At 41.8% G+C, this 288,358-nt stretch overlaps 3 protein-coding genes across 9 annotated transcripts; 2 read left to right on the forward strand and 1 right to left on the reverse strand.

Moving 5' to 3' along the window:
• Positions 1 to 7,833: 7,833 nt before the first annotated feature.
• Positions 7,834 to 71,921, forward strand: SLC7A2 (solute carrier family 7 member 2; the record flags this gene model as incomplete). 2 transcript variants are annotated; one of them, XM_079726698.1, is made up of 12 exons in its annotated part: positions 7,834 to 7,891; positions 46,861 to 47,251; positions 47,727 to 47,882; positions 51,375 to 51,540; positions 52,693 to 52,826; positions 53,855 to 54,077; positions 55,923 to 56,062; positions 65,468 to 65,570; positions 67,361 to 67,566; positions 68,588 to 68,754; positions 69,489 to 69,597; positions 71,725 to 71,921. In XM_079726698.1, the coding sequence occupies 11 exons, from the start codon at positions 46,876 to 46,878 to the stop codon at positions 71,919 to 71,921; spliced, it is 1,977 nt and encodes a 658-aa protein (XP_079582824.1). The 2 variants fall into 2 exon arrangements, with proteins under 2 accessions (XP_079582824.1, XP_079582823.1); XM_079726697.1 differs by lacking the exons at positions 7,834 to 7,891; positions 55,923 to 56,062 and adding an exon at positions 56,319 to 56,455 and having other exon boundaries at positions 46,876 to 47,251.
• An 11,698-nt stretch (positions 71,922 to 83,619) lies between these two features.
• On the forward strand, positions 83,620 to 130,102 carry PDGFRL (platelet derived growth factor receptor like; the record flags this gene model as incomplete). Its single annotated transcript, XM_079726849.1, has 6 exons — positions 83,620 to 83,677; positions 93,014 to 93,311; positions 118,360 to 118,511; positions 122,739 to 123,032; positions 128,296 to 128,435; positions 129,914 to 130,102. Exons 1-6 carry the CDS (start codon positions 83,623 to 83,625, stop codon positions 130,100 to 130,102), a joined length of 1,128 nt encoding a protein of 375 aa, XP_079582975.1. The 5' UTR covers positions 83,620 to 83,622.
• Positions 130,103 to 133,350: 3,248 nt separating this feature from the next.
• Positions 133,351 to 236,830, reverse strand: MTUS1 (microtubule associated scaffold protein 1; the record flags this gene model as incomplete). Of its 6 annotated transcripts, none has more annotated exons than XM_079726801.1 (14): positions 133,351 to 133,604; positions 134,150 to 134,247; positions 136,823 to 136,939; positions 139,872 to 139,967; positions 140,122 to 140,195; positions 141,681 to 141,786; positions 143,182 to 143,396; positions 160,572 to 160,638; positions 169,732 to 169,946; positions 195,150 to 195,188; positions 197,497 to 197,631; positions 206,494 to 206,655; positions 229,518 to 229,710; positions 234,734 to 236,830. In XM_079726801.1, the coding sequence occupies 14 exons, from the start codon at positions 236,828 to 236,830 to the stop codon at positions 133,352 to 133,354; spliced, it is 3,867 nt and encodes a 1,288-aa protein (XP_079582927.1). In that variant the 3' UTR covers position 133,351. The 6 variants fall into 6 exon arrangements, with proteins under 6 accessions (XP_079582927.1, XP_079582928.1, XP_079582929.1 ...); XM_079726802.1 differs by having other exon boundaries at positions 133,351 to 133,608; XM_079726803.1 differs by lacking the exon at positions 206,494 to 206,655.
• Positions 236,831 to 288,358: the final 51,528 nt, after the last annotated feature.

Below are 288,358 nucleotides of genomic sequence, written 5' to 3' on the forward strand. Positions count from 1 at the left end.
TATATGTATAACTGATTCACTTTGTTGTAAAGCAGAAACTAATACACCATTGTAAAGCAATTATACTCCAATAAAGATGTTTAAAAAAACGTGATAAGGGTAGAGATTAGGGAGGCAGAGATTAGGAATCAAGAGAAAGAATTGTTTCTGTAATACAGAATCAATGGAGGAAGAGTAGCAGCACTGTGTGACTGATGGAACATAAAAAAAAAGTAAAGGAGAGAGCCGTAAATAACAATTTAAGGTTATTACCAGGAGAATGTGTAACTTAAAGAGTACCAGAAAAATAGTAAGAAGAAAGCTGGAGAGAGATATCAGTCTAAGGAAGAGATGGATTTTTCTTCAATCATATAATTTCAAGTACTTGCAAGTTTATCTCCCCAGAGACACAGTTGGGAGCAAAGACAAGGTCTCACAAAGTAGCTTTTGGGAGAGATGCCATCAAGTTGGCTGAGCCTTAGGAATGGATAACAACTAAGATTGTGAAGGTGGATGAAGATAAAATGATTCAAGAATTTACTCTTAGGAGTTCCATAGTTAGCAAGGAGGACACAAGTTGTAAGGGTGGTAGGAAGAAAATGAAGAGATCACGAAAGCCAAGGGGGGAAATGATGTCAAGACAAAAGGATAGAGAGCCGGAGAGAATCTGAGGCAGTTGAAAACTGAGAAAATCCACTGGACATGGTTAGGAAGCCATTGCCAGAGCAGTGAGAACCTTTGACAAGGTGGAGGGACAGAGAAGGATTTATATCAGCTGAGTTCTCTCCTGACCCCCTCCCTGGTTTTCAATCCTTAGAGCAACACAACAGGCTGACTGAAGATGTTTGGATCGAGAAGCCTGGCTTTTTTCAGCAGATACAGTCCCAGCAGGAATCCTGGCCGAAGGAAACAGAGACCAGCACGGAACGGGTGGAGCTCTGGGCGATTCTTGATTAATGGCCAATGTAAAGAAAACCCAGAAACAAGCTGAGTGGCAGGATGTAGGGAAATTCATAGGGAGAGTGGTGCAGAACTGAAAACCGTTGCGAAACCATTATTTGGTCTTTGTGAAAAGACAAGTAGAAAAATACAAATTTAAAAGATAATTTGTCTTAGAAGGGCTTATTGTATTTTTTCAATATTTTATTGTGTATCTTAAGAGATGGGTAAATATGGAATGTGTGGAAAATCACCTTTAATTTTTGACATGTTTTTGAAAGGGAAATGGAGAACAACAGTGGCCTGAAAGCACTTGAAAATCTAGTGGTCTGAACTCTGATCCAAGACTTTTTTCTCCTTCAAGCCTATTTATTCAACTCTAAAACAAGCTTCAATACCTAGTATCCAACCATTTTTTAAAAACTGGTGGATTTTAGCTTTGTCTTTACTGAAATAGCTTTGGGATAATGGAGTCAAAATTAGAACTAATAAGAATCAACTCATTCAGCCTTGATAGTTAAAGTAAATCCCTTATTCGTGGATATGAGACTTACTCTGGGTTGTGTTTGGCAAGTGTAGGAGTACAGGGTGTGGAATTTATTGAGCTACAAAAGTCCCTTGAATTTTCCTGTAATTTCATAAAACCTTAGGAGTTCAGACATGCACAAATGTTTCTGAAATCTTTGGAAGACAACAACCTAGATTACTGCTTCTGCTGAAAATGACTAACTTGGATTTTCTGTTTCATTTCTAAGCAGGAAGTTTGACAGATGAAAATGAAAAGTGATTACTGTACAGTACTCCACACAGGTGAGGCAGAGGTGGATGAAACGATTAATCAAATAGGGAGAAGACAATCATTCTGTTTCTGTAGCAGGAATAGAGTAGTGCTAAAAGAAATGCAAATGAAGATGTCAAAATATCTTAGTCCATGTCAAACATTTTACTTCTAAATGTTCTATTCTAATATCCTTTGTTTCTCAGAGTCAGTCTTAAAGACTCATACTAGATCTGTGGATCTTCTATTGTTTCTACATGTAAATACATTTTAACATTTGAGAAATAACCAAAGATGAGCTACAGCGTTCACAGTTAACAAATAATTGTAAACAGGAAAAGGAATATATAAATCAAAACCTTTAGTGTGGGACTTTCTTGGTGGCACGGTTGTTAAGAATCCGCCTGCCAATGCCGGGGACATTGTTTTGATCCATGGTCCAGGAAGATCCCACATGCCGTGGAGCAACTAAGCACGTGCACCACAACTACTGAGCCTGTGCTCTAGAGCCCGCGAGCCACAACTACTTAGCCCACGCACCTAGAGCCCGTGCTCCACAACAAGAGAAGCCACCGCAGTGAGAAGCCCGTGCACCACAATGAAGAGTAGCCCCTGCTCGCTGCAACTAGAGAAAGCCCGTGCGCAGCAGCGAAGACCCAACGCAGACAAAAATAAAATAAATTGACTAAAAAAAAAAACTTCTACTGTGTCAAGATATTCATCAAACATTGTGCTTGTTAGAAAGGACTTGTTCATTTTTGCTTAGAGATGAAATAGCTTTTATTATTCACACACATGGACACATGTATTGTTTCAGGAAGTACCAAAACCAGAGGGGCAGATTACTAGATAAACTCAAAGATTGGTATTTTGACTAAATTGGCAGTTTCTAAATGTCAAATAGATTAGTTTATCCCCAATCATTGTTCTGCAACCTAATTACAGACTGTCCCTTCGCGATGTTTCAATAAAAATATGCGGGGAAATAATCCCATAAATTAAAAAATAGGAATCTCTATTAAAGAAAAAAAAAAGGTAAAAAAATTTAGATTGTGTTCTTAACCTTTAGAAATTAGACAAATACTCTTGGGTCTTGAGTTTTCACCCCCCTGTACAATGCCTCTTAGCCTTTGTGGGACTGAATGAATTTGGTGTCAGAGTCTATACGTATCATTTTCCTCAATGTCATTAATAATTATTTGCATAAGGAATAAAAGTAAGTTTATATTAACAGTGTCTCTATTACTTAGGACATTTACTAGAACAGATAATACTCTTGTAGCCATGTTGCTATTTAGATTTCCAGTTCTTTAATGGGGTTCTTAATGGCTTCATGAGGTACATGCGCTTCTGAAATAGTCATTGAGATTTTGTACATGGACCAGTTTCTGGAGTGAAGCCATAAATCTTTAATCAGATTCTCTTGGGAACACATGTCTCAGAGAAGTTAAGAATGATTTAGAACATCACATGAAAAATGTACATATAATTCTTCAATATGAATTTGGCACTTTGCCAAAGTGAAGAGCATTACTGGTAGATGAATAGAGATGTTTACCACACTACGAAAAAAATAAGGTAGGTCTTTCTATCAAACAGAAACAATAGTATACACTCACTGTTCAATTCAGTGCCAGTGTTGGCCTCCTTTTGGATTAAAATGAACAGTTTCATATTGTGTCTTTAATCTTATCGGAGACCCCTAAAGTAAACAACAGCACAGCATGAGAAACCTTGGTCCTGTAACTCTTACTAGTCTATCAAAAACAGCAAATGTCACTTTCTTATAAGCCCACCCCTAAATCATCAGGACTACCTATTCACATTACCGGGATTTTCAAACTAGCAACTAAACACTGTAATAAACGGTTTACGGTTTTTACTGGTGAAGTAGTACTATTTGACAAAGCACGCCCATCTGGGTTCTATTTATTACGGTTCTTGACATATTTTATTACCATTAGTTTCTTACTTGCAAATTCTTCTCAGAATAAAAAGTAAATCGGGGACAAAAATCCCACTTAGAGGAACTCCACTTAGAAGCAGCCTCGGAGATGCCCCTGAGGCTGGGACCTCCAGGGAAAGCAAGAATTCGCCGCCCGGCAGAGCTCGGCCTCCCCCGCCTGCCGGCGCCCACGGGCCTAGCCCCAGCCGAGCGCACGGCCAAGTGCACCGGGCCGTAGACAGACTCCTGGGCGCTGCAGCCCGACCCTCCTACCCCGAGGGCTGGCAGCGTGGCCTGGACTGTCGGGGCGGGAGGCGGGGGCGGGGGCGGGAGGCGGGCTCGGGTGGGGGGTCGGCGAGCGCGAGGGCTGGAGGCGGAGGCGGTGCCCCCCGGCCAGGCCCCGCCCCCGGCGCGGCTACACAAGCTGCGCCCACCTGCCCAGCCCGCCTTCTTGCAGCGCGGCGGCCCCGGCGCTCGTCTCGGCGCGGACCAGTGAGGCGGCGGCCGCTCCAGCAGCCTCCCCGAGCCGCGGCCCCCGACACTCTCCAGCCGCTCGCCCATCCCCGGCCCCTCGTCGCGGCCCTCGCGCTGCCCCAGTAAGTTGCCGAGGGTCGGGCGGCGCGGAGGGGCCGCAGGCGAGGGGCGGCCTGGGCGCCGAGCCTGAGGGGAAGGGCTGGGGCGGAGGCGCCCGGGGCCGCGTCCAGCTGCGCGCAGCTGCCCGGAGGCCACGCTCCGGCCCCTCGGAGACGGAGAGTCCCGGGGCCGCGCTCCGGGCTTCTCCTCGCCCCGTGCGGCCCCCAGGGCGTCGGGATCCGTGGCCGCCGTGCGGGTCGCGGGGGCCGGTAGGCGGCCTGGCACGGCGACGCCGCGGTTCCCTTTGGCCACCCTGGTCCCGAGGGGCCCTGGGCACCCTCGTGCGGGAGGACCGGCCGGGCCTCCCCCCACCGCCCTGCGCACTGGCGGGTCCCCGAAGTCGCCTGCCGCTCGCTTGAGGCTCTTGGGTTACGTATAGGACACCGCTCGGAGCTCTGGAGGTCTTTTCACACCCTGACCTGCCCGGGACTGGTAGGACAGGTAAAATGGCCCGTCGTGCTGTCTGTTTGGGGTGTTTTTTAAGTAATGGGGTGCAGTTTTAAACCCTTTTGAGATGGGCTATACTCTTTTAAGCCTATTTCATGCCGCCTTCAACCTTGAACTCCAAATACCATTCTTGATGTTTAGGAACTCTGCCGGTCAACCCCAGAGTACCCGTTCCTCCGGAGAGCTTTGCAAGTTCTGGGTATGCGTAGATCCAATCCAAGGACTAACATTTTCAGAGATTGTATCTTAAAGATATTGAAAAGAAATCCGCTCACAGAGTTATATCAGTCTTTTGAAGTGCAAACAGTACCCAGATTTCAGGAGTAAAAATGTTCAAATATTCAAACTCTCAAATATTTATGCAGATCTGCCTAAAAAAAGCGTTTACAACTGGGGATAAGATTTATCTAGTCGTTTCTCAGAAACACTCATCCTTTTAACTAGGCGATATCGTCAGATTTTATTCAAGTAGAGCTATCTGAATCCCAGCGGGGACTTGAGATACGAAGTCAGTGTGTCTGTGGCCTCTGACTTGATGCTTTTTTATTCTTGCCCTAGGCAGTCTTTAGAACTTCTGTCACCTCTCTTCCCCCTCAGCATTAATAATAATTATTTCCCTAGGAAATTGCAAACATTTGTGCTTGTGATCTTCTAGAAGATGTACAGGGTAAGAATATGCTAATTATATGCTTATGGTTGCTTTTTCCTTTTTGTAATATTAAATCCTGTTTTTCTTTTAATCTCACTAAAGCTGGACATCGAATGATTGCTCAGTGAAATAGAACATATGCATTTTTATTTCTCCCTGAAAGGTTGCTAGTTAGCTACTCTGGATGACTCTGGAAGCCACATTATTTATTAGGAGTTTTCAAGTTTCCTCCCTTGCCCCTCATTTGGTTTCTGCACTGTGCCTTGACTAGGGGAATGTCATTTACCTTGGTCTTTTTTGGGTGTGCCGTGGCCTTGGAAACCAGAGTAAAACTCTGCATGGTATCTGCAAGGATTCAATTTGAATCCTCGTTTAGCTTAACCTGTTACTAAAGCCCTTTAGATTCCAAAGTCTCTAATCATTATCCCTGGATTTAGAGGCTGTAAGGGAAGACATGGTACCTGTTGGAGTTTTGAAAGTCTGAAAATACTCTGGAGTTTTTCGTCTTGTGCGCTCATACGTTTTTGTCATTGGGACATATGTGTCTGAAGGATTTTAAAGTTCATATTTCTTGCTTTCTACTGCAAACCTGCTCACCGTCTCAGAGTGGAGGTGCCTAGTCTCCTTTCTAGGTGGCCTACCTTGTTCTCTTCTCAGGCTGCCTTGCGTAATTTATCATTGGTTCTCCTGGCTCTTCTGGCCAGACCTGGGGCCCTTGTCTGTGGCCATTTCTTCTCTTTTTTGGCCCTACTTTTTCAAGTGGACTCTCCCTCATAGTTTTCCTTTGTGACTTCTCTATTTAGCTTAGTTTCTGTCTTCCCTTCTGTTTTGTTATATTTGCTTGCTGCTCTGTATATCCATATCTGTCTCTCTATACATGTATGTATTTTTTAAGTGTTCAGAGCCATCTGCTGGTTTTATTCTGATGCCCTTAAGTGACCAACTTTCAAAACAGAAACTTGAAGATACCGGTAGGTTGCTATTTGTTTTATTATTTCCCCAAACAGGATATGAACACATTGATTTCATAGACTGGCTTCTTGTAGACTACTTACTGCATGTCAGACATTTAGAACAAAAGCAACATTTTCAGTTGAGTATATTTCTGAATATTCACATACTTAGTAACATGTACCCATTTGGATGTTTTGTCACCCAACTGAATACTGAAAAACTCAGTTAACTAAGATTTCAGTTACATGATACCTCTTGTCTAAATGATTTTGAGGACTTAAGTGGTTAACTTAGTCCTACACCTTTCTCTGAATATTCAAAATCATGTAAATATAGCCTGGATAAGAAAAAAATAATGATATTGTTCTTTTCATTGTTTTCTGCTTTTTTTTTTTTTTTCGGTACGCGGGACTCTCACTGTTGTGGCCTCCCGCGTTGCGGAGCACAGGCTCCGGACGCACAGGCTCAGCGGCCATGGCTGACGGGCCCAGCCGCTCCACGGCATGTGGGATCTTCCCGGACCGGGGCACGAACCCGTGTCCCCTGCATCTGCAGGCGGACTCTCAACCACTGCGCCACCAGGGAAGCCCGTGTTTTCTGTTTTAATAGCTTTTCATTCTACAGCCTAACTCAATGTCTGGCACATAACATGTGCTCCTTATTGTTGAGTGAAGGCCACTGATTTTAATACTTTAAAAAAGGGTGGGGGCTTCCCTGGTGGTGCAGTGGTTGAGAGTCCGCCTGCTGATGCAGGGGACACGGGTTCATGGCCTGGTCCGGAAAGATCCCACATGCCGCGGAGCGGCTGGGTCCGTGAGCCATGGCCGCTGAGCCTGCGCGTCCGGAGCCTGTGCTCCGCAACGGGGGAGGCCACAACAGTGAGAGGCCCGCGTACCAAAAAAAAAAAAAAAAAAAAGGGTGTTATGTCTGTCTTCAAAGGTATATTCCTTCACTGGAAAGTACTGAGTCCCTACTCTGTACTCAGCATTAGACATCGAAAAGTAGTATGCAGCTCCAATTTTGGAGAGATTCTACAATTATTTTTATATTCCGGAAACCCTCCATTGATGGATTTTAAGAGTAGTTATTTATTTTGTTGTAATTTTATGTAAAGTAACAACACCTATAAACAGAGGACTTCAGTACTCTCTACACCAGGAAGCAAACAAGGAACACATTCTCTGAAATATGAAGATGATGTTACTTTCCGTTCCATCATCAAAAGCACATGTGCTTTGGCATTTCTGTTTTACTGGTAGTAAGAAATTTGTCCTGACTCTTATATTTCCCTTCCGTTGCATTTCTGGCTATTTTCTAAGAACCCCCGACAACTGGGGGTTCATTTCCACCAGACTCTAACTAGTTGATCAGGCTCTAACTAGCTGAGTTAAGATAATCAGAGCATGATTTACCTACTAATTTTTTTTGTCCAATTTAGTAAAAATAACTTATATATTAATCTGTGGAAACAAGCAGTATGCTATTATTTTTCAAGTGCTTGTGGACTCTTTTAAACCTTAAATGTTTCTGAGAATGGCCTCTGCCGCCATTGTTAACCTTCTCATTGGTAAGTACAATTAGTGTTGACTTAAGATTTGAGTTAATGTGGTTTTTGTTTAAAAATCTGGCTTTGAATATGTGGGTCACATCTCTTCTCTTCATATTTAGACTTTTACTTCCAATATCTTTCCTCCGAAAAGTCTGTGGTTCTCGGTTTTTCTGGGTGTGTACGGACATGAATAGTTTGTTGAAAATCTTGAAGTTTCTTACATCCAAGATTGAAACATCAGCTGCGTGTCCTATGTGATGACTTAGTACTGCACATGTCATGTATTTAATTTTATGCCTTCTCCTTATCCCACTACAAAAATAAAATAAAAAATAAAAAAATAAAACCCATACGTTCACACCTATTCTAGTGCTGCATACTAACTAGCGCCTCTGTTCAGAACTTGTATCATCTGGGATTCGGCAGTGAGGTGGATAAGATAAGAACATTTCATAACTTTTCTTCTAGGAGTTTAAAAAAATGCTGACTATGTTATATTCATTTTTGGAATATTTTATGAACAATACACAACAAAGAATTTTTATGTTCCTTGTTGATTCTTGCTAATTTTTCCCACAGTTGTGGGGAAAATTCTTTTCTTCCCTTTGCCCACTCTGGTTTCATCAAAGGCTTTTAAGTCTTCACACAGTCATACCTAATACAATGCTGTTTATGCCATCAAAGCCCACTGCCTTCCAGTGGAGACCTAGTGATCACCGTGGATAGAGCTTGATGTCACCAGGGATGCTGAACAATACTGTAATTAGGATGCTCTCATTTTATACTTCTACTGTTGCCCATCTTTTTTTTGATTTTAATGGATCTTTCCATTTAAAAACAGATGCTTGTCTTTTCAAAAAGTCAAGTTTAACATAAACCTTCAAGCTCACTTTTTATTCATTCTACTCCTTTGTGGGCAGAAAGATGTTATCTGAGTTGGTAACTTATCATAATTAGAAGATAAAAGTTGACGGGTTAGGGTCTTTTCTTCACTTGGCTCTGGATATCCAGCTGTCATCTGGTAAATGATGATAATGATGATAGTCACTAGTGGAATTAACAGTTATTATATATTGAACTGTAAGGAAAAAATTGGTTCTCTTTGCACGTTCAGCCTTATTTGTTTACTTCCTCAATGTGAACTCGGGGAAGATTTTTCAGAATGCAATTCAATTTCTACTTTAAAAAAATCACGCTAAAATCTCTAGAATTTGAAATATATTTGAGTGGTGGGGTGGGAAGTAATCTCCATAACACATGCAAATTGTATTTTTCCAAAGTGTATGTATCCTTTGGTTTTTCTCCCTCACCAGCCCCCATTCATCCTGCTGGTTTCTTAAAAAAAAAAAAAAAAAAAATGCATCCATTTGGTGGAAACAGCTGGATTTGATTTTTGTGAAAGTAGCATACGAAATCATAGTTTTTAGCAATTGTATGTACAAACAAATTACTGAATACTGTTTTGATACATTGGGATTCCCTTGGAATAGGAAATATGACTTTGATTCTAAGAATATCCTAGGAGATGATCCATTTGGAGTCTTCCATGATCGGAGGTTAGCTAATCCATTTTGGATGAATATGTGTTATAAATATATACAGCCAGATCGAGAGTCTGTAGAGAAGCGAAGAATAAATCAATGACTTTGTCTCTGTGGGCTTTGACCACCAGTGAAGGAGTTAACGAGTACACACACAGCAGGAAGGGAATGATAAAGCTGCCATTTGATTGAGCCATACACAAAGCTGAAGGTATCAGAAGGACAGGTAACAGTCTGTTCTAAACGTCTCTTTTTTTTTTTTTTTTTTTTGCGGTACACGGGCCTCTCACTGTTGTGGCCTCTCCCGTTGCGGAGCACAGGCTCCGGACGCGCAGGCTCAGCAGCCATGGCTCACGGGCCCAGCCGCTCCGTGGCATGTGGGATCTTCCCGGACCGGGGCACGAACCTGTGTCCCGTGCAGCGGCAGGCGGACTCCCAACCACTGCGCCACCAGGGAAGCCCTAAACTTCTCTTTTTTATAATGTGTGTTGTGTTCCTGACATAGACTAAATGCTCCATCAATTTAAGGTACTATTGTCATCACCATTACAGTTACTATTATTGCTGTTAAAACCACTATCACTCTTCCTCCTCCAGTTGCTCTTTGGTGAAACTTGGATCACTTAGACTTGAGTTCTGGCTGAGCATTTATTCACAAAAATTTGCGTTTGGGAGGGGGCAATAATGCTTATTAATCATTTGGCAGAACTGTCTGTCATTTATTACCCTGACACTCAAGAAAATTATGATGTTTAACTGAGAATTCAGACTCTTCTGAAAGGTCTTAGAGGAAAGTTAAAACACATTAGGAGATTATATTTTAGGTGGAAAATTTGAAGAATAAAGTCATTCCAAAAGTGCAGTCAAATTAAGAACATGAGATTATCTTAACTTCTCACTCTGACAGTTGAATGTTACATTGGTTAAGTTTAGTGCATTTATACAAACTTAGTGAGTTTAAAACCCATAAGGGGCCTTGTCAGGAATATAAAAATCGTAAGAGGTCTTCAGCCATCCCTCCCACTTTTGCTTCTCCTGCAGGAGTCCCTCTGAAATCCAGGAAAGCAGTCCCCAGCCACAGTTTAGTGTTGGTTCCAGTCTTGGCTTTCAGTTTAGAATGGACAAAGGACCGATAAAAAAATGCTGGTTGCTGAAGAGATACTTTTCTGTTACTTATTAGAGAGGGGAAAGTTCTTTTGTTAGAAGGAAACACATTTGGTTCAGTTCCTACCATTGACCTAGAAGAAGAAAAAAATGTTCCAAAAGAAATTATATAACCAAAAATATATTACTGTCATATTCAACATAGCTCTTCTATTGTACAAGGAGGGTTTTTAATGAAGACATGGAACTGGGTACCACTGCTTCACCTTCCAGATTTCAGGCTCTTGTGAATGTACCTTTTAAAAAAAAATCTGATAATTGTTCCCAAGAGGTGGTGTGTGTGGGGGGGAACAGGCAATTGACTTACATTCTCAGTGTAATAGGCAAATCTTTATTTAAAGGAATCCTGGGGTGAATCCATTTCTACTAGGTAAAAATCAATTCATAGGGTTTTTGTTTAACGGACCTCAGATGCTCAGAATTCCTTTAATCATAATTCTTTGTTTGCAGTACACTTTGTCATGCCATTATTGGCTCATGTATGGCCAATAAATATTATCCATTTTAGATTCTTGGGTTGGGTGGTGGGTTGATATTCACTGTATTATGATTTTAAAATGATATATATTGGGCTTCCCTGGTGGCATAGTGGTTGAGAGTCCTCCTGGCGATGCAGGGGATGCGGGTTCGTGCCCGGGTCCGGGAAGATCCCACATGCCGTGGTGCGGCTGGGCCCGTGAGCCATGGCCGCTGAGCCTGCGTGTCCGGGGCCTGTGCTTCGCAACGGGAGAGGCCACAGCAGTGAGAGGCCCGCGTACCACCAAAAAAAAAAAAAAAAAAAGATATATGAATAAATAAAATTTTAAATTTCCCCTAAATAAGTTAGTAAATAAAATTTTCACAAATGTTTCCTTTGTGTTTTTCCTTTAAGTAGAGAACATCTGTACTGAATGAAATTTTCCTTTCGTTCAGAAGGACAGCTTTCTTTAGACAGTGATTTTTTTTTCCTCCTAAAATTCCTTTATATTCACTTCCATAACATTCCTGGTATCTTGAAGCAAAGGATACTTATTATTTTTCAATGGGCTCATAGTCCACAGGATATTTGCAATTTGCTTAGGTGCTTGTCCTGATAAAAATCCAAATGAAAACTTCCTTATAGTTTGTATCAACTTGGACATGAATTCCTCTGGGAAAAGCCTGTGTCCAAAAAAATTCAGGCTACTCTGTATAGATTTTTTTATGTGCTTTAATTATCATATTAAACAACACAATTTTATACTTGGATTTCAATCCAACACAAGGATTTAAGTGGTTTATTTAATTCCGTTGTAATCTGAGCAATTGTTTGGGAGATATTTTCATGAGACTTAGAAGGAGGCTGAGCTTTGACGCTCCATCCTGAGGGCTTAATAACATTCTGGAGTGTTTGGGCGACATTAGGAATTTACCTTTGTTCCAAGGCAGCTCATTCTAGAAAACGAAGTCAAATTGACTGTGATTAATCAGGCAAAGTGAGATTGCTGTTTCAGCTTTTAGTTTTTGACATTTCGCAGTGATCTGGGCTTTCAGGAAGGAGTTGACAGAGGACTAACAACCTTCATCCAAGTGTAAAACTTACTGAGAGTTCAGTTTTTTCATCCCTTTGAAATTAAAGGGCACTGCTGAGTTTTTAGTGCGTCTCAGCACTTGGAGTAAGTATTGAGCACCAGCTCCGTGCCGTGTGAGCATGTGTCTGAAGAGGTAAATGAGAGAGGCCGGTGGGGCTCCCACTTTAGTCTCTATGGAGCTTCATGGTGTTCAGAGTGAATAGTTTCCTCTCTTTGGCTTTTTAACCTATACTATGAATTTACATAGACACATTTGGAGCAGAAATTCAAGGTCATATTCTTTTTTGTAGAATCATATTAATGTTTACAACATGAGGCCCATGCTGTTTAAGCAGTCCCTGAAATGTAACTGTGTACCTCCTAAAAGACTGGACAAGTGCATCAGGTGGGAGAACTAAAGAGATTCAGGTTGAAAAAGAAAAGATTACATCGACATATGTCTTTTCTCATGAAAGGCTTCATGACAAGTTTCATACAGTTTTGATCAACTGTATTTGAACCAATGGCACTTACAGTTCTTTGGTATAAGTACTGTAGTACTTAGAATTCTTTGATATGCAAAGATATCAAAGATGTCAACTTCTTTTGATTCTAATAATGTCTCTACTTCAGTAGAAGAAGAACCACACATATGCATGTAAAATGCCCCTACCCCATGGGAGTTCAAGAATCCCTGAATTCCAACCAGTGGACACCTAGGGTTTCTGGAACCCAGAATAAGAAAGAACCCTGCAATTCAGAAGCCATTTCAACCCATGGGAAAACTGTCTTAGGAGAGAACACTTTGGGGCAGGATGGGGCCTTCCCGGTCATACGTCCTTCCCCTTGTTGATATAACATTGCTTGTGGCCTCCGAGGAGGAGCTGAGAACGGGCTCAGAGGCGGGTCGGGCAGTGCGGTGCTCCGAGTTAAAGAGCTTGGATGATAACGCAGTGATGACCATTCCCGTTGGTGCCATGGTGGAAGCAGTTCCCTGGCCTTGAAGGGATACTTTGGACTTCAATTGTCACCAGCATCAGATTCCTCCAAAATTCTCAGAATTCTTTCCTCCAAATTCTGAGATTCACAGATGTCTATGTCTACCTATGGACCAGGAAATAAATTTGATTCTAAGTTAAGCTGAGATCATTGAGTATGTGTAATATATACACAAATGGGAAGAAAAAGAAAGAATGGAAAAGAATAATCAATGCTCTCTTTTCTTATCTAAAATTGGAATACCTTTCGAGTGACATTAGAAATCCCGCCTTATGGCTCAATGTCAGTCTGACATGGATCTTGTAGAAATCTCTGAAATGTAATAAACTTATAGTTTAATAGAACTAAAGAGGTCATAATAAAGACGTAAGCATCACTGCAGAGCCTTGTCCGTTTTCAAAGTATAAAATAACTAACTGAAAGCTTTTCCTTTCACTTGTCATGTTTGTTTAATAACATGCCTAATGAATAATAGCAAAGCAGAGTGAAGAATTTTTAAGTTGGTTTCTCTACTGAAATTCTTATCTGTTGCCAAACTTGCTTTGTAAGTGGTTAAGATCTGTAAGGTTTTGTTGCAAAAAGGCCCTCTTTTACATGCATTACATTTGTGACGTGGTGGTTGTGTAGGTGGAGTCGGATCTGTGTGCAGTATTCATCAAGAAAATAGCGCAAAGCGCGTTTACAGGCCATGGAGAAACAATAGCGGGTGTTGATAAAATTTGTAGTACTAGAGCTTTGAAAACGTGCCTGTTGTAAACTCTCCTGAAACTTAGAATTCCACCTTTAAAACAAAATCATTTTTTCATTAGATGATAGTACATGAATAAGGCACTGCATCCTGGAAATTTGGTTCTACCATTGTAAAGATGGTGACACACTGTTGTGCTGGCAGGTTTTGTATTCCATTCTCTAAACTTAACAATACACCGAAAGCTGTCTTGTGGGCAATTTCTGAGGTTTGGAAGCTTTCACCTCCAGCCCCCGTGGTCATGGACAGTTATTGAGTTCTCGGCTCTAAGTGTACCAAGCACGGTGCTAGGCAGGTTTGGAAGGGAAGTTAAGCGCCTGAAAATGACATTTCAGAGCTCTCTTTTAATAGTTAAGAAAGTGAGATCTTAAGAGTTGTAACTCATCTGAGGTCAAGACAGCTAGGAACAGAGTGAAGACTTGATTTCAAGCTTTTTGACTTAGCAAAAGCGCTGATTTATATCAGACCATTCCGTTTTTGTAAAAGCAAATCATAATCACTATAATACACTACTTAGGTGGTAGGAATCTTATAAGTGGGGATCAAAATACAATTTTAACTTGAAAGTTTTTAATTTTAAAATTGCTTGGAAATTAACATATTTGAATAAGACATTTTAGTAATAGCGACAAGCTCGTGATGTGAACAGTTTTTATTAAATAGCATATTTTAGCCCCCAAATGGAAAAATGTAATCTTAACCTAAAAATAAAAAGACTTTACGTATGGATTCTAAGCCATCTAAAGTCATTAGGATTTATACCTCGTAAGTGGTGCTTTTAAACAAGTTCTGTTTGGAGTGCTGTTGTGCTATCTTTCAAAAAAAAGCTGTTTGAATTTTTACTTTTTCTGATTATCATAGCTAACAGATGGTTTGCACTTAGTTCAGTGAACCAAACAAAAAAAGAACAGACTTAGCATAAAATTTCTGTTGATAGTGCATTTTATCTCACTGAAATGGATCATATGAACTTTCTGAATAATGAATAGCATATTTACATTATTCTGATCTTTTTGGCTACAGAGTAAGAAAGAAATGTGAAGGACAAACAGCCTAGTATTATCATTTTAAAAGTTATTCTGGTGAATTAAAGTATTTTTCTATTCTTACTGCATTGCTAATGCAGGGCATGTTCCATGCGCTGCTTGCAAAAAAATTGTTCCAGTGACTTTGAAAGCATAAGGCACTATTTATCTCGTTGAACTACTAGAACTGGTAGTAAATTAATTTTTATAAGGGTTTTAAGCCTTAAAGTTTCAAGAACCCACATCATTTTGCTAATCCCAATTTTGAAAGAATTTAATAGAGTTGCAATCCAATATTTGACTTTCTATTGATTCACCATCACCGGCCTGTTCATAGTTGTTGGTCGATGCTTGTGTGTGGTGAGAAATGTGTACATGATGGTGGCCTAAGGTGGGCAGGGTGATATTACCGAAGTGGAGGTAACTTGACTAGTGAGGAGTGCAGGTAGCAGCTGCAGTAGTTGGTACCAATGGTAATTGAAAGTTCAAGAGTCTTTTGTTTTAGGAACGGGGCTTTACTTCATCACATACAATTTTAATTCATTACATATTAGACCAGAGAAATCAGTAAAGTGGAGCTATACAATTTCACTTCTAATTTTGTATGCATGAATCAGAATTCAGACTGTTTTCAAGAATTGGAAGAAAGGTACTCATTTTATTGAACTAAGTATAATTTCTGTTGAGTGAAATAAAAGGGGAAAAAAGAATGCAAAAATCTTTATTTTTTTGCCCTCCCCAAAATGATGTATGTAGAATAATGTTTTAAGGCAGAGAAAGTAATTTTTCTCTAGTATTCTTGTCAACAAAACTTCTACTGCAGTTATTTTCTGAATTGGATTTTCCATGTCTTTAAAGGCATAATATATGCATTGCTAGTTTAATAAAGCATGAGATTCTAGTCTCAGAAGAAGCCTATACATTTCATTTTAAGCAGAACCATGCCTAACCATTCCTCATAGGCGTGTGTACTATGTAAGAGTGAGCTGGAGATTGTACATTTGCAGACATAGCTGCAGGAAAGTCAAAATTTTCTAACTAGGGGCTTCCCTGGTGGCGCAGTGGTTGAGAGTCCGCCTACCGATGCAGGGGACACGGGTTCGTGCCCCGGTCCGGGAAGATCCCACATGCCACAGAGTGGCTGGGCCCGTGAGCCATGGCCGCTGGGCCTGCGCGTCCGGAGCCTGTGCTCCGCAGCGGGAGAGGCCACAACAGTGAGAGGCCCGCGTACCGCAAAAAATAAATAAATAAATAAATAAATAAATAAAAATAAAAGACACGTAGAAAGAAAGAGGTTGGGAAATATCCATATACTAGCTATTGATGGGAGTTGACTCCCATCAATTTTCAGGTTTTCCAGATTTCCCTATTCTCTTAAAGATACTCTGAGTGGAAGCAAAATTCAATCTTGGTAGAGTGTCCTTTTCCTGCTTCTTAGAGCTCATATTTGTCTCTTAGGCTAGCTTCATTGTCCTTTCATTCAGCCAAAAATGCTCTCTTGTAAAAATGATCAACTAAAGCCTCATCTCCAAACAGATTCTACTTTTTCACATTATGAATCACAACTTCCTTAAGTCTTGGAAGCACACAGTAGTGAGAATAAAGGCAGTGGAGACTGATAAATTTTGCTGAAATGAGAAAGGTAAAACCTCTTGTTTGTGTGTGATCTGAATATTCCCAGCATTTAATATTGTGATTTTCTAGGCTACGTGGGTGAATGATAGAGCTTTTCTTTTCTGGTCTTGTAGAAGATTGTTTTATGTGTGATAGGTAGGTACATTGGTAGAGGTTTTTATTACCCACTACTCAGAGTTAAATATTCCATGCAGGGGTACATGGGGAAGGGGAGAGACAGAGGAATTACAGTTGCGAACACTAAAATAGACTTGTTGCATAAGGTGAATTTTTAAACTTGAGAAAGGTTTACCAAATCAATATTTATTTGATCTGAATAGGGGATATGTAATGGTGTAATACCCCTTGACATTTTTCCAAGTCATCAATATCATGAGGACATACCTTGTGGGTTTTTAAAATTTTCTAGTCACCGTGAACTTACATGATTATCACTTCTGGGAAGATGAGGACGTTGAGTGGGGTGGGAGGTTTTTGGCAATATGGACTTTGGTGTAAACTAACTACCTATTCTCTGACTGTTGGTTTATATCTGCAGAGAATCATGACAAACTTAGTTTATCAGCCGCAAAAAAGAAGTTGTATCATTAAATCATAGAATCTGAGCTGGCAGATAATTTAGCTAATACCCGTTTAACTAGACCTCGTTCCTCACATTTCTGAATCATTCTGAATCACCTGTCCTCTCTTTAAAATGACAGAAATCTGACACCTTTCTTGGAAGGCAGCTTCTAATGGACAGGTACACTCTTTATTAGGGTGCGCTGCATTGTGTTGGGTCAGTGTCTTACTCTTTTTTATATTATATCCTTTTTTTTGTAGTTTTATCTTCTAGTATAATATGGAGTCATTGTCTTCTTACACATTGCCATTCACATATTTAAAGAAAGCTATCATCTCTTCTCTAAGGCTTTCCCCCACCCCAAGAGTGAAAAGGAGCAAAATGTAGAAATATGAGCAACTTATCTTTCTAAAGCTCTTTGCCCAGCACTTTTCTTGTTCACTTAACCCTTATATCACTTCTGTAACATGTCTTTCCAAGATGGGAAGACTGAGAGTCCAGTGACTTGCCCAGACACATGGCCGGTAACTCTCAGAGCTAATTGGCTAGACTCAGAGCTAATTGGCTAGACTCAGAGCAGGGGTCCCTCTCTGGGGCCCAGCTGCATCCCTGCTTCTCGCACCTGAACACCTGCATTGTCTTTAATTGCCTTCAAGTCATGACATGGCTTCCAGACCCCTCACCCTACCCTGGTCACTCTTTACTGGACATACTTGGTCAGCATTTAAGAAAAAGATGGCAGCTACAGCCAAGCATCCATCCATTCAGGAAATATTTAAGTGGCTGCTATGTGCCAGACATTCTCTAGGTATTTGGGATATACCAGTAAACAAAGCAGTCAAACGAAGTTCTTGCCCTCATGAAGCTTACATTCGGAGGGTTTCCAACAGGGCTCAGACCCCTTCCCCACAGCAACACCCAAGAGGAGTTTGAAACGGGACTGAAGAATTGGAGTAGCGGGTTCTGTGCTCTTAAGAAGTTAAGATGGGGGACTTCCCTGGTGGCGCAGTGGATAAGACTCTGCATTCCCAGTGCAGGGGGCCCGGGTTCGATCCCTGGTCAGGGAACTAGATCCCACATGCATGCCACAACTAAGAGTTCCCATGCCACAACTAAGGAGCCTGCCTGCCACAACTAAGACCTGGTACAACCAAAAAAAAAAGTTGGGAATTCTATATGAAAACTTAAAATGATGTATTCAAAAATATAATATCTCTGCTCATTTCCCCCTTTTCATCCCTTCAAACAGATTCCTTCTGTGGATTGAGAGAATAATGCTGACTTCTATTGAATTATACCAATTTATTTCCAGGCACAAAATGAGGCCACAGAAAAACTTTTGGTAATAGAAGAGAAAGGTCTCTGATATTATCAGAAGCCATTTGAAATAAAATCTAAGCAAAATGAAAGCATGTAAGATGTGATTTGCTGGGCCCAAGACTTTATTTGTTCTGGGGTATGTTTTGAATTCAGACGTGGGGAGGACTAAGAATACGAGATATTTGAGAACCCAAGAGATGGATAAGGAATGAACTAGATAAATTGTAAAATGAATACAGTGTTTCAGAAAATGGTATATGTTTTTGTAAAAGTAGTAAAAATCTTCAGTTTTTTATTGCAGGAAGCCTTCTTTTATGAAGTTGTTTGAAATTTTTGTAGCTAGAAGAAATGAGTTTTTTTTTTTTTTTTTTTTTTTTTTTTTTTTTGCGGTAGGCGGGCCTCTCACTGCTGTGGCCTCTCCCCTTGCGGAGCACAGGCTCCGGAGCACAGGCTCAGTGGCCATGGCTCACGGGCCCAGCCGCTCCGCGGCATGTGGGATCCTCCCAGACCGGGGCACGAACCCGTGTCCCCTGCATCGGCAGGCGGACTCTCAACCACTGCGCCACCAGGGAAGCCCAATGAGTTTTAATATATGTTAGAATTTTTAATACAGACATCAGTTATGATACTTACCTAGTTAATTAATTGGTCCTTAAAAAATTTCCCTATTGCTTATATTTTAGTAACTATTATACTTTCAATCTTAAGGTAATAGTGGTGCATGAATTTGGAAGGTTAGACTCTATTGGAGATGAGGTTTTAAAATTCCAAAGTCTGCCAAATATATTTTTGGTATCTGGGCGATAGCCTTCATCATCAGCTGGGTCTTAGATGGGCTGCCAGGAGGCTGGGAACAGCTAGAATTCTGCATTTCTTTGTGCTGAAATGGTTATGTGGCATAGAGGAAAGGGCATGGACTTTGAAGCTACACAGACCTTGGGTTCAAATCTAGGTCTGTGATTTTGAGCAAGTTCCCTAACATCTCTGAGCCTCAGTTTTGTCAACTGAGGCTTGGACAACATTTCCGCTGAGGTGTGTGAGGATTAAATAATGTGTATCAAGTGCCCAGAACATAATACAAGAGCAATGAATGACCCCAATGATTACTTTTTATTTTCGTATCCCGAAGCCTGTGGTAAATGGCCTTGCTTATGAATGGAATCCTTTCAGTTGTTTTTTTCTCCCCAGAGGATAGTCTCAAGTATTTATAACTTTTTTCTTTCTTTCTTTTCCCCCCACCATATCCAAAACTAAAGGAACAGTACCCTGCAGCTCCGTTGAATCTGAGTTTCTCTTCAGCAAGCTATCTTGAGCTACATGATGTAATTGTTAGCTAACATTGGCTTTGAACCAAGCTGTGGCAACAAGTTTCTTTCCTTAAGGCATGCTCTGGATAGTATTTCATCTCAGTTTAGAATCTGTACTTCATAAGTGGACTATGTATTGGCAAAGAACTGCCTTGCTTCACTTGCAGGACGTGGTGGTGAGTGCTTTGCTCGTCCAAGCTGTCTCCTTGGTCCAGGGTTCATCACGGGAACGCTGAACTCTGAAAGACACACTTCATGCTTGTATCTTTAGATGGCACAAGCCAGTAAAAACCTTCAGTGACTGTAACAAAATAGAAACATTGTGAGACTTCATTCCATTGCTCCTAAAAGGTCAATGCCATATCGTATCTTACTGTGGTGAGTCAGACTTGATTTTGTGTCCTGACTTTGATACATACTAGCTAATACTTCACCTCTCTAAGGTTTGGTTTTCTCATGTGTAGGCTAGGGATAGGAATAGTACGTACCTAATTGGGTTGTTGGGTAATTTAGTTGGGTTAATGTATGTAATGCACTTAGCCTACCTCCTAAAACCTAGGGTGTTTTGATAAATGTTAGCTCTCAGTAGTAGCAGCAAAAGAAAAAGTCTTAGTGGTGTTAGTTTATTTGTGTATATTTTATGAACATATCTCATTTCAGGAATTCCCAGAACTCTTCTTAAATTTTAAATTGATGGTCGAATTGTCTTTAAGCAATGTCTTAAAGAAATATCTTTAAGAAAGTCTCGCTCTTCTTTTTTATTCTTGCTGCGTTTTTCCTTCCCTGGATAATTCCAAGTTGCCTGTCTCTGAATCCTGTTTCCTCCAGCTCTGTGCCCCCAGGCCAGCCTCCATGGAGGATGTGGAGTTATGGGCTCTTCTTTTGCCTCTGGCGCCGCCTTGTATGTAGGTGCTTGTTTCTGATTGCCTTGTGGATTTCTAATCTTTGCTTCATACCCTTCACACTGTTTCTCTTACTTTTCCCTCTGCAGCTCCATCTTGTCCCCTTCATTCATTCAAAGGTCACTTATATAAAGAAGATGTGAGTTTCTCAGGTCTTCTGAATAGGGGTGGCCAGGTTCCTAAAACCAGCGTTCACACTTACTTTGCCAAGCTGACTCTTTCTGATTGCTTAAAATATTCTCTTCTTCCTCTTCTCTATATGGCCTTCTAGACTGATCCAGGAAGAGCACGCTGCTTCTTCTGTGAACCTTGGTCATGGGTCCATCATCACTGTCTACCAGCAGAGCATTTGATAGATTGAAACATCTTATTCTCCAACAGTGAATAGGGGAAAAGAAGAGTTTTCTATAAGAAGAAATTATTAATGATTATTATAGTGAAACACATATATTAAAGCTGTAGTATATTTAGTTTTGAATGCTATTTGGCACTGAGTTTAGAATTTGGGACATTCTGAGACTATGATAAATGACAAATATGTTTCAAATGTTAAACACATTTTGTGTAAAAAATAGTAAATGTGTTTTAGCAAAGAATCACCAGTAGTAGAAAGTTTCTTCTTGTGACATACATTCCATCAAAATATATTTCAAAGCCGAGTCATATCAAGCTTAGGGATTTATGAGAATGTATTTGTGGCTCTAATAGATAATACACACACACACACACACACACACACACACATATCCTTTAGTTCTTTAAGTAAAAAGGCTAGTACTTTTTCTACACAAAAATTACTTTCACCTCAAAAAATTAAACATATTTTAGCGTCTTTTTCAGTTCAAGGGTGTGTGGTTATTTCCAAAGGGGTTATATGATGACACATAGAACAAAGTTTCTGCCTTGCAGGCTTATCAGATAGATATGTATTGGGGACGGGGTGATAAGCCAAATATATGTGATGCTCCAGTCCAGGGCATAGGTGATGAATGCCATCCAGAGATGTGGGCTGTGTTTGAGGGATCATGCGGAAGTTTCATGGAGAAGGTAGGATTTGAAAAGGATCTTGAAAAAGGAGTAAAGAGGTATCTACAAGTAGCGACTGGGGTTTAAAAGACATTCTTGATGGGGAAACAGTGTGAGCAAAGGACCCTGAAAAGTATGAGGCCTGTTGGCAAAAGAGCACATGCTTCTCTTTGACCAAAGTAAGGTGGAATGTAAGGGAATTGGAGGGAGGGGAAGGGAAGGGGAAGAGAAGAGGAATAATAGTAATAGCTAATGTTTATGGAGTACCTACTATGTGCCAGGCATTGTTTTGAGCACTTTACTTGCATTGACTGATTTAATCCTAAGGAAGAGAAGGCCGGAGGCACAGATCGGCTCATAGTTCAGACTTTGGATGATGAGGTAATAAGTGTGTCATTCGGTTGGCAGTGAGGAGCCTGAATTGCCACAAGGAATAACTGAGCTCCTGTGAAGGGAGGACCATGCATGAACTGAGGTTACAGCAATACGAAGGGTGTTCACAGGAAGTTTTAACCAGGGTAACTGGGCATATTAGAAGTTCCCCTGCCCCCGCACACACACACACAAAAACAATGAAGTCCCCATGGGCAGCAGTGTTAGTGTTTTCATATTTGTATATACCAAGTCTTCAGAAAAAGAGAATATAGGGCTTCCCTGGTGGCGCAGTGGTTGAGAGTCCGCCTGCCGATGCAGGGGACACGGGTTCGTGCCCCGGTCCGGGAAGATCCCACATGCCGCTGAGCCTGCGCGTCCGGAGCCTGTGCTCCGCAACGGGAGAGGCCACAGCAGTGAGAGGCCTGCGTACCGCAAAAAAAAAAAAAAAAAAAAAAGAATATATTTTTTAGTAGAGTAAGATGTTAGTTTATTTTATACTCCATTATTGATTTGTGACCACAGAACTGCTATTTGTATCTTAAAAGCAAATCAGTTCTGTTACCTGCCTTAAGGTTACTTAAATTTTTAACCTTGAGCCAAAATGCATGTTACTGAAGTGATCTTCTGTAAACCTATTTCAGGCTTGGCGTTCTTCAGATACAGTTTGATTTTGAAAGAAAACACATAGTACCATAATGATATTTACTCTCGCTGGTTTGTTGACATTATTGATTAGGCTAATATATGCCAGGTAACTACCTTTTTCCCCCTATTCATCTTTTTTGTACTCCTTGAGCTTTTACAGTACTTGCCTTCTAGGAAAAATATATTCCAAAGATGAAATTGTATATTTTGATGGAAGGAGGTCAAAGATATGTTTACACTTCAGAAAAAGTGCAGAGAAATCCCCTTAGAATTTAGGCAACATTTGGCATGCTTTGTGTTTTTCCCACACACAAATGAGCTTGTAAATGGCCTGTGTTTGTTCTTTGTGATTGATGGGAAAGGGATAGTGTAGGACTGGAATAATTTATATCGGATTAATTTGGCAGGATGCCGATAGTTTCTTGATGTTTAATTCTAGGCACATTGTTTCCATCCTGTTAGTTTGGGTAACCTTCTTGGTTAAGGACTTACACCGAGGGAATTCTGCTGTCCGACCCACACGGAATTGCCATCCATCCAGTCCTGCTGGAATCCTGGGTCAGACCTCGCTCGCTGTGAAGACAGCCATGGCAACACCCAGCCCAGAGGTGGTGCCAGTAGGAAGAAGTGGCCTCTTTTTGGCTTTCTGGCAGCATGTCTCTCATTAGCATAGGGTGCTAAGGAGGAAAACTTGAGGAGAAGCCTTGAAGAAAGCCTAGCTTTTTACTCGTGTCCCTGCCCAGAATGATGCACTGCTAGCATGTAGCCAGTTATGAAAGGAAGAAATCAAACCCGAACGTGAGGGCAAGTTTCTTAATGCTTTCATTTCCCACTTTAAAATTTTCTGTCAGGCAACTTCTTTAGGGAGATATGACCCAGTGGTCATGCTTAGGAAATTGTATTTGGAATTTCTTTTAACTGAAGCCTCAGAATATCATTGAGACTGTGCCCTAAAGACTGTCATGGCTGCAGCAACACAACCTCTTAGGCAAGGGGAGGAAAATGATCCAGGATACACTTGGGGCCTAAGAGACTAAAAACCTTACTGGCCACAGAGAAGCAGGGCTGAGCACGTGGCCTGGGACCCAAGTGCACTGTGCTCTCATTTGACCACCCTGGTAGCTGGCCGAGAGGAGGACTGGGCAGGATTCTTACTATATCTTATCACATTTTCTCAGATGTTTGTCCTCAGCATCTACTTCCCGTACATGGACCCATACATGAACACCTGAAATAAAGACTATGTCCTCAGCTTCTCTTGAAGCATTCTGTGGCGTTGGACTCATTCTAGCTAATATCAAGTAAGGAAAAGTGACCTCTGTGACTTCTAGGAAGTATCCTTTAAAAAAGGGTTCTCTCTTCACCCCTTCTGCTATGGACAGAATGTTTGTGCCCCCCACCAAAATTCATATGTTGAGAACCTAACCCCCAAGGTGATGGTATAAGGAAGTGGGCCTTTGGAAGGTGATGAGGTCATGAAGGTGGAACCTTTATGAATGGGATTAATGCCCTTATACAAGAGTCTCCAGAGAGCTCCCTTGTCCCTTCTGCCATGTGAGGGCACAGCAAGAAGAGGGCCATGGATGAACCAGAAGGCTGGAATCCCTCACCAGACACCGAATCTGCAGGCACCTTGATCTTAGACCTCCCAGCCTCCAGACTATGAGAAAGAAATGTTTGTTGTGTAAGCCATCCAGTCTATGGTATTTTTGGTATGCAGCCCAAGCTGACTGGGACACTTCCCACTTCCTACCTCTCACTGACTGGAAGGCAGATGTGGCGGCTGGAGTTTGATGATCGCCTTTAGACCATGAGGTGAATGCTATATAGCAAGGATGCCAGGGGAACAAGCTAGAAGCAGCTTGTGCCCTTGATCCAGTGGGACCCAGGCAGTCAGCCTGTAGACCTACTATACACAACAGTGAAATGAGCTTCCGGTCCAAACCATTGTTATCTGGGGTTTTCTGTCACTGCCAGCTGAACCTAAATCATAATGAATACTGGGACTTTGTGGTAGTAGAAGTAGAAATGAAGACAGGCAAAAGAGATTTAAACTTTCAACATAGGATAGTTTTTCTTTTTTTTTTTAAATGGTGAAGAGTGTTATAAAAACAGAATAAAACCTAGAAGGAACTGATAAGTACTGGGATGAAGATATTTTAAAATTTCAGTCCAATTATACTAGAGTAGCTTATATGTAGTTCTTTTGCATAGAAGTGGGACATTTGATAGTTGGAAGATTTTTCTAAACCTGTAGTTCTATGAAAGCTATGAAGTTTTATTCTAAATTTCTTCAGTAGACTGTTAAATTTCATAAGTTTTGGTTTTGAAATGGCTTTGTGATTGATTTAACTGACCAATCTGCATTGTGGTCAGACTTGTATGATTTGGTTTCCTTTGAAATTTGTTGAGATTTACCTTAGGGTCTAAGTTATATCAGTTTTTTTTTTTTTTTTTTTTTTTTTTTTTGCGGTATGCGGGCCTCTCACTGTTGTGGCCTCTCCCGTTGCGGAGCACAGGCTCCGGACGCGCAGGCTCAGCGGCCATGGCTCACGGGCCCAGCCGCTCCGCGGCATGTGGGATCCTCCCGGACCGGGGAACGAACCCGTGTCCCCTGCATCGGCAGGCGGACTCTCAACCACTGCGCCACCAGGGAAGCCCTGTATCAGTTTTTATATATGTTTCTTATGGACTTGAAAAGAGTGTGGATTCTCTACTTGTTAGATGGAGTGTTCTGTGGGTACGAGTACCCTACATTGCTTTCTGTATTTTTTACTGTTTGTCTCCCCACCTAAGTTGTGCTCTCCATTAGGGTAAGGACTGTATTTTGTTCATGGCTCTTTCTCCGGTGCCTAGAACAGTGGCTGACACTTAGCAGATTCTGATTACAGTTTATATGTTAATTAAGTCAAATTAATTGTGATGTTCAAATCATTTGTAGTAATGATCTTTTTTTTGTATATCTAACATCAATAATTGAGGGAGGTAAGTTGAAATCTCCTACCAAAGGTGCGCATTTTTCAATTTCTCTCTATAGTTCTCTCCCTTTTTGCTTCATGTATTTTGAGTCTATTTTATTAGTGTATACAAATTTAAAATAATTTCTCCCTGGTCAATTGAATCTATTCACATTGTGTAATGGCCCTAATAAGGCTTTTAGTCTTAATGTTTATTGTATCTTTTTTTTTTTTTTTTTTTGCTGTACGCGGGCCTCCCACTGTTGTGGCCTCTCCCGTTGCGGAGCACAGGTTCCAGACGCGCAGGCTCAGCGGCCATGGCTCACGGGCCCAGCCGCTCCACGCCATGTGGGTTCTTCCTGGACCAGGGCACGAACCCGCATCCCCTGCATCGGCAGGTGGACTCTCAACCACTGCGCCACCAGGGAAGCCCAATGTTTATTGTATCTTATGTTAATATCACTATGTTGGCTTTCTTTTTTACTAGTATTTATTTGCTTGTTTTTTCTGTCTCTATTTATTATTGGCACTTGCATGGTTGTTCTTTCTCTGTCTACTTTCAACACTTCCAGGTTCTTTTGATTTGATGTATCTCTGTGATAACACATATTACTGGAATTTTAAAAATCCAATCTGATACTCTTTGACTTTTAACTGTAAAATTAGTCAATCATATTTACTATAAATTCTTGATCTTTTAGACATGTTTCTATCATCTTAATTTATGTTTTATATGTGTTTTATATTTTTTATTTTTTCTTGCATTTGGGGGATTGTTATTCCATTTATTTCCTCTACTTATTTAGATGTTATGCACTCTATTTCTGTTCTTCTAGTGTACAGCATATGAAATCTTACCATGCATACTTATAAAAAGTCTCCCAGATCTCTTCCCTAATAAAACAAAAAACTTAGAATTTATGATCTACAACTTACATGTAATTATTGCCTTGCATTTTAGTTCATGAATTCTCTCTTTTGCTAATTCTTTCTCTCTCTAATACGCTGTTTAACTCATATGCTGAGTTTTTAATTTCTACCATTATATTTTTATTTATGTAAGTTTTATTTAGTTCTTTCAAAAATCTGCCTTTTTATTTTGGTGGTCTCTTGTTTTGATTCATTTTAAAAATTTAATCTTTTAATTTTTTAAACTTTTTCTGCATAGTTATTCCATACGCTTGTCTGGTATTTCTAGTATCTGAAGACTTAGGGGGGTTAAATCTGTTGGTTGTTTTCATTGACTATTAAAAGTAGTGGTTTAAACCTGGGTACTTTGCTCTTGGAATTCTAGTGTCCACAATAGTGAAAAAATAAATTTCTGTTGTTTGAACCGCCACCCCCCCAAAAAAAGTAGTGGTTTATTTTATTGCATGTTTTGGGGAATTTTTGATTGTGAACACATATTATGTTGAATTTAATCTGTGAGAACCCTGAAGACATAAACAGGGTGGGTTTTCCTTTGGAAAACCAGGGTGGGTTTTGCATTTATATATACAAATAAGCTAGGAGACTATTTGATTAGGTGCATAAAACTGCTACTGAGCTGGGCTACTTTAACTCCCCTTGTCCTACCCAAGAGGTAGGGTGGAATGGGGAGGCCTGAGCCAGTCTCCTTAGCTATCTGTGTGCCCAGAAAAAGTCCTTGGGCCTCAGTTTTCTCCTTTAAATCTAGAGCACTGGACTGGCAATCAGTTTCATTCTAAATCCTAATTTCTATGTACCTACAAATATTTCAAAATAAAAGTAAGTGGCTTTTATAAACAGACTCCTTTTGGTGTTCCAAGACATGAATGTCAAACACATGTCTTTGGGTCCTTCATTTATATTATAATAATAAATTAACAACAGCCTCTGCCATCCACTGAGTGCCTGCTCTGTAGTGGGCCCTTCACATGCATTATCTCATTTGATCCTCAAAACCATCTTATGAGAGTATCTTCATTTTACCAGAGAGGAGATGAGGGCTAAGTAGTAAACACTGGTCCACCTGCCTCTAAAACCCCCAGGTCTTCCCTCTGGGTGGTTTTTAGGAGTCTGCTTTTGTCACTTAGCTATAGGATCAAATGAGTGTGGATGGTAATATTATCATTACCCTTGATTCTCATTAGAATTTTTAAAGTGTTTAATTTTACATGAGGGCAAACTAATCTCAGATTTCTATTTGATGCCTGGAAGGGGGGATCCTAGTTGTTGTTTTGTGGTTTTTGCCATTGAAAAGAGGCAAATGAAAAGCATTTTGTCTTCCCCTTCTCCCTTCAATCCCTGCTTCAGGAATGAGTACAATAATTGGCTAACGTGTTTATGCATTTGTGTACATAGTTGTGACCTTCACATCTAGTCCTGACTTTTTTTTTTTCTAGTTTGTTTGAAGCAGGGAAAAATACAGAGCCACAATATGCCACTAGAAACAAGTTCTTAGCACACATGGTTAGTTGCCCTGTGCTTCCTCCACTGTGCACAGTGATAGCACTTTAACTTTTGCAAGTGGAGAAATTACCAAAAATTATTGATTGGGGCAAGAGTCAAAGATGACTCAGAACTAGACTCTATCCCTGCACCTAGATAAAGTTGTAATCCAGCGTGGAACCATGTTTCTATGTATTTTCCCCATATTTTTGCTACAGTCGTGTTATTATCCTTTCAGCCCACCAGAGAAGTTTGCCTTGACTTTTCAAGTTGACTAATATCCTTCACTGGGTGTCCTAAATGTGCTGGACCCTTAGTCTGCCCCATTAGAAATAACATTTTGCTTATAAGTATTTCTCTATTTGAAGAAAAAGGAAGTATTTAGAAGTCTTTTAGAAAACCAAGTAAGTAAGTTCTGGAATATGAAGCAAGAAAGTGGCCAAAAATCATAGTTGTAATTGTTAGTATTTGTTGCATTTTCTTCTGATTCCTCAATAAATTATCTTTACACTCCCAGAAAGCTGTCCTAGAAACAGGACACTACACAGATACGGGTTTGGAGAACCGTAGGCACGTCCTGAGGGAGGCACAAGTGATCATCCAGGAGGGTTTGTTTGCCAGAGTTTTAATTCGATGATGAGCTGCTTACCTTCAAGTGACCACGGTAGAATCCTGCCTTCTACACCTCTGTCCGTGGCTGGGTGCCTGTGAGCTTGCGCTCAGGGTACATTAAGCAACGGGATGGTGTGAGGGCCGTAGATGATGAAACGTTGTTTTGCTGCTTGCAAACAACGACCTTCCCGCAAGCGGGATTCGTTGAAACCTTCCTGTGAAAGATTCTTAAACAAACTTGGTCTTTGTTGACCAAAGATAAAAGAAATAGGGAGGCCAAGTAGGAGCTTAGGCGGTTCACAGAATTTGCACAAGCTCTACTTTTTGGAGATATTCACAAAATGTTTGTCTCTTGGTGACAAGGAAATTATTTGTTTAAACCTTAGAATGTTCCCTAACGGCCGTCTGGCAGACTCAGTCTACGTACTCTAGATTTTTAAAAGTTAGACTTTTAAATACTCAGAGAAGGGGTTTCCCTGGTGGCGCGGTGGTTGAGAGTCTGCCTGCCGATGCAGGGGACACGGGTTCGTGCCCCGGTCCGGGAATATCCCACATGCCGCGGAGCGGCTGGGCCCGTGAGCCATGGCCGCTGAGCCTGCGCGTCCGGAGCCTGTGCTCCGCAACGGGAGAGGCCACAACAGTGAGAGGCCTGCATACCGCAAAAAAAAATTAAAAAAAATAAAAAATACTCAGAGAAAGTATGGATATAATTTCATGGACTGTATGTAACCCTAAAAGGTGATAATGTTTGGAAAGAAGAAAAGACAAATAGAGCTGGCCCTCTGTGTCTGTGGATGCGGAACCCGTGAATACGTAGGGCTGATTATGGGGCTTGTGCGTCGGTGGATTTGGGTAACCATGGCCGGTCCTGGAACCAATCCCCCGCGAATACCGAGGGACGATTGTATAATCAAAATCCTAATCAGATAGAGAATGCTCAGAGTGAGGAATGAGAAGGGCACACACCAGAAAGGTTCATTGCGGCTGTCACAGGAATTCATTTGAGGGACTCAGACTTCAAAGGTGGAAGAATAAAGTATGAATCTATTAAAAGGAGCAAAGGAATGTTTGAGTTGAATCTTTATGAAATATTTAACCAGGAAGGAGAAATAAGGGCGACCTTAGAGTGGTAGCAATAGATGACTGAGGGAAGGCAGAGCTGCTCTTGTATTTAGGAGAAGGGTGGCTCTCTGACCCGAAGGATAGAACACATAACTGAAAGGGAAGCTGAGGCCCAAATTGGTGAGAGAGAATGCAGCTGCTTTAACCTATCTCACAATTCCAGGCCTGGATGAATTACATCTCTCAATATGAAAATAATTTGTAGATATGAGTGTAGCGGGACCATCTGTCATCTTGGAGGTGCCCTGAAGTGCAAGAAAGAGACAGTAACCCTTGTCTTCAAAACGGAGGCCAGTGTAGATCCTGGAAACCACAGATCAGGGGGCTGGATACAGTTCACCAGAAAAATCCTAGGTCTGTGTGGTGTGGGTTGGAGAAGAAGTGACCAGTCCCCAAAAGGCATCGTGCGTTCATCAGGAACAGTTATGCCTAACAAACTACGTACCCTCTTTGTTACGTGGTTATCAGAATGGTGGAATTCAAAAGTTTAAACATAACAATTAGCATTTCGGCAAAGCATTTAATACCATGTGTTGTGATAACCTTGGGATAAGCAGGAGAGAAATGTGGATCTCTGGTTGTTTGCACGATATACTGAGAGTGTTGATGAATGGATCGATACCAGCTTGGAGGGACATTCTTGGTGGCATGCCATGGTACTCTGTCCTTTGCCCTGTCACGTTTTTATCATTTACTTGGATTAAGGTAGAAGTCATTCTTGTTAAATTTGCAGTGACAGGGCTTCCCTGGTGGCGCAGTGGTTGAGAGTCTGCCTGCCAATGCAGGGGACATGGGTTTGTGCCCCGGTCCGGGAAAATCCCACATGCCGCGGAGCGGCTGGGCCCGTGAGCCATGGTCGCTGAGCCTGCGCGTCCGGAGCCTGTGCTCCGTGTAGCACAAGGGTATGAGGAAGAGGTAGGAGATGTCCCGAGGAGATAGCGAGGCGCCAGACCCAGGAGCTCTGCGCACTGTGTTGCCATGGTTTGAGGTGACTAATAAAAACAAAACAAAAAGAATAATAGAAATATATAGAATGGAGAAGGTAATAAATTAGACTCTATACTTGCTTGACCCCCTGTGGAATGCTTTGACTTGTTGGGAGTGTCGTACTTGAAGTTAGTGTTTATCAGTGTTGTACTTTGAATGCATGTATTTATCTGTGTGGAGAGAAATCTTGGGATGATAGCCATTTGGAATTATTTGACTGGCAAGACTTTCTGCCTTTATTCTTAGGGCAGAATTAGGCCAATGAGTAGGGGTTACAGGAGGGCTCTGTAAAAGAAGGGTCTTCTAGCCGTGGGAGCTACACAAGTTGAGAGCAGGAGCCTTGAGAAGTATTTGCCCATGGAGGATGGCCACCCGTCCGAGATGCAGGGGACACTGCAGTGAACGTGGAGTGAGGGGTGTTTGCCTCTAAGGTCCTCTGTGCAGGAAGCCGGGAGGCGGTGAGAGACCAGGAGCTCTGAAGACATTAAAAGGAAACCCAGTGTAGTATCCACTAGGGGTTCAAATGTGATGTTAAGATTTCTAAAATACATTTCCTTGTACTTTATAATTAAAAAGTAAGAGCATTAAAAGGGCTTTAAAATTAAATATCATTGGGAGATTACTAAGTAGCTGAATTCATTTAAAACGTCTTTGTAATACAATGTTATATGTCAGTTATATCTCAAAGAAGACTTTGCAGAATTATTTAGATGCATTTGTCTTTCCTGACCCTCTGCTGTAATTGCAGCAATCATCCTTAACCTCACATCTTTGGTACGACTCTCTCATTCCTTTTCTGACGTTCTCTCAGCTGCCTTGCTTGACTTGTTCTATTAAACTTGTTTCTAGGGATCAGTTGCCAGTCATTTCTGTTAAGCTGAATAAATCCTATTTAGAAGTGATGGTATGTAAATGTGTACATTTTGTTCGATACCAAACCAGCAATTTTACCTTCTCTGGCGGGGAGAGAGCAGGAGGGCACATAGGAGGGCACACAGGAGGGCACATAGGAGGGCACATAGCATAAACCAAGCGTCCATCCTACCCGAGTGCCACGGGAGCCATACTCTTTTGGCGGGGAGGTCGGTCATATTCCAAGAAACGCTGACCAGCTGCCCAAAGTATATTTAAAAGGAATTTCCACGTTCACTTGTATCTCCTGAAGGACATGCAACTCATACTCCATCCCAGCACTTCTCAAAATCCCCCTTTGCTCTCCTCCCCACTTCTCTCTACCAGGTGGATTCTCTCTAGGCTGTGGATTCTTTTTTTTTTTTTTTTGCGGTGCGCGGGCCTCTCACTGTTGTGGCCTCTCCCGTTGCGGAGCGCAGGCTCAGTGGCCATGGCTCACGGGCCCAGCCGCTCCGCGGCATGTGGGATATTCCCGGACCGGGGCACGAACCCGTGTCCCCTGCATCGGCAGGCGGAATCTCAACCACTGTGCCACCAGGGAAGCCCTAGGCTGTGGATTCTTCTCTTACCCCCAGCCCTTTATTATATAAATCAGCTTGCTTCTTGGCTTTATATTTGCTAAGCATAAGGTGGGTTTTTTCTTCCTTGAGTCAAAGGAAAGCTCAGGAGCTGGCAGACAGGCAAGAAAGAACCTTCCTGCTGTCCCTGCAGTAGCTCAGAAGGCCTGGGAACCGAACCCTCCCTAGAGGACAAGGGGGCAACCAGAATCAGACAGGTCAATAAATCTTGTCACCTGTGTGTGGACAAGAGGGCAGTATTCTAGGGGCAGCTGATGGACAAATTGGGTTACAGTATTCGTGTGGAGGAGAGCAAAGGATAAGGCTAGGAAGGCAGGCTGAAGTCAGATGACAGAGGGGTGGTTTTGAAACCCAGGCTGGATTGTTCGAGTTGGAGAAGTTGGCAGGAGGCCGATTAGATACGATAGATTGGATATGATAGGTTTGAAGCATTAACATTCAGCTCATTTTGCATATTTCATAATTCTCTGTTACTTAGGAGCGTGCTGATACTTATAAACCTTTCCAAGCATATTTTAAAATTACGGACACTAAGCCCTGATTGACCAAAATAATTCATCTACAAGTCTCTGCATGGCATGGTTTCATTTAAAGTCAGGGTTGGGAAATAACAGTGCTGGTTTCCTGGACAGAGCAGGAACCAGAGCCCCACAGGAGATATTTCTCTCTCTGCATCTTGGTGCTGACTACTCTGAAGATCAGACGAAACAGCTCTTTGCTTTGCAAAGAAGCAGCAGGAGTGTGCCTTCTTATTTTAATACTTCAGGTACACCATTGCCAGATTGTAGTACAGAGCCATTAGAGAGGTTTCAGAGGTGGGAAAGCCAAGTTACAGTTTTATTTTTGAGTAACAAAAAGATTAAAGATGAATGTTTTAGATGAGTGCTAGGGATGTGATGTACAACATGATTAATATCTGAAAGTTGCTGAGAATAAATCCTAAGAGTTCGCATCACAAGGAGAACATATTTTTTTTCTTTCTCTTTAAAGGAAAAACAAATTTTTTTTTTTTTTTTTTTGCGGTACGCGGGCCTCTCACTGTTGTGGCCTCTCCCGTTGCGGAGCACAGGCTCCGGACGCGCAGGCTCAACGGCCATGGCTCACGGGCCCAGCCGCTCCACGGCATGTGGGATCCTCTCAGACCAGAGCACGAGCCCGCGTCCCCTGCATGGGCAGGCGGACTCTCAACCACTGCGCCACCAGGGAAGCCCCAGGAAAAACAAAATTTGAGAAACTTGATGAATAGTAATTATATGTGTATACACATTTTAAATTTCTTAAATAGCAGCAGGTTTTACAATGCTTTATACTTTTTTTTATAAATCCTATTCCTTATAGAGCCCATTCTTCACACATTATTTAAATACTTTGTTTAGAAAACTCTTATTAATCATTGATTACCAAATAGAGTTTTTAGAAGATTATGAAATAACAGGAATATTAAATTGTATAGTAATTTAAGGTATTGCTATTCAAAATTAAAAATCAAGATACATATTTCCAGGAACTTCTGATTAAGAATTTGCAAATTAATATGATTATTTTAAGGATTAGTTACTATTTATTAGGGAAATAACTTTAGTTGTTATTAAGTATTTATATAAAATTCAGTATCTTTTTCCAAGAAATTTTTTGTTTGTTTTTAAAATATTTTTATTGAAGTGTAGTTGATTTACAATGTTGTGTTAGTTTCAGGTGTACAGCAAAGTGATTCAGTTATACGTGTATTCGTTTTCAGGTTCTTTTCCATTATAGGTTATTATAAGATATTGAATATAGTTCCGTGTGCTATATAGTAGATCCTTGTTTATCTGTTTTATATATAGTAGTGTGTATCTGTTAATCTCAAACTCCTAATTTATCCCTCCCACCCACCAAAAGGGTTTTTTCAAATAAAGTAAGAGAAGAAAAATTGAAGTTGTAAAGAACTGATTTTAAGAAATGGCTGATTGTATAAATTATCAATTTCAAAATGAATATTAAAGATTTTGGATACTGCTTCTTTATTAGAAAAATTCAATATTGATTTTCATATTTGTATTCTTTGTTCTAAGGACTCCTTAAGCGGTATTCAGCCTTTTTTAAAAAAAATAAATTCTGGAATGGAAGAATGGATAAGGAATCAGATCAGTCATGGCTTCCCCAGGAAGACTCCCCTGCTGACACCCACCCCAGCCCCCTGAACAGGGCACTCCCTTCTGTGTGTTCTGGTAGTGCGTGGACTTCCCTTACCTAAAAGCGCACTATATGATAATGGTCTGTTGTATTTGTATTTCTCCCTCTGCCTGTATCTCCCCTGCCCCCGGAATATTATTTAGAAATTGCCTTTAGACCATTTACCTTTTTTTTTTTTAATTTCTAAGGCTTGATTTTTTTAGAGAAATTGACAGTCATTAAGCAACTGATCAGTTGAGTTCAGCCTATTCAATAATATAAAATTAGAAAAATCTGGTGAAAACTTAAGTTGGAGAAGTTGTTTGTAGTTACTGCATATTAATAAGTAGAATACAAATGTGAGAAGACTATCAGACTTCAGTTTTAAGGACCTCGCCATTTCAAGTTATTTTAATTTTAAAAATTCTTCTTAGTTTGCATATTCTAAACTTGAATTTAGAGGCTCTGAACCATGATGATGAAGAGCTGGCACTGTTTTAATTACTTTCTCTGAACACATAATAGAAAAGTTTTATTCAGATTTATTGGAAGCCAACATGAATTTCCAAACTTCTCAGCCAATAACAGTGTTTCAACAATCTGCCAAGATGCTAAGGATAAAAATCTCTGGTGATATATTGTTTCTGTATTTTAAGAAGTACCAAATCAGAACATGCTTTTCAAAATTGAAAATATAGTTTCAAAAATGACCATTTTTCAAGAAATGACTTTACAGCAAAACCATAAACCATAAGTATATTCGACATGGTATCCATCTAAATTTCTTGAGCATGAATTAAAAACGAATGTGAATTCTGGTTGAATTCCTTTTCTGCCACAGTTTGATGGAAGGAATTTTGCCTAGCATTGAAACAAAAGTGGCTGCATTCTAACAACTAAATTAGGTAGCCTTTTGAGGAGGGTGTGGGGTAAGTGAATTAAGAGGGATACTTTGGCTCTGGAAAGAGAATGATTAGAAGAAATCAGAGTGTTCTAAAGGACTTCTCAGTTTTTGCCTTCAGACAAAAAGAGCTTTCTTGTACTTTAACACCCCTCCTAGTCCACGAATGTACTTCTAGCATCTTTCATCTGAAATTCAGCTACTAATCCAGAAATAAGTAAAAATAAACTTCTTGAGCAGTGGCTCTTTGTTGACAGAGCATGGGTTCGTCCAGGTCATCTGGATTTCCTTGGCATCCTTGAGTTGGTTCTAATTTGTGTGGACAGTGGATTAAAATTGGAATTAAGGTAATAGTGAATATTTGTTTGTTTTTAAAACACTTCTGTTAGTCTTATTAAACAGTTTTTTAAGAAGTAATACGGAATGAATCACCTTCCTGTAAAGATGGGCAGCTTGAATGCCTGGTACCGTAGCAGACAGCCACCATCAAATTCAGTAGCGTTTAGGAGGATCACTGAATTGTGGCAAGATTTGATCAACAATCATCAAAGATACGCAGATTTAAATGTCAGTAATCTAGAGAGCCCATTCATCTAGAATACCTTGTTTCGTGAAAATGTCATGCCAAAAACTCCTGCGTTTAGTTTTCTGACAGTTCAAAGAGATAGATGTGGAAATTTTAACTATGTTGTAGAAGCATATATTTAAAGTTACTATCTGTTTATTTTTTTGTGTTTAGAATGGGAGTGCAAGTTTTAAATGGTGAAAACAAAAACAAAACTGTGCTTGTATAAAGTTATACTGAAGTCATTTGGACATTATTTCTTCATCCCTTCTTATTGTTATCTATAAAATACATGCCTTATAAGGTTTGGATTTTTGGAGCTTGCAAATAGAGCTCAACAGTCGATCACCTAGCCTACAAACTTGTCTGGCCTGTCCCGCACTGTTCTCCTTGACTCTTAAGGTGGAGATGCCATTTCTCCTTCTACCTAATTTCAGCTCTTCAACCCAGCACTGATCTCAGTCTTCCACATCTCAAGAACCTTGCTTTATCCATTCTCCCTTTTGGATTTTCAACCTCTCTTTCTCTCTTGGCACTTTCCCATTGGTATCTAAACAGATTAAGATTCTTCTGTATAAAACGCTCTTCCTTGATTCCATGGACCCCTCAGGGCATCGGCTTGAAAAAGGCACCTGAACATATTGCTTTCCTTTCCTCACTGCCCATAATTTTGCAGCCCCTGCAACGTGGCTTACACCCCGCCGCTCATAGAAACCTCACGTGTCAAGGTCACCAAAGGCTTCTTTGCCACAAAATTCCAAGGTCAAACATTTTCCTTTCATTTCGAGCACCATCTGACACTGATGACCACTCCTTCTTTCCTGAAAGCTCACTCCTTTTTTGGGTCAGAACTTTTCCTGGTTCCTTCTATCACTCCTGCCTCTCCTTTCCAGCCCCTCTGTGGGGGGTGGTAGTGGTTCTTCTCCTTCCCCTTCTCCTCCTTCTCCTTCTCCTCCTCCTCCCCCTCCCCCCTTCTTCTTCTCCTTCTTCTTCTCCTTCTTCTTCTTCTTCCTCTTCCTCCTCCTCCTCCTCTTCTTCTTCTTCTCCTTCTCTTCCTTCTCCTTCTTCCTCTTCCTCTTCCTCTTTCCCTTCTTCTTCCTCCTCCTCCTCCTCCTTCTTCCTCTTCCTCTTTCCCTTCTTCTTCCCCTCCTCCTCCTCCTCCTCTCCTCCTTCACCTCCTTCCCTCCTTCCCTCTCCTTCCCTCCATCCCCCTCCCCCCTTCCCCCTCCCACTCCTCCTCCTCCTTCCCATTCCTTAAATGTGTGCATCTTTGGTATTTCTTTTCCTTCCCTTCTCCTGTACAGTCTCTCCCTGGGTGATACTGTCTATTTAACTATCATCTCTATGCTGATCATTCTCAGATTTCCTGTCTTCTGTGCTCTCCTGAGCTTTGCTGAAACCACATGGCAATTCCACACATTCCTTAAAATCAGAGTGGTCAGAAAGAACCTCCTTCTTGCTAATCCCTCATATAAGGCACACAAACCATCCAGCAGCTCTGGGTCCCGGATCCACACAGTCACCAACCCCTATATCCTCCACCTCCTAAAGGGCACTGTAGCCCATCCATTTCTCTTCACCCCACTGCCTTTACCCTAGTAAAGGGTACAGGTCACAGTCCCTCATGCCTAGATTATCCCAGTGGCCTGTTTACCCTTCCCCTTAACTCCAGTCTTGATCTTTCTCATCCCTTCCGTATAACACAATCAGAACAATAATTGTCAAGTTGTGTATCTGGTTTAAAGTCCGTCAATGATTCCCCACTGCCCTCACGGTCAAGTCCAAGCTCCCTGCATGGCCTGGGGACCCCTCTGCTTACCCCTACTTCCCTCTAGCTTTTCCCCCAGCCCCTGAGCTCTATATGTATGAAATTACTTTCTGTGCCTCTGCCTTTGCTGTTCCCTCTGCTCAGAGCACTCATCATCCCCACCACTGCCCCCCCAGCCTCCTTCCCATTGCACCTTCAGATGGCTAAATCCAACTCATCCTTTCCAAGGCCTCAGATCAGACGTAGCTCTCTCTAGGAAAGTTCCTCTGACCACCTGAACCCCAGTCAGAGTCTGAGTGAGGAGCCCCTCCTGTTGAAACAAGAGGGCAGGGGGCAGAGCACGACGTTTAAAAGAAGGACAGCCCTTGAGGGTGTGACGTAAATGGGTTAGAACCAGCCAGGTCCAAGAGGACAGAAGATTTGACTTCCAGTGGACCTTGAGCGTCATTAGATGCTCGTTGTAATACACTAGCCAAATGACACACCCACCGGCGCCATGACAGTTCCAAGGCCGACCAGAAAAGGGCAAAAAGTGGGCGGTGGCCCAATTCCTGGAAATCTCCTCCCGTTCCCCAAAATAGTTGGAATAACCTCCCACTTATTAGCCTATGAAATTACCCAGTCCATAAAAACTAGCCACCCATATTTCAGGCCCTTTTGCCTTCTGAGATGAAAATGGCCCACACTCTGTCTGTGGAGTGTGTTTCTCCCAAGGCCGTTCTCACCTTTTGAGATGGACCGCATTCTCTCTATGGAATGTGTATCTCTCTAAATAAATCCACTTCGTATCTATCACTTTGTCTCTCACTGAATTCTTTCTGCGATGAGACATAAAGACCCCGAGCTTCAGTAAGTCCTAAGATAAGGTGTGTGATCTCAGTTAAAAGACCATGGGTTCAAGTCTCAGTCTGAATTCTAGCTGGGTTCAAGTCCCAATCCGAGTTGTGTGGTTTCACTGTGGGCCCTTCTCGCCTTCCCTTGTGCAGAAGCTTCATGATGTTGAACTGGCCGCTGTCTGCGCCGCCCACTCCACTGTAAGTGCCGTGAGGGGAGAAATTTTGGCAGCCTGTTCATGGCTGTTTCAGTGCCTAGTGGTGTGCACTGAAATATTTGTGGAACTAATAAAAGGGTGGAAAGTGCTTTTAGGAAATCTGCAATTTTTAACAAAAAACAACCCACTAACATTAAGGTCTTAAGGCAGGGGTGTTGAGAAACTTCTCTCCTCTGACTCAGGAAACTCTTAAAAACCCTCTCGAGTATGATAAAATATTTCCAGGGCTTCCTTTATTCTCCCTCCCTTCACTAGGTGAATAATGGCTCTGCTACTGGTTTACTACTATAATTCATTGGTGAACAAAATGTTTTCAACATCTTTATTAAGTGCTAGAGAGCCCTTGTTGGCTATTTCTGGGACTTTGACAAGGTGGAGGATGTTCCTGGCTCAGTAGTGGGCATTGGAGAAATAGTGGTACCAGGAACCCAGGTTGGATGTATGTCTAAGAATAGATTTTCTCTGCCCTATATGAAATCACCTTTTTCAGGTAGAGGGTATATATGTCTGTGCTTGTGTATAAAGGACAGACCTAATGCATATTAAACTCTATGAGGACCTTATTGGAGAAATATCTAAACAAGTTCAAGTTATTCCATCAGGACACCTGCTCTAGGAAAGAAGAGGAATTATCAGGAAACCCACCAGATACGGCAGGAAGTAGCAGAAGATTTGAAGGGTTGAAATCAGGAGTAAGGTTGCTGGAGCCAGCCCTACTGATACCACCTTGACCTTCATCAGTTGCCTCTGGTTTCAGGGAACAGAGATCACTCAAAATAGAGTAAGTGAACAGGAAGTTTGTTGAATGGATACAGAGGGCTCACACACTCAACATCAGGAAGGACAGACAGGAGGGCCTGACCCATTCAATGGTGTCATTCAGATTTTCAAGACTATTGAATGAGTGTACCTGGCCTTTGGATATTTAACCCAGAGTCAGGTGTCTGGTCCGGTTACCTGTGGCTTGGGGGATGGGAGGAGAGTGCTGTGAGGAGAGCAGATTCTCCTCCGAGGAGGTGTGGGCAGGTGGGCAATGACTAGGCTGTCTGGCGAGATGGCAGCTCAACCTAGTGGCTGTGAATAAAGGATCCAAAGTCATGCCTGCTGGGTTCATCCCTGGCTCCACGTCTACCTGTGATATTGGCTGACCTCTGTGTGCCTCAGTTTCCTCATCGATACTATGAGAGTCCTGATCTTATAGGGATATTGTGAAGGTTCATGAAAGCATAAATTAAAGGGGCTTAGCACACAGTAAGTGCTCAACAAACATTAGCCATCTTTATCAGCCTAGCACTTCCTAGATTCGTGACAGGTGTGAAATACCTTTGCAAAGGGTATCTCTTGATGTTTGAAATGGCATGTAAAGGGTGACTGGGCTTAGCCAAGGACACCTCCTTCAGTGGCTGCTTGGAGAATGGGAACAGGTGGTACCCTCTGGCATTTGGAGTGATTTATTAGCCGGGGATTGCTCAGCCTAAATGGGAACGGGCGTCTGCCCGGGGCTGAAGCGAGCCACCAAGATCCTTGACTCTGAGTGGGTCGCTGACTGGGCAGATACTCTGATTACCCAGCTGCTGGGGGCTCTGTTTCTTCTTTTCTTTTCTTTTTTTTTCACTTCCTCTCTTCTCCAACCCTAAAACAAAAGTTGGACACTTAATTTTTTAAATTGCTCTGCATCTATTGGAATGAGACAGCTAGGTATGCCTTATTCCTGTAATTTGGCCTTTAATAAAGCTAAATGGATTGACGTGTTTTGAAGCACCAGCTGCCTGTACAAACTAGAATTCTCCATCAGCTGTTTGCTTCGGATGTCCTTAGAAAGATGCTTGTCTGTGTCTGGATTCTGTGTCAGAAATCTTGAAATAGTTTAACTTCCTGGTAGTACCGATTTGATATAAAAGGGGAGAAAACATAAATATTATTGCCACAATGATTGTGACTTTATAGTGGTCTCAGTTGTGTCCTTCACTTTTACTTATTTCTGCATTTGTGTTCACCTATCTGGGGAAAACTTTGGAGGATGATACTGCTCAGAAATTTTGCTTTGGTGAAAAGATAAGTTTTGGACCAAATATAAGTGAAATGTATATGAAAGGGTATTCTGTTTTCCAGAAAAATAAAGGTTTAAGGTTTGAATGCAAAAGTTTGTTGTTGTTGGTTTTTTTGTTTTTTACCTACCAAGGTGAACAGTTACCATTTCTAATTATCTTTTATCCTGCATTGTACTTCTGGTGTATTTTATGAGAACTTAATCTCTTAAAAGTAAGAGGAATGAAAGAAAGATCAATAATTCCATGGTATTATGTCCATATCTTTTTTTCCCCTTTCACTAAATTATTTAGCCTACAGTAAAATTTGAAAATATTTTCTGAACTTTAAAGTTATAGAAATGTCATTGCAGCTCTATTTACAATAGCCAGGACATGGAAGCAACCTAAGTGTCCATTGACAGATGAATGGATAAAGAAGATGTGGCACATATATACAATGGAATATTACTCAGCCATAAAAAGAAACAAAATTGAGTTATTTGTAGTGAGGTGGATGGACCTAGAGTCTGTCATACAGAGTGGAGTAAGTCAGAAAGAGAAAAACAAATACCGTATGCTAACATATATATGGAATCTAAAAAAATGGTTCTGAAGAACCTAGGGGCAGGACAGGAATAAAGATGCAGACGTAGAGAATGGACTTGAGGACATGGGGAGGGGGAAGGGGAAGCTGGGACGAAGTGAGAGAGTGGCATGGACTTATATACACTACCAAATGTAAAATAGATAGCTAGTGGGAAGCAGCTGCATAGCACAGGGAGATCAGTTCGGTGCTTTGTGACCACCTAGAGGGGTGGGATAGGGAGGGTGGGAGGGAGGGAGGGAAATGCAAGAGGGAGGAGACATGGGGATATATGTTTATGTATAACTGATTCACTTTGTTATACAGCAGCAACTAACACACCCTTGTAAAGCAAATATACTCCAATACAGATGTTAAAAAAAAAAAGTTATAGAAATGTAATTGATGTTGAGTTTGGAGATTGCAAACCCCAAAGCTCTAGTTCAGAGAAAACACACACACACACAATGTGGCAAAGTTCCCAGGCTTACATGGTTTAATTCCTTTTCCCCTATCAGGCCCAAAACAGAAAGTGCAAATATCTCACCATGAAACCAGCAATCACGTGAGGAAGGCAAGTTGGTTATAGGGTTCGGAGGAGCGCATCCGGTGAGGATTTGTTGGAATGCCTGCCCCCACAGCTCCTATCTCCCGAAAGATTTGTTGTCAGGGCCTGTGATACTGATACCGAGGATTAAGTTTGAAATTTCAGCCTTTATGTAGGGGAGGAGCTGCATTTCTGTGCAGCTAAATGCTACGTCAAACTTTCGAACCGAAGTGAAAATCCAGGATCAACTTTTGACTGTAATTAGCAGATTTTGCAAGATTTCTGTGGTTAGTGGAAAAGAGGTCTTCTCTCTATATAGTGTTGTTATATCATCAGGTCTAGGGATTTATTTGACCTAAAACTCTACATGGTCAAGTTTACAACCTGGATTGAAGAAGTTTCAGAAGGGGATAATTCCAAGTTGCTGAGGAGGGAATTTAGCTTTCTGGCAAGAATTAATAAGGGCTCCATTGGGGAGTTAGATGTCTTGAAACTGTTATACTTAGGGTTGGGGATGGGGGAAGGGACTCAGGAAGATCTGACTATCACCAGACTCATTAAATCCACTCACAGGCTTTACTGCTGACTGAGCTGTTGCAGATTCTGTTGGCTAATTACATTTTCAGATCTAAGCTAATATGTGCATATTTTACGCCTCAGTAGAGAGGCCACTGTCTTAGCAATTAGTAAAATAACTGTTTATTGAAAAAAGATACGTATCTCTTTCTAGTATCACCAGAATCATTTGTGACCTCATAGGAATGTTGATTAGAGTTTTATATTTTAAGGTTCAGGTCCTGGGCATGAGTGTTGCGTGGGCCTCTTCCCAAAGTCTAACATCATTGTCCTTTACTTACGTTTATGTAGGGTTCATACTGAGTACCAATCCTTGGTCATGGTGGCAACAGCTGACAGTGGGTATGATGGTTTGGATCATTGTCTGCTCTTGGAAAAACAGTCTCTGTCCTCCAGACCAAATAGAATCACCTTCAAAATCCTTGCATATTTTCACTGCATAGTCGTTTGCTGATGAGACAACACACCAGAGCCCAGGCAGGGACAGTAAATGCAGACGTGTCAAAGAATAAGTATGAGTGGATTTTTTTCAGCAATGAAAGAACCTTCTAGAAATGAGAGTAAGGTTGTCATAACCATGTACATAAGGAACATATCTTTTTAAATGCTTTAAAGGAAAAGTTACTAAATTTTAAAGAAGTAAATACCAAATTATATTACATTAGACACAAATATCTTATTTTTTCTCATTCTCCTGTTGCCACTTCCATATATCAGTGTATCTCCACAAAAACATATTTAACAAAAGCACGGGATTCTTTTTTCTTTATTGACTATATGATACACCTGCTAGGATTTAATAAATGTTTATTTAACAACGATTCATTAAATTGACCCAGTATGTTTTTACATTGCTTTTTCCCATCTCGTTATATTTCTGCAAAGTCGGTTTTGTATCATAGCTTTTGCAATCAGTATTTTATCAGTTGTGCGTAGTTAAGACTGTTTGCCAAGGACATTGCCTAACCTGTCAATTCAGAGAAGAGTTTCTGACGTCTGCATTTCTGTTACTCAAAAGCAAATGAATGCTTGACAAGTGGCAGCTTTGTCTTATTTGCTCAGGGCAACGCAGAAAACCTGGACATGAAATACTTTCTATTTTTAATAGGAAAGAGGCAGTAGCAATCAGATCTTCTCTGATTAAAGCTGTATGTTTCTGTAAACAGTTCTGCTTCCCATGTAATCTGGAGTGAATTAAATTCACTTTTCTATTGACAGGATGAGGGTCACTCATTTATTCATTTTGGGTAACTGTTACTAATAAAACTTTTCACTATTTTTAGCATTTCGAAGAAGGTTGTTTAGGGCTTCCCTGGTGGCGCAGTGGTTGAGAGTCCGCCTGCCGATGCGGGGGACACGGGTTCATGCCCCGGTCTGGGAAGATCCCACATGCCGCGGAGCGGCTGGGCCCGTGAGCCATGGCCGCTGAGCCTGCGCGTCCAGAGCCTGTGCTCCGCAACGGGAGAGGCCACAACAGTGAGAGGCCCGTGTAACACACACACACACACACACACACACAAAAAGGAGGTTGTTTATCGGTTGGCTTGCTTATTCTTTTTTATTTTTATGCTATGTTGTGTTCGTGGGGGGGTTTAGAAATTTCGAAAACAACATGGTGACCATATTACCAAAAAAAACGAATAAAAAAATAAATAAAAGCTCACCCACAGTCATATCACTCTCCGTTCTCCTTCGTTTTCCTTGCTTCCTTCCAGATTCCTTTGCAATAGTTGTAGAATTTGTCTTTTATTCATAACATGTGAGGTCAATCAATCGCTTTATCAAGAGTGTTTTAATTAATGACTAACAGGTGTGCTTCATTCTGTATATCAGTTGTTTCCTAAAGTTGTGTATGACGTGTTCCATTTTCCTATGATCTTAAATCATTACCAAAATTCAGTGGGTCTTCATTTCTTAGCATTTTTCAGCTGGCAGTTATCCCTAATTCTTGATCTTTGCACATCTCTGTTGTATAAAATGCTTAAATATTATTGGAGGTCAGCATTTATAAATCCCTTCAGTTGCCATCCTCCCACCTCAGTTGGCCTTTGTACAACTCCAACTTTTCACTTGATTCTTTTTTAAGCAAAACACTTCTCTCCCTTATCTTCTAGACGTGTTATATGAGAAATAGCTATGTAAGGGCTAGATAAGGGTAGAAATTGATACACATTTGATTTATGGAAGTTTGATAGATTTTGACTTTGGAAGCGCAACTATGGTCAAAATGGGAGATGTCATCTCTTTTTGCAAATTTTTCAACAAGTATTTGTGAAGTGCCATGCTTGGCACTGTGCCAGGTGGTGTGGAAGATAATGATGTGTAAAACTTTATTTTTATTATCAAGGAACTTTTCACTCATTTGCATTTTTCTTTAGGATTTTTCTCTATATTCTTTGAATCAGCTGCTTTCAACATCAAGGACTTGCATTTATATTGATGTGAATAATGTTGAGTGAGTTAGCTTTATATACTAGGGTTAGCATGAAACTGGATTATTCATATCCCAGAAATGTTTTTCTCATATGAGCAATAAGTCATTGAGATTCAGTGTAGAAAATTTATTATGCTACTATTTTTAAATAAAATAAGTTTTTTTTTTTTTTTTTTTTTTTTGCCGTACGCAGGCCTCTCACTGCTGTGGCCTCTCCCGCCGCGGAGCACAGGCTCCGGACGCGCAGGCCCAGCGGCCATGGCTCACGGGCCCAGCCGCTCTGCGGCATGCGGGATCCTCCCGGACCGGGGCACGAAACCGTGTCCCCTGCATCAGCAGGCGGACTCCCAACCACTAAGCCACCAGGGAAGCCCTAAAATAAGTTTTAATAATAGTTTTCTTTTATAGAGATTAAGGTCGAGAAATGTTCAAGGATTTATTTCATAGGATAGAAAGCCCTAAGTTCTTCAGAGAAGATGTCAAGCTGTGATCTCATGAGTTTAAGCTATTGATAATGAGTATAAAAAGATTGAAGGGATAACATTCAGCCTCTGTAGATCATTGTGCAATCAGGGTAAACATGACTCTGAACTTCTAAAAGTTAAATACATTTAACTTTATTGACTGAGAAGCTGCATATACTATTATATTCCCTATTCCTCAGTTATTTCTTAGTCTTCTGAGTTATATGTCTCCGTAGACAAGGCCATATAGTGCCTTTTAATTTTTATATTTCTTCTATATATAAGTTGTACATAGTCATTGGAGGTAAATTTAGAAACATATTAGCTATATAATATATATTGTATATTACCAATATTACTGTTAATATTTTGGTATATTTTGCTTCAGACTTTTTACTGTAATATGTGTATTTTTTTCCTTACTAAATCCACGTTTTATAACCTGATGAATTTTTTTTTCAGTGTTAGGTTATTTGGGCCTGTAAGGTATGGGGAGTGAGACCTTCTGTCTACCTTATTCATTCCATTTAAAAAAGAATATGTCGGGCTTCCCTGGTGGCGCAGTGGTTGGGATTCCGCCTGCTGACGCAGGGGACATGGGTTCGTGCCCCGGTCCGGGAGGATCCCGCATGCCGCAGAGCGGCTGGGCCTGTGAGCCATGGCCGCTGAGCCTGCGCGTCCGGAGCCTGTGCTCCACAACGGGAGAGGCCATGGCAGTGAGGGTCCCGCGTACCGCAAAAAAAAAAAAAAAGAATATATCAAACTTGGCATGGACTTTGACTTCATTTATTTAGAAATTGCAAGTAAATATGAATAAGCATGTGTGTTTTATTACAAATTCATACTTAAAGCATAAGTGAATAGCAGTTTTATTTAGAAAACTCTAAGCATGTTTTGGGGGGAATTTTTTTAATTCTAAAAGGTTCAAGTGGCTCCACATTAAAATGAAACAATGAAATGAAAGCAGAGCTCACACATATTTGATAAAGCTGTAGACCACATAATGATGGCATTTTTACCTGCTTTTAGGCAATACCTAGAATGTAAGTCTGGTAAAGCTGGAGGCCATACCAGCGTTCCACACCATACTAGACATAATCTTGGCACAATCCCTGGCATGTAATAAGGCCTAAAAAAATATGAGTTCAAGGAATGATTGAAGCAAAGAGACAGAGAGAGAACCAGAAAGATGAGGTGATTTACCCCTTTGCTTGAAGCAACAACAAATAAGCCATCTCTTGGAATATATTTCTATGGGCATATCCTTAAAAATTGCAACAACAAACAAAAATGGCAAATCTTTTTAATCGCCCAAGGCTCCTATTCCTTTGCTCCCCCAATAAGTCATTTGTGGCAGATCCTTCTAAAAGGCTACATCAGAGTGAGCTCAGAAAATCACAGCTTTGGCTCCTTCAACCCTCCTTCTGATTGCTCCGGGCCGCACCTCCAGCAAGGAGTAAAAGCAATCAGGTGGCACAGCTGTGCGGAGAAGCTGGGAGGGTAACTGGACGGATGACGGTTCCAGATCAGCTTTTAACCCCCTCCCTTCTCTTCTTCAGGTTGCCATCTTCAGAATGATTCCCTGCAGAGCAGCACTGTCTTTTGCGCGATGTCTGATCCGGAGAAAAATCGTCACTCTGGACAGTCTAGAAGATACCAAACTGTGCCGTTGCTTATCCACCATGGACCTCATTGCCCTGGGCGTTGGAAGCACTCTGGGTGCCGGGGTTTATGTCCTCGCTGGTGAGGTTGCCAAAGCGGATTCTGGCCCTAGCATCGTGGTCTCCTTCCTCATCGCTGCGCTGGCTTCCGTGATGGCAGGCCTTTGCTATGCTGAATTTGGGGCCCGAGTTCCCAAGACTGGGTCTGCCTATTTGTACACTTACGTTACTGTCGGAGAACTGTGGGCCTTCATCACTGGCTGGAATCTCATTTTATCTTATGTGATAGGTATGTTTCCAAAAAATCAACCTAATTGGGTAAAATGGTAGAAATGGCACTCCTGAGTCAGCGGCCTTAGGGTTCTGTGATAGGTCTGCATTAATTAGCGACTAGGTGATCAGAGTGTATCTATTGGTCCCTGCGTGTCTCATTTTTCTCATCTCTAAAGTGTCTCCTTCTAGTTTCAAAATTCGGTGATTCTGCTTCATCTCTGAATATGCCATCTCTTAGTGGGTTTGACAACCTTTCTTAAAAAACGATAGTTCTTTAATGCAAATAAAATTGCCTGATTCCACAGTTATGGACTTGAGCATTTGATTGCTATTGTATAATTATAAAGTTATCAAGATAATTTTATATGTGATTAAAATGTTCACTTCTGTCTGAACTAACCCATGATTATCCTAGAAGAGAGTAGCAAAAGATGTTATGTTAATTTTCTCCCACTGACTTTGTATTCTCTGAACGTTCTGTGTTTTGGAAGGAACATCAAGTGTTGCAAGGGCTTGGAGTGGCACCTTTGATGAACTTCTTAGCAAACAGATTGGTCAGTTTTTCAGGACATACTTCAAAATGAATTATACTGGCCTTGCAGAGTATCCTGACTTTTTTGCTGTGTGTCTTATATTACTTCTAGCAGGTAAGAAAACCAATTACACTTCTCCCTAAGATGAGCCGGGCTAGTTGTCCCAGGAAAATAGGGTACCACTGAATTTGGGACCTGAGTTCGAAGGCTAGTAACACATAAGTTACTATTGGACATCTGTGGGCCTTGTGACTAGCTAGAATCACATTTTATCTTCTGTGATAAGTATGTTTCAAAAATAAATCTAAATTACATGGACTGGTAGAAATAGTACTTCTGAGTCAATGACACCCGGAATGCACTAAATAATCAGATAAGGTACATAAATTTTATAATACTAATTGGAGATTTGCAGGAATGGCAACAAAGCTTCAATAAGGAAGGATATAAAATTTTTGGCCTTATTTCATCTTGTTAGTTACAACTAAGGATATTTGCAAGCATACTGTTTCTAGAAGAAATTCTGTCTTTCTATTTATGCCTATATAATGTCGACATCTGGTTGAAAAGGGAGCATATTCAAACCACCCGTCATTTTTTTTAATGTAGACATTATGGAGACAAACATACTTGATACTAGAATTTTCCTGTTTTCATTAGTTGTGTAGCATAGTCGTTTAGAAAGGCATAGGAATTAGAGTGACCAGGTTTTCAATTCTACTCTGCCACTTCCTATCTTTAGAACACTGAGTGACTTCATCTTTCCATGACTCAGTTTGTTCATCCATAAAATGAGGACGTCAATGTTTATCTTGTGCAGGCTTTTTGCTTGATGCATAGTAAGCACTTAGGTGGCAGGCAGTTTTATTTTGTAGGCATAGCTCATCCCTGCTGTCCCCTGATATTTGTTTTAATTATTTGAGCGTTTTCAATTTTGATTGTTACCCTACCTGGCACTCCTGCTTAAATCCATCAAGGATTGCACTGAGAATAAAGTCCATGTTTGTTCCCATTTCCTGCTTGATAGACCCTTGATTTCCTGTCCAACCTTATCACTAGCTACTTTCTCCCTATCTTTCTATAATTTTTCCTTAGAAAATTACATAATTAAAAAAATAACTTTACCCTTTAAAATGTTAGCCATTAATTTAATGTTTTAGGTAGGGATATGGTTAGGGACATGAACAAAATTTATAGGTCCAAGTTATTTGGCATTTTCCTTCTAATGTCAAGAAAAATTGCATGAATTGTTTTTCAACAGGTGATAGGTTTTATTTGTTTTGGTTTCTCAACCGCCTAGCTAACATTAAATTAGTTACATCACATTTTATTTAAGGATGGTTTCAGTTACCTTAAATATTCAGCTTTAATCTCTAAACAATGAGAAGCATGTAGTTATGACACAGTTTCTGTCATTAAATTCCATGGCAAGACTCAGGCCTTGGCCTGCATCTTATGTTCCATGTTCATCAACCATCATGTCTTTTCTTTCAGGACAGGCTAAGTAAGATTACATGATAACTTTGTTCTTAGAACCTTCAAAGACCAAAACCTCCTGTTGTAATCTTTATTCATACTGTAATGCCAAATGTCTTGTCAACTGAGGCTGTTGTTTTATTAAAGATACAAGGGAAGTGTATGCAGCATTTAGATGAGAAGGCTAATTTACTGGTGGGAGTTGGGGATCTCAGAATGGAGAGTGCACTTGGGGTACTGGGAAACTTTTATAAAACTTGGCACTGGCTTTGTTATTTTTCCCAAATGTATAGTAGTATAGTGTATATTTCCAAGGTGTAGAGTTGTATAGTGTTTCCTAATCTGACAGATAGTTACAGAGTCAGTAATTGTACTGACAGAGTCAATAATTGTACTGACCATACAGTTTTCCTTTATATTAATATAGTTGTATTCTTGTATAATTCTGGGACTTATACAGGTAGGAGAATGAAATTCAGCTTTTCTCATCTCTACTTGGATAATTTTGCTTATTTGATCATGGGTGGTACAGATACGGGGAAGAAGCAAGTATGTATGTGATATAAGCCTTTCATCACAGTTATTTCCCCAACAGTAAAAAGTAAACTTTCTTTGATCCATAATTCATATCTTATACAAGGTGTATTAAAGATATGGATATGATAGATATAATCATGAAAGTACTGGAAGGAAACAAAGGTGAATGTTTTGGGGTTAATATTAGGGAAAATCGGGCTTCCCTGGTGGCGCAGTGGTTGGGGGTCCGCCTGCCAATGTAGGGGACACGGGTTCGTGTCCCGGTCCCGGTCCGGGAAGATCCCACATGCCTTGGAGTGGCTAGGCCCGTGAGCCATGGCCAACATGCCGTGGAGCGGCTAGGCCCGTGAGCCATGGCCGCTGAGCCTATGCGTCCGGAGCCTGTGCTCCGCAACAGGAGAGGCCACAACAGTGAGAGGCCCACGTACCGCAAAAAAAAAAAAAAGTAATTAAAGATGGTTGTTTAAAAAAATATATATATATTAGGGAAAATCTTTCTAGAGGTAAACTAAAGAGGAAAAATTTATATTCTAAAACTTTCTTACATGTTTAATCAACACTAAGATTAAAAGTACATGATAAATTGGGGATAACATGCTATATACATATACAGTGAGAGAGCTTATAGCATTATTGTATAAACAAGTCTTATAAATCAATATGAATAAGAATAGCCTAATGGGAAAAAATGGACAATTTAAATTGGGCCAAACTTTCTGGAGACTGTTTTGATGGTATGAACCAAAAGTCTTACATAAAGTGTATACTGTTGATATGGTATTACCTTATAGAAAATTATTGTAAAGAAATAATTGAAAGTGTAAAAAGATATTTATGAAAGGATGATTAGGTCAGTACTGTTTATAGTTGTAAGAAACTAACAGTGACCTGATTGTCTGTAAATATAGGAGTAAAATGTAGTGTCTCCATACAGTAGAAGAGTATGTGATTGTTAAAAATGAAGTTATATGTTTGTTGACATGTAAATGTGTGCCTGTGTGTCTTTGTGTGTGTGTGTGCAAAATTCTGGAAAGGAAATTACACTTGATCTTTATTTCCTTTCTTTTTTCTTTTCTGTATCTTCAAGTTACTTGAATAGGAAGTTGATTGCATTTACAATCAGAATATAAAAATAAAACTATTAAAATGAATACTGATTTAACAAAATATCTTTGTCATGACAATTGAATAATTATTTTGTTTAATGTATTCTGTAAATATGAGGCAGACAATATGATTGAGCTTTTACTTTAAAAAATTTTCAGCCATTAACCTTGAAATGGCTTTTTAGAACAGCATTTCATTAAAATTAAGTTACCTTACCTACCCATTGATAATAAAAGCCAGTTACTAAATTTATTCATTTATCGGAGAGTTTGGGATCTCCTGGCTATGAGCACAGTCTGCATTCTGAAATCAAGTTAGTTTTATTCACAGTTAGGTGACTAAGAATTCTCAATAGAAAGGGATAAATGTCAGTTAAATATATGAATGCTGGTGAAATGATATCCTGAAGCTTGTAACTGTCTCAAAATGCTGTTGCCTTTTCCTAAAGGTTAGGTAAACATTAAAATACCCTTTCTTTTTCCATAGGTCTTTTATCTTTTGGAGTCAAAGAGTCTGCTTGGGTGAATAAAGTCTTCACAGCCATTAATATCCTGGTCCTTCTCTTTGTTATGGTCGCTGGGTTTGTGAAAGGAAACGTGGCAAACTGGAAGATCAGTGAAGAGTTTCTCAAAAATATATCTGCAAGTGCCAGGTTAAATATTCGGGGTTTTCCCCTCCTATTTTGAGTTTTTAAAAATATTCGCTTGCTTTTGTCTTATGTTACATTTTCCTCTGGAAAAACTGTTCTCAAACTTTTTGCTTCAGAGAACTTTCTGAAGGTCTGTTCGATTTCAAGATTGTTCTTCCTGAATGCATAGGTGTGCTCACTACTGAGCAGCTGTTTAAAGCCATGCAGTTGCTGGTTCTTAATCTCAAGCTTGGCTCCAGTTTTAAGGAAGAGCAAGGAGAGGTCCTAACCATTGGAAGGATGGTTTTTTCCCTCCAAAGATTTGTCACCTCAAAATAACAAAGAGCATTTTTGAGTCATGCATCCTTTAGTTTTTCCTTTGGGGACACTATTTGGTTCCATTGCATTCTTTCAACCCTGTAGTAATTTTCACACCTGCTGGTTTTTTTGAGAATGTTATTGATTGCATAAGCAGAATTGTCTATGCATTTCACTTTAAACTGATAATCTCAAATATTAAATTAATTATATATGAAAGGTTTCATCCTAAGATTTAAGCATAATATTCCTGTGTGTAAATAAGATTACAAAAATGTCTATTACATGAAGTGATGTACATGTACATGTTTTTCTTTACATATGTTATTTGTAGCCATTCTGATGAGGCAAAAATTTAGTATCCTCTGGTTTTATATAATTTTTAACATGTAATAGAATATTCAACTTCAGTATTATTAATCAAGATTAGAGAATTTTATTTCACCTTGTCAAAAGTCCTCTTAGTAAATTTTTCAGATGTACAGTCTGCCCCACTGTCCACGAGAAGAGAAAGTTTCTTGTCTTTATTTCAGATCATGGCCCATATATGGGGTCTCTGTTCTCAAAATCCTGCCTGGCTATGAGTTCCAGCCAGAGTGGATCTGAGTCCTCTGCTTATGCTAATGATCAGCCTCTAGTTGAGTGCTGGTAACCAGAGAGGGGTGCCATTATTGAGAACACCACCACATCCTCTAGGATAGGGTAAAAAAAATCAGAGTTTACCTTCAGTTTTGTACACATCAGCTTCCAAGGGCTGATGAACACAATAACCTTCCGAGGCTGTAGTTTGAGACAAACTGCTTGAAGAAGCAGTTTTCTAGGAAAATGACTTTCCAATGTGCTTCTTCTCTTCCTTAGGGAGCCACCTTCTGAAAATGGAACAAGTATCTATGGGGCTGGTGGCTTTATGCCTTATGGCTTTGCAGGAACTTTGGCTGGGGCTGCAACCTGCTTTTATGCCTTTGTGGGATTTGACTGCATTGCAACAACTGGTAAGAGCAGACTCTTGGCTCTGTGTCGAAGGAAAAATTGTTCTTTGAACCACATGAGTACCCATAGGTGACAACAGAGGTTCAAGGGAAGAGAGTGGAATTTGGGATAATAAGGGCTGGTTCCAGACCCAGAAGTAACACCTGCTGTATAAAAAGAAACTTAGTGAAACTCTCTGAGCTTTGGTTTCCATATTGGTAAAATCAGGAGAGCAATACCTACCTCTCAGATGTTATGAAGGGTACCTAAGATTATGAAAACTACTTTGCAAGTTGTCAACTACTTTATAAGTGTTGGTCATAATTACTACCCTTAACCTTTGGTCTGAAAGTGCTATCACAGTGAGTAACAACAATGATCGTGCTCTTAAATTGTTTCTTCTTTAACAGGACAAAATATGTTGTGATAATTCTTTCCTCTTTATCCTGTACAACAAAGTAATCATGCTACAATTAGTTAGCCCTAAATGCTTCCTCTGGGTTCACATTTTTTGCGGGGGGGGTTCACATTATTGCATGGCCTTATAATTGACCATATTTGGGGTGTTTCAACTGCCAAATTGTATTAGAAAGATTGAAAAAGTGCTGTTTTTTATTAAAACTAAAATTTAATATAAATCAATGCACTGAGTAGAAGTTTGTCTTCGTATATATGGAAGCCTTCATAATTAAGGGCCTGCAGAATGCCACGATGTGTAATCTCTGCGGAGGAATCATTTTCCAAATGAATTAAGACTTCTGTTCTATCCCTAAACATTTAATAGTGCTGGGATAACATATTTTTTCTTTCTGGAAATGGGAAACTGACTTGCAGGATTTCTCGCTTTCTCTTCTTGCCTCTGGGCTTTGATCTTTATGTGACAGCACAGGACCCTCAAGAAGAGAAGAAACGTCATGTAGCATAGATGGAGCAAGCTGAGAAAACAGAAGGGACAAAGCAGAGTAGAATTACTATGAAGGAGAAGAAGAATTCATGTTTTACCTATTCATGTTTTATTAAATATGCAAATCTTTCATTTATGTTTCCTTAGGTGAGGAAGTCCGGAATCCTCAGAAAGCTATTCCTATTGGAATTGTGACTTCTCTGCTCGTTTGCTTTATGGCCTATTTTGGGGTCTCAGCAGCTTTAACACTGATGATGCCATACTACCTCCTCGATGAGAAAAGCCCCCTTCCTGTAGCGTTTGAGTATGTTGGATGGGGTCCAGCCAAATACGTCGTTGCAGCAGGCTCCCTCTGTGCTTTGTCAACAAGGTACATTGCATTGCCTTTGGGGCAGAGCTGTCTGGGCTACTGCAAAGGTAGTCAGTGCCTAAAGCATTGCTTTTGTATGTTTTAAAAATAATCCTAATACGAGGAACACATTATACAACTGTATTCTCTGAATAGTTCGCCCAAATTGCCATATCAAAATCTTAAGTGATAAAAATGTTTCCCCCGTCAGTTAAAAGTCAGTTTTTCAAGATAATGATGATCCAAGCTTCTGTGGATATATATGGCATTTATACACACTTGTATATTTCATACATATTCATATATATATATGTACTGTAAAACTTTACAGTGCTTATACTAGTATGTTTCCCTGCTGGCTTTGGTGTTACTTGTAGTGCTACAGACAATTGAGACCTTATGTGCAGACTTGACATTTTCTGCTGTCTTTTAAAATAATATCAAGTCTGTAATGAGTGGAAGCTATATGCTGTGGCATTGTTAAGTATAATGTGTTTTTTATTATGAAGCACTGAGACTTTTTCCTCTCAGCACTGATCAGAGTGAACTTGGTGTAGAAATGGAAATTACTGTTCTCAAGTTAATGGTGGAAATTTGTATAAATCTATGCGAAAAGAATAGTTGAATCTCAAGTATTCAGATTTTCAGTAGCTGCTTATTTTAATATTTTATGATTCATTTCTCAAGTTTCCTGAACTACTCATATTTTAATTTAACATGTGATCATAAGATATTTCATTTGAGTTTTATATCATGCTATACTTAGAGCATTCTTACAAAGAGAAAAATTAATCTCTGCTTGAGTACTAATTTTTTGAAGTGAAAATAATTTTCTAAAAGTCTGAAATTGGAAAAAGAAATTTTTTTATATAATTCATTAGCCTAGCTTTTTTTCCCCTCAAACTCTCTTTTATTTTGTATTCAAGATAATAAATATTAAGCAGCAATTAGAAATTACCCCTGTTGGTTTCTTAGCCATCTGCAGGTGTTGAGGTTTATTTTAAATAGTTTCAAACAGTTTCAAAAATCTGAACTGTGGTGATACCTTGCCACCATGGTCTTAGAAGAGAGATGGACAAAGATTTATTTGTGGCCAAGCTCAACCCAGCTTTATTAAAAGATAAAGAAGATGGATTTAAAAAATATATTTTACTTACTTTCTCTTTCAATGGTTATTTTTTACAACTAATTCACGTACGGAATGATGCAGCCAGTAAACACACAAGTAATTCAAAACATCTAAAGCAAAAAATCATTTTCTTAAACTGCACTGTTACTAACGTTTAATTGCGGCTGTCTTTATGTACTAAATTTACAGTGAGTTGATTTTTTCTTTGTCTTTTTCTGTCTTGATTATCTTATGATGCTAAGAATTATTAATTTGATCAAAGATTACACTATATGAGGAAAAATAATGGTAAAATAAATATGAAAAATGTGTAGTTATTGAATAAATGAAGTGACTATACTATAAAATCAAATTACTTAATCTTTTCTGTAATTACATATCAATTTATAAATTTTATTTTCTAAGTTAAAAATGTCTTAATGATATAATTGGGGTTTTTTTTTGTCTTAATTCCTTAGTTTTAATTTAGTAGTAATCATGGGCCTGCACAAATTATTTGCAGTATTGTTTTTAGTCTGATAATTGTGCTGGGCAAATATCTGTAAAAGAATAATAAGTAGCACAATGGTTAATTGGTATCTATTTTTAGATGCCCAATCATAATACATTTTAAAAATAACAAGACTTCATAATCACAGCTGTGATGCTGCGTTTTATACGATTACTTAATTTCAGTTCTGGGATGTAATCTTGCATGAATGTGTTTGCCATACTGCATGTGTTTGCTTTTTATTCAGTCTTCTTGGATCCATTTTCCCAATGCCTCGTGTAATCTATGCTATGGCGGAGGATGGGTTGCTTTTCAAATGTCTAGCTCAAATCAATTCCAAAACGAAGACACCAATAATTGCTACTTTATCATCGGGTGCGGTAGCAGGTGAGAGAGTTGACTTTTATTAAGTAAAGGGGGATCTTTTTTCATCGAGGATTCTGGAAAAAAAAATGGAAAATTAGGTCGTTTTCTGTTTTGATATATATAAAGATTAATAACTTTTTTGTGAATATTTCCGATTTTGAATTTTTTTTTTGCTATAGGTTCTGTGCTTTAGTGTGTCCAGTCTTTACCAGTATATATTCACCTAGAATAATACTTGTAATAACTCACATGTGGATTATGAATTTTTCTGTTCTAGTCTTCTGGGTTCCATGTTTCCTTTGCCCCGAATTCTGTTTGCCATGGCCCGGGATGGTTTACTGTTTAGATTTCTTGCCAGAGTGAGTAAGAGGCAGTCACCAGTAGCTGCCACATTGACTGCAGGGGTCATCTCTGGTAAGCTCTACAAACATAGGATTCTTCAACATTGGACTTGAGCATTTTATGCGCATGCATGGACTTATAAAGAGGGTCTGCTTGCTGTGCATGTAAGTTAAGAACAAAATCACTGATAAATTAGGGTATAAACATTGGAATCACATCTGCAAATTGTGGTGGCGGTGCTCTACCGAAATTCATAACTGACCCTTTGGGATTTGGTCCTATTTCGTTATCTTAACCTTTGGGGCTTCTAACAAATGCGCAAAGGTTTGTAATGGTTTTTCACTATATATCAGCTATCAAATGCTTTTCAGATTGATGAATGACCACATAAAATTATTTACTGACACACAACATGTTAATTAAATAATGATTACTTAATACTTGAATTGTTATTAAAAATAATGATTCAGTATTTTCTTTTTCGTCCAGGATTTAAGTTGAATATTGCTAAACGACCATGGGATTTTTGAAAAGCTAAAGTTTACCCATTCTTAATTAAATATAAGAAATGTCAAAGATAATTTATACTTGGTCATTGTTATCACTGCCCTCAGTATGGTGGCTAACCCCACTTCCTGGGCCATCATGGTTCTCTAAGAGTTACTAATACCTATACAGTCATAAACCCCATTAGGAATCTATTTTTCCTTTCAACAGTTTTGATATTAAGTCATGTTAAAAAAGCAAAACAAAACACAAACTCCATTTGCCTACCTTTTGGCATGTCATAATATCCATGTAAAATGCTTTTGGACAGATCCTTTTTTTTCTCACAGTTCTTTTTTAATTTTTTAATACATCTTTATTGGAATATAATTGCTTCACAATGCTGTGTTAGTTTCTGTTGTACAACAGAGTGAATCAGCCATATGCATACATATATCCCCATATCCCCTCCCTCTTGAGCCTCCTTTGCACCCTCCCTATCCCACCCCTCTAGGTGGTCACAAAGCACCGAGCTGATCTCTCTGTGCTATGCTGCTGCTTCCCACTAGCTATCTATTTTACATTTGGTAGTGTATATATGTCGATGCTTCTCTCACTTCGCCCCAGTTTCCCCCCCTCCCCATGTCCTCAAGTCCATTCTCTATGTCTGTGTCTTTATTCCTGCCCTGCCACTAGGTTCATCAGCACCATTTTTTTTTAGATTCCATATACGTGCGTTAGCATACGGTATATGTTTTTCTCTTTCTGACTTATTTCACTCTGTATGACAGACTCTAGATCTATCCACCTCACTACAAATAACTCAATTTCGTTTCTTTTTATAGCTGAGTAACATTCCATTGTATATATGTGCCCCATCTTCTTTATCCATTCATCTGTTGATGGACATTTAGGTTGCTTCCATGTCCTGGTTATTGTAAATAGTGCTGTGATGAACATTGTGGTACATGACTCTTTTTGAATTATGGTTTTCTCAGGGTATATGCCCAGTAGTGGGATTGCTGGGTCATATGGTAGTTCTATTTTTAGTTTTTTAAGGAACCTCCATACTGTTCTCCATAGTGATTTTATCAATTTACATTCCCACCAACAGTGCAGGAGGGTTCCCTTTTCACCACATCCTTTCCAGCATTTATTGTTTCTAGATTTTTTGATAATGGCCATTCTGACTGGTGTGAGGTGATACCTCATTGTAGTTTTTATTTGCATTTCTCTAATAATTAGTGATGTTGAGCATCTTTTCACATGCCTCTTGGCCATCTGTATGTCTACTTTGATGAAATGTCTATTTAGGTCTTCTGCCCATTTTTTAATTGGGTTCTTTGTTTTTTTGATATTGAACTCCATGAACTGTTTGTATATTTTGGAGATTAATCCTTTGTCTGTTGTTTCATTTGCAAATATTTTCTCCCATTCTGGTGGTTGTCTTTTTGTCTTGTTTATGGTTTCCTTTGCTGTGCAAAAGCTTTGAAGTTTCATAGGTCCCATTTGTTTATTTTTGTTTTTATTTCCATTATTCTAGGAGGTGGGTCAATAAAGATCTTGCTGTGGTTTATGTCAAAGAGTGTTTTTCCTATGTTTTCCTCTAAGAGTTTTATAGTGTCTGGTCTTACATTTAGGTCTTTAATCCATTTTGAGTTTATTTTTGTGTATGGTGTTAGGGAGCATTCTAATTTCATTCTTTTACATGTGGCTGTCCAGTTTTCCAAGCACCATTTATTGAAGAGGCTGCCTTCCCTCCATTGTATGTTCTTGTCTCCTTTGTTGTAAATTAGGTGACCGTATTTGCATGGGTTTACCTCTGGGCTTTCTATCCTGATCTATATTTCTGTTTTTGTGCCTATACCATACTGTCTTTATTACTGTAGCTTTGTAGTATAGTTTTAAGTCAGGGAGCCTGATTCCTCCAGCTCAGTTTTTCTTTCCCAAGATTGCTTTAGCTATTTGGGGTCTTTTGTGTTTCCATACAAATTGTAAAATTTTTTGTTCTAATTCTGCAAAGAATGCCATTGGTAGTTTGATAGGGATTGCATTGAATCTGTAGGTTGCTTTGGGTAGTATAGTCATTTTCACAATATGGATTCTTCCAATCCAAGAACATGGTATATTTCTCCATCTGTTTATGTCATCTTCGTTTCTTTCATCAGTGTTTTATAGTTTTCTGAGTACAAGTCTTTTGCCTCCTTAGGTAGGTTTATTCCTAGGTATTTTATTCTTTTTGTTGTGATGGTAAATGGGATTGTTTCCTTAATTTCTCTTTCTGATTTTTTGTTGTTAGTGTATAGGAATGCCACAGATTTTTGTGCTTTAATTTTGTATCCTGCAACCTCACCAAATTCATTGATTAGTTCTAGTAGTTTTCTGGTGGCATCTTTAGGATTTTCTATGTATAGTATCATGTCACCTGCAAACAGTGACAGTTTTGCTTCTTCTTTTCCAATTTGTATTCCTTTTATTTCTTTTTCTTCTCTGATTCCTGTGGCTAGGACTTCCAAAACTATATGTTGAATAAGAGTGGCAAGAATGGACATCCTTGTCTTGTTCCTGATCTTAATGGAAATGTTTTCAGTTTTTCATTATTGAGTGTGATGTTTGCTGTGGGTTTGTCGTATATGGCCTTTATTATGTTGAGGTAGGTTCCCTCTATGCCCATTTTCTGGAGAGTTTTTATCATAAATGGGTGTTGAATTTTGTCAAAAGCTTTTTCTGCATCTATTGAAATGATCATATGGTTTTTGTTCCTTAATTTGTTAATGTGGTCTATCCCATTGATTGATTTGTGTTTATTGAAGAATCTTTGCATTTCTGGGATAAATCCCACTTGATCGTGGTGTATGATCCTTATAATATGTTGTTGGATTCTGTTTGCTAGTATTTTGTTCCAGATTTTTACATCTATATTCATCAGTGATATTGCTCTATAATTTTCTTTTTTTGTGATATCTTTTTCTGGTTTTGGTATCAGGGTTATGGTGGCTTCATAGAAAGAATTTAGGAGTGTTCCTCCCTCTGCAGTTTTTTGGAAGAGTTTGAGAAGGATCGGTGTTAGCTCTTCTCTAAATGATAGAATTCACCCATGAAGCCATCTGGTCCTGGACTTTTGTTTGTTGGAAGATTTTTAATTACAGTTTCAATTTCATTACTTGTGATAGGTCTGTTTATAGTTTCTAATTCTTCCTAGTTCAGTCTTCCTGGTTCAGTACCTTTCCAAGAATTTGTCCATTTCTTTGTGATTGCCCATTTTATTGGCATATAGTTGTTTGTAGTAGTCTCTTATAGTCCTTTGTATTTCTGCGGTGTCGGTTGTGATTTCTCCTTTTTCATTTCTAATTTTATTGATTTGTGTCCTCCCCCTTTTTTTCTTGATGGCTCTGCTAAGGGTTTATCAATTTTGTTTATCTTCTCAAAGAACCAAGTTTCAGTTTTATTGATCTTTGTTATTGTTTTCTTCGTTTCTATTCCATTTATTTCTGCTCTGATCTTTATGATTTTTTTCCTTCTACTGACTTTGCGTTTTCTTTGTTCTTCTTTCTCTAGCTGCTTTAGGTGTAGGGTTAGGTTGTTTATTTGAGATTTTTTTGTTTCTTGAGGTGAGATTGAATTGCTATAAGCTTCCTCTTAGAACTGCTTTTGCTGCGTCCCATAGGTTTTGAGTCATTGTGTTTTTGTTGTCATTTGTTTCTATGTATTTTTTTTATTTCTTTGACTTCTTCAGTGATCTCTTGATTATTTAGTAGTGCACTGTTTAGCCTCCATGTATTTGTGTTTTTTACAGTTTTTTTCCTGTAATTTATTTCCAATCTCATAGTATTGTGGTCAGAAAAGATGCTTGATATGATTTCAATTTTCTTAAATTTTCCAAGGCTTGATTTGTGACCCAAGATATGATCTGTCCTGGAGAATATTCCATGTACACTTGAGAAGGAAATGTATTCTGCCACTTTTGGGTGGAATGTTCTATAAACATCAATTCAATCTATCTGCTCTGTTGTGTCATTTAAAGTTTGTGTTTCCTTAGTTATTTTCTGTTTGGATGATCTGTCCATTGGTGTAAGTGGGAGGTGTTAAAGTCCCTACTATTATTGTGTTACTATCGATTTCCTCTTTCATGGTTGTTAGCATTTGCCTTATGTATTGAGGTGGTCCTATGTTGGGTGCATAAACATTTATAGTTGTTATATCTTCTTCTTGGATTGATCCCTTGATCATTATGCAGTGTCCTTCCTTATCTCTTATAACAGTCTTTATTTTAAAGTCTACTTTATCTGCTATGAGTATTGCTACTCCAGCTTTCATTTGATTTCCATTTGCATGGAATATCTTTTTCCATCCCTTCACTTTCAGTCTGTGTGTGTCCCTAGGTCTGAAATGGATCTCTTGTAGACAGCATATATATGAGTCTTGTTTTTGTATCCATTCAGCCAGTCTGTGTCTTTTGGTTGGGGCATTTAATCCATTTACATTCAAGGTTATTATCGATATGTATGTTCCTATTCCCATTTTCTTAATTGTTTTGGGTTTGTTTTTGTGGGTCTTTTTCTTCTCTTGTCTTTCCCACCTAGAGAAGTTTCTTTAGCATTTGTTGTAAAGCTGGTTTGGTGGTGCTGAATTCTCTTAGCTTTTGCCTGTCTGAAAAGCTTTTGATTTCTCCATTCAATCTGAATGATTGCTGGGTAGAGTAATCTTGGTTGTAGGTTTTTCTGTTTCATTACTTTAAGTATATCCTGCCACTCCCTTCTGGCCTGCAGAGTTTCTGCTGAAAAATCAGCTGATAACCTTATGGGGATTCCTTTGTATGTTATTTTTTGCTTTTCCCTTGCTGCTTTTAATATTTTTTCTTTGAATTTAATTTTTGTCAGTTTGATTAATATGTGTCTTGGTGTGTTTCTCCTAGGGTTTATCCTGTATGGGACTCTCTGTGCTTCCTGGACTTGGGTGACTATTTCCTTTCCTACGTTAGGGAAGTTCTCCACTATAATCTCTTCAAATACTTTCTCAGACCCTTTCTTTTTCTCTTCTTCTTCGGGGACCCCTATAATTTGAATATTGGTGCGTTTAGTGTTGTCCCAGAGGTCTCTGACATTGTCTTCAATTCTTTTCATTCTTTTTTCTTTATTCTGCTCCTCAGCAGTTATTTCCACCATTCTGTCTTCAAGCTCACTTATTCATTCTTCTGCCTCAGTTATTCTGTTATTGATTCCTTCAGTGTATTTTTCATTTCAGTTATTGTATTGTTCATAGCTGTTTTTTTGTTCTTTAGTTCTTCTAGATCTTTGTTAAACGTTTGTTGTATTTTCTCAATTCGTGCCTCCATTCTATTTCCGAGATTCTGGATCATCTTTACTCTCATTACTCTGAATTCTTTTTCAAGTAGATTGCCTATTTCCTCTTCATTTATTTGGTCCTGTAGGTTTTTACCTTGCTCCTTCATCTGTGACATATTTTTTTGCCGTCTCATTTTTTTTTTTTTTTTTTTTGATGGGTGGGATTGTGTTCCTGTCTTACTGGTTGTTTGGCCTGAGGCTTCCAGCACTGGAGTTTGTAGGCTGTTGGGTAGAGCTGGGTCTTGGCGCTGAGATGAGGACCTCTGGGAGACCTCACTCTGATGAATATTCCCTGGGGTCTGAGGTTCTCTGTTAGTTCAGTGGTTCGGACTTGGAGCTCCCACCACAGGAGCTTCAGCCCAACCCCCGCTCATGAACCAAGATCCCACAAGCTGCATGGGGTGGCAAAAAAAAAAAAAAAAGAAGAACAATAACAAAGAGTAAAAAATAAAATTAGACTAGGAAACTAACAGATATATTAGAAAGAATATAAAAATAAAAATGTGGGTGAAACAACTTTTGGAAGGTAAAACAGAACCACAATAGTAAAAAAGAGGAGAAAAAAAAAAGGTGGAAAAGGCCTTGGCTGTGGGGGTGGCACTTAGGCAGGGGTGGGGTTTTGGCAGTGGACGGGGCCTATGCTTAGGACCCACGGGGCTGGAAAAGGCCCTGGGGTGGGGTGGGGCTTAGGCTCAACAGAAGGGGTCCTGGCTGTGCCTCTGGTCTCAGAGGGTGGGGGCCCGGCCTGAGAGCGCAGCAGGCATCCTGGTCTGCGTGGGCGGGGCAAACACTCTCCACTCCTCTCCTGTTCCTCCAGTCCTGGAGGGCCCCTCCCGCCTGCCTCCTGTTCTCCCCCGGCCTTCCTGCTAGCCCCCAGGAGCAACACGGCCTGGAGGGGCCTCTGAGGGTGTAGGACCTGCCTGAGAGCCAGGCCAATTGGGCAGGGGCAATGCTCAGCACATTCCCCCTTGATCCGAGTCCCCGAGGGTCCCTCCAGGCATGGGAACCCCTCCCCCCTTCCAGCCACCCCTCCGGGGCACTGGTCCTGTCTGGCCTCCACTTCTCCTCCCCCCTCATTCCCCCCACGTCCTACCGGTTCACTTGGGGGTTCCTCCCGTCTCCTTGGGCATCAAGGTCTCCCACCAGCATCCAGAAGGCACCCTAGTTGTCCAGATTCTTATTCCATGTGGAAATTTTCAAAGAGATTTTACAGATCAAGAGAATGGCCTTAAAGCCCCTGTTATATGGAGGAAGAGAAGACTTTAACCAGCTTTATAGATAAAACAGTAAACACTCTTGGTAGTAGAAATCCAAACCAAAAAATGATAATTTTGTTGAGGCTCTGAATTTGGGGGAAATTAGATTAGAGAATACTAATGCTTAATTATGTATGAAATGGGATTCTTTCAGAGTCAGAAAGTATTTGCCTAAACAACTGCACTTTATAAATGTTTTGTAATAAATTTGGCACTTTATTAGATGTATGTTGGGAGGTCAAATCACTTATTTTCTCAGTGCTTAGATTTCTGCCCCCATAAAATGAAGCTTGCACTAGATGATTTAAGGCCCACTTTATGATTAAACAGTGCATTATGATATTAAAGATACTTCATAAATCTTGACAAAGAGCAACATATTTTATTTACTCCATAAAAGCTTTTTATTTCCAGTAAAATCCTGCCCATTAATTCTCTACTAGGTATTCAGAATTTTAAAAAATGTACTCTTCTTCCTTCAGGAAGAATTTAATTTGCCAGCATAATAAGATATTGAAATTAATAATTAAAAGAAGAGGGCTTCCCTGGTGGCGCAGTGGTTGAGAGTCCACCTGCCGATGCAGGGGACGCGGGTTCGTGCCCCGGTCCGGGAGGCATGCCACGGAGTGGCTGGGCCCATGAGCCATGGCCGCTGAGCCTGTGCGTCCGGAGCCTGTGCTCCACAACGGGAGAGGCCACAGCAGTGAGAGGCCCGCATACAGCAAAAAATAATAATAATAATAATAATTAAAAGAAGATAATGGTAGCATTTTTAATGCTCTAAAATATTATATTTTGTTATTCTGTAGTCCCACATCTTGCTTTGCTTGTTTTTAACTTAAATCAGAGAGCTTGTATGGATAATTAATCATTTTCTTCTGTTTTGGCTACCTTGTTTTGGTTATCTGTGGTTCTTACAAAACATATTAAAATTTTAACCTGATGTATAACTATACTAGCAATGGAGATTTTTCAAAGTAAGGCATGGGGTGTATTTAAAGAAACAATGTGCTATTATAGAAGGGGCACGGGCATGTTGGTTTAGCTGGAACCCCGCTTCTACCTACTAGTTGTAACCTTGTTAAGTTAGCCTGTCTATAAAAAAGAGGATCATAATCCTGTTAAGTTAAACCATGTGAAATTGCTGGGGTTTTGTTTAAAAACAGTCAAATACTGCGCTATAAAGCTGAATCTAAATAATTTTCCCTGTCTCATAGGATTATTGAATTGAAGGTAAATGGAGATCATAGAGGTAGAAAGCTTGCTGAGGTGTCTGGAGCACCCCATGTGTGGTGTTTTCTACTTATTATGATAGGGACAACTATTTGGCAAATTCAAGTTAATATCATCACTATTTTGATGTTTCAATGGAGAAAAAACGTTGCTAAGTGCAAGTTGACTATTCAACTGTATAAATTATACTTTGCCTCTTAACATTATTGTGGCCTGGGGACGGGCCACAGATCGCTCAAATTTAGTCAGATTGTGTGGTTTTAATCAGAGTAGAATTTAGCCTCTATCAGAAGCATAACTTAATTGGACATTATTTTATTCTGTAGAAGATATAACTCAGAATGCAGATGGGAATTAAAATGATTATATAACATCTGTAATGAAAGCTCTTCTGTTTGAATTCTTTTATGTGTTTTTAAAAAGGAGCCAGCCAATATTTCCTAGCAGTGTTTTTCTTCTGAAACATCAAAGGAGAGTATTCTGTCATATAATATTTTCACTCTTTGTCAGGCCAATATTTTTTAAGTAATCAAAGTAGATGTGTTTTGTTAGACAGACAGCTGAGGGTTTTTGAAGTTTTATTAGCAGTTTGTATGACCTAAAGCACATCTTATTAACTGTGAGAAATACGCTTTCTACACTTTGACTTACCATTGGCACTAAAACAAAAAAGTGCCCATCACTTGTCCCTGACTTGAAAGTTACCAACTGTGTGGAATTTTCTCACAGGCTGTTTTCTTCCCTGTTCTTTCTTTCCCCAATAGCTGTGATGGCATTTCTCTTTGACCTGAAGGCCCTTGTGGACATGATGTCCATCGGCACCCTTCTGGCCTACTCTCTGGTCGCAGCCTGTGTTCTCATCCTCAGGTGAGTGGTCCTCATTGCCAGAAGGTTCTGAAGAGCGTGTGTCACGTGGGGCCCGGGAAATAAAGAAAATTAGGGCTCACCGACCTTGCTTTCAAGGAGCTAGTTGTCTCACAGAGGTGAGAGGCCATAGACATACAAACATGAGTACAAAGCATAATTAGCATACTTGGTCCTTAAGCAAAGAATCAACTAAAATTGATAATTACCAAAGGTAGGCCTAATCTGTGTGAACAACAAGTTCTCATAATGTATAAAGACACTTAAGAATACTATATTTGTAATCCCAGTGATCCAGCTGCTAAGCTTTTATGCTAAAGATTTAATCAAAGAGGCACACACAAATATATGCAATAGTGAAAAAATGGAACTAAGCTGAATATCAATAGTAGAATAGTTAATAAAACAGATAATCAACAAGGTCCTACTGTGTAGCACAGGGAACTATCAATATCCTAAAATAACCATAATGGAAAAGAATATGAAAAAGAATATATATATATATACATATATATATATATACACAGACACTTTGCTGTATACCAGAAACTAACACAACTTTGTAAATCAACTATACTTCAATAAAAAAAAAATAGAATAGTTAAATAAAGAAGGGTACATTTATTCAGTGGACTCTTCTAACAGCAAATAAAATGATATTTAATTATATGGAGAAATATATCAGTTTCTGGATGCAAAGCTATATGTAGCATCTGAATTTATTTAAATAGTAACATACATTTACATGAAGAAATGATTTTTACATATATATATATATATATATATATATATATATATATATATATATACACACACATATTTGCATTTATACCTGTCTGAAATTGTACCAAAATGCTAGCAGGGATTCATACTGAGTAGTGGTGTAATGGGTGGCTTCAGTTTTCTTCTATGTACCCCCCTTTTTGTGTATTTTTTTCTCAGTGAGCATATTTCTTCTTTGGATAGGGGACAAATGTTACTTTTAAGTTTAACCAAAGGCTGCTCAGAGGGAAAAGACCACACTGGGGAGACTGGGCAGATACTAGGAATTGAAGCAGGCTGATATCTTGATGCCAGCTGAAGAGGACAAGGATCAGTAATAGAGGAGAATGGGTGGGAGGTGGCTGTATGAGGTGAGGGAGATGAGGCCAGAGAGACAGGTTGCAGTGAGGCCTTTGAAGGCCAAACTGAAGGCTGTATGTTACTCTGTAGCTGATTTTTTTTTTTTTTTTTGCGATACGCGGGCCTCTCACTATTGTGGCCTCTCCCGTTGCGGAGCACAGGCTCCGGATGCACAGGCTCAGCGGCCATGGCTCACAGGCCTAGCCACTCCGCGGCATGTGGGATCTTCCCGGACCGGGGCACGAACCCGTGTCCCCTGCATCAGCAGGCGGACTCTCAACCACTGTGCCACCAGGGAAGCCCCCTGTAGCTGATATTTAACCAGAGTTCTGTGCTGTTTTTGTGAACTGCATCTCCTTTGGACATAGATATTTCCAGAATAATCATCCTGTTGTCACACTTGCCTCACTTTAAAATGTAACTCTCTTCAGCATCTAATGTACATAACTTTCTAATCAAGTGGCTATCAGAGGAAACCCAGAGTTGCTGCAGATATTCTGCTGAGCAGGTGTGTGGCTTGCTTCAGTACCTTCTGGGGCTGCAGCCATAAGACGTGTGGATTTACTGCACCAGCTGTGAATGGAAATGTCTCTCTTAGAGTTTCAGATGCTCTTTTCGTTTGGACGAAGTGTGCGTTGAGAATAAAGACACATGCCTTTATTTGGGAATAGGTACCAGCCTGGCTTATCTTACGAGCACCCCAAATACTGTCCTGAGAAAGAAGCACTGGGATCGTGTGCCAACACTGCCTCCAAAAGCGAGTCCCAGGTCACTGTGCTGCCAGGACAGGGCTTCAGCCTGCAACCCCTCTTCAGCCCCTCGCTTCTGCCCACAAAACAGTCGGCTTCTCTCGTGAGCTTTCTGGTAGGATTCCTTGGTAAGTCCCCTTCGACTGTGTACATTATGAAGACCCAGCAGGTATATGTAGGCGGAGCAGGTATGTTGTGAAAGAGGATGAAAGAAGATGTTAGCACTACCCTCAGTCCTGAGATTTGAACCTAACTGGTCACTGGTCATTGAGCTCATCTCTATATTAGCAGGATACATTGATTATATCTTGGTAATTGAAGAAGAAAGGAAGAAATTCCCTAAGGTGAGAGGGGCCGAAGTACAAAATTGATCCATTTTGTCCGCTGTGAGGGTGCTTCCTGTGTGAAGCAAAGTACACCTGGCAATAACTGAACGGAGACCCGAGGAGACTGCGAGGCAATCTAGCAGATCCTGTTTGCTCACCCACAGTTACTTAATCATGCGTATTTTCAGCAACAGTTTTTGAGCATCATCAGTGTGGCAGGAACTCTGCTGGGTCCCTGGGGTATCAAGAGGGATGGTCCTTGCTCTCACTGGGCTTTGCAGAACAGGACTGTTGGTGGCAAGCTAAGAGCAGTACAGGTTTCTCTGAGAGCACATAGGAGGGACCCCTAATGCAGCCTTGATGGTCAGAGAAGGGTGGGTGGGCGGTGGTGTCGCCCTCTGAAATAGGCAGAAAAGGTGCAGATCATATATTATTTGTTTACATAAACAGTCAGTGTTTACAACAGCTGAACACGAGCAGACCTGCTTTTCCCATTTGAAAAAAGGGAAGTAGCCACCCCGGACAACATCCCATCAATCCATGTGATCTCATCTGAGACTGTAGCCCATGCGCCGAAAGGCAAGATGGTAGTGCCCAGAGGGGAGGCTAGCTTCTAAGGGGAGACAGTCATGAGTAAGCGAGCCGTGTTTCTTAAATCAGGGAAATTAGCCATTTCTTCCCAGAATAAAAATGAAGCATCTTAGTATTTGGTAGAGCAGATCTATAAAGAACTTGATGTCTTATCAAAATAGACTCTTTGAACATAGGAGTCTGAGTGAAGGACGCGTGCTGATTTTGTTTCCCGAACGTGTCGCCTTTGCAGCATTTCTCATTTTGGGCCTGAGTATTTTGACCACGCACGGAGTGCACACTATTGCCAGGCTGGAAGCGTGGAGCCTCGCTCTTCTTGTGCTGTTGCTTGTTCTCTACGTTGCCATTGTGCTCGTCATTTGGAGGCAGCCTCAGAATCAGCAAAAAGTAGCCTTTATGGTACGTGTCGTGAGGATCGGAGATCCTAGATATTATGCACATTTTCTCTTGGACATTAGTTTTTGTGAATTGTTTCTTTAAAAAAAAAAGCCCTTCTGATGACGTTAACCAATGAACAAGAGTGTCACAATTCTTTGAGTTGCTCCTTTTTGTCTAAAGTATTCTTTTCAAAAACTTGAATGTGCTCCTATCACCTTATTCTATATAATAATAGTAAACAAATTTCTTGTCCGATATTCTGAAGTATCAGAAGAATAACTAGAATATTTTATTTTAGAAATTCAGTACCCTCCCAGGAAGATTATTTCCACCAAAAGCCCTTCCACTGCAAGTGAAATTATCTTGTCCCATTTGAACTAAGAGCAGGATCCCCCTGAGATACCATGAGTAGTCAGAGTTCTAGAGGCATGCCCTGTTGATATCTGAACTAAACCGGTAAACCCTAAACTAAACTAAACCCTGAAACCAATTGCATCTTGGTGATGATGCAGGTGTTAGCGGGCTGGATAAATTCTCTGTTGCTTTGGGCTGCAGTAAACAATGTGAAATATGGTGCTCCTTTTAGTATTCTCAAGATGAGTGGTTTTTATTCAGGTTGTCCTTTTTGTGAGAATATAAACTTACTGACACAGTGTGAAAGTACGTATGTCAAATTAGTGGCCACCATGTTGAAATAATTTGGGGAATGTGCTTTCAAAATTTGAGTATATTTAAGAAGATATTTCCCCCCTTAGGTTCCATTCTTACCGTTTTTACCAGCCTTCAGCATCCTGGTGAACATTTACTTGATGGTCCAGTTGAGTGCAGACACCTGGATCAGATTTAGCATTTGGATGGCGCTTGGTAGGTCTTTTAATGTTTTTGCTTTCTGAACGTGGGCTCTCTTTTTCTGATGTCATGCACTGTGATTAGAGAAATGCATCCATTCCCCCTTTCTAGAAATAAAGGCTTTTTTTTCAGTTTCTTCCTTTCTCAATTTTTAGAACATCTGAGTGCTTACTTTTCCAGATACTTTTTTAAAATTCAGTTCTCCCAGTAGCCCTGTAAAACTCTATAGGTCCTATTTTTTCTAACTTCTTGAGTGAGAAAAATGAAGCCCCTAAAAGTCAAGGGATCTAATTTGCAAGTGGCAGCCCTAGAGTCTGATTCCAAACCCAGTTCCTTCCAGAGTACCAGTGGATTTCTGGCAACATTTTGAATGTGCTTATATCAAGAAATTTCTTTTCTGATATCAGTATGCCTTGGGGTGGAATTTGGCATTACATAACATGAGTGAGCTTATTTATAGCTATTCTGCACTGTTCTTCATCATGACTTCTTCAGTTTCCTATGTGAAAATTGACTTAGAAATGAAGAGTTTAACTTTGTTGTAACTAAAGCACTGAGCACCAACTGTCTTTAAAAATATGACTTGAAGTGGCTGAAAGGTGAAGCAGTGAGAAATGAGAGCTAAGTCTGCATTGGTTTTGGTGGCCTGAGGAGTTTGAGAGTTGCTGCTTTTTGACAGTCCTCCCATTGGCTTAATAAGAATGAATCTCTTACTATGAATGAATGAATCTCTTTTGTGGCTGTAAATTAACTTAATTTCAGTCTCAAGCCACCAACCCACTTGAGTTGATAGGAGGTTTAACCTAGTCAGTTTTGCCCATCCCCCCCATCCCCACACTAGAGTTTTGCCCACATTTGGGGGATCTGACACTGTGTCAAGGAATTGGGGTGCATCAAAGGTTATCCCTCCACTCGGGTTACTCTAGAGTATTCTCTCTGTCACTGTGGCCACTTCTGATAGGTGGCTCTGTTGCATCAGGGCCAGGATCCTGACGGGAATCACTTGCCAGTTGGCTCTGCCCTCCATAATGTACCACAAAGCCATTCCTTTGTGATCGCGCCACCTCCCCAGGTGCTGCCAGGAAGCTGAGCCCAAACCCCCGGGGAACAGGACCATAGAACTCTCTCCCCTACTCTGAGCCCAGAAGAATCTCTTTGTAACCTGGTGGAGAGCTTCTCTACCCTTCCTGCCTTGCCAAAAGCCACTGCTTCTTTCCTCAAGTTGTAGCTCACTGAGGTTTAATCATGTACTTGACCTTGGTGAAGAGCATGAACTACAGAGCCAGACTCTCCACGTTTCAAGCCACCCCTGCCACTTATTAGCTGTGTCACCTAGGCCATGTTATACCCCTGCTTCTGTGCCTCAGTTTCTTGTAAAATGGTGATAACAGTACCTTTATTTGAGGACAAGGAGGGTTGGATCTTCAAACCTCTAAGGACATGAGAGGAAATAGAAGGACATAGAATCATTCTTAATAACTGGACATACCAAAGTACTCATTGGTAGCCTGCTTCCCATGATTTTACATGGGAAAATTATAATGCATTTCACATCAACCCAAAACGCTCAACCAATTTTTTTAAATATAGCTAAAATACAGAAAAATGCGTACATATCTTGCGAGAATACTTTTCCCTCTGATCCCCAGTCAGCATGGCTGTTAATAAACAGGTGGCTTAGTACACAGTTTGTCATCCTCTCCTGGTGACAGTAACGTGTGTAAGGCACACCCATGTCCCCTGTTCACACAGGGCCTGCTTTCCAAAATATCTGTGTCTTTGTTAACCCACCACTTGTTTGGGGGATGTGTATGAGATTTTCCCCCACATATCCTTTTGTTTAAAGCGTAGTGTTGAGTGTTGAGAAAGTAAAAAAAAAAAATTTTCTACATAAACATCTGAAAAATATTTATTGAAAAAAACACACATATAAAGATGGCAGGTTAAAAAGGAAGAAGCACATTCTACTGGGGAAATGTTTGTCAGGGACCTTTTATGGGCTATCCTGTACTTGCATTCCGTCCTTCTAAAACAGCACAGAAGGAGAAGGCAAAAGGCACTATTAAGTTCTGTATTAAATTTTCCATATACAAACAGCCATTTTCTGACACACCTAAAACACTGATTTTTTTTCTCTAAAAGGTTTCCTGATTTACTTCACTTATGGCATTAGACACAGCCTGGAGGGTAATTCAAGGGATGAAGAAGATGATGAAGATATTTATTCAGACAACATTAATGCAGCGACAGAAGAAAAATCTGCCATTCAAGCAAATGACCATCACCAAAGAAACCTGAGTTTACCTTTCACGTTCCATGAAACGACAAGTGAATGCTAGTACCCAGCAGCAGAGCTGGTCCACAGTCTTCACGTACATGTCCTACGTGGAGTGAACCATGACGGATGTCATCGTCATGCTAGGTTGTCATCGGTTTGCTGCAGACACAGTTCACCCTAATTTATACTTACTCGCCTGGACAGCACCTCCTCAGATGGTGAATTATGCACCCAGGGAAAACACCCTGAGCTCGCTCCTCAGTGCTGACTATCCCCCAAATAGTGGGATTGTGGGAGTGTGTGTGTGTATGTTTGTATATGTTGGGGAATATCAATGTTAAAAGTTGTTGGTGTTTTGCTATTATCGTATTGCATTTTTCCAGTGTTGTCGTTAATCGGTAGCATATACTGCACATACTGAAATGGAGATGATCACGGAATAGAAAAATATTTTGTATGTGCTGGGTGTGGTTGGGGAAATAGCTGTTGCTTTTCCTTATTAGGCTTTATTAATGTCAAGTTAGAACATGCTAAAAATGCATTTACCCATCACAGTGTCTGTCATTGGTCTGGAGTAAGAGGAGGGGATAGGAAATGAGCCTTTTCTACAACTTATAAATGCCAGCAGTGGGTTTAGTACAGATTTTTCTTCTGCGAGGTGTGACAGTTTGCTAAAACCTTCGCCAATAGGAGTGTTTGTGCCTGCCGTACTGCGCAGGGCAGGAGTGGCCCTCTGTGTCATCAGATGTCAGGCACCCCTTTGAACTGCTGTCTTCTTTGAGAACAGTGGTCCTTAAATGTGAGGCCTTCACCTTCTGTGAGTGATATATTCCCCCCTGCCCTGTCCCAGTCCAGTCAGAGGCTTGGGAGAGGTAGTGTGATCTACTTGGGACCCTTTGTGCTAGAGAGTGAGTGTGGTCCCCATGGGCAGGAAGCTCATGTAACTGGCAAAGATGAGGATATGTTTGGAGATCAGAGTAGACATGTGCTTGGACAAGTAGACCCCAAGCACCCCTGTTTTAAAAGTCAGTTAAAATAAGCCAGTAGAATCTCCCAGGTCACACAATTGGTGGAATGATTCATACTTTTTTCCATTACTTAATAAATAATCACAGTTCAACTTTTTTTTTCTAACTCAGTAGCAAATTCTCTTTCTACTATATGCAAAAAAAAAGGAAAAAATGAAGGGATACAAGAAAAGAAAATTCCCCTATTCTGATTTTAAAGTGCCTATTCAGTTATTAAAGGGCATTTGACCCAATTTTAGGGGTTCAGATCTAATTTGCCTCTGATGTTTCTTTTGGAAACAGGGGTGTTTTTCTTCCCCCATCCCATAAATTGTTTAGCACTTTTTATTTCATTTATTTTTAAATGACCACACGAAACCTAGTGATACAAGCTCTAGTATTCTACAAAAACCCATCAGTGGTTGGGGAATAGAATATTTTGGTAAAATACACGATCGTTTAAAATGTCAAGCTGAAAAATTAACCAAATTGAATTAAAGCCATAGAAACACAATAACCTTTGTGTGAGTAAATAATTTGTTTTTAAATGTAAGATTCTCTAATTACTGTATTTTACTTTATAGGGTTCTCTAATAGTGGACTACTTATCTGCAGTGTGTTTTGCTTCTCATGAATTATTTTTCTTACAAATAATTATATGGTTCACTAGATGAGACTGAGTCTAAACACTTACATATGTATGGGTTATATTTCCAGGAAGAATATTATCAAGCCCAGGTGACCAGCTTACTCCAAAGGCAAGGAAAACATTTATTTTCTGACAGCTTTTCCAAGAGATGTCACTTTATTTTTTTCATTAAAAAGCAAGTTATGATTGTTGAGTTTATTGTGATTAAATATCCAATAAACAGGTAGAAGGCCTGGGTTTCTGGCTGCTAGTGTTGTAGCATCTCTGACATAGAACTCAGTATTAACATTCCACAATTTCCAGGGTGCACACGGTAAAATCTGAAGCCCAGAATTCTTTTAAGCTGCATGTTTTACTGGAGAGGAAGAGTTGGCTCTGCAAGGGGTAAAGTATTTCTGTAAGTACTGTGGGCCTACTCATAAGTCCTTGCTGTTATTGCAGTGTACTGAGAAGCCCTTTTTTTTCTGAAATCATTCAAAACAGGCCCTTCACACAGGGAACATGAAGAATTTCATATGTGAATATTAAAACTTTTACTGTAACAATATCAAGAAATTTGTTTAGAACATGACAGGCAGCTAAAACTATTATGCCCACTGTGTTCAATTAGGAGCAGAATTTAGTTAAAAATTATTTTTCTACCTTGAAACACTTTACAAATACAAATGTCTATGAAAAGACGCTTTGTCAGTGACTATGCTTTTTTTCTGTGAAAACTCAAATGTATGTTTGTATGTATGTGTGAGTGTGTATATATACCCGTATATATATGTGTGTGTATATTTCAAACGTCAGTGTAGAAGTCAGCTGGGTTTAGGATGGGGTTTGGAAATAATGCTGTTGTCTAGATTTTAAAAACCCAACTGATGGAGAAAAAATAATGTTTTATATGCTTATGCAAAATTTTTAGGTTTTAAAATATTTTGAAATATATAGCGATTTTATATGTATAATATTTTCTATAGATAGATTCTTTAAGAAAGATATATTTATAATGTTTCTAATATGAAATCACTGAAGTCTGGTACATTATACCAGGAGCTTTATAATCTGAAATGGAGTTGGGGGCGGGAGCATTAGGGGATTTCTGTTTATTGTTTCTGCTGCACCTTTTCTGACATTTCTGTCTTGGTTTGTGCTTATTAGGAAAAGCCAGTACTACCAGGTCTTTTATCACCTCTCTGTTCCTACATTTGAATTTATAACCTTTTGAACAAAATGTTGTTTTTACTTTCCTAGGATTGCCAAAATGTTCTGTACAGCTTTTACTAGTAATCAGTCACACTTATATAAAGTCCTTTTCAGAAATTAAAAAATACGTACACATTCTCTTAATTGTGACTGAGTAAAAACAGCTTGAATTACCTTTCTTTTTTGCACTAGGAAATATGCTCTCTGAACATTCTCAGTGAGAAACTTTAATAATAGCACCTTTATTTTATACTCTTAAAAAAGAAAGATGATTTGTGAGTAACATACAAAGGCCATGCCTACCCTACATTTAACTAGGTAGCTATGCAAATCCAAGTTTAAAAACTATTTATGAGAAAATTTAGAACTTTTGATGTATACGGAAACACAGAGTACTGCTTAATCATATTTTCCCCAGAGATAAATATCAAGAAAAGACCAAAACATCATTTGAGGTATATACATTAATGAAAAACTAATGATGATATCTATAAAACTTTACTGTTATCAACCACACTTGATAGAAAATATGTTTCAGAATTACCTTCCTTTAAAAGACAAGGGACTGTCTTCTTCAAATTTTTCTGAATAAAAGATTTTTAAACTTCTTTTATTTTAAATATTAGCCAAAATATCTTCTAAGTCCTGGGTATTTACAGGTAGATGTTAAAATCTTTTGAATTAGAATTTGTGTTTACCAAACTATTTTCAAAACATATTTGAATGCAGGGAGAATAAGGAAAAGTAATCGCCCGCCAGTGCTGATAGTGCCAGAGGGAGCAGGTTAGTCTTAGCTTTTTTTCCTCTCAGATCAGCATATTCGGAGATTATAAACCACTTGCTAAAATTGTGCCAAGATTCCAACTCTTACTTACCTGTGATGTTGCTTCTCATGTTCTCTGTCTGGGTTTCTCCTGATATGCTTCCAGTGACAGTACAATTCAAACTAAAAACACAATGTCCACAGAATTTTAAAGGATTGGATTTAGAGTGTGCATCATGGAATATTAATATTCACATGATTAGTGTGAATTTCTTGGGGGGTTGTGATTAACTGGGTTTTTTGGTTTGTTTTTGGTTTTTGACTAGTGCCAAAATAGTGCCTTCTCTGTATATTTTCTACCTATGTTTTCTAACTTGTCCTAAAATATCAAGGGAAAAAGTACCAAAGTTCATGTAGGAACTAATGCCATCACAGGTCATTTTTCAGACACGTAGATGTGAAAATGAGGTTGCTTGACTTTGTTGTTTAGCTGAGTTTTTTTTTTTAATCTCCTTGTATATCATATTTAAACATTTTTTAATGGCTTTCTGGTTTCTGAATTTTGAGAGGCCTGATCTGTTATTGTTGTGGTTGTTGGTTTAGTGGTTGGTTTTCGTAACATTCATTATTGTTCATATGTACATGGTTTAGTCATGTTCATTTCAAATGCATTTTGTTATGGCTCAACACAACTGGCAACCCTGTTTGCTGGGAGCACTATCTTAGCTTTTATTCATCACGGCTGAAGCCACTGCCATAATCTCTGGCCTTAAACAGCCTTCACTGACCACAGACAGCAGCTCCGTGGGGATCATAACCAGGACCCTGGGTCAGGCAGGCTGCAAAGTATGAGCGTCTATAGCTACCCCGTTGGTGGGGGCTTGTGATGACAGGGTAGGATATGAAGTGAAAGACTTCACATGAAACTAAGGTCGTTTGGGGTCCTTAATTTCAGCCCCAAATATCCCATGAGTACAAGGTAAATGATAAGGACCAAGGAACCTCTATGACTCATGGAAAGGATGGCTGCTTCCTGGAACTGGCACCAGTGCAGTTTCTGCACCAGCACTAATAGCCTTGGGCAGGAAAGTGCATGGGCCTCGGCTCAGTTGGTAAAGAACCTTGTGTTGCCAACAGGACAGGTTTCTCTGGCCCGTGCCTGGCTAACAGGCTCTTCATCTTTGATGCCCAATTGTTTCATTGCTTTATTTTGTTATCATTGTACTTAATAGAAGCTGTTGATAGGGCCTAAAACCCTGCAGAAATTCTATGTCTGTAAAAACCAACAGATACATTGGTCTTATGGGAATATAGAGATTTTTTTGTGTAGTAGGTAATTTTAAATTTAAATGTCTTTAATGATAATCAGTGTTCCTTATTACTTATAAAGTTGGATTATTTTTTAGAATGTGTAATGAATAAAAAACTGCTGCTGCTTTACCACTGTAAAATATGCTTTCTAACATGACCATGTATTTTTAAAATAAATTTTAATACAACTTATAATAGTGTAGTATGCATATGTATCACACCTACCAAAAGCATACATTTCACACTTACCTAATTTAAACTGCCCTTTTATTTAGGAAGCTTTACAGCTCAGAAATATATCAATAGTACAATCTAAATGGAAACGAATCTACTGTTGAGGATATTCACCTGGCAGCTTACTGTATGAATACCAAGTCCTGTAAAATAAAAGAGATGTCTTCACATATACTCAATCCTCATGGCACACTCCAAATAGTATCAGTTGCGCCTGAAGCATGCCACCCCGGGACCACACATCTGAGATGCTACCACTTCAACTGCCATTTATTTAATGGACCAATCTCTGTGACGTTGCTTTTGTCTGCAAGAAGCTCCTTGAGGGGCTTCCCTGGTGGCGCAGTGGTTGGGAGTCTGCCTGCCGATGCAGGGGACGCGGGTTCGTGCCCCGGTCCGGGAGGATCCCACATGCCGCGGAGCGGCTGGGCCCGTGAGCCATGGCTGCTGAGCCTGCGCGTCCGGAACCTGTGCTCTGCAACGGGAGAGGCCACGGCAGTGAGAGGCCCGTGTACCGAAAAAAAAAAAAAAAGAAAGAAAGAAATGTGCTTCTACAGACCCATAAGCGCAGCCTGCTCCCTACCCCTGGATCACACCTAACTCGCTCTCCCATTTCCTGATTTTTGCTTCTCCTTCTATTTCCCCCTTTTCTCTCCAAGTCTCCATTTGTTAAGCCAATGCCAGGGGCTGCTGCCCTTGCTCTTTGGAGAGAGGTGATAATGCACAGTCACTAGGATAAAGCTGTGCCCTCCCAAGTACGACAGTGGGTCCCTGGACACAGTTTTGTTTTCATTTTTAATTATTTTTTTTGACGCATACTATTATGTTCGTTTCAGGTACACAACATAATGATTCAACACTTAAAGGCTGTTTTTAAGAGGCTGATTCTGTGTCATCAGGCTCCTCTTTTCCAGCATCAGGAAGTTGCTGATGATTCACGGGAGGCTTGGACCCCCTGCTTTGTTCCATCGCTGAGCCACCCCACGCTTCATGAGGTTGGGGGGTCAGTGGACTGCAAACACTAGAGGCCAGTGTAAGAGTGTGGTGGAGGGAGCAGACAGGCATCAGCTAAGAAAGAAAGAAAAACTGGCTGTTGCAGGTAATATGATCGTTTATCTAAAAACCCAAGAGGTCAACTGAAAACTATTTAGACTAAATAAGAGGGTCCATTACGGTGACCAAACACAAACATAAAAAAGTGATCATGCTTTAGGAAACCAGGCTTCAAGCAGTATTTGACTTAGAGCTGTAAGGCAATGCTTATTTTAATTGGCCAATATTACAGCAATTGTTGGAGAAAGAATGGAGAAGATGAATGCAAACAGAGAATCTAATAATAAAATTCCTTCTCACCCTAGAGACAAAGCAGATGGGTTTTTCAGTGAAATACAACCTATAAAAAATACAACTTTGGGGGGCTTCCCTGGTGGCGCAGTGGTTGGGAGTCCGCCTGCCGATGCAGGGGACACGGGTTCGTGCCCCGGTCCGGGAAGATCCCACATGCCGCGGAGCGGCTGGGCCCGTGAGCCATGGCCGCTGAGCCTGCGCGTCCGGAGCCTGTGCTCCGCAACGGGAGAGGCCACAACAGTGAGAGGCCCGCGTACCGCAAAAAAAAAAAAAGAAAAAAATATACAACTTTGGCAGTTTCATTTTTCTAATTTGGAGTCCTCTTGTGATTGTCTCATTCAAGGATAGTAAGCCTTGTGACTATCCTGGAAAGCCCCTATATCTCTTGTAACCCTCGCTCCCATCCTAACAGACTGCATTAGTTCCTAGGGCTGCCATAACGAAGTACCACAGACTGTGTGGCTTAAACAACAGAAATGTATTTACTCACAGTTCTGGAAGCTAGAAGTCAGAGATTAAGACGTCAGCAGGGTTGGCATCTCCTGAGGCCCAGATCCTTGGCCTGTAGGTGGCTGTCTTCTCCCTGAATCTTCACACGATCTTCCCTCTGTGTGTGTGTGTCTATATCCAAGTTTCCTCTTCTTAAAAATAAGAATACCAGTGATACTGGTTTAGGGTTCTCCCTAATGACCTCATTTTATTTAATTACCTCTTTAATTACTTTTATTTAATTACCTCTTTAATTTACCACATTCTAAAGTACTAGAGGTTCCGACTTCAACATCGATTTTTTTTTTATTGCAGTATATTTGATTTACAACGTTGTGTTAATTTCTGCTGTACAGCAAAGTGATTCAGTTATATATATATGTACATCCTTTTTTATATTCTTTTCCATTATGGTGTATCCCAGGATACTGAATATAGTTCCCTGTGTTATACAGTAGGACCTATTGTTTATCCATCCTATATGTAATAGTTTGCACCTGCTAATCCCAAACTCCCGCTCCATCCCTCTCCCACCCCCCTCCCCCTTGGCAACCACAAGTCTGTTCTCTATGTCCGTGAGGGACTTCAACATTTAAATCTGGGGGGAAGTGGGGGGACACAACTCAGACCATAACACAGACCTAGAATAAGTTTAAACATGCAAATTTAGCTAAAGTATATGTGACAGAAGTTTGGGAAAATACAATTCCAAAATTATTTTCTATATACCAGTTAACCAATTTGAAAATGTAATGGGGGAAAATTTCATTCATAATAGCAAAACAAATACATAAGCAAGTAAAAATAAGAACTAAGTTTAACAATTAACAAGTAAAACTTACATTGGAAAAAATATATGTGTTTATAACTATATAAGTGCTTAACTATGTAACTACACACACACGTCTATACACATACACACACACACATAGGTAGCCCAAATTTAGCTAAAGTGTATTTGACACAAAATACACTTAAGAATGCAGGCTTGGGATTACAGAATTTCAAAATTGTTGTCCTAATACCAGCATTCACCAATTATAGAATATAATGGGGACATAAAAATAGACTTGAAAAAATGGAAATATATATAACTTTATGACACATTCTGGGATAGGAAGACTTAATATTGTAAATATGACCATTCTTCCCCCAAATATAAATTAGATGCAATCATAATCAAAACACAAAGTTTTTATGGAGGTTAACAAAGTGATTTCAGACTTCATCTGGAAGAGAAAATGTACAAGCATAATTAACATAAGATCAATGATGGGGCCACCCCTTGCCCAAACAAATAACAAAACATACTATAAATCGGTATCAGTTAATGCAGTGTGGTGTTTCTATAGGTATAGATAAAAAGATCAATAGAATAAAATAGAACTGAAACAGACCCATGTACATGTGTAATTTAATACACAGTAAAAGTCAATTCAGAAAGATGGGAAAAGAACCAATCATTTAACAAATGATCATGTGACACTGATCATCTAATTGGAAACATAAACATAAAATTAGATTTGTAATTTGTGATACCCAAACCAAAAAATGATAGATGGATTTAAAGACTAAACAGACCAACAAAACTATAAAAGTTTTAGATGAAAATATAAAACACGTAATTTGCTGATTTGTGGCAGAGAAGGTCCATCTAAGGGGATATAAAACCCAGATGCCATGAAAAAAATTAATGAAAAGTGTAATTGCTAAACATTTGTTGTATTTCTTAAAGAAAGGCACCATTAGCAAAACTAAAACACAAGCAAAGGATTAGAAGAAAATGTCTGCAGTATGTATAACACCCAAGAGCTTATTATCCAGAACATATTAAGATTCTACTATAGTAAGGCAATAAGAAAAAGAACTCAATTTTCAAATACAAACAGCTGATAAAAACATAAGATGCCCAACCTCAACAGTAATGAAAGGAATAGGAATTGAAATAGCATAATGAGATCCCCCCTCCCAGGTTGTAAAAATTGAATAGATTAGTCACGTCCAGGACTGGTGGGTGGGAAGAAATGCGTAGGCTCATGGGCTCCCAAAGAAAGTAGAATTAGCTATAAATAGGAACAGCTTTGTTGAATTGGCAGCATTAATCAAAATTGCTAAATATCATGGCTTTTGGCTGAATAATTTCACTTTTATCTATGTATATGTGTTATAGAAATACTCATGGGCATAAAGCTATTTGGATAAGGACAGTTATTGCAGCATTTTTTTGTAAAGGAGTTTTTTAAAACAACCAAAGTATCTATAAACAGGAGCATAATTTAAACTATGGTGCATCATTACCATGAAATACTTTATAGCTAGAAGCGTGGGGGACATGAAAGGGTATGTTTATTATTTTTATCATTTCCTGTCCTATATGTTCTGTGGTGGTTTAAACTATTTTTTAATGGATTAATTACTTTTGAAAAAAAGTTCTTTTTGAAATAAAAGAAAACACAGGTGGAGTGGCTGAGTGCAACCCTCATTAATGTCAACTCTCTTCATATGTGGTGCATTTTGGTCTTTCTCTCTCTCTCTCTAGTAAACAACCAGCAGAGGCTTGTGGGAAAGAGCTGCTGAAGGATTCTGGGCTCTCCTTGTGTCCGAGGCTCCCAAGGATTCGAAATGTTCACGCTAGCCTGCATTCAGCTTTTAAGGATTCATTACAATTTTAGCTGTTTTCTTTGTAGGGCTACTTCTACGGCAGCCACCTTCTCCTCCGACTCCTTCAAAGGGTGGAACAGACTGTGTGTTCCCCCTCTCCGTGGAATGGGTTGCAATTCCGTCCATCTGGTTGTTTTGCCATCTTAGCTCTCTGTTATCAAGCCTATCAGGTAAGTCACAAAGTACTTGCCTCCAGTCTTGGGAGTTTCTGAGGAGTGACTTTATGGTCAGGAGGGCCCTGTTGGAAAGCTTTCACTTCTAGTGATTTCAACAGCTCATTTTAACCGGTAGAGTGAGGGTTCGACCCAGAGACAGGGGTGTCAGACAAAACCTGGATTAAGACTTCGTACCAGTTTGCCTTTGGGCCGCCTCATCCATAAAATGGGGCCGAAACTAACCACACAGCCTCCCTTGTTGTTGATACAAGGAACAAGAAATGCATGTTGAGGGTTTTATGCTCTGTGTGGAACACGGTAAGTTCCTAATTAATGAGTATTACTTTCCAGAAACTGGTGGTAGAATGCAAAATTTAATAAGACGCATTTTTTGCCCTTGAACTCAGGAGAGGCAGGAGAAAGAAGCACAACCAGATTCACCGCTAAATCCTGCATTTTGTTGCAGCTGCTACCATGAAGTATTTGTACTAGGGAAGCGCTTAGCCCAGCCCGGAGCAGGTGAGGTCTGAGCTGAGCCTTGTAGGATGAGCTCGGCCAGGGGTTGGGGGTGGCGAGAGGGCAGGCGGGTGGTGGAAGGAGGAAGGGGACTCGGCGGCAGAGGGGGCAGCGGGAGCAGTGGAGCCCCGCGGGCGCTGGGCCGGGGGCGCTGGGCCGGGGGCGCTGGGAGCGTGCTGTTGGCGTGACGGGCAGGACCGGGGAGCAGGCGGCGGAGCTGTAGGTGCCTCCACCCCCCAGCCCCGGGGCCGGAGAACTCTGTAGCAGGAGCCTTGCTGGAGAGCCTTTGAAGGGTTTTTAGTCGGGTCAGAGTTTTTTGGGAGTCGCATTTGAAGATCAGTCTAACAGCTGGAGAAAGAATGGATTGAGGTGCAAGGACGGGCAGGGCGACCCACCAGGAGGCTGTGGCCCCTTGCTGATGACAGACGGCAACATCGTGAGCCGGGGCGGGGAGGGAGGGAGGATGGCGAAGTGCGGCGGCCTTGACGCAGAGCCGGCAGGGAGAGCCCGCAGCACGTGGGGGCGTATGGAGTGAGAGACAGGAGGCGTAGACGGAACCCCAGTCCCCAGCACAAGAGGGAACGCCAAGGTGTCAATTTCTCGGCCTCCGGAGGGGCCCCTGAGGCTCTTGCTTGGATCTGTTTTCTGGCACAGTCCCTCCTGAACGCTTAAATTGAGTCGTATGTAGGGCAATGGGACTTCGGAATAAAAGAGGAAGGAGACATTTCTCCAAAACCTCCGCCAGGCACCGGGGAAGGAGCTGGCCTGCCGTGGGCCCCTCTGAAGGCAGAGCAGCCTCCCCACTGAAGCCCCAGGGCTCTCACGTCTCAGCTGCAAGATAGACGCCGTGTCCAGCAGGTACAGGGCTGGGTGCAGAGCCGGGGTAACCGAGGGCAGTGGTCTTGTTAGTGAGAGCCAGTGAGAGACCTGCTGGGGATGCAGAGAAATACTTAGGCGGCGCTTTTTACAGAGCATTATGGCTGCACTTGAGCTGGTGGGGAGAGCGCTGGTGACATTTTGGACAGCTACGGTTAAATGTGACCCGCTCGGTACCCGCAGGATTGCGCGGGGCCTGCTTGAAGTTGGTAAATTTCGTGAAACGCCGAGCGTTGGGGGAACTCGATGAGTGGCTGCTGTAATTGACATTTCACCCTCAGCCCTCGCCCTCGGCGCCGGGAAAAAGCGCAGCGCTTCACGGCTCCGCCAGGGGGCAGGAGAGGTTACATTACACTGAGAATTAAAAAAAAAAAAAAAAAAAAAGCCCCAGACTTTCCCCCCAGATCTGTTCCTCCTCATGAAACCGAATCCTCCAGCTGCGGCGTCCCAGGCGCCCGCCCCTCGCCCGCCGCCTCCCCCGGCGCCCCTGCCCTCGCCCTGCGCTTTCCGCGCGCCCCGGACCTGCCGTCCCCCGCACCTCTGCCCCACCCCTCGCCCTGAAGATGAAGGTCTGGCTGCTGCTGGGTCTTCTGCTGGCGCACGAAGCGCTGGAGGACGGTGAGTTACTCTGCGTGGGGGGCTACCCGGCTTGTGCCCTGACTTGATCCCGGACTGCCCCCCTCCCCACCCCACCCCACCAGCCCTCGTCGTCCTCCGGGTCTTCTTCTAACTTTAGACCTTCCGAGGCCCAGCCCTGGAGCCTCTCCCTACTCCGTGCACCTGCCCCCCCTCCCCCGTCAGGAGGGTCTCCTTATCTCCCTCTCTCCACCTCCCCTCGGAGCCCCTGGGACGGTGGCAGCTGCTCTGACCCTTAGGATCCCCACCAGAAGCGCTCCTGCGCTCCTGGAAAGCTCTCGGCAGCCGGCAAACGGAACAACCCCAGGCAGCCCCTGGTCCAGCCCCCAGTGTCAACGTGTCTGTCTGGGAGCGGCGGATCGTTTCCACCTCCGCGCGGCGTTCGCCCCGGGTCTCTGCTCGTGAGGGCGGGTGCCACCTAAACTGAGCCTTTTGCAAAATTCGAAGAGTCCTCCTGCCCCACCTGCAGTCCTAGATTCCTTTCCTAAACCAGCGTGGGCTTGAATCCTGCGAGATGTGCCTAAGTCTTAGACCAGATATTTCTGGGTATCAGACCTCCAAACGACTCAAAAACCCACAGCTGTTACACTTATCTTATTGGAGGGGAGAAGATGAAGGACATGGTTTTATGTGAACCATATGGGGGCCCTTGTGCCGCTGAACTTTTTTGAATGTGTGCCTGTCCTGGGCCCACCCTGTTGTGTAGACTCACAACCACAGGGCCAGACTTTATTGTGTGTGTGTGTGTGTGTGTGTGTATTTCTACGTCTATTATCTATATTTCTGTTGGCATTTAATTGGTTGGCTCCATTATTTTTCGATTGGTGTTATTCGTGCAGTATATTTTGTATCTGTTACATCCTGGTATCCTGAAATCTCCCTTGGAATTCTGCTCTGCAGTCACTCTTTTTGCTGGTTTTGGTTGAAAAGCAGCTTTTGCTGTTATGCAACCTCCCGCTGGGGCCAGCTCACCCTGGCTCACATCTTTTATCCACTACTCAGTCCTGACCAGTTCCTTTCTTTCCCATGAAACTAGAAGCATTGGCCAGAAAAAGACCACATTCTGGTTTGCAAAGTCCAAAATGGTTGTGGGACTTGAAGTTGAACGTGAGGCTCCTTAAGCCTAGAGCCTTACTGGATAAAGTGTAGGCAGTGCTTATCCTGGGGAGGGGCGGGGAGGAACAGGTCCTCTTTGCCTAGAGAGCAGTTGGCGTGAGTTCAGGGTGTAAAATACAATATTAAATTGCTCCTGGCAGGTCCTCGTATGTGATCGCTGAAGTGATGGAAATGTAGTATTTGGTATCACTTTTTGAATAGAGCAAGAGACGGTCAGACAAAATAATTTCAAGTGGCCCATTCTCTTGGTTACACAGTTCACCCAAGATGCCTGCCGCAGGGGCTCGGGAGGCAGCCTCAGCCTCTGCCTCCTGAATCTCTCCCAGCTAATGTGTGCCCAGACCATGATTACAAACAGCTGCCTGAATCAGTTAGCATCTGTTTGTCAAATGTAATTTATACAAACAGTATAGATTTATGAGACAATCAGAAAGTTGAACACAGACTGAATATTTTATAAGAAATAATTGATAAATTTTAGATGTGATAATAGTACTATGGCTTTATTTTTAAAAGTAAAAAGTAAAATATATAGCATAAACTATTTGTGAATAAAATATTGAACACATAATTAGAAAAGTAAATCTGCTTCAGTAAAGTATATAAGTTTTTCTAAACCTATTAAGAATGTTTTCTCGGGTTTGAGTTATCACGTGGCTGGCTGGGACCAGGAACTGAGAGTGACTTAGGTGGGGTGCCCTTCCAGTGCCAGCCCCTGATTAACAAGTCGGAATATGGTGCATTCCTGGTCATCCCGAAGCACAAACGCCAGACACAGGCCCATGACTCAACTTCTCCCACTGCCTTTCACTCTTTCTGCTCACTTCTAGGAGAGGCTTTCTAATAGTAAAAGAATTCCCTGTAAGCGTATGCTGGGTGTACATCTGCTCTAACCCAGCAAAGTTTGCCTGGCTTCATTCTAAAATGCTTTAAATTTTTAGAAGTAATGTTATTTCTTCTCATGAAGAGTGGGAGTTGGAAGGGCATGCCACTCTTGTGGCATGAAAGTGAGGCATGAAAACAGTTAATAAAAGGCCCAAGATGCCACTTAGAGCCAGACGTGGCTCACGGCACCTGATTTTCAGCATTTGTATGAAATACATGCCACTGTGTTTGTTGATACGGTGCTGCTATTTTTACATGAAAGAGTACAACATCACAGGTCCTTGCCAGCTTTTGTTATCTACATATTTTTACCCAGTGTTGGGAGCAAATGATGAAGTATAAATATTGATTTGTTACTGCTGTTTTGTCAATCTCACGCCAGACCCTTGATCAATACTAATTTGATCTTCAGTCTAACGTGGGCTTATTGTCGGTCCTGTGAAGGTTCCCTTTCTGGGGAAACTAAAGAGATTCATTATGATGTGAGGGCAAAACAGCCTGATCTCTAAGAAGGTAAGGGGAGTGACACTGAAAATGAGTCCTAACCAGGACTCGGCATCATTATTGTGACTCAATTTATTCCTTGGAAAAAGGATAAAAATTAGTTCAGAGAACCTTATAATGAAAAAATTGTAGAAACTCTCATTGTTCACAAGTGCAAATAATGAATGTTTTGAAGCATTTAGGATCTTGGTCTGTGTGTTTGACATACAAAATCATCTCTGATTCTTAGAGCTGAAAAAGAAAAGTTTAGGGGCAACAGAGAGACCGGGCAGTGTGCCAGCCAGAGCAGTGAGAGAAGTTCTGAGGATTGATGGCTGCCCCCGTACAAGGTTGTAAAGCCCTGCCCTTGCGGTGCTCGTAGTCTAATGGAGAGGACAGGTAACAAACAAGTAAAGATAACATTTCAGGAACTGATAAGCGGCGTGAAAAATCAATAATCAGGATGTATTAGTTTCCTAGACCTGCTGTAACCAAGCACAAACTAAGATACTACAGGTTCTTAGTTCTCACACAGTTCTGGCGGATAGAAGTCAAATCAAGGTGTCAGCAGGGCCATGCTGCTGCTGAGACCCTGGGCCGAATCCTTCCTTGCCTCTTTCTAGCTTTGGCTGGCGGCCGGCGATTCTCAGTGTTCCTTGGCTTACAGCTGTATCTCCCCAATCTCTGCCTCTCTTGTCACTTGGCCATCTTCTCCCTCTGTGTGTCTCTTCATCTGGCATTTTCCTCTGTGTGTGGGTCTCTGTATAAGGACACCGGCTTATTGGATTAGAGCCCATCCTAATGACCTCATCTTTTTTTAAAATTTTTATTGGAGTATAGTGTTTCTACTGCACAGCAGAGTGAATCAGCTATACATGGACATATATCCCCCCTTTTTTGGATTTTCTTCCCGTTTACGTCACCGCAGAACATTGAGTAGAGTTCCCTGTGCTATACAGTAGGTTCTCGTTAGTTATCTATTTTATACATAGTATCAATAGTGTATATATGTCAATCCCAATCTCCCAATTCATCCCACCCCACCTTTCCCCCTTGGTATCCATACCTAATGACCTCATCTGAACTTGATTATGTCTGCAAAGATCCTATTTCCAGATAGGTTACATTCACCACTTGCAGGGGGTAGGACTTCAGTGTATCTTTTTGGAGACACAGCTGAACCTATAAGATAGGGTAAAGAGGATGGAGAGGGCTGCTGATGGCAGTGTGCGTGGGGTTTGGATAGGAGGGTCAGAGGCCAGCTGAGAGGGAGGAAGCAGGTGCTGCTTGTCTGAAAGAAGAGCCACGAAGCCAAGGGCATGAGCCTCAAGGTGTCCTGGTGTTCACTGTGGCTGAAGGAGCGTGAGAAGTGAGACGGGAGTTGGCAATGCCCTGTCAGGTGTGGGAAGACTTAGGCTTTATTCTAAATTAGATGAAAGTCACTGGAGGGTCTTCAGTGGAGAAGTGCCCATGGTCTAACTTATATTTTCAAAGGTAGGTGTGCTTAGGTAGAAGCCAGGAGCCTGCGTAGGGGGCTCTTTTAATAGTCTAGGGGAGGACTGTGGTTGCAGTCTAGGTGAAAGTGGTTGCAGTGGGTGTAGGGAGTAGAACCTGGGTTCGGGGTCTATTTTGAGGGCAAAGCCAAGAGCGTTTGCTGCTGGATTGGACGTGGCTTTGGAAAGAAGGAAGAGAATCCTGTGCAACTCAGAGGTTTATGTTCTGAGCAACTGGATGAATAGAGTTGCCATTTGCCGATAAAGGGACATCGGGGAAGGAGCTGATTTGAAAGGGCATCTAGAGTTCAGTGTGGACACGTCCAGTTTGAGATGCCCACTAGCCTTCCAAGTGGCAGTGCTGAGTAAGCGACAGAATATTCAGATCTGGATTTAGAGGCAAAGTGAGGACAGGAACAAGGCAGCTCTCAGCATATAAATACTGTTAGTGCCAAGGGGACTGGTGAGGCCACTTAGAGACTGAGGAGTTGCAAGGATTCAGCCCTTTGGACTCAGGCAGGAAAGGAAGATGAGGAAGGCTGCCAAACGGACCGAGAACCAAGACAGTGCCATGTCCTGGAAGCCAAGCGAATAAAGTGTTTCAAGAGAGAGTGGTCATTTTGCAGTATATATAAATATGGGATTGTTATGTTGTTCACCTGAAACTAATATGTTAGTTGAGCTATATGGGATCGTTATGTTGTTCACCTGAAACTAATATGTTAGTTGAGCTATATGGGATCGTTATGTTGTTCACCTGAAACTAATATGTTAGTTGAGCTGTCAATTACATCTCAAAAACAAAGTGTGATGAGCTGTGTTCTGATGGATGCTTTAAAAAAAAAAGTATCAATCTAAGGTCTTTATCCTGAAATAGAAGTATCTAATCTTAGAAGTTGCTCTCATAAGAAAATGATACTTTAAGCAATGATATTGAGGGTATTTTGGAGTGGGGTTCCAGCGGGGGTAGGGAAAAGAGGCTCTCATCCTGCTACGTTTTTACCTCCCTACTGTCTGCTTTCTCAACTTCTCATATTTGTTCTTGGAAAAGTATATGTGTTCCTATGGGGTGTTTCATGAGGAATGGAAAAACGAGAGTGGGGTGTCCCAGTCTATACAACTGCTTAGGGGAAGCCCTGAGCTACCCAGAACATTTATAGTGCAGATATTTAGATGCTGCTCTCAGGTCAGATCTTTCCCCTTAACTGCCCATGGAGAGAAAAAAGCGAACAGCTTCAGGTCTTTGATGTGAATGCCTGTGTTTCCAGGGAATCCGCATCTAAGCAGCTGTCAGTGATTCTTCTAATGAATTTATTTTCTCCTCCCACACAGTCTGATAGAATTAGAGAGGTTAATAGTCAGGTCAGCTTTATTGAATAAGCTTTGATTGCAATCAATCCTCAGCTGATGCTGAAGAATTACAGCCCTTGGCCCTAGGTACTTCTGGTTGTGCAGCATTTACCCATTCATTTTGGAGATGTTTTTTGACCCGCATCTCTTCACTTGGGGATTGTAATGTATGCCTTGGAAAAGCATCTCCAGCCCTTCCAGGAAGGTTGTGCCCTCATCCCGGGCATCAAGTTCTGTTTGACTTGGAACTCCTTGTCAAAGCCTGTGACCTACCAAACAAAGAAACCACTTAGATAATGGTGCTGTGCCTGAGATTCATGCAGATAAAGTGAAAATGCTGATCTTGAGTGAATTGAAAGCAACAAGACGAACCAAAAGAGACTCTAGATCTGGTTTTTCACTGCCGCCTTAGTAACCTTGGGTGAGCTACTTGGCATCTGTGGTCTCAATTTTTCACCTGTAAATTAGGAAAAATAATGAGCTGCTTTACCTCCATCACAAGTTTATCATGGAGATCACCCTGAGACATTATGAGACAACCACAAAACAAGCAGCACCTCGCTCACGCTTACTTACTGTGGGTCAGACACTGGTCTCAGCATTTTAAACATATTAACTCGTTTAATCCCCACAGCAATCCATGAGATAGTCATTATTACCATATAATTCTCAATCTACAGATGAGGAAAGTAAGAGGGAGGGTAACTTCCCAAGGTCACACAGTAAGTCAACAATGACTTCAGGACCTAAAGTCTGTAATGACATTTAATGGTGTGTGAATTTTGTCATTTATTTCTCTAAAATATACTGTGCCATAATCTCAAAAATGCAATGGTAATGGACTTTCACTTTTGTATATCTACATTGTAAATTCGTATACTTTTTTTTTCTTTTTTTTTTTTTATTAGTTTCTGCTTTATAACAAAGTGAATCAGTCATACATATACATCTGTTCCCACATCCCCTCCCTCATGCATCTCCCTCCCTCCCACCCTCCCCATCCCACCCCTCCAGGCGGTCACAAAGCACCGAGCTGATCTCCCTGTGCTCTGCGGCTGCTTCCCACTATCTATCTACCTTACGTTTGGTAGTGTATATATGTCCATTTTTAGGCCTTTGGAAAATAACTAATTTACTTAGTTAGCCTGAAGAGTCATTCTTTGAAAAAGATAGACATGGGATTTGGGAGTTGCTCAGTCCTAGGACTTGTCCGTGGGACCACTGGTCCGGCTCTTTGGACTGTGTGTCGTCACTGTCAAACCATGGACCAGTTCCACGGTCAAGCAGCTGGACCGACTGATGGGCCTATTTGGTCAAAAGGTCAAATGATTTTTCAGGGATGAGAACACCTGTTTGAAGGCATAATATCCATAACTAGTTAATCGAATATTGCTGGGTAGCATCAGCACACGGGATCTGAGAGCTTAGAATCAGGGAAACTGCATGGGCTGCCTAAATTCCCTAGGATTTACAGACAGTTGTTGTCATTTCCAATAGCTTGAATTCCTGTTCATGATGAAGAAAAAACACCAAATTTAGACATCAATCCAGAGGTCCATGACTCTCACAGGCATAGTTTGACCGAAATGCTTGCAGGGCACAGATGACTCAGACAGCATCATGGTAGGCTTTTAATTTCTGCCTTAAGAAAAAGACAGTGACTTTTACCTATTGTAACAGTGAGGCTTATGCTTCACAATTGGTGTTGCTGGATTAGAATATTTCTGTGGGTCTAATATGTTCCCAACGATTGCAGTGCTTTTCCTTCTGGGAGGTTGCGGAAATGTGTGCATGGGCACCCCGCCCACCCCCCTCTGTCATTAGGACTCCGGGCATAAATAAACCAAATGTGCAGGGTCTGGGGAAGTCTTGACAAACAGCAGGTATTGGGACTCGCCTTGGAGACTAGGGCTCAAGGGCACAGTCCTGCTCCCTGGAAGGACTGAGAAAGCTCAGCAGGGCCCATGACCCAGAGGAACCAGAGTAGAGGAAGGATGGGAGATAAGAAGAGACTCAGACCCAGGGAAAGGAGAGGTCACAGATGGACCCGGAGTCATGGAAAGGCTCGCGGGGCTCAGGCGCGACGCAGCCACACCCAAAGGAAGGCCGCGTGCCAAGGACTTGCTGTTGATACTGAGCTCACAGTGGAGTTGGTTCCAGAGTCTGGGCAGGGCTGAACCAAGAGTGGAGGCCAAATGGCTCCTGTTTCAAAGGGCAACACTCAAAAGAAGCCAAGTTCATCATTACACAGTTGAGTCCACGTCAGCTGAGTTTTGGGTACAAATCATCAGACGGTGGCTCCATGAAACGCTCGCCAACTGCACACACACCATGTGAACAGCCCAGATCAAGACAGAGCGGTCCTGGCAGCCCCTCTCCTGTCCCCTCCTGGTCATCCCCAGCCCTCGTAGGAAAACCACCGCCTGCCTCCTCACCTCAGAGAGTCAGACCTGAAGTTTCTAAAAAATCAAGTTTCTAACATTTATAAATCAGGAAACCTGCATTTCTGCCATCCTGTGAGAAATCAGATCCTGTAACCCTGGACACTCTCTCCCTCCAGGCAGCTGTCCCTTTGGGAGGGCGTGGCCTCTCCAGGCCCACCTGGCTCACCTCAATTTGTCACCAGCCTGGTCTGCTGGTGTGAGAGCTTGCAACACTTGCCTTTTTCTGTCTCTTGATCCCAATTTCAGTGTCTCTGTACTCTTGACCACCCGAGCCCTTTATACACCAAGGTAACATTAGATAAATAAATACGAACATCAAAGAGGGAAAATTTTTTTCTCCTGATTTATCACATTTCCCCATTTTATACAAATGCCCTGTAATTCCCTCAACTGGTCAAGATTTGTGTAGTTATCTATTCAAAATATCTACAGACTGTTGATCCTCATGTAGTGAAATGGGGGTGAGGAGACCTGAGTTTTACTTTCACATCCTGTCACTAGCCAGCTTTGTGCAGTTTAACTTTTAAGGCCTCCTTTATTATTTTCTAAAATGTATAACATGAGGACCTTAAATGATCTCTCAGGATCTTGTAAGTTTGGACGTTTTATAATTCTGTGGGCTTATAGCAAGGTCACTTTGGAGCTGATGCAGACAGTGGAGCAAATGAATTGCCAAGTCTCCTCCTCTTTGCTGGGTGGACACAGCATATGGCCATGTGGGCTGGGTGGACAGCTGAGATTTCTGGAAGCCAGAGGTATTCCAAGGGCAGGGCAGCATTGTCTGTAGAGAAGGGAAAAACAGCAGTAAGAAAATGGACTTAAAGGTCATCAGTTCTTACCACCATTTGCCAGCAATTCTCAACGATGTTGGTGATAAAATACTCCTCCCCCCAATGTATTTTGTTGGCTAAATTCTAAACCTTTGCTAAAGTTACCACTGAGTTTTAATAATGTGTATGTATGCTTTAAATGAACACAGGGTTAGTACTTATTTCTTACTAAGCCATGGATGTTGTCCACCCTGACACACACAGGCGCCACAGTACGTACTCATTTGGGAGAAAGTTTGTGATGGTTTGAAATCTTCTGAGTGTGCTTGCAGTGTAGTCTGTGTCTCCACTCCCTGGAGACTACATATTCCTGGGTTTAAACAATTGGTTCAAAATAAACAACGACAGCACTGAGATGGCAAGGACCAGAAACAGACCTTGAGAGGCTTCAGGTCCACCATTCTGGGTACCACCTTAGAGCTGGTGAGACTGAGTGTGAACCACAAGAAAAAGTTGTTTTGTTTGGGAAGTGTGAATGTCAGTTCATACGTGCAATATTTTGCTGAGTTTGAACAAAATCTTGGAAGCTGAAATTGATTCCCTTTCAGTTACTAATTGGTTTAGAGCTAAAGAATGAACCAAGAAAATAATGATTATTCCTGAAAATAACTTTGACATAGGAGGAGAGGGATATGAAAAACGATCTGTTTCAGGGGTTGAAGACTCTGGGTATGTTAACCACCAAAGTCTGTTGTTCTCTCCTCATGTTTGTACCAGTTACTGGTCAACATCCTCCCAAGAACAAGCATCCAAAGGAGCCCGGAGAGAACAGAATCAAGCCTACCAACAAAAAGGTGAAACCCAAAATTCCTAAAATAAAGGACAGGGACTCCGCTGATTCAACACCAAAGACAAAGTCTATAATGATGCAAATGATAAATAAAGGTCGCTTTCAGAAACCCGCTGCAACCCTGAGTCTGATGGCAGGGCAAACTCTAGAGCTTCGATGTAAAGGGAATAAAATCAGATGGAGCTATCCTGCCTACCTTGACACCTTTAAGGACACCCGCCTCAGGTAAGCCTTTTCTTTTACTTGTGTTGGGTCAAGGATTTGGTTTCATACCCTTGCTTAATATCACATTGTGTCTGACATCTACCATTTTACTTTAGCAGATTATAAAAATGGAAGCTCATTGAGCAAAAGCCATTGGTTTTATTGCTTCACCCAGTTAAAAAAAAATTATTGCAAATCCTACCAACATTGTTTAAACAGTGAACTGTTAAAGGGAGCTGTATGACAGATAATTAAAACTGTGATGTATAGAGGTAGAGATTTAAGAATTCATACTGTAAAAAATAATGGACTCAATGCTTTGTCATTTTTTAAGTAATTGTAATGAAAACTGACTAATGGGAGATTCCTATGAGCAACTTGACCAGAGGTGAATTGCTTTGACCTTTTCAACTTCTTCTGATTTATTTTTACTTTTCCAAGTATATGGCTTTTATATTCAGAGGCATCCGTTGGTAAGGAGGCTAAAGATTTCTCATGTTTGAATGAGTACCTTCAGGAAAAGTGGTTAAGATGATGATTATGAAAACTGTGAAAGGCAAGAATGCAGAGCATGTTTTAGAGGGTGCCAGAAAGGGCCTATGGCGTTAGGGGGTGTTTTCCTGCGTATCTTTGGGGAAGCCCCCTAAACTCCCTCCCTCCCTCAGTTTCCTCTGGCAAAGAATGAAGGGGATTCGTCTATGTGCTTCCTAAGTTTCTTTCTAGACCTTTCGTCATATGAAAGGTCAGGATATTCTTCATATGATTCAGGATAGAGAAACAGAGGAGATCGTCTGTTTGGGATGATTGGAATGGGGAGAAGAAAGAATGTGGATCTCAGGCATCCATCCCAAATGCTGCATGTTCAAAAGAGGTTCATATTTCCACACACACTCCACCTCCTTGGATCTTCATCTCCCTCAAGGACACCACCATCCACTCAGCTGCTCAGCCTGAAAACCGGGGAGCATCCTTGCCTTCTTCCTCTCTCCTTCACTCCCCACATCCAATCAGTCACCAAGTTCAGTCACTTCAATTTCCCTTCCTTCCTTCCATTTTTATTGAAGTAGAGTTGATGTACAATGTTGTGCCAGTCTCTGCTGTACAGCAAATTGACTCAGTTATACACATAGAGACATTCTTTTTAAAAATTCTTTTCCATTATGGTTTATCCCAAGAGATTAGATATAGTTTCCTGTGCTCTACAGTAGGACCTTGTTGTTTATCCATTCTAAACGTAATAGTTTGCACCTACCAACTCCAAACTACCAGTCCATCCCTCTCTCTCCCCCCTCCCTGTTGGCAACCCTAAGTCTGATCTCTATGTCTGTGAGTCTGTTTGTTTTGTAGGTAGGTTCATTTGTGCCATAGTTTAGATTCCACATATAAGTAATATCATATGGTATTTGTCTTTCTCTTTCTGACTTTTCACTTAGTATGATGATCTCTAGTTGCATCCATGTTGCTGCAAATGGCATTATTTCATTTTTTATGGCTGAGTAGTATTCCATTGTATGTATGTACCACATCTTCTTTATCCAGTCATCTGTCGATGAGCATTTAGGTTGTTTCCATGTTTTGACTATTGTGAATAGTGTTGCTACAAACATAGGGGTGCATATATCTTTTTGAATTGTAGTTTTGTCCAGGTACATGCCCTGGAGTGGGATTGCTGGATCATATGGTAATTCTATTTTTAGTTTTCTGAGGAACCTCCATAGTGGCTGCACTAACACTCCCACCAACAGTGTAGGAGGGTTCCCTTTTCTCCACGCATCCTCCAACGTTTGTTATTTGTAGACTTTTTAATTAATGCCATTCTGACCGGTGTGAGGTGATACCCCATTGTAGTTTTTTTTTTTAACATCTTTATTGGAGTATAATTGCTTTACAATGGTGTTGTTAGTTTCTGCTTTATAACAAAGTGAATCAGCTGTACATATACACATATCCCCATATCTCCTCCCTGTTGCGTCTCCCTCCCAACCTCCCTATCCCACCCCTCTAGGTGGTCACAAAGCACTGAGCTGATCTCCCTGTGCTATGTGGCTGCTTCCCACTAGCTATCTATTTTACATTTGGTAGTATATATAAGTTCATGCCCATTGTAGTTTTGATTTACATTTCCCTGACAATTGGTGATGTTGAGCATCTTTTCATGTGCCTACTGGCTATCTGTATGTCTTCTTTGGAGAAATGTCTACTGTCTTCTGCCCATTTTTCAATTGGGTTGTTTGGTTTTTTTGCTGTTGAGTTGTGTGACCTGCTTGTATATTCTGGAGGTTAAGCCCTTGTCAGTCACATAATTTGCAAAGATTTTCTCCCATTCCATAGGTTGGCTTTTCTTTTTTTTTATGATTTCCTTTGCTGTGCAAAAGCTTATAAGTTTGATTAGGTCCCATTTGTTTATTTTTCTTTTTATTTCTGTTACCTTGGGAGTCTGACCTAAGAGAACATTTGTACAATTTATATCAGAGAATGTTTTGCCTATGCTCTCTTCTAGGAGTTTTATGGTGTCATCTTATGTTTAAGTGTTTATGCCATTTTGAGTTTATTTTTCTGAATGGTGTGAAGGTGTGTTCTAACTTAATTGATATACATGCAGCTGTCCAATTTTCCCAGCACCACTTGCTGAAGAGACTATCTTTTTCTCATTTTATACTCTTGCCTCCTTTGCTGAAGATTAACTAACCATATGTGTGTGGGTTTTTTTCTGGGCTCTCTGTTCTTTTCCATTGATCTCTATGTCTGTTTTTGTACCAATACTACACTGTTTTGATTACTGTAGCTTTGTAGTATTGTCTGAAGTCTGGGAGACTTATGCCTCCTGCTTTGTTTTTTCTCTTAGGATTGTTTTGTCAATTCTGGATCTCTTATGGTTCCATATAAATGTTTGGATTATTCTAGTTCTGTGAAAAATGCATGGATAATTTGATGGGGATCACATTAAATCTGTAGATTGCTTTGGGTAGTATTGCTATTTTAACAATATCAATTCTTCCAATCCAAGAGAATGGGATATCTTTCCATTTCTTTGAATCCTCTTTAATTTCCTTTATTAATGTCTTATAGTTCTCAGTGTATAAGTCTTTCTCCTCCTTGGTCAGGTTTATTCCTAGGTATTTTATTTTTTTGTGTGTGTGATTTTAAAAGGTATTGTTTTTTTACATTCCCTTTCTGATATTTCATAGTTAGTGTAAAGAAATGCAACCAGTTTCCGAATGTTAATCTTGTATCCTGATACTTTGCTGAATTCATTTATTAGGTCTAGCAGTTTTTGTATGGAGTCCTTAGGGTTTTCTGTGTATAGTATCATGTCATCTGCATATGGTGACAGTTTTACCTCTTCCCTTGCAATTTGGATAGCTTTTATTTCTTTTTCTTGTCTGATTGCTGTGTTGAATAGAAGTGGTGAGAGTGGACATCCTTGTCTTGTTCCAGATTTTAGCAGGAAGGCTTTCAGCTTTTCACTATTGAGTATTATATTGGCTGTGGGTTTGTCATAAATGGCTTTTATTATGTTGAGGTATCTTCCCTCTATACCCACTTTGGTGAGAGATTTTTTTTTCTTATTAAGAATAGATGTTGGGGCCTCCCTGGTGGCGCAGTGGTTGAGAGTCCACCTGCCGATGTAGGGGACACGGGTTCGTGCCCCTGTCCGGGAAGATCCCACATGCCGCGGAGTGGCTCGGCCCATGAGCCATGGCTGCTGAGCCTGCACGTCCGGAGCCTGTGCTCCACAATAGGAGAGGCCACAACAGTGAGAGGCCTGCATACCACAAAAAAAAAAAAAAAAAAAGAATAGATGTTGAATTTTGTCAAATGGTTTTTCTGCATCTATTGAGACGATCATGTGGTTTTTGACTTTTCTTTTGTTAATATGGTGTATTACATCAATTGATTGTGTATGTTGAACCATCCTTGTGAACTTGGGATGAACCCCACTTGGTTGTGATATATGATCTTTTCTATGTGTTGTTGGATTTGATTTGCTAATATTTTGTTGAGAATTTTTGCATCTATATTCATCAAAGATATGGACCTGTAATTTTCTTTTTTGGTGGTATCTTTATCTGGTTTTGGTATCAGGGTGATGATGGCTTCATAAAATGTCTTTGGGAGTGTTCCATCCTCTTCAGTCTTTTGGAAGAGTTTGAGAAGAATTGGGATAAGTTATTTGTATTTTTTTTTGTATTTTTTGTAGAATTCACCTGTGAAGCCATCTAGTCCTGGACTTTTGTATGTAGGGAGTTTTTTTATTATTATTATTACACATTCCATTTCACTTACAGTGATTGCTTTGTTCAAATTATCTATTTCTTCTTGATTAAATTTTGGTGGGCTGTATATTTCTAGGAAGTTGTCCATTTCTTCTAGGTTGTCAAATTTGTTGGCATATAATTGTTCGTAGTATTCTCTTAAGGTATTTTGTATTTCTGCAGTATCAGTTGAGATTTCTCCTTTTTCATTTCTGATTTTGTTTATTTGGGTTCTCTCTCTTTTCTTCTTGGTGAGCCTGGCCAGAGGTTTGTCAATTTTGTTTATTATCCTTTCAAAAAACCAGCTCTTGTTTTTGATTTTTTTCTATTGTTTTTTTAATCTCTATTTTATTTCCTCCCTGCTCTTTATTATTTCTTTCCTTCTGCTGACTTTAGGTTTTGTTTGTTCTTTTTCTAACTCTTTTAAGTGGTAGGTTAGGTTGTTTATTTGAGATTTTTCTTGTTTTTTGAAGGCCTGTATCACTGTGAACTTCCCTCTAAGAACTGCTTTTGCTGCATCCATAGATTTTTTTTAAGATTTATTTTATTATTTATTTAATTTATTTTTGGCTGTGCTGGGTCTTAGTTGTGGCACGTGAGATCTTTCATTGAGGTTTGAGGGCTCTTTCATTGCAGCACGTGGGCTTCTCTCTAGTTGTGGCATGCAGGTTTTTCTCTTCTCTAGTTGTGGCCAGCAGGCTCCAGGGCATGTGGGCTCTGTAGTTGTGGCATGCAGGTTCCAGAGTGCATGGGCTCTGTAGTTTGCAGCATGTGGGCTATCTAGTTGAGGCACATGAGCTCACTAGTTGTGGCACGTGGGATCTTAGTTCCCTGACCAGGGATCGAACCTGCGTCCCCTACACTGTAAAGTGGATTCTTTATCACTGGACCACCAGGGACGTCCCATGTCTCAAGGTATTTTTTAATTTCCTTTTTGATTTCCTTGTTGACCCATTGGTTTTTTAGTAGCATGTTGTTTAGCCTCCAGGTAATCGTTTTTTTCTCATTTATTTTCCTGTTGTTGATTTCTATTTTCATGCCGTTGTGGTCAGAGAAGATACTTGAAATACTTCAACTTTCTTAAGAGCCATAAACCTGTCCTCTTTCCATCACTGGTGTTGCTATGCCAGTCCCAGGCACGTTACCCCTCATCACCACCAGTACTGCAGTAACCACACCCAGGCTTGTCCTCCTTCATCCTCCTCAATGAAGCTAGAGCGACTAAAAAATGCAGGTCTGATTGTGTCAATCCCCTGCTTAACACTCAGTGGGTCTCCATTGGTAAGGAAGTTCAACATCCTCACGCGACTCTTTGAGACTCTCCCTGATCACCCCTGGTGTCTAGATTAGTGTGTCTGCTTTCATTGGCCTGGGTTCCTGTGACATGGTCAAATGCACCAAGCTCTTGGAGGCTTTGAACTTGCTGCTTTCATGGTCTAGACCGTTCTGGGCCCGTCTTCACCTGGCTGACTTCAGCCTCAGGGTCACTTTCTCTGGGAAGCTCATGTCAGGCCTCCCTAGATTTGCATCCTCATGGCCCCTGGTGCATCCTTTTTTGAGCACTCTACATACTTATAACTCCTTTTTTTTTTTTAATCTATATTTTTCACCAGGACTTAGCTGAATGCTTCACATTTAGCTTTATCTACTGAATAACTGAATAACAATCTTCCCCTTCTTGCTCACACATACCTTGGAGGATAAATAATATATGTGTATAAGAAATATCTCTCTGTCTATCTAAACTCTTGTATTAAGTCCTCTTTCACGTTTTATTCTGAAGATACCCTTCTGGCTTCATGTGATGTGACAGTGTATAGTTTTTTTCTGAAGGGTTATTGGGTTGGATAAGGAGTGGAAGGTGAGAGAATATGATAGTTTTTCCCATTTTCATCTCCATACTTGACGTGTGTACGTGTATACGTGTGTGTAGCTATTGCTTGGAACAAATCTGGCAAGATTTACTACTGTTATCCTTTTACATGACTTAATTTACCAAAGTCAAATTTACACACTTTTTTTTAAAATGAGAATTGAGCTGATTTAAATTATTCTGAAGTTAGTCTTTGACTTACACAAACTATCCTAAACCTAGATGATTTAGCCCTTGAATATTTCATATTTTCTAGGAGTATTTTCAAAGTTATATTAGCCAAAATCTGTTTGAAAATATCTGAAGGACTCGAAGTAAATATGAATCTGAATCGAAGAGAAATATCCTGGAGCTAAAAAAAACAGTTTTGACTTAGCTTAAATAGGATTCATTTCAAAGCACAGTTAGGGCTTTATAAGAAAGTAAAGACAGATGTGGGCCTCAAGGACTTTATGGAAAAATGTGAAAAAACATCTAGTCATAACTCTGTATCAAACAACAACCACAAAAATCACAATTTCTTTGACACCAAAGATTCGACTAATTGGTTCTTGACATCTTTCCCGGAACGTGGTGCCTTTGGATAGAGAGGTATTCATCCTGTGTTTTCTTTTCCCATGGAATGAGTTCTTTCCAGTGTGCTGATGGTGTTGTGAAAGCCTGGTCATGTTAACCAATCTGGGTAGCTTTCTGGAACTAAGTTCGTGTGCTACCACGTTTGTCCACATGTAATCTTCTGACCAGAAGAGGGAGCATGTTATGGAACAGAGAGGTTAGGCTGAGGCACAGCTAGGTTGGAATCCTAACCTGCAAAGTAGGTCTTTGATGAATAATTACCCTCGAACCCAGTTTCCTTGTCTGGAATATGGAAATGGTATCATCTTTGGTAAATGCTGTCTGGCCGATGGTAAATGTTCAATAAATTGAACCTAATTGTTACTAGGCAATGCATATTTCTCAAGTACAATAATCCAAGTGATCTTTGGCGACAGTTCATTCTGAGCAGGACTCACATAAATCAGGGAATTGTGCACAGCCAACATGGCTTCTGATATAGAGGATCCAAGAAGGTTTGCACCTCCCTTTCCCACTTGCATTTAATTGAGCAAAATTCTTTGAAATCTGGGCCTGTGTTCCTCTTCTCCCACGAAAGCATAAGCCCGTTGAGGTAAATTCCACATCTGATGGGTTCATCAGATTCCTAGCACCTAGAACAGTGCCGGACATACACCAGAAATCAGGTAATAGTGTTTGGTTTCCCCAGGGGCTTAGTGAGTATGACAGAGGTCAGTTTCCAGTCATGCTGGAACATTAAGATTGTTACACTTAGTGCCAATGTGTGTGTCCTGTATGTGTGCACTGTAGTGCCAATGTGTGTGTCCTGTATGTGTGCACTGTCCTGGGTAGGTAATGACAAAGCATGAATATATTTTATATTGAGGATGCCAGGCCACTGGGATCCAGCCCGGTTACCTCAGGGCATCTGTTGCATGTTGACCTCAGAAGTCATTAGTCAGTTTCCTCCCTCTACCTTCTCCGTCTTTATCCACCCTGCCCCCCTCTGTCTTTGCTTCTCTCTTTATCCTAGAATCCAGAACCTGTCATGTCTACTAAACTCTGAGTGCATCCTAAGTAAGTTATTTTGCCCTCTGTTTTTCCTTCACTCCCACTTGGAAACTTCCAACCCCAGACAAACCTGTTCACCTCCCTTCCCTTGTCGGCACATGGACCCTGAGCACAGCTGGAGGAAACCGCACAGCTGGCCCGACGGGTGCCGTGAGTTTGTGGTCACCTCATACATGCCTGGCAAAGCTGAATCTGTTTCTCTAGTGAGCTCATGTTTTCTCTCTTCCTAAACCTCTGATCTTCTCCATCTCTCACTTCCAGCTAGTGCAGTTCTCATGCAATTCACTGAGAAATTGGAGCCCTAGAATTGCCTTAATGTCCTCACCACATTTCCTCCTTCCCTGCACTTACAGTTATAGTGGGGGAAGGCTCTCTCCTCTTGACGAAGGCCAAAGCTGCATCTGTGCCCTGGATCTCATCCTTATAAGCCTTCCAGGAGCCTGAAGACCTCCGTCATTGCCTCCTTGTTCTGAGTCTTCAACCCCGCTTCTCGAAGAGTTCCTTTCCCTAAGTCTCCAGATGGAGAAGGCCCGCCTTGGCCCTCACGTACCCTCTGGCCGCCCACCTCTCTCTTCTTACCTTCCCAGCCAAACCTGCTGGGGGGGCCTCTCTCTACACAACTGTCTCTACTTTCTTCTGCTGTTCACTCTTCAATCACTGCACCGGACTCCTGCGGAGGACTCCACGTGCATTTTATCACCAAGGTCAAGGTCGCTCAATCCAGAGTTCTCCTTTCAACCCCCCTGTGGCTGGCCCACCAGGTCCATCCAGCAGAAGAGAACGCCCTCCTCTTGGCCTCCTCAATGCCATATTCTGCCCATTTTCTTTCACGTCACGGACCCCTCCTTGGGGTTTCCTTCACCGGCTCTGCATGCTCTGTTCTTCCAGACATTCGAGGTTGGTGCTGTGCCTCTTCTCACCACATGCTGCCAGATCCCCGCATTTATCATAGATTAGATTACATGTTTTTTCCGAGCTCTGGGTCCCCAACTGCCTGCTCACCTGCCTGGATGTTTCCTGAGCCTTTCTTGAAACATAACCACCTATAACTGAGCTCCTGATCTTTCTCCATGCCTGGTCATCTTCCTGTGTCCTTCAGTTCAGTGAACAGCATGAATTCCATCCGATTGCCCTTGACCAGAGGCCTAGGAGTCACCTTGGACTCTTCCCTTTTACTTCCACATCCGACCAATTTCCGTGCCCTAATGATGCTACTGTTTCATTATTTCTGGAATCTCCCCACTTTTTCCCACCACAGCAGCATCACCACCCCCAAGTCTCTCACTTACAGCAAGAATCACCCAACTTGCCTTTGTGTACCCAATCTTGAACTTGACCTCAGTCTTACACATAGCAGTCAGATCTTTCACAGAAGCACATCCGGCCACGTTGCTTTCCTACTCCAAGCCCTTCAGGAGAGCGATTCTGTTGCTCTTAGACTAAAGATGAAACTCCTACCACGGCCCACAAGCCCGTGCATAAGCTGACCCCTGCTTTTCCCTCTGCTTCCCTCCCCTTTCACTTCACTTTCTTGTTGTCCACACTCCAGGCTCCATGGACTTTTTCTGATCCCCAGTTGTGCAAACTCCTTCCTCCCTGGGGCCTTGGGCCATTTGGGTCCTTCTGCCTGTAATGCACACACTGGATTAGCTGCTCACCAGCCTTCAGACCCAGGCCTGTCACTTCCTCAGGGAGCCTTCCTTGCTCTCAGCCCCTGCCACTAGGCCCCAGTTACACATCCTCACTGGAGCCCTTATCACTGGTGGTGCAGTTACTATTTCCTTGACCATCTGATTTATGTTTGTGTCCCTTGCGAGGCTGTAAACTTGGCAAAGGCCAGGTCTGTTTATTTGCTGGTGCTTGTCTAGCAGCCAGTTGAGGGCCTGGCACCCTGTAACTCCTCCACGAGTATTTCAGTGAGAGAAGGGTGTGCGGACCCTGAGCGTAGAGGGGGTGTCAAGTCAGGCCCCTGTGATCGCGAGACCTGCGACTCTGGGCACAAGCTCCGAACTTTAGAGCCGAAAGGGACCTTAGCGGTTATCATGCTTAAGCCTCTCTTTGTAACAAATGAGGAAACGGACAAAGATGATAGACGGCTGGTCCAGAGCAACAAAGTGGTGGGTGGCAGTGTGAGTCTAAACCCCGGCCTCTCGGTTCCCGACGTTGAACTGCTGCCCTGATCAAGTGCACCAAGGCATGTCTGGTGGTGGTAGGCACGTAGACCGAAGGATACTCTTGGTTTAATGAAGGTAGTAGCTTCAGAGGAGATAGATTTGTTGTCTACTTTTCTTTTTCTTCCTCCCTCCCTCCCTCCCTCCCTCCTTTACTTCCTTTTTTAGCCCTTTGGATACTAGACTAACACATCTGCTGTACAAAGTTAAGCTTCAAAACAGAAATGAAAAGGATACACTTTTTCAGAGTGGTGCATGGATTTCTTGCTGGGATAGCTTCGAATTGAAAGTGATTGAAATTTCACATTGATTTAGGATACCTTTTTGGATATCAGAATGTTAAAACATTACACTGGGCTATTTAGAAAGGAGAACTCTGTCAGAGAACCATAAATCACGCCTCATCCTAAAAGGTGGACTTTGATCACCCCAGAGGATGGATGTGTGTTCTCTGAGTCTCCTATTCTGCAATGATTCCTTAGGATTGGCAAACCCAGGTCCCTGGAAGGTCCACTAGATGGCAGCTTTGAGCTGTGCTACAATTGTCTTCCTTTCACCAGTAAAAGAAACATCTCAAATGTGGACAAGTTGGTTAACATAATTGCACACTTCGTGCTTTCACACAAGTTCTTTTATCCTTTTAGGCAACTCAGCAGTCACAGTTTCAAGTTATATCTTAAACAATAAAGAATTCAATTTTCCAACAAACAACTATAAAGAGGGGTGGGCATTTGTAATTATATACCCACACCGGGATAGATGCATTGACAGCTCTAAGTCCATCTGAGTTGGAGGAACGTGCTGAAGATTCTGTATTTCCAGGTGCTGAAACTGATTCAGGTTTTAATTCCTGAGTCAGTCCATCCCCATCACATAGATCTCCACTCTCTTTTGAGGTCAGAAACAGCAAAGGTTTTTTTGGACAGTAGTTGTTACCATTTTGCTCTGTTTTCTGACCCTCTTGCCTCACCCCTTCCGCTCTCCTGCTTTTCATCCATCCTCCCACCTGTCCTCCCTTCATTAATTCTGTTCCTCTCCTCCAACAATTTTTTTTTTTTTTTCATCTATGATGTTCAAGGTCCTGTGCTAGGTAGAAGCTGGAGATATGATAAGTGAGCAAGATAGATACAACCGCTATACCCACAGAGCTTTTACTTCTATGAGAAGACAGACTATTAAATAAGCAATTTTAATATGCAGCTGTGTGAGCGCCTTGCTAGCAGAAGTACAGGATCCAGGAGGAAAAAACTCAGGCTGATATGTGAGAGCTGAGAGTTAGCCAGGTAGCGAAAGGGCTAGGAAAGGAATATCAGAAAGTTCCAGAAGGAGGGACCAGCAAAAGGAGCTTCCTCTAGCTGAGAAAGAGTACAGCCCCTGGAGCACTGAGGGTGTGCACTGGGGAAACAGGGTAGCTCTGGGCAGGGGAGAAGAAAGGAGGTGAGCAAGGAGAGAGGATGCTGGAAGGAGTCTGGCCAGGGAGGACCTTGTCAGCCATACCGAGGAATTTAGAGTGAAATCTAAGGGCACTTGTGAGCCGTTGACTTAAAGCCTTTATAAATGACACACTTAGAAAGTACAGAGGGCTATACTGTGCAGTGTGAGGGCTACTACTCTGTCCTCACAGTCTTTAGGAAAAGACAGCATCGCTTCCCAGCCTCAGGTGGACCCAATCTCCCTCCAAACACCCTGTATCTGTTTCCCACAAACTGGGGTCTACAGACATATCCTTGGACCTAACATTTTTTCACCATATGTATGTATGTTTTCATTTTTGCTTTCATTTTGTTGATAGCATAAAAAACATTCATAGAAGAATGTTCTGGACTATATGATCAAACCTCTGGTTGAGCGATCAACACCATCCATTTCCATCTTCTCTGGAAACATTTTGCTTCTTCAGTCTCAGCAAAACACACACGCAGAGTTTAGAGCAGCAGAGTTCTTGGTACCATATTGAGCCAAGGAAGAAAAGAAGAAGCAACTTAGGGGCCTGGATGACGGCTGAAGTATAAATCAGTGCTGGGTAAGAACAGGAGGGCGCTGGAGATTTAAGCTAGACAGTTAGCCATGTCACAGCAGTGAAGACAAGCTGGCTGATGTGCTCATAAAGGAAGCCCGGGCTGCTCTCTGGAAAATCAGGTCCAGGCATCGTCTTTCAGGATGTTTCTGTGGTGTCTGGTCGGATGTTAGCATTTTTCAATCAAGAACTGGAAGTTCGGAGGAGTGGATGAAGTACAGGAGATCTCTTTGATGGCTGGTTCCTCTGAAAACAATAAATAGCTTCTAGAGAGAAGGGAGGGCATCTGGGTGTTTGTTTGGCCGCAGTTGGCAATGGTTTATCCACCCACAGACAACACAAAGGGAGGGTGGGCTGAGGAAGCAGACAGTGGGCTCCAGGCCAGTCTAATCCTGCCTCCGGGAGGGGTGGTCTGGGGGCATTTCAAAAGAAAAAGAGAAGGATGTTAGGAAGTGTTTGTAAACAGAAAAATCCCACCGTCAGGAAAGAATCTGCACAGACTTTGGTAAATATTGTCCCTTGTACTCTGGTGCTGTATTAAGGAAGAGGTCTTTATTATTTTCCTTCAATTTATTTTATTTTAGTTTGTTTTTTTCCTTCAATTTATTTAATTTTATTATTCTACGTTTGCCAAACATAATTTGATGTTTATGTTTGGTAAACACAGACTACCATTTTAACCATTTTTAAGTGTACAGTTCAGTGGCAGTGTGTACATTCATATTGTTGTGCAGGTGTCTTTTTAATTCAAACTCACTTTCCTTCAAAGCTCCTTTCACTTCATTTTCTGAGCAGGACAAACAAAGACGATGAGGTTCCATGAAAATCTTGGCACCTCCCTTTGCTTTCCTACTTACCTGGAGGTGCCCTTTGGGTCCAGTTTGCTGTGGGAGATTGAAAGTCTACCGCTTCAGCCAAACCCTGATATTTACCTTCAGATGCATGTCTACCCCCAGAAAACAGGTTCAAAATAAATGACTTATCCTGCCCTGAAGGTAGAGCCCTCTCTTCCCAGACTCAATGGCACCAGCGCCAGGCGCGGCAGCATCTCCCCAGAGATGGATTGGTGGGCGTGGCAGGATGCAAGACGTGTCCAGGTGTACTAGATGTTCCGACAGTGTTCAGGTTGCAGAAAACCACGACCTGTTCCATTCAGACATGAGTGGTGGGAAGGGGACCAATAATAGAACCAGCCTCGTAGCTGTCAGGATAGAATAAGGTCATGCAAGTAAAGCACTGGCACACGCACGAAGCCATCTCAATATAGGCGAGTTATTTTTATTCACAAGATTGTACCCAAAGGAGGTGAGTTGCAAGAAAACAGCCAGGTTTTCAGGAAGTCTGGTTTTAAAAATTGTTTCAGACGTGTATTTCAATCTCATACAAACTCTAGACATCCATGATGCCATGGAGTGCATACTCATATCCAGACGCGTGGTCCTGCGATACTCCAGCTGTCCTCAGTCTACGAGTCATCAAGGTGGGGAAATGGGTTGAAGTGCATTATTCAGTTTTGGGGGGGAAATGTTTTCTGATCTTATTTTAAAAGACACCAAAACATTCAATTTCTTGAGCATTCTGGTTAAGTCCAGGTTTGATTATCCCAGATGTGCTGCACTGCATTAAAATACAGTACGATGATCATAAAGTCAAGTTAATGCATCAGACCGAAAACACTCCAGGAATACCACAAATTATATGTGATGGTAATTTTGGAGACTGTTGCAAAATGCAACGTTGTTTACAGTACACCATGAAGTGATTGCATGTATTTTACAAGTGAAACCCTGCCTTAAAAAATGTGTATAGATGTGAGTGAGGTTTAGGATTTAATGCGCAAACGTGAAAATGGAAGTTGCCGTAGCATGATAATTTTCTTCCAAGTATCTAAATAGGCAAAATGTAAATAAAACCATTTTGTGAGGTATGTCAGAGGAGGAAGCAAGCAAAGAGGAATAAAGGCTAAGATATGGGAAGTTTTATGTCCCCTGGTATACAGCTGTAGAGAATGGTACTTTATAAGGAAAAGAAAAAAACAGCAAAACGAAGATGTCAGAGCTTGGCCTCTAGTCTCTGGGCTTGGCTGCCTTAGCAGAGACATCCACCCACAGAGGCAGGCATGAAGTTGCTGCCCTTGGGAATCTGCCCAGTACATCCCACGTTCCTGACCTGTTTCCTCTGCCCTGGGGCCTCAGGATCATGCTGTCTCCTCTTGTTTGGTGCTTTAGTGATCAGATCCTCTGTTTAGACTGCCTTTTGTACTGGTAATTTTGCCCTGAACTCTGCCTTTCAGAGCACGTGCTACGTACTGCCCGGCTCCTAACCCCACCCACTGCTTAGCGCTCAGCTTCAATCCGGTGGCCCACCTGCCGCGGAGGGGAGATCACACAGCGCAAGCTCACCCTTCCCTGTAACAACCCTGCTCTTCTTTACGAACTTGACTTAGTCACTAGGACAGGGCAGGGGTGTTGGACCCTGGGTACCAACCAAAGTTGATACAAGAGAGAACATGATCTCATGCACTTAGTTGACAGAGGGGGCTCACAGAATGGCTTGTGATGTGGCATTGGCTGTTGGGCGTCCTGGAGGAAGAGGTTGAGGACAGGAAGTATCCGTATAAAAGCAGAAGGGGTGACTGCAGGGTTTGTCACAGCTTGAGATTAATAGGCGGAGTTATAGTGAGACTAATTTATACATAAAGACAGTCCACTAAGTCAGGAAGGTATATGTGAGAAGAAAACCAGAAGTGGCCCTGACCACAAGCAGCTTATGAACTCGTGGAATAAATGACATACATCCCAGACACAGTTACAGCCTGTGGTCAGGTGTGAGTGTGCAGGGACCAAGGGACTAGGTTAGACCCCCTCCTGAGGCTAGGGGCTTTCTCAAGTTTGCACAGCTTTTAGTGAAAGTAAATTAGACTTGAACTTAATTCCCAAGGCCCCTCTAGTCTCTACACCAAGAAAGCTGTCTATTTCTTACGTTTCTGATGTTTGCTCAGAAGATATGCCATCCGAGTGGCCTCAGGATGAGTGGGCGCCTTGAATACATTGATAAGGTGGGAGATTTGGTGCATCGCTCTCTGGGCTGTGAATCCACTGTGCCAGGTACGAATGGGGTCGGCGCACAGCCTCCGCATTCACTATTATAACTTGGCCACAATACGCTCATTGTGGCCAAATGCCAGCCCATTAGTAACCCACAGCTTGTTTTCCTAACAAGGGTGGTGGAGGCTTGCTCCATTGTCTCCTGTCACTCCTCTTCCTGGGCCTATTCTTCCCTGAAGGCGTGGCCATGAGCATTCAGCTCAGCAGACCTGGAAGATCTTTTTTTCATGTGACCTCCTGCCAAAGAAGTGCTGATGGGCTTATTCTACACAGTGAAATTAGAATGACCAGAAATGTAATCATGGAAGTTGTTAACATAAATAACCCCTATACACAGAATCCTATGGGGGCCAGCTTTAAAATTTGACCTCACCAAAATTACATGACAACAATGCTTTACTTGTTATTTCTATGAGTTTCTCTACATGGAGCACGCACATCTGCTAAGTTATCTTTTGCCATCACCTCACACTTCCTCTGTGTCACTCGTTTGGTCAGGATTTCGTTAGGTGTTTGAAATAATAGACACATGCTTCCTTTCCAATGCACAGTGGGAAGCATGGCACATTCTTTTCCAGGACTTCCCAAGGATTCCATTCCCAGCTCTGACTACTGGCTCTGTGACCTTGGGTGAGTCACCGGATCTCTGTGAAATGAGGGATTCAACCAGATGATCTCTAAGGTCCCTTCTGGTTCCAAAATGACCCTGGAACTTGTACTTAATCTAACGTGAGTTAGATGATATGGGGGCCAAGGAGTTAAGACCCTTGGACAAGAATTCAACCCATGTGAATTCTATTCTATTCTGCACATGGTCACCTGTGACTGCTGTCTGCATCCCATGATGCCATGTAGAAGGCTGTGAGTGACACAGGCAACTGTGAGACATGTTCCTGATTCCTGCTTAAGAAGGATCATTTCACTAGAGAAATATAATAGGAAGTTGAAAAGGTTACATACTAAGCAGTATGTGTGTGTGTGTGTATACACACACATCTAGTGATAAAGGGATCAAGTGCAGAGTGTGAGAAGAAGCTTAGATCAGTGTGTACTAGGGCAACCTCAATAGCACCTAAAATTTGTGAGCACTTATTCTGTGCCAGCATCTTTCCAGGATCTTGTACATTTATTAACTAACTTAATTCTCAGAACAACCCTAGAAGGTAAGGACGATTAATCTCCCTGCCTCAGACGAGGAAACTGAGCACAGTAAAGTTAAGTAACTTGTTCATGGTCACAGAGCCAGTACGTAGTGGAGGCAGGATGGAACCAAGGAAATCTGACTCAGTGCATGCTCTTAACCACCATTTTACAAATACCACCAACCATAAAGTTCTTCCCAAGAATAGAACTTGAAAGAATAATGAGGTTTAGGTCAGATGGAAAAAGAAGAGAGCCTTTCAGAGGTAAGGAGATGGCTGGAGGGCTGGGATGGAAACGAGCGGATGTGTCTGGGTGGGTGAGGAGTTGGGCTGGATGGAGAGGAGGGTCCACGATGGAGGTGTTGGGAGAGCACAGGAGCCTTGGATTCCAGGCAAAGACGGTGGCATTCGATTCTGTGCACACTGGGAGCTGCTTGTGTTGTAAAGCTGGAGGAGATAATAAAGTGGTTCTTAGGAAAGTAATCTGATGGTTTTGTAGAGCATCTGAAACATTCTTCTAGAAGGATCGATTTATAGGCTCATAGAACGTAAGGAATGGAAGAGAGACGTAGAGTCGATGTTGACATCAAGATCTAGATAAAACTGGAAGATTCCCCACTTACAGTGTTGACAGCGTCTTGAGATTTTCAGTGACCTCTTCCTTTTTTTTTTTTTTAACTGATCCATGGGGTGTCTAACATTCTAAATTAAATGAGCATGTATTACTTTGTCATAAGAGAAGGAAAACTGTAAGAAAAGCAAAACTAGTTAAACTGCCTAAAAAACTGCAGAATGGATGCTCTGCAAATGTATAATCAGGGATGGCTCATTGGTACTTTAAAAATCTGGAGGTGAGTCTTATATTGTGTTGCCTTTATAACATGTGGCTATGCACATTATTCTAGGCGGCTGGACAGGGTTTTCTGTTTGGTTAACCTCTGGTGTATCAGGCCTGGTGTGGGCTTGTGGTGTCAAAGGGATATCCATGCCTTGTTTTCTTAAGATCTGGAAATCTCTGAAGGAGGAAGAGGAACTTTTCCTTTGTAAAGAAGCCAGATGGGTTGGCAAGAGAGGCAAAAAGGAGAGATGCTGCCAGCAGGCTGGAAGAGGTGGGGTGAGAAGAGAAAGGGAACATTCCAGTACAGCGGTCGGAGTGGGGTGGGTGTGCAGGAAAGGACCTGGAGAATGAGAGAGAGGCTGGCAGGGCTGGAGGGACATCACGAATGTGAGCTGTGGACCAGTTGAAAAATGCCTACTATAACTTCTTCTTAAATAGCACAGAGGAATCTGGCATAAGTCACTGTAATAGAAAAGACCCAAGTCACATTTCATATATATTCACATAAGCTGTTATTGGGATAGAAATACTGTAGTTATATTGCCAGGGTTTTGAGTAGGTCCTTGGATAGTATTCAAATATGCAGATAGATAGATGTATTTCAGCTTAATTTCTGATGTTGGAACTATATTCACTTTGAAGTTCCTCAGTTTACATATTTGGCTCTCTACTAGTTCTGCATACATATTTCTTTTCATCTTTTTTTTTGGTCATAAACTGTGGAGCTTTGATATATTTTACCCAGGATTTGTACTCTGTTGATGTGGCTCCATTCCCAGCATATGGTGGAGCAATTATTTTCTGACACATTCTTAAAAGGAGCCTTAGAGTAAACACAGGCCCTGTACACACACTTGAAACATGACAAGCAAATACTCACTAATCTTTATCTCCCTTGATGCTTGGCACTGTTCCTTGTATGTAGTAGAAGCTAATAAATAATTTATGATTCTGAAATGAATGTTATTTGAATAAGGAGGAGATTTGATTACATCTTTTTTGTTTTTGAAGCCATCTTTATTTTTTTAACATCTTTATTGGAGTATAATTTCTTTACAATGGTGTGTTAGGTTCTGCTTTATAACAAAGTGAATCAGCTATACATATATCCCCGTATCTCCTTCCTGTTGTGTTTTCCTCCCACCCTCCCTATCCCACCCCTCTAGGTGGTCACAAAGCACTGAGCTGATCTCCCTGTGCTATGCGGCTGCTTCCCACTAGCTATCTATTTTACGTTTGGTAGTGTATATATGTCCATGCCACTCTCTCACTTCGTCCCAGCTTACCCTTCCTCCTCCCCGTATCCTCAAGTCCATTCTCTAGTAGGTCTGCATCTTTATTCCCATCTTTCCCCTAGGTTCTTCTGACCATTTTTTCCCTTTCTTTTTTTAGATTCCATATATATGTGTTAGCATATGGTATTTGTTTTTCTCTTTCTGACCTACTTCACTCTGTATGACAGTCTCTAGGTTTGATTACATCTTTTCACCTTCCTCCTTACCTTTCTGTTTTATGCAATGAAGTCATCACAGAGTCTCCCAAGGCAGAATATCTAGGATCATATAGTTGGGTGGCCCTAGGAAAGTTATTTAAATTGACCTTCAACTACTCCTCCTGGGACTCCAACACTGACTTGGGAAAGTTACCTAACCTCAGTTTGCTCACCTACTGACAATGGGTATAATAATAGTACCGCATAGCACAGGGATATCAGATCGGTGCTTTGTGACCCCCTGGAGGGGTGGGATAGGGAGGGTGGGAGGGAGGGAGATGCAAGAGGGAAGGGATATGGGAACAGATGTATACGTATAACTGATTCACTTTGTTATAAAGCAGAAACTAACATACCATTGTGAGGCAATTATACTCCAATAAAGTTGTAAAAAATAAAATAAAATAAAAGAATAGCACCTAATTCTCAGGGCTGTTCTGAGGATGAAATCAGTCCAAATGTGCGAAGGGCTTAAAACAGTACTTACCACGTGTTAAGCACTACTTAGATTTTAATTATGAGTCATAGTTTCATCATCACCGTCCCATGGGATTGAGAAAGAGTGATGCGTACCTTGGGTGCTGTCAGTTATAACGGTAATAACTGGTTGTTTGGCTGCCCTTGTTTCCTTCAACCACTTGCTGAATGGCTAATTGTCCATTTAAATAGAAAATGGGGTATCATGAATAATACTGAGCTAATTTAATCAGATCTTCCAGGTATGAGGAGTTTTTTTGGGGTGTGTGTGTGTGACAATATTTAACAAGATTTACAAGCTAGATAGAGGCACCTGTTTCTCAGTCAAAATTCCTTCCGTTCATTTCATTTCGGTAGGATGGAAATCCATGTCCTTTTCATTTATAAACATTCGTAACCCGAGTCTATATGACACTAGGTTAGAAGCTCTACCACTTAGAGTTGGGAGACTTTGGATAAAGTACTTTGTAAGTTTCAGTGTCTTCATCATAAGAGGGGGAAACTAGTACCTCCATCCCAATGTGGTCATGAGGCCCGTCACAGTAACAACGTCTAAAATATATTGAGCTCTTACTCTGTGCCAGGCTCTGATCTAAGTCTTGAGGGAACTTGAAGAGCTTAGCCTAATGCCCTCCATAAGTGTTAGGTGTTATTGTTGTTGTTACTAGGAGTCTGTAGGTGTAGCCTGACTGGAAGGCGTGAGCTCTAGATAAGGAGTCTGAAGGTCATGGTGGAGCTGGGATTTGAATCCTATCAGTGTGGCTCCAAAGTCCATGATCTTATACCTCATGTGACTGCTATGCCTGTCACCCCAGTCCTCTGGCCACCTTCCTTCCAGCCCAACTCTCTTTGTTATGAATTGAACCTGCCTTGGTCTCCTTTCAGGGATCTCCTTCCCTGGAAACACACCCTCTGTTTGGTGCATGTTGAAACTCTCTGTCTTGAAGCTTGTCCTGCTACCCCTCCTTGGAATGCCCAGGGCACTTTGCATGAAGGAACTTGAGAGCAGGGGACTCTTCAGACATCACTGTGTCCCTGCTTCTCTCCTCCGATACTCCCATTTCATTTGCACTAATTGACTATTTATGGAACCAATGAACTGATTATCTTGGAACCCAGGGCTCACCTCCCATGCTTGTCTTATAGAGTCTGGGGGAAGGACAGGAGTGTGGATGACCCCACCATTGTCACCTGGTCACTTCCCCCTGACTTTGGGAGCCATCAGTCCCCTCCTCTGTGCCATCCCATGACATGGTCCCCTCCAGAAAAGAGTAGCCTGGGCTACATACACGAAGTTTCCAGCCTCCACCGATGGGGACGGACGCTGTGTATGTAAAGGCCAGAGTAGCCCATTGGAAGACACACATACACACAACTCTAAATTTTGGACAAATACTCTTTGAAACCTGGACTTTTCCATCAGAGTTCACTGTGGGTCAGGTCTGGAAGTGCTGGTTTGGAATAAAAATGTCTGGGGTGAGCTGATGTGCTGGGGTGTTCAGAGCTGCCTCCAATTAATGTAAATTCTGCTTAACTTTACTTTTTGCGGGGGGCAATTTGTTGCAGCACCTCTTTTATTTTTTTTCAGAGTGATTCTCTAGTTTTTTTTAAATTTATTGAAGTATAGTTGATTTACAATGTTGTGTTAATTTCTTCTGTATAGCAAGGTGACTCAGTCGTACATATATATACATATTCTTTATCATATTCTTTTCCATTATGGTTTATTCCAGGATATTGAATCTAGTTCCCTGTGCTGTACAGTAGGACCTTGTTGTTTATCCATTCTATGTGTAATAGTTTGCCTCTGCTCATCCCAAACTCGAATCCTTCCCTCCCCTACCCACCCCCCCTTAGCAACCACAAGTCTGTCCTCTAAGTCTGTGAGTCTGTTTTTGTTGCCACTTTTTTTTTTCAAAGCTCCACTCAAACTTCACATCTTGCACTTCTTCCATCCCCAGGGATCTGTGAAGTAGTTACAGGAGGAGGGAGGGTCTACGGTTGAAGCATCTTGGGACCGGGCTCTGCAGGGCTCAGGGAATCCTCGTCTTCACCTCCTGGTGGAGACTCTACCCCCAGAGGCCTGAGGTCACATCCCAAACCCTTGGGTAGCCTGCTGCTTGGACTATGTGAGCCCATTCGTAGAAATGGACATTTTAAATCCAGGCATTTAAACTGTAATCCTGCTAAACAATTTGTTTCCTGTTTTACATTGTTTGCAGAGACGAGGGGGTGGAAAGATCCAGAAATGGTTTCCAGTGCATTTCCTTCCTTCCACCCCCAATGCTGCTAAGGATACAGCGTGGTGGTAGGGTTAGCCCCAAGTGCCACATTTTCACGTGTGCAGTTTCTTTCCTGGTAGGAATGGCATCTTACAATTTCTATCCCTCCCAGGCTAGTACATGCTGGGCCCACAGAAGGTGCTCAATACATTTATTGATCACTTACTGATTTTGTACCCTGGGGTCTGAGCTCTATAGGGAATGTGGCCGGATGTTATGTTCCACCTGGGAAGACTTTCACCTCCATTTTCTGTCCACCTTTTCATCTTTTATCTGCTGATATGAAGCTCCATCCTCACAACTGAAATCACTATTTTGGTGGCCAAAGGCTTTCATTCTGCCAGATGAAGTGTGTGTGTCATGAATCTCTCTGAAAGGCATTAACCATCAATTTCTTGAATCTTTTTTTTTTTTTTTTTTTTGTGGTACGCGGGCCTCTCACTGCTGTGGCCTCTCCCGTCGCGGAGCACAGGCTCCGGACGCGCAGGCTCAGTGGCCATGGCTCACGGGCCCAGCCGCTCTGCGGCATGCGGGATCCTCCCGGACCGGGGCACGAACCCGCGTCCCCTGCATCGGCAGGCGGACTCTCAACCACTGCGCCACCAGGGAAGCCCTGGAATCTTTCTCCTTGATGATCCCCTTTCCTGATTCTTCTTTCATTGCTGATTCTACTTTTCCTACTCGGCCCCTGATTTGGGTCTAGATTTTGTCCTCAGCCTTCTCTTTCTTCTCCACACTTTTCCTTGTTGAGTTCATTCATTCCTCTAGCTCCTGCTCGTACCCACTGTAGACGATTCCCCCAAATACAAATCTAGAGCTGTTTTACCTCCTCTGTGCCCGGCCCGTATTTCCAATGACACCACACGACACCCACACTTACCTGACCCACGTTTTATCACAAATTCAAAATCTCCAGCAGTGAATCTATTATTCGGTCGCCCCCGTCTCCTTTCTCTTCTCAGCTGTTCCATCTCAGTCAGTTAAAACCTCATTCTTTCCATAGCATGGAAATACAGGTCAAGTGCTCATTCTTCATGTGTCTTTCTTCCACCTCTTATACCCAGTCGGTCGTAACTCTTCCCCAAGAAAGCAAGCCTTGTATTCACTTCCGTTCCATCGCACCGCCAACACCCAGTCTGGCCCCAGTGCTGGCTCTTCACCCCAGTAACGGCCTCTCCCTCTTCCTCCTCCTCCCCCCGCCTCTCCCTTGCCTGTTCTCCCCACTCGTACCCTGGCTAAGTGGGCCCAGCACTTCCCACCTCCCAAACCGAGGGCGGTCCCTGCTGCCTGGTGAGTGAAACGTGTACCCCTCTCGCTGTTCTCAACCACATGCCCTGTGACTCCAACCCCCTCCCTCCATCTCCTTCTGTAATTAATGGATTAAATCCCCCAATCAGCACTGAGTGCCTTCTACCCACCATGCACTGGGGACACGGCAGTGAAATGAGCAGAGCAGGTCCCTCCCAGCCCCCTGGGGCTGTGTTCTCGGAGCCAGCGAGCTCGCTGTCTCTCAGCGCCTGCTGTCCCTCCACCTCCACCTTTCAGACTCCAGCTTGTCCTGCCGCCGCCTCTAGGCTGCCTGCAACCTCTTCCACCCACAGTGATGAATCCCTTCTCAGAATTCCTACTGCTCTTGCTCTGAGCAGCGCTTTAGTTACACTCTGATCTTTTCATGGATATTAGTTTTAGCTCCCCAGCTGGATTTGTAATATCCTTGAGGGCTACTGGTTTGTTTTTAATAAATTTATTTATTTTTGGCTGCGTTGGGTCTTCGTTGCTGCGCGCGGGCTTTCTCTAGTTGCAGCGAGCAGGGGCTATTCTTCGTTGAAGTGCGCGGGCTTCTCATTGCGGTGGCTTCTCTTGTTGCGGAGCACAGGCTGTAGGCCCGCGGGCTTCAGTAGTTGTGGCTCGTGGGCTCAGTAGTTGTGGCTCGTGGGCTCTAGAGCGCGGGCTCAGTAGTTGTGGCGCACGGGCTTTGTTGCTCCACGGCATGTGCAATCTGCCTGAACCAGGGCTCGAACCCATGTCACCTGCACTGGCAGGCTGATTCTTAACCACTGCGCCACCAGGGAAGTCCTGGGCTACTGGTTTTTATTTGCGGTGCTAGCCATCCCCAATGCTGGGTGTGCATATTTTTCATTGTTGTAGTAGTATTCACAATAACTACTACTAACCTGCAGTTATATGTAATTAAGATATAATTAGGAAAATACAGTGAACCAGGCATGACATGAAGTACTTTGTATGCATTTTATCATCTAATGAATGTGTATTGGGTACATACTTAATTAAGGAAGACAGTTTTGTCCAGCTGTTCTCCAGCTGTGGGTCTCAGGGGAGTCCATTCTGCTCTCTGACGCTCAGTTTCCTCATGTGCAAAATTGGGGACTGGATTCCTGCTTTTTAAGGCTCTTTCCAGTTCCAACACTGATGTTCAATTTCATTTCAGTCCCCTTGTTTCTAGAGAAACTTTACCGTATACTGTGGACAGATTTGTTGCTTAGGGGATATAAAACAAATAGGGCACTATTCGTGCCCCCAAAGTTTTCACCATCCATGGTGATAACAGGAAGCCAGAGGTATCGGAGGGGTGAGAGGGCAGAACCAGTTACATCACTGGGAGAAAGCAGGGGGATTTCAGACTTGGTTCTAATTAGAAGCTTCCTGAAGGAGGAGAGATTTCCGTTCAGTTGAAAGGAGACAGTTGAGGGAGTGGGAGTACAGAGCATCTCCCGGCAGAACGGGTGGGCAAAGCAGCTATTCAGCAGAGACCAGAACAGGCTGTGTTGAAGACCAACCAGCGAGACATTCTGCTGTGTGCTAAATTTAAAGTGGTGACCGTGCTGATGTTACTGCGACCTATCACAGGAGAATCTCGCCTACATCAGAAAAGTATGTGGATCCCAGAGGGGGTTTGAGGTGCATCCTCAGGTTGAAACCATTTATTTTGGCATCCTCACATGCCAAGGCCACGGTGGGGGAGGGCATCCATCCTGAGGATGACACATCTGGGTTCCTAACATAATACAATTAATTACCATGACAATCGGCTAATATTAGTGTTTAATAATAATAAATATTTATCTCTCCTCATTTCAAAAAGGACCTGAAGGGGTTTGCAAATATATTCACATGCAACAAGATAAAAATACAAGAGATTAAAAAAAGAAATTAAAAGAAGAAATAATAGTGTGAGGCCACAGGAGAAGTGCCCAAAAGCTCTAAATACTTGACCAGAGGTGGGTGCATGATAGGGGCTCCGCATCTCAGCAACCAGTGCATTTTTTCCTGAAAGGGAAGTTTTTATTTTTAGTAACGTAGCACCTCAAAGATTCCAAGCTTGTATTCAGAGCCTTATTCTTATTGATCAAAGAGGTTTTGCATCCTGGATAGTGCTGTGTGCTTTCATTCCTGTTGACTGCTATTTAAATAAACTCATGAGAAACAAAAGCTGAAAGCAAGATGCCTGCCCAAGGCTTTGTGGCTGAACTCGTGCGGCTGCGTTGCAATGCACCAGTGATTTTGCTTAAGGAAACCCCAGTCCTGAGGTTGAAGTGAATGTCTTCTCCTTAGAAAACGTAGGAAAGGCCTTTCTCTCTGCCTCCCCCATCTACCCCCACCCCCCAAACACACTTTTCCCCAAATACACTCTTTTATTAGTCAGTGCCATCTGAGAAAGGGCACTCTGCCTGGAGCCGCTGGGGCTTTATCTGCGAGAATGATGGAGCAGGGAGAGATGGGCGCGAGGCCCCAGCCCCACCGCGACCCGGCTTTGCTCTTGTTAACAGTGTGAAGCAGCACGAACGCTACGGCCAGCTGACCCTGGTCAACTCCACCGCTGCCGACACGGGTGAATTCAGCTGCTGGGGGCAGCGCTGCAACGGCTACATCTGCAGGAGGGACGAGGCCAAAACGGGCTCCACCTACATCATTTTTACAGGTAAAAGGTTGGCTGCGTTAGTGGAACTCTTCAGACCTCTGGACTTAGTCCATATTAAAGTTTCCCACTGTCTGCTGATTATCAAGTAAGTACAATCAGAGCGCTCACTATTTGCCAGGCTCTGGGCTCAATGCTTTACATCAATTATTTCATGTAAGTCTCACAAGAACCCTTCAGGGTCAGTACTAACATCTTTTTTTTTTTTTTTTTTCCAGTGGGAAAGTTGAGGTTTAGAGAGATTAAGTAAGTCCTTCAGGTCAGACTGCAAGTAAGTGGCTGAACCAGGATTTGCACCCAGAACTGTCTGGTTCCAGAGTCTGTACCGCATTGTCCAATATTGTAGCCACTAGACATGTGTGACTTTAAATGTAAATGGGGATTAGTTAAAATTAAAGCTAAAAACTCAGTTCCTCGGTGGCCCTTGCCATGCTTCAAGTGCTCCACTGGCACATGTGGCTGTAGCTGTCCTAATGGATGGTGGGGATAGAGGACCACCCATCATCGCAGAAAGCTCTATTGCACAGCGTTGCTGTAGACTTTGGGTCACTGTGCTCTCAGAATCTCTGATGAGCTCCTTTCTGGAAGCTCCATAGTCATAGGATGCCTGGCTAAAGGCCTCCGCGCGTTTGTCTTTGTGAGTACTATGAGCTGAGGTTTGGGGGCAGTGTTCCCAATGGCTGCAGCCTGTGTGGCTCCAATCCTGATGCCTGAATCCAAGTGAGGTGCCTGAAAATAGGCAGATCTTCTCCCCTGTAGGGTCAGATCTGGGTTTGCCAGGTGGAACTTGCACTTGGAGCAACGGGCCCTGGAGAGTAGCTTGCCAGCCTCCTTCCTCTGCTGAGATCTCTAAATTCTAAAGTTTGGAGGAAGACGTTCTCCAACAAGGCTCAGAGGTCAGGAACAGCTTTCGGGAATCTTTCAAATGCTATGCCCTAGCGCTGCTGTTGTCCAAGGCATTTCAGGTGAAGCCAGGAGGCTTTCTTAGTGTCTGGGCAGGGGCTGCCACAGTGACTTAGGTCTACAACTCAGATGACCTTAGGCTCTGGCCATTAATGAATGCTCTAGCAAAGTCTCATACATTCTCTGCTCCTACCCAGAGAGCTCCCCTCTGGCAAGCAGATACACGAGCAGCGTGCTCTGCAACCCTGGAAATACAGGCCTCTCCTTTCATGTCCACAATACCATGAGGAAGTAAGTAGAAACTACTCAGTTATCTGTTTTAGAAATAATAATGCTGATGCTGAGACGCAACGGGGCAAGGTGATTTGTTCCACGTTCCGTGACTTCACGTGGCGGAGTAAAGAGTCAAACCCCGTTTCTCTGATCCAGGATCCAGTGTTCTTCCTGCCTTAACCCACTTTTAAGACAAGGTGATGGACAGATTGACAGGCACACACGAGCAGGCATAAATGGTGTTGTCAGAGTTGCTGACAGTTGTTCATGGGCCATCGCTTCTGAGCCTCACTCTGGAATGTGCCACCCAGAAGTGCCCCTGTGCCCTTCGCGTGATACGACACCAGGAAGCAGCAGTGGAAAAAGCAACTAATGAAGACTAACAGAGCCTGTTGTTCTGGACAAGAACTGATACCATATTTCAGATTGCAGAATGAAAATTCTTTGCTGTGATTAGCACTGTCATGTCTTCCCCAGATAGTGGTTTTTGGAGCTGAGGTTTTGAACTGAAGACCTCCCTCGAGCAGACCGTCTCACTAGGGTCATAGGTTCTCTGAGTTCTGGAGGTAGATCCTCTTAACTTACAGAAGCCCTTTTGTGCATCAAAGGAAGGCTGAAAAAAATCAATATTTATTTCAACCTTCAAGAAACCTGGATCAGGGACGTGACCTAAAGCGTTGTGTCGTTTTCTTATTCCTCAGCACCAGGGATCCCGCCGGATTTTTGGGATAAGGTTTAGCGATGTGTCTTTTCAGCCATTGGGTGGGTTTGGAAAACCAAGATGGGCTGTTATGGAGGCTATTGCCTCTGGAGTCTTTCAGAACATATGCTTCCCTACCACCCACACAGAGAAACGTCTGGCATTCATTATGTTTTTATGTTTCCTACGGTTTGATTGCAAACACTGTGAAGCTTCTTTTGACTGTGGTTAATTTGTGCAATTTTTGATTAAGCAACTGCCCCATGTTATATTTAATCTGCATCCAGGAGGCTCTCAGAGGGTTTTTCCCCCCCCTCTGTAACTTTATATTGAAGTATAATGTATAGAAAGGGAAATACACAAATCATGACTCTACAGCTCAGTGGATGATCCTCAAGAGAACTGTACATATGTAACCACTACCCAGATCAAGGAGGAGGACATTACCAGCAGTAGGGCTTCTTCATCGTAAAAGGCATAGGATCCAGTTTACAAATGTAGTAAAACCACATTAACAAGCACTTTACCAAATGTGGAGTTTGTTATAATTTGGATTTTAGCTTATAGCCTATTAACTAAGTTTTATGAGTGGGGGGCATATGTGATCTATAATTTTAAATATAAACTTGAACATACTTTTTTTTGGTAGATGGAATCTACTGATGGCAAATATTTTTTTATTTTAAAGGAAATTCAGTATTATTTTTCAAGTTACAATAATCAAATGAATTAATATTTTATGTAGTACATGCTCACTAAATGTCAAGTGATGAATAAATGAAAATTTGACAGCTTTAATTTATAGATAATAATTTGTTGACTCATTCATATATTCTTCCTGCAGCCTTGCTTCCTCCATTCACTTGGCAAATACGTATTTTTTTCTGTTTGTTAAAGCAACTGGTGTGGTCACTTCTTTCAAAGCATGGATTATAGTACAGGAAGTAAGACCTCATTTTTGTGTTCTGAAGTTCAGATGGTTCACGTCTTCTACTGGCTTTGCTCGTTGGTTCAGATTCCTCCATAAAACCTTAAAACAAAAGTTGTTTCTGAATCTGACAACCATACATTCCTTAAATACGTTTGCTAAAAAGAGACCTTTAATACTATCTGCTCCAGATTCTCCTCTTTACAGATGGGGATGTTGAAGCACAGAGAGATGAAGTGACACATTCAAGGCCACACGGACTTATTCCGTGTGGACACAGGGGTGTTAGGTACGACGTTGATCAAGATGCCCTCACCTAAGCCTGAAGGTCAGTTTATCATGAAGTGGCACAAGTCACCCAGACTGATGGAAAGTCTTGCAAAGATGGAGACTCCGTAAGCTGTGATTCCACGTTACAGAAGCTGGCTCTCAGAGCCAAAGAACTCTTGGCCCGTGAAGACATTTGCTATTGTGTCCAGGAATTCTGTCCCCAACCTAAAAAACAAAAAAATCATACAACTGGGGCACAAAGGCTAGTGAAGAAAGCCAAGAGTAATTGTTTCGGGAATATTGTAGGAAAACGTGGGAGACAATTGAATAAATGTTGAGGTGTGATTCAGTTCAAAGATTTCTCTTAGATATTAGTGTAATCTCTCACAGAATGATGCAGAAAACAAAGTATTTAATGTGCTGTGCCCAAAACAAAAAACAAAACCCCCCAAACCCAATCCAGAGTCCCTTGACTGTCCTGAGGAACATATGGATAAACCAGTCCTCATTTCTATAAGATAAAAATGCCATCATCTAGAGCTTAAAGAACATGCAGCGTGATTTCAAAGGGAACAGGAGAAGTGTAAGCAAATGGCTGAAGGTCCCCAGCCCAGTGGCAGCCAAGCAGAGCCCAGAACCTGAGACCAGCGGGTTCCTCATCTGTCCCTGCTTGATTCCCTTTCCATTTGACCTTGCCAGGAACGAGTCCTCTGGGCTGTGAGGACACCAGCACCCTCACTGGGCCCGTCTCAGAGAGGCTCTGCTGAGCCAGGAAATTCCTCCCAACGGGCAGATACTAAGCAAGGGCTGTGGGGCCGACTTCTCTAGACACACAGCAGATTGTTCACAGATGTTAAAGCTGCTCTTAACAAGGAAATCGGCCTCCTTCCCTGCTTCCTCAGTGGGACAATCCAATGGGCCTGATTTGGGCTTGAACTAACACCTATTTTGCTTCCTTTAAGAAGATGGGAAGTAACATCCTTCTTCCAGAAAAGGAAAAGCATTTTTAAAAATAGCCTTTTCAATACATAAGGACTCCATTATCCGAGTATATTGTCAATCCACCCTCATCTTTGTGCCCTGAATATAAGAATCCCTTTAACTGCTCTTACCTTGTTTCTCCAGAATAAATGAGCCTGTGTCTTTCCCTTTGCAGAGAAAGGAGAACTCTTTGTACCTTCTCCCAGTTACTTTGATGTCGTCTACTTGAACCCGGACAGACAGGCTGTGGTTCCTTGTCGAGTGACTGTCCTGTCGGCCAAAGTCACGCTCCACAGGGAGTTCCCAGCCAAGGAGATCCAGGCCAACGGAACAGACATCGTTTATGATATGAAGAGAGGCTTTGTGTATCTGCAACCTCACTCTGACCACCAGGGGGTGGTCTACTGCAAGGCGGAGGCCGGGGGCAAGTCTCAGATCTCTGTCAAGTACCAGCTGCTCTATGCAGAAGGTAAGCCCGCTCCCCTCCAGGGCCGAGACGGGAGTCACTTCTAGCTGGTCAGCATCAGGTTCTGCTGTTCCCAATTATGGAGGGAAATCAGGCACAGAATGCTGTTCTTAAAGGCCCCTCTGCAGCACCGCCATTTCTAGAACGTTCTACCTCCTTGCCTGTGACCCCAACGCAACTCCCCCCCCGTCTCTTCAAGTCCTTGCAACGTTCACTCTGGTCCTGCCTCCGTGTGATTGCTCATGGGGATCCCAGATCCCCATGTCATCCTGCCGTGCTCTCCGGCCTTGAGCTTTGGGCACACGGTCAGCCAGCGAGCAGCTCTCCTACGGTAGCAGCACACATCACCTCCCCTCCCTTGACAAGCGGTTCTCTCGGGCCTCCCTCCCCCGACTTGCAGGAGAGAAAGCACCCTCCCCAGCCCTGTGGGGGAGGAGAGGAGGGGGTCCCTCTTCCTGAACTCTGGTCCCTCACTGATGACTGTCCTCCCTCCGAGGAACTCTGACATGAGCCTGGTGAGGGGTCTGTGTGGGGGGGTGGAGGGGTCCTGCTCGGGGACCCTGTGATGGGATGAGTGGCCCCAGAGCTAGCTGCTCTCTGAGATGAGAACTTAGGCTCCTTCATGCCCCTTGTTCTCAGCCGTGAGACTTAGTCACAAGGCCACAGTCTCCAACATTCTGCTACCAAATAACCCTCTCAGCCCTCCATTAGCCACCCTCCGCTGCAGCCATCTCTCTCCGCCATCACAGCCAAACTCCCTGAAAGAGGCCTCCCGGTCCCCTCCCCCATGCTCCTCAGCTTTCTCCCCTAAGCTCCACCAAAGCAGCCTTGGCTAAAGGCCCTCCCAGGCCATTAAGTCCAGCAGACAAGTTTCTGTCCCTGTCCTTCTAGATTCTACTTTGCCTACCTGAAACCCTCTCTCCCCTGGTCCCATTTTTTTTTCCTGCTTTCCCCACAGCCTTCTCATTCTGCTTTGCCAGCTCTTTAATTTTTAAAAAAAAATTTTATTGGAGTATAGTTGATTTACAGTGTTGTGTTAGCTTTAGGTGTACAGCAAAATGAATTAGTTATACATATATCCACTCTTTTTAAGATTCTTTTCCCATATAGGCCATTACAGTCTTGAGTAGAGTTCCCTGTGCTCTACAGTAGATCCTTAGTTATCTGTTTTATATATAGTAGTGTGTATATCTCAATCCCAATCTCCCAATTTATCCCTCCCCCTGCTTTCTCCCCTGGTAACCATGGGTTTGTTTTTTACATCTATGATTCTATTTCTGTTTTGTAAATAAGTTCATTTGTACCCAGTTTTTAGATTCCACATATAAGCGATATCATATGATATTTGTCTTTCTGTGTCTGACTTACTTCACTCAGTATGACAATCTCTAGGTCGACCCATGTTGCTGTAAATGGCATTACTTCATTCTTTTTAATGGCTGAGTAATATTCCATTATATATATATATATATATGTATCACATCTCTTTATCCATTCTTCTGTCGATGGACACTTATGTTGCTTCCATGTCTTGGCTATTGTAAATAGTGCTGCAATGAACATCGGGGTGTGTGTATCTTTTTGAATTATGGTTTTCTCTGGATATGTGCCCAGAAGTGCAATTGCTGGGTCATACAGTAGGTCTGTAGTTTTTTAAGGAACCTCCATACTGTTCTCCATAGTGGTTGTACCAACTTACATTCCCACCAACAGTGTAGGAGGGTTTCCATTTCTCCACACCCTCTCCAGCATTTATTGTTTGTAGATTTTTTGATGATGGCCATTCTGACTGGTGTGAGGTTGATACCTCATGGTAGTTTTGATTTGCATTTCTCTGATAATTAGTGATGTTGAGCATCTTTTTATGTGCTTTTTGGCCATCAGAATGTCTTCTTTGGAGAAATGTCTGTTTAGATCTTCTGACCATTTTTTGATTGGGTTCTTTGTTTTTTGATATTGAGCTGCATGAGCTGTTTGTATATTTTGGAGATTATTCCCTTATTGGTCGATTCATTTACAAATATTTTCTCCCATTCTGTGGGTTGTTTTTCGTTTTGTTTATGGTTTCCTTTGCTGTGCAAAAGCTTTTAAGTTTCATTAGGTCCCATTTATTTATTTTTGTTTTTATTTTTATTACTCTAGAAGGCGAATCAGAAAAGATCTTGCTGTGATTTATGTGAGAGAGTGTTCTGCCTGTGCTCTCTTCTAAGAGTTATATAGTATCTGGCCTTACATTTAAGTCTTTAATCCATTTTGAGTTTATTTTTGTGTACGGTGTTAGGGAGTGTTCTAATTTTACTCTCTTACATGTAACTGTCCAGTTTTCCCAGCACCACTTATTGAAGAGACTGTCTTTTCTCCATTGTATATTCTTGCCTCCTTTGTCATAGATTAGGTTACCATAGGTGCTTGGGTTTATCTCTGGACCTTCTATCCTGTTCCATTGATCTATATTTCTGTTTTTTGTGCCAGTACCATATTGTTTTGATTACTGTAGCTTTGTATAGTCTGAAGTCAGGGAGCCTGATTCCTCCAGCTCCATTTTTCTTTCTCAAGATTGCTTTGGCTTTTTGGGGTCTTTTGTGTTTCCATGCAAACTGTAAAATTTTTTTTGTTCTAATTCTGTGAAAAATGCCATTGGTAATTTGATAGGGATTGCACTGAATCTGTAGATTGCTTTGGGTAGTATAGTCATTTTGACAATGACATGGTATATCTCTCCATCTGTTTGTGTCATCTTTGATTTCTTTCATCAGCATCTTACAGTTTTGTTTTGTTTTCTTTGCGGTATGCGGGCCTCTCACTGTTGTGGCCTCTCCCGTTGTGGAGCACAGGCTCCGGACGCGCAGGCTCAGCGGCCATGGCTCACGGGCCCAGCCGCTCCACGACATGTGGGATCCTCCCGGACCGGGGCACGAACCCACGTGCCCTGCATTGGCAGGCAGACTCTCAACCATTGCACCACCAGGGAAGCCCCAATCTTACAGTTTTTTTGAGTACAGGTCTTTGGCCTCCTTAGGTAGGTTTATTCCTAGGTATTTTATTCTTTTTGATGTGATGGTAAATGGGATTGTTTCCTTAATTTCTCTTTCTGATCTTTCATTGTTAGTATATAGGAAAGCAAGAGATTTCTGTGTATTAAATTTTGTACCCTGGAACTTTACCAGATTCACTGATGAGCTCTAGTAGTTTTCTGGCAGCGTCTTTAGGATTTTCTGCATATAGTATCATGTCATCTGAGAACAGTGATAGTTTTACTTCTTCTTTTCCAATTTGGATTCCTCTTATTTCTTTTTCTTCTCTGATCGCCATGGCTAGCACTTCCAAAACTATGCTGAATAAATGTGGCAAGAGTGGACATCCTTGTCTTGTACCTGATCTTAGAGGAAATGCTTTCAGCTTTTCACTGTTGAGAATGATGTTAGGTGTGGGTTTGTCATATATGGCCTTTATTATGTTGAGGTAGGTTCCCTCTATGCCCACTTTCTGGAGAGTTTATCATAAATGGGTGTTGAATTTTGCCAAAAGCTTTTTCTGCATCTGTTGAGATGATCATATGGTTTTTACTCTTCAGTTTGTTAATGTGGTGTATCATATCACATTGATTGCTTTGCAAATATTGAAGAATCCTCACATCCCTGGGATAAATCCCACTTGATCATGGTGTATGATCCTATTAATGTGTTGTTGGGTTCTGTTTGCTAGTATTGTGTTGAGAATTTTTGCATCTATGTTCATTAGTGATATTGGCCTGTAATTTTCTTTTTTTGTGGTATCTTTGTCTGGTTTTGGTACCAGGGTGATGGTGGCCTCATAGAATGAGCTGGCTCTCCCAGGTTTTAAATGTTGGAGCTCCCCAAGGCACCTTCTTTGTCTGTCCTCATCCTCTTCCTGGATGATCTCAACCATAGCCATGCTCTGCTGCGTATCTATTCACTAATCACTCCCAGGGGATTGTATGTGGCCTGGATCTGGGAGTGCCAGCTTCATGTATCCAATTCTCTCCCTAACATCTGTGCTGAGATGCTTCACAGGCCCTTCCCTGGACTCTGGGCCTTCCTCCCAGGACTGGCTCTCCAGCTTTCCTCCTCCCAGTGATGGCACTGCAGTTCCAGGGTGCAGGAGCCCCAAACACTCCCGGCCCCTCCCAGTTCTTTTGACTTATTCCATCAAATCTCCCAAATTCTGCTGTTTCTCTCCATCCTACTGCAAAGAGTTCAACTATCATCATCTCTTCCTTGGGCCCATATGAATACCTTTCCAACTGCTCTCTTCTGTGCCCATGCTTTCTCCATCTTCCACACTGTAGCTGATTATAGCTCCAGTTAAAACCATTCAGTGGGTTTCTGCTTTTCCTAGAACCAAAGTCAAAATCTTCCGCATGGCCTGAAAGGTCTTCTTGCATGGCCGGCCTCTGCCCTCTCCCAGGCTTCCCCCACCTCCCCTCCGGGCCTGTCTGCTGGTGCCTCCCCTTTTTCCTTCAGATTTTAGTTCAAACGTCCCTTAAGGAAGGCTTTCCTGCTTCTCAGACCATCCTGAACCTCCCCAGCACTCTGGGCTTCTCCTTCAAGTTCTTCCCACAACTCAGGTTCTAAACCAACCACACAGTGACCTGCTGAGTGTCTGCCTCTCCCACTAGAATAGAGGCCCCGGGGCTCAGAGACCACGTCTGTCTGGTTCGGTGCCATAGCCTCCACTCCCAGCACGTTGCCTTGCTCAAGGCTGCTGTCAAACTTACTCGAGTGGACTGAGCCTAATGAAGAATTTTGTCTCTGAAATGCTGTGAAGTAGAAACATCACACGCCCTTCCTACAAATGTCTCTCCCTTTGGTAGATTCAGACTCTCTCCTCTACTTCCTGAGGCCGCACACCTGTCCACCTTCACCCATCAGTGGCTCTCCCTCCAGGCTGCCTTCTCTTCCTTCTGCTTGCTCCGCCCCCAGTCCCCTTCTTCTCCCTCTGCCTTTTTATTCCCTTCACGTGAGCTGCTGGCAGACCTTCTGGGCTCTTCTCCTCATTACAAGTGTAATGCCTGGACCTGGGGACTTCTGGATGACCACCCCATCCTGGACCACCACGGTAGAGAAAGAGGAGGTGTCAGAGGAAACCAGAAGTGGTGGAGAGGGTAGGCCCGATGCTAGGTGGGGAGCTGAAGAAAGACAGGAATGTTCCATACCTGCCCAAAGAAGAAAACACGTCTGTTGGTTTTTCTCTGCCATGGCCCATGGATTTCACCTCACATCCCCCATCCCCTGCTCACTTCCAGTTCCCAGTGGTCCTCCGTCAACAACCATCTCGGCATCTGCAAACAAAGTGAAGGGTGGGGATGACATCAGCGTCCTCTGCACGGTCCTCGGGGAGCCGGATGTGGAGGTGGAATTCAGGTGGATCTACCCAGGGCAGAAGGTAAGCATACCCCGGCCTCAGCCAGCTGCCTTGTTTTGTTCCCTACCCACCCCCAACTCACTGATATGGACTATAACTTAAAGACGTATGAGAGACGTGTGCAGCTACGGTAGGGCTAAGGCTCGCTTGTTTCCTCCTAAGATGTTTCAGTATATTTACAAATGGCTTTTATGAATGGACAGGAAAAAAGTGACTGGGTTCCATTAGGCAATTCAGTCAATGTACTCTCTTCATGTTATTTTTCTTCATGACCCTTAAGGAAGGGGACGGGGCATGAACAGGAAAGGAGGCCTCCTTCCTTCACCTGCAACCTCAACCTTCAATCTTAATTCTGGGTCGACTGGAGGCCAATCTAACCTCCTTCTGGAATCCTTCAGTATTATCTCCTATAAAAGCTGGGCCCCAGGGCAACGAGCTCTAAGTAGACAACCACCAAGTTGGCATATAAATCCAGGCCTTCAAAAAGGCGCTGTGAGGCCGAGATCATTTTAAAATAGACTTCCCATAAAAACAACTCCAGCACATGTAGCCTCTGGGCCTGTTCTGCTCACAAAAATAAACAGCTTTGCTACCAACATGGAATAATCCCTTTGTTGCCAGAAGAGATTTGGCCTCCTAAAATGTACTCACTCAGTAGCCAATACACTTCTGGTTTAAGGGCTGTGATTGGTGGAAAATAACTCCCCCTGGAGAATGGTACTTTTCTAGTACTAGGTACTTGTTTTTAAAAAGTGTTGTTCCATTTAGAAGACATTAATAATTTTCATTAGAGGTGGAGTTTTTTTTTACTTTGCTAATTATTAGCAGAAAGGGTATTAATTTAGTAATACTATAAAATTACAATTATGTTAAACTAATCCAGAAAACACTACTTATCACCAAAGTTGGAAGAAGCATCTCAAAAGTGACCATCTCACTTTCTAGAAATACGAAGTTAAGTCACCTAGGGTATCACGTCATCCATCCTCGGTACAACTTCTCTCCCACTGTAGTCCTGTGGCACATTTGACTAATCTGACGTCTCCCTCTCCCAGTCTGAACAATTAGGGGCTCGTATTCATTTATACGGTGAGTGCTTCGGGCTTCTTTTTGACTTTAAGTTCTGTGAATAAGAACCACTGCGCGAAGGGGTGAACGTGGGGAGTGTCAACAGGAGAGCAGTGGAAAATTTTATCTGTATTCTTATGCCTCATACCAGTCCCACATTCTTGGAGTTCCAAAAGAATAAAATTTATATTAAGTAGAAACATTGATGAAAAGGGCAGAAAGAGAAAGCCAAACAGCATAATGAAATTCAAGACTGCTTGGAAAAAATGCAGCCTAAACTGACTAGACAGTGTTGAACTGCGCATACCAGATAGTCTTTTAGGAGCATGTGTTTTGCACTTTGAAAGGGATACTCAACAGTGGAGGATGAATGTGAGCTGTTACAGCAGCTTGTGGTTTGCGCTTCAGCCCGGGTGGGTGTCGTTCAACAGGATGAAAGGCCCGTGACGATTCAAGACACTTGGCGGCTGATCCACAGAGGACTGGGCCACACCACGAGGCTCTCCCAGAGCATCCTGATCGTTGAAGATTTTGAGATGGTTGACGCAGGTTATTACATTTGCACCGCTCAGAATCTCCGAGGACAGACCTCAGTAGCTACCACTGTGGAGCTTTCCTGACTTGGAAGATGAAGTATAAATGAATTGATGGAAAGCCCACTTGTGTACACAACCAGCTCCAGGGTTCTTTTGACCAGTGCTTTGCCAGAGGCTGATGTCAAGCGCCAAACCCCAGGCCCTGCCTTGTGAGTCAGACCCAGACTTCCAAACTAAAAGGAAGTCACCGGTCTAATTATAGAAGTGTTAATTCTAACAGAAAGCATGTATTCTGACTGCTGACCTACATATATGGGTTTCTAGTGTTTATACTAAGAAGGCATATATGTAAACAACTTTATATAATCATTTCTATTAAACGAGCAAGTTTTTGTAAAAAACAAAAAATGGGCTAAGTGCTCGTTTTTTAAGTTGGCTTGAAGTACATCCAGAAGGATTTTTTGGGCAGCAATGTCTGAGTCAATACCAAATATTCTCTTTGATATAACCACAAAATATGAGAATCTAAAAACGGAGTAATATATAGTTCAACTATACATGAACTATTGTATGATATGAAGGTATCAAAAAATATGTAAACTTTTTAACCACTGCACTCAAAAGTACTAGTTCTAGATTAGACATTCTATAAGAACCACAGCATGTGTTTTTAAAAGTTTAACTTTTGATATAAAATAGATGCACAGATCAAGGAAGATTCAACTTCGTTTAGGTTTTTTTTTTTTTACCATCTTCAAAAATATTTAGACTGTAGCTGTTCCAATTTTCTTACCTTATACAGCAGAATTTATTATTAAAACCAGTAAAAATTTATTTCTCAAATACACATAGCTTTGAATTTAGAAAAGAAAAGCTCTAAGTCTAGCTCTGTGAGCCAAATTTCAGCCCATGACCAATTTTGTGGTTGCATTGGAAATTCCTGGGAAATAGGTTAAGGAGACATGATGTCAATTCCTATGCTGCTATAAACTGGGTAACGCTTTGGAGGGTGAAGTATGTCAGAGGATGCAATTCTTCTATTGAATATTCCAGCATTATTTATTTGATCAAAGTAAAATACTTTCCATCACTACAAACTGAGCACAACTAGTTGTTTACACATCCGTATTTTTATGATGTGTCAACATTTTGCATCCTAAGTGATAACGTTTGGTTTGAAGATAATTTTACAGTTCTGTGTTTTGTTTCCTATCTTCTCTCCTGTTGTCTCCCATTCTCTGAAGACATTTTATATTAACTGTGTAAGGATCATTCCCCCAGACACCTAAATGGCATGGAGCACAGCAGGGAACAGCATGAGATTTACCATGTGCAGGGAATGGATGGCAAACCCAACTTTGGCTAAGGACATTGAGAACAACTTGGAAAGGTGAGAAGAGAGATTCCAGGAGGTGGCAGTGAACCTACGTTCCCATTTATCAGAAACAAACATGGAAGGTTACACACATAATCAATGGTTGGAGGTTAAAAACTTCAGACACAGTCACTAGTAAAACAAAAACAAAACATGCATCATGAATATCAATCTGCTTTGTAGTGTATATGTAAATGTCAACTCAAAGGTCCACCTCTTGGGCCTCCCTGGTGGCGCAGTGGTTGAGAGTCCGCCTGCCGATGCAGGGGATACGGGTTCGTGCCCCGGTCTGGGAGGATCCCATATGCCGCGGAGCGGCTGGGCCCGTGAGCCATGGCTGCTGAGCCTGCGCATCCGGAGCCTGTGCTCCGCAACGGGAGAGGCCACAACAGTGAGAGGCCCGCATACCACAAAAAAAAAAAAAACAAACAAACAAAAAAAAAAGGTCCACCTCTAGTAGCCTGAATCTGTTCTTACTATAGCGCTTATTTGTACAGCCATCGAAAATCAGTAATGCTGATTAGTAAATACTGACAGCACCAGCTTGATACATGCAGGGAGACAGAAAAAAGCCAGTTCTTCCTTCCACCTCCCCCGAAGTCTTAGAAGTGGGGGAGGTAATAAGTGAAGGTTTGAAAAGAAATGGAAATGCAAATTGGAGAAGAACTGTACAAGCCACATTCTTCTCTCATTAGCTGGCCATTCTGCTACCCTCCCAAGGACAGGACTCCTCAAAGGTACGTGGAAGTTTAGCATTATCTCCAGAGACTGTTTTGTTCTATTATCAAGGTGCTCCTGTTCATCCATAAGCACGGAGTCCTATCTTTCTTAGTTCTGCTAGCCAATGACTCTTTTTCATTCTTTAATCTCTCTAGGATTTCCCAAAATTTATACTATCGGATCCAGGCCTTGGTTTATTTGGAAAGTGGTTCAGCACCTTGAAGATGAGCTGGCTCTGGAAAAGAATATTCCTTGTCCCAGAGAAAAAGTAGGAAGGAGGTAGAAGGTTTGCTTTTGTGGCTCTGGATGGGGGAGAAAGGAGCGGGGGGGAATGGGGATAGTGGGAGAGAAGCAGCCAGTTGAAATCACTGAGGATAGCTCAGATCAAGATAAAAATAAGGCAGAAAGCAATCCACTGGCACTGCCCTTTCTTTATACACATTTTTTAAAGCAAAGTTAGGGGTCTACATTTTTTCATAGCCTGAGAAAATGGATTGTAGTATTTTACGTCCACATGGGTAAGTTTAAAAAATCTAGCTAGTTTCAACTGACATGGCTGAACACTGAAAGGCTGCCAACAAGTTACTCCAAAAGGATGCAAAGCATGAACAGACGTGGGCAAGTCAGAGCTCTTTCTGTCTCTCCCTCTCCCCGCACCATGGCAAAGGGCTGAGCGGGGTTGGTGGTAAAGAATTCTAGTTCTAGCAACTACTGCTCTTTCTTCTATGGCTTTTGCAGAGATGCATACATTGACTATTATTTGATTAGCACATCTCCAGGCAGACTCAGCCAAGGAGGCAGCATCAGACACGTGACACTCGGTTACATCCACTTCATTCACACATCCCCAGTCAGACCAAAATGTAAATCACAAGAAGGTGTCTGTGGTGAAGAACGTTACAAAGGTTATATAAATCTTTATCTTAACAGGCCCCTGAGAGTTTTCCCCTTTATGCGTAGGTGAAAAAGGCAACGAACAAGATCTTCTCGTTCCGTAAGTGCTTTGTGCAACAGCGTCCATGTAGATCCATTTGACAGCATCGTTTAGGGAGGAGTCTCCTGGACCGAGTCGGAAGCCTTCCTCCAGAGTTCTGGTCTTGTCTGGAAGGGGCCGGTTCGGGCCATGACTTTCCAGTTCTAGGGCAGGCTGTGCAAAGGTGGCTCCAGCCCCCACCCCACCCCCCCACCCTCCACCCCTCCCACCCCACCCCCCCCACCCCCCCACGATTGTGGGTGGGTCAGTGCTGCAGAAACGCAGTCTGTCTCCGGCTCCCAGGAAGGTCATCTGGGTGAGATGCTGGGGCTGGGGAAGGAACCGGAGTTCCGTGGCGACTGGAAGGGGATGGCAGGTGACGTGGGGGACCTCTTGGGGCTGCACAGGTCCCCGTTGTGCAGCTTCCACAGCAGCTCCTCATTCTCCATGGAGAGGCGCTTGTTGACTTTGGACTCCTTCTCCAGAGACTCCTGCAAGACGGCCTGCTCCGTGGAAAGTTGCCTGAAAGACAAAAAAACCCCCAGAAATCCTGACTCTGAATTGCTTTTTTCTTTTTTTAAAGGTTGAAAAAAAATCTTACTATTTTAAATTTGAGAGCCCCAAATGATCTCTTTGGAATAAAAGGAGCTACTGTGCGTGGGTACTGGGCTGGCAGAGAAACCCAGGAAGTGTGACCTAGAGCCAAAGAAAAAGCTGCACTTTGGGGCAATTTCATAGTAGGGTGAGTGACGCTCCCACAGCCATGCTGCATGTCTTAAGACCCTCGTACGTGTGGGGCTGTTTCCTGTTTGGTCTTGTGGTGGTCTTTCTCTGAAAGGGAAGGGAAGGCTTGCCCACTGAGGACTCCGCCTTTGGTCCAGGCCACTGTGGTAAAGGCACTAAATGCTACAATTGCATTTTTCCAGATAGAAATCAGAACCTCATTAACTACCCACTTCTGCTGCATTTCCAGGAGGGGCGTGAGTGGAGTGTGGTGAGAAAGTAACACTCAATGTTTGAGGAAGGGAGGAGCTTGGGGAAAATAGGACCATTTTATTTTTACCTTGAAATTGCCATGTGCTTGTCCATCCGAGCTTTTAATTCTTCATTCTCCTGCTGGAATCGCTTCAGTTTGTCCACCAGTGCTGTGTTGTTGTCCACCTTGGTGTCAACAAGAGTACCAACATTTATACATTAAAAATTACATAAAGCCCCTTATTTCCCTAAGGTACCTTCCTGACACCAGCACACACTGGAGAGATTTAATTCGGGAAAGTTTAACAGTATGTTGACTGTCTCTACACTGACGCACTGCAAAAAGAATCTACTGCAGCAAAACAGAGCACGTGGATATTACTTTTTAAAGGTATGCCAGGTCACTTGAAAATGGACCAACCCAGGGGGTTAGTGATGTGTTCAAGTTCACATTGTTTTAGAATTCCCAAGAATTGGTGCCCTGCCTTTGGCAACCCTTGGGGGCTGTGCTTCTTTCAGTTTCAAGGTGATAAACACTGGCTGCCTAGTGGCTGTTTTCTTTATCAGAGGCACTACAGCTTCTTATGGTAAATACGGAAAGAAAAAAAAAAAATCCCACATTTAATGAAAATTCAGTTCGTGGCAATGTTTAATATGACTCTAATCATGGTCTGCCGGTTACTCTTCAGCATTTACCTCCGTGTGGTCACATAAAGCGATCCACAAAGCTCTATAGAGCCTTAAAATAAGTGACACTACAGAAAGCATTCCTCCTTAGTTGAACTAAAGATACGTTTGTTTGCCTATGGCTTGCCCAGACTAAACTTTCAAGGAAAACAAACTGATCATTTGAGAGACTGAAGGATAAAAGCCCAGAAGACATTGAATCAGTTAACACGATGAATCGCCAGTTACATCCCTGCTTACTTTCTAAAGGTAAGATTTTATTACTTGCTCCGAGGCGACATCACAGCTCTGTCAGAATTCATTCTAAGTCCCTGTCACTGCTGCCCGTGACTAAGCTACTCTCACTCTGGCTCTTAGTTTGCAGTCCTACTGTTCTTAACATCTTATTTTCCAGAAAAAGCTTAGGACAAGCCAACCAAGTGAAATATCCAAAAAAAAAAAAAAAAAAAAAATGTGACTAGCATGTAAGAAAAAGGGGGCATTGGAATTTCCAGGCAGTATAAAGGAATTCAAGATAAAAACATGAGGTGGGAAAATCTGGAATTAAAGACTGTGGGTAGGAATTAGCCTTAAAATATTAATCTCATCCAATTCCTCATTTTACTGGAGAGGAAACTAGCCCTGGAATTTCGTCTTAGAGCTAATTATCAGCAGAGCTAGTTTTTACACTGAGAAAGCCTCCTTGCTTTCTAAGTGTCTTATTTTCAATAAAGGTCTGGAGCTTACAAATAAGGTAACAGTGAGTTTACCTGTCATCGTATTAACCCCTTCTTCTGCATATACACCATGCCATACTGACTAATCTCTTGGGCATGGCAAGGGACAGAAATACTTGTGGATCAACAAAGATCAAGACATATGAGTAACTTTACAGTGGAGTCTGTTCTTACTGCACATGATGGTTTGAAGAGTTTTGATGTATGCATGGCATATGGGGAAAGCAATTATTAACAGGATTATCTGAGTCATTGTTGATGGCCACAGTGGCAGTCATGAGACCTGACACAACACAGTGACCTTTGGCAGGAACTGGTGTATATACGAGGTTGGGCCCATTGATAGACCATGAGTTCTTTCCTTCCTTCACAAAAACAAAACTTCCTCGTCATTCCAAGTGCCCATCTATCCACATGGGGGCTTAGCTCTTACCTCCCTTGATAGGCAATTGTCTCTAGAAAACCAAACACCAAAAACCAAACAGACTAATGATGAGTGACTTCCATGCTCCCTACTGTCCAGGGCTGGTTTGGGTTTGAACTGAGGTATTTACTCAACACTGAGTTGCCCATAATTAGGGGGAGAAGGGACAAAGCAGTGCGAGGGGCCCGGCACAGTCCAAAGTGGTGTACAAAGTACAGCACTGGCTGGGAACACCTGTGCTGCCGCGGCAAACCCTGCAGGCTTGGCTAGACTCCTGGGTCTTAGCAGTCGTGTTCCAGGGCTGGACCAAGGCTCATGCAGCACGGGGCTTGCTGCTCACACACGCAGTCCTGGATGGACTCATCACAGGCTAACATCTGCTAACGTCAGTTCTGTCCTAGAGGCTGTGAACTAAACTTTATTCATATTTTGCATAGTGCTGGCTACTTGTACAACCAGATTAATTTTATAAAAGGGCAATTCTTTTATCACAGTCTAATTCACACGAAGCAAGATGAAGAATTTAGATAGCAAGGTTCAATTGCTCTGATGGAATTAATTTATGTACTCAACAGGTTTGAGCAAAAGAAACCCACCCAGAGGTGGTGGTATATTAAAGGACAGCTTTTACATTATTTAAAAATTCTTCTTATGCAGGTGGATATTCCCAGACCACTGAAACGGGAGACACTTGCGTGTTGTCATTTTTCTAAACACTGAATGCTACCTTTTACATGTTCCTTGAAAAAAATGTTCTAGAAGGTAGCAATGAATAAGCCTTAAGCTGACATGGAAAAGAAAATTTAACCTCTTCTACCTCTCCTATGTTTCCTATCTTTAAATAGCAATGAAGACAATTCCACAGGTCTAGTTCAGAGGCCAGTTCCTGTGCCTCAGATATTTTACCCCGTTTAAGTTTCTGAATGAAATGTACCAGTTTCTCCATTTTCATTAACTTGATGTCCTGTTGGTGCAGCTTCTCATTCTTGATCTCTAAAACAGCTTTCAGGCTTTCTAACTCTTGCTCCAGATACATAATCTGAGGGTTTTTCTGGAAAACACACAGCAGGATATGGCTGTGACTGATCATTTAACACAATCTCATGGTTCAAACTCTTAATATAAAGACATTTGATTAGATTTAGAAATTAAACAAGTAGCAAGAGACATCAACCTTCTTACGGCAGTTTCAAAGAAAGGTGAAAAGAAGGGTTAAGACATCTTTAACTTCAAAGTCTTCGGTCTTATAAAACATTTCACATTTGAAAACAAACATTTCACTCACATGTCAGTAACTTAATATGGAAAAAATATTGGTAGCACCAAATATTTTATTGGAAGTAAGATAAAAACCACAGCTTACAAAACAAAACTCTGGCTAGAGAGTACACAATTCCAAGTCCTGGCCAGGTGTTTTGGGGGGAGAAAGGGAACAATAATTCTCTGTATCCAAAGTCAGTAACTCATGAGGAATGAACGGGCAGTGTGTTTATTGGGCTCTCTGGAAAACAAGAGGAATGGCAATCACGTTCTGAGTCTTTTGGACGTTCGCTATGACGGGACTAGGTTGGCCTGGCCATACTTCTAGAGCAGGATTAACACCCCATCATTTTGTGACACCCGAACACCTACATGGCACAGAGCATGTGCACTAAGAAAATTCTATGCAAGATAAACACTATGTAAGGGGAGCTCATCCTCTGAGAGCACGAGACCAGGGTGGGTTCCCCAACTCCTTGCTTTAATTATTGAAATTCAAGTGAACCTTCCAAAATGCACGACACAAGTTAAAGGCACAAAATCTATTGATCTGGTGTTCAGCGAGGGAATTTCTCAGACAAGAGTCAGTGGTGTCGATCATCAAAACTAGCCTCCTGGACAGTGGTTAACGCTCTGGAGCAACCCTTAGGGAGAATCAGGGAAGGTGCCCTTGGGGATCACTTAAACCCCTCACTTCGCAGAAGGAGACAGAATTGCACAGCTCAAGCGACCTACCTGCTCAGGGCCCGAAAGTGCTGGGGTGGGGACCAACCCCCGATCCTCAACTCCAGGGCTCTTCCAGAAACTTCCTACATTTCATATACTGTTACATTTTTCCATATGATTTTTTTAAACCATAAAGAGAGCAAATCCCATCTTGCTGATTTTTAAAGTTAGAGTGTATGCAGCCTCGCTCCCGCTGCACCTTTTTCTACTTCTCTGCCCACCTGGCCCTTTCTCCCTCACTCTCATACACGCTCTCTTCCCACAACCTGGGCAGGCTTAGGTGGGGTAAGGCATGAGAGAGTCCTGCTTTCCTCAACCTGTTTCCCTTGTGAACTTTTTCAGGAACTGCTGCAGGATCAGGAAGCTCTTTAAAAGCGTTCCCTGAACCACTCATAAGATTTACACCCTGCGTGTGAAGTCTACAGGTTTCTTTTGCAATCGAATTTTTCTAAGAATCTTCTAGAGTAAATAGCTTTGAAATTTCATTGAATAGGACCTCATCCAATTGCATTCAAATGTCTAGAGGGTCTCTCAATGACATATCAGCAGAAGAGCTCACTGAGGAACCCAGGTACTTCGAGAGTTGCGACAGGTCTTAAATGGCACAAAAGCTCTGCTTCTGCAGCCCCAGGCAAAAAATACATGGAATGAAAAGACAGAAGCAGCAGCCCCCCCCAAAAAAGTTGGGGGGATGCAGAGGAGTAAGGATACAAGTTGCAAGAGAAAGCTGAGTTTACCAGAGAAATTTGTAATTTTCAAAAGTGAGGACTGAACTTCCCCGATGGTGCACTGGTTAAGAATCCGCCTTCCAATGCAGGGGACACAGGTTCAATCCCTGGTCCAGGAAGATCCCACATGCCGCAGAGCAACTAAGCCCATGAGCCACAACTACTGAGCCTGCACGCCACAACTATTGAAGCCTGTGCGCCTAGAGCCCGTGCTCCGCAACAAGAGACACTACCGCAATGAGAAGGCCGCGCACAGCAAGGAAGAGTAGCCCCCGCTCGCCACAACTAAAGAAAGCCCCGCACACAGCAACGAAGACCCAACACAGCCATCCATAAATAAATAACTTTTTTAAAAGTGAGGATTATCCATACAATGAAATATTGTTCAGCCATAAAGAGGAATGAAATGTCTGTACCTGCTACAATATGCATGAACCTTGAGAACATAAGCTGAGGGAAAGAAGCTGACACAAAAAGCTGCATATAGCACAATTTCATGTCAATGAAATCTCTAGAACAGGTACATGGATAGAAACAGAAAGGAGACTGGTGATCCCGTAGGGTTAGGGAGTTTGGGGGGGAAATGGGGAATGACTGCTAAAGGGTGCAGGGTGTCTTTTGGGGGGTGGGTGATAAAAGTGTTCTGTAATTAGATCCTGGTGACCAAGGTATAACTTGTGAACCGCTGAATTGTATATTTTAGAAGGGTGAATATCGTGGTATGTAAATTATATCTCAATATAGCAAGTTAATTAAAAAATGAAGTCTTTACATAAAACCCTGACCCTAATTGATAGTTTTCCTGTCTTCCTATAGGTATTAGCTTAGATCACTTGCAATATATTGGATCTCAGCTGTTATGTCAGAGTGTGTGTGTGTGTGTGTTACACGGGCCTCTCACTGTTATGGCCTCTCCCGTTGCGGAGCACAGGTTCCAGACACACAGGCTCAGTGGCCATGGCTCACGGGCCCAGCCGCTCTGCGACATGTGGGATCCTCCCGGACCGGGGCATGAACCCACGTCCCCTGCATCAGCAGGCAGACTCTCAACCACTGCGCCACCAGGGAAGCCCCTATGTCAGTTTTTAGAATTAAAAAGAAAGACACCAGTAACCAAAGCAGCCACTTTATACAGTTTAAAAATCATACTGCAAGATACGAAAAAGATTCCAAACCCATACTATTTCTCTAGCTGCTGAACACTTAACTGACTCTGACAGCTAAGCAGAAGAAAAATTCATTAGTGATGGGGGAGCATACACAACTTACTAAATTTGCTTTCTCTCTTGACACTCTTTTTTGTTCTTCTGATTTCAACTTTTCATTTAAAGTGTCATTTTCACTCTTCAAACCACTGATTTGTTTCTAAAACACAAACAGGGAAATGTGGAACATAAGTAAACAAGCAGGCACCAGAAACATTGCAAATGTGCACAGAAAGGTACCCAAACCACACAAGCCTCAAGAATGATGATGGGGAGGTGGGCAGGAGGGGTGATGGTGATTGAGATTTACCTACCTCTAGCGATTCCTGTTTCTTGCAAAGCAAATCCTCAAGTGATTTCTTTTCCATTTCATGGCTTTTCTTGATCTCTGGAAGTGATTTTTTTTTGAGTCAATAACATCCTACGAGATCACTGTATACTACAGTCATTATAGCACACGGATGCAACAGCAGATTATGAGGCACTGCGCCTATGTTACTCTATATTTCTATGGCACTTTTGTACAAATTAAACTACTCGTTCTCAAATTAGCCCATGAGGTGAGTAGGGCAGATAATTCCCATTTTATGAATGAGAACATAGAGGCCCAGAGAGGCCAAAAGACCTCAGGGAACAAAGAGCACGCCTGGGGGGAATGGGGACGGGGGCGGTCAAACACCGGCCTTCAGACTCCTGGTCAGGAGGCCCTGTGCTCTGTTGCAATTGCCCTTCACGAACCAAACAGAAGTCTCAAACCCATCTCCAGCAGGAAGGAAGAAAAACAATGTTTACCCAACATCCACCCTGGGCCAGCCACCTTTACATGTTCTCATCCCTGGCCTCACACAACAAGTCTGTTTTTCTGATGAGAAAGCCCTTGACAAAGTTCACAGGGTCAGTTCTCACCACGTGTCCATATGTTTCTCTGTAGATGCAATGGGTTCGGTGTAACAACTTCAGCTACATGGGCACTTATCTTCTGTAAAAAAATGGCTTCTATTCTTTTCCTTTTATTTCAACCCTTCCAATCATGATGAAATAATAAAACACATCTTTACTGTTGTGGCCTCTCCCGTTGCGGAGCACAGGCTCCGGACGCGCAGGCTCAGTGGCCATGGCTCACGGGCCCAGCCGCTCCGCGGCATGTGGGATCTTCCCGGACCGGGGCACGAGCCCATGTCCCCTGCATCAGCAGGCAGACTCCCAACCACTGCGCCACCAGGGAAGCCCCTAAAACACATCCTTTTATTCAACAAATGCCATCTACATTTCACAGCAGTGCTGGTATGCAGAAGTGCCTGGCATGGATCCTTCACCATGGTCAGGATATAAACTGACACTTTCAACTTCCCAGGATCTGAAGTGGTCAAGCACAACTATTACCAAAGGGGCCTTAGAGTTCCTTAAAAGTTCATTCTATTTCCTAAAAGGGGGACTTCCCTGGGGACTTCCCACAACTACTGGGCCCATGTGCCACAACTACTGAGCCCATGCACCTAGAGCCCGTGCTCTGCAACAAGAGAGGCCACCGCAGTGAAAAGCCTGCACACTGCAACAAAGAGTAGCCCCTGCTCGCCGCAACTAGAGAAAGCCCAGCAGCAATGAAGACCCAACAAAGCCAAAAAATAAATTAAAAAAACCCCAAAACTATATTTCCTAAAAGACTGGCATTTAAAACAAACTATTATTTGCATCCTTAGGGGAAGGGGGATCTCCTCACAATGAACAATGCAAAAAGAAACCAAAAAACACTCCAAACGGAATACCACAGGGTATTCTCTAGAGGGGAAAGTTATGAATCATTTCCGTTTTAAAACATATCACGCTGTTCCACTAGCTCTTATTCTATTTCAATAGAAAAAAGCATTCTTGCCTGAAAGGGAGGTTTCATAGGCCTTCTTTAGCAAGTCTACATTCTCTGAGTGGCTTGCTTCAATTTCCAACTTTGAGGTTTCATGGGCAGCACTTAAGTTGTCAAACTATAAGGAAAAAAACAGAACAACAGTTTACCAATAAAAAGTCCTATGGTGAATAATAAGCAGCAGCATTAGGAAATCTGACACATGAGCTTGCATTCAAGTCTAAGGCCTACCAGACACATGTAAAGAACAACCCAACTGGGGTTTGCCAGTCCCTGTGCTCCAGTCCACCCTGCCTCAGGAACACGACACACAGCTCTCCAGGGTCCATGGATGGAAAGGGCCGAGTCCACCATACGGAACGAGGATGCGTCCCATGGTGACAGGACCGTATAAGCTCTACACCCGTCATGTTGGCCTCTATATTCTCGGTCCCTGGCACATGCCTGGCATATAGTTGGCACCGTGTAAATATCAGCTAAACGAAAAACTGATTTTAAATGGGAACAAGGAAATTAAAGAGAGGTTTAGGACATACCATTAAGTGAAAAATACAAGTTATTAAACGAGAGCCATTTTAAAAAAGAAGAAGAAATGCAAGCCAATGTTTTAGCAGCACCAGAATGTTTGCAAAGGGATTATTTCTAGGTAGTAGGATAAAGGGATGTTTTATTTTTTAAAATAGATCCAAAAAGAAACAAAAACGCTAATTTGAAAAGATACATGCACCCCAATGTTCATAGCATTATGTATAATTATCAGCATATGGGAGCAAACTAAATGTCCGTCAACAGATGAATGCATAAAGAAAATGTGATACACTATATATATATATATGGACCACTACTCAGCCATAAAAAAGAATGACACTTTCCATTTGCAGCAAAATGGATAGACTTGGAGAGCCATTATGCTAAGTGAAATAAGACAGAGAAAGACAAATACTGTATGATATCACTTGTACATGGAATTTAAAAAATACAACAGACTAGTGAACAGAAAAGAAGGAGACTCGCAGATATAGAGAACAAACTAGTGGTTACCAGTGTGGAGAGGGAAGGGAGAGGGGCAAGATAGGGGTAGAGGAGTGAGAGGTACAAACTATTAGGTATAAAACAAGCTACAAGGATACTGTACAGCATGGGGAGCACAGCCAATATTTTATAATAACTATAAATAGAGTTATAATCTTTAAAAATTGTGAATCACTATATCGTACACCTGTAACATATAATCTTGTACAGCTATACTTCAATTAAAAAAAGTTTTCTAAAGGGTTGTTTTAAAGTTTATCTTTTCTTTTTTTCTTCTGATCTTTCGCTCAACGTATGTACATTGCTTTGATCATAAAAAATTTAATTTAAAAATCTTTTCATTTATTTAAAATCTAAAGAAGTTCATCAAGGGATGTCCAACAAAGAGAAGGTCATCAAAGGAAGGCCATCATCAGACAACAGTTAGAATTCAAATGAATAGCCATGGCCAAGCACATGCTCAGGTTCTGAAAGCACAGACCTGCTCCTGTAACTGAGTTTTGTACTTCTCTGCTTCTTCGATGTAGATATTCTGAAGCTTTTCACACTCCCTGGTGTAAAATTCTTTGAGCCGATTCTCCAGCTCTGTTAGATCGGTCTGGTGCTGCTGGTTTAGCTTCTGGACAAATCCTTCATAAGCTATTTGCAACTCATTCCTGGCTTTTTCTAACTTCTCACAGGTGGTTGAAGCAGTGACTGAAAAGAGATGGAAAAAGAAAAGGGAAAATTACACTTAACCTGCTAAATGTCCTAAATTCATAACATTCACACACAGATGTGATGACTCTGGAAGCATAAACACAGGGCTCTCAGAGTACTCGATTCTCTCAGGACCAGATTTTCAAACATAATAGTATAGAAGTGAACGATAAAAGGGAATGAGAGGAAGTGGTCTCTGGCAGCAAAACGTCAACTGTCTATCATGCAGTAAGAGAAGTCCTTGAGCACACAGCCAGGTTCCCAAGTGAAGTGCACCCTTTCACATGGTGACCAATCAGTGCAGGGGCTGTAACGAGAGGAGACTCTGATTGGCCGAGGCATCTCTAAGGCAGGCCAGGCACTAGAGGAGGCAGCCGAGATGTAGGACCAGGTAAGACCAGAGAGAAGCAATAAATAGACTTTAAGCTTGTATGCAGTTGGAGCCAATTTAAACTCATTACTTCAAAAATACAGTAATAAAACCAAAATACTAGAATATATTGAACACAAATCACCAGAACATAAAAACTTTAGGAAAAATACATTGAGAAGCTACAATACAATGTAAATATATTGAAAGGTTAACATTTTTAAAAGGCAAAGTAATTTGATAAACATAAAATCAGAGCATCCTAACTCTTCACTACCACTACCAAAAACAGAAGTACTAACAATACCTTGCAGAACTTGCACATAAACACATACCCACACAGACTATAATAAATCCTGAAAGAAATGGGAGAATATATATGCAAATGAAGCAACCAACAAGGGATTAATCTCTAAAATATACAAACAGCTCATGCAGCTCAATATCAAAAGTACCCAAATAACCCAATCAAAAAATGGGCAGAAGGGGACTTCCCTGGTGGCGCAGTGGTTAAGAATCTGCCTGCCAATGCAGGGGACACGGGTTTGAGCCCTGGTCCGGGAAGATCCCACATGCCGTGGAACAACTAAGCCCGTGTGCCACAACTACTGAAGCTCGCACGCCTACAGCCCGTGCTCTACAACAAGAAAAGCCACTGCAATGAGAAGCCCATGCACTGCAACGAAGAATGGCCCCCACTTGCTAGATCTAAATAGACATTTCTCCAAAGAAGACATACAGATGGCCAGTAGGCACATGAAGATGCTCAACACCACTAATTATTAGAGAAATGCGAATCAAAACTACAATGAGGTATCACCTCACACTGGTCAGAATGGCCATCATTAAAAAGCCTACAAACAATAAATGCTGGAGAGGGTGTGGAGAAAAGGGAACCCTCCTACACTGTTGGTGGAATGTAAATTGGTACAGCCACTACTGGATAACAGTATGGAGGTGCCTTAAAAAACTAGATATAGGACTTCCCTAGTGTCACAGTGGTTAAGAATCCGCCTGCCAATGCAGGGGACACGGGTTTGAGCCCTGGTCCGGGAAGATCCCACATGCCTTGGAGCAACTAAGCCCGTGAGCCACAACTACTGAGCCTGTGTGCTGCAACTACTGAAGCCCATGTGCCTAGAGCCCAGGCTCTGCAACAAAAGAAGCCACTGCAATGAGAAGCACGCGTAGCGCAACAAAGAGTAGCCCCCGCTCACCGCAACTAGAGAAAGCCCGTGTGCAGCAACGAAGACCCAAGGCAGCCAAAAATAAAATAAATAAATAAATAAATAAATAAATAAAACCTAAATATAGAACTGCCATATGACCCAGTAATCCCACTCCTGGGCATATACCTGGAGAAAACCACCATTCAAAAAGATACATGCACCCCAATGTTCATTGCAGCACTATTTACAACAGCCAAGACATGGAAGCAACCTAAGTGTCCATCAACAGAGGAATGGATAAAGAAGATGTGGTACATATATACAATGGAATATTACTCAGCAATAAAAAAGAATGACATAATGCCATCTGCAGCAACATGGATGGACCTAGAGATCGTCATACTGAGTGAAGTAGGACACAGAAAGATAAATATCATACGATATCGCTTATATGTAGAATGTAAAAAAAAAAAGGGTACAAATGAACTTACAAAACAGAAGTAGAGTCACAGATGTAGAAAACAAATCTATGGTTATCAGGGGATGGTGGGGGAGGGATAAACTGGGAGATTGGGACTGACATATACACACTACTATATATAAAATAGGTAACTAATAAGAACCTGCTGTATAGCACAGGGGACTCTACTCAATACTCTGGAATGGCCTACATGGGAAAAGAATCTAAAGAAGAGTGGATATATGTATATATATAACTGATTCACTTTGCTATACACCGGAAACTAACACAACATTGTAAATCAACTATATGCCAATAAAAATTTTTTAAAAATCCTGAAAGAGCTCTATCATTTCTTGGGAAGCCCGACTTTGGACTTTTGCAGGCTTCCTGTACTGATGTTAGATATGGGGGAAAGGCATGCTACTCTGTAAGGAGGATGCATGTTCTCAGCACCCCAGAGCGCCCATGGACTCATGCAAAATGGGTACTGGTAAGTCTGCTTATGATAAAGGAATCCTTATGTCTCTTTTGGTAAGGAATATGTACTTCTGGAGTAGTGGAAGGAAAAAGATTGTTTTAGGGACGAGAAGAGGAGAGTTTAGATCAATGATTATTCTGACCTAAGGAGTGGGAAATTGGCTGGCTCCTGGGGTGAATTTCGGGCAATGATGTAACTTGTTTTCTTGGGAATATGCCACATGGCAGTAGAAATACCAGCCCATACTTGTCCCATATCAGTATGCCTTCAGAAGTAAAATAAGTCATATTGAAATAATGACAAGCATAGTGTCTGCTAAAGAGAACCCTTAAAATTCAAATAAACCCACAAATGTTTACTGAACTAACAGTAAAGGCAAAAACAAAGCAAGAACTACTATCCTGATATCGAGGGTAAAAACTGTATTCCACGATGAGCAACGGGGAGCCTGCACAGTGCACCTTGGGAACTAGAACATTCCCAAGGCAGACAAGTTGGAGAGAAGACTCAACAAGGCAGATGCAGACCAGATTATAGAGATCATCAACATCACCGACAACTCAGGCCTTTGGGACTCTGTTTGGGAAGTTATTTTTTTCTTTAAAAGAATTTATTAAAAGATAATGGCCATGCTGATTGCTACAGAATACCCTCCTCAGATCACTACTTATTTATCAAAGGAGGAAAAAGTGATTCACGAAGGCAAATGTTAGCCAAAGAAGGAAACGTATTCGCTTCCACTGCCTTTCCAAAATAATACAAATAAAATGATAGGGCCACAAGCCTCCTTGTGTGAATTCCATGTTACAGCTCTATATGAAAGAAGGCAGTAGAAAACTATTTGCGAGCAGTCAATAAAGGCATCAGAATAGCTTTTCTAGTCAGAGAAATCTTGATTTCACACAGCCTTCTGACCTAATTCCCTCAGGATTTCAGATAACAGCAAAGTAAAAAACAAAACAAAAAATTCTATCTCATCTGAATGCTCATATCTGAGATAAAATGTCTAAGTGAACCAAAAACTAGAAGAGCTTCCGTGTAGAAGTTAGCAGTATGCTACACCTGCCGGATTTCAACACATCTGCTTGTAATCAAAGACTGTCAGTCTGAATGTGTAACTGTATAACTTTAAAATCAAAAAGGATAGATGGAAGTCCTCTCACACTGGCGGCCGGACAGGGTGTTTCCTCTTTTTTTTTTTTTTTTAAAGAAGCTTAAATAGTGTTTGATTTTCTTGGCCACTGTGCAGAGAGGTAATGGGAGGACAGGAGGGAAGGAAGGGTACAGGGAAAAAAAATGGGTCGGATGGGGCAGCGGTGGTTACTGCTGTTAGGACAACAGTCCCAAGGCAGGCCCGGCCCCAGGTGGTGACATCAGCCTGCAGCTGTGCAGGAACAGCTGGGCTGAAGTGATCCCTCACACAAATGGCTCTACTTTGAGCTAACGGGCCTGGGCTCCTGGGGAAGCACTTATCTGGCATAAAGACTCATGAAATACTTTTCTAAAGGACACACATGTCAATGCTGTATCAAGGGTTCTCAGCACCCCTGATGGCTGGACACACTCGTGGGGAGAGTCGGGGACACCAGCCTGGGGTTTCAGTCCTGGCCTTTTCCTTGTACTTATTTCAATTTAGGAGCGATTTCTATGCCACCTGGGCTCTTACTTCTGTTCTCAGTTTCGTCTCTTCCTTGCTTATTCTCCAGAATTCCATTCACTCTCAGTCAATTAATCAAACACCCAAGACAGCCAAAATCAAACATGAATCTTTCAGAATTCGGACCAAGCAAGGAGTTTTCGCACAGCGTTAGGCGATCCTGTTTTCGTGAAGTTAGCACACGGATGCAAAATCCACAGACTACAAAGTAGTCCTTTTGTCCTTGCTGTTTTAATCATTCTATTAGGCAATTTTTAAAAGCATGTCTGTGACAAAGGACACCAAAGAGACCGCTGCCTGCAGAAAAACTGATGGATTATCATTTTTGTGCCCATATTGGGAAAATGCAGAAGCCCTCTCCAGCAATCTATTAATTAAAATGAGAGACAGGGTTTTCAGAATTAAGAAGCAAAAGAAAGAAACCAACTCATTTACAAGATCAGCCCTGGGCTTCCCTGGTGGCGCAGTGGTTGAGAGTCCGCCTGCCGATGCAGGGGACACGGGTTCATGCCCCGGTCCGGGAAGATCCCACATACCGCAGAGCGGCTGGGCCCGTGAGCCATGGCCGCTGAGCCTGTGCGTCCGGAGCCTGTGCTCCACAACGGGAGAGGCCTCAACAGTGAGAGGCCCGCGTACCGTAAAAAAAAAAAAAAAAAAAAAAAAAAGATCAGCCCTAAAACATAAGGCCACGTTACAAGCTGGAAGTTGACATTTCAACCTGAGATGAACCAGGCCTTAGAAGAATTCGAGGCCAAGGACAGAACAGGAAAAACAGAGAGACGCTCCCCTGACAGTTTAAAACATGGATAACTAAGCAAGGAAAAAATATTTCACAAGTGGTGAAATGCTTGAAATTTTTCCTTTTCGATTATTTGGATGACATCTACAGAAGGTCCAATGCCAGAATCAAATATAACCTTGAGAAGAGAACTGGCTTCGTCCTGGGTCCTTTAGCATTTTTCCCCAGGACTGAAGTACAGCCATTACCTCATTGGTCCTGGTGGCCTTTCCTAAGAGGAAGAGGTCAGATTTTTATTATTTCCATCTCATGGAGACCGATTTCCCTTTGGTGACTGATAAATGTACTGTTTACAATGAAAAACATTACACAACCATGGCCCTAATTTGTTAGTATTCTTTTGAAATGATACACGGCTTTCTTAATTTTTATATCTGAGTAGCAGGTTTCGTCATGAGACAACTAGAAATACTTTAATTCTCAGGAACATAAATGTCTTAACAGAACAGAGCTAAACACTTAGGTTCAAATCTCAGCCACACCACTTACCTGCTATGTGATTTGAGCAAATGACTTAAGCTTTCTAAGCCTGAACTTCCTTATTTTTAAAGTGGCGCTAATACTAGTGCCTTCCCTGCAGGATTAAATAAAATATATGTGAAGCACTTGGCCGGTGCTTGACCAGAGTTAAGTATGCAACAAATGTGACTGTTATTATTGCTAGCTTTGCCAAAATAGATTCAAATGCGTCTGAAGAGTCCACAAAGACATGCTTGGTGGGGAGGGGTGTCCATGACACAATGTGACAGTTACAAAGATGCACTGCTCGTCTAGTATTCAAAGAAGGTAAACACACACACACACACACACACACACACACACACACACACACACACACACGAGGATAGGGTAGACATCCACCCCAAAGCTTCACTTTCTAATACTACTGTTCTTGGCATTATATGCAATAGAATTTCTCCAACTTTTAGGTAATTTTATCTAAATTGGACATAAAATATGGAAGAGAAAAAAGAAAAAGAAAACTAGGGGGGTAAGGTCACTCAGGAGATCATCAAAAGTTTCACGACGCCATACAAGAGTTCGTGACAGAAAGAAGAGACAAACAGGAAAGCAAGATGACTTCATTCCCCAGCTGTACACCCACACTCTCCCTAGACGCTTCCAGCAGGCCTGCTGTGAGTGCCAGCCCTTCCTTGAGCAAGGTTCCCTTCTCCGCACCATCCAGGAGGGCAATGAGGTAGGTGTCTGGTCCAGCCTCTCCTGCCTCCTCTGGGTCTCTCTCAGTCTCTCTCTCTCCGGGCACCTCACTTGCTTTTATTTCTGGGCACCCCTCCATCCCTTTCTTTAACAGCACACACTTCTCAGGGCAGACATGCTTTTTAAAAAAACAACTTATAATTGTGGAATAATTTTATTAGATTGATAGAAAAGGTACAAAGAGACAGTACCAAGAGCTCCCGTATACCCTTCACCTAGGTTCCCCAGACGTTACCATCTTATGTAAAGCCAGGACATTTGTCAATATGAAGGTTTTAACGTTGAAGCAATACTATGAACTCTACTACAGACTTTATTCCAATTTCCCCAGTTTTTCTACTAATGCCCCCCCCTTTTTAAGAATAAACTTTTTTAGAATATTTTTAGATTTTCATAAAACTCGTAAGGATAGAATAGTTCCCGGATACCTCTCTCCCAGTTTCCCCTAATGATGATATCATATATTATGACAGGACATTTGTCGAAACTAAGAAATAATTTTACTGGCACACTAATATTAACTAAACTCCAAGCTTTGTCCTTTCTTTCTGTTCTAGGCTCCAACCCAAGATAGCCGCCTGCATTTACTCATCACATTTCCCTCATCTGCTCTGATCTGTGAATGTGTCTTTCCTTGCTTTTCATCATCTTGACAATTTTGAAGCCAGGCATTTTACAGAATGTCCCTCAGTTTGGGTTTGTCTGACCTTTTCTCTGCATACTCCTCTGACCCAGAAATTCCACTGTTAAGAATATATGTGTGGGACATACTCCCACACATATAAAATGAGGGACATACGAAGCTATTCACTAGAGCATTTTTTGTAAGAACAAAACATTACAAACAACTGAATGTCCACCGTGAAGAAACTGGTTAAATTAATTACGGTATATCTATATAATGGAATAGTTTCCAAAAAATAATTTTACAGCTGTTTGAAAAAATATTGAGGAAGTTCTTTGTGTATTGATCTTTAAGAAATGCTAAGCAGAAAACAAGGTGCAGAACAGCATGTATAATACTCTGCCACCTGTGTATAAAAGGAAGGGGAAACAAATATCTATCTTATGTTACTTCCCTTGTACCCCAGCCCCAGAACCATAAATGGCGACATAACCTTCTATCATAGTAGCACGATTATTTCATAGTATTATTCTCTGAAGGGAAATCTGCTTGTGACACACTTCCAGGGCAGGTGACCATGTTGGTAACTCTCTTAAACTGGGGTCTAATCTGCTTCAAATTGGAGATAATATACCTGAACAAAGTAACCAAGAAGCCCTTTTTAAAAAGTAAAATGCTACCTTGTGGAGAGGCTGGTGCCCAAAGAACAACAGAAGGGCAGGGACCTAGACTATCAACAACAAGCATTTCCAACTTCTGCAGATCCGTTTCCTGATACGCCAGGTAGGACTAAATACCACCTGCTCTGCTAGCCTTACAGTTGGGTGAGGATAAAGTGAAAGAGCGCTCTATTTTGTGGAGTGAATCTTCACAGACTGTCTGTGGGATGGTCATCTCCTCATAAAAGCCCCAGGTTTTGCTCCCCAAAGGTACTGCTTTTTCACAAGACCACGAAATTTGGCAGACATGTGAGAGAGACAACAGTCTCTTTCTGAATTTCGAAATTAGCTACAAATAGCTTTCAGATTGCTCTTGGGCATTATATGAATTGACAAGAACTGATTTCAAAAGCCTTCCACTAATCACAACTTACTAGGAATTTACTTTCACAAACCAACTGCAACGTCAAATCCATTCTCCGATAAATAATACCACCTTCCCTTTAAAACTCAGTTCAGACTTTACAAAGTGCTCTCGTATTTATTATTCCATGTAATAGAATACAGTCATGTCTTGAGTTAATAACATAGGTATTATCTTAAATCTCACTTTACTAGACTATAGAGGGGATGGACATGGCAGAACCGGGTCTAGAACTCAATCCGCTCAGCCCTTCTCAGTGCAGGTTCTATAGTACAGAACACGGAACAACCTGATCCAAGAGGCTGTTTTCTCAACTTGAGATGCATTAAGAGAGAAGTTCATGCAGTCATACAATGGGCACCTCAGAATAATAGGGCTTAATTATCTTGTGCAAGCTAGAGAGACTGCAAAGTGAGGCAGGTAAGAAAATGATCTTTTTTCTCCCTACACTGATTAGTCCTGATGAAATCTTATTCACATGCGGGATGACGGTCTGGCCCAGTCACAGATCTTAGTACATAGGTGCCAGCTGGGCCTCCACGGAGCCCTGGGTTCTCCCTGCCAATAAAAGTCTGCAAAGGCTTTGCTGTTTTTCAGCTTAGTCACTGGCCAACAACATGCTGCACAACAGATGCTCTCATAGTCACAACAGCAAACGTTCCATGGACCAATCAAAACACTTAGGATGGAAAGTGGATCTGAGTCAAAAGCCTGGCTGAATAACCCGGCATAAATGTTCTAAGCTTCAGGCCTGAGGAAAGTAAGTTAAGACTTTAAGGAAATCACATTTCAATCAAAAGAATAAATTTAATATTAATGAACAGGTGAGTCTGATACTATTCTGTGTCCCCTCCCTGATGATTCATGTTTAGGGGGCAAGGTTCAAAAGGGCAGGTCAAAGTTACCGGTAGGCAGGGACTTCCCTGGTGGTGCAGTGGTTAAGACTCCACGCTCCCAATGTAGGGGGCCCCGGTTTGATCCATCCAGGAACTAGATCCCACACGCATGCCGCCAAGAGTTTGCATGCCACAACTAAGGAGCTGGCGAGCTGCAACTAAGGAGCCGGTGAGCCACAACTAAGGAGCTCTAGAGCCGCGGCTAAGACCTGATGCAACCAAATTAATTAATTAATTTTAAAAAGCCACCTGGAATTTTAAAAAAAACAAAACAAACAACAAAAAAACCCAAAGTTACTGGTATGCATATGATTCGGAAGCCTATGTACAAGAATGGACTCAGTTCAGTTAGAGCTATTTGGTTTTTTTTTTTTTTGCTGTATGCAGGCCTCTCACTGTTGTGGCCTCTCCCGTTGCAGAGCACAGGCTCCGGACGTGCAGGCTCAGCGGCCATGGCTCATGGGCCCAGCCGCTCCGCGGCATGTGGGATCTTCCCGGACCGGGGCACGAACCCGCGTCCCCTGCATTGGCAGGCGGACTCTCTACCACTGACCACTGCGCCACCAGGGAAGCCCAGAGCTATTTGGTTTTTTTTTTTTTTTTTTTTTTTTTTTTTTACTGTACATGGGCCTCTCACTGTTGTGGCCTCTCCCCTTGCAGAGCACAGGCTCCGGACGAGCAGGCTCAGCGGCCATGGCTCATGGGCCCAGCCGCTCCGCGGCATGCGGGATCCTCCCGGATCGGGGCACGAACCCATGTCCCCTGCATCGGCAGGCGGACTCCCAACCACTGCGCCACCAGGGAAGCCCGAGCTATTTGGTTTTATTCTCTTACTCTGCTCACTTAAGTCTTACATACACATATTTTTTACATTAAATGAACAACATTCTGGACAGCTAGTGTGCTGTCAAAGTGTGGCCCAGGGAGCACCTGCATCAGAGTCACCTGGATGATCATTATAAGTGGACTCCTCCATCCCAAGCCACCCGAGTCAGAACCGGGAATCTGCAGTTTTAATCTGGCCTATTTTATTACATAGTGAAGTTTGAGAACCACCATTCTAGACAAATTACATTAAATCAGGAAAAACCGAACATATCAAAACTGGACAAGGACAAGTGAGGGAAAAGACCAGGACAAGGAAGAAGACTCAATAGGCTTTCAGAATAGACACACTTGGTGATATTGTGCATCTGTACAGGTGAAAGAACCTAACCTTTCACTTATAGAGACAGCCAGCCAAAGTCTAAATTTAGGACAGACAGACAAGGATAGAAAAAGAACAAGCCAAGTTTAAGACGGAATCAACTCCATCTTCAATCAACTCAGTGAGATAAAGAATTGTTTTGGCATACGGTTGGTTTTCATTACATATTAATAGATTTTTCATTAAAGCCCACTTCAAAAATCACTTCTGGAATTCTGCAACTCAAAAGTGGCTTAACTGTAAAGAGTTTTAAAATTACTCTAAATATACAACCTTTTTAAACCATAACTGTACACAAAACTAGTGAAAGAATGAACACATTCCATAAAGGCGTGAAGGGAGGTTAGTTCACAGACACAGTCAAGTGTTGATTAGACAACGTGTACACTGCTTTAGGCAGAGCCAAGTCACTTTTTCCTAGTACATAATAACAAGATATTTTAACCTAATAATACTTCTTGAACTCTTGACTTGAATAAAAAGATCCCCAGAGTAGTTATCAATGCAAACTAGTGTTTATATCACATGATTTCCCCATCTTTCCAACAGTTTCACCATGGTTTCTTTTTTTGTAATTAACAGGAGTTTGGTGGTCTAGCCAGCCTAGGTTTTTATCCAGGTGCTTTGCTTTTCTAGCCTATTGACCTTAAGAAAGTTACATAACTTTTAAGCCTCAATTCATTCTTCCCTCCGTCCCTCCCTCCCTCCCTTCCTATACAATGCAAACCAGTAGACTTAGAGATGAACACTGATGTCAGCAAAGAGTAGGCACTCAATAAATGTCGCTGCCATACCCATCATCTTTACATACAGAGGGCAAAATCGACTAGTCTTCTGAACCATTATTATGGGAATTCCAGGAATTTTTAGTGAATAAAGGGTTAAAATCTCATTTGTATCATGACATAGGAACAATCAGGACAAATGTATAAAAAGATGTGAGTTAGCTATTAATTCTGATGGCTAGAAAATAATTGTGAAATACAAACTACCTTTTTCTTCATTAATTTAGATGAAAAAATGTGAGTGATTCCAATGATTAAGATCAATAAAAAAATACAGTAGGGACCCTAAAAGATCATAATTATGGCTCTCCATTACACCAACATGACCATAAGAAAGAATCAGCATGACACATTTATTCCATATCTCAGAGGTAAAATGTTTGCTGTGGATTATGTAGAACATTAAATTGAACTGTAATTTATTTTGAGGGCTGACATTTTCAAAATGACCTAATTAACTGGGATTGTCAGGCATAATGTAAAATGTCTTCAAGAGAATTATAGCTCATCTTACTTTATTACTTATTTTTAACAGTTTATAGGAAAATATCTGTGTACAGAAACCATCAAGTATAAGCATATTATAAGGATAAAAACAACTTTCCCTAGCTACCATCCTCAGCAGTAAAATCATTCATTCATTCTCTGAAGTACTAAGCATCAGAAGTACTAACTGCCAGGCCCAAGGTACTAGCTGGTAGAGCTACAAAGATGAAGGACATACTGGCCTTGCCCTTGAAGTGCTCACAGCTCTGCACTGTGAAAAGAGGTCTATAAACAAATACCTATAAGAGCAAGGTACTTGAAGGGTATAGTAGAAGGTGCAGTTCACTTGTCTGAAGGATTTGGGTGAAACTGAATTGAAGACAAGGTATTCTAGCTAAGACTTTAAAAATAAGTAATGAGAAGAAGAAGGAGTTTGAGAGGCAAAAATAGAAAGATAGTGGGAAGAGGAGAGAGCCTTTCAAACAGAGAGGAGGCACAAACAAGGCATGAATGAGCCTTTGCCTGCGACCTTGGGAGGGAAAAGGAAGGTGTGCAGAGAGGGGAATGAGGGTCAGACACCATGAAGCTACACCAGAAGGTTACAGACACATCACACACGGTGACTTTAGTATGCTTGGACTTCTTCCCAAAGCCAAAATGGAGTCACTTATGTTTGTTAAAGACGTCCAGTAGAGGACACACATGAGACTTATTACAAGTATAGTCCTGGTAGCACTTGGAGAAGAGAGGAGCAGGCCTGGAGGCAAGGTGACCACTGGGATATACTGCAGGTGAGAACTTACAGGACTTACACTAGGACAGAAGCAGCCAGAATGCTGAAGAGAGATGGATCTGGGCGACACTTAGAACACAGACTGGTATCATGTGGAGGATGGAGGAAGAGGGTTATGACCTTAATTGGCAGCCTGGGTGGTAAGTAAATAATAATCCAGTGCAGAAGGTGATGAACAGACTTTGAGGAATAGGTCTGAATGAGGAGACACTGCAGAGTATTCCAAAAGCAAGGGGCTGGGGAGTCAGGAAGGTCTGATTACACTGGACTGGCTCATCTAGAGGCAGCTCTTCACTGGGAAAAAAGTATTTACAGCTTGGGAAGGAGGGGACTAGAAAAATAAATCTGTGAGTCGTCACCCTGTGGGTTGTAGTTGAAACCATGGGAATGGGTAAGAAGAACAGCTGACGATGAAAGCGTTACGATGACATTATTTAAGGGGTAAGTGAAATTATGCTACATCCACTCAAAAGGCATTACCATGATCATTAAACACAAGCGTATGAAGACCATGAGGCAAAATGGGAAAGTGCCTGACATAAGTTTAAAAATCAGAGTATCTACAATAACATGGAAGGATCTCAAAAACATTATGTGTGAAAGAAGCCAGACACAAAGAGCATTTATCGTGTGTTTCCATTTACATGAAACTCTATTGCAGAATGGACAAAACTAACCTCGAGTGATAAAAATAAGGTCAGTGTTTGCTTCTAGGGGAAGTGGGTCTACTGGAAACGTAACCCAAAGGTGTAGGTTACATGAGTGTATGTGGTTGTCAAACTGATGGAACAATTAGCATCCCGCTGCATGTAAATTATACCTTAATAATAATAATAATAATAATAATAATAATAATAATAAAAGAGTGCAAAGTGCTATATATTCATATAAACAAAGGAATATGCCAAAATATGGAGCTATGGGCTATTTACCCCTCACTCCACAATTTTCGTTAATTTTCACACATTGTTCTTTTTTTTTTTTTTTTTTTTTTTTTTTGTGGTATGCGGGCCTCTCACTGTTGTGGCCTCTCCCGTTGCGGAGCACAGGCTCCGGATGCGCAGGCTCAGCAGCCATGGCTCACGGGCCCAGCCGCTCCGCGGCATATGGGATCCTCCCAGACCGGGGCACGAACCCGTATCCCCTGCATCGGCAGGCGGACTCTCAACCACTGCGCCACCAGGGAGGCCCTCACACATTGTTCTTAAATAAAAAGAAACTTTAGGGAATTCCCTGGCAGTCCAGTGGTTAGGACCCCATGTTTTCACTGCCAGGGGCCCAGGTTCAATTCCTGGTGGGGGAACTAAGATCCCACAAGCCATGTGGTGCAGCCAAAAAAAGAGAGAAAAGAAACTTTAAAACCTAAAATGCCCATAAATATTTATCAACTACCCATGAAAATGGAAAGCATATATATATTTTTCTCATAGGAAGCAGGAATGGATCTCTGCAATTAAAGAGTTTACTGTCTGGGGACTTCTCTGGTGGTGCAGTGGTTAAGAATCCGCCTGCCAATGTAGGGGACACGGGTTCGAGCCCTGCTCCGCGAAGATCCCACATGCCATGGAGCAACTAAGCCCGTGCGCCACAACTACTGAGCCTGCACTCTAGAGCCTGTGAGCCACAACTACTGAGCCCACGTGCCACAACTACTGAAGCCCATGTGCCTAGAGCCCGTGCTCCACAACCAGAGAAGCCACCGCAATGAGAAGCCCGCGCACCGCAACAAAGAGTAGCCCCTGCTCGTCGCAATTAGCAAGGGCCCGTGCGCAGCAAAGACCCCCCCACCAAAAAAAAGAGTTTACTGTCTGAAGACAATAGGAAAACACAAGATATAGTATATACACAAATGCAAAATATCAAAGGCTCTCTGGAGCAAAGGGAGCCTCATGCTTTGGTTCTGAGGAGACTGAGAGGGGGGTTTCAAAGAGTTTTTTGCAGAAGCAAATGGTATGTTGTTCCACAAAGCAGGCGTGGCTCAGATGCAGATACACACAGGCTGTGCTGGAGGTAATAAGCTGGGTTAACCTGGGAGCAGAGGGCACCTGTCAGGAAACAAGTGAGACCACAGTGGGCAAGTCAGTCAGGGGAGGAGATATCGGAGGCAGTGAGGTCTGAAGATCAAAAGTGCAGACTTGGGCTTCCCTGGTGGCGCAGTGGTTGAGAGTCCGCCTGCCGATGCAGGGGACACGGGTTCGTGACCCTGTCCGGGAAGATCCCACATGCCGCAGAGCGGCTGGGCCCGTGAGCCATGGCCGCTGGGCCTGCGCGTCCGGAGCCTGTGCTCCGCAACGGGAGAGGCCGCAGCGGTGAGAGGCCCAAGGTAAAAGTGCAGACGTGACTTGGGCTTCAGTGCCCCCGAGCTTACAAGTTGTCCTTTATTCTTTGCAGTTCTTAGCAGTTTGGGAACCTTGCCTCGATTTTCACAGAGGAGGTAAAGAAAAACTACTCACTGGGGAAGCGCCACCAACGATGCCCCATTATGTCAGAGGGGAAAGGTGGGTACTTTGATGGCATTGATGGTGGCGGCTCTCTTTTCTTGAGCTGCCTGTGATGGACCAGTCACTATGCCAGTCACTTCACATGTACTACCATCTTATTCAAACTCCAAAACAATCCAGCAAAACGCATGTTAACTTCCTATCACCAGTGAGCAAACTGTGCGCAAAGAAGTCAGGTAACTTCTAACCAGGAGCGGATGGACAAACACCCAGATGGTGGACTCCGCACCCCAAGCGCTTCTAACATATCAGGAAGGGATGCATCTCATCTCACCTTTCCATTTGTACGTGAAGAGCAAAAATAACCTGTCCTAAGGCATTTCTAATAATATTTAGTCGAATTACTATTCCCTTCTGCAGCAGAGTCTCTGCCCTCGCAAAATAGCAAATGCAGTTACTACACAGCTGTCAACTGCATGCATCTTAACTACTACTATTTAATAGCAGTTAATACTTGGTGGTAGACGCTTTGCAACAAGTTACCTCGTGTAATTCTCGTGGCCACCCTTGAGGCAGATACTACCCCCATTTTACAAAGAATGAAGTTGGGACAGGAGGCGTGTGCTCTGTGCCCCCTGCCCGAGGTCACCCAGCACCAAAGATCTGAACCTGGAGAGTATGACCACACAGTCTAACTGCTTTGTACCACTGCCTCAGATTCTAAAACTGAGCTGTAAACTCTGTGGTGTGAACTTATTCCTATTGCAGCTCATGCACAATCAACGAAACCAGCAGCTTTGAGAACGTTCTTCCTGGACTGTTCCATCAGAAGAAGGCTTCTCTCCCTTCCCCTCATGGAACCAAAAATCTTCCCCCAAATGCTCTACGCTGTTACGTGAACAATTCGATCTGATTCACCAGCAGTAATGCCACACTTCCTGAGAGTGTGGCCTTGGGTGACCGGATGATATGGACGGGCCAAACACTGCATCCTGACACTCCCAGAGCAGCAGTAAAGCCACACCGGGGCACCGGCTCCTTATCACAGATGGGAAGGTGAGAGTGCGTGCAAATGGCTACAGCTATTTCCTGTCGGGCTAAGTAACTAACGGGAGGTAATGAGTCCCTGGGTCCCATTGAGGTCACTGAATCGCGCTATCCACTGAAAGGTGGAAAGAGGATTCCCCCATTCAAACGGACTGAATGAGAACAGTGTTCCCTTGGCACGTCTGCCTCGTCTTGGGGGGAGGCTGAAACGTGAACCCCCAGGGAGGCTCCTCTCCACCTCTACCGGGTTAGAGCGAACCCTGAAACACACAAAAAAAGACCTCTCTCCTGATCTGCTAACCCTATATCCATTACATTACTTAAGGCGCAGACAAAAGCAAGTTAAGTTGGTCATCCGGGTAATCAAAAGGACACCAGTCACGTTCAGTAACCTGGCAGAGAGCCTTAAACATCCCCGGGAGCCAGGCTGTTTCTTATCTGTGGTTTCCTTGAACTGTTTTCCTAGAACTCTCAAGTCTTTGGGGTCCTGAAGTTCCATCTGTCCTACAATTATTCTTCCCAAAAAAGTCCTTCCTGAGATCAGGAGAAAATGATGCCCAGGGCGAGGTATCAGGGTGAGTCAGGAGTCTGGCATTGCCCTGCATCGGGGGGTGAACAGAGAAGAGGAATATAGACGGAAGTCTTCACCCCACGTTCATGGCTACTTGATCCTTGCCCGGGCATGGTAGGGGACGGGGACTTAAGAGGGTTCAAGTCCAGCGAATTATACTGACAGTATTTCAACTCTGGTGTTGTCCAAAGAAAAACGAGCAGTTTCTCCTGGAACTAGACGAACATAATTTTCAACTCTGGCTGTTGCCTTTGCATTATTTATACACGTACCTACACAGGCTTTCAGCACACACAGAAAACCGCAAAGGGCAAGGAAGGCAGCCTTTCAATGAACTGCTCCAGACCTGGCTGAAGCTACAGCAGGAAGCTGACTGTCTAGGGCCATGGTGCCTACAGCGCATGGGGCTCCCGAGGCAGTCAGCTCACTCCAACATGCAGGCTGAGGTAGGAAAGGCAGCACTGTCTCTGCTGCACCAACCCAGGGCTCTTCCAGGAAAGACAAGAACTAGAAGAGAGTTCGGCCTGGAAACAGCAGCCCTGGGGGGTGAGTGCCACAGGCAGGGGAGACACCTGGCTTCCTGTGGAGCTGGGTCCTTCTCACTGCCAGTCCAGCTGGAAGCTTAGCACAGAGTGTGCCTTCTAATGCTATACCCACTACACACAGAGCACCCAAGGAAGTGCAATATATTTACTGCTACTGGAGAGGGAATTTCCTCACCACTCTTTCATATGAAAGATGGTTCTGGAAAGAAAAAAACCTGACGGAATTATCTAACAGGAATCCACACAATTACAAAAAGCATTCCGTCCCCCTCTTCAGGAAAAGAAATGTTTTGGTCATCAGAAACTCCGCTGGGCTTAGTCAGATCAGTGCCCAGAATTCTGTGAACTTGAGGTCAAACTGCCAAGATCCAACAGCAACGTCGATGGTCAGTGTTTGCACAGATACTGGAGCGAGTGGCTAACACTGCCAGCATGCAGGTCCAGACACCACGCAGAGAGGAAAACCAACTGTGACAATTTTCCCCTCCACCCGAAAAACTTGGAAGAAGGAAAAAAAAGAAAGAAAAAAAAGCTCTTACCTAGCTCTCCCCGGAGGTTAACAAGTTCTTGAGATAGGGTTTTGTGTTGTTTCAGGGCTTCCTCCTGCTGTGGAAAACACACATCAAGTTACTCATGTTTTCAAGAGGGTCCCTTTCAGTAAAGCACACATTTGTTATCACCAGGAAAATGAGACTCAGAATTGAGAAGCCAAGATATGCATCATTTAGGCTAACAGTTTGTGTTGTTAAAAAACACAGATGTCCCTTCCTTGTTAAGGAAATTCACATTTCAAAAATCTGTATTTTCTCAGGTCCTTGTGCAATATTCATTTGAGGCACTGAATGGCCCGTTTAAAAATATTTACTTTGAGCCATGCTTCCCTGCTGATCCCAGAACCTTCAGCTAAGGTGTACTTAAGACATAATGCATTCTCCTCCTCCAAGGGCAATAAAGGCCTAATCAGTCTACGATAAACGTCTAATGTTCTAAACACATGCACTTATATGAACTTTATCCTATATCTGCAAATAGAAAAGTTTCCTTAGGAGGCCAATCCTTTACTTCTAAAAGGAAGACACACAAGTCTCTTACATAGCCACGGCGAAAAAAATAATCCTTTAAAAACAAAATGAAATTAATTTTACTCAGCTACACGTTATTTTCTAAGGATGATAATATGTTGGAGCAGCGATCATTCTGAGGAGATGTTAGAGAAATGAATCAAAGAAAACCAGGCAGCTGTTTCAGAATCAGAAAAGCAATTATCAATCTCACCAAGGAGAACCATTTCTAAGTTACCAGCAACTGATCCGCAAGCGCACAGACACACATGCTTGTACAAACACAGCAATTAGATACAGTTTCTTACGAGGCAGTTTCCCTCCCACCAGCGTGTAAGGAAGGAAAACACAGAATGCAAAGCTCTCTGGAAATGCCCTCCCCGGGAGGGATCGCCCCGGACAGAGCTTCCCACTGCAGCTGGGTCGCAGCGCTGCGGACGGAGATCATGAGACCGGCCTTTGCAGGCGAGAGTGGCTTGTCACTCAAAGCGTTTCCCCCTCCCGCCAGACCACCTCTGCCTTCGCCCCTGGCGTTCTTCCAGAAAAGCACTATAAACAAATACTAATTACCCTCGTTGCTGCACACGGAGAATAGAGGCACACTTTGCTGCCCGAGCAGCCCATTTTCCAGCTTCTGTCTCCAAGCCCCCCCTCCCGTCCCCGCGCAGGTGGCCACGCCACCCACCAGTCCGGTCGGTCTACACTCAAAGCTCCACCAGGAGGAGCGCCATTGGTCTTCCGTTGGCCTCACTTCGCATCCTGCAGGTTAGCGTGTGCCTGGGACGCCTCTCTCCTCACAGGAGCTGAGGCTGCAGCTTCTGCCTTTGGCACAGGCTGCCTGCGACTGCTTAAAGCCACAGCCCTTCATTTATGAAAAACGAGAGCCAGAGCTTAGACTGATCGATCGCCACTTACTTTCAAATATCAGCTGGTACAGGGGAAAGAAAAACCGGCCGCCTCCGCGTAGATAATGGAGTTATTTTTAGACGTGTGAACCTTTTAATTCCCCTCTCTAATTAGGGGTCATTAGATGAGCATACTTGCTAATAGAAAAAGGACATTTATTCTCCAAAACCTGTGTGCTAAGTGAGTTATGGACGAGGTGAGGAACGGTGAAAGTGTGTGTTGTGACGTTGTGACGTAGAAGTTAACATGACATTATAAAATGAATGATGTTTTCCAGAAAAATTCATTTGAATGCTTACAACATGGTTCCCTGGCATTTTAAGAAGTGTGACCTGCTGAATTGAGAGTTGGAGATCAGATATATGTTATGGTTTTTACCTTTTACTTTGTAATAGTCTCTCACGAAAGAGCTAGGGAAGTTAACGATACACTAGCACTGTCCTGGACATTTAACAGTGACTGGAATTTAAGGAACACTTTCTCAATGAGTACATTTTGGCCCTAATGATATTCTAAATGCTTGATTTTTAAAACGTAGTATTAGGTTGTTCTGAAATCACAAATCAGTCAGTCCATTTTTTAAAAAGTGAACAAGCAATGAGTTTTCTAAAGTATCAGCAAGTTTAGTCACTCGAGTGACAGGAGACCCAGAAGACTTTTGCTAGATACACGCAAGCAGTCCTGTAACACATTCGGTGACCTTGCTTAAAATTCACTCTTTTCTTAGAGCTAAATCCTTAATAGAAGGAAAAGCTGGCAAGAAGTTAAATCACTTTTCAAATTTACGGAAATCCTTAAATATGGAAAATTGAAAAGTTAAGTTGGTGTAAAGTTTCCAGGAGTGATTCTGTGAACTTTTACATCCTATCACAAGTATCCACAAGGCAGTCTTTTTGCTTATTAAAGGGACTTTGTGGACAAGCAATTTCAGTACAGTTGAAATCCAAGGTTGGTTGAATCCCTGATGTGGAACCTGGGATGTGGGTGTGGAGGACCAACTGTACTCCGTCACTTTATATGAGGGCCTTGAGCATCCACGGATTCTGGTACCTGCTGTTGGGGTGGGGGGGCGTCCTGGAATCAGTCCCCACAGGTACCAAGGGCCGACTGTACACATGGGGACACTGCCCCCAGCTCCACTGCACTCAGCCTTCCTCAGTGCCCAGAAGCCATCGATGTCTTCCAACCTCTGTCCATCCCAGTGGCAGCCACAGGAAAACCATGGGATCGTTTTGGACTCTTCCTTGTCTAATGGGTTGTGCCACAGTCGGTCAGTTCTTCCCTGCTAATGTGTCTTGAATCCACTGCACTTTTTCTGTTAGTGATGCCTCCACCCTAGTCCTCATCCTCGCCAACCCCATTCCTGAACTATGGAAAGCCTCCCTCCACACTATTTTGCAGAGGATTGGTAGATTTTTATCCCACATTCTGGGTACAAACAAATGCCCTCATCCTCACCAACCCCATTCCTGAACTATGGAAAGCCTCCCTCCACACTATTTTGCAGAGGATTGGTAGATTTTTATCCCATATTCTGGGTACAAACAAATGCCCTTGCTCAGCAAGAGTCTTCCATTGAGTGCATAAAACATAAACTCCCATGCACCTCAATCACCCAGCCCCTGTTTAGACTCCCTCCTCTTCTGTCCAAGTCATGCTTGTCATGCATGTCCCACCTCCACAAGCTGGAAGGCCTGGTCTTCTGTACCTGACCCATTCTATAAGCCTTCAGGGAATACTAACTGTCAATCATAGATACTACTCCCTTCCCCCACACACCTAGACAGGACATTTATCCTTCTGAATTTGTTGGCAATTTATTACTCAGTACCAACTTACCAAGTACCATTCCAGATGCTGGGGGAAATATGGAAAAAATTTAAGACATGGTTCCTGCTTCAAGAAGCTTGAAACCTAGGTAGAACTAAGACATCCAGGCCCAATAACTCAAGGCAGATGACCTCATCTGAGGGGAAGCAGTACAGGACAATGGAAAAACCAAGGGCTTTAAATAGGGCTTTAAAAAACCAAGGGCTTTAAATTTCACATAGGATTTAAAAATCCTCTGTGAAATGCCGACCACAGTGCCCATATCCTAATAGGCACATACTCAGTGTTACTTTCTACCTGACTCTCCTGGTAGCTTGCCCTTTAAGACCTTTACCCTTTCTTTGTAGATGACAAAATGCATTTGTCACTTAGATACTGACTGCCTGTTTCTTTTTGTTTAGCTGCTCCTACATCAGTGTTTCTGTCTTAGATGATAAACTTTTTATGGTCCAGATAACAAGTTTATTTAATTTTCTTTGTATTGTAACATGCAGAGTTCCACACAATGCGAAGAAAAGAAAAAAAAAAAGAGGGAGGTGGGAATCTGGTTGGGAAAAATGCTTTTATACTCATACATTAAATATATAAAGTGCTCCAAGAAAAAAATGGACTCACCATAATTTAATTAGGAGTCCCTGGGACACAGGCACTTAGTCTCCGGCTGTCATCCCATCACTGAGCCTCAATTTGCTAGCTAGGGAGAGTGTCAAAAGCACAGGGGATTTTGCAGGGAAGAGCCACGTCGCATGGCTCAGATGTATGCTCTCTCTGACCTTCTTCATCCCCACTACCACACGATGAATCGTGTCCACTTTTTTTTGGTCTGAGACATTTTTATTCATAGACTGCTAGTGTCATTCAAAATTCATCTTTGTTCAGGTGCTACTTTAGGTTAGATTCCACTAGCAAAAACAGAATTGGAGGCACACTGAATAACTGGTCAGAGGTTGGGTTGAGGTACCCAGAAACTCTCATGAAGAAATTGGGATCACTACCATCAACACTGTCTGGCACTTGGTTTGCCTGCACAGAACACTGTACAACTATGCAAGGATAAACCAAGAATCAGAACTAAAACTAACAACAGTGTGTCCTCTGAGAAATAGGAAGTGTGGTATTGGTTTCCAGATTCATGAGACATGCATTAGAACTTCTGCTCTGTAATGAATGATGTCTACCACTAAAGTGGTAAAGTTGTAGGGTTTTTTATTTTTGTTTTTTTTGCAGTATGCGGGCCTCTCACTGTTGTGGCCTCTCCCGTTGCGGAGCACAGGCTCCGGATGCGCAGGCTCAGCGGCCATGGCTCACGGGCCCAGCCGCTCCACGGCATGTGGGATCTTCCCGGACCGGGGCACGAACCCGTGTCCCCTGCATCAGCAGGCAGACTCTCAACCACTGCGCCACCAGGGAAGCCCAAGTTGTAGTTATTAAATAGACTTGCAACAAAAGGATAAGTGACAGTTCCAGGATTCCCTATAATCAACGATTTTTACCTATAATTTAATGCTCTGAAACGGTTTAGGAAAAATGAGCAATAACGAGATATATATGTATATATAGATCAGTATAGATCTACAATCTATATCTACATATCTATATATCAATCACTTCTATAACGGGTATGAGAGAACCAAAGGGTTAAGTAAAAATTTTGAAAAAATTGCTTAACTTTTCCTTGGTCATATCTTTCCTTTCCAACTGTTTTTTAACAGTTCCCTGTACACATTAGGCCATCAGTAAATATTTGCTGATTGATTATAAAGAGCTAGAAAAGAGCAAAGAACATTTACATAAAGACTTTATATGTTCGTCTTACATCTGGGATTCCGTCCTCTTTACTGATCCATTTGTTCACTGAGATACACACTGCGTATCTATTATGTACAAGGCACTGCCATAGCACCTGGGGTGGCTTCCTAAGAAAGCACCAGAAACAGATCCAGCTCTCAGTGAGCTGTCTTAAAAAGTAAAAACAACTTCGAAATGGTTACCTACTAGGTAGAGAGTGACAGAGAAATATAAGTGCTCCTAGAATACAGAGAAAAGATAAAACATAGAGCTAGAAGGACCAGGAAAGTCTTCATAAAAGAGGGTGTTTTTGAGCTGAATTTTAAGAAATTCAACAGAGTCACAGTTACATGGGCATTAGGATCTAAACTGGGTGTAAGATGAAATTCACATGCGATACAAGAAACCATGAAACTCATTAAGAGTCTGCCCTGCAGTGGACTGAAGCATCTCTCAGTGTGCCCGACCCAGTGAAATATTTTCTCTAGTGTTGGACCATATCTTTCTCCAATTGATCACCTGATAAAATGTTTGGTTTGTGTTTAGGGGCCAAGTCGTATGGAAGGAAATTATCTTTAAACACTAGGGCCACATGCAGCGTGGAAGGGTCATGCCACATGGGGTACCGAGGGACTAAGAATACAGTTGAAGCAAGACTCCTGTTGTCCACCTCACATCCACTCCTGGGCCTTTGCTCACTGACAGGCATGGAAGGCAGGACGGTCTCATCTATTTACTTTGCATTTTTAACTTGGGCGGTTTGTATAATGAATCCAAGTCAATTAAATCCAGGTAGTAATGCGATGCTAATATAAGAAAGATCTGAACACGTAGGTACTAGGGAGAAGGGTGGTAGCCCAATAATGGTATTTGAGCAAAAGATGAAAAAGTACAGGAAGTTTACAGGGGATTCTGAGTTCATAGTGTCCTAGACCTGGGTTCAAGTCCTGGCCCTCCTCTTATCAGCCATCTGATGATAGATAGTCAAGTACTTAACAGCTCTATGCCTCAATTTTCTTATTTTGTAAACTCCAACTTGAGTTTTGGAGAGGATTTTATTAAGTAAGAACGTCTGGTACTTGGTAAATATTCAACAAATGTTAAACCCCTCTTGCTTCTCCTTTACCTTCCTGATTATACAGCTGGAGCATACCGGCAGTGAGGGGAAGGTTAAAGGGGCAGTTGGTGCCAGATTACAGAGAGTCTTATATTCCAAGTTACACACCAGAGTCATCCAAGAGAAATATAATGTGAGCCATGTATGTAATTTTAATTTCCAAGTAGCCACATTTTTTAAAGATTAAATTAATTTGACTATATATATATATATATTTATATATATATTTTATTTTATTTATTTATTTATTTTTTGCGGTACGCGGCCCTCTCACTGTCGTGGCCTCTCCCGTTGCGGAGCACAGGCTCTGGACGCGCAGGCTCAGCGGTCATGGCTCACGGGCCCAGCCGCTCCGCGGCATGTGGGATCTTCCCAGACCGGAGCACAAACCCAGGTCCCCTGCATCGGCAGGCAGACTCTCAACCACTGCGCCACCAGGGAAGCCCCGACAATATATTTTATTTAACCCAGTAGGTCCAAATTATCATTTCAACATACAGTCAATAGAAAAGTTATTAATGAGATATTTCACATCCTTTTTTCATACCGTCTTCAAAATCTGTGTGTATTCTACACTTACCGCATATCTCAGTTCAGCCTAGCTACACTTCAAATTCTCAATAGCTTCCTAAGGCTAGTGGCTACCATACTGGGCAAATCGGCTGTGGACAATGGAGAACCACTGAAGGTAATCAGTAGAGTGAAATGCTTTGGGATGCAGTGATTGGGATGGATTACAGAGGAGAAAAGTGCAAGCCTCAAGACTGGTTAAGAAGTTATTAACATAATCCAGGAGACAGTTATCCAGGGCTTGAACAAGGCTGGCATCAGTAGAGATAGAAAAGAGGAGATGAGGAAGGGGAGAAACACTGTGGGATGAGAACTCACCAAACTTGACTGCTTTCATGTGGGAGATAAAGGAGAGAAAAGAGTTGAACATGGGGTTGTTAGGCTAGAGATAGTAAAATAAATAATTGGTTTATCACTAAATAGACAAACTAATTGTTCCCTACATTTGACGTTATGTAGTTTCCAATTTAGCTTACTTGGTTACATAAACCAACTCTCAAAATTCCTTTCTTATATAATAAAGAAAAGCAAAAATACTGTATGCTACTGTAATTTAAAAACTAGGTAGGGGCTTCCCTGGTGGCACAGTGGTTGAGAGTCCACCTGCCGATGCAGGGGACACGGGTTCGTGCCCCGGTCCAGGAAGATCCCACATGCCGTGGAGCAGCTGGGCCCGTGAGCCATGGCCGCTGAGCCTGCGCGTCCGGAGCCTGTGCTCCGCGACGGGAGAGGCCACAACAGTGAGAGGCCTGCATACCGCAAAAACAAAAACAAAACAAAACAAAAAACTAGGTAAATGTCTGCATCTCCCCCTCAAAAAAGTTCATTCGAACAAAGCTGTAAAGTGTTCACCAAATACTGATTTAAACTGTCTGCTAGCTTAGCAGCTCGTCAAAGGCAAAGACCAAGTCTCATTCACCTGCATCTCCCTTTGCCCCAGACGGCAACCACATCAGAGTAGCCTCTGTAAGAACTGAGTATAGGTTTGTTGGATTGAACTGAACTACAGAACAAGCAGATTGAACAGTATTCTTCTTGAGATGTCAGGTATCCTCATCGTTAAAACAGTGATTTAAAAATATCTAGAGAGCTCAAGCTACATTCTCAACCCAGTATTTCCCCTTAAATAATTATACTTTTTGTTGCTATGCCAGTAGCATACGTTCATGGAAACTTGGTTTTCTCAATGAATTTTAACTAATTCCTGAATGAACATCCTTGTAGAGTATCAGGGAAGAATAAGTAAGCAAAGAAAATCTGTTTCATGTTTGTTGTACCACAAACTACTATAGGAACAGATGGAAATTCTGAAGACTCCCTAGACCACTACTGGGAGTTATCTCAGAAGTGTTCTTTGGGCTTCCCTGGTGGCGCAGTGGTTGGGAGTCCGCCTGCCGATGCAGGGGACACGGGTTCGTGCCCCGGTCCGGGAAGATCCCACATGCCGTGGAGCGGCTGGGCCCGTGAGCCATGGCCGCTGAGCCTGCGCGTCCAGAGCCTGTGCTCCGCAACGGGAGAGGCCACAACAGTGAGAGGCCCTCCTACCGCAAAAAAAAAAAAAAAGTGTTCTTTGACCCATAAATATAATCAACCTCATTTTTCAAAGCATTAAGTTCAGTGTGATATGGAAAACTACATATAGTTAGATAAAAAATTAAGTGAAAAAAAAAGTTAATGCTGTGAAATAAAATTCATATTTTATGGCAAGAAAACTTTAAACATAAAAAAATTTTCTCTGCCCTTTGGCCTCCTCTCTCCCTTCTACTGTGCATTGTGTATCTGCATTATACATGGACCAGACCTCCCCCATCAGGAGAAATACCTGCTCAACCATAAAGAGCAACACTCCCCCAGCACCAAGCCAACTCCTTAAAGATAACATTCCCTCTAGACCTTGTAAGGGGTCACATGACCAACCACTTTGTACTTGCAGATCTGGATTGTGTAAACTGTCAATAATGTGTCGCCCTCTGTCTCAAAAAACGTATACATGACTGTGCCTTGACTTCTAAGGGGTGGAGCAATTCTCAGAGCTTTCTGAGATGCTGTTCCCAGGTTAAAATCCTCAATTTGGCTCAAATAAAATTTTGCATTTCTTTCTTAGATCGACTGATTAATTTTTTTTAATTGGCAATGCTAATATAGTCTAGAGGTATACAGAAGTTTAAGAGGCAATTACGTTTTCACTGTTTTTGGTCTAACAGACCCCAGAGGAGAAAGAGAAGTACTAAGAAACGTTTCAATCCCAGATTTCTAGAGAGTGACTCAGGTATCCAGTGAGTTGACAAAAGCATAATTGGGTGAATTATATATGATCTTACCAATCATTAACTTAAAGATATTCACAAGACAGGAGCATGAGCATTGCCCATCCCCCGCCTGCCCCTACCTTAGTGAGAAGGCTGTTTAGAGGGTACACATCCTTACCTCAGACAGTAGGTGCTGAATCACAACTGTTAATGCTTCGAACTTGGTATTACCATGGGAAAGAAGCTCCTTGAGCTGCAGGATAAATCCACTTTGGTTTTCACATTTTGTTTTATACTGAGCCAACTCAAGTGTTTTTTCTGAGGAGAGCACATCTGGAGATGTCTGTGTCTGGATACATAAACTTCTGGGACTCTTCTGTCTGCACTTTTCAACTGCAAAAGGAATGAATATAGGTAGGAAAATATGTGACTTTAATTTTTTATAACTACCACCATCTGGCTTCACAAACAACTAGAGAAGCCACAGAAATGCACTTAAGTTATGTTTACATAAGGAAAGCATATGGATGAGAACAGGGATTAATCAAGTATCAAGATTTCTGGAACTCAGAAACACAGACGATGGCTTTAATTCTGACATAAGTTATATATGGGGCAGAGAATTAGGGGCCTGAAACAAACAGATTTACCAATCCAGAAGCATGAAAATTGCGTGCAAAATAACGTTGATTTCATAGTTTCTAATTTTCCAGGTAAATTGGTACAGAAATCTGTCTGTGACAAAGACCCTGACTGTCCATTCTGATCACACAGGCTGAAAAACAACACACGAATGATTGGACTTTAAATGCCTTTCCCTCTTCTTATACGTTTCTTACTAACTTCCTGTCCTCTCCCTGCTGATGGCCTGGTCCTTACAAAGATTTATACTCTAAATGAATCACTTCCTAATTCCTGATAAATCACCACATATACATTGAAAATCTACTCATATTTAACACCTGATCTTTAAATTCATTGCTAAGAGTATTATACTCTTTAAAAATTTTTTTAATTTTATATTAGAGTTAATTTACAATGTTGTGTCAGTTTCAGGGGCACAGCAAAGTGATTCAGTAAGAGTATTATACTCTTGACTACACTCTTCCGTTTTCTATCAAATACAAGCTTTGTTGTTTCTTTTCCCCCTTCAAGTGGTAATATGGCTTAAAAAAATTTTATTTTAAAGCACACGCTAGCACTCCAAATCCGTTTAAGATGCCATGCTAAGTGATTTCTCACTTTCTGTCATGGTGCCCTGGGAATTACTCTACTATATTTTACATGAAAAAACTGTTCCATTTTGGAACCATTCCAAACGTCTCAGTCACTTTAGATGTCAAACAGAATTGGAAAAACAGGAAACAAGCTGCTTAGCTTCTTAAAATAAATAGGCTGAATAACCAAAACAAATCTAAATCTAGGGGAAAAAAAGACAAGAAACTAAAAAAATAAATGTTTCCTTATTCTCAAAGTCATTCCCTGTGGCATCCACATTCTATGGTGACAAACAAACCTAAGACAATTTTATAAACAGTAATTATTTTCTCTAATTTTTTAGACGGAAGAAAACAGCGATTTCTTGAAGGAAAACGAAACCTCAGTATTCATGTTCCAAGAAGCAATGGCAAAATACACTCAGTATGTTCTTTTTTTTTTTTGCTTTACGCGGGCCCCTCACTGTTGTGGCCTCTCCCGTTGCGGAGCACAGGCTCCGGACGCACAGACTCAGCGGCCATGGCTCACGGGCCCAGACGCTCCGCGGCATGTGGGATCTTCCCGGATCGGGGCACGAACCCGTGTCCCCTGCATCGGCAGGCGGACTCTCAACCACTGCGCCACCAGGGAAGCCCTCAGTATATTCTTTAAGTTAAAAAAACAAACAAACAAAACAGGAAAAGGGCTCTCATTTTCTATGGTAGCTTCCCATGGTTAAACAACTCAGTATTTGTATTAATACTTGATAATTCTCAGTTCTAAAATGACTAAAATATTTATTGTGTTTTAAAAATACTTAAAGAGAAGGGAAAGCAGGCATTAGTCTTTGTTAGGAATCACTATTCACTGCTTAGCAATAATTGCCACTTCCAAAGCAGACAGAGACATAACCAATTTCACAGTCGTAACATTAAAGTCCTGAAAGGAGAACTTTATAGAGTCACGTACGGATGAAAAATAATCTAAATATTTTACAATTTATCCAAATATCTGAGATTAGTATTCCTCTATGTCATTTTCTAAAATTTAAAATGTTCCCAAGGACTTCCCCTGGTGGTCCAGTGGTCAAGACTCTGCGCTTCCACTGCAGAGGGCGCGGGTTCGATCTCCGATCAGGGAATTAAGATCCCACATGCCGCACAGCGCGGCCAAAAAATAAAATAAACAAATAAATAACAAATAAACAAATAAAATGTTCCCAGGGATTATATTTGTCCTATAACATATAATAATTCTACTGTTTTACTGTTTATAGTGTTTTCTCACTTCCCCTCTCTGTGGTCCTCCCAGTAACCCTCCATAAGGAAGGTGAAGTTCCGGGATGTGACGGGCCTAGCCTGGGCACAGACAGCTTCTACAGGACAGACCCCAAGTCAGAATCTAGGCTTCTGTTCCCACCCATTCTGGAAAGTGGAGATGGGGTGGGGATGTAATATATTACATAATTAAAAATAAACATTTATGCAATAATCTTAACAAAATGTTACTTTAATTCATCCAAGCACATTATCTGCTAACCATTCATTTCAATAATGAATATTATTGGATATTTACAGATAAATTTTTACGGGTAAATACCTACCAATATTTACAGATAAATACCTATCTTTTATATAGTGTTTTATATGATTTTATACAAACAGAAGAGCAAAAAACATCTTTTAACTCTTTGACCATCTAGAATTTCCTGCAACATATGTAGATAAGGTTCACTTTCCTGACCGATATCGCTGCTATATGTCCTACCAATACTTATTGAAATATGTATTCATTTATTATTCATTGCTCTGAAGTTACCATTTCTTGAATCCTTAAGAACCTTTCCATTCTCTTCCTAGAATTTCTATGTTAATCAATTTTATTATTTACCACAATATCAGTTTTTAAACTGTTAGGTTATAATTATTTACAAAATCTGAGAAATGAATCTTTTGTTTTGTTTTTTTGCGGTATGCGGGCCTCCCACCGCTGTGGCCTCTCCCGCCGCGGAGCACAGGCTCCAGACGCACAGGCCCAGTGGCCATGGCTCACGGCATGGGGGATCCTCCCGGACCGGGGCACGAACCTGTGTCCCCTGCATTGGCAGGCAGACTCTCAACCACTGTGCCACCAGGGAAGCCCGAAATGAATATTTTATATTAACATTTCTGGAGAAAACATTAAGTTTCTTGCCTACTTAGTGTCTCAGGTGAATTTTAGTATTAACTAGTCATGTTCTAATAAGTTATTTCTAAGGAAATATATTAAATTAAATGTAAGTTAACTCATTAAGCATTGTTTTTTACACTCACATTCAGAATACAGGTATTCTTTTTGCAACACCAAAATTTTTTTCCTTCGAATTATCTCTTACGCCAAAGTCGGGCAGCAGCTAAGTATTTATGTTTGGTTCCTTTATAAACTAAAAATTTTTCACTGGATTATCCAGACTTTTTTTTTTTTGCGGTACGCGGGCCTCTTACTGTTGTGGCCTCTCCCGTTGCGGAGCACAGGCTCCGGACACGCAGGCTCAGCGGCCATGGCTCACGGGCCCAGCCGCTCCGCGGCATGTGGGATCTTCCTGGACCGGGGCACGAACCTGTGTCCCCTGCATCGGCAGGCGGACTCTCAACCACTGCGCCACCAGGGAAGCCCTATCCAGACTTTTTGAATTTACAAGTCTACGGAAATTATTTGCTTCGTAATATTGTTTGACTAAACTCCTTGATTATATGTATATAATATACCTTCCTTTATCTGTTTTTCTTATTGAATGGTTAATTCCACCTCTAGCGTTATTTTAAAGATAAGTCTCTCTATCCTTTCTTGGTTTAAAGATATTAACTCTAGTGTTTCTCCATGGACATAAAGTCGATTTTAAAATAACATATTAACATAATGTTAAGAATCTGTCAATACTTTTTGAAAAAGTGTATAAAAAATTGTAAAAAATAAGTGTTGAATTAGTCCTCTGAAACCATTATGACGGTTTTTATTTTACTTCAATAAATTTAGTAAAGGCTCTTCTTATGCAATTGTGGCTTCAAATTCCTGAGATAAACTTTTTTTTTTTTTACCATCTGAAATGTAATTTGACATGTTTTTATTGTGGTATAACTGACATATAACGTTATATTAGTTTCAGGTGTGCAACATGATTCACTATTTGTATATACTGCGAAATGAGCACAATAAGTCTAGTTAACATCTGTCACCATACATAGTTACAAAATTTTATTCTTGTGATGAGAACAAGATATACTCTCTTAGCTACTTTGAGATATGCAATACAGAATTATCAGCTTTAGTCACCATGCTGTACATTACATCCCCATGACTTATTTATTTTATAACTAGAAGTTTGTACCTTTTGACCCCCTCCCATTTCATGCCTTGTCCCCCAGGCCCAACCAACACTTAGTTTTTTCAAATCTGTCAGTGCAACAGTGTAAGCTACTCCCCAGTTAGCTGCTGAGAATTCAGATGGCTTAGATCCACAAGTGAGTTAGTACCTATACATTTCCTTTATTACATTTTGGTTACTTTAGCTTTTGGTAACAAAATGGCATTTGTGCTTATAAAAGTCCTATTCTCCACATTTTGTAACTGTTAACTGTGTCAAGGCATATCTATTTTTTGAAAGTTTAGAAAATTCTCTAGGACCTAATACTATATTAGGAACGCTGCTAAGATCACTCGAGAATGGACTTAAGCAGTTTTTTGCTAAGGTACACCCTGGAAAACATCAACTGTCCAAGTTTGACTGCATTCCAATCATGCATGTCTCCTGGTTCTTAGCTGCTTTCTCATTTGTGCTTTGACTGGTTACTGTTTCACTATCATTTGCAGTTAAGTGTTAGGGTGTGAACTTCATCTAACTAGAGAAGTAGGGGAGACAAAGCTATTGCTTCAGGAAAACTCAAGCTGTCAAGAAGACTCAAGATGGTACCAACTTCTTTTTCTCTCAGGCTTTCTTAATAGCTGGAGAATTAGAATTTCAAGAGTGGGGAATCTCACACATCAGTATCAGTTCCTAAGTGTCCAGCCATGGAAACCCCAAACACCACACCTAGAACTCAAACACCGCTCTGTCTCAGGAAGTAATAGAAATCAGCAGAAATCATCACGTACATCACGATGCAGTTTCAATGCTACCCACGTAGAATCTCATTCAAACATTTAAAACAATTCTGATGATGTCTGTCTGCATAGTGTCATATACCCAAATTGATGTTTAAGAACATAAAATTTGGTGATAAGCCTTCTCTAACACACCCTCACACAAACTGTTGGACTCACAGCTGGTAAGCAAGAATTTATTCTATCATGAATCCTACACAAGAGTAAAATAACACCTACAGAAGGGGTTTCATTGCAAACTTGTTTGCAAAGAAAAGGTAAAAAAAAACCCAAATGTCCATAAGTAGAGGTCTGGTTAAATAAATGTATGGTACATTTATATAGTGAAATGTCACAGCTGTAACAGAACTAGGAAGCTCTCTGTGGTAAATAAAAAACATAGTGAAGAACAAAGTAGATGATGTGCCCCATTGGGTCAAGATGATGGGAATATAAATGCATTTTTTTTGCTTATAAATTCATAACAAAACTATTGTATAATACATATGAAAGTACTAACAATGTTTACCTTTTCAGAGAAGGAAATAAGAACCAGATAGATATAGGTGTTCTAATGCATTTTAAAATATTTTTTAACCACAGGGTAAATACATTACCTATTCAAAATTAAAACGTAACATTTTTTAAAGATGGTTACAATGAATTCTGAGATTCAATCTTTAACACTTAACCATCAAGCAAACATACGTCAATCCATGTTTCTTCCATGGGGAATCTGGACAGAAGTCTAAATAACACAGCTTCTGTTGAATGTGAATTCTTAAAATAGATTTAGATGTCTTCAAATTTCAACCTAAGAGCAAATAAGCAAACAGACTGCACTCTACCTAGAGCTGGAAAAGCACACTGTGACCTCAATCTTCCGCTCCACATACTGTGCTCCCTGAGGACAAAATTGTACCACATGGTAGCTGACGACCACATGGTAGCTGATGACCACGTGGTAGCTGATGACCCAGTTTGAGCATCTTTCCTTTCCTCCTCACTCCTGGCCCAACGGAAGAACAGAGATGATGCAAAAATCTCCAGTGATGTTCAAAGCCCTAATGCTCATACATAGAGGACCTCAAAATGCCAAAAAAGCAAGTTTCCCTTAAATTCTACAAAATTCATTATTTACAGGAAATTAGCTTAATATGAACCAAACTTTGCCCTTGTGTTCCATTTATTAACATGTTACTGTTTTGATAATGCAGCTGTATTTAAAACTATAAAATATTTTGCTTATTATACCTATTAACAGCCTGTCTAATTTCAAAGAATCAACTTACTCAGAAACCTTAAAATTAAATGTTAACTTCTGCATAGATTCGGATGCGCGTTGACTGGATAATTACCACTGCCATGTCTGGTCTGACCTTCCTGAGGTTCATCCCAATGAAACTGAAACCTCCATCAAGAAAATAAAAGTCCTGAATCCAAGACATTTGTTCACTTGAAAAATAGCTGGATAACACTGTTTACTGCCTTTGTTCTTTCTACTCAGAAACCTCAATTTAATAAAATTTAAAACTCGCCTAATGAAGTTATTTATCATCCTCTTAAAGAAAATAGTTGGGGAAAGAAGAATAAGCCCATGTTTCAGGCTCAAGTCACTCAGGCATACAGATCCCCACCTCAAGGCTAAACACAATTTTTGTGGGAGAGACTTAACAATTCAGACAGGGACTAACCTATTAGCTGCTGAGGACACATCCATCCTAAGGCAAAACCAGCCACTTTAATATTCGGAAATCCGATGGCTTTCCGAATATTAAAATCAAGTAAGAGACAAGACTTACTAGGAGAGCTTGCCTTAACTTGAATGAAACACAAAACTATACGTAGCATTCAGTAACCAATGTTTGCCTAGTGTGTCATGTGCCTATTGACTTATTATTCATTCACTCGCCAAATATTTATCAAAATCTACCATGTGGCTTTGCTGTGGGGCAGGTGGACCAGGCTCGTGTCTTGGGGGTGGTGGAAGCACGTAGAAGAAGGTGGTGGGGCTTCCCTGGTGGCGCAGTGGTTGAGAGTCCGCCTGCCAATGCAGGGGACATGGGTTCGTGCCCCGGTCCAGAAGGATCCTACATGCCGCGGAGTGGCTGGGCCCGTGAGCCATGGCCACTGAGCCTGCGCGTCCAGAGCCTGTGCTCCACGACGGGAGAGGCTACAACAGTGAGGGGCCCGCGTACCGCAAAAAAAAAAAAAAGAAGGTGGTATTTTACAAGGATGCATGAAGACACCTTGTTTCTATGGTATTAATCTCTTCCTGTTCGACTCGCACATATTCACCTATCTGTGAAGGGGGCAGTCATTGGCTGTTATATGCTTTCTACTACATACTGCCTTGAAAACTAATGCTTGTGGGTTAATAAAATGTAAGTAATGAGCTAATGGGCTCTACCACCAGCCTGGACAGACAACTGATTCCCGTCTTTCTGCCTTAATCTGCACCTACACACCTAAAACCCTTCCTAGGGACACATCTTTACACAAGTTCTTCCCATCCGTGTTTCCTCAGGATTTGATGGGTATTTATGGGTGTTTACCCCGGGATATTCCATGACAAGAAAGCCTTAAACGTGAACTACCAGGAAATATGTGTTCTGATAAGTGGGAGTATCCAGTTATGAAATGATCACCCACATGACCACTGTACACTCAGTAAACGTCTGTTGGATGTGCTTCTAACACATTGGTTCTTGTTCTCAAGGAACTTTTTTCATGCAGCAGAGACAGAAACTTGCCATCACCGATGGCCATATGATGTGATAATTAGGTAACAGAATTATGTACACAGTGGGGTGAGAGTACAGGTGGAGAAACACCTAGATCTGGGGCTGTCAAGAAAGGGTTCTAGGGCTTCCCTGGTGGCGCAGTGGTTGAGAGTCCGCCTGCCGATGCAGGGGACACAGGTTCGTGCCCCGGTCCTGGAAGATCCCACGTGCCGTGGGGCGGCTGGGCCCGTGAGCCATGGCCGCTGACCTGCGCGTCCGGAGCCTGTGCTCCGCAACGGGAGAGGCCACAACAGTGAGAGGCCCGCGTACCACAAAATAAATAAATAAATTTTAAAAATAAAAATAAATAAATAAATAAATAAATAAATAAGAAAGGGTTCTAGAGACAGAGTTTGGATGGACATTTGCGTGTTTGGCAGACAGATAAACAGAAGAGGCCAGAAAACACCAAGGCATAGAGGTATGGGAGGCCCTGGAGGTCCTGGTATTCAGTGCTGACAGCAAAGCTCTCCTGAAATTAAAGTAAGATGACGTGGCTGGAAGCATAAACAGAGGCAAGACATGTGTGCTGTACAAGGTTTTCTCTCTCTCGTAGGAGACACAGAACGGTGCCAAGCAGGGGTCTGGAGACACAGTGAAAGAAGATCTGAGCTGGTGAGGAGAGTGGTCAGGAGGGAGGCCCAGGGAGGGGAACTGGTGGTCAGGGCCGTGAGAGCAGGCAGGAAATGATGAATGTGTTTATGAGGCAGGACAGGAAGACTTCTGGACCCGTTGGATCAAGGGGAATCCAGGATACGTCACAGTTTCCAGCTTAGAGACAGCACACAGAGGAGCAGGTGCGCACGTGGGAATGCAGAGAGGGCAGAGGGAGGAGGCGTGGGACCCGGTGCGGAAGCGCACTGACGTTCTCTGACGCTCTGCGCCTTATTCTCCAAAGAGGCTCGATTCCAGCCTCACCTGCTCCATCACGCCTTCCAGACTGAATCGTCTGCAGGGGCATTTTCCTGGGGAGCAAATCAGCTCTTCATTTCCCATTGTCCTGAATGCAGCCCCTAGCACAAGCCTATGAACACACTTTCCCAGCTTGATCAATTGAACTACGCACCCACGGAAATCTAGACAATCTTACCAAGATCTTTTTCTGAATTATTATTCAGTGTTGTATGAAAGGAGAAAGCACTCCCCCTGACAAGGATGGAAGAGGCCCTCAGGCCTGACAACAGGCACACAGTTAAGGCACTGAGAACCACTTCACGGCATCCAACCATCATTTTAAACAAACAAACAAACATGTTCGTGTTATCAATTATTAGCTTAAATTTATATAAACCTTTCCAGGGTTCCTTTCATTATGTGTTTTCTCTAGAAAAGTTAATAGTCATAATTAGGAGCCACATATAATATTTTTCTTTTTCTGGGTAGGTATGGCATTTGCTGACTATGGAACATTTCAAGCTCAGCAAAGCACAGTGTTTAGACTGTTAACATTACCCAAGCTAATTCTTTTGGCTGGGGAGGGGTGCTGTAGGACACCTATTAAAATTTTACAGTATTGTATTTTTGGAAGTGCTGCAATGATTTGTATTATATATAAAGTGGTTTTACTTTCTTAATTTCAAAAGCAGATTACAGAAGAGAAGGCATATTCATATTAAATACACCTATTTCAGGATAACTATTGCTTAGACAATTTTTCCTGCAAAACAATCCAAAATTGACCATAGACATTTTCCATGTGGCTGGCAGGGAATAAAGCAGATCTCTTATGTTCTTAAAATGGACTACTAACTGTAAAGAAAAGTTAATAGAAATTCATTACATTCAGAAATACTTTTAAGAAGGTATCACATACGCCAATTTGTTGGCTTTCTAAATAATCTAAAAGTCCACCTTAATGTGCTAAAAGTTTATGGATTTGTGGGACTTCCCTAGTGGCACAATGGTTAAGAATCTGCCTGCCAATGCAGGGGACATGGGTTTGAGCCCTGGTCCAGGAAGATGCCACATGCTGCGGTCCACAACTAAGCCCGTGCGCCACAACTACTGAGCCTGCGCTCTAGAGACCAAGAGCCACAACTACTGAGTCCGTGCACCCCAACTACTGAAGCCCTCACGCCTAGAGCCCATGCTCCGCAACAAGAGAAGCCACCACAATGAGAAGCCTGCGTACTGCAACGAAGAGTAGCCCCTGCTCACCACAACTAGAGAAAGCCCACGTGCAGCAATGAAGACCCAATGCAGCCAAAGATAAATAAATTAATTAAAAGAAAAAGATTAGAGTAAAAAAGGTAGTTTATGGATTTGTTTCAGGACTAAAAGAGCATACTACAAAAATTTGCAAGTAATGCAATTTCATGCCTGTATCATTAAAAATTCTGCAGATGTCAAATGAGAATATTTTTACTTTAATCATCTAACAAGCAAAACTTTCATTATTTTAGTAGAGAAAAAATCTGAATTTTTATTTCAACTTAAAATAGGAAAAAGTAGCTTTTGTTATACTTGTTCACACTGTATATGAACAAATTGGGTAGGTCTTTTCTCAGAGCATAAGGAAAGGGATAAAATATATACCCACCGGGGTTTCCCTGGTGGCGCAGTGGTTAAGAATCCGCCTGCCAATGCAGGAGACACAGGTTCGAGCCCTGGTCCGGGAAGATCCCACATGCTTCGGAGCAAATAAGCCGGTGTGCCACAACTACCGAGCCTGCACTCTCTAGCCCACGAGCCACAACGACTGAGCCCACGAGCCACAACTACTGAAGCCCGCGTGCCTAGAGCTCATGCTCCGCAATAAGAGAAGCCACCGCAATGAGAAGCCCGCGTACTGCAACGAAGAGTAGCCTCCTCTCGCCACAACTAGAGAAAGCCCACGTGCAGCAACAAAGACCCAATGCAGCCAAAAATTAAAAAAAAAAAATATATATATATATATATATATATATTCCCACCCAGTTCACTGATGTGACTGAGGTGCTGTTTCACAAGACAGCAGCCCTGGAACTGGCTTTTTCTCCTTTGTTATTAAGCAAGTTACCTAAAATATTAAATGCTGGCCTTCATGTGGACTTTCATATTTTTGTTTTTGTCTTAACGATCATTTTGAATTAACCAATTTAATAGGTACCTAAAAAGATGCCTGGCATCACAAAGCCAAGAAGTGGTTTTGATTTCAGTGATGATGACATACACCAAGACGTCCCTTTTAATTTACCACATGGAAGAACACAGTGCCAAGAATAACATTCTGTCACCACTAGGAAACAACTCCAAAACAAAAACAAAAAGTCTACAAGGCCCTTCTTGCAGTATCTACTTCAAGCACATGTACCATTTTAGAATTTTAAAAGCTATTTCTTCTGGACTTTTCCACCCTGAGCTAGCCAGCTCAGGGGATGTCACCATTGTGCCAGCGAGGCCAGGCCCTGTGGGTCAGTGCTCCACAGCCACAGGTGGTGTCCCTAACCATCACAGCCGTGTGCAATCACATGCTCTTTGTCAAGCAGGGCCCCCAGCAAAGCAGCATGGCTGAAATAAGGCATGTGAAGACAAAAGACCTGGGGGAGGGGGGAGTCCCCAAAATGCACCAAAGCGGGTCAAAAATGTCCTTATTGCAAATTTAAGACAATAGACTATGCTTAATAGACAGTAGAAACAAAAATTAGAATAGCTGGGCTTCCCTGGTGGCGCAGTGGTTGAGAGGGACACGGGTTCGTGCCCCGGTCTGGGAAGATCCCACATGCCGCAGAGCGGCTGGGCCCGTGAGCCATGGCCGCTGAGCCTGCGCATCCGGAGCCTGTGCTCCGCAACAGGAGAGGCCACAACAGTGAGAGGCCCGCGTACCACAAAAAAAAAAAAATTAGAATAGCCAATTAAAACATTCAACATTAGGAATTTCCATAACACAAACAATAAATAAAAAGAGAATGCCATTCTCAAAACATTAACCAGTTAAGGAAAAGCAATTTGAATGAGAGATGCCTAAAACTCGGGCCACCAGGGAACAATAGGTAAAAGCCTAGTCTCTCACCCCAAAGAAGGCTCTAGTAGTCTTAATTTCCCCCAGAGCTATATAATTGATGCCTTTTATAAAGGACCCTCATGTACTAAAATAATCCAAAGTATTATTGTATCACCTAAGCCAAAAACAGAAAAGTGATGTTCAATTTTATACACATTTAAAACCACACCTGTTGTCTTTTTACCTATGATAACAGTAATATGCATATACTATTAATAAAATACTATTTTTAGCTCTAGAACATGCTTTAGAGCTAATAAAAAGTATCGTAATCTATATTATTTCATGTATAGGGTGATTCTCTACTATCCAAAGCTCAGTTAACCCGAATATTTCAGTGGTTCTAATTAAATAAGCATTTACTATATATGTTTTAGTCGCCTTATTCCTCCATTTTCTCCTCATGAAAAACACTGCTATACTTCCCATCCTAAATGCAACTCCAGGCTATAATGTATGGTTTATTTTCCATGTTTGTGTGAAAATAGACACTACATTAAAACACAATTTAGCACAGTAAGACTAGCTATCTGAAACTTGTGAGATTAAGATACACTTTCTCTTTCAACATCTAACTTTTAAAGACTTATCAAAAATATTATCCACTGTGAGTGAAAATTCATTTAACACATAACTGTTCTCTTAAATAGACTGCTACAACTAGGAAAGGGCACATTTTAATGTCATAGCAAAGCTGAAGCTGTAAGACTGCCATAGCCACATGAGCTCAGTATCAACATTTTTAGCATAATGCCATTCACAACACCAGTTCTTAGTAAACGTTTATCAATGTGGCAAGAGCCCAGAGAAACTTTCAAGACTGCTTTCAAGGAAGCTAAAAAGAAGAATGTGGATTCACAGTGAGATAACAGAGGGGTGGTGGAAGGCCACATCTCTCATCTGTTGTTCTTGAATTTGGTCCTTTTGATGTCTTTTGCATTCTACAAATGAGTGAATATTTTTAAACTTTTTACCAAAAAATTCTAACATATATAGTTTTTTATGAAAGCTTTCTAAAATGCTTTCACTGGTTTCTATATTTTGCAATGTGAGAAGCACAAGAGAAATTAAGGTTTATTTAGCATCACCTTCATGCATGACTAGGATCCCCACCATAAATGCACTGCTAATATTTATCTTTTGTTAACACATTTTAAATATATAAAAACCACATAAGGTTGAGAACATTCTTTCTCAGTATAAGCATTATTTTGTAACTAAAAATTAATTCAAGAGATCAAAATCAAATATTAACCTCTAGGTCCAAACAACAAAAATGACTTGAAAGTGTTTAATTGACACATTTACAAAATAGGTAATCATTACCAAAAAACATTCATATCATAAAAGAGAAGAAACAATGAGGTCAGTTGCAAGACTCAACTTGTTAACTGATATACTTCCCTTATTTATAAGCTGCCTGTATTAGCTTTTGAGAAATAACCGTTTTGCCTTCTCTGTGGCAGTCTCTATACTAGGGCTCTAATCCCTCTTATACCTGCATGTACTACAGCCATTGGAGAAATCAAACACTCAATTTCCCAGCTTCCCTTGAAGGTAGAAACAGCCATGTGACTGAGATTTAGCCAATGAGATGTAAGCACCACCCCTTCCCTGGGTCTTGTTTTTCCTGCCTGCAGCAGGCATTGTGAGATCAGGAGGCAACAGTCATGAGGAAAGCCTCTGAACATCAGAGCTGCTGCTTTCTAAGAGACAAGCTCCTCCTTAGTTAAACTATCTTAAACTGCAGCTAAAAGCAGTTCTACTTGACAGTCTGAAAAATGAATACCAAACATAAGCACGTAACTTGATGACTTTCATTCTAATTAAACAAACTTATTTGCATTCTGCCTCACTCTTACCAAATATCTAGGCAAAATGGTTCTCTTTAGCACAGCTTCAAGTAAATGAAAATATTTTGTTCTATTAATAATACTTCTCCTGCCTTTCCTCAAAATATATGTACATACACCCCTCTCCTTTGCTAGAGTAATTGCTTTTAATCTTACTAGCTCAGCAAAAAGAATTCTCTCTTAGTGCAGTGAATTGCCTTCACTTGAATCAATGAGAATATTAACTCAGGCTCAAAATGGCACTTTTCATAATAATTAATACAAGTATCTCATCTCCAGCTTCATAGAAAACCTGAATTCCAATAAACCTGGAGGCAAGGAATAGTTCTACGTGGAAGATTCTTTTCCCTCCACTGACTCATAACATTGAAACTAATAGGTTTCAAAATATGAGGCAGAATTCTGAACTAGACCGAACTGAAAGCTTTGGTAAGTCAGTGAGATCACTTCTGGACTTCTTACAAGATGTAACACTCTTCTGATGCTGAGATCTTCATTCATGCCTGACATCCTGCTATGTTACCCAAAACCCTGACAAATTCACTCTCTTTCCTTGCCCTTATTTACAGAGGAAATCACATCCTGGACGGGACAACACACTTTGTCAATATACTACAGCACACAGTGTCCTGTGCAAGGGCCAGTCAAAGGGCCTGTTCTGTCTGGCTCCATATAACCACCATCCTATTGCTGGCACCTCTCTCTCCACATTCTATGCTCGGACATACTAAAATTCTTTCATTTCCTTAAAGGAGCCAAACTCTCCCTCACCTCCAGGCTTTCACATGCTGTCTTCTCTGCCTGGAACACTTTTTGTTTCTTGGCTAGTTCCTCCTATCCCGGGGTCCCAGCTTAAATGGCGCTTCTGGAGGACCTGGATTAAAGTCAGCCTCACCTGCTGGGCGCTACCTGTGCACCTAGTCCATGCCCTACCACGACGGCCTCGTGTTCTCTGCCTGTCTCCCTGGTAAACTGTGGGCTGCATAGGGGAGCTCCCTGGTGGTCTTGGGTTAGGATTAGGCACTATCACTGTTGTGGCCCAGGTTCAATCCCTGGTTGGGGAACTAAGACCCCACCAGCCATGTGGTATGGCCAAAATTTAAAAATTGTGGGCTGTGTGAAGGCAGGAGGCCACGTGTGACTCAGTCCTGGCTACATTTTCAGCATCTAGCACTGCACCTGCCACACAGTACATGTCTAATACATATTTGTTTATGAAATGAATGACTTAATCCTGCAATGTGAAAGACAGTTTGGAAGCAAGGGAAAGACTGATTGGTGGCAAAGACCAAAAATATAAAATCCTCCAAAAAGTCCTGAAGTATTAGATTGGGTGATATGCAACTGTCAATATTTGACCATTTTCTACCTCTAAGAAGAGCATTTTCAAATTCTTCAATCTAAAAATAAAGCCTGAACTACAGGAGGCAGAGGGTAAAAACAACAGTGATTTCAAAGGATAGAGTCTTAGATTCTTGCAACCAATTGTGGATCAATGAAGAAGAACAATGATTCAAAGGGTACTGAGGTGTGAGAACAGAATAGGGGGCAAACAGTGGTGTCGTGAAGAGAAAGAAATCAGGAGTATTCACTGAGTTTGGGAAATAAGGAGAGAATTAGTTTAGATAAGAATTTTCAGTAACACATCCAGGGTTTTTTCACCTGTAGCCAGAAAATTCACAGAACTTGAGGTTGAAGAGACCTCGGAAATCATCTCATCTGATGCCTTCATTTTGTAGCCTTGTTTGGTAATGTGATTAAGGTCAATGACTTGGTTACTACTAGCAGAACCAAGGCTACAGCCCCGGGCTCTTGGTATCCAGGCCAACTCCACTGCCACTGCAGCCACCAACACCACTTCTTTTATTAAGAATACAAACACAAGCTACAGCTCACAGCCCATGTGGATAAGAAGAAATGCGATGACTTCAATATCTTTTTTTTTTTTTTTTGTGGTACGCGGACCTCTCACTGTTGTGGCCTCTCCCATTGCGGAGCACAGGCTCCGGATGCACAGGCCCAGCGGCCATGGCTCACGGGCCCAGCCGTTCCGCGGCATGTTGGATCCTCCCAGACCGGGGCACGAACCCGTGTCCCCTGCATCAGCAGGCGGACTCTCAACCACTGCACCACCAGGGAAGCCCTTCAATATCTATTTTATTGGAAGATTTCTCAAACCCTCAAGTTATGTAATATGGATAAGCTCACAAAAGATTCTTACTGGGCTAAGTAGAATTATATTCTTCACATAATTTTAAAATGCTTCCCACACACACAAAACTTTTTTCCATCACTGCTATTCACTAGATGTAACAGAATTACAGCAAAATTCACAGCTGGAAAAACCAAAAAAACCCCCAAAATTCTTAACAGAGGTCCCAGGTTTTAGTCCCATCCCTGCCACTGACTGTGTGCCCTTGGGCAAGTTAATTCACTTCTCTGGGCCTCCGACTTCCTGGTGTAAAATCAAGTGAACTAGAGCACCACTAAGTACACTCTAGCTCTAAAAGTTACAACTGCAATAAAATGAATGTTTCAAAATATTTTAATGTAAATTTAAAAAATAAAGAGTACCCAAAATATCACTATTAGTTAGTCAAACTCTGGTAATAAAAGCCTTGTGCCTTTTGCTTCAGTTGCCTTGGAAAGCTATCTGCTCCACAAAAAATGGTACAAACAACCTAAAATGTTCACTGATGGAAGACTGGTTAAATAAACCATGGCCCATCCAACAACGGGATGTTACAAGACTACTAAAAAGAATGTGGTAGATAAGTGTGTTAACCTGAAAATCGAAGATATATTAACGTCTAAACGTAAGCTATAGAAGAGTATATATGGTAAGCTTCCATTTCTGTAAAACAAAAAGGCATATTAAAAAACCTGCATAGGCTTATATATGACTAGAAAATTACTGGAAGGATAAACAAGCACCCATGAGAGTGGAAGGGTGCAGGGCCTGGGTAAGACAGAGGCTCACTTCGAATTATACAACCTTCTGTACTGTTTGATTCTCTTTTTAATTTGGAGTATGGATTGATTTTTTTCCTTAAGTTAAAATTAAAAGCCATGACAAAATGCTGGATAACTTTGTATGAATATTTTAAAGTGCTGTGGGTCAAGAACCACCAGAGGCTTCTCCATTATTCCACTTAAACAAAACTTACGTGTCTTGCAAGATTTTTTAAATTCTTGTTAATGGAAAACAAATATATGAATATAAAATCTAACTGAATGTGTTACGGGTTTTGATTAAAACATAGAAATATAATTTTTTTTTTTTTTTTTTGTGGTATGCGGGCCTCTCACTGTTGTGGCCTCTCCCATTGCGGAGCACAGACTCCGGACGCGCAGGCTCAGCGGCCATGGCTCACGGGCCCAGCCGCTCCGCGGCATGTGGGATCCTCCCAGACCGGGGCACGAACCCGCATCCCCTGCATCGGCAGGCGGACTCTCAACCACTGAGCCACCAGGGAAGCCCAAAATATAATTTTTAAAGTCAAAAAAAGTTAAAAGCCATTTGGAGCTATTTTAGATTACACAAATTATTGCAAATATTGGGCACCCTTTTATTTTTATTTTTCACCTTTTTATTCTTTAAGGTTGAAAAAGCGACAGTGGCATTTAGGCTGGGAGAGATAGAGCCACTGTTTCCCTCCTGACTTACCCCATTTACCTTCAGCTGTCAGCTCCGATCGAGAGGGAAAGGCTGGCAGACTCCAGCGACAGGTCAAGGGGGGTTATGAAACATGAGGAAGAGTCATCCCACAGAGCAGGGAGATACCCCTGGGAAAACTAAAAGCAGTCAGCTGAAAAAAATCACTGGGGACAGAGATGGAAAACAAGACCCAGAAGGGCTGGCATTCACAGGAAACAATAAATCATCTATTTACATACTCATGATTCTAGCACAGATACCACGAACCAGCCCAAATTCAATATAATAGCACTCCAGTTTTTATAGCATAAAATCAACTTAATTTACCACAGTTGCAATTATATCTAAACAAGAGGTAGCCACAGTAGGCAAATGAATCCTCTAAAAGTGGACACACAGGTTTACATGTGCCTAAAATATACCTTACATTTAGTTCCATCGCAGGCACAGAAAATAAAAAGCAGATACAAGCATTAAAGATCAGAGGCAGTCTTTTGTGACTGCAAACGTTTCCACCATGAAGCTTGGAAAACTTAATTTGTGGTTCATGTCCTACCTCTCCACGGCCATTACGATGTTTTATTTCAGAAATGTTTAGAACGTGGAAATCTTTTAGCATACCAAACCAGCCTAGTCCAATCTCAGTGAGGAACTACGTTAACGAAAACCTACAGAAACCTTCTCATTTCATCTCCTTCTTTAAAGGAAAGAGAACTGTTTGTCTTAATTTACCTGTGTCCTATTTCCAAAATCATGTGAAGTAAAATGTAATTGAACAGGTGTTGATTTTTCCAGATTCGGCTGGTGTCAGAGCAAAGAGCTAGGAGCACCCAGGCAACAGTTCTGCTTTCAACAAATAAACCGAGCACACATCAGCTTGCAGACAGTAAAAGTACCCTACACATGTGTTGAAACATAAGAGAAAACCGCTTATTTTTACAAATTACGCCTCGTTCTCTCATTAGAGCTTTCTTTCGCTAGTTATCTATCCCCTTAGAAAATTTCTGATAAACACCTGCAAGTTAATCAAGATGCCCCCCGTGTAACGGTAAAGAGAGATCTGCGCAAGACAAACCTGTGTGGAAAATGACAGTGCTTTTCCTAAACCCTGAAGGGAGTCGAAGATTTCGAAGCAATCCTTTGGCAGTGAGTCGAACGTGAATGGTGGACAAGGAGAACTTGGGAGACAACAACATGTCTTCAGAGCAGGTGGAAAGATTTCACAGAAGAACCAGCTCCGTGGATTCTCACATACTGTCTTTTTAAACTCAGCACGCTTCTTCGAGGCCAAGAAATACAGCGAGAGAAAACATGCCTACATGCCAGACGTCACTCCACCGTACGTGCACAAAAGAAAAACCCCAGAGCTATCCAAGTGCTTCTGGCTTCCGTTTCTACTCCCAGATGTTGCCCAAACAATGCTCTGCCTCTGAATAAAATCTCCTCCTAGCAGACCCAGCAGTCAGCAGCCTCTGAATGACATCACACCAAACATGCTTATGGGGTTGTTATGGTTTTCATCAGAGATGGTGAAGGGGAGGAGAAAGTGGGTGGTCTTAGGCGCTTTATATAACAACCAATAATGTCACAGGTTCTGTAATGAGTTGGAGGATCCTTAAGGGGAAATAACTACTTCGAGGAGTGCCTAATATTTATTTAGTAATTATAAAAAATTAAGACTTCATTAAAGTAATCTGTGTTCTGATTTTTTAAGTTGTAATTATATTCACACTACTAGTGTGAATATGCCCAGTAGCACTAGGCATTTTTTTCAGATATTTTACATGTAAACCTATATATAAACCTGATACCCTGGACAAAAAAATTTTTAATGGCTTCAAGCAATAAATGTTCTCAATTACAATTTTAAATAAAATTCCTACTACAACACCTGGAACTAACATAGTGTTGTAGGTCAATTATACTTCAAAAAATGTTTTTACTATAATATACTAATGACGGATTGATAAAAGGTTAAAATTCAACTCTAACACTCATATTCTGAGGATTTCACTAATAGCCAGCAATAAAGGGTTAATGCAATTTCTCTACCAGATGTAACATAATAGTTCCAGAGGAATAAAAATTAGTGAGTATTCTAAGGACTCCACTTATTGCTTGACTAATTGCATTTATAGAAAATCAGGTGACCTCTCAAGATAGTAATGTTTTGAGACTAGGAACATCAGGAAGGTGTGATTATTGTTTATCAGTAAGAACTGAGATCTGGTAAATGTTTGAGTAGAGTCCTTTGTTAAAGCACATTAAAATATGGTGGCAAAAAAACCAAAAGAGGTTGAAAAGATAAAGGCATGGACATAAGAAAACTGCACCTGCAAAATGCTCACTTAAGTAAAGCTAATATTACTAAACCAGGAAGAGTCCAACTCTTTTAATTTTAAAAAGCACAAGAAAACAATGTGTGAAAAATGATCTATGTGTGTTTCCAAGATTTCCAAGACTCAGTAACAGAAATGAATGTAGTTAACTGTTAACCATAAATGACTATTAAATGCTATGAGAATGTGCAGGAAGCAGTTACTCTTCAAGAAATTCTGTAGAGCATTTAGGGTGTGAAGAGGGAAGGAGACAGGCAGGAAAGGAAATTTTGAGTAATTCCTTCTCCCTTTTCACTCGCCCCACAGCCTGCCACTTCAGAGGTTGTCGAGAGACCAACCCAACAACCTGCCAGGGGTTAGCTGCGGGAAAATTACAGCCTGTTCCTGCACAGACAAGGCGTCTTGTAAACACTGCACCCACGGCCATGCAAGCACAAATAATCAAGGAATTGAAGTCTAGAAAAGCTACATTTAGGTGTGCCTTTTCACTCTATCACAATTTGTTATTATTAAACCGCAACCTTTTTTCTGGATTCCGCAAATTAATTTGCCATAAAGCACCTCTCCTCCCCGCCCGCACCAAGAAAAGAAAAAAGCTTGTAAAAACTAAGATAAACACAACACTGTAAAACAACTATACCCCCATAAAAAGTTAAAAAAAAAAAAACTAAGATAGGGCCTCCCTGGTGGCGCAGTGGTTGAGAGTCCGCCTGCCGATGCAGGGGATACGGGTTCGTGCCCCGGTCTGGGAGGATCCCATATGCCGCGGAGCGGCTGGGCCCGTGAGCCATGGCCGCTGAGCCTGCGCATCCGGAGCCTGTGCTCCGCAACGGGAGAGGCCACAACAGTGAGAGGCCCGTACCGCAAAAAAAAAAAAAAAAAAAAAAAAAAAAAAAAAACTAAGATAAAAATCAGCATTAAAGGGCTTCCCTGGTGGCACAGTGGTTGAGAGTACGCCTGCCAATGCAGGGGACAAGGGTTTGTGCCCTGGTCCAGGAAGATCCCACGTGCCACGGAGTGGCTGGGCCTGTGAGCCATGGCCGCTGAGCCTGCGCGTCCGGAGCCTGTGCTCCGCAACGGGAGAGGCCACAACAGTGAGAGGCCCGCGCACCGCCAAAAAAAAACCAAAATCAGCATTAAAATTATAAACAGAAGACTGAACACTGATATTATTAAAGATAGGACAACACCCCCATAGGATGTTTTCTGTTTTGTTAAGTTTTTTGTTTGTTTAGTTTTGTTACTTAAGTAACAGTAAACTCTAACGTATCCTGGTTAAAGGGGAAATCCTTTAGCCTAGACTACCCAAAAGAAGAAATTAGCAACATGCCACCAATTCTTCATACTCATTAGAAAGTTTACTTGAACTACCCTAAGCTACACCACACAGAGTTAACAGTAATGTTGCTAACGATCTTTGTAAACAGCACAGCAAGGCTCCCTGCTTCTCCCTGTGAGTGACCCTGCGTGGCCCTGTGTGGCTGTGGCCTGCAGTGTCTCCCATCCTCTGGGGAACTCTTCCTTCAAAGGCAAAAAACAAAGAAAAACCCCCCAAAAAACAGCACAGCAAGGAACTACAAGAATAAAGAGAAGCAGTGCCAGTCAGAAGGAAAAGTCAAAAGTCAGAGGAGTAGTTCTTGTTTGTACAGCAAAGTGTACACACACACACACACACACACACACACACACACACACACACACACACACACACGGAAAAAGATGTTTGAGATGAAAGACTAAGAACAGCTCAAGCTGGGTTTCCATTCTTTCCCAAACACAGTCTGCCCCCTGGTGGCAGTTGAGCACAAGTGCACCAAAGCAAAAGGGGCCTTTACAGCCAACTCATACAATATACTACATACCAAGCACACTCCTAAACACTTTATATGTATGCACTCTTTTAAATAATCGAATAAGCAATTATTGTATAGTTCCAATTACTTTTATAATATATATACTTCAGGGGCTTGGGGAGGCACAGATTTTAAAACTGGCTCAAAACGTTTCCTTGATTACTTATTTGATCAGCCGTTACCACTTGTGCGCACACTGTAGTTTCTTTAGTTATACTAAATATAGAAGTACCCAAATTTAAGAAAGTGTCATCTTTGTTATTATACAAAGTCTTAATTTGAATTAAGAGAACATAAGGATCACCAAGGACAGTAAGGAAAAATTTAAGGAACTTTTGGTACCTAAGATAGAAAAATGTAATTACAGTTATTAAAAATTAGGAATAAGATGAATTTTTATGAAGTACAGCAAAGCCTGTGTTAGGATGTCAAGTGGGAAAACAAAACCATGATTTAAATTTGTATGTGTATTAGGATGTCAACTTTAAACAAAAAGAATAACAAATACTGGAGCAAGTATACCAAAATATCAGCAATACTCTGGGAGTTGGGGTAGGCATGATATTTAATTCCCTTGCTTTATGTTTCTGTATTTTCCCAATTTTTTTTTAAACAGAGATCACAGAGTCATAAAAATAAAGTTTTTAAAAAGTTTAAGTGACAGGATACCTTTCTTAAAAGCACATGATATGGACTGAGTTTCTATTGATGACACAAACAAAAACAATGAATAAATAATTGTATAAGGTCTTTGGTAAGGCTTAAAAAACTAAAGGTATCTTATGGATGATATAAGTGTTTAGCAGGTCAATGTGCTATAATATCACGGTAGGTTCAAACAAGAATCACAGATCCCATTGCAGTCTGTGTAGGAATATGTGCATTTCATTAGTGACTGGACTTTAGAAAACAGTGATGTTATGATTCTAGCATATGCTGTGCAGGGTTGCTTAGATGCTAGGAAATACATCCAACTAGGACAGATTTATTTGTTGTTGTTAATGATCATCAAGAATCTGGAGATTAATACTTAAACCAGGGATTCAAGCATCTCTATCCAACCAATCTTCCCCAGAACTCCAACATGAAGTATCAGTCTTAACGTTTACCTCCTTCCTCTGCCTAACACAACACTAATTGCCACATTTTCTTCATTTTTATGCATCATAATTTTTAAGTTCAAATCTCTATTCCAATGGTAGAAACTTCAACTCAAGAGCCCAATTTTTCCGGGCTTCCCTGGTGGCGCAGTGGTTGAGAGTCCACCTGCCGATGCAGGGGACACGGGTTCGTGCCCCGGTCCCAGAAGATCCCACATTCTGCGGAGCGGCTGGGCCCGTGAGCCATGGCCGCTGAGCCTGCGTGTCCGGAGCCTGTGCTCCGCAACGGGAGAAGCCACGACAGTGAGAGGCCCACGTACCGCAAAAAAAAAAAAAAAAAAAAGAGTCCAATTTTTCCATAATGTCCTCTCCCTTAGTAGGGAAAAGAATGTCTAAGATATATTGTGAATAACTGTCCAAAAATTCGCATAAAACAATTAGAAAAAATTTCAACCTCCACCCACCCTTAAGATTATAAGTTTTTCAAGATCAGTGGCACTGCCTTTTATTTCTTTGGTCTCCCAAAATAAGAGCAGTAATGTTTTATCCATGTACAATGTTTGTTTTTAAAAACTAAGAAAAAAAACATGTTCAATGTATAATTTTAAAAAAAATAAAAGTTAAATCAGGGGTTTCCTTGGTGGCACAGTGGTTAAGAATCCGCCTGCCAATGCAGGGGACACAGGTTCGATCCCTGGCCTGGAAGATCCCACATGTCGCAGAGCAACTAAGCCCGTGCGCCACAACTATTGAGCCTGCACTCTAGAGCCCGCAAGCCACAACTACTGAGCCCGTGTGCCACAACTACTGAAACCCACATGCCTAGAGCCCGTGCTCTGCTACAAGAGAAGCCACCGCAATGAGAAGCCCACGTAGTGCAAGAAAGAGTAGCCCTCGCTCGCCGCAACTAGAGAAAGCCCATACACAGCAACGAGGACCCAACACAGCCAAAAATAAAAACAAATTAAAGAATCATTTTAAAAAAAGTTAAATTACCTGTACATCACAGTGCTCTGTTACCAGTTTTCTTAAACTTAAAAATTTCACATTTATCTTTCCATGGCATTAAATAATCCTCTATGTTGTTATTTTAATGGCTTCAAAAATATCCTTAAAATGTCAGCGAACATAAACAACACCTGTTGTTTAAGCCATTCATACTGTTTCCAATTTTCCCCCTTCTAAACATTTCTGAAAAGCAATAAATAAGTCAATCAACTATTTTCCTAGAATCAATTCTGATAAGTGGAATTCCAGGGTAGAAGCCTTTTGCTCTATGTCACCAACGTGCCTCTGTCCAGAAAGGCTGTAGTAATTTATTCCCCTTCAGTAGCACGTATGAGGCACCCGGTCCTCACGCATTCACCAATAGTGGGTATTACTCTTAAAAATAGACAAGAACTGACAGCACATTATTTTAATTGACGTTCGTAAACTTTTTTCATGTTTCTTAGTCCCTCATATTTCTTTTCTTGTGTCTGATTTTTTCTTTTCCCACCTTTTAATGAAGTGTAGTTGATTTGCAATGTTATGTTAGTTTCAAGTGTACAAAACATGATTTCATATTTTATAAACTCCATTTTAAATTATTATAAAATATTGGCTATACTCCCTGTGCTGTACGTTAATTACATCCTTGTATCTTATTTTATACCTAAGAGTTTGTACCTCTTACTGACTCCCCTTCTACGATATTGTCCCTCTTCCCTGTCCTCTCCCCACTGGTAACCACTAGTTTGTTATCTGTGAGTCTGTTTCTGTTTTGTTATATTCATTCATTCTACCTTTTAGATTCCACAGTATTTGTCTTGTTTTGATTCGATACAAGCATAACCTCATTTTATTGCACTTCATAGATATTGTATTTTTACAAACTGAAGGTTGTGGCAACCTTGCGTTGAGCAAGACTATTGGCACCATTTTTCCAACAGCATTTGGTCACTTCATGCGTCTCTGTCACATTTTGGTAATTCTTGCAATATTTCAAACGTTTTCATTATTATTATATTTGTTATGGTGATTGGTGATCTTTGATGTTACTACTGTAATTAATTTTGTTTTGTATTTTTAAATTAAGGTATGTACCTTTTTTAGACATAATGCTACTATTGCACAGTTAATAGACTACACTATAGTGTAAACATAACTTTTTTTTTTTTTTTTTTTTTGCGGTACGCGGGCCTCTCACTGTTGTGGCCTCTCCCGTTGCGGAGCACGGGCTCCGGACACGCAGGCTCAGCGGCCACGGCTCACGGGCCCAGCTGCTCCGCGGCATGTGGGATCTTCCCGGACCGGGGCACGAACCCGTGTCCCCTGCATTGGCAGGCAGACTCTCAACCACTGCACCACCAGGGAAGCCCAAAATAGCCTATTTCTTGTAGAAAAAAAAAAAAAAAAGTACATTCTCTACATCTCCACATTTTAAATATTAAATATGCTCCACATTTGAAAAAAAATCATTATTTAAAAAACAAATTATCTGTGATTACTAAAATGTCCTTCTGCATCAGATGGCTTGGCAATTGTGCTCACCAAGTTTTAACCCCATGCTGATCAAGGTCATAAGCAGTTATGTTTATGCCACAAACCTGAAATTATATTTATAAGCATACTAGTGAAAAAATCACTGCAAATACACTTGAATACTTGTAATGATAATATAACTTTACAAAAAGATTCTTTTTCTCCATCCATATTTAAGGTGTCACTTACCCACATTGAAAGCTGTATATAGACCTTTTCTTGAAGGACCTAAAATAGAAATATTTATGTTTTATAGAAAATATCATACAAAAATAAACCATTTAAAAACTAAGTTTTTTTTCCCAAAAACAATCCATTAACACCGAAATTTTAGGTTCCAGATGGGAAATTCCACTGAGATTTAATCAACTTTATTGAGTTTATACTTAGAATATCTAAGGATAAAATATTCCAAATAACATCAAAATACTAGTTTAAGGGTGATATTATTCATTGTCAAAATTAAACATGCTAGGACAAACTACAGTATTTTTTCAGTTCAAGAACTGCTGAAATTCAAATTTTAACAGTACTAAATTTATACATGTATTACACACTTTATGCTATTCCACTGCTGATAGAGCAAAAAGGCCCAGACTACAAAACACAGCTACTAGGGTGTGATTTCTAAAATTGCCAAGTATTAAATCCAGTTCTCTTGCTATTCAGCTATGAAGGAAAACATACTTAAGCTTTTCCTCCAAACTGATACAATATAAAATACAACCCGGGGAATTCTTTCACAATATATATGTGTATTAAATCAAATATAATTTTAATTGTCAATTATACATCAATACAGCTGAAAAATAAATTCAACCAGGAGTGGTAACAGGTACAGAGCTACAAAGGTAAGTCACTAGAAGACTATGAACACATCTTCCTGATGTGACAGTCATTTCTAGGGCAAGTCACCTGCAGATTATTTAGTTAGAACAGCTGCCACATTCTGTGGAATTTTACAGAGATGACTATCTCTTAAAATATGTGGCTGTTATAAATGGACAGCATTGATTCCCAGTCAAGTAAAACCTCTGTGATACAAAAGCTTACAAATTCAATGGCAAGACATTTTAGAATACTGAGGTTCTCTGTTGTGCAAACGTATCAGAGAAATCATGCCGTTCTAACTCTCTGAAAGTTATCTTAGAATTAAAGTTCGACATTTCTTTCCAGTTACAGGTGTATGTGTAGATTACAGGGCTTTATCATCATCAATAAAAACCATAGATTCATATACTGATGTCATCCCACCGAGGGGTAATTTGATACATCAGAAATTTGTTTAAAACCCTGGAAGATGAGAACCTGCTGGTACCCAGAAGAATCTTTTTGCCAATATCTGTGCCTATTCTCTCTTGAATTCAGTAGAAAAGAAAGTGTTGATAAACATTCACTAGGTAATTAACCTCAAGTTACCACGTGATCCTTTACATACGTATGTAGCACACACACACATGTTGAGAAGGACACAGAGCAACAGACACACACTGCTTTGAGAGACTAACACATTTCTGGAAAGTTATTTAGTAATATGATAACAATTTCACAAAGATTCACACAGTTTAACCCAGTGGTTCCTCTTTTAGGACTACCCCAATGGAAGTAACTAGAACCTGAAGCAATGAACAGTATTCACATTCAGAGATGTTCATCTCAGCATCACGTGCCATAGTGAAAAGACAGAAATTGTCCAGGAACCAGGGAATTGGAAAACAGGAGACTATTTCATAGCCATTTAAAATGAAGACACTCTCATGATATACTATTAAATTAATAAAAAGCAAGACACAAGGGAATGTACATAGTATGCCCTGAGTTTTCTTGAAACAAAAACAAAGCTATTATATATGCAGAGGGAAAGAAAAGGAGGAAAGGCAACAGTATTCATGGTTGACGGGATGAAGGAGGATGCTGTACGTTTCTGTACCCTCTAATATAAATATGCATCACATATTACAGCTCAAGCTTCTCATTCACAATTATTCTTTCAGTTAAGGAATCTTTCAATTCACTAAGCAACAACTGCTAATGTGCTTCAGCTCCACTGTGATAAAGCTGCATGAAAACATTCCATATGAAGTATATACCACATATGTTGTAAACATGAAAGTTAACCTTCATAGCTGTAGCAGTCACGAAGTGAGCGATACAGAGAAGAAAACATAAAGAACACGGGGGTGGGGTGTGGGGGGACGTGGTTGGACCAAAAGTGTGAAGTAAACCATGCATTTCTATCTCATTATTCTAGATCACCACCTTCGCATAATTTAACTCTAGAAGTTTCATTTATTTTCACCTTATACCTTTGCTCTATCTGCTGATTTATATGTATCAAGTTTTAGCCATAGAACCTACAGACTCTCAGAACAAGAAGAGCTCCATCAGTGTAAAAATGTATTATGTCTTTATTCACCAGACTTTTTGTAAATAAATATTCAATATACCATGAACCTAAATGCCAAAATTTAACCTCCTATAAGCCAAGGACTTAAAAAGCCTTGCCTTCCTCTTCTCTCCACAGTGAGGTCCATACCTTTTGGAGGAGTTTTTAGTAAGTGCGCGTGAGCTTGGGGTACCGCATGCTTCAAATATAAGGATCCTGAGGAACCATTTTGAAATGCTGGTTTTGGAGGTTTTTCCTCATATTTGATGGCAACCTTATTACCAGCTGGAATAAAACAGAAAAGTACATTTTATTTTACAGATAAACACAGTATGAGTCTTCCATGACCTATCTTTCCTCTTTAAATCAACAAGTGCTCACTAAGCACCTACCACGTGCCAGTCGTTACTGTATGTTGGGAATACAAAGATGGATCATAGGTAGTTCCTGTCCTCAGGGATGCAGGGTGAACGGTAACCAGGGTGACCTTACATCTTGGCACAGCCCAAGTTTATGCCTCTTTTCCAGGGCAGCTTTCATCCCAGATAAAAGTTGGGAGATATTTTGGTATCCTTGGGGGTCCTGGAACCAATCCCCTGTGGATACCAAGGGACGACTATAATGTACAAGCTCCTTGGTAGCTGCAAAGATGAGATCTGGTTCTGATCCTTCTCTGCCACTGCAAGAAGCTGCAACTCCAACATCTGCCCTAGAACAAAGGCACCTAAGCCTTAAAGCTAAAATATAAAAGGGAATTCCACCTAAATAATAAAAAGCATCTTTTATATTACACGTAAACCTTTCCTCTCTCACTCACACAGGAATCAGCTCTGGGGTGCGGGGGGGAAAGGTTTCCAGGCACTAAAAGAATTGAAGAAAGGACTTCTGGAGAAAGTTTGAGGCACTAGCTAATTGTGCTTAGGTTGTGGTATATCTGAGTCCACGACAGTTAACTAGGCAAAGGGGGCTCCCACAGAAGCAGACCTATATTATTTCCTGGGAAAAGGTCAGAGTGAAGGTGAGCAAATACTATATTTTAGGTATAATATGTCAATGGGTCCTGGAAAGGGCATCTGCTATTTTGCTAGTCTCTGATTTTGCTTCTCTTTCTTCACTGGGACTCTAAAGACAATCCTAGCATATCAAAAGACAGTGACACTTTGAAATAAAGAACACAGCTTTAAAAAAATAGTGATAATTTGTAACTTGTTGATTTTCTACCAGAATGACAATTTGAAACCACAGAGAAACATTTAGACAAAGCCTCCAGTAGATGTCTTGCTTTTGTTTCTTCTTTTGTCCAATAATGACTGAAGCCCTAGGCATCAAAAAACTCAGTATCTTTCAGTTGCATAAGACAAGTATGTAGACTATATAAACCTATATATGTTTATATAGGTTCTTTGTAAACTGTGAGTTTCCTCTTCACATTTATGGCTTCTCATTGGATTAAAAAAAAATAACCCAATTCTTCTACTGTATCCTTAAGATTTGTATGGGACGGGGAAAGGCAGAGGGAAAAGAAAGAGCAGGGCCTGTGTCCTGCGCTCTGAATTCAAAATGAGAATGCATTTTCACATTATATTTTTGCTAAAGGTGTATCGGGTCCATAACAAGGTCCTATGAAATAGGACTGGTACAGTTGAGAGGATTCCATATTAGGAATTTAACCAGCATCACCATCACTTATTGTACTGTTTTCGGCTGAGGGTATCTACATTTTAAAATCTCCTAAGGGTCAAAAACCTTAAACGAAAGGCTTGAAAAGACAAAAATAGTACCCGCGTGTAAAGATAACAACATACAAAGCTGTTTCAAATTTTATTAAGTGGTAACAAAAAAGGAGGGTGAGAAGAGCAGCGGCAGTGATCTAATTAAAGGTTTAAAATATCGGTATTTCCTTATCATTCTCAACTTCTCCTTTTAGTTCTCCATAATTGAGGAATCTTTGAAAAAGTACAGTGTCCAGAAGCTTAGCTCCTACAAGGAATTTTAACAGCACTGCTTGGCTCTTCCTAAGAGATTACCATGTTATACACAACACTCAAGAGTGTAAACACAGCACTTTGCCCTTTTCTCTCCATAACTCAGGAGGAAAAAATCCTAACAAAAGTACTTTGGAAGTTTTATGGTTCTCTATTCCCATAAAAGGTAACCTTTTTATCTATCTCCCCTTGTTAACCACACAAACCACTAGTATGTTTATGTCACCATATACTTACTGGGCCAGAGGGAAATCTGGAGGTTCATTCATTCACTACCTGGTTTCCAGGCTTAATTTCCCCTCCACCAACCCAGATTGGATTTTTTAATAATTTTTTTCTAAATAATCTTCAACACCCAATTCTAACCATCCAATTCCATTCTAATAATCAACACTTATAATCACATATTTCTTTATTACCAACCTCGATCCCTTTCTTCACCTCACATTTCTAGAAAGGGGTGAGTTGTCAACATTATTTACAAATATTTATAAATCTGAAGACAGCTAGAAATTTTTCTCTAGACTAAACTGTCCCAACTCCTACAACAGTGCTTACAGATGTCACATTTAAACCTTGTAAAGACATGCTGTCATTCTCCCCTGACCTACATCAAGTCCCCCTACAGGGAGCCACCTCTTTGTTCTTCCTGTGCACAGATAACACTTCCAATGTTAGGCCAAATCAACACAGAGCCTTCCCTCCTCCTGACAAGTTTCTGTCAATTTCCTATCCTTCTTTCCAATTCCCTCTTTCCCCAGAACCTGGAAACTTGGTTTCTCCCAAGTTGACAGGGAGCTAATGTAAATGATAAATACTTAAGATACTACTACTATAAAATTCAACATGACTTTTCAAAGGATGGATGGGAAATGATTTCAGAGTCTTAAAGAAAGGGAACCAAAATGTCATAGAGCAGGTTTTTTAGATTTTCATGTAAAATGGTAGTGGGTTTCGATCAACATTTCAACTTATGCTAAATCAAAATCCAAGAAAGGAAGTAAATGATGTTATTAGTCTCAACCATGTATTATAACAATCTGGGAACTTCACTGGTGGCGCAGTGGTTAAGAATCTGCCTGCCAAGGCAGGGGACACAGGTTCAAGCCCTGGTCTGGGAAGATCCCACATGCCGCGGAGCAACTAAGCCCGTGCGCCACAACTACTGAGCCTGCGCTCTAGGGCCCGCAAGTCACAACTACTGAGCCCGTGTGCCTAGAGCCTGGGCTCCACAACAAGAGAAGCCACCGCAATGAGAAGCCCGCACACCGCAACAAAGAGTAGCCCCTGCTCGCTACTCTTTACTCTAGAGAAAAGTCCGTGCGCAGCAACTAAGACACAACGTAGCCAAATAACAATCTGGATTTGAGTCTTACTTTTCTTGACATATTTTAAAAATTATACTCAGCAGCAAATAAGTCACCTACATAGATTTTGAAAAACTGAATTGAGTTTAATTTACAGACCTATTATGAATCTGTATGATCCTAAATCCACGCTTTTCATTTCTAAGCTTTAAACACAAAGACCTTCAGTTTCCAAAGGACTCCGTGAAAGGATTTCTCGCTAAGGCAAAAGACACATTTCTCACGAGGCACAGTATTCCTGTCTTGTTGGCTCTGTCACACTCAGAACAGAGGTGCTGTCCTGGACACAAATTGTCTCGCTGCCACCCTTCTAGCATCAATTTGTTACACGTGAGGGTCAAAATCCGTATTTCAAGGATAAAATGAGTTTGACCCAGGGTACAAACACACACACACATTTACATTTATATGTGACATATGTATACATATATATACACACATATGCACACACTCATATAAACACACACACACACTCTCTCTCTGATCATCTACTATACACATTCCCCCCTTCATTTCTTCCCCACTTTACTAATTGTGGAGACACAGTGTGCTGAGCAGCACACAGTTTTATGACCAACACCTCCACATCCTTTGGTTTTCTAAAGGCTCTCCTCTAGGCTGACCCTAACTTGAAGGATGTACTTTACTACGAGGCGTGATGCCCTTAAAGTATTTCTCCTGCCCTCTATTTCAGTTCCTAATGGGGCAGCCGGTTGGGTATCCTGACGATATCTAAATGTTCTCTCTTCTAGAGTTATTATATGCAAATGATAAACTGTGGCACAAGCTCCAATATAATAAGAGAAGCACATTAGTTTCAAGGAATGGAATGGAATGGAACCTATAATATGTGAGTTCTGGTCCTGACTGGGCCACTGCCTAGCTGTGCTGAATCACTTCACCTCTCTATGTATGAGAGGGTTTGAACACCAAGTGTGGAAACAGACAATGCATACGGTGTCACGGGGTCCCCACTCACTGATTATGGTGCTCGGTCCCACTGAGGCCAAACACACACTCGGAATTCTCCTAAACCCAGTGGTTCAGGAGGTACAACCACTCCATGATGGCTGGTGTGTACAATCAAAATGTGAAATCCCACAAGTGGTTGCCCATGTCTCAGCCAATTCTAACATACAGTTTTTTGTTTTTTGGTTTTTTTTGTTTTTTTCTGAGGTACGCGGGCCTCTCACTGTTGTGGCCTCTCCCGTTGTGGAGCACAGGCTCCGGACACGCAGACTCAGCGGCCATGGCTCACGGGCCCAGCCGCTCCGCGGCATGTGGGATCTTCCTGGACCAGGGCACGAACCCGCGTCCCCTGCATCGGCAGGCGGACTCCCAACCACTGCGCCACCAGGGAAGCCCCTAACATACAGTTTTAAAACTGCCCCCATGCTGACCACACCCTTGGTCCTAGCTGCCTCGATTAAGCCAGAATAATAGGTGCTCTGGAATCCTTCTTTTTCATTTCCCCGTGGTCAAAATGTGGTTCAAGTGAAATGATAGATGACTGAGTCTACAGAGAAAATGAAGAGAGATGCTCAGAGCAGCCCAAGCAGGAGAAAAGATTTTCCTGTTAGAGAAAGGTTTCTCATTGTTCCAGACTTTTATTTGCAAACTAACATTTCACACTACACTCTAGCACTTAGTTAACACTGGTTTTTGTTTTGTTTAACAAATATGTATATACACACACAGAGCCAACATTCTGCTCATTTCCTGAACTTTCCGTGAATCAGCTTAACACTCCCCACTGTGCCAGATCATCTGCCACCTGGCTTAAAATCAAATCACTACTTAAGTCTAAGCTTTCAAATTCCAAAAGCAAAATTACCCAACCTTGTAATAATAAGAGTGTCTCAAATATATCCTAGAAAAACATTAAAAGAATGAAAACGAAATTAATACCAGTCTGGATAATAGTATTTTCTTATTAAATAGTCCATTCAGACGTGCGTAAGTATTGAGCATGTTTTGCAACATGGGGTCAGAGTATGTACCGCCTGTCTTTCACCCCTTCCTCACCCCCCACAGGCCTCACTAGTCAAGCACCCATTTTTGCTCTGAACCTGGAAGCAGCCAGAAAACCTTTCAACACTGTTCTCCAGGTGATTCTCACCAACGGACCAGTGTTGACAGGCGACACAATACCTACTTGCCATCCTGCAATGAGGATAGGACTGAAGGTGAATAAGACTAATCCTTCTATCACCTGGATCCCTTTGACTCAAAACACCCTCCTTCCAAACCGTTAGCCACCAACTTATTGTTGTGAAGAAAATGAAGGTGGTCAGAAACCTCTGCTGCTGCAAGGATTTTGAAGATGATCTAAGCCTCCCTGCCTGTTCATCAGGTGAGAACACTGAGGCTAAGAGAGTGTAAGATTGTCCAACTTCAGTGACTCAGTAAGACTGACTAGCACTGAGTCCGAGTTGAACACCCTTTTCTATTGTATCACGCGGCTGATGCCAGGGCACGCTGCTGATGCCAGGGCTGGCCGTGAAGGTGAGGGAAGAGAAAGCTCCGTTTCTTCAGTTAACCTCCGCCTGTTCTATCTCTCAGACAGTGCAAGGAGCTCTGGTGTGCATCCTTTTGTCTCCCCTCACCAGCTGTCTCTCAAAAATAAATGTGCTTAGGTTTTTGTGGCCAAACTGGTAGAAGTAGGAAGCGCTTGGACTTCATATTAGCTAATATGGCAAAATTACCAGCTCTCCTGAGACCTGCATCTACACTCACACAAAGGTCCTCAAACCTTCAACTCTTTTCAAGACATACACACACACACACACACATATATACACACATATATATAAAACATTTTTATCCAATGATCTTAAAAACTGGAACTTAGCTATCTGAGTCTGGAAGAGCTTACAACAATTAACCTCTAAAAATGAGCATATTTGATATAGAAATGACTGTGCAATGTTTCATGTTAATATTAAAAAAATCAATACTGTAACTTTAAAATTTTCTATGCTGAAAAGAACACACACAAAGAACCTGCTGAAACCCCCAAATAAGAAAGATTTATTGTCTTATATATCTTGATTCAGTCACTTTAAAACTTGGCCATGTTATTTCTATAGCATCCCTAAGCACGGAGAACCAGATGCTAATTTTACAACAGCACTCTGCAGTCTCAAAAGTGATTGCACCAACAGCAGCGCATCACAAAGAAAGAAATGGACAAAGCAAGAAAACATGCTTTAAAATCGTTCAAAGGCTTAACCCAATATGAATTTAAAACACTGATCAAAAGATTAAGTTATTTCCATCATTATCATTATCAGAAATAGGAAAACTGCAGCTCAAAATGATTTTTTTCATGTTTTAAGGTAATCTTTAAAAAGTGCACATTTTAAATATTTTTAGTTATAATATGAGTAAAATAAAATGTGATGTTTTCATTTTAATTCTGGGAAAGCATTCTTCTATCCTCGTACAACGATTAGGTACATACACAAAAACAACCAGTTATTTAATAAAAAATGAGACCATTAACTAGTCTTATAAAATAATTTCATGTGCAACGAACTTCGACAATGCTGCTGAATTATATTTAGTCCGAGTCTCAAAACACATAAAATACACAATAAACTGGTAGACAGAATCATTCACAACTTAAATATAAACATGCCCAAGAAATACAATTAACAAATTACAAGTTATAAAGATAGCAATCAAGAGATGCTAAATCAATTTATTGAATAAAATTTAAACATGCTTACAAAGAAAGAATCAAACCAGAAATCGTCGACCTACTTCTTTTCCCAGTAAACGTGGCTAACAAAGGAACTATACAAAGGCTGTAGGATCCCAGAACCAGCAGTGTCAATAAGGTAGCATCATAGTGCCTCTCTGAGCCAGTCGGTGGGGTGAGTGTAGAATTGATAAATATTTTCGAAGAAGTATCCGTTTCTGTACAACTGCGAAATCCTCCTGGTATAGTCATTTAAAAGGATCAAAGCAAGCTTAGGCAGGAAAAACTGCAGCCATGTTCACTCTCCTATCCCTCATGCTTGCTCTTAGTGAATTAGAATGGAGAAGGAAAAAAATCTGTAAGCTCCAAGGCACTACTCGTAACAGATTAAACCAGCTAGCAAATCCAACTAAGAAAGAGACATGGATTTGAATGCTTCATCTGCAACAGAGACACACAGCCCCTAGACAGGCTCTGTGGGTCCACGGGAAGCCCCTTTGTTAAAAGACAAAAAGGAATGGACAAAAGCATTTGACACCCTCCTTAGGAGTGTCAGACACGGTCCTGAATGGGGCCACCGCAACATGGCGTCGGCAGGGACGCTGGGCAGTGGCTCCACGGGACGTGCCCCCTGCCAGGGCCACGAGCGCCAGCGCTACACAACCCTCCAGCCCCCGAGAGCACCTTGGTGCTTCCCTCTTGGCAGAATGTTTTCAAAACTTCCCATTACAAACAGGGAACACTGCAAGTGAAATGACCTTAAAAGAATACACATGTGAATTACCTTTTCAAATCATCAGGAATCAATGGATACATGCAAACCCTTCTGATCTTATGCCACAACTTCAAAATTCAAATCATAAGCAGATAACAGTCCCGTTTAATTTCAAGTAACAAATTTCAGTGCTCCTAAAGGTCCAGTATACAACTACTGACTCTCATAGGAGACCAGCTCCTGCTAAGTGCCCCCTCGGAAACATGCCCATTAATTTGGTCATTAATTCAGTGCCTTACCCTCCACAAACACATTCTCAATTCTGTCACATACTGGCTGAGTGCCCTTGGACCAGCGACAACCTCTCTGGGCCTCAATGACCTTGCATATAGAATGAGGGTAACAGAAGTTATTTGAGAGGAAACGAAAGAAAGAATGTATGGTAACCCTACACAGTGCTCCACATCCAGAAGTTTCATAACCATGACTCCACTTTGTCCCTGTCCCCTCACCGGAAAGAAGAAACCGATCCTCCCCTTCAAGCAGAGAGAACACCCCTCCTCCCACCACTCCCTTATATCTTGTTTTATCTGATATTCTAGTTATCCACGTAAATATCTTCTTTCTCAACTACCCTTGAGGGACCATTTCTTTGATATCTCATATCCTTCACAGCATCTACAGTGGTGCCTGTACACAGCAGGCGCTCCAAAATTGTTCAAATTAGTTAACCCATAAATTTTGTGAAAGAAATTAAAAAGGAAATGAGCAAATAAACACTAAGGCCAAATACATCTTTTGAACAAAAGGGATAACTCAATTCACTCATCTTATACACAGCAAACTGAATTCACACGAACTGAAAACCCCCAAAATATACTCCGTTTAAATTACTTAAAACTAGGCTTGAAGTTATAATATACTACTCTTAATACACAGAATCTAGCATCCAAAGTTTGATTAGAAAAAACACATCTACAAAATATAGCCGCTTACAAAATAAATGAAACTGAAGTTATCTTTTTTTCTGATTTCCAGTTGGATTCCAATAGCCCCTAGATTGCTTTCTTTCCTTAAACAAGCCAAAAAACCCCACCATCTTCAAATTATACACTTTAGAATCCTTCATGCAAAAAAATACCAGGTGCCTTCAACAGATAAATATTTCTGTGTTTCATAGCACATTCATCAAAAAAGAATGTCGTTGAAAGAATTTGTTTTTCCTGCTAATCTTTTAGAGCAATTCCAAGGGAGAAGCAAGATGCATATTTTCCCCTAAATCACAGAACCAAAAATTCTGATAATTTGTAGCGCATAAGATTTCTCTTACAACTACAGTTTCAACAAGCCCCAAAGTCTGACATAAGACTGACTTACAGTTATTGTTGTAAGTGCTCAGATCAGTGTGGGTGCTGGCAACAGAGGAGGTGCTTCCTGTCCTCCGCAGTGCAGAACTTTTCAGAGGTGCTTTGGATTTAGGAAGTGGTCTACACAAATTCACCCAAGACGGCTGTGCAGTTTTCAAGGATGCAGGTTTTCCTTGGGGGTTAAAAAAAAAAAAAAGTTTCCACTGCTATTCATTCCAAAAGCTTTAAGCTTGTAAACCTGAACTCCTATATGAACAAGTGAGTCAAAACGTAAAATGAATATTCAGAATCCTGCAGGAGGGGTTCCTGTAATCCTGAAGTAATTAACTCACGTCTTCTGTGACACAGAGACCAGAAGAGCCATTTGAGACAGAAGCTTTTAGCAAAGTTGAAATCAAGGAATAAACAAACTGACATGACTTCCCCCCATATCATTGATTAAAAAGGAAACACATTAGTGCATTCACACACTAAGCTACCATATAAAACATAGGTGAAAATTAAAAAACAACCAAAACAGGAAGGAAGAAAAAGTCAATTTGAGAAAAACAATTTTAAAATGCCTGATGCCTAACAGCAGGTGGTGCTATATTATTAGCATCTTTTTCATCTTACCTTTTCACCTTTACTCTTTATTTGCCAAACTTAAATGGTCCTCACTCAAACTCGTAACTCTTGCTTGCAGCAGAAGTGTTTCCACTTATCAGCAAAATATGTATGGATGCGTCCCCTTCCCTCGCATCTTTGAAACCGCACCATTCTGATGCTCACGCCTGAACGTGGGCATTTCGCAAGTCCATGCCTTTGCTCCAACTTTCTTCATAGCCATCTCTCCAGGAGAGTCTATTTTATCTACTTTACTCTAACCATTGCCTTATATGGATGAATCCCAAATTCTCACCTGCAGCTCTGTCTTCCTGCATCCCAATGCCACTCACATTTTCAATTTCTTGTTGAACATTTCCAACTCGGACAATTAGACAACCTCCTACCTACTTATGCTAACCATAATTAAATTTTCCTTTTTCCCAGCCCCAAAACATTGGAGTCATCTTTCTTCCCCCATCAGAGTCTCATTTAATCTAACGTTAAGTTTCTCAATGCTACCTGCATCATATAACTGAAGAATACCAAGAGTTGAAAAGGACCTTACCTGCAAATGACAGTGTCACATATTACTAATGGCACCCTAAGGGAGTAAATTAGGTTTTCCAAAAAGTAATGCTCACTGCTTTGTCCCAGTTATTTCACTTATAAAAATCTCATCTTAATAGAGAAAAAGAGCTGAAGTGCCTTAGGCCTGGCATCTCAAGTTCTCCTGTCTGCAGCCTCACCCTGTACTGAATCTTGTACATCAGTGTGAACCCTGCTCCAATCACCCGTTTTCTCTTTTTCTCCCCGACACCAGGATGTGTTATTCCAATTCACAAGGCACATCCTTTTTCTTTTCTTTTTTTTTAAAAAATTTATTTATTTAATTGATTTATTTTTGGCTGCGTTGGGTCTTGGTTGCTGTGTGCAGGCTTTCTCTAGTTGCGGTGAGGGAGGGCTACTCTTCGTTGCGGTGCGCGGGCTTCTCATTGCGGTGGCATCTCTTGTTGCAGAGCATGGGCTCTAGGCTCCCGGGCTCAGTAGTTGTGGCACGTGGGCTCAGTAGTTGTGGCTCACGGGCTCTAGAACACAGGCTCAGTCGTTGTGGTGCACGGGCTTAGTTGCTCCGTGGCATGTGGGATCTTCCCGGACCAGGGCTGGCACCCCCATCCCCTGCATTGGCAGGCGGATTCCTAACCACTGCGTCACAAGGGAAGCCCACATCATTTCTTTTCAAAGAGGTGTTCCTCCCCTCAATTCAAATGCTACAAATCCTTATTCACTCTCTTACACGTGGACTGAATAACTGTATTAGACCCCAAAGTTCTTTCCTTCCATCCTTTCCAGCTCCATCGTGTTGATCTCCTGCATGTGAAAACTAAGGTCATGACCCAGTCTATAATCTGTGATTCCCCATTATCTGCAGGATGACTTTATTTTTAAGCCTCTTAATTAATATTTAATTTTAAAGACATAAAAGGCGCTCCTAGGGTTGGTTGATTCCTACCCAATTCTTCCCCCTTATGCTTCGCCATGCCCCTACCTCTCTGTGCGTGTACACGTACACACACACACACACACACACACACACACCTTCTTTTTATTTTTCCAGGATGTTTCACTCTATTCGTCTGCTCTGCCCAACCCTGTGAATGCAATGGCCTTCTTTCCCTCCTGTCCTCAAACTCTGCCCAGTGAATACAAAGTGAGTTGATGATTGTCTTTTAAATCCTTGCTGGTCACCCCAGGTTTACTGAATCACAGTCTCCCTTTTAACAAGATCCCCTGGTAATTTAAATACACATTAAGTCTGAGAATTACAGTTGAGAATCCCAACCTCTTTGTAAAGCCTTTCCTTCCAGGACATTCCCTGCTGAGTGCCATGGACCACACCTTCTTTTATGCTCAGACCCATACTTCCTTCTGTCACAATACGCCTCTCAGACTAGTCTCTACAGCCCCTGAGAACAGGAAAAGAACCTGATTCAATTCCGTTCCTGAGGACCTAGCAAAGTGTCTAGCCTGGTGTAAGATTTAATGTTTGCTGAATGAATTAATTTTTATTTTGAGGCCAAAAGTAGGATGGGGGAAATAAGGAGAGGTTGGAAAAGGGTATAGACTGTCAGCTCTCAGATGCATAAGGTCTGAGGATAATGTAAGACATGGTAACTAGAGGTGATACACAGCGTTATCACTGTATTGAAATTTGCTATAAGAGTAGAACTTAAATGTTCTTACATACACGTGATAAATATGTGAGGTGATAATGTGTTTATTAACTAGATGGTGTAAATCCTTTCACAATGTATATGTAAATAAATCAAATATCTTACAATTGTCAATTATACCTCAATGAAACAAAAAAATATACACAGAATTATAATAACAATAATAGAGCTATTTAAAAAATTTTAAAGGCCAAGAGTGAAGGACAAATTCTGATAATGTTTTGTCTCATCATCTACACTGAAGCATTCAACACTTAACCAATTTTTACAAGCTTATTTGTCCTTTGTTAATAGACTCTTCTCTATCAATTAAAGGGGGACATTTTTCTTTACATTCCTTATAATAATTAGCAAATAACCAATAAATAACCAATATTCAAGTAACCATTTGATTTTTTAATTTATATTTGGCCACTGGTTTTACCTGCTCTTGGAGGGATAAACAGAGTTTTAGAATTTAAATTTACCAAATTGCTGCTCCTTTGGCAAAAACATTCTGATGAGTCGTCATCATTGGAAACGATGAGCAAGGCTGGGCAAGGGACGGATGAAAATTTCTGTGTCAGAGCCACAAGGCAGCCAAGGCTCAGTACGTTTGGAAACAACTTGTTTTCAGAAAGGGATATCTCACGGCTTTGTTTCTGAAAGCATCGTAGGTTTACAGACATTTCTCAGTGTGCCTAGAATTCCTACACACCTGTACCCTCCCTGATTCCAACACACAGCCTGGCACCGGAAGCAAGCTTACCCCAAGCCCAATTATCATTCCCCTGAACTGGCCCCTCCCATTTTCACAAGTCTCACTGTCACCCCCATCCAGCCCCACCCCTTCCATCTAATGGCAATTTGTGTCCCAGCCAAAGTCTTCTCTGTTCTACCGTCCCTCTTGACAAGCGGTCACTGAGGGCACAGAATGATGCCTACTTCACCAAAGGATTAGTCCTGTGAAACGAAGAATCCTAACAGGGTATTACTATTACCATCCCCCGTTTACAGATGAGCAACCTACTTAAGTGGTTAAACGGCTTATTTAGGTCGCACACCTATAACCAGTGACAGGAGGGCCTAGAATGCAGGCAACTTGCCATCTGCCCACTGTTCCCTCTGTTGTGCCGTGGACAGACATGCCAGGCTTGGGGGCCAGCCTGAACCCCTCTTGCTAGGAAGGTGCTCCTGTAGTGAATGCTAAAACCGTGGGACCACAACAAAGGTACTTAGCTGCTTCACCAACGGTCCTAATGTTTAACTTCGTAGCAGAGTTGACCTAAAGTACCTGTGACTGGACTTTATATAAAGAAGCAGTAAAACATACACATCATAGGCAGTATTAAAAGTAAGACATTGCAACCCTGGGCTGAGCATCTCTGAGAAACCTAAACACAAAATTCTTCAACAGTGAAATCAATACAGGACTGCTCTTACAAGTTCTGAAGAGATGACATTTACCAGTTTACTTCACACCATGTAACTTATCCCAGATGTGAATCATAACCGTTTAAGATCGACCTGCAGAGACAGTATGGACCTTAGTGGTTTATTTTAAGCTCATGCTGTTAGCATCACCCTACGTATAGACAACACATTTGTTCTGATTCTATAATTATAACCATCTTTTGTCCAGGGAAAAATCGGGCAAGAATAACATCTTCACTTTGCCTTATATAGTAACACAGAGATTCTACTGGATTTGAAGCATAGCTTCACGCAACAATTTACTTGGAAAACCACCTTGGAAAATCCGATTAAATGCACTGTTATTCAGCAACAAAAAATCATTAAGGAACACCTTATAAAACTGAAAATCCATAAGAAAGATTCAGTGAAAAAAAAGGACAATGTTAATATTACCCTATCTCTTTAAGTTTATACTTATCTATATACTGAAAAATTCCAGAAGGATATAGCAAATTTTGTATGGGCCCCTTATAGGATAGAGCACAGTGGGACATGGGGGAAAAGAGGAGGAAAGGGACAGAAAGGGGGAATTTTCCCTTCTTACTTTATATACTTACATATCACTCCATGTGAATTTTTTTTTAACGATAAGCCTATTTTTATAATAAAAACTAAAAAAATATTATTAGTCAATGTGGTCAAACATTTAATCCGATAAAAGATACTCAAGACAAAACAGATTAAAAAACTAAAAGCAGATAAATTGGATCAATAATTAAAGTAAGTAGATTCTAATATTCTTATTCCTCTGCATCTGTAAGCATTAGGTATTCTTTAATTATTTTAATTTTACTAAGAAAGAGAAAAAAGAAGTCAATGCCTTAAATTGATACTTTTATATGGCCATGATGAAAAGTCACTTGACTGCTGGAAAATTCTTCATGATACCATAATGGTATGTTTCCTTGGACTGGAAATTAAAGCCAAAGAATGAACTCCTGAACGGCACCTCCTTTGTTCTGACACTTACATTAAATGACGCATTCTCCAGGAGAAACCTCCCAGAGCCTTCCTAGGAAAGGAGTGTAAGAACTTTAGACCCTAATTGTTGGGGGAGGGGTGTGGTGGGAGGATGGAGAGGGAGGGGCACTGCAGCTTCCTGAGCACCTGTATCAGAACTTGATCATGTGGCAGCAGTATGAACAGCTGACCAAAGGAAAGAGTTTAAAATCAGGGGAACAGGACTTCCCTGGTAGTGCAGTGGTTAAAAATCCACCTGCCAATGCAGGGGACATGGGTTCAGTCCCTGGTCTGGGAAGATCCCATGTGCCGCAGAGCAACTAAGCCCGTGCGCCACAACTACTGAGCCTGAGCTCCAGAGTCTGTGAGCCTCAACCACTAAGCCCACGTGCCACAACTACTACAAGCCCACGAACCTAGAGCCCGTGCTCTGCAACAAGAGAACACACAGCAATGAGGAGCCCGCGCACCACAATGAAGAGGAGCCCCGGGGCTTCCCTGGTGGCGCAGTGGTTGAGAATCTGCCTGCTAAAGGGGCACAGGTTCGAGCCCTGGTCTGGGAAGATCCCACATGCCGCGGAGCAACTAGGCCCGTGAGCCACAACTACTGAGCCTGCGCGTCTGGAGCCTTTGCTCCGCAACAAGAGAGGCCGCGATAGTGAGAGGCCCGCGCACCGCGATGAGGAGTGGCCCCCGCTTGCCGCAACTAGAGAAAGCCCTCGCACAGAAACGAAGACCCAACACAGCAAAAATTAATTAATTAATTAATAAACTCCTACCCCCAACATCTTAAAAAAAAAAAAAAAAAAAGAGTAGCTCCGCTCGCCACAACTAAAGAAGGCCCACACGCAGCAATGAGGACCCAACGCAGCCAAAGATACATAAATAAAATAAATAAACTTATTAAAAACAAAATCAGGGGAACACTTAGGAGGCTACTTACTGCACCTGTGGCGATGGGGCTTTTAACTAGACAATGAAAAGGAGATTACTGAGGTCAGTCTGAATAAATAAGCTACATATTAATATATGCAATTTAAAATATAAATTATTATATAAAATGTAACAAATATTCTTAAGAAGGCAAGTGCCATTAACTACTAGAGCCAGGAAGAGAAAATGCCAAATAAACAACATAGATAATTAAAATACAAAAAATAAGAATATGTTTAAAGCTATTGGGTTGGCCAAAAGGTTTCATTCAGTTTTTTCCATAAGATGGCTCTAGTATCACTTAGTTGTCTTTAACTTCATTCAAGACTATTTCGTTAGATTGTATGTGACAACTGTCATATCAGCATGCATTTAAAAAAAATCAAAATTGGTAAATTTTTGTGTAGCCATTTTAATACTGAAGATGGAAGAAAAAAAGCAACATTTTCAGCATATTACGCTTTATTATTTCAACAAAAGTAAAAATGCAACCAAAATGCAAAAAAAAAGATTTGTGCAGTGTATGGAGAAGGCGCTGTGACTGACTGAATGTGTCAAAAGTGGTTTGCAAAGTTTCGTGCTGGAGATTTCTCGCTGGACAATGCTCCATGGTCAGGTAGGCCAGTTGAAGTTGATAGTGATCAAATCAAGACATTCATTGAGAACAATCAACGTTATAACACACGGGAGATTGCCAACATACTCAAAATATCCAAATCAAGTACTGAAAATCATTTGCACCAGCTTGGTTATATTAATTGCTTTGATGTTTGGGTTCCACATAAGTTAAGCGAAAAATACCTTCTTGACCATATTTCCACAGGTGAGTCTCTACTTAAACGTAACAAAAATGTTCCGTTTTTAAAACAAATTGTGGGGCCTCTCTGGTGGCACAGTGGTTAAGAATCCACCTGCCAATGCAGGGGACACGGGTTCAATCCCTGGTCTGGGAAGATCCCACATGCTGCGGAGCAACTAAGCCCGTGCGCCACAACTACTGAGCCTGTGCTCTAGAGCCCGTGAGCCACAACTACTGAAACCCGTGCGCCTAGAGCCCAGGCTCCGCAACAAGAGAAGCCACCGCGATGAGAAGCCCGCGCACCGCAACGAAGAGTAGCCCCCGCTTGCTGCAACTAGAGAAAGCCGGCTCACAGCAACGAAGACCCAACACAGCCAAAAATAAATAAATAAAATTTAAAAATAAATAAATTAATTTATTTTAAAAATAAATAAAACAAATTGTGACAAATGATGAAAAGTGGATACTGTGCAATAATGTGGAATGGAAGAGATCGTGGAGCAAGTGAAATAAACCACCACCAACCACACCAAAGGCCAGTCTTCATCCAAAGAAGGTGATATTGTGTATACGGTGGGATAGGAAGGGAGTCCTCTATTATGAGCTCCTTCTGAAAACCAAATGATTAATTCCAACAAGTACGGCTCCCAGTTAGACCAACTGAAAGCAGCACTCGATGAAAAGCATCCCGAATTAGTCAACAGAAAATGCATAATCTTCCATGAGGATAATGCAAGACTGCATGTTTCTTTTATGACCAGGCAAAAACTGTTACAACTTGGAAAGTTCCGATTCATTTGCTGTATTCATCAGACATTGCATCTTCGGATTTCCATCTATTTAGGTCTTTACAAAATTCTCTTAATGGAAAAATTTTCAATTCCCTGGAAGACCATGAAAGGCACCTAGGACAGTTCTTTGCTCAAAAAGATAAAAAGTTTGGGGAAGATGGAATTATGAAGTTGCCTGAAAAATGGCAGAAGGTAGTGGAACAAAAGGGTGAATACATCGTTCAATAAAGTTCTTGGTGAAAACGAAAAATGTGTCTTTTATTTTTACTTAAAAACCGAAAAGGCACTTTTTGGCTAACCCAATATAACTCTTTAAATACAGCTATATAGAGGAAGTGACCTTTGGAGTAAGTATCTATGGTAACTACGAATTATTATTATGAAATGAAAGTAAAGCTACCCAAAGGGATAAAAAAAATCAACAATAAGTTATGGGAAAAATAAATCACACACATGTGAAACTGTGGCTGAAGATTCACTCTCAACATGGAAGGACCAAATTCTCTCGTTAACGCTAATGTAGATGTTTAAAATTTTTGCTTCAATGGTAGAGTACTGTTGTCTAAAAATTATTTAAACAGACCTGATAAGCTGCTTACAAAATAAATACTGTGCAACAATCGACAGCTTTCTGATGGACCAGGAAAAAAAAGGAAAAAGACCCTTTGCTTTAGCAACAAAAAGTAGTTGCACACACAGACATGCACACACACTACTTCTATGAATAAATGTATCAAATAGTGCTAGTATGATGATAAATTACAAAAGTGGGGGCATAAAAGATTGAATAAGTGGGACATACATGTTTATTCTTCCCTGAATTAACATATTAATTGATTACTATTCTTATCTAAATCATATGTGATTATTTTTAAAAGGGAAATTGGGAGAGTTTTATAAAAAAACAATTTAAACTAGTCTAGAATAAGTAAGAAGAGTCAAAAAATTTTAGTACATAAAAATGAGGATTATAACTCAACACCAAGAGCAACAACAAAAAATGATTTAAAAATGGGCAAAGGGGCTTCCCTGGCAGTCTAGTGGTTAAGACTTCGCCTTCCAATGCAGGGGGTGTGGGTTCGATCCCTGGTCAGGGAGCTAAGATCCCACATGCCTCAGGGCCAAAAAGCCAAAACATAAAACAGAAGCAATATTGTAACAAATTCAATAAAGACTTAAAAAAAAAAATGGGCACAGGACCTGAACAGAACTTTCTCCAAAGAAGATATACAATGTCCAAGAAGCACATGGAAAATTGCTCAACATCATTAGTCATTAGGGAAATGCAAATCAAAATCACAATAAGATACCACTTCACATCTATTAGGATGGCTATTATAAAAACAAGACAGAAAATAATTAAGTGCCAGCAAGAACGTGAAGAAATTAGAACACTGTGCATTGGTGCGAGAATAGTAAAATGGTGTAGCTGCTGTGGACAATGGTATGTTGGGCTCCTCAAAAAATTAAAAATAGAACTACCTTATGATCCAGCAATTCAACGTCTGGGTATTCACCCAAAAAAACTGAAAGCAGGATCTTCAAGAGATACCTGAATACCAGGTTCACAGCAACATTATTCATAAGAGCCAAAGGGTGGAAGCAATCGAAGTGCCCATCAGTAGATGCCTGGATAAACAAAACGTGGCATATACATACCATGAAATATTTATTCAGCCTTTAAAAAAGAAGGAAATTCTGACACAGGCTACAACATAGACGGACCTAAAGACATTATGCTAAGTGAAATAAGCCGGTCACAAAAGGACAAATATTGTATGATTCCTCTTATATAGGTTACCTACAGTGGTCAAATTCATAGAAACAGAAAAATAGAATGGTGGTTGCCAGGACTTGAGGGAAGGGGGCAGTAAGGAGTCAGTGTTCAGTGGACAGTTTCAGGTGGAGAAGATGAAAAGTTCTGGATATGGGATGCTGGCATGGGCTGTACAACAACGGGAATGGACTTCTTACCACTGAACTGTACGCTTAAGTTGTGAAAAGGGTACATTTTATGTAATATATATTTTACTACAATTTTTTTAAGTTTAAGAAGTTAGAAGGAGTTTGTGCTACTAGTTATTATAGTATATTATAAAATAGTAAAACAGTCTATTAATGGTAAAAAATTATACTGACAGATTAATAAACTGGTATATCAATCTCAGAAATACAAAAATTCAGAATAAGATAGTGGAGATATTTCAAATCAGTGAAGACATTTATTTGTGATAAGATATTTGGATTTCTAAAAAATTAAAACGTGAGAAGCAGCACGGTGTAGCGGTTAAAAGTCAACAATCCAGAGCCAGACTGCCTAGGTTTAAACCCAGCCCTGCCAACGCACAGGCTGGGGGCAGCCTTCTTTTTTTTTTTTTTAAAGGATTCTATTTATTCTTTTTTTTTTTGAACATCTTTATTGGAGTATAATTGCTTTACAATGGTGTGTTAGTTTCTGCTTTATAACAAAGTGAATCAGCTATATATATACATATATCCCCATATCCCCTCCCTCTTGCATCTCCCTCCCTCCCACCTTCCCTATCCCTAGGTGGTCACAAAGCACTGAGCTGATCTCCCTGTGCTATGTGGCTGCTTCCCACTAGCTATCTATTGTACATTTGGTAGTGTATATATGTCCATGCCACTCTCTCACTTCATCCCAGCTTACCCTTCCCCCTCCCCGCGTCCTCAAGTCCATTCTCTAGTAGGTCTGTGTCTTTATTCCTGTCTTGCCCCTAGGTTCTTCATGCCCATTTTTTTTTTTTGTCCTCATATGTAAGAATGGGGGTGATTATAGTGGTACTTACATCATAGGTGCATGTGAGAGTTAAATGAGTGTATTTTTAAATGCTTAGAACAGCACCTGGCACATAGTAAGTGACATATAAATATTAGCTACTTGGGGGCTTCCCTGGTGGTGCAGTGGTTGAGAGTCCGCCTGCCGATGCAGGGGACCTGGGTTTGTGCCCCGGTCCGGGAAGATCCCACATGCCGCGGAGCGGCTGGGCCCGTGAGCCATGGCCGCTGAGCCTGCGTGTCCAGAGCCTGTGCTCCGCAATAGGAGAGGCCACAGCAGTGAGAGGCCCGCGTACCGCAAAAAAAAAAATTAGCTACTAGTTCTCATCATACACCAAGAAGATATTAAAATTGGATTAAAAAGGAAACTAAAAGCATACAAATTAAGCATAATTAAATACAGATCAATCTTCTCTTTTAGTAGAGGTTTTGTGAAGCATAAAAATATAGGAAAACTTAAAAGATGTATATGACTATAAAAATGGAAAAAATTTTAAATCACTGTATACAAAATAAAAAGTCATACAGTAAAACACAGGACAAAGGACAACAGATATCAAATCAATAATGAAGAATCATATACCCCAACAGTATAAGTAAGCAAAAGCTCTAAACAAGAATAAATTAAAACGGTCAATACAATTTCTTTTCAATTTAACCTTATCGTGGCTCACATCTTTCCTGGCTCCCCAACTGTCACTCCTAATCCCCATTTCCTTTGCTCACATCCTATAGAAGGGTTTAAAAAGCCAAATACTTGTGGTCCTAACCTTTCTTCAGATTAGGGGTGTGATCCGGTTTGTGCCAATAAGACTTAAAGATAAGGGTGCCAGAGGATAAGGTGCTGGGTAAGACTTGCCCTCCCTGATAAAGGTAGGCAAGCATGTCAGGAGAAAGGTCCTTTGCTCCCAGCCTCTGCACACAGCAGCAGGGGGACTTAGCACTTGGAACTCTTGGTGACCATACTTTAACTGAAAAGTCACAGACAAAAGCAGGACGAGTGCTGAGGCAGGACGAGTGGAAGGACAGAAAGATGACATTATTGAACCACCAACCCAGGAACTGCCCACCTCTAGCTTCCTGTTAAGTAAACGCACAGCCTTCTGGTTTAAAACAATCTGTGTTGTACACATGCTCCTGTCCACAGCATTTGGTGCAGTTGACTCCTCCTCTCTCCTTAAAAGGCTTTCTTTACTTGGCCTCCAGGACACCACGCTCCACTGACTTCCCTCCTACCTTCCTGGCTGTTCCTTCTTGGTCTCCTTTGTGATTCCTCCTCCACTCTCTAGCCCTTCAAAGCTGAAGAAGACCCCAGAAGTACTTCAGAGACTCCATGCAATTCCCCAAAGGTGCCCTTGACCTGTTCTCTTTCTATACTTTCTCTCTGGGCAATCTCATCCAGTCTAGTGGCTTTACATACCAGCTAACTCTTGATGACTCCCCACCTGATCTCCCTCGAGCAGACTTCTCCCGGGCACTCTAGACTTGTAAACCCAACTTTCTACTCTACACCTCCATGTACTACCTATTATTTTTCTCAACGTGATGTCGGTACAACTGAGATCCCGATACCCACCTCCCAACATCCGTGTCTCCATCATCCTTCCCCATCTCAGTTCACGGCAGCAGCATCCTGCCACGGCTCACACCGAAATGTTGAGGCTTATCTCTGATTCCTTTCTTTTACTCTCAATCCTCATGCCAACAGCAAATCCTGTTGTCTTCATTTTCAACACGTATATCTAAACCTGGCCCCCTCTCATCGCCCCACCCAACCCTTCCACAACCCGATGGAGCCACAGCCTCCTGCCATGATGAGAGCCATGCTTCCTCATGGATGTTTCTGCTGAGCCTCTCACTCCCACTCAGCGTATTCTCTACACAGCTGTAACAGTGCTTCTGTTAAAATTAAAGTCACTGTGGTTAAGAGCCGAAGTCCTTATGACTTTCAAGGCTCTACGTGATCTGGCTCTCCACTACCTGTCGCACCTCAGCTCCTAGTTCACTTTTCCTTACTTCATTCCTTGCTACTCCTAAGAGCTGTCAGTCAAGCTCCACCTCAGGGTCCTTCCACTTGCTCCTCCCTCTGACTGGTGTGATATTCTTCCAGATGTTCACACAGCTGGCTCCCCGCAGGCCTTTACTCAAAAGCTACCTCTCGGGGCTTCCCTGGTGGCACAGTGGTTGGGAGCCCGCCTGCCGATGCAGGGGACACGGGTTCGTGCCCTGGTCCGGGAGGATCCCACATGCCGCGGAGCGGCTGGGCCCGTGAGCCATGGCCGCTGAGCCTGCGCGTCCGGAGCCTGTGCTCCGCAACGGGAGGGGCCGCAACAGTGAGAGGCCCGCGTACCGCAAAAAAAAAAAAAAAAATATATATATATATATAAAAAGAAATAAGAACTCTTAGGAATTAAAAAATACGATAGCAGGAATTAAAAAAAAAAAAAAGCTACCTCTCTCTCTCTTTCCCATGCCCATACACCCCAACATGTCACATCCCCCATTCTGCGTTAGTATTTTTTCTCTCTTTAGTACTGTACGCTGTCAAACATCCTTTGTACTTTATTTACTTATGAATAGCCTGTCTCTCCCAGCAGAATGTAACTTCACAGAGGGCACGTTTTGATCTTGCGTTCACTTCTGTACCTCAGCACGGTGACCCTTATATCTACATTTATCCAACAAATATTTGAGTGCCAAGCATATTCCAATTAAAATAAGATACCATTTTGCACTTTCCTAAACAGTGAATATTTGGCAAGGGTGTTAGAAATGTCAACGTGGGGAATATAGCCAATATTTTATAAAAACTATAAATGGAGTATAACCTTTAAAAATGGTGTATCATTATATTATACACCGGTAACTTATATAATATTGTACAGCAACTATACTTCAATAAAAAAAAGAAATTAAAAAAATACACGTTGGCTAGGGTGTTGGGAAACATGCTTATATACTCGGAGTGGGAGCACAGACTTGCACGCTATTTTTGAAGAGCAACTTGGCAACGTGTATCAAAAGTCTTAAAAATGCTCACACCCTCTGATTCCACCTAAAGGAATGTATCTCAGTAACTTACCTGACCAGAGTAAGTACTGATATACAAAGTTCTTCAGTGTAGAGTTAACATACTGAAAAACACTGGAAACAACCTAATGTTCAAACAAGTCTGAAGAAATAAATCACAGCACATTGAGATGATGACTACAGTCCTTTTAAACCATATTTTTAAAGAATGTTTAAAAATTTAAGAATCTAGGAAAATAGGCACCACACCTTTTAAAATGAAAAAGAAAATTCAATCAACTAAGGAAGTGCCTATTGACTGTTAGGCATGGGGTTTTTAAAACAGTAGGAACTCTGTCCCCATTAGAAATACATAAGCATAGGGCTTCCCTGGTGGCACAGTTGTTGAGAGTCCGCCTGCCAATGCAGGGGACACGGGTTCGTGCCCCGGTCCAGGAAGATCCCACATGCTGCGGAGCGGCTGGGCCTGTGAGCCATGGCCGCTGAGCCTGCACGTCCGGAGAGGCCACAACAGTGAGAGGCCTGCGTACCGCAAAAAAAAAAAAAAAAAAAAAAGAAAAAAAGAAATACGTAAGCATATGTGCATGAGAATATGTAAAAAGAAAAGGCACTGAATAGCTATAAATTGTGAAGTTAGAGACTACTGGGCATTGATGAGATTAAGGATGTTCTCTCCCCACCCCCCACCCCTTCCTACTTCTAAAGTGCTATACTTTTTTTTTTGTTTTTCTTTTCGCGGTACGCGGGCCTCTCACTGCTGCGGCCTCTCCCGTTGTGGAGCACAGGCTCCGGACGCGCAGGCTCAGCGGCCATGGCTCACGGGCCCAGCCGCTCCGCGGCATGTGGGATCTTCCTGGACCGGGGCACGAACCTGTGTCCCCTGCATTGGCAGGAGGACTCTCAATCACTGCGCCACCACGGAAGCCCAGTGTTATACTTTTTAAATAGCCTGCTGGGAAGGGGACATTGGAAACCTGATGTGACATTCAAATTAACTGGTTAAATTCAAGGTAAGAGAGGGGCTGAGTAAGGTTCACCTTGCTTGGGACAATGCCTCCCACATCCCTTTCTTGACACGGACAGACCGGGCTCTGTCAGAGCCTCTTCTCTTTGCTCACTGCCTGCACACCCATGCATCACGTCCTAATTGCCCACCTGCCCTCCTCCGTATGTCCATACATTCTGTACTGACTGTCCTCAATCTTTATATTCCATACTCTGAACCCCAACTGTGCCTTCATTTCTACTTCCTAGTGTACCAGCCAAGTCCTGAAAAACACCTCAATCCATATGTATTCTTCTTATTTTTAATTCTGGGGTTTCAGTGTCAAAAATTGAACAGCAGAGAGCATCAATACTCAACCAAGACTGGCCCTTCTGTAATATAAAGGTATACCTCTATTATATTACAGAATTACCTATATTATTACCCCAAGGAAGAATTTCAACAAAATTTGATATTTGTAATCGTACCCTCTTCTGAAATCCTACAGCTCTTTTTTTATAGTACTATAAGGACAGATGTAATGAGGGAGGAACTTGCCTTTGCCCCATCTTGTCTGGTACCTTGAGGCCACAAATCATGTCTTACTTATCCCACGATTCCTCAGGCTCTGGAGTATGGCTTGCACAGTTTACACTTTCAGTCTGCTAAGGGAACAAATTACCTTCCAAAATGCAGAATTTCAGTAGTATATATTCACATTTATATATTGCAAAATGTGTCTTTAGTCACATTCGTGAGTTAGCTAAGGCAATATTATATCAGCAGGGTACAAGAAACTGTACTCTGCATAACCATCACCATTTGCTTAGATTCGAGAGTAAACTCAAAAGATAAAGTCACAGCAGTACAGGTGAGTCATGAGAGAAACACAGCAAGTCTAAGAGGGCAGTAATTTGGCAGAGAAAGAAGAACATCCCACAAAACAAGGTTCTCATGATGACTCGAATTACACAGAAGCACAGTGTTCATGGTGATACTGTCAGTACCTGTTTCTGCAAGTATGTTCACAAGGTGTCTGCTGCTTCAGGTAGAGATTAAACAAAAATAACGTCCTGAGTCACGGGCCTGGGAACATGTGTCCCGCAACTAAGGGTGTAGTAAGTCAAAGGCTTAGACAGGTTGCATCCTTTCCCAGGTACCATGAAGATGAGCAAGGTTCTTCACATGTTCATTGGCAAATGTACTGACCTGGTCGTGAGTGAGCTCACCTGGCACGCACCCTGAAAACTCCTAATATGAACCGAGGTGGGCACCTGGGGAGCCTCCTGTCTCATTAGAAGCCAAGGTTCATGAGCAGAGCTACTTTGAACAACGAGGTCATTGAGACTCAAAACTGAATCCTGTCTTCAGTTTATTTCCCTTTCTAAGGCTACAAAAATAAATCAATAAAATCTGCACAAACTCCCCTGAAAGAAATCACCTAACCCCATAAAAATGAGCCAGAAAATCTGAAAGAGGAAGCTGTCCATTCTCCACAGGTGCTAGTCTGAACCTGCACTCTTAACTCCCACTATTTAATCTCCAGATGGGTTTGTATCCACATCCTCTGCACCCCCGTCTCTATTTCAAAGACTACCTTGCCTGTGCCCTGGACACACCTGGATGCTCCCATCGCCTGGCTGTCCCTCATCCCCGTCCTTGATCTCTTTACCAGCTCTTTTCCCACAGGCTTCCTCACCCTCCACATGTTTTTATAGTCTTAAGCCTCAAACATGCACACACGCCTTTGAGGTGCTTTCTCAAGTCTTTAGTCTCTTCAAGTTCAACATGCCCCAAACTAACCCATCATTCTCTTTCTGACAATTTCTTCTTGCTGCTCTAGTCCCTGTTTCACCCCATGGCCACCCAGACAAGAAAGCTGAGGAGACACTTGGGACTGTTCACCACCAGTGAAGCTGACCGGAGCCCTGTCCTCCAAAACATTTTTAATATTTTCACTCTGATTTCTTTTTTTCTTTTTAAAAAATATTTATTTATTTATTTGGGTGCGTCGGGTCTTAGTTGCAGCAGGTGGGCTCCATAGTTGCAGCTCACCAGCTCTTTAGTCGTGGCATGCTAACTCTTAGTGGCGGCATGCATGTGGGATCTAGTTCCCAGACCAGGGATCGAACCTGGGCCCCCTGAACTGGGAGCGCAGATTCTTAACCACTGTGCCACCAGGGAAGTCCCTCACTCTGCTTTCTATTACCAAATGCTGGTGTAACTCTTACAAGTTTGTGCCTAAACTATTAGAACTAATCTGCCGCGACCTTCCTTGGGGTTCACCCATCACTTACCCCAACACACAGCCTACTCAAGGCATGTTGACCCTGCCTTCCACCATGTTCCCCAAACACTCCAGGTCTTTCATAAGGCTACATTTGCACCCCAGGGAAAGCCAGCAACCTTCCATGCCTGGCAAACCCCTATGGGCACATTCCAAGGCCAGTTCAATGTCACCACCCTTCTCCAGCCTTCCCTTGGGCTGGGTTAGTGGTGTTCCCTTTACTGTGGACACACAGTACTTCATACAAGTTTCCATTCAAATCAAGCCAGACAACATTTTACACCTGTTGTGTAAGAGGTACACTGTGCTGAGAGCTGGAAAATATAAAAATAACTAAGACCTGGGCTCTCTCCTTATGGATATCTTCCAGATATGGAAGGAAATAATTATAGCACAGTGTAATAAATGCAAACTATCACAGAGAACAGGACAGTTCAGCTGGGGTTTGAAGAATGAAGAGGTTGCCCTCAAATGGTTTTCTGAAACCACCTGCCTTTCACCTCACCCTCCAACTAGCGCGTGCGTTAAAAGGACCTATAAATCACGTTTATGTTCTCAGGATCTAGTAAGCTGCCCAGCACACAGCAGGCGCTCAAAGCGCTTCTTGAATGGACAAATAAGACAGACTGCTCCGTTTATGAGTCATTCCATATCTGGAACAGTCTTCTCAGAATGACTTGCCAAGTGAGCAGAATTGTGTGGAATGCCTGCAAAATGATCAAGAATTCACAGTGACGATGTAAATGAGGAAGAAGAGAGAAGATGCTTGTCTCCCAGGTGCCTCTAAGACCCTCCCTGGTTGGCCTCATGCCCAGTCCCTGGCTGCCCCACACACACACACACACAGGGCAGCTCACTGGTCCTCAGGCTCCACCCCCCACTTCCTCACCTTGACCTTCGCACTTGCTCTTCCTTCCACCTGATAGTCAAATACCGCCCTCCTTCACCTCCTCCATGTGTTGGCTCAAATGTCACCCTATTTAAAGATCTAACTCCCTTCCCTGCTTTGTTTTTCTCCTTAGCCCTTATCTTACACACTAAACATTTTGTCCACATGTTTGATTTTCCGACCAGAATTTAAGCTCCACAAGGGCAAGAATTTGTCTCTTTTGTGCACCTCTTCATGCCCAGCACTTAGAACAGTTCCCAGCACAAGCAGGCACTCAACAGATCCTTGTTAAGTGACGAAGTGAGTGTGTCAGAACTATTGCGTGTACGCAACGGACAGAGGTCAGAAGCATAGAGCCTGGGACCAGGCTGTCGGGTCTGTTCCCTGTCTCCACCAATTATTAACTTTGTAACTTTGGGCAAGTTGCTTAAACTTTCAAAACCTCAAAATCCTCATCTGTAGAATGGGAATAATCACAGTACGTATACTTCATGAGTTGTGAGAATTATACATTCAGAAAGCTTAGAACAGCTTTCATTAGCATTCAAAACACCTTACTAGTATTACTTTTCTTATGGCAAGAAACATTGAGATACATTCTTTAAAACGTGGTTTAACTACATACAAATTCAGAAACATCTATAAGCAACACACTAAAGTTGGCTTTTAGAAATAGTTATTAGATGATCATTTCTGGGTTTTAATAATTAATTTCTGCAAGCGTGAATACATTTCTCATAATTTCGCTTGCTATCTCTCAAACTCTTGCCTAGAAAGGCCAAAATGATACAAAAGTAAATTGAAATGATTTTAAAATCAATCTAACACTAAATGAACAAGAAATCAGTTTACAAGAACAGCTGAGCAGGAAAGAAGAGAAACCTATAAGGGTAGGCAAGTCATTACAGGTTTGGGATGCTTATTTTACTAACCCACAATAAAATGAATTAACACGAAGGTTTACCCTTTTGAAATGGTCTTCAGTTTTCTTCTAGAGAAACATCTCTTTCATGAGGCCTTTCTTCAGGCTCTGCTATGATCAGATGGGCCCCTGAACATTCTTTTCCTCCCAATCCTAAAGCGCTTAAGGGCCTTTTCCACACCCCTTACAGATCCCTTTGTGCTGCTCTTTGGTTGCTGCAGGAACATGCATTCACCCTCCCCAGGCAGTTTAAAGGAGCCCCGGGGCGGGGGTGGGGTGGGGTGGGGTGGGGTGGGGTGTATATTTTGTTCTATTTCCGTAATCCTACCTGGCTCAGGCTGGTCACTGGTAGGTCAATTCCATGTGTGTATGAAGGAACACACATATTTATAATCTAAAACCTGGTAAGAACTGGTATTACCTCTGAAAGAGGGTGGCAGGCGCTCTCTGAAGGTGCCTGACTGGATCTCAAAGTATTTCCTAAGCAGTTATTTATTCAGCAGCATTAATCTGCAATGACCATGTAAAATCATTTACATCGTGGTAAACTGATATCTAATGTTAAGTCAAGAGCTCGGGAGACGCAAGAGGGAGGGGATATGGGAACATATGTATATGTATAACTGATTCACTTTGTTATAAAGCAGAAACTAACACACCATTGTTAAGCAATTATACTCCAATAAAGATGTATTAAAAAAAAAAAAGAGCTCGACAAGAGAAATGCCACAGTTTCTGAAGTATCCAGCTGAGCATAAGAATTTGAATTTTTCCAAAACTCACGGTCAGACTGAAAGTGTTTCTTTAGACTAATAACGTGAAGGTTACGAGCATGGACTCCAGAGGCCTGTTACCTGGTCTGAATGTACTACCTCTGCCACTTCCCAGCTGCATAACCTTGATAAATTATTTAACCTCACTGTGATGGCTTCCTCTTCTACAAAATGCAGATAAGCCTCACAGAACTCTTATGAGGATTAAATGAATTTATAGGTGAAATGATAAAAACAAAGCCTGGTAAGCATTTAATAAGTGTGAGCTTCTATCAGTGGCATTATAATTATTATTAGAAATAGTTTTCCTTGCTTATCTCATCTTATTTAATTAAGTGGTTGAAACACATACATATTCCAAAGAAACAAAGTTAGTTTAGATCTGGTTTGTTATAATCACTTACAATCTGGTTTCAGATAAACTTCCAGATTTTTTTTTTTTTTTTTTTTTGCGGTACGAGGGCCTCTCACTGTTGTGGCCTCTCCCATTGTGGAGCACAGGCTCCGGACGTGCAGGCTCAGTGGCCATGGCTCACGGGCCCAGCCGCTCCGCGGCATGTGGGATCCTCCCGGACCGGGGCACAAACCCGTGTCCCCTGCATCAGCAGGCGGACTCTCAACCACTGCGCCACCAGGGAAGCCCCAAACTTCCATATTTTTTTAAGTTACTTTTTTATTTCCAGTTTTAATGAGATGATTGACATACATCACTGTGTGAGTTTAAGGTGTACAGCATAATGATTTGACTTAACGTGTATTGTGAAGTGGATTACCGCAGTAAGTTTAGTTAACATCCATCACCTCATTTAGATGCAGTTAGAAAACTTTTTTTCCCCTCATAATGAGATTTGCTCTTAGGACCTACTCTCTTAACAACTTTTCTATATATTACACAGCAGAGGTAACTACAGTCGTCATGTTGTACACTAGAACTGCCAGACTTTGACAAGTGAAATGGAAAAGTGCCCTTGGGTTTAATTACAATTCTTTCTCATATTCATTTCAAAGCTTCAAGAAAATGGCAATGTCAACTCCAGGTCTGGTTTTCTACTTAGTTCTCTGAAAGGATTTATTGAAAACCCCAAGTTGGCTGGAACATTTCTGCTGGTTACCTTTCAGGAGACGAACTCTGTGTGAGCACAGAGGATATCCATTTGGTTTCAATTTTCTAAGACACAAACACTTCATTGTACAGTAAATGGCAATATGCGCTCAATGATCCAAAAGCACATTGTTTTTGCTTCTTGATTTTCTGTTCTACTTTTAACTCTGTGACGATTAAGTTTCCTGTTCTCCACGACAAAACACCTCTCAATCTATTGTGAGCGTCCAAACAAGTTAGTTGCTATTAATATTTTAAAAACATAACACAGCATAATCAAGTTAGGCTTCCAACCATTAAAATAAAAAAACTCAAATGCAAATCTACAAAATTTCTGGTTACACTGATTTTTTTTCCCATTTATATATGGAAAATCACCAGGTAAGCGATAATTTAGTTTTTAACTTGGGTTGAAAACTCTGAATGCATAGCTTAGTTATTAAGCTTATTTACACAGGTTAATAAAAGCTCAATAAATTTCCTGTCTTTTCATTAAGATGAAGCAGACCCAGTTTTCCCTCTTTAAGGCATGGCATTATGTAGCATACAGTAAAGGGACTTCAAAACTGTGTCACTCCTTGGTGGCATCATCTACATAAAAGAATCCCATCATTTACAATACATCCTGGGTACTGGCCTAATTTCTTAAAAGTGTGCGCTTCACGTTTTCTGGGATTCGAGCACCATGTGCTCCAGAGAGTCACACTAGTAGCAGCCACTACTCAGAAAATTAGGTGAGCTCCAAATTGCCCCTAGAAAGGTAAGGACTGCAAAAGCTGATGGAGCTTGGCATTCTCCAACCCTCCTACTTCACAGAAGCCCAGGGAGCGGAAATGACTAGCTCATGCAGCTCCCTGGGGCCATGGCAGTGCTAGAACGCAGCGCTTCTAACAACAGGCCAGGATGCCAGCGGCCAGGGCCCTCTGGGCCGCCAAGCCACGGGTGCTGCTGACACCCGAGTAGGAAGGGGCTCCCTGTCATCTGGAAAATCCATAAGCCTTGTATGGCAGCGACAGCAAGAACCAAAGCTTTGATCTCACTTATGCCCCAACTCCCCAGACTGTGGCAACATCCAAAATAAGGATTGTGGCTTCTCCCGATGTCTTTAGTGCCTCTTCTGTTTTCCTCCCAAAGGATGAACACTCCGAGCTGACAAATTCCTCCTTCCCACTCAGTTCCTCTGGGGATGGAAATGGAAATGCGTACAAATCCCTCTTCCGCCAGCCATACCTCTTCCTGGGTTTGCTCCCCAGGACCCTCAAGACCTTGGTGCACAAGGCCTGATTTATTTAGGCCTGAACCTAAGTAAATCACCCTTAAAACACGTCTGCATGTTATAAGCTTCTCACACGACAGCTTCATAACAGGATTGGACAATAAAACCTAAAAATACTAAGGTGTAGACAGGTAAAGAGATCCCCTGAGGATTTAGTTGGTTTTGTTAGTTTCTGCAAAATGTTCTCACATGTGTGAACACATAAGTCTTGAGGCACTTTTTTTTTTCCCCAGACCATTCAACAGCAGTCACTATTTTTATAAGGGAACTTACTTCTAAATCTATCTGACATGCCTTTCATTTGCTCAATGTTGTACCTGCTCACATGAGGGGTATTCCCTGCAGAGTGTTCTTGGTCAACTGGAGCGGCCAGCAGGCTTTCTGTCTTAGTCCCTATGAAAAGGGCTGCCTTTCCCATTTCCTGTTCTTATTTTAACACAGAGAAATGCAAACCTTTGCCAATTTAGGAAGACACTTAACAGCTACTTTGGAAGCTCTCGAATTTTATAAATGGAACATGACTTTACTACTTCTAATATACAAACCAACATAAATCAAAGTTCGTATTAGAAAAGTTTAACTTCTTAGTCACCCTCACATCCCTGAAGATTTTATAATACATCTTTCCGTAAAATTCAAGAAAAAAACTAGTCTCTTCATACATGATGAGGCCACATTATGAAACTAGTATATCACACCAGTATTATTAAGCAGTTAACCAATTGTAAAACATTTAAAAGTGAAATGACAGACATTACATGAAATTTCTAAAAATCTTATATGTTCTGGTATAATGTTATAAGTCATAATTCTAGTTATTACTTTAAAATGTATATCTCAGAACTAAAAAAAAAAAGAAAAGAAAGAAAGAAAAAAGTGAAATGACTCGTATATAACCAGTGCCCAATTGTGTGTGTGTGTGTGTGTGTGTGTGTGTGTATGCATGCTTCTGAATAGCTTTTACGTTGCTTTATGCACATCTCTCTCTCCCCAACTAGCCTTTACGTTACTCAAGGAACAGGGCTGTGTCTTAGACTTCTTTTTTAGTCTTCCCTGTGCAAGATGCTGGTCCACAAAAGGCTACATGCTTTAGTGACACAATGCATTAGAGCTCTATAACCAAAACCTGTCTCTCTGCTGCCTGATAGGACTCATTTTACATTCAAATAATTCATAAGCTGCTATAAAACACAACTGAATGATTTTATGCTTACCAGAACTGGACACACGCCTTATCCTCTGGGGAGATATGGCTTGATCAGAGTTGAGATTTCTACTGTCACTCCGCCTCAAACAGGAAACAGAAGGTCCCATTTTGGCTTTCGGACCAGGTGTTTTCCTCAAAACGGAGCAGTTGGGCTTGGCTAGACTCCTACATGAGATGGTTGCAGTTTTTGAGGCATGACCCTGTGGAAAAAATCATGAAGGTTTCAGTCCAGATCATACCTTCCCCACACCACCTCCTGGTGGGGTTAGGTATGCAGAAAAACACAATTTCTGTCTAAGCAGATATGCCAGATGGACATTTAGTTTTCATTTTTACTATAAAGACATTTAAACTCTTCATAGTTTACTCTTTGATTCGTCATGATCTGCCTTTTGTCCCCATCAGGGAAACTGTTCCCAAGGTGACTGATGCCACAAGTTAAATTCAAGCTACAGCTTTCAGTCCTTTTCCTAGAGGCCCTCTACACGGTCTGCAACGCCGATGACTCCATCGTCTTTCTCTGGTTTCTCCCACAGAGCTCTCTCCTGGTTTCCCTTCTATCTGTCTGGTTATTCCATTTCTGGGTCCTGCTCTTCCATACCTTCAAAGGCTGGTCATCACAAGGGTCTCACCATAAGCTTTCTCACCATATACGCTCCCCACGTGATCCTGTCCGCTCTTCCCACTGCCACCTAAACACCGCTGTATCCCAAGTCCTCACGCCCAAGCCAACACTCTCTCCCGAGTTCCCCATGTATTCAGTTTCTTTCTTCCTCTGCTTCACTTAGCATCCGTCAGGCACCTCGACCTAACAACGTTGACAATAATATTATTGTTTTTATATTATTATTATATTATAATAATATAATTATAAATAATATTTTATTACTATTATATATTATTTTTACTGATCAACCTACAGACCTTACAGAATGAAAAATAAGTTTGAAATGTACATATCAATTCATTTAATCCTAATAACCCTACAAGGTTGATACTTTCATCATACTGCATTTCACAGCAGAAGAACAGGAAGCAGTTTCTAAAAATCAGATTAATTTTACCCGTCCGTCTCAAAACTTAGCTCTTCCCGTATTCACCACCATGTGCCCAGGCACCCCACTTACACAATGAAAGCTATTTCTAGGGGCTTCCTTTCTTACCTCCTAAGCCCCTCTGGATGTCATTCTCACCCTTCTCCCTCAGCCTTAGTACAGGCTGCATCATTTCTGGGATGCCTGGAACCATATCCAATTCACCTCCCGGTCCCCTGCTAAGGAGATCTCTCTCAAGTCCAAACTGGGCTAGGAGGCTTCCCTCCGTCTCCCAGATAAAGTCGACTCTTCCAAATAAGGCCTTTTGGATGCGGCCGCCCTGCCACCCTCTTCAGCTTGGTCCTTACTGTTCATGGTTCTGCACCCCCAGCTCCCATGATACTCACTACCCTGCGTCCCCTAAATGAGAATGTTTCTTCATCTTCGTACATGTTATTCCTTCCACCCAAAACACCCTTCCATTCATCCTTGATCTTTAAGCTTCAGCTAGTGACTAACATGCTCTCTCCCCTAGAAGCCTTCCTTTCCTTGACAACTCTCCCCATCGCCACCACCCTACTCTGCCGTGAGCAGGACAGGGAGTCTCTACACACTCCCAACTGAGGACCTAACAGTCCCTTTTTGTTTACCTTCTAATACTACCCACTGTACTAGGCACTAGGTTTGGCCAGGGGCTGTGTCTTTCCTTCTCTAAATCCCAGCCATCACCGTCATATAGAGCACAAAGTAGGCACCCAATAAAGACTCTCATTCTACATGTAGGAAATGAGAGCCTGAGATTTGCTCAAAGAATAAAGTTCAACACCATAAGCTATCATTTGTATTCTCCCATTAAAGAAAAATTGAGCCTCACAGAGACTAAGTAACTTGCCTGAGGGCATTTTGCCAATGAATGGATGGAGCTACAATGTGAAACCACATCAAACTCCAAAATCGATGCTCTTAACCTATACGTTGACTATTCCCCACCAGGACCATTCTTTCTTTGCTTAATAAGTCATAAGTGCAGGACTTCCCTGGTGGCACAGTGGTTAAGAATCCACCTGCCAATGCAGGGGACACGGGTTTGAGCCCTGGTCCGGGAAGATACCACATGCCGTGGAGAGACTAAGCCCGTGCACCACAACTACTGAGCCTGTGCTCTAGAGCCCACAAGCCACAACTACTGAGCCCACATGCCACAACTACTAAGGACCGCGTGCCTAGAGCCCGTGCTCTACAACAAGAGAAGCCACCGCAAGGAGAAGCCCGTGCACCGCAACGAAGAGTAGCCCCGGCTCTCTGCAACTAGAGAAAAGCCCACGTGCAGCAACGAAGACCCAATGTAGCCATAAATAAATAAATAAATAAATATATTAAAAAGTCATAAGTGGATAATTTCCCTTAGAGATACGTAAAGCCCCATGTTGATGACATACACTAGGTGGATTAAAAACTAAATTAAATAGGGCAATATCCTAAGGGAACACTGGAAAGCAACATAAAATTGGCCAAAAAAAGCAGGCAATGGACACAAAGATCTTCTCCCTCTACCATAAAACTGGCTAAGGTAATTCCCCAGAAAAACTTTTAAAAAAGTAAACCAAACTTTTAACCAACTTACAAAGTGAATCTTTAACAAATTAGATTTGTTCTGCCTTTAAGAACCGACATTCCATAGAATTTTGAAAGCCTGCAGTGTGTGGAACAGAAAGGGCCAGGATTCAAGTCAGGGGACCTGAGTTTGAATCTCAATTTTACAACTTACCAGCTATGTGTGTGTGTTAAGTAACCACTTATGAAGCTTTAAACTGTAGCTAACAAATTTCCTGTTGTTACTGGCAAGAGTAAATGACAGAGTATAAAGCACCTGAACATTTCTGAGAAAATTAAATGACATAATATATATAAAGCACCTAAGCAAAGGGTTTGGCCCAGAGCAGTCATCAAAAAAAATATCAATTTCTTTCCATTTAGATAATTCACCATCCCTTTTATCTAACATACTATCACCAATATATAACCTCTATAATGGGGAGCTATACTCAACCTGCATCAAATTAAAGTCAAATTCCTTTTCCAACAGAAGCTTTCTGAAGTTTCAGGTAAACCCCGACCAAACAGCTGGGAGGTTGCAGGCAACCTAAGGATTCAGTGAACTCAAGGCCTAATTTGTCTCAAGACCAACAGAGCACATTGAAAATGCACATTTCTCCAGCACTGTCTCATCACAGAACCGGGGCAGATTCAGAGCCTTTGGGTGCTGCTGAAATGACAAAGAAACATAGGGGTTTGCCTACAACACGACGCAAAGGCTCACTCATTCAACTCTCCACAATAAATACAATGCCTGTGGCCAGGGACGGTTTGCTGGGCCCCTTCCCCATGATACACGGAAATGTGTTAAGAGGTGAATAGCGATATTAGAGGGAATTGCACATGAAACATTATCATGGGGAAAAATGAGTTTTAATACTCATCAACAAGTAAAAGTGTCAGTACTGAAAATATGGAAATCCTAACTGCAAGATTCCTAAGGTGAAAAGTGCTTCTTCTCCAGTGCTGGGATCCACTTCAATGGGATGATTCTATCACCTTACTTCAGCATCACACCATAAGCCTGAAAGACAGGCTTTCATTCCGCACATGGGAAATAGAATGCTAAGCCTTACTCCCAATGCACATATCAGAAAAACTTTTAATTTCAAAATTACACAACCAATTTATATGCAAGGCAAATGTTATTTAAAGAAACTTTATGCTAGGTTTTCTGGCAGTTGGAGATCAGTGCACAATAAAAGTCTCCCATAAATCAAGGAGGAATAAATGTATTATTTTCATGTATATGTATCTATAAACACCAAACTAAGAATGTTGCTTAGAACTACCAGAGGTTGTCATTTAATTTAACAACGTATCTAATTAAAAACTGTATAAAATGAGTTTCCTAAGTCTGACTTCAAAAGGACTTAAAAATAAAAATCTGAGTTTTGAAATAATGGACAGTCTCAGTAGCTTAGACATCACTGCGGTGGGCCATTCTTCCTAAAAGGAAGATTTACTATAAACGCCAAAGCATCTCTAAACTGAACTAGCTCAAGAATAACTTCCTAAAAGGACCTAACAATTCCCTATGCACCCTCGAAACACTTAAAACAGCCCTTTAACACTTCACCGAACTACACGTGTCGCTCCTCTCAGACATGAGACCTCCACACAGATGACTCCCGTCTGCCTTCCTACCCTGGCACCGACCTCCACTCCTGGCCCAGAGGACAAACGCCCAGGAAAAGCCTATGTGGGGCTAGAGATGCATGCAAGTCCCCACTGCCGAAACAACACTGAGAATGAACACACAAAGCCCAGAGCAGCCTCCCAAATGCTTCCAGCACTCAGAAAGCTAGTTTCTTCATGCTAGAGTCAAAACTATATCCATGCTGAAAAAAAAAAATCTTTGAACTGCATGTGAATTCTTGTTTAAATGGAACCCCCAAACATCTGCCAGGTACTGTATGAAACATACTACCTTTTCACTATACAGGAATAAAATGGGTTTTATTTTAGTACCGGGAATCAATACATTAGGACTGCAAGAGACCTCAGACATCTAGCCCAATCCTTTCACCTCTGCGTCTCAAAAGGTTACTTACCCAGAGTCACCTTAGCTAATCAGAGGCAGAATTCAGAATCCTCCTGTTCACAGGACAGGGCTCCACCACCTGGGGCAGCTTCCTCAACAGGAGACCAGGAATTATTTTTATGTTGATACTGTTTACCAGCACTGCCTAGCCATTTCTCAAATGTGGCCCAATACATTTGTAAGTTCATAAACAAAACGTTTATTTTTTCATAGATATAAAATATAATCAGATACTTAACTTCAAATAACTAATTACACTAAAATATTAAAGTAACCTGTTCTTTCAGCTTACTATTAAAAGGAATGTTGATACTCAATACAAAATACTGGACTTGAGGTTTTTTTTTTTTTCAATATGTAGGTAACCAATTAACATTCTAAAATGTACTGACAGACAAGACAAAGAATTACTGAATAACACAGCAATACCTGAAAGCAAATCTGCACACCTAGTTCAGCAATATTATTGACTATTAGTGGATAAGCAATTGCTAATACATCTCTCCGTTTCCACCACCATTTCCTGAAGCAGGCAAAAATTTCACTTACCAAAAACAGAGAACCATAGTCAAAGGTCTCATTCATAATTTCCTTTTTTAGCTCTTGTTTTGCCGTCGGTGTCCCATTTTCTTTTTCACCCTTTTTTTCGGGGCTAATCCTATCGATGTTGGAAGTATAGGACATTTGCAAACATTCTGTGCTTTCCATTTTAATAGGGAGTTCACCTTTGATCTCCTGAAAAACTGCAGCCACGGATGCAGTTTCACATGCTGAATTGGAAGAACTTGCTTTGTCAACATCTTCCTGATTCGATTTCATGGCAGATGTTGTTCTTAGAACTTTGTGTGAAGCATTTTTAGAATGAGTTGTAACATGCACAGCCTGGCTCGTAATGAGTTTATTAAATTGCTGCTTATGTGTCTTGTTATTTAGGATTTCTGCTTTTGTGTCTGCATTTAAGTCAGATGTTGGTGTTTTTCTCAGAGCTGTCGACGGTCTTGAGGAAGACACGGATGAGGGTGATGAGGCCCCAGTTAACTGAGGTCGGGGTGCAGCCTTTGATAGAGCAGGGTCCTTGGACTGTAGCACTGGTCTGGATACAACTTTTGCTTTGACATTCTTGAAGTTTGGTCTCGGGTAACTTATAATTTCAGTTTTTCTAACTTTGCTGCCTAGAGGGCTATTCGTTTTGGTGGTTGATTTTCCTAGATTAGGTTTAGACATGTTCATCGGTGCCCCCTTCAAATTTGGTAAACGTCTAAGCTCTCGATTACTCTTCTGCACTTTACTCCATTTCTCCGTCCCTTCAATAGGTGAGATAGAAAAGGTTGCGTTGGTGGGTTCTAGGACTGGCGTGGACATGCAAACTATGTTATTTGTACTAATGACCATATCATCTGCATCCCAAGTCAGTTCAAATGATGAAGCCACCTTTTGTCCTGGCGGGCTATTCGGTATCAATTCTATGGTATGATTTCGGGTTCCCAAATCCTTTTCATTAGAGGCAACTGGTGTGTCTTTAGCCACAGTGACTTGATGTTCTGGGTCCAGCACTTGGGTTTTGCTTTTATCAAAAGCTGGCACCAGTAAAGGGCATTCATCATCTATAAGACAATTGGACACTGTTTCCCTTACATTCTGGCCCATTTCCTTTTGCCCATATGAGCTCTGTGAATGTCTCTCACTATTTGGTTCATCTTTAGATGAACAAAAGAACTCTTGTAATACAGACCCACTGGGAACATCCATGCCATCAGAAACTGGTGTTAGAGCTTGTATCTCCTTTTCTCCGCCTAGTCTTTGCTGTGCCCCATCTGGGTACTCACTGGTGACCTTTCCCAAAGAACAGTGACAGTGATTTTCAGTATCTGGAAGAACCAAATCAGTTTGCATCACCATGTCAGAAAATGCTGTGTAAGTTGTGTCTTGGGCCTGTGACACTGTAGCTTGAGGGTTTTCGAAGCTGTCTCTATCATAACTCATTTCTCTCACATATATCTTATCAGAATGGGAAGATGGAGGAATGCAACAGGATGAAGATGTATTTCTACTTCTCATGCTGGTTGGCTGCAGGCTTGCAGTGGTAGGCAAAGACTGACTCTTTCCGGTGGTGTCATGTGTTATGAAGGTACAGTTAATAGTATCCACTTTCATGTCAAATGTCTGGTTTAGTGCCAAGGCAGTAGGGTTTTCTGTACAGTTCAAATCATCATCGTTAGGATTCCACACAAAAGGCAGAGATGTCTCAACGCTCTGGTCCTGAAATGATTCTAGGGAATGACAACTGTTATGCAAATCTTTGGGTTCCTCTGTATTTACAACATGTGCAAGAGACAGACATGTGGAATCCTTGTGCATATCTAACATCTCCTTACTAAAAAAATCACTTGAAGACTTTTGGTGTTCAAGTACTTCAACACACTGAGGGTTTAAAGAAATAGTTTCTCCAAAGACCACAGCAGAGTTGGTTTCATAATCAACCACCATGTCATCTGGGTTGGCAGAATTCCAACTCACATTATTGGTTGAAGAGTTTTGGGTACATGGTGATTTTTGGTTGTATACATATGTGTTTCCATTTTTATCACCGATAAATAAGGACTGCAGTTCATCTTCTGTCTTGTCATCTGAATTATCATCATTCATCCTGAAATATTAACTTTAAACCTCTGACATTTTATTTCTTCTTTGAAACCTTTTAAATGAGAGGGAAGGAAAATGTGTCCATCTCCTAAGTTTTCAGCACAGCTGAAAGTTTCTTAGTCTAAGATGTCTTGAACTTGAAATGATTTGTTGTTCCCTGGAAGAAATAAAATGTTTCACTCAAGTAAATATTAGGAAATTAACAAGTCATCACTTGATTAATTTCAATTGCTTTCTTTTTACATTTAAAGAACCTACAACTGGTGGCGGGAAGAGAGCCTGAAGGGGTTAGTGCACCACGGCTAGCCCGGAGGGAGTCCGGGAAAAAGACTGGACCTGCCGAAGAGGCAAGAGACTTTTTCTTCCCTCTTTGTTTCCTGGTGCGCGAGGAGAGGGGATTAAGAGCGCCGCTTAAAGGAGCTCCAGAGACGGGTGCGAGCCGCGGCTAAAGGCGCGGACCCCGGAGACGGGCGTGGGATGCTGGGGCTGCTGCTGCCGCCGCCACGAGGCCTGTGTACGAGCGCAAGTCACTGTCCATGCCCCCCTTCCGGGGAGCCTGTGCAGCCCGCCACTGCCGGGGTCCCGGGATCCAGGGACGGCTTCCCCGGGAAAGCGCACGGAGCGCCTCGGGCTGGTGCAATGTCACGCCGGCCGCTGCCGCCGCAGGCTCGGCCCGCACTCCGTGCCCCTCCCTCCCCCCCGGCCTGAGTGAGCCAGAGACCGTGAATCAGCGGCTCCTTTAACCCCGTCCTGTCTGAGCGAAGAACAGAAGCCCTCCAGCGACCCACACGCAGAGGCGGGGCCAAAAACAAAGCTGAGATCCAGGAGCTGAGAGAACAAAGAAGAGAAAGGGAAATCTCTCTGTGCAGCCTCAGAAGCAGCGGATTAAAGCTCCACAATCAACTTGATGTACCCTGCATCTGTGGAATACATGAATAGACAACGAATCATCCCAAATTGAGGAGCCAGGAGTCAGTGCTGTGCCTCTGAGGTGGGAGAGCCAACTTCAGGACACTGGTCCACAAGAGACCTCCCAGCTCCACATAATATCAAACGGTGAAAATCTTCCAGAGATCTCCATCTCAACACAAGCACCCAGCTTCACTCAACGACCAGCAAGCTACAGTTCTGGACACCCTATGCCAAACAACTAGCAAGACAGGAACACAACGCCACCCATTAGCAGAGAGGCTGCCTAAAATCATAAAAAGGCCACAGGCACCCCAAAACACACCACCAGACGTGGACCTGTCCACCAGAAAGACAAGATCGAGCCTCAACCACCAGAACACAGGCACTAGTCCCCCCCACCAGGAAGCCTACACAACCTACTGAAACAACCTTAGGCACTGGGGACAGACACCAAAAACAACGGGAACTACGAATCTGCAGCCTGCAAAAAGGAGACCCCAAACACAGTAAGATAAGCAAAATGAGAAGACAGAAAAACACACAGCAGGTGAAGGAGCAAGATAAAAACCTACCAGACCTAACAAATGAAGAGGTAATAGGCAGTCTACCTGAAAAAGAATTCAGAATAATGATAGTAAAGATGATCCAAGATTCTATTTCCAAGATCCAAAATCTTGGAAATAGAATAGACAAAATGCAAGAAACAGTTAACAAGGACCTAGAAGAACTAAAGATGAATCAAGCATCGATTATAAACACAATACATGAAATGAAAAGTACTCTAATGGGATCAATAGCAGAATAACTGAGGCAGAAGAACGGATAAGTGACATGGAAGATAAAATACTGGAAATAACTGCTGCAGAGCAGAATAAAGAAAAAAGAATGAAAAGAACAGAGGACAGTCTCAGAGACCTCTGGGACAACATTAAACGCACCAACATTCGAATTATAGGGGTTCCAGAAGAAGAAGAGAAAAAGAAAGGGACTGAGAAAATATTTGAAGAGATTATAGTTGAAAACTTCCCTAATATGGGAAAGGAAGTAGTTAATCAAGTCCAGGAGGCACAGAGAGTCCCATACAGAATAAATCCAAGGAGAAATACACCAAGACACATATTAATCAAACTGTCAAAAATTAAACACAAAGAAATCATATTAAAGCAGCAAGAGAAAAACAACAAATAACACACAAGGGAATCCCCATCAGGTTAACAACTGATCTCTCATCAGAAACTCTACAAGCTAGAAGGGAGTGACAGGATATATTTAAAGTGATGAAGGAGAAAAACCTGCAACCAAGATTACTCTACCCAGCAAGGATCTCATTCAGATTTGATGGAGAAATTAGAACCTTCACAGACAAGCAAAAGCTGAGAGAGTTCAGCACCACCAAACCAGCTTTACAACAAATGCTAAAGGAACTTCTCTAGGCAAGAAACACAACAGAAGGAAAATACCTACAATAATGAACCCAAAACAGTTAAGGAAATGGGAATAGGAACATACATATCAATAATTACCTTAAGTGTAAATGGACTAAATGCTCCCACCAAAAGACACAGATTGGCTGAATGGATACAAAAACAAGACCCATATATATGCTGCCTACAAGAGACCCACTTCAGACCTAGAGACACATACAGATTGAACGTAAGGGGATGGAAAAAGATATTCCATGCAAATGGAAATCAAAAGAAAGCTGGAGTAGCAATTCTTATATCAGACAAAATAGACTTTAAAATAAAGACTATTAGAAGAGACAAAGAAGGACACTACATAATGATCAAGGGATCGATCCAAGAAGAAGATATAACGATTGTAAATACTTATGCACCCAACATAGGACCATCTCAATACATAAGGCAAATACTAACAGCCATAAAAGGGGAAATCGACAGTAACACTCTCATAGTAGGGGACTTTAACACCCCACTTTCACCAATGGACAGATCATCCAAAATGAAGATAAGGAAACACAAGCTTTAAATGATACATTAAACAAGATGGACTTAATTGATATTTATAGGACATTCCATCCAAAAACAACAGAATACACATTTTTCTCAAGTGCTCATGGAACATTCTCCAGGATACATCATATATTGGGTCACAAATCAAGCCTCGGTAAATTTAAGAAAACTGCAAGTGTATCAAGTATCTTTTCCGACCACAATGCTATGAGACTAGACATCAATTACAGGAAAAGATCTGTAAAAAATACAAACACATGGAGGCTAAACAATACACTACTCAATAATGAAGTGATCACTGAAGAAATCAAAGAGGAAATAAAAAAATACCTAGAAACAAATGACAATGGAGACACGACGACCCAAAACCTATGGGACGCAGCAAAAGCAGTTCTAAGGGGGAAGTTTATAGCAATACAATCCCACCTTAAGAAACAGGAAACATCTCGAGTAAACAACCTGACCCTGCATCTAAAGCAATTAGAGAAAGAAGAACAAAAATCCCCCAAAGGTAGCAGAAGGAAAGAAATCATAAAGAACAGATCAGAAATACATGAAAAAGAAATGAAGGAAACGATAGCAAAGATCAATAAAACTAAAAGCTGGTTCTTTGAGAAGATAAACAAAATTGATAAACCATTAGCCAGACTCATCAAGAAAAAAAGGGAGAAGACTCAAATCAATAGAATTAGAAATGAAAAAGGAGAAGTAACAACTGACACTGCAGAAATACAAAAGATCATGAGAGATTACTACAAGCAACTCTATGCCAATAAAATGGACAACCTGGAAGAAATGGACAAATTCTTAGAAATGCACAACCTGCCAAGACTGAATCAGGAAGAAATAGAAAATATGAATAGACCAATCACAAGCACTGAAATTGAAACTGTGATTAAAAATCTTCCAACATGGGCTTCCCTGGTGGCGCAGTGGTTGAGAATCCGCCTGCTAATGCAGGGGACACGGGTTCGAGCCCTGGTCTGGGAGGATCCCACATGCCACGGAGCAACTAGGCCCATGAGCCACAACTACTGAGCCTGCGCGTCTGAGGCCTGTGCTCCGCAACAAGAGAGCCCGCGATAGTGAGAGGCCCGCGCACCGCGATGAAGAGTGGCCCCCACTCGCCGCAACTAGAGAAAGCCCTCGCACAGAAACGAAGACCCAACACAGCAAAAATTAATTAATTAATTAATAAACTCCTACCCCCAACATCTTAAAAAAAAAAAAAATCTTCCAACAAACAAAAGCCCAGGACCAGATGGCTTCACAGGCGAATTCTATCAAACATTTAGAGAAGAGCTAACACCCATCCTTCTCAAACTCTTCCAAAATATAGCAGAGGGAGGAGCACTCCCAAACTCATTCTACGAGGCCACCATCACCTTGATACCAAAACCAGGCGAGGATGTCACAAAGAAAGAAAACTACAGGCCAATATCACTGATGAACATAGATGCAAAAATCCTCAACAAAATACTAGCAAACAGAATCCAACAGCACATTAAAAGGATCATACACCATGATCAAGTGGGGTTTATTCCAGGAATGCAAGGATTCTTCAATATACGCAAATCAATCAATGTGATACACCATATTAACAAATTGAAGGAGAAAAACCATATGATCATCTCAATAGATGCAGAGAAAGCTTTCGACAAAATTCAACACCCATTTATGATAAAAACCCTGCAGAAAGTAGGCATAGAGGGAACTTTCCTCAACATAGTAAAGGCCATATATGACAAACCCACAGCCAACATTGTCCTCAATGGTGAAAAACTGAAACCATTTCCACTAAGATCAGGAACAAGACAAAGCTGCCCACTCTCACCACTCTTATTCAACTTAGTTTTGGAAGTTTTAGCCACAGCAATCAGAGAAGAAAAGGAAATAAAAGGAATCCAAATTGGAAAAGAAGAAGTAAAGCTGTCACTGTTTGCAGATGACATGATACTATACATAGAGAATCCTAAAGATCTACCAGAAAACTACTAGAGCTAATCAATGAATTTGGTAAAGTAGCAGGATACAAAATTAATGCACAGAAATCTCTGGCATTCCTGTACACTAATGATGAAAAATCTGAAAGTGAAATCAACAAAACACTCCCATTTACCACTGCAACAAAAAGAATAAAATATCTAGGAATAAACCTACCTAAGGAGACAAAAGACCTGTATGCAGAAAATTATAAGACACTGATGAAATAAATTAAAGATGATACAAATAGATGGAGAGATATACCATGTTCCTGGATTGGGAGAATCAATATTGTGAAAATGACTCTACTACCCACAGCAATCTACAGATTCAATGCAATCCCTATCAAACTACCACTGGCATTTTTCACAGAACTAGAACAAAAAATTGCACAATTTGTTTGGAAAAACAAAAGACCCTGAATAGCCAAAGCAATCTTGAGAACGAAAAACGGAGCTGAAGGAATCAGGCTCCCTGACTTCAGACTATACTACAAAGCTACAGTAATCAAGACAGTGTGGTACTGGCACAAAAACAGAAAGATAGATCAATGGAACAGGATAGAAAGCCCAGAGATAAACCCACGCACATATGGTCAACTTATCTTTGATAAAGGAGGCAGGAATGTACAGTGGAGAAAGGACAGCCTCTTCAATAAGTGGTGCTGGGAAAACTGGACAGGGACATGTAAAAGTATGAGATTAGATCATTCCCTAACACCATACACAAAAATAAGCTCAAAATGGATTAAAGACCTAAATGTAAGGCCAGAAACTAACAAACTCTTAGAGGAAAACATAGGCAGAACACTCTATGACATAAATCACAGCAAGATCCTTTTGGACCCACCTCCTAGAGAAATGGAAATAAAAACAAAGATAAACAAATGGGACCTAATGAAACTTCAAAGCTTTTGCACACCACAGGAAACCATAAACAAGACCAAAAGACAACCCTCAGAATGGGAGAAAATATTTGCAAATGAAGCAACTGACAAAGGATTAATCTCCAAAATTTATAAGCAGCTCATGCAGCTCAATAGTAAAAAAACAAACAACCCAATCCAAAAATGGGGAGAAGACTTAAATAGGCATTTCTCCAAAGAAGATATACAGACTGCCAACAAACACATGAAAGAATGCTCAACATCATTAATCATTAGAGAAATGCAAATCAAAACTACAATGAGATATCATCTCACACCAGTCAGAATGGCCATCATCAAAAAATCTAGAAACAATAAATGCTGGAGAGGATGTGGAGAAAAGGGAACACTCTTGCACTGCTGGTGGGAATGTGAATTGGTACAGCCACTATGGAGAACAGTATGGAGGTTCCTTAAAAAACTAAAAATAGAACTACCATATGACCCAGCAATCCCACTACTAGGCATATACCCTGAGAAAACCATAATTCAAAAAGAGACATGTACCAAAATGTTCATTGCAGCTCTATTCACAATAGCCCGGAGCTGGAAACAACCTAAGTGTCCATCATCGGATGAATGGATCAAGAAGATGTGGCACATATATACAATGGAATATTACTCAGCCATAAAAAGAAACGAAACTGAGCTATTTGTAATGAGGTGGATAGACCTAGAGTCTGTCATACAGAGTGAAGTAAGTCAGAAAGAGAAAGACAAATACTGTATGCTAACACATATATATGGAATTTAAGAAAAAAATAATGTGATGAAGAACCTAGGGGTAAAACAGGAATAAGGACACAGACCTACTTGAGAATGGACTTGAGGATATGGGGAGGGGGAGGGGTAGGCTGTGACAAAGCGAAAGAGAGGCATGGACATATATACACTACCAAACGTAAGGTAGATAGATAGTGGTAAGGAGCCACATAGCACAGGGAGATCAGCTCGATGCTTGGTGACCCTCTGGAGGGGTGGGATAGGGAGGATGGGAGGGAGGGAGACGCAAGAGGGAAGGGATGTGGGAACAGATGTATATGTATGACTGATTCACTTTGTTATAAAGCAGAAAAGAATAAAAAATAAAAAATAATAAAGGGTCGCAGCACGGCCTCGGGTGCAGGGCACGGCGCAGGGCACCCGGCGGGCTGCGTCAACGCCCGGCGGGATGACGGGTGAAGGCACCACGCGCTCCCGCCCAGGCCCAGACATGCTGGTCCTTGTGAGGCAGAAACTTGAGAGGGAGCCGTCCTCTCCCTGAAGCCTCGCGGTGGAACAGCTGTCTGACCCCTTCAAAGGGAAGGATGAAATCTCTGCGCAGGCACGCCATGTGAATGGAAGAGGCCTGTCACTGTGAGTCTGGCTTTTAGTCACCTGGTGTCTTCCTCAGGGTGACACGACCCGGAGACGATGAACTTCAGTGGCTGAGATAGATTATCAGCCCGCAGGATTGCTAGGAAACACCAGAAGTATCAGTGAAGAATATGTGAATTGGCTCAAGGGCTACTGGGAAGCATTTTTCTATGGCTTGACGGTAAAACTCCTAGAACCAGTTCCTGTCTCTGCAACGAGGTGCTCCTTTAGAATCAATGATAACACGCAGAGCCTACAGATTCATGCAGGGCAGATCCTGAAGTGCTTAAAAAAGAAGAAACCTGAAGATGCTTTTTGTGTTGTGGGAATAACAATGATCGATCTTTACCCAAGACACTCCTGGAATTTTGTCTTTGGACAGGCCTCTTTGACAGATGGTATTCCTTTTTGACATTGTTGGTAGACACTTCCTCAACTTGAGACTATCTGAAGATTTTGAAAGAGGGAAACATTCCAACCAATTACAATTTTGATCCTTAAGACTGTATAGTATTTCTGCTGCGGCATCCTGCCATAAAGGGAAGGATGCCGTTGATAGACCCCTTTGATCTGGGTTTCTCCACAGGTTGGCCGTTCAGTGCCTGTGTGACCTTGAAGCTAATAATACCTATTTCACAGTGTCATTTTGAGATAATTTACATAAGAGTGCTGATCCGTAAAAAGTGTGTACATGTGCCTGGCACATATATAGGCATTCAGCACAACAGGTGGTAAATGTAGATAATTCAGTGGCAAGGTGAATTAAATAAGGATATTTGAATTGTCCTTAATGTAAGCGAAAATCTTGCTAATTGTTTTTCAGCTCCTTTAGTAGTCTTGCACAGATGAGGTAGCTGTAGACTGATTTACAAGTGTGCTTCATACCCAGTGTCTCAGGACACTTTGTTATCTTATTTATGGTCAATTTCAGTCTTTGACTTGAAGTAAAATAAACTGACTCATTGCGGGGGGAAAAAAAAAAAAACCCAGTAGAGGCTTCCACATCAGTAGGTATTTTCTACATCTTCCTATTACATGCAATGTCTAACACAATAATTTGAACTTAACACAGCTAAACTTGCTCTCCCATATGCTAATTATGAAATAAAAGAATTTGTTTCAAGTCACATTTCTCTGAAGCCATAAACAACTTTAATTTTACTCCTTATTTATGTCAATAAATGGCATACCAGTTGTTTAATACAATTATAACTTACAGCTTTAAATCACAGAATCATGTCAGGCGTCCTAAGTTTTTCAGAACTCACTAATCACTACCGTAGTTCAGCTCTCGAGGCTTTAAAACCCAAAATATTACCTAATCTTCAATGTACTGTAAAACAAAAAGACACATGCACAATACCTAAACTACAAATTTTATTCTGAAGTCAAAAACAAAGCAGTTGAACAAAAAGTCACCTGCATGTGATACTAGTATATCCATAAAGCTCTACCTCCTGTTAAAACCATTCAAGGTGGCTAATAATTTTACCCCTAAGCCTCATCGTATTACTTTTTTTTCACAATCCAGGGTTCAAGTCCTAAATTAGCTCCTGCAACCTACCTTTTGACAAACTCAGCTTCCTCAAGCACTGAGCTTAGTAAAGTACATCTTACACTTAGGAACAAAGTAGTGGTACAAGCATACCTGGCCATTGGTTTCCTAAGAGCATAATGATTTCCAGTGAAGCCATTTAAGTAGGGGGAAATCTAGAGTTGGTTTAATGAATTTATAAATGAAGGCTATGGACGTTCCACAACAAAGTTGAACTGTAAATAATTTACAAAGCAAGTACAAATCAACTGGCTGCTTCTGAAAAAATGCAGATTGAGTCAGTAGGTCATGGGTGGGGCCTGAGGTTCTGCATTTCTATCCAGCTCCCTGGTGATGCTGAACCTTTTGGTCCATGGACCATCCCTGGAGTAGCAAGGATGTAGCAGAGAGCTCTGAGAAAACACTGCCCACCGAGCCAACCAGATCCACACAGTAACTGTACTCTCAGAGCTAGTTACCCTCACATCCAACTTTACAATATGTTCTCTAACTGGCAACAGACGGCCCTTACTTTTTTTTTTTTTTTTTTTTTTTTTTTTTTTTTTTTTTTTTTGTGGTACGCGGGCCTCTCACCGCTGCGGCCTCTCCCGTTGCGGAGCACAGGCTCCGGACGCGCAGGCTCAGCAGCCATGGCTCACGGGCCCAGCCGCTCCGCGGCATATGGGATCCTCCCAGACCGGGGCACGAACCCGTATCCCCTGCATCGGCAGGCGGACTCTCAACCACTGCGCCACCAGGGAGGCCCGGCCCTTACTTTTGAACCCTTAATGTATGCTTTTGCACCTTCCTCTCACATAGCTAATACTCCCTCTATGGAAAATAACTGAACATTTTTTAGAGTCATGGAAAATGTGGCTTCTAAATCCTACTTGAGTTCATTCCTTCCGTGTGGAGGGAGTTCAGTGAGTGTAACATTCCTGCCCTCTTCGGTCCTTTTCCTCACTCCATCCACAAGCAAGAAAGTGACTTAAATGGATTCTGTCCATTCAGGAAGAACTAGCTGGGCAAGGACTAGGATAAGGTGAGGGTACCCTTTGCCTTGGGCACTAAATGTAAGACAGTCTCAGTAACAGTCCTCCTGGAGCCTGAGGCAAAGGGAAAAGTCAGCAATACTGACCCTGTCTCTCTTTTAAATTTTTGAGATTTTATTCATCATGGATTGTTTTTACATGAATTCTGATCTTTAAAAACAGTGATCGAGATAAACAACATTGAACACACTAAGGTTTTGCTGGCCTCACTCTCTTCACCCTAGTCCCAGCCCCGCTGCCCACAGAGAACACAAGCTCTCTTCTGTTCCCCACCCCTACCAGGAACAGGCCCTGTCCCTACAGTGGAAAGGGGACAGGGAGGGTGGGAGAGGCCTGCCCTGTTATCTGCACCATAGTGACCCATGGGGAAGTGTCTCAAACGCAGTTCTGTTCCTCAAACTCACTTGCATCTGTAACTGATCTATAATTACAGATGAAATTCTATAATTATAGTCTGTCATTATAATTCATCTATAATCATCTATCCACCTGACTCTGTTTCTTATTTCTCAAGTGGTTCATAACCAGAGAGGGGAGGAAGGCAAGAATAATACCCAAGAATCAACAGCCAATCCTGACCACGTGTTGGCCACACTCTGGAACAAAGTCCAGGAGGCCAGGCCCCTGAGAGCCAGACATTTACCTTCAGTTGCTGAATGGGGGTGGGGGGAAAAAAAAAAAAAAACCACAGAATCCCCCAGGGAGAGCTACCGTTGCCGTGGCAACCCAAGGACGCTCGTGGGGCTTTGGACTGCGGCTCTGCGCCAACCAGTGCAGGAGAACGTGCCTACTGTAACTGCCAGCTCTGCCACTGGGAAAAGCAGTCCCTGAAACAAGGTAGTCTTTTCTGGGCCCTCTCAAAGCTCTAAATATGTTACCCTAGGCAATAAACCATGAGAAACAAACAAGGGGTAAAGTGTGCAGGAACAAAACACACGTGGAGTAACTGGGGCTTCTCCCGTGGCCAAGGTGGACGTGCTCAGGTTCAAGGCATCGGCCAGAGGTTCTATCGCACTCTCAGCCTGTATCCCGTAATCCAGCTCCCTTTTTCAGCTGGGATGTTGGTTTTAAAATAACACAGACTGGGCGAGAGGCTTTAAGCCTAAGACCATACATTCTTTTGAGCTGAGTGAGAAACTGCAGCTCACAGCAGCACTGTCCTTGGGTGAGTGGCTGTCTCCATGAAGGGGACTGCCCAGGTCTGCAACCTGACGAAAACAAGGCCTGGGACGAACATCTGAAACAAAGCCGCTTGAGTCTCGGCACCAGGGAAGGCTGTTAGCAGGCCGCCTCCCTGTGCAAGGCGCACAGCCGTACCTTAAACCACCCCTGGCAGGCGTGCGCAGAAAGCAGAGGCTTCAGAGGGCACAGCGAGGCAGCGGCGGGCCGACCAGCAGCTCGGGTGAGGCTCAACTACAACCGTAGGGCAGAGAGTCGAGACCGGCCCTTCCGGACACTGGTGGTCTACGGAAGTCAGTTGGGGCTTTAGAATACCAAAGCAGAAGGTTCCTGTGTGATCCTGTGTTCTTAGAATGTTTCCAGCTTTCAACTGTTAACGGCAGATCTGGTAGGTAATGCTAGACAAATTAGCCCGACTTCCACTCTGTATTCAAAGACTGGGGAGGGGTGGAAAGTGGATGCGGTGAGCTGGAATCCACGTGGCTTGTCCACAGTCTCAAGTCACACCACCACCCCCAAAACAAAGTGTTTCCAATTAGCACTTGACTGGATAATTAAATACCAGGGCTAAGTCTTCCCTAAGACTCAGCCTTCTTAGATTTCAGTAAATCCAGAGAAAGAGGCAGTACAAATAGCTCTACGGCACAAACGTGAAAATGACTGCTTATAGGAGAGGGAAAGGTGTGTCCTAGACGGGGCCTCCTGCTGCAGCACGATGACCTTCGGAAACACCAAAAACTGTTGTAGAAACTACTGCTCAGATATAACATGCCCTGCATTACTATTTCAGGGATAGGGGATTGGGCTGTTTTCAAAACGTGGTAGTTTGGGAAGAGTGGGGAAAAAAGGGAACAAGATAGTTCTGGGCCCACCGGTGTGCTCTTCACACACTGGCTGCTGAATCAGCACAATTTTGCATCATGACACCTCTTCCTGTGAAGCGGCCCAGACTGTGGCCGCCGAGAGAACATGAACTCCGCCAAGGTTTCAAGATCACTCTAGCCTGACAGGACCAGACTAAGACACCAGTAAGGATGCTTATTGAAATTTAATTCTGGCCTTTTCACTCGAAGTCTGCAGAAAAGTCAGCTCCAGAAGGGCAGGACTTTTTCCCCCCTCTGGTCTGGTTTATTTCCCAACATATCCCCAACACTTGGAAGAGTACACAGAGTGGTTTTTTTAATAAACAGTTGTTGAATCAATGAATGTATGAAAGAGCCAAGAGAATTTGATTTTGGACTTTAACTTCTTTAACATATTTGGATCTTAACTTGCAAGGTTAGGCAGTCCTACAATTTTCCCCTGGGAACATGACAGTGGTAGAGGTTTATGTTCATATTTAGGCATCACTATGTTATTGGCAACTTAACTTTGTCATTGGATCTCATTGTACTTTGTGGGACAACGTGGCTGTATATCATCTGAGATCACAATGAGGAAAGTAAAATTAAGCCCTGGGCACAGAGTGGCCAGAGTTGATATAATTAACGCACCCGTCAGAGCCTTCAAACTGTCACCTGCCCAGAGGTGCTAGAAAAGTACCCAAAGGGACAGTGCTTTCACTGGGGGGGAGCCCCTTGAAGGTATGAGCAAGGCACTGGTTAACCACGGGGTAACTTCTAAGTTCAATGTGTTAAGAGAACCAGAAGCAGGGATGCCGGGGATGAAGCTGCTTGCCGTCCCTGATGTCTCCTTTCATGCGGGAGCTCCATTAGTCTATCCTTCTTGGCTTCAATCTGACCCTTTACTTTCATCCTGCCCCGAGGACCATATCTGTCTAGGGAAATGGGGAAGAGCGGACAGGGCAGGCTTGGCTGACCTCTGCCCACTGTCTTCTGAGAGTGCATCGGCCTGCGGGGAGCATACGACCCCACACTTCAGGAGCAGCCCGGCCATGACTAGGAGAACCGAATTCTGGGGCGGGCTGTTAGGAGCCCTCTTTGTCTCTCACCCTGGAAAGCGGCCTCCCAGGAGCCTTTAACAGGGATGATTTGATAGCTCAAAGGCCAGTTATCTTACTGTCATACTTCTCCATTGGTCCAAAACCCAGATCAAGAACAGGGGTGTTACTTATTGGACACTTCAGTGAATATTACATCGTTTTATTTTTCTTTAATTCCTAGCTTAAATCTGACTTCTAGAAGTCCACTTTTTACAACTGTGGTAAAATATGCATAAGATTTATCATTCTTAATTGTACAGTTATATGACATTAAGTAGACTCACAGAACTGTGCAAACATCACCACCATCCCTCTCCAGAATTTTTTCATCTTTCCCAACAGAAACTCTGCATCCATTAAACACTAACTCTCCATTCTCCTCTCCCACCCCTGGCAACCACAGTTCTACTCTCTGTCTCTATGAATTTGGCTACTCTAGGGACCTCATATAAGAGGAATCATACAGTATTTGTCTGTTTGTGTCTGCCTTATTTCACTTAGCACAATGTCTTCAGGATTCATCCCTGTTACAGCATGTGTCAAAATTCCCTTCCTTTTTAAGGCTGAATAATATTCCATTGTACTTATAGGCCACATTTTATTTATCCAGGCATCCACTGATGGACACTTGGGTGGCTTCCACCCTTTGGCTACTGTGGACAATGTTGCTATGAACATGTGTACAGATATCTCTTGAGACCCTGCTTGAAGTTCTATTGGGTATATACGAAGTGGAACTGCTGCATCATACGGTAACCCTATGTTTCATTTTTTTGAGGAATTATAAAATCATTTTCCACAACATCTATACCATTTCACATGCTCATCAGCAATGCACAGACTTCCGATTTACATCTTCAATGCTCTTTACTTGTATTCTTTTTTTAAAAATATATAATAGCCCTCCTATTGGGTGTGAAGTGATATAGTGGCTTTGAATTGCACTGCATTTGCCTAATGACTCGTAATTTTGAGCACCTTTTCACATGCATATTGGTCATTTGTATATCTTCTTTAGAGAAATGTTTATTCAAATCCTTTGTTCATTTTTTAATTGGTATTTTTGATGTTGCTGTTGTTGAGTTAGTCCACTTTTTAAAAAGCATATGATTTAGGAGAATATTTTCTACTTCTCTGGGAAGCATGACTGACTTAGTATGCTGGAGTGGGTACATTTTTAAACTCCTGTTACAGGATGAACCGTGTGTCTCAAAAAGATATGTTGAAGTCCTCACGCCCAGTACTTACGAATGGGCTTTATTCAGAAATAGGGTCTTCATAAATGTAATCAAGTAAAGTTTAAAGTCATTAAGGTGGGCCTTAATTCAACATGACTAGTGTCCTTATAAGAGAAGGAACATGCAGAGAAAGAGAAACGCCACGTAAAGACACAGGGAGACACAGGGAGACCCAGGGAGAAGACAGCCATGTGAGTGGCCATGTGAAGAAAGAGGCAGAGACTGCAGTCGTGCTGAATGAACAAGCAGGGCTACCCAGAGCTGGGAAGAGGCAAGGAAGCATCCTCCCGCAAAAGCTTCAGAGCAAGCACGGCCCTGCGGACACCTTGAATTCGGATTTCTAGCATTCAGAACCATGAGAATAAATGTCTGTTTTTTTAAGCCAACCAGTTTGTGTCGCTTTGCTACAGACTAGTACAACTCCCTTCTAGAAAATCAGTGCAGCGTTCAAGTCCTCTTACAGATTGGTTGTTTGCAATTCAGAACACAGTTTCCATTATTAAGAAAACACACACATAAACAATGATTCGGTACCCAGGCAGCCTATCGATGACATTGTAACCCATAATGGAGCATGAGTGTTGCCCAATAGTTCTGCTGTTTCCCCCAGAATTATGGGAAATGCAGCCAGCATTGCACACGGGGCCCTAAATATGAGCAACACATAACCTTTGCCATAGCCACAGGATACAGGTATAGAGAAGACCTATACCTTTTCTCTTCTCTTTAACGGGCAGTAGAGACACTAAGGACTCTTCACCCATCCAAAGAAAGTGATTTCGTGCTCTCTGTTGCCCAGATGGTGTCAGGGTCTCTATCCTTGCTGTCCTCCCCCATGCCTGCACCCCAGGTGCACAGCCAATGAGAAGAAAGATTAAATACCCTCCAGATATTTCTCTCCCTACTTGTAAAGGCACCAAAAGTTTAAACAGTCCTTCATTTCAAGGATGAGTAGTAGTGAAGAAAAAAAAATTATTTGAGGTAAAGATCTTGGTTTTAATCCAAAAGTATCTTCACCTTGAGGTGAAGCCTACCCAGGTAGCAGCTAACAGTTCAAATGCTTAGCACTATTAGAAACAATGGAAAGAGGAAATTCCCTGGCGGTCCACTGGTTAGGACTCTGCAATTCCACGGCAGGGGGCACGGGTTCAATCCCTGGTCGGGGACTGAGATCCCGTAAGCAGTGCAGGATGGCCAAACAAAAAAAAAAAGTGGAAAGGGATTTACCTTTTTATTATAAATATGATGGTAGCTTGAAAACTTAAACACTACAGGGGTAAAGACCATGGAGCATAAGGACCTGCTCTATACCCCCCAGGACGGGGTCAGTTTTGCTACAAAAATAAACCCAGAGTGTCAGTCAATGGTTTAACACAAATGTCCAGGGTGTTGGAAGGGAGCTCTGCTCATATCCATCATCAGCCAGGGTTCGAGGCTTCATCTCAGGAAAAACTTCCACAACCACCAGACACTGGGAAAGGACCACTGCAAAGTGGCCACTCACTCTTAAAGCTCCTGCCTTCCCTTCCACTCACATTTCACCAAAGCAGACCACAGGACAACCCTCAACCTCAGGACAGCTGGGAAGTACCACCTTACCATTTGCCCAGGAGTGGGACAAATGGAAACACTTGTGCAAAGCATTCAGGTAGGACCTTCATTAAAATCAGCCATGAGTTCCTCTACCCAAATTATTCCATTTCAGCCAAGATGAGTGATTCACAGCTCTCGGGGAAGACAAAGGAAGAAAAGATGAGAAGTGAGGGAGGGAGGGCCTCTGTCTGTCACCAATATCTGATGGTTCTCAAAACATAAAGTGGTTTTAATAACCAGCAACTGGCAGAGATGGGCTGGTCATGAAACCCATTTCCTTTTTCTTTCTGGCACACAGTCAGACGGTATTGCCCTACCTCTCTTGCAGGGAAATGCCATGTATTCTAGTCAACAGAATGTGAGCAGACACCATATGGACCACTTCTAAGCCTGGATCCTGTGGGATCCTTCATGTCCTCTTCCATACATGGCTTGTGCAGATGAACAAAGGAAGCCACATGCTGAAATGTGTTAAAGATGGTGGGATCACAGGATGGAAGAAGCCTGCATCCCTAAATCACTGCTGGGAGGATTACTGCCCACCCAATCAAATACCCATTCTGGACTTCAAGTGGGCAAGAATTAAATTAGAATTATATTTGAACCTGACTGTTTTTAAGGTTTTATTTGGGGGAAGGGGGTGTGGGTAGCAAATTACATTCTTAAATAATACTGTAACTGCTTGGAAAGAAGGGAGTAATCATGAAGAACTGTTATCATTTTAGTCATCTTTTGTCAAAACAAAAAAATGTTATAATCAGCACTTGCCGAATATGAAAAAACCATATGATCCACAAATTCTTGGGGACACAAATAGGGTAGCTGATTCCATTTGCCCTGTCTTCTCACCCATTGATAATGTTCAGACATCCAAGCTAATAGCATCTAACGATAGCCAGGATAAAAGGTAATTTCTGGGCTTCCCTGGTGGCACAGTGGTAGAGAGTCCGCCTGCCAACGCAGGGGACATGGGTTCGTGCCCCCGTCTGGGAGGATACCACATGCCATGGAGCGGCTGGGCCCGTGAGCCATGGCCGCTGAGCCTGTGCGTTTGGAGCCTGTGCTCCGCAACGGGAGAGGCCACAGCAGTGAGAGGCCTGCGTACCGCAGAAAAAAAAAAAGGTAATTTCTGTGTACTTGCATTTGATGGAAGAAAATTATACCCATCAAAATATAGTTTACAATAATGCACGTCCCTGTTCTGTTTTCTTCCTTAAATCCTACTGCGTTTGCTTCTTCCAAGAAGTCTTCAGAGGTTAATCTAGTACAAGGGTTGGCAAACTCCTTTTGTCAAGGGCCAAATAGTGTGTTGGGCATTACAGTCCATACACTCTCTGGTGCATTTATTCAACTGAGTTGCTGTAGAACAAAAGAAGCCACAGACAATATATAAGTGAATAAGTGTGGCCACATTCCCAAAAAAAACCTCACAAAAACAGGGAGAGGTCAGATTTGGCCTTTAAGCTGCATTGTGCTGACCCTGAACGAGTCCATTCTCAAATGCTCAGCACTAGCTGTCATTTGCCATATACCCTCATTTTAAAAATCTATTTCTTTTGATTTCATTTTTATTTCTTGACTCAGCAAGGTTACCTATTACAAGGACAGTATAGTCTGAACTCTCTGGGTACAATCAGTTAATATTTATCTTGATAAAAACATTCACAAAATCAGGCACCACAGGGCTCCTAAATTACCTAATGACTAACGTAAGAAAACATCACCAAAAAGTGCCTCCTGGTTTTCACAAATCTTATCGATTTTCAAATAAATTATCACATGATAAAGTTATCCTAGAGTATAAATTAAGAGATCTTCATGCTAGCATTAGTTTACCTTTGTGAAAAAAATTAAAAATCTAATTAATTGTGACTTTAGAGACATCTTAAGACTAGTTGACACTGGGTGCCCATTTAGTGAATTTTTGACAAGTTCAAGTTTGACATAGCTGTCAAAGACAATAAATCTGAAAGCACATTCTATTAGCCAAAACAAATCCTATCAGTATCAATGCAATTTTAAGGACAAGATCAGAAATCTGGGAATTAAATGTCCACAGAGTACCACCACCGTCCTTGATTAGACTCTGAAGAAATGGGAAAATGTATCAATCCCACCCATCCCAAAGGCCACATACTACTCGCACCCCTTCCCTGGGTCTCTCCCTGCTGCTCCAGCCTTTCCTAGGCTCCTGTGTCTATAACTACTAGTTACAGTAGGTGCTTACCCACGATTCACCCTGCCCTTCTCCCCTGCCCACAGAGCCCTCACTTTGTACTGATGTCCACCTTGTCCCATATAACTTAGGAAAAGATGCCATCCCAGCTCAGGGGCAAATTCTGACAGGTCTAAGCCAGTCATAGAGGCCCTGATTTTCCATGGAATCTAAGAACATCAATAGGTGACCTGGGTCCTTGGGATTTATTGTGTTTGCATGGTAACTAGACTTACCGTGGAGATCATTTTGAAATGTACAACAAAACTGAATCACTATGTTGTGTAACAGGAACTAACATAGTCATAGAAGAAAACGAGAACAACAAAAATTCACTATTATGTGACACTTTAATCACAAACCTCAATATCTGAAGGCAGAAACGACTTACTAGAGCACAGAGAGGTCAGACAAGGTTTCAGAGAACATACTGCAGGGTGCAGGACAGGACAGCAGGCAGAAGCCCAGAGTGACCCAGGAATTAGACAAACAACAGAAGGGGGCGGGGGCTCATAATTCTTTATAAGGATCCACTAAACACCTCCTTCCCCCAGGTACCTACCTGTACCCTATACATTTAGACAACTATCTCAACTCTGGAAACAGCCATATAATCTTAGAAGAAACTGGTGACACACTCCAAATTTAGAGCTAGCAGACCCAGAATCGGCTGCGGGTGAGGCATGCGGGTGCAAACAGTGAAATTCTTCCAACTGAGCGGTGGGACTACCAGCCCACTTCCTGTGCTCAGCTCCACAGAAGCTTATAATCACCAGGCTTAGAGGCCCCATGCAAACGATGATAGGATCTTTCTTTGCAGAAACAAAGTCCAGAGACAAGACCTACGGAAACTGGCACTAGAGGTCTCACATTATCATGCCACCCACTGGGGGGGAAACCCTACCCCCAACACAGAGTTTCCTTAGATTTTTAGATGCTCAACCTTAAAAAGGAAGCCAAGCATCAACCCAACATTTGAGGACATTCTCTGATATAAAAGAAAAACAAGGGCTTCCCTGGTGGCGCAGTGGTTGAGAGTCCGCCTGCCGATGCAGGGGACACGGGTTCGTGCCCCGGTCCGGGAGGATCCCACATGCCGCGGAACGGCTGGGCCCGTGAGCCATGGCTGCTGAGCCTGTGCGTCCGGAGCCTGTGCTCCGCAACGGGAGAGGCCACAACAGTGAGGGGCCCGCGTACCGCAAAAAAAAAAAAAAAAAAAAAAAATTCTCAGAAGAAATTGAGGCAATGCAGGCAAGAGAAGAAAAGTTAGAAAATCAGTAATTAATAGCTTGAAATATAAATCATACTCATGCAAAAAATGTGATATTTAAAAAAATATAAGCAGGATATAAGAATGCTCAGAAATTAATGTGAAAGCCATAATTAAAACTTTTAGAAGAAAAAGTTCAAGAAACTAGCTCAGAAATTTACAAGTTCTGCTGACAGACTAAAGCCTCGAGACTGAAGCGGTGCATTGTTTGTTCTACACAGTAAATGAACAAGATTTGACCACTGTAAGTCACTGACGGTTCAGGAAAGCTAGATTATAGTGACGAAGAGCAGCCAATATGAACTGACCTTCTAATCTTGGTATTTACTGTCAACCAGGTATCATGGTTCTGTTCTAAAGAAATAAAATATCCATGAGGAAACAAATGACATTCTGTAAGCTAGAGAATTGTAAATTAAGAATAGATCTCATTTTTCTATTTTGCAATCTTTTCTCTGTATTCAAACGTACTTCAGTGACCTAAATACAATGAGGAAAAGAGGAGCGATGGAAAAACTGAAAGGATCAGTACCTTTGCTAACAGTGCTCTGGATTTCCAGCTAGGCATCCTGAAACCAGCTTTTACCAGGGTCAAGAAGAAAGGCTGCAGTGTTTATGTCAACAGCACGCAGGCACACGCATACAAGAGATTCTGATCCCAAAGTAAGTGCTATAGGAGTTGTATGCTGGTAGAAAATTTAAATTAGTCTCTTTTTCCCCACCATAGCTCTTTAGGTAATAAAGAAATCGCTGAAATAACAGATTTTGCCTACCACCTTAATAAAAGTTTTTATGAAACACATATTATATTTTTAATCCTCGGGTATAAAACAGGTTAGAGCTAAATGTTTAAATCAGGAAGTCCATTTGTTCGTTTTTTAGAGTTACCTGGGGGACGTATAATTTCACAAAGCAAGAAATATGCTACACCTTTATGTTTCCATAAGGCCAATACTCATTTACGAGATCCTGGTATAAGCAGATAGGAGCACTGCAAACAGAAGCATTTAACATAAATCATAGAAGTTATTTGCCTGGATAAAGAGAGTCATTAAATTCAACTGATGGTGCTTTACTTCCTGAGCTCCCTCTTTCAAAGTATACAAAATATGATTTTAAAAAAACTGAAAAAAAGTAAAGAAAATGGTTCATATGTCAAAGCACCTCAAGTTATTTTTTAAATAAATGTATAATAGGATAATTTACGCCACCAGTTCCATGTCCTTCTATGTTTAGGTTGTTTCTAGATTTATTTATTATTAAATATTATTTATTTATAAACAGCACTGCACTAAATATCTTTGCAATCTTTGACTACCTTTGATTGTTGCCTTTGGAAAAACTTCCTGGAAATAAAAGCATTACTGAGTCAAATGATGATTTTTGAAGGCTCTAAAAATAGTTTGTCAAATCATTAATAGAATAAAAAGGCAGGATTATTAACAATGTATATATTAATAAACATATATAACCTGAGTTTTCTTTTAAAGCTTGTGCATTTTGTCCAGCATTGTCTCCCAAGAACTTTCCCAAGCTACTGTAATACAAAAACATTTCTAACAACTGTGAAATTCCACTAAAGTTAAGGTTAAATGTTTTAGATTTATAAGTCAGTAGATTGGGACTTCCCTGGTGGTCCAGTTAAGAATCCGCCTTCCAATGCAGGGGATGCGGGTTCGACCCCTGGTCCGGGAACTAAGATCCCACATGCCACGGGGCAAACTAAGCCCACTCACCACAACTAAGAGCCTGTGTGCCGCAACTAAGACCCGATACAGCCAAATAAATAAAAATAAATATTAAAAAAATTTTTTTTAATAATTCAGTAGATTACAAAGAGTAATAGGAAAGTAAAGAAACCATCAGCCTTCACATGACTGCTTAGCACACTTGGGTTTATAATTTTTTTAAATTCACACATCCAAGAAAAAAAAATCCCAAACTCGGTGAGCAAAGCTATCAACAACAACAAAAAAATACCACAGGGAGTTCCCTAGAAGTCCAGTGGTTAGGACTTGGCGCTTTCACTGCCGGGCCCCAGGGTTCAATCCCTGGTCTGGGTCCTCAGATCCCACAGGCCACGCAGCTCGGCCAAAACAAAAACAAAAACAAAAAAAACCCCACCAAAAAAAATGTATTCTGAAGAAATACTTAAGAATTTTGGTATGAAATAAATTTACTGAAGTCTTTTCTACTTTTGTAGATAAGAGTAAAGAATTAGCGGTACAGAGATTTGGATACCAAACAAATTCTGAAGTTAAGCTTATCAGTTCCAGGATTAGTTGGAAGATCAACCTCAACATTCACTAAGGGAAAAAAACAGCTTCAAGTCTCCATCTCATCACTACAGACAAAGCCATGGGCAGGAAAGGGATGACCAGGCTGCCCTCAGGAATTTTGTCAAAAAAATTAAAATTTAGCCTTGTTGTCTTATGGCCAATCTCACTCCTTTCCTGATATAAGAACTAAATTTCTACCACGTGCTGGACTCATATTCTTTGACCTAATCTCACCTGACCCATGACACAATGTCTTTATATTTCTACGATGACAATGTAATTTGTAAAGCCTTCAAAGTTACTATCTTGGGAACGTTTTTTACTAAAGCAAAATCAAAGATGTTTAAAAAAGAGAAAAGGTTGGACTAAATCATTCTCACCCAAAGGGTTAATTTCTCAGGTTGTCGTTCAGTAGCATTATCTATCAGAACAAAGTAGAATGATTAAATTTCCTTTTTAAGAGAGCCAATTGGGAAAATCAAGAGATCTTTTTCAGAGAACAATTTGTACGAGAGAGAACCATTTCCCTACTTATTAAGATGTGGGAATATGAGAGGGTAGATCTTCTTGAACAAAAGGATTAGCAGAATATGTATTTCTATAATGATTTGTAAGGTTAAAAATGGATAGATATGCACTAAAAGAAATGGTCAATGAAAAGCACTACTAGCGCAAGATTGGAGCTATTTCAACACCTTTGGGGAAAAATAAGGTTAGTTTCTAAATCTTAGCTTAAGAAGAATGATTGTTCCCCATAGATAAAAATCCGTTATCCTATAATTGAATACATGAACATTGCCATTAATATGGAAAGACATTTTAGAGATCCAATTCAAATGTCCTCATTTTACAAATAAGGAAACCACTTCTAAGAAATAAACTCCATGGCTGGACCAAATTAGTTGCTAACGGCAGCTTACTGTTAGATTATACAATAGTTACGTGCCTTATTTGTCAACTGAACTATAAACCCAGTAGAGGGTGCTCAAAGGGGCGGGGCATGGCGCAGGGCACGGCGCAGGGCACAGGGCACGGCGCAGGGCACGGGGCGGGTGACCTCAACGCCCGGCGGGATGACGGGTGAAGACACCACACGCTCCCGCCAGGGCCCAGACATGCCGGTCCTTGTGAGGCAAACTTAAGAGGGAGCCGTCCTCTCCCTGAAGCCCCGCGGTGGAACAGCTGTCTGACCCGTTCAAAGGGAAGGATGAAATCTCTGCGCAGGCACGCGATGTGAATGGAAGAGGCCTGTCACTGTGAGTCTGGCTTTTAGTCACCTGGTGTCTTCCTCAGGGTGACACGACCCGGAGACGATGAACTTCAGTGGCTGAGATAGATTATCAGCCTGCAGGATTGCTAGGAAACACCAGAAGTATCAGTGAAGAATATGTGAAATGGCTCAAGGGCTACTGGGAAGCATTTTTCTATGGCTTGACGGTAAAACTCCTAGAACCAGTTCCTGTCTCTGCAATGAGGTGCTCCTTTAGAATCAATGATAACACGCAGAGCCTACAGATTCATGCAGGGCAGATCCTGAAGTTCTTAAAAAAGAAGAAACCTGAAGATGCTTTTTGTGTTGTGGGAATAACAATGATCGATCTTTACCCAAGAGACTCCTGGAATTTTGTCTTTGGACAGGCCTCTTTGACAGATGGTATTCCTTTTTGACATTGTTGGTAGACACTTCCTCAACTTGAGACTATCTGAAGATTTTGAAAGAGGGAAACATTCCAACCAATTACAATTTTGATCCTTAAGACTGTATAGTATTTCTGCTGCGGCATCCTGCCATAAAGGGAAGGATGCTGTTGATAGACCCCTTTGATCTGGGTTTCTCCACAGGTTGGCCGTTCAGTGCCTGTGTGACCTTGAAGCTAATAATACCTATTTCACAGTGTCATTTTGAGATAATTTACATAAGAGTGCTGATCCGTAAAAAGTGTGTACATATGCCTGGCACATATATAGGCATTCAGCACAACAGGTGGTAAATGTAGATAATTCAGTGGCAAGGTGAATTAAATAAGAATATCTGAATTGTCCTTAATGTAAGCGAAAATCTTGCTAATTGTTTTTCAGCTCCTTTAGTAGTCTTGCACAGATGAGGTAGCTGTAGACTGATTTACAAGTGTGCTTCATACCCAGTGTCCCAGGACACTTTGTTATCTTATTTATGGTCAATTTCAGTCTTTGACTTGAAGTAAAATAAACTGACTCATTGCGGGGGGAAAAAAAAAAAAAACCCAGTAGAGGCTACCACATCAGTAGGTATTTTCTACATCTTCCTATTACATGCAATGTCTAACACAATAATTTGAACTTAACACAGCTAAACTTGCTCTCCTATATGCTAATTATGAAATAAAAGAATTTGTTTCAAGTCACATTTCTCTGAAGCCATAAACAACTTTAATTTTACTCCTTATTTATGTCAATATATGGCATACCAGTTGTTTAATACAATTATAACTTACAGCTTTAAATCACAGAATCATGTCAGTCGTCCTAAGTTTTTCAGAACTCACTAATCACTACCGTAGATCAGCTCTCGAGGCTTTAAAACCCAAAATATTACCTAATCTTCAATGTACTGTAAAACAAAAAGACACATGCACAATACCTAAACTACAAATTTTATTCTGAAGTCAAAAACAAAGCAGTTGAACAAAAAGTCACCTGCATGTGTTACTAGTATATCCATAAAGCTCTACCTCCTGTTAAAACCATTCAAGGTGGCTAATAATTTTACCCCTAAGCCTCATCGTATTACTTTTTTTCACAATCCAGGGTTCAAGTCCTAAATTAGCTCCTGCAACCTACCTTTTGACAAACTCAGCTTCCTCAAGCACTGAGCTTAGTAAAGTACATCTTACACTTAGGAACAAAGTACTGGTACAAGCATACCTAGCCATTGGTTTCCTAAGAGCATAATGATTTCCAGTGAAGCCATTTAAGTAGGGGGAAATCTAGAGTTGGTTTAATGAATTTATAAATGAAGGCTATGGACGTTCCACAACAAAGTTGAACTGTAAATAATTTACAAAGCAAGTACAAATCAACTGGCTGCTTCTGAAAAAATGCAGATTGAGTCAGTAGGTCATGGGTGGGGCCTGAGGTTCTGCATTTCTATCCAGCTCCCTGGTGATGCTGAACCTTTTGGTCCATGGACCATCCCTGGAGTAGCAAGGATGTAGCAGAGAGCTCTGAGAAAACACTGCCCACCTAGCCAACCAGATCCACACAATAACTGTACTCTCAGAGCTAGTTACCCTCACATCCAACTTTATAATATGTTCTCTAACTGGAAACACACGTCCCTTACTTTTGAACCCTTAATGTATGCTTTTGCACCTTCCTCTCACATAGCTAATACTCCCTCTATGGAAAATAACTGAACATTTTTTATAGTCATGGAAAATGTGGCTTCTAAATCCTACTTGAGTTCATTCCTTCCGTGTGGAGGGAGTTCAGTGAGTGCAACATTCCTGCCCTCTTCGGTCCTTTTCCTCACTCCATCCACAAGCAAGAAAGTGACTTAAATGGATTCTGTCCATTCAGGAAGAACTAGCTGGGCAAGGACTAGGATAAGGTGAGGGTACCCTTTGCCTTGGGCACTAAATGTAAGACAGTCTCAGTAACAGTCCTCCTGGAGCCTGAGGCAAGGGAAAAGTCAGTAATACTGACCCTGACTCTCTTTTAAAGTTTTGAGATTTTATTCATCATGGATTGTTTTTACGTGAATTCTGATCTTTAAAAACAGTGATCGAGATAAACAACATTGAACGCACTAAGATTTTGCTGGCCTCACTCTCTTCACCCTAGTCCCAGCCCCGCTGCCCACAGAGAACACAAGCTCTCTTCTGTTCCCCACCCCTACCAGGAACAGGCCCTGTCCCTACAGTGGAAAGGGGACAGGGAGGGTGGGAGAGGCCTGCCCTGTTATCTGCACCATAGTGACCCATGGGGAAGTGTCTCAAACGCAGTTCTGTTCCTCAAACTCACTTGCATCTGTAACTGATCTATAATTACAGATGAAATTCTATAATTATAGTCTGTCATTATAATTCATCTATAATCATCTATCCACCTGACTCTGTTTCTTATTTCTCAAATGGTTCATAACCAGAGAGGGGAGGAAGGCAAGACTAATACCCAAGAATCAACAGCCAATCCTGACCACGTGTTGGCCACACTCTGGAACAAAGTCCAGGGGGCCAGGCCCCTGAGAGCCAGACATTTACCTTCAGTTGCTGAATGGGGGTGGGGGGGAACCACAGAATCCCCCAGGAAGAGCTACCGTTGCCGTGGCAACCCAAGGACGCTCGTGGGGCTTTGGACTGCGGCTCTGCGCCAACCAGTGCAGGAGAACGTGCCTACTGTAACTGCCAGCTCTGCCACTGGGAAGAGCAGTCCCTGAAACAAGGTAGTCTTTTCTGGGCCCTCTCAAAGCTCTAAATATGTTACCCTAGGCAACAAACCATGAGAAACAAACAAGGGGTAAAGTGTGCAGGAACAAAACACACGTGGAGTAACTGGGGCTTCTCCCGTGGCCAAGGTGGACGTGCTCAGGTTCAAGGCATCGGCCAGAGGTTCTATCGCACTCTCAGCCTGTATCCCGTAATCCAGCTCCCTTTTTCAGCTGGGATGTTGGTTTTAAAATAACACAGACTGGGCGAGAGGCTTTAAGCCTAAGACCATACATTCTTTTGAGCTGAGTGAGAAACTCCAGCTCACAGCAGCACTGTCCTTGGGTGAGTGGCTGTCTCCATGAAGGGGACTGCCCAGGTCTGCAACCTGACAAAAACAAGGCCTGGGACGCACATCTGAAACAAAGCCGCTTGAGTCTCGGCACCAGGGAAGGCTGTTAGCAGGCCGCCTCCCTGTGCAAGGCGCACAGCCGTACCTTAAACCACCCCTGGCAGGCGTGCGCAGAAAGCAGAGGCTTCAGAGGGCACAGCGAGGCAGCGGCGGGCCGACCAGCAGCTCGGGTGAGGCTCAACTACAACCGTAGGGCAGAGAGTCGAGACCGGCCCTTCTGGACACTGGTGGTCTACGGAAGTCAGTTAGGGCTTTAGAATGGCAAAGCGGAAGGTTCCTGTGTGTTCCTGTGTTCTTAGAATGTTTCCAGCTTTCAACTGTGAACGGCAGATCTGGTAGGTAATGCTAGACAAATTAGCCCAAATTCCACTCTGTATTCAAAGACTGGGGAGGGGTGGAAAGTGGATGCGGTGAGCTGGAATCCACGTGGCTTGTCCACAGTCTCAAGTCACACCACCACCCCCAAAACAAAGTGTTTCCAATTAGCACTTGATTGGATAATTAAATACCAGGGCTAAGTCTTCCCTAAGACTCAGCCTTCTTAGATTTCAGTAAATCCAGAGAAAGAGGCAGTACAAATAGCTCTACGGCACAAACGTGAAAATGACTGCTTATAAGAGAGGGAAAGGTGTGTCCTAGACGGGGCCTCCTGCTGCAGCACGATGACCTTCGGAAACACCAAAAACTGTTTTAGAAACTACTGCTCAGATATAACATGCCCTGCATTACTATTTCAGGGTTAGGGGATTGGGCTGTTTTCAAAATGTGGTAGTTTGGGAGGATTGGGAAAAAAGGGAACAAGATAGTTCTGGGCCCACTGGTGTGCTCTTCACACACTGGCTGCTGAATCAGCACAATTTTGCATCATGACACCTCTTCCTGTGAAGCGGCCCAGACTGTGGCCGCCGAGAGAACATGAACTCCGCCAAGGTTTCAAGATCACTCTAGCCTGACAGGACCAGACTAAGACACCAGTAAGGATGCTTATTGAAATTTAATTCTGGCCTTTTCACTCGAAGTCTGCAGAAAAGTCAGCTCCAGAAGGGCAGGACTTTTTCCCCCCTCTGGTCTGGTTTATTTCCCAACATATCCCCAACACTTGGAAGAGTACACAGAGTGGTTTTTTTAATAAACAGTTGTTGAATCAATGAATGTATGAAAGGGCCAAGAGAATTTGATTTTGGACTTTAACTTCTTTAACATATTTGGATCTTAACTTGCAAGGTTAGGCAGTCCTACAATTTTCCCCTGGGAACATGACAGTGGTAGAGGTTTATGTTCATATTTAGGCATCACTATGTTATTGGCAACTTAACTTTGTCATTGGATCTCATTGTACTTTGTGGGACAACGTGGCTGTATATCATTTGAGATCACAATGAGGAAAGTAAAATTAAGCCCTGGGCACAGAGTAGCCAGCGTTGATATAATTAACGCACCCGTCAGAGCCTTCAAACTGTCACCTGCCCAGAGGTGCTAGAAAAGTACCCAAAGGGACAGTGCTTTCACTGGGGGGGAGCCCCTTGAAGGTATGAGCAAGGCACTGGTTAACCACGGGGTAACTTCTAAGTTCAATGTGTTAAGAGAACCAGAAGCAGGGATGCCGGGGGTGAAGCTCCTTGCCGTCCCTGATGTCTCCTTTCATGCGGGAGCTCCATTAGTCTATCCTTCTTGGCTTCAATCTGACCCTTTACTTTCATCCTGCCCCGAGGACCATATCTGTCTAGGGAAATGGGGAAGAGCGGACAGGGCAGGCTTGGCTAACCTCTGCCCACTGTCTTCTGAGAGTGCATCGGCCTGCGGGGAGCATACGACCCCACACTTCAGGAGCAGCCCGGCCATGACTCGGAGAACCGAATTCTGGGGCGGGCTGTTAGGAGCCCTCTTTGTCTCTCACCCTGGAAAGCGGCCTCCCAGGAGCCTTTAACAGGGATGATTTGATAGCTCAAAGGCCAGTTATCTTACTGTCATACTTCTCCATTGGTCCAAAACCCAGATCAAGAACAGGGGTGTTACTTATTGGACACTTCAGTGAATATTACATCGTTTTATTTTTCTTTAATTCCTAGCTTAAATCTGACTTCTAGAAGTCCACTTTTTACAACTGTGGTAAAATATGCATAAGATTTATCATTCTTAATTGTACAGTTATATGACATTAAGTAGACTCACAGAACTGTGCAAACATCACCACCATCCCTCTCCAGAATTTTTTCATCTTTCCCAACAGAAACTCTGCATCCATTAAACACTGACTCTCCATTCTCCTCTCCCACCCCTGGCAACCACAGTTCTACTCTCTGTCTCTATGAATTTGGCTACTCTAGGGACCTCATATAAGAGGAATCATACAGTATTTGTCTGTTTGTGTCTGCCTTATTTCACTTAGCACAATGTCTTCAGGATTCATCCCTGTTACAGCATGTGTCAAAATTCCCTTCCTTTTTAAGGCTGAATAATATTCCATTGTACTTATAGGCCACATTTTATTTATCAAGGCATCCACTGATGGACACTTGGGTGGCTTCCACCCTTTGGCTACTGTGGACAATGTTGCTATGAACATGTGTACAGATATCTCTTGAGACCCTGCTTGAAGTTCTATTGGGTATATACGAAGTGGAACTGCTGCATCATACGGTAACCCTATGTTTCATTTTTTTGAGGAATTATAAAATCATTTTCCACAACATCTATACCATTTCACATGCTCATCAGCAATGCACAGACTTCCGATTTACATCTTCAATGCTCTTTACTTGTATTCTTTTTTTAAAAATATATAATAGCCCTCCTATTGGGTGTGAAGTGATATAGTGGCTTTGAATTGCACTGCATTTGCCTAATGACTCGTAATTTTGAGCACCTTTTCACATGCATATTGGTCATTTGTATATCTTCTTTAGAGAAATGTTTATTCAAATCCTTTGTTCATTTTTTAATTGGTATTTTTGATGTTGCTGTTGTTGAGTTAGTCCACTTTTTAAAAAGCATATGATTTAGGAGAATATTTTCTACTTCTCTGGGAAGCATGACTGACTTAGTATGCTGGAGTGGGTACATTTTTAAACTCCTGTTACAGGATGAACCGTGTGTCTCAAAAAGATATGTTGAAGTCCTCACGCCCAGTACTTACGAATGGGCTTTATTCAGAAATAGGGTCTTCATAAATGTAATCAAGTAAAGTTTAAAGTCATTAAGGTGGGCCTTAATTCAACATGACTAGTGTCCTTATAAGAGAAGGAACATGCAGAGAAAGAGAAACGCCACGTAAAGACACAGGGAGACACAGGGAGACCCAGGGAGAAGACAGCCATGTGAGTGGCCATGTGAAGAAAGAGGCAGAGACTGCAGTCGTGCTGAATGAACAAGCAGGGCTACCCAGAGCTGGGAAGAGGCAAGGAAGCATCCTCCCGCAAAAGCTTCAGAGCAAGCACGGCCCTGCGGACACCTTGAATTCGGATTTCTAGCATTCAGAACCATGAGAATAAATGTCTGTTTTTTTAAGCCAACCAGTTTGTGTCGCTTTGCTACAGACTAGTACAACTCCCTTCTAGAAAATCAGTGCAGCGTTCAAGTCCTCTTACAGATTGGTTGTTTGCAATTCAGAACACAGTTTCCATTATTAAGAAAACACACACATAAACAATGATTCGGTACCCAGGCAGCCTATCGATGACATTGTAACCCATAATGGAGCATGAGTGTTGCCCAATAGTTCTGCTGTTTCCCCCAGAATTATGGGAAATGCAGCCAGCATTGCACACGGGGCCCTAAATATGAGCAACACATAACCTCTGCCATAGCCACAGGATACAGGTATAGAGAAGACCTATACCTTCTCTCTTCTCTTTAACGGGCAGTAGAGACACTAAGGACTCTTCACCCATCCAAAGAAAGTGATTTCGTGCTCTCTGTTGCCCAGATGGTGTCAGGGTCTCTATCCTTGCTGTCCTCCCCCATGCCTGCACCCCAGGTGCACAGCCAATGAGAAGAAAGATTAAATACCCTCCAGATATTTCTCTCCCTACTTGTAAAGGCACCAAAAGTTTAAACAGTCCTTCATTTCAAGGATGAGTAGTAGTGAAGAAAAAAAAATTATTTGAGGTAAAGATCTTGGTTTTAATCCAAAAGTATCTTCACCTTGAGGTGAAGCCTACCCAGGTAGCAGCTAACAGTTCAAATGCTTAGCACTATTAGAAACAATGGAAAGAGGAAATTCCCTGGCGGTCCACTGGTTAGGACTCTGCAATTCCACGGCAGGGGGCACGGGTTCAATCCCTGGTCGGGGACTGAGATCCCGTAAGCAGTGCAGGATGGCCAAACAAAAAAAAAAAGTGGAAAGGGATTTACCTTTTTATTATAAATATGATGGTAGTTTGAAAACTTAAACACTACAGGGGTAAAGACCATGGAGCATAAGGACCTGCTCTATACCCCCCAGGACGGGGTCAGTTTTGCTACAAAAATAAACCCAGAGTGTCAGTCAATGGTTTAACACAAATGTCCAGGGTGTTGGAAGGGAGCTCTGCTCATATCCATCATCAGCCAGGGTTCGAGGCTTCATCTCAGGAAAAACTTCCACAACCACCAGACACTGGGAAAGGACCACTGCAAAGTGGCCACTCACTCTTAAAGCTCCTGCCTTCCCTTCCACTCACATTTCACCAAAGCAGACCACAGGACAACCCTCAACCTCAGGACAGCTGGGAAGTACCACCTTACCATTTGCCCAGGAGTGGGACAAATGGAAACACTTGTGCAAAGCATTCAGGTAGGACCTTCATTAAAATCAGCCATGAGTTCCTCTACCCAAATTATTCCATTTCAGCCAAGATGAGTGATTCACAGCTCTCGGGGAAGACAAAGGAAGAAAAGATGAGAAGGGAGGGAGGGAGGGCCTCTGTCTGTCACCAGTATCTGATGGTTCTCAAAACATAAAGTGGTTTTAATAACCAGCAACTGGCAGAGATGGGCTGGTCATGAAACCCATTTCCTTTTTCTTTCTGGCACACAGTCAGATGGTATTGCCCTACCTCTCTTGCAGGGAAATGCCATGTATTCTAGTCAACAGAATGTGAGCAGACACTATATGGACCACTTCTAAGCCTGGATCCTGTGGGATCCTTCATGTCCTCTTCCATACATGGCTTGTGCAGATGAACAAAGGAAGCCACATGCTGAAATGTGTTAAAGATGGTGGGATCACAGGATGCAAGAAGCCTGCATCCCTAAATCACTGCTGGGAGGATTACTGCCCACCCAATCAAATACCCATTCTGGACTTCAAGTGGGCAAGAATTAAATTAGAATTATATTTGAACCTGACTGTTTTTAAGGTTTTATTTGGGGGAGAGGGGTGTGGGTAGCAAATTACATTCTTAAATAATACTGTAACTGCTTGGAAAGAAGGGAGTAATCGTGAAGAACTGTTATCATTTTAGTCATCTTTTGTCAAAACAAAAAAATGTTATAATCAGCACTTGCCGAATATGAAAAAACCATATGATCCACAAATTCTTGGGGACACAAATAGGGTAGCTGATTCCATTTGCCCTGTCTTCTCACCCATTGATAATGTTCAGACATCCAAGCTAATAGCTTCTAACGATAGCCAGGAAAAAAGGTAATTTCTGGGCTTCCCTGGTGGCACAGTGGTAGAGAGTCCGCCTGCCGATGCAGGGGACGTGGGTTCGTGCCCCCGTCTGGGAGGATCCCACATGCCGTGGAGCGGCTGGGCCCGTGAGCCATGGCCGCTGAGCCTGTGTGTCCGGAGCCTGTGCTCCGCAACAGGAGAGGCCACAGCAGTGAGAGGCCTGCGTACTGCCAAAAAAAAAAAAAAAAAAGGTAATTTCTGTGTACTTGCATTTGATGGAAGAAAATTATACCCATCAAAAAATAGTTTACAATAATGCACGTCCCTGTTCTGTTTTCTTCCTTAAATCCTACTGCGTTTGCTTCTTCCAAGAAGTCTTCAGAGGTTAATCTAGTACAAGGGCTGGCAAACTACTTTTGTCAAGGGCCAAATAGTGTGTTGGGCATTACAGTCCATACACTCTCTGGTGCATTTATTCAACTCAGTTGCTGCAGAACAAAAGAAGCCACAGACAATATATAAGTGAATAAGCGTGGCCACATCCCCCAAAAAAACCTCACAAAAACAGGGAGAGGTCAGATTTGGCCTTCAAGCTGCATTGTGCTGACCCTGAACGAGTCCATTCTCAAATGCTCAGCACCAGCTGTCATTTGCCATATACCCTCATTTTAAAAATCTATTTCTTTTGATTTCATTTTTATTTCTTGACTCAGCAAGGTTTCCTATTACAAGGACAGTATAGTCTGAACTCTCTGGGTACAATCAGTTAATATTTATCTTGATAAAAACATTCACAAAATCAGGCACCACAGGGCTCCTAAATTACGTAATGACAAACGTAAGGAAATATCACCAAAAAGTGCCTCCTGCTTTTCACAAATCTTATCAATTTTCATATAAATTATCCATGATAAAGATATCCTAGAGTATAAATTAAGAGATCTTCATGCTAGCATTAGTTTACCTTTGTGAAAAAATTAAAAATCTAATTAATTGTGACTTTAGAGACATTTTAAGACTAGTTGACACTGGGTGCCCATTTAGTGAATTTTTGACAACAAGTTCAAGTTTGACATAGCTGTCAAAGACAATAAACCTGAAAGCACATTCTATTAGCCAAAACAAATCTTATCAGTATCAATGCAATTTTAAGGACAAGATCAGAAATCTGGGAATTAAATGTCCACAGGGTACCACCACCGTCCTTGATTAGACTCTGAAGAAATGGGAAAATGTATCAATCCCACCCATCCCAAAGGCCACATACTAGTCGCATCCCTTCCCTGGGTCTCTCCCTGCTGCTCCAGCCTTTCCTGGGCTCCTGTGTCTATAACTACTAGTTACAGTAGGTGCTTACCCACGATTCACCCTGCCCTTCTCCCCTGCCCGCAGAGCCCTCACTTTGTACTGATGTCCACCTTGTCCCATATAACTTAGGAAAAGATGCCATCCCAGCTCGGGGGCAAATTCTGACAGGTCTAAGCCAGTCATAGAGGCCCTGATTTTCCATGGAATCTAAGAACATCAATAGGTGACCTGGGTCCTTAGGATTTATTCTGTTTGCATGGTAACTAGACTTACCGTCGCGATCATTTTGAAATGTACAACAAAACTGAATCACTATGTTGTGTAACAGGAACTAACACAGTCATAGAAGAAAACGAGAACAACAAAAATTCACTATTATGTGACACTTTAATCACAAACCTCAATATCTGAAGGCAGAAACGACTTACTAGAGCACAGAGAGGTCAAACAAGGTTTCAGAGAACATACTGCAGGGTGCAGGACAGTACAGCCTGCAGAAGCCCAGAGTGACCCAGGAATTAGACAAACAACAGAAGGGGGCGGGGGCTCGTAATTCTTTATAAGGATCCACTAAACACCTCCTTCCCCCAGGTACCTACCTGTACCCTATACATTTAGACAACTATCTCAACTCTGGAAACAGCCATATAATCTTAGAAGAAACTGGTGACACACTCCAAATTTAGAGCTAGCAGACCCAGAATCGGCTGCGGGTGAGGCATGCGGGTGCAAACAGTGAAATTCTTCCAACTGAGCGGTGGGACTACCAGCCCACTTCCTGTGCTCAGCTCCACAGAAGCTTATAATCACCAGGCTTAGAGGCCCCATGCAAACGATGATAGGATCTTTCTTTGCAGAAACAAAGTCCAGAGACAAGACCTACAGAAACTGGCACTAGAGGTCTCACATTATCATGCCACCCACTGGGGGGGAAACCCTACCCCCAACACAGAGTTTCCTTAGATTTTTAGATGCTCAACCTTAAAAAGGAAGCCAAGCATCAACCCAACATTTGACGACATTCTCTGATATGAAAGAAAAACAAGGGCTTCCCTGGTGGCGCAGTGGTTGAGAGTCCGCCTGCCGATGCAGGGGACACGGGTTCGTGCCCCGGTCCGGGAGGATCCCACATGCCGCGGAACGGCTGGGCCCGTGAGCCATGGCCGCTGAACCTGTGCGTCCGGCGCCTGTGCTCCGCAACGGGAGAGGCCACAACAGTGAGAGGCCCGCGTACCGCAAAAAAAAAAAAAAATTCTCAGAGGAAATTGAGGCAATGCAGGCAAGAGAAGAAAAGTTAGAAAATCAGTAATTAATAGCTTGAAATATAAATCATACTCATCCAAAAAATGTGATATTTAAAAAAATATAAGCAGGATATAAGAATGCTCAGAAATTAATGTGAAAGCCATAATTAAAGTTTTTAGAAGAAAAAGTTCAAGAAACTAGCTCAGAAATTTAAGCAAAAGACACACGCACTAAAGTGAAAAAGGATTTTTTAAAAAACAATTAAGGATTCATCCAGGCGATTCAGTATTCAACTTATTGTGTTATCAGAAAGGGAAAAGAAAAAATTTTGTAATAAAATATAATCAAAGAAATAATACAAGTTCTGCTGACACACTAAAGCCTCGAGACTGAAGAGGTACATTGTTTGTTCTACACAGTAAATGAACAAGATTTGACCACTGTATGTCACTGACGGTTTAGGAAAGCTAGACTATAGTGACGAAAGGCAGCAAATATGAACTGACTTTCTAATCTTGGTATTTACTGTCAACCAGGTATCATGGTTCTGTTCTGAAGAAATAAAATATCCATGAGGAAACAAATGACATTCTGTAAGCTAGAAATTTGTAAATTAAGAGTAGATCTCATTTTTCTGTTTTGCAATCTTTTCTCTGTATTCAAACGTACTTCAGTGACCTAAATACAATGAGGAGAATAGGAACGATGGAAGAACTGAGAGGATCAGTATCTTTGCTAACAGTGCTCTGGACTTCCAGCCATGCATCCTGAAACCAGCTTTTACCAGGGTCAAGAAGAAAGGCTGCAGTGTTTATGTCAACAGCACGCAGGCACAAGCATACAAGAGATTCTGATCCCAAAGTAAGTGCTATAGGAGTTGTATGCTGGTAGAAAATTTAAATTACTCTTTTTCCCCACCATAGCTCTTTAGGTAATAAAGAAATCACTGAAATAACAGATTTTGGCTAGCACCTTAATAAAAGTTTTTATGAAACACATATTATATTTTTAATCCTCGGGTATAAAACAGGTTAGAGCTAAATGTTTAAATCAGGAAGTCCATTTGTTCATTTTTTAGAGTTACCTGGGGGGCGTATAATTTCACAAGGCATGAAATATGCTACACCTTTATGTTTCCATAAGGCCAATACTCATTTACGAGATCCTGGTATAAGCAGATAGGAGCACTGCAAACAGAAGCATTTAACATAAATCATAGAAGTTATTTGCCTGGATAAAGAGAGTCATTAAATTCAACTGATGGTGCTTTACTTCCTGAGCTCCCTCTTTCAAAGTATACAAAATATGATTTTAAAAAAACTGAAAAAAAGTAAAGAAAATGGTTCATATGTCAAAGCACCTCAAGTTATTTTTTAAATAAATGTATAATAGGATAATTTACACCACCAGTTCCATGTCCTTCTATGTTTAGGTTGTTTCTAGATTTATTTATTATTAAATATTATTTATTTATAAACATCACTGCACTAAATATCTTTGCAATCTTTGACTACCTCTGATTGTTGCCTTTGGAAAAACTTCCTGGAAATAAAAGCATTACTGAGTCAAATGATGATTTTTGAAGGCTCTAAAAATAGTTTGTCAAATCATTAATAGAATAAAAAGGCAGGATTATTAACAATGTATATATTAATAAACGTATATAACCTGAGTTTTCTTTTAAAGCTTGTGCATTTTGTTCAGCATTGTCTCCCAAGAACTTTCCCAAGCTACTGTAATACAAAAACATTTCTAACAACTGTGAAATTCCACTAAAGTTAAGGTTAAATGTTTTAGATTTATAAGTCAGTAGATTGGGACTTCCCTGGTGGTCCAGTTAAGAATCCGCCTTCCAATGCAGGGGATGCGGGTTCGACCCCTTGTCCGGGAACTAAGATCCAACATGCCACGGGGAAACTAACCCCGCGCACCACAACTAAAGAGCCTGTGTGCCGCAACTAAGACCCGATACAGCCAAATAAATAAAAATAAATATTAAAAAAAAATTTTTTTAATAATTCAGTAGATTACAAAGAGTAATAGGAAAGTAAAGAAACCATCAGCCTTCACATGACTGCTTAGCACACTTGGGTTTATAATTTTTTTAAATTCACACATCCAAGAAAAAAAAATCCCAAACTCGGTGAGCAAAGCTATCAACAACAACAAAAAAATACCACAGGGAGTTCCCTAGAAGTCCAGTGGTTAGGACTTGGCGCTTTCACTGCCGAGCCCCAGGGTTCAATCCCTGGTCCGGGTCCTCAGATCCCACAGGCCACGCAGCTCGGCCAAAACAAAAACAAAAACAAAAAAAACCCCACAAAAAAAAATGTATTCTGAAGAAATACTTAAGAATTTTGGTATGAAATAAATTTACTGAAGTCTTTTCTACTTTTGTAGATAAGAGTAAAGAATTAGCGGTACAGAGATTTGGATACCAAACAAATTCTGAAGTTAAGCTTATCAGTTCCAGGATTAGTTGGAAGATCAACCTCAACATTCACTAAGGAAAAAAACCAGTTTCAAGTCTCCATGTCATCACTACAGACAAAGCCATGGGCAGGAAAGGGATGACCAGGCTGCCCTCAGGAATTTTGTCAAAAAAATTAAAATTTAGCCTTGTTGTCTTATGGCCAATCTCACTCCTTTCCTGATATAAGAACTAAATTTCTACCACGTGCTGGACTCATATTCTTTGACTTAATCTCACCTGACCCATGACACAAGGTCTTTATATTTCTACGATGACAATGTAATTTGTAAAGCCTTCAAAGTTACTATCTTGGGAACATTTTTTACTAAAGCAAAATCAAAGATGTTTAAAAAAGAGAAAAGCTTGGACTAAATCATTCTCACCCAAAGGGTTAATTTCTCAGGTTGTCGTTCAGTAGCATTATCTATCAGAACAAAGTAGAATGATTAAATTTCCTTTTTAAGAGAGCCAGTTGGGAAAATCAAGAGATCTTTTTCAGAGAACAATTTGTACGAGAGAACCATTTCCCTACTTATTAAGATGTGGGAATATGAGAGGGTAGATCTTCTTGAATAAAAGGATTAGCAGAATATGTATTTCTATAATGATTTGTAAGGTTAAAAATGGATAGATATGCACTAAAAGAAATGGTCAATGAAAAGCACTACTAGCGCAAGATTGGAGCTATTTCAACACCTTTGGGGAAAAATAAGGTTAGTTTCTAAATCTTACCTTAAGAAGAATGATTGTTCCCCACAGATAAAAATCCGTTATCCTATAATTGAATACATGAACATTGCCATTAATACGGAAAGACATTTTAGAGATCCAATTCAAATGTCCTCATTTTACAAATAAGGAAACCACTTCTAAGAAATAAACTCCATGGCTGGACCAAATTAGTTGCTAACGGCAGCTTACTGTTAGATTATACAATAGTTACGTGCCTTATTTGTCAACTGAACTATAAACCCAGTAGAGGGTGCGCAAAGGGGCGGGGCACGGCGTCGGGCGCAGGGCACTGCGAGGGGCACCCGACGGGTGGCGTCAACGCCCGGCGGGATGACGGGTGAAGGCACCACGCGCTCCCGCCCAGGCCCAGACATGCTGGTCCTTGTGAGGCAGAAACTTGAGAGGGAGCCGTCCTCTCCCTGAAGCCTCGCGGTGGAACAGCTGTCTGACCTGTTCAAAGGGAAGGATGAAATCTCTGCGCAGGCACGCATGTGAATGGAAGAGGCCTGTCACTGTGAGTCTGGCTTTTAGTCACCTGGTGCCTTCCTCAGGGTGACACGACCCAGAGACGATGAACTTCAGTGGCTGAGATATATTATCAGCCTGCAGGATTGCTAGGAAACACCAGAAGTATCAGTGAAGAATACGTGAAATGGCTCAAGGGCTACTGGGAAGCATTTTTCTATGGCTTGACGGTAAAACTCCTAGAACCAGTTCCTGTCTCTGCGACGAGGTGCTCCTTTAGAATCAATGATAACACGCAGAACCTACAGATTCATGCAGGGCAGATCCTGAAGTGCTTAAAAAAGAAGAAACCTGAAGATGCTTTTTGTGTTGTGGGAATAACAATGATCGATCTTTACCCAAGAGACTCCTGGAATTTTGTCTTTGGACAGGCCTCTTTGACAGATGGTATTCCTTTTTGACATTGTTGGTAGACACTTCCTCAACTTGAGACTATCTGAAGATTTTGAAAGCGGGAAACATTCCAACCAATTACAATTTTGATCCTTAAGACTGTATAGTATTTCTGCTATGGCATCCTGCCATAAAGGGAAGGATGCTGTTGATAGACCCCTTTGATCTGGGTTTCTCCACAGGTTGGCCGTTCAGTGCCTGTGTGACCTTGAAGCTAATAATACCTATTTCACAGTGTCATTTTGAGATAATTTACATAAGAGTGCTGATCCGTAAAAAGTGTGTACATATGCCTGGCACATATATAGGCATTCAGCACAACAGGTGGTAAATGTAGATAATTCAGTGGCAAGGTGAATTAAATAAGGATATTTGAATTGTCATTAAGGTAAGCGAAAATCTTGCTAATTGTTTTTCAGCTCCTTTAGTAGTCTTGCACAGATGAGGTAGCTGTAGACTGATTTACAAGTGTGCTTCATACCCAGTGTCCCAGGACACTTTGTTATCTTATTTATGGTCAATTTCAGTCTTTGACTTGAAGTAAAATAAACTGACTCATTGCGGGGGAAAAAAAAAAAAACCCAGTAGAGGCTTCCACATCAGTAGGTATTTTCTACATCTTCCTATTACATGCAATGTCTAACACAATAATTTGAACTTAACACAGCTAAACTTGCTATCCCACATGCTAATTATGAAATAAAAGAATTTGTTTCAAGTCACATTTCTCTGAAGCCATAAACAACTTTAATTTTACTCCTTATTTATGTCAATATATGGCATACCAGCTGTTTAATACAATTATAACTTACAGCTTTAAGTCACAGAATCATGTCAGTCGTCTTAAGTTTTTCAGAACTCACTAATCACTATCATAGTTCAGCTCTCGAGGCTTTAAAACCCAAAATATTACCTAATCTTCAATGTACTGTAAAACAAACAGACACATGCACAATACCTAAACTACAAATTTTATTCTGAAGTCAAAAACAAAGCAGTTGAACAAAAAGTCACCTGCATGTGTTACTAGTATATCCATAAAGCTCTACCTCCTGTTAAAACCATTCAAGGTGGCTAATAATTTTACCCCTAAGCCTCATCGTATTACTTTTTTTCACAATCCAGGGTTCAAGTCCTAAATTAGCTCCTGCAACCTACCTTTTGACAAACTCAGCTTCCTCAAGCACTGAGCTTAATAAAGTACATCTTACACCTAGGAACAAAGTACTGGTACAAGCACACCTAGCCATTGGTTTCCTAAGAGCATAATGATTTCCAGTGAAGCCATTTAAGTAGGGGGAAATCTAGAGTTGGTTTAATGAATTTATAAATGAAGGCTATGGATGTTCCACAACAAAGTTGAACTGTAAATAATTTACAAAGCAAGTACAAATCAACTGGCTGCTTCTGAAAAAATGCAGATTGAGTCAGTAGTCATGGGTGGGGCCTGAGGTTCTGCATTTCTATCCAGCTCCCTGGTGTTGCTGAACCTTTTGGTCCATGGACCATCCCTGGAGTAGCAAGGATGTAGCAGAGAGCTCTGAGAAAACACTGCCCACCTAGCCAACCAGATCCACACAATAACTGTACTCTCAGAGCTAGTTACCCTCACATCCAACTTTATAATATGTTCTCTAACTGGAAACACACGTCCCTTACTTTTGAACCCTTAATGTATGCTTTTGCACCTTCCTCTCACATAGCTAATACTCCCTCTATGGAAAATAACTGAACATTTTTTAGAGTCATGGAAAATGTGGCTTCTAAATCCTACTTGAGTTCATTCCTTCCATGTGGAGGGAGTTCAGTGAGTGTAACATTCCTGCCCTCTTCGGTCCTTTTCCTCACTCCATCCACAAGCAAGAAAGTGACTTAAATGGATTCTGTCAATTCAGGAAGAACTAGCTGGGCAAGGACTAGGATAAGGTGAGGGTACCCTTTGCCTTGGGCACTAAATGTAAGACAGTCTCAGTAACAGTCCTCCTGGAGCCTGAGGCAAGGGAAAAGTCAGTAATACTGACCCTGACTCTCTTTTAAAGTTTTGAGATTTTATTCATCATGGATTGTTTTTACGTGAATTCTGATCTTTAAAAACAGTGATCGAGATAAACAACATTGAACGCACTAAGGTTTTGCTGGCCTCACTCTCTTCACCCTAGTCCCAGCCCCGCTGCCCACAGAGAACACAAGCTCTCTTCTGTTCCCCACCCCTACCAGGAACAGGCCCTGTCCCTACAGTGGAAAGGGGACAGGGAGGGTGGGAGAGGCCTGCCCTGTTATCTGCACCATAGTGACCCGTGGGGAAGTGTCTCAAACGCAGTTCTGTTCCTCAAACTCACTTGCATCTGTAACTGATCTATAATTACAGATGAAATTCTTTAATTATAGTCTGTCATTATAATTCATCTATAATCATCTATCCACCTGACTCTGTTTCTTATTTCTCAAATGGTTCATAACCAGAGAGGGGAGGAAGGCAGGACTAATACCCAAGAATCAACAGCCAATCCTGACCACGTGTTGGCCACACTCTGGAACAAAGTCCAGGAGGCCAGGCCCCTGAGAGCCAGACATTTACCTTCAGTTGCTGAATGGGGGTGGGGGGGAACCACAGAATCCCCCAGGAAGAGCTACCGTTGCCGTGGCAACCCAAGGACGCTCGTGGGGCTTTGCACTGCGGCTCTGCGCCAACCAGTGCAGGAGAACGTGCCTACTGTAACTGCCAGCTCTGCCACTGGGAAGAGCAGTCCCTGAAACAAGGTAGTCTTTTCTGGGCCCTCTCAAAGCTCTAAATATGTTACCCTAGGCAACAAACCATGAGAAACAAACAAGGGGTAAAGTGTGCAGGAACAAAACACACGTGGGGTAACTGGGGCTTCTCCCGTGGCCAAGGTGGACGTGCTCAGGTTCAAGGCATCGGCCAGAGGTTCTATCGCACTCTCAGCCTGTATCCCGTAACCCAGCTCCCTTTTTCAGCTGGGATGTTGGTTTTAAAATAACACAGACTGGGCGAGAGGCTTTAAGCCTAAGACCATACATTCTTTTGAGCTGAGTGAGAAACTCCAGCTCACAGCAGCACTGTCCTTGGGTGAGTGGCTGTCTCCATGAAGGGGACTGCCCAGGTCTGCAACCTGACGAAAACAAGGCCTGGGACGCACATCTGAAACAAAGCCGCTTGAGTCTCGGCACCAGGGAAGGCTGTTAGCAGGTCGCCTCCCTGTGCAAGGCGCACAGCCGTACCTTAAACCACCCCTGGCAGGCGTGCGCAGAAAGCAGAGGCTTCAGAGGGCACAGCGAGGCAGCGGCGGGCCGACCAGCAGCTCGGGTGAGGCTCAACTACAACCGTAGGGCAGAGAGTCGAGACCGGCCGTTCCGGACACTGGTGGTCTACGGAAGTCAGTTGGGGCTTTAGAATGCCAAAGCAGAAGGTTCCTGTGTGTTCCTGTGTTCTTAGAATGTTTCCAGCTTTCAACTGTTAACGGCAGATCTGGTAGGTAATGCTAGACAAATTAGCCCAAATTCCACTCTGTATTCAAAGACTGGGGAGGGGTGGAAAGTGGATGCGGTGAGCTGGAATCCACGTGGCTTGTCCACAGTCTCAAGTCACACCACCACCCCCAAAACAAAGTGTTTCCAATTAGCACTTGATTGGATAATTAAATACCAGGGCTAAGTCTTCCCTAAGACTCAGCCTTCTTAGATTTCAGTAAATCCAGAGAAAGAGGCAGTACAAATAGCTCTACGGCACAAACGTGAAAATGACTGCTTATAAGAGAGGGAAAGGTGTGTCCTAGACGGGGCCTCCTGCTGCAGCACGATGACCTTCGGAAACACCAAAAACTGTTTTAGAAACTACTGCTCAGATATAACATGCCCTGCATTACTATTTCAGGGTTAGGGGATTGGGCTGTTTTCAAAATGTGGTAGTTTGGGAGGAGTGGGGAAAAAAGGGAACAAGATAGTTCTGGGCCCACTGGTGTGCTCTTCACACACTGGCTGCTGAATCAGCACAATTTTGCATCATGACACCTCTTCCTGTGAAGCGGCCCAGACTGTGGCCGCCGAGAGAACATGAACTCCGCCAAGGTTTCAAGATCACTCTAGCCTGACAGGACCAGACTAAGACACCAGTAAGGATGCTTATTGAAATTTAATTCTGGCCTTTTCACTCGAAGTCTGCAGAAGAGTCAGCTCCAGAAGGGCAGGACTTTTTCCCCCCTCTGGTCTGGTTTATTTCCCAACATATCCCCAACTCTTGGAAGAGTACACAGAATGGTTTTTTTAATAAACAGTTGTTGAATCAATGAATGTATGAAAGGGCCAAGAGAATTTGATTTTGGACTTTAACTTCTTTAACATATTTGGATCTTAACTTGCAAGGTTAGGCAGTCCTACAATTTTCCCCTGGGAACATGACAGTGGTAGAGGTTTATGTTCATATTTAGGCATCACTATGTTATTGGTGACTTAACTTTGTCATTGGGTCTCATTGTACTTTGTGGGACAACGTGGCTGTATATCATCTGAGATCACAATGAGGAAAGTAAAATTAAGCCCTGGGCACAGAGTGGCCAGAGTTGATATAATTAACGCACCCGTCAGAGCCTTCAAACTGTCACCTGCCCAGAGGTGCTAGAAAAGTACCCAAAGGGACAGTGCTTTCACTGGGGGGGAGCCCCTTGAAGGTATGAGCAAGGCACTGGTTAACCACGGGGTAACTTCTAAGTTCAATGTGTTAAGAGAACCAGAAGCAGGGATGCCGGGGATGAAGCTGCTTGCCGTCCCTGATGTCTCCTTTCATGCGGGAGCTCCATTAGTCTATCCTTCTTGGCTTCAATCTGACCCTTTACTTTCATCCTGCCCCGAGGACCATATCTGTCTAGGGAAATGGGGAAGAGCAGACAGGGAAGGCTTGGCTGACCTCTGCCCCCTGTCTTCTGAGAGTGCATCGGCCTGCGGGGAGCATACGACCCCACACTTCAGGAGCAGCCCGGCCATGACTCGGAGAACCGAATTCTGGGGCGGGCTGTTAGGAGCCCTCTTTGTCTCTCACCCTGGAAAGCGGCCTCCCAAGAGCCTTTAACAGGGATCATTTGATAGCTCAAAGGCCAGTTATCCTACTGTCATACTTCTCCATTGGTCCAAAACCCAGATCAAGAACAGGGGTGTTACTTATTGGACACTTCAGTGAATATTACATCGTTTTATTTTTCTTTTAATTCCTAGCTTAAATCTGACTTCTAGAAGTCCACTTTTTACAACTGTGGTAAAATATGCATAAGATTTATCATTCTTAATTGTACAGTTATATGACACTAAGTAGACTCACAGAACTGTGCAAACATCACCACCATCCCTCTCCAGAATTTTTTCATCTTTCCCAACAGAAACTCTGCGTCCATTAAACACTAACTCCTCATTCTCCTCTCTCACCCCTGGCAACCATGGTTCTACTCTCTGTCTCTATGAATTTGGCTACTCTAGGGACCTCATATAAGAGGAATCATACAGTATTTGTCTGTTTGTGTCTGCCTTATTTCACTTAGCACAATGTCTTCAGGATTCATCCCTGTTACAGCATGTGTCAAAATTCCCTTCCTTTTTAAGGCTGAATAATATTCCATTGTACTTATAGGCCACATTTTATTTATCCAGGCATCCACTGATGGACACTTGGGTGGCTTCCACCCTTTGGCTACTGTGGACAATGCTGCTATGAACATGTGTACAGATATCTCTTCTTTGAGACCCTGCTTGCAGTTCTATTGGGTATATACGAAGTGGAACTGCTGCATCATACGGTAACCCTATGTTTCATTTTTTTGAGGAATTATAAAATCATTTTCCACAACATCTGTACCATTTCACATGCTCATCAGCAATGCACAGACTTCCGATTTACATCTTCAATGCTTGTTACTTGTATTCTTTTTTAAAAAATATATAATAGCCCTCCTATTGGGTGTGAAATGATATAGTGGCTTTGAATTGCACTGCATTTGCCTCATGACTCGTAATTTTGAGCACCTTTTCACATGCATATTGGTCATTTGTATATCTTCTTTAGAGAAATGTCTATTCAAGTCCTTTGTCCATTTTTTAATTGGTATTTTTGATGTTGCTGTTGTTGAGTTAGTCCACTTTTTAAAAATCATATGATTTAGGAGAATATTTTCTACTTCTCTGGGAAGCATGACTGACTTAGTATGCTGGAGCGGGTACATTTTTAAACTCCTGTTACAGGATGAACCGTGTGTCTCAAAAAGATATGTTGAAGTCCTCACGCCCAGTACTTATGAATGGGCTTTATTCAGAAATAGGGTCTTCATAAATGTAATCAAGTAAAGGTTAAAGTCATTAAGGTGGGCCTTAATTCAACATGACTAGTGTCCTTATAAGAGAAGGAACATGCAGAGAAAGAGAAACGCCATGTAAAGACACAGGGAGACCCAGGGAGACCCAGGGAGAAGACAGCCATGTGAGTGGCCATGTGAAGAAAGAGGCAGAGACTGCAGTCGTGCTGAATGAACAAGCAGGGCTACCCAGAGCTGGAAAGAGGCAAGGAAGCATCCTCCCGCAAAAGCTTCAGAGCAAGCACGGCCCTGCGGACACCTTGAATTCGGATTTCTAGCATTCAGAACCATGAGAATAAATGTCTGTTCTTTTAAGCCAACCAGTTTGTGTCGCTTTGCTACAGACTAGTACAACTCCCTTCTAGAAAATCAGTGCAGCGTTCAAGTCCTCTTACAGATTGGTTGTTTGCAATTCAGAACACAGTTTCCATTATTAAGAAAACACACACATAAACAATGATTCGGTACCCAGGCAGCCTACCGATGACATTGTAATCCATAATGGAGCATGAGTGTTGCCCAATAGTTCTGCTGTTTCCCCCAGAATTATGGGAAATGCAGCCAGCATTGCACACGGGGCCCTAAATATGAGCAACACATAACCTCTGCCATAGCCACAGGATACAGGTATAGAGAAGAACTATACCTTCTCTCTTCTCTTTAACGGGCAGTAGAGACACTAAGGACTCTTCACCCATCCAAAGAAAGTGATTTCGTGCTCTCTGTTGCCCAGATGGTGTCAGGGTCTCTATCCTTGCTGTCCTCCCCCATGCCTGCACCCCAGGTGCACAGCCAATGAGAAGAAAGATTAGATACCCTCCAGATATTTCTCTCCCTACTTGTAAAGGCACCAAAAGTTTAAACAGTCCTTCATTTCAAGGATGAGTAGTAGTGAAGAAAAAAAAATTATTTGAGGTAAAGATCTTGGTTTTAATCCAAAAGTATCTTTACCTTGAGGTGAAGCCTATCCAGGTAGCAGCTAACAGTTCAAATGCTTAGCACTATTAGAAACAATGGAAAGAGGAAATTCCCTGGCGGTCCAGTGGTTAGGACTCTGTGATTCCACTGCAGGGGGCACGGGTTCAATGCCTGGTCGGGGACTGAGATCCTGTGAGCAGTGCAGGATGGCCAAAAAAAAAAAAAAAGTGGAAAGAGATTTACCTTTTTATTATAAATATGATGGTAGCTTGAAAACTTAAACACTCCCGGGGTAAAGACCATGGAGCATAAGGACCTGCTCTATACCCCCCAGGACGGGGTCAGTTTTGCTACAAAAATAAACAACTCAGAGTGTCAGTCAATGGTTTAACACAAATGTCCAGGGTGTTGGAAGGGAGCTGTGCTCATATCCACCGTCAGCCAGGGATCGAGGCTTCATCTCAGGAAAAACTTCCACAACCACCAGACACTGGGAAAGGACCACTGCAAAGTGGCCACTCACTCTTAAAGCTCCTGCCTTCCCTTCCACTCACATTTCACCAAAGCAGACCACAGGACAACCCTCAACCTCAGGACAGCTGGGAAGTACCACCTTACCATTTGCCCAGGAGTGGGACAAATGGAAACACTTGTGCAAAGCATTCAGGTAGGACCTTCATTAAAATCAGCCATGAGTTCCTCTACCCAAATTATTCCATTTCAGCCAAGATGAGTGATTCACAGCTCTCGGGGAAGACAAAGGAAGAAAAGATGAGAAGTGAGGGAGGGAGGGCCTCTGTCTGTCACCAGTATCTGATGGTTCTCAAAACATAAAGTGGTTTTAATAACCAGCAACTGGCAGAGGTGGGCTGGTCATGAAACCCATTTCCTTTTTCTTTCTGGCACACAGTCAGACGGTATTGCCCTACCTCTCTTGCAGGGAAATGCCATGTATTCTAGTCAACAGAATGTGAGCAGACACCATATGGACCACTTCTAAGCCTGGATCCTGTGGGATCCTTCATGTCCTCTTCCATACATGGCTTGTGCAGATGAACAAAGGAAGCCACATGCTGAAATGTGTTAAAGATGGTGGGACCACAGGATGGAAGAAGCCTGCATCCCTAAATCACTGCTGGGAGGATTACTGCCCACCCAATCAAATACCCATTCTGGACTTCAAGTGGGCAAGAATTAAATTAGAATTATATTTGAACCTGACTGTTTTTAAGGTTTTATTTGGGGGAGAGGGGTGTGGGTAGCAAATTACATTCTTAAATAATACTGTAACTGCTTGGAAAGAAGGGAGTAATCATGAAGAACTGTTATCATTTTAGTCATCTTTTGTCAAAACAAAAAAATGTTATAATCAGCACTTGCCGAATATGAAAAAACCATATGATCCACAAATTGTTGGGGACACAAATAGGGTAGCTGATTCCATTTGCCCTGTCTTCTCACCCACTGATAATGTTCAGACATCCAAGCTAAGAGCATCTAACGATAGCCAGGAAAAAAGGTAATTTCTGGGCTTCCCTGGTGGCACAGTGGTAGAGAGTCCGCCTGCCGATGCAGCGGACATGGGTTCGTGCCCCCGTCTGGGAGGATCCCACATGCCATGGAGCGGCTGGGCCCGTGAGCCATGGCCGCTGAGCCTGTGCGTCCGGAGCCTGTGCTCCGCAACGGGAGAGGCCACAGCAGTGAGAGGCCTGCGTACCGCAAAAAAAAAAAAAAAAAAAAAAAAAAAAGGTAATTTCTGTGTACTTGCATTTGATGGAAGAAAATTATACCCATCAAAAAATAGTTTACAATAATGCACGTCCCTGTTCTGTTTTCTTCTTTAAATCCTACTGCGTTTGCTTCTTCCAAGAAGTCTTCAGAGGTTAATCTAGTACAAGGGTTGGCAAACTCCTTTTGTCAAGGGCCAAATAGTGTGTTGGGCATTACAGTCCATACACTCTCTGGTGCATTTATTCAACTCAGTTGCTGTAGAACAAAAGAAGCCACAGACAATATATAAGTGAATAAGCGTGGCCACACCCAAAAAAAAAACCTCACAAAAACAGGGAGAGGTCAGATTTGGCCTTCAAGCTGCATTGTGCTGACCCTGAGCGAGTCCATTCTCAAATGCTCAGCACTAGCTGTCATTTGCCATATACCCTCATTTTAAAAATCTATTTCTTTTGATTTCATTTTTATTTCTTGACTCAGCAAGGTTTCCTATTACAAGGACAGTATAGTCTGAACTCTCTGGGTACAATCAGTTAATATTTATCTTGATAAAAACATTCACAAAATCAGGCACCACAGGGCTCCTAAATTACCTAATGACTAACGTAAGAAAACATCACCAAAAAGTGCCTCCTGGTTTTCACAAATCTTATCAATTTTCAAATAAATTATCACATGATAAAGTTATCCTAGAGTATAAATTAAGAGATCTTCATGCTAGCATTAGTTTACCTTTGTGAAAAAAAATTAAAAATCTAATTAATTGTGACTTTAGAGACATTTTAAGACTAGTTGACACTGGGTGCCCATTTAGTGAATTTTTGACAAGTTCAAGTTTGACATAGCTGTCAAAGACAATAAATCTGAAAGCACATTCTATTAGCCAAAACAAATCCTATCAGTATCAATGCAATTTTAAGGACAAGATCAGAAATCTGGGAATTAAATGTCCACAGAGTATCACCAACGTCCTTGATTAGACTCTGAAGAAATGGGAAAATGTATCAATCCCACCCATCCCAAAGGCCACATACTAGTCGCACCCCTTCCCTGGATCTCTCCCTGCTGCCCCAGCCTTTCCTGGGCTCCTGTGTCTATAACTACTAGTTACAGTAGGTGCTTACCCACGATTCACCCTGCCCTTCTCCCCTGCCCGCAGAGCCCTCACTTTGTACTGATGTCCACCTTGTCCCATATAACTTAGGAAAAGATGCCATCCCAGCTCAGGGGCAAATTCTGACAGGTCTAAGCCAGTCATAGAGGCCCTGATTTTCCATGGAATCTAAGAACATCAATAGGTGACCTGGGTCCTTGGGATTTATTGTGTTTGCATGGTAACTAGACTTACCATGGAGATCATTTTGAAATGTACAGGAAAACTGAATCACTATGTTGTGTAACAGGAACTAACACAGTCATAGAAGAAAACGAGAACAACAAAAATTCACTATTATGTGACACTTTAATCACAAACCTCAATATCTGAAGGCAGAAACGACTTACTAGAGCACAGAGAGGTCAGACAAGGTTTCAGAGAACATACTGCAGGGTGCAGGACAGGACAGCAGGCAGAAGCCCAGAGTGACCCAGGAATTAGACAAACAACAGAAGGGGGCGGGGGCTCATAATTCTTTATAAGGATCCACTAAACACCTCCTTCCCCCAGGTACCTACCTGTACCCTATACATTTAGACAACTATCTCAACTCTGGAAACAGCCATATAATCTTAGAAGAAACTGGTGACACACTCCAAATTTAGAGCTAGCAGACCCAGAATCGGCTGCGGGTGAGGCATGCGGGTGCAAACAGTGAAATTCTTCCAACTGAGCGGTGGGACTACCAGCCCACTTCCTGTGCTCAGCTCCATGGAAGCTTATAATCACCAGGCTTAGAGGCCCCATGCAAACGATGATAGGATCTTTCTTTGCAGAAACAAAGTCCAGAGACAAGACCTATGGAAACTGACACTAGAGGTCTCACATTATCATGCCACCCACCGGGGGGGAAACCCTACCCCCAACACAGAGTTTCCTTAGATTTTTAGATGCTCAACCTTAAACAGGAAGCCAAGCACCAACCCAATATTTGAGGACATTCTCTGATATAAAAGAAAAACAAAGAAGAAAAAAAAATTCTCAGAGGAAATTGAGGCAATGCAGGCAAGAAAAGTTAGAAAATCAGTAATTAATAGCTTGAAATATATATCATACTCATGCAAAAAATGTGATACTTAAAAAATATAAGCAGGATATAAGAATGCTCAGAAATTAATGTGAAAGCCATAATTAAAATTTTTAGAAGAAAAAGTTCAAAAAACTACCTCAAAATTTAAGCAAAAGACACACACACAAAAGTGAAAAAGGATTTTTTAAAAAAATTAAGGATTCATCCAGGCAATTCAGTATTCAACTCATAGCGTTATCAGAAAGGGAAAAGAAAAAATTTTGTAATAAAATATAATCAAAGAAATAATACAAGTTCTTCCTACAGCTGACAGACTAAAGCCTCGAGACTGAAGAGGTGCACTGTTTGTTCTACACAGTAAATGAACAAGATTTGACCACTGTATGTCACTGATGGTTTAGGAAAGCTAGATTATAGTGACGAATAGCAGCCAATATACAACTGTTACACACAAAGTGCTGTTCTAAGCGATTTACATGACTTCTCGTACAATCCACAAACAAGCATTCAGAGGCATAAAGTACTATTATCCTCATTTCACACACGAAGAAAACTGAGGCACAGAGAGTTAAAAAACTTGCTGTGCTCATGTAGTTAGAAGGTAGCAGCGCTAAGCAGTCCGGTGTCGTGCCCACCTTTTCACTCCTACGCTAAAAAAAGGACTTACAAAAGACCAAGTATCAGAATGACAGACTTTACTATATTAATACTGGGAGCTAGAAGACAAGTGAAGCGATATCTTCAAACTTCTGAGAGAAATTTTCAAACTGGAATTCCAATCCTGCCAAATCATGAATCAAACATGAGTGGGGGTAAAGGGGTCCTTAGGCACGGAAAGCGTCACACCTCTCCTACATGCCTTCCTGGGAATCTATGAACACTGCCAACATGAGAAAAGAAACCAAGGAGGATTATTATCTAGGAAACAGAGAATCCAATAGGAGAAAAGAGAAAGGAATCCCCAGAAATGCCTGGGTGACGGCTGTGTCCGACACCTGGATGGCAGCAGGAAGTCAGAAGTCCAACAAGGATGTCTCCAGGAAAACACACGGAACTCATCGACATTGGGAAGTTTTAACCAATTGAAAAACTGAACTGAGAGCAATCTGAGAGTGCTTTTGAAGGATGTGAGCTGTTTCTGCCAGATATTAAAAAAAAAAAAAAGTAAACAGAAAAAAATAGTTGTACAAGGAAGGAACATCATCATAACACACCACTTGGATCTCAGAGATATTATTCATAGTCATATTTTGATTTAAAAGATGGAAGTAAATAAAAGAAATAGTGAAGAGGGAAGCAACGTGATTGCCTCTGAGAACAGAGTGGGCTGTTCTTTCATATAATCCTTTTAGCATTACTTATCTTCTTAAACTCTGAACATATGATAAAAATTAAGGAATTATGTAAAAGGATTACTTTGAACCTTTTCTATTTATCTTGTTTTCTCCTTCCATTAAGAAGCCTCTTATCAAATAAGGCTGTTGTCTTAGTTCCTTTTAAAACCCTCAACAGCTTAGCTCTTCTGAGGCTGAGCCTTGGGAGAAGCCAGTAAGACTACAGACAGGCTCCACGAAGAAACACAAACTTGAGCTGCAAGGGGCCTTTTCCTGAACCTAAAACTAGTGACTTATTCAGCTGCTGCCCTATCCTGGTAGCGACCCTGCTCACTTTAAGCCAGTATTCATGCTTCAACATTTTCCTGCTAACACCAGCCACTGTGAAGGATACCTATGGACCATCCAGGTCAAATGTCAAATTCTGCTCTAATTACATGTCAAAGCTAAGAGGCTGTCTTGTAAAAT

Source organism: Hyperoodon ampullatus, assembly GCF_949752795.1.
Source record: "Hyperoodon ampullatus genome assembly, chromosome: 20".
Taxonomy (NCBI): Eukaryota; Metazoa; Chordata; class Mammalia; order Artiodactyla; family Ziphiidae; genus Hyperoodon; species Hyperoodon ampullatus.